General features: G+C 43.2%; 1 protein-coding gene and 1 long non-coding RNA gene across 23 annotated transcripts; one reads left to right on the top strand and one right to left on the bottom strand.

Moving 5' to 3' along the window:
• Positions 1-54,427: 54,427 nt before the first annotated feature.
• NFASC (neurofascin) lies at positions 54,428-183,550 on the bottom strand. 21 transcript variants are annotated; one of them, XM_075853755.1, is made up of 35 exons: positions 183,104-183,549; positions 182,615-182,726; positions 129,239-129,280; positions 124,893-125,029; positions 123,038-123,055; positions 120,677-120,782; positions 120,358-120,554; positions 119,884-120,006; positions 119,585-119,755; positions 116,592-116,651; positions 113,104-113,215; positions 111,598-111,782; positions 109,925-110,056; positions 108,477-108,620; positions 104,896-105,007; positions 104,619-104,785; positions 101,172-101,319; positions 96,926-97,050; positions 94,189-94,233; positions 93,894-93,995; positions 92,181-92,378; positions 91,950-92,020; positions 88,828-89,050; positions 86,496-86,611; positions 85,960-86,164; positions 85,546-85,668; positions 84,981-85,154; positions 83,676-83,690; positions 79,117-79,308; positions 67,891-67,998; positions 65,416-65,571; positions 62,859-62,990; positions 60,915-60,984; positions 60,487-60,498; positions 54,428-56,937 (listed from the first exon to the last, which is right to left on the bottom strand). In XM_075853755.1, the coding sequence occupies exons 4-35, from the start codon at positions 124,972-124,974 to the stop codon at positions 56,706-56,708; spliced, it is 4,056 nt and encodes a 1,351-aa protein (XP_075709870.1). In that variant the 5' UTR covers positions 124,975-125,029; positions 129,239-129,280; positions 182,615-182,726; positions 183,104-183,549; the 3' UTR covers positions 54,428-56,705. The 21 variants fall into 21 exon arrangements, with proteins under 21 accessions (XP_075709870.1, XP_075709869.1, XP_075709873.1 ...); XM_075853754.1 differs by lacking the exon at positions 182,615-182,726; XM_075853758.1 differs by lacking the exons at positions 94,189-94,233; positions 182,615-182,726 and having other exon boundaries at positions 183,104-183,550.
• LOC142743225 (uncharacterized) lies at positions 86,474-116,095 on the top strand. Of its 2 annotated transcripts, none has more exons than XR_012881524.1 (3): positions 86,474-86,617; positions 86,709-86,759; positions 115,478-116,095. It is a non-coding gene; the product is annotated as an uncharacterized LOC142743225 (long non-coding RNA). The 2 variants fall into 2 exon arrangements; XR_012881523.1 differs by lacking the exon at positions 115,478-116,095 and adding an exon at positions 90,267-90,382.
• Positions 183,551-256,682: the final 73,132 nt, after the last annotated feature.

Genomic DNA, 256,682 nt, shown 5'->3' with positions numbered 1-256,682 from the left:
AGTGCCCGCAAGGTCCCCCTGCTCAAGAAGGCACATGTACAGGCCCGTCTGAAGTTTGTAAATTAACATCTGGATGATTCTGAGAGTGATTGGGAATAGGTGCTGTGGTCAGATTAGACTAAAATTGAGCTCTTTGGCATTAACTCAACTCGCCGTGTTTGGAGGAAGAGAAATGCTGCCTATGACCCAAAGAACCCACTGTCAAGCATGGAGGTGGAAACATTATGATTTGGGGGTGTTTCTCTGCTAAGGGCACAGGACTACTTCACCGCATCAATGGGAGAATGGATGGAGCCATGTACCGTCAAATCCTGAGTGACAACCTCCTTCCCTCCACCAGGACATTAAAAATAGCTCGTGGCTGGGTCTTCCAGCACGACAATGACCCGAAACATACAGCCAAGGCAACAAAGGAGTGGCTCAAAAAGAAGCACATTAAGGTCATGGAGTGGCCTAGCCAGTCTCCAGACCTTAATCCCATCGAAAACTTATGGAGGGAGCCGAAGATCCGAGTTGCCAAGCGACAGCCTCGAAATCTTAATGATTTACAGATGATCTGCAAAGAGGAGTGGGCCAAAATTCCATCTAACATGTGTGCAAACCTCATCATCAACTACAAAAAACGTCTGACTGCTGTGCTTGTCAACAAGGGTTTTGCCACCAAGTATTAAGTCTTGTTTGCCAAAGGGATCAAATACTTATTTCTATGTGCACAATGCAAATAAATATATATCATTTTGACAATGTGATTTTCTGTTTTTTTTAAAATATAATCTATCTCTCACTGGTGAAATTAACCTAGCCTAAAAATTCTAGACTGTTCATGTCTTTGACAGTGGGCAAACTTACAAAATCAGCAAGGGATCAAATACTTATTTCCTTCACTGTATGTGCCTGTGTGCTTATGTATGGGTCTGTTTGTGAATGTGTCTTTGTGCTTGTATATATGTGCCTTTTATGTATTTGCATATGTTCCTGTCTGTGTGTTCATCTGCCGCTGTGTGTGCGTATATATGTGTCTGTATGTCTATATATTTACCTGTAGGTATATATTCCAAATGTGTGTATGTATATTTGCCTGTATGTCTAAATATCTGTTTTTATGTATGTACAGTATATATGTAAGTTTTTTTTAAAGTTTAGTTACCCCTTGGGGACTGAATTTATTTGTCTGAGTCAATGTATGGCCCTGGGGCCTGAATTTACTTAGCGGTTTGGTCTGGGGTATAAAACAATTTAGGGTGTTTAGTTTCTGAATTTCTGTGTTGCTATAGATGCTGAAAATGGCTACAGCATTGAGGGGCAAAGATTTCTCATCAGGAAACTCTGCAGTCATCAGGAGAAGTCACCATAGCGGTCTGTGTCAGATAGAGAAGAGAACGACTCCCATCAGAGAATAAATCACTTGTGAGTCACTGGATCTATAGAGAATCTGTCCACTTTCCTGACATGTCTGTTATAGGAAATCCTTGTATTCCACATAAAGTCTTTCTGTACCCAGGACTAATAGACAAATGCGTGTTACATTCCCATTGTCAGGAGGATGTGTCCCTACACAGTGTGATACTGTCAGAGGTGGTTGGAGACTGTCAGTATGTAGGGACACAGCCCTTTGACAAGGGGAATTGTAGCTACCATTTGGTCAATGCTCACACAGAAAGGTGGTATTTAATTTAAACACGGCGTGGCAGGGCTGTGGTGGAGAGGGGGGGGGGGGGGTCCAAGCTTAGGGAACAGCCCAGGGCCTATGGTCTCCTTAATCCACCACTGGTGTAGCACTATATATACAAGGGCGGGGCGCTGTGTGGCACTATATAGAAGGAAGGGGGGCTGTGTGACACACTACCAAGGGGGGCTGTGTGGCACTATATAAAAGGAGGGGACTGCGGCGCTACATACAGGGGCGCTATGTGTGGTGCGATCTACAGGGGGCTGTGTGTGGCATTATCTACAGAAGGCACAAAGGGGGCATTATTAGTGTGGGGGCACAAAGGGGGCACGGTTACTGATGGGGCACTTTTATTGTGTTAAGCCCTAAGGGATCATTATTACCATCTGGGGCACTGTCGATTACGATTTTCTTTAGAGGATGGGGTATAGGTGTGGAGCTTGAAAAGTGAGAAATCAATATGTCTGTGTGTCAAATTCTGTAGAGATGAGTCTGGCTGGAATAAGTTGTTACAGTGGTCTGAGCCGGATGTAGAAAAGAAGGGAGAGTGACGTGACGTATCCATACATTATAACCGGGTAGGGGAAGTATGGAACGGGCTCACGACACTCCACAGTAACGAGCGGGATACCGCTAGTTTAACCCGTGAAATGCCGCGGTCAATAGCGACCGCGGCATTTAAATCGTTAAAAAGAGGAGGGCAACCCGCTCTAGCAGCTCATCTCGCCCCCTGCAATGCAATCGCAGGGTGGTGATGGTTGCTATGATTGCCTGGGCACTTTTAGGGCTGACACCCCCCCCCCCCCCCCCGATAACGTAAATTTTCCGCCGCAAAGATCGCAATGTGTACTATTTGTTGCGGGTTTTACCTCCCCAATGAATTCAATAGTGAAAACCTGCAACAGAAAACCAGCGATCCCGCAGCATAGATTGACATGCTGCGGATTAAAAAAACGCACCGCAGGTCAATTTATGAACGTTTTTTCGGTGGGTTTTTTATGTAGCGTGTGGATGAGATTTGTTCACATCTCATGCACTTTGCTCCTACTGTAGTATGCGGCGGATTTTTAGTAATGAATTCCTCGCGGAAAATCCGCAGTATTTACGCTATGTGTGGACATAACCTAAAAGAAATGCTCAGTGCTACTCCAATAACATTCCCTCCCCTGCCCCCCACATGAACACTGGGGCCCATTTCCTCTATTATTGATCAGGTCACAGTTTATTATTTTTTTAGAAAAAAAAAAAAAAAACACTCCTGTGTGCCCCCCCTCCTCTCCGACTGGAGCAAATTACACCCTGTCGGTTTCCTCAGTACATTGTCCTACTATTAAAAGTAGCCCAATGATGGTATAGGGCTGTGCTGGGAGGGGGAGGGCTGTTGATACTTGATATGTACATTCTGTAATTATTCAATGGCTCGAATTGTATATGCTTGTTACTCTTTGTATTGGAAAACATTGCCAATAAACTTGATGTAAACTAACCAATGACAGCTTAGAGCTGTCACTGCTTAGTTTATTGTCATATACCCAGAAAGGTAAGTATAACAATGGTTTTGCTTTTTTACTTATTAGGGTATGTTCACATGCTGAGTCAAAAACTTCTGAAAATACAGAGCTGTTTTCAAGGGAAAACAGCTCCTGATTTTCAGACGTTTTTTTTAAGCCACTCGTGATTTTCACTGCGTTTTTTACGGCTGTTTTCTTTAGAGTCAATGAAAAACGGCTCTAAAAACGTCCCAAGAAGTGACCTGCACTTCTTTTTCGCGGCCGTTTTTTACGAGGCCGTTTTTCAAAACACCCGCGTAAAAAAAACAGCCCGTCGGAACAGAACGCCGTTTTTCACATTGCAATCAATGAGCAGATGTTTGGAGGCGTTCTGCTTTCTGATTTTTAGGCCGTTTTTCGAGCGTTTACGGCCCGAAAAACAGCCGAAAGGCCGAGTGAACATACCCTTAGTGTTACTAATGTTTTTTTTTTTTTACAGGTTTGGTCATTGGACTTAGTTGGATTCGAGGACTACTAGGATTACGGCGTTTTTATTTTCAATAAAATGGTTAACGAGGGTTGTGTGGGGGGCTTGCATTTCAATAAAATCTTTTTTCTGCACATCCGACGATTGGGCCCACTCTCGCGATTACGGCACGGATCTTTCCTCGGAAAGAGATCTCTCCCTCTTCCTCCCCGATGTTCCCGGTTTTGGGCAATCCTGCATTTCCACCGGGGCGGGAAGGAGGTCCCTTCCAGCATTGGTTGAAGGCAGGTAAAGGACGTGCGGCCCATTTTTTACAGGATGAGGTGTGGATGAGTAGCACTCAGCTGGAGTCCATGTCGGATCCGGTCTCTTTTTCTTTTTGGCAGGTTACCCAATTGAGACACTTCCTTGTGTCCTTAGCTGACCCAGCGGCGTACTCGTGAGATAACTCCCCTTTTGAACTCTTATGTACGGGCACGGGCACAATTCGTCACTCACTGTCTAGACTCTATGCCCTCCTGATCTCTCCCTCCACCCTGTCCACACCTTTATACTTGCTTAGTTGAGAACGGGACTTAAGTCTAACATTTACCTCGGAGCATAAGGATCGCCTCTTCCACATGACACACAAATCATCTCTGGCTAGCAGATTTCAAGAGGCAGGGTATAAGATTTTGTCTTGTTGGTATAGGGTGCCTTCCAGATTGCATGTGATGTTACCGGCGGTTTCGCCGTTGTGTTGGAGATGTGGCGACCATGTGGGTACTCTTACATATTTTTTGGGACTGCCCCATGCTGACGAACTTTTGGTCTGAGGTATGGCGCATTTCATCGAAATTTACGGATTTCCCCCTCCCGAGATCACCGGGCCTCTTCCTGCTCCACTTGTGTGAGATGCCTTTATCTGCTTACCGACGGTCAGTGGTGCGCCCTCTAGTGAATGCAGCAAGGGCATGTGTTCCCGCGTTGTGGGGACAATTCTGTCCCCCGACTGTGGGCATGTGGTTTGGTAAAATTCAGGAGATCATGAGAATGGAGGACCTCACGGCTTCAATGAAGGGATCCCATGCCGCCTTCCTAAAAACGTGGCGTGAATGGATTCGCTTTCAATCCTCAGAAGAATACAAGACCGTCATAGCTTCCTGAGCTTACCCAGTGGGTCACATGGGTCAGGTCATTTCTTTCCCCCTTCTCTTTTTCTTCTGTCTTCTTCCCTCTCGCTTCTCTGCAACGCTTTACTGCTCTTCCTTATGGGTTTATATGCATGGCTGCAGGTTCAGGGTGCATACCAGAGCTTCTCTAATTTCAATGTTCTCTGCATTTTGTGATATTTTTATCTGTGATTATGGTGCCTATGTATTCTCAGTTGTTGGCCTGTGAGCCGATGTTGGTGCAGCTTTGCTTTACACCATGACACAATGTTCTTATGAAAACGGAAAATAAAAGAATTTGAAAAAAAATATATATATTTTTTTTCTGTGTTGGGTGATTTTCTTTAACTTCATTACTACTGCCTTTGTAATGGTGGCAGTCTGATAGACCGTGTCCATTACTAAGGCAGGGCTTAAAGTTAGCCGATGAAGAGGCTAACACTAACCCCCCATTATTACCCCAGTACTCACCGCCACCAGGGTTGCCGGGCAGAGTCATGTACCATTACTAACGCAGTAGTAATAAAGTTAAAAAAAACACAGACACACAGAAAAAATATTTTATTGAAATAAAACTCCCCCACACAAAATGCCGTCATCGAAGTAGTCCTCGAATCCGACGTAGTCCAACGACCGAACCTGTAAAAGAAAAACACACAAAAAAAACATTAGTAACACTAACAAGTAAAAAAGGAAAACCATTATTATACTTACCTTACTGGGTCTGTGACAGAAAAACTAAGCTGTAAGCTGTCATTAGTTAGTTTACCTCACGTGGTCCCAGGTTACCTCAGTTCATTGGCCTACTTAGGTAACTGGCCACCACGTGATGTAAACTAACCAATGACAGCTTAGGGCTATCACTGCTTAGTTACTGAGCCTCATAAGTGAAACAGGTTCACCCGAGATGAGCCAGAATTTTGGCGCATCTCCGGTGCGTGTGCCACTATTAACCTAGAGCGGGGACTCCTTCAGATACAAAGCAGTCACCACGCTAGGAGTTACTAGCATTGGCGGGACTCAGCAATAAAGTTTCCGTTGTTGCAGGCCTGGTCTTTTCTGATCAGGTCTGCTCCAGCGGAACGAAGGCACAAGAAAGTGTCGAATGATGAGGAAGGGAACTAATAGTTCCCTTGCTTCACCAGCTCTTTCAATTGTATCCACTTCTAAGGACGCAGATACAATTGAAGACAGTACATTACATTAGGGTTGTCACAATACCAGAATTTGGACTTTGATACCGATACTTTGTGTTGTATTGCGATTCTCAATACCAAAACGATACTTGCCAACAATAATAATAAAAAAAAATAACAACAGTTTTCTGATGTGAGGCATGTTTTGTGAAGAATTTTGAACCTCTATTTGCCTCACATCAATAGTAATTAACCCCATAGTGTTTCTCACAGTCATAATGCAGAGGCGTAGCTAGGTCCTCCTGCACCAGGGGCAAAGATTCAAATTGGTGCCCCCCCAACTTATTTCCCGACATCTCCTTCCCCCTCGCCATGTTTGCTTTCTCTACCAATCAATGAGGTGTAAATTTTTTTCACAATTTTTTTAATATAACTCGAGTATAAAAGAATTTCTACATTTTACAAGCGATATAGTTCTATAATGTAATTAACATAAAAATAAATTAAAATAAAATAAATTAAAGAGACCACACACAGCCCCCTGTAGATAGCGCCACACACAGCCCCCCCTTTAACGCCACACAGCCCCCCTTATAAATATCGCCACACAGCCCCCCTTGTAGATAGTGCCACACACAGCCCGCTTCCCCCCTTGTAGATAGCGCCACACTCCCCCCCCCTTGTAAATAGTGCCACATTCCCCCCCTTTTAAATAGCACCACACTCCCCCCCTTGTACTTAGCGCCACACTGTGAACAGAGCGGTGAGCGGTAGCCTACCGCTACCACTCTCCGCTCTGCCTGGTGTAACTTACCTGAGGAGCCGAGGAGGTCATGCGGCGCAGGCAGCGGCGGAGTTCCTTTTGACTTGGGTTGGTGACAGCCAGGGCCGGCCTTAGCTTGGATGGCGCCCTGTGCGGGACTCTCTATTGCCGCCCCCGACACAAACCAAAAATGAACCACATACAGTGAAGGAAATAAGTATTTGATCCCTTGCTGATTTTGTAAGTTTGCCCACTGTCAAAGACATGAACAGTCTAGAATTTTTAGGCTAGGTTAATTTTACCAGTGAGAGATAGATTATATTTTTTTTTTAAAAAACCAGAAAATCACATTGTCAAAATTATATATATTTATTTGCATTGTGCACAGAGAAATAAGTATTTGATCCCTTTGGCAAACAAGACTTAATACTTGGTGGCAAAACCCTTATTGGCAAGCACAGCAGTCAGACATTTTTTGTAGTTGAAGATGAGGTTTGCACACATGTTAGATGGAATTTTGGCCCACTCCTCTTTGCAGATCATCTGTAAATCATTAAGATTTCGAGACTGTCGCTTGGCAACTCGGATCTTCAGCTCCCTCCATAAGTTTTCGATGGGATTAAGGTCTGGAGACTGGCTAGGCCACTCCATGACCTTAATGTGCTTCTTTTTGAGCCAGTCCTTTGTTGCCTTGGCTGTATGTTTCGGGTCATTGTCGTGCAGGAAAACCCAGCCACGAGCCATTTTTAATGTCCTGGTGGAGGGAAGGAGGTCGTCACTCAGGATTTGACGGTACATGGCTCCATCCATTCTCCCATTGATGCGGTGAAGTTGTCCTGTGCCCTTAGCAGAGAAACACCCCCAAAACATAATGTTTCCACCTCCATGCTTGACAGTGGGGACGGTGTTCTTTGGGTCATAGGTAGCATTTCTCTTCCTCCAAACACGGCGAGTTGAGTTAATGCCAAAGAGCTCAATTTTAGTCTCATCTGACCACAGCACCTTCTCCCAATCACTCTCAGAATCATCCAGATATTCATTTGCAAACTTCAGATGGGCCTGTACATGTGCCTTCTTGAGCAGGGGGACCTTGCGGGCACTGCAGGATTTTAATCCATTACGGCGTATTGTGTTACCAATGGTTTTCTTGGTGACTGTGGTCCCAGCTGCCTTGAGATCATTAACAAGTTCCCCCCGTGTAGTTTTCTGCTGAGCTCTCACCTTCCTCAGGATCAAGGATACCCCGCGAGGTGAGATTTTGCATGGAGCCCCAGATCGATGTGGATTGACAGTCATTTTGTATGTCTTCCATTTTCTTACTATTGCACCAACAGTTGTCTCCTTCTCACCCAGCGTCTTACTTATAGTTTTGTAGCCCATTCCAGCCTTGTGCAGGTCTATGATCTTGTCCCTAACATCCTTAGAAAGCTCTTTGGTCTTGCCCATGTTGTAGATGTTAGAGTCAGACTGATTAATTGAGTCTGTGGACAGGAGTCTTTTATACATGTGACCATGTAAGACAGCTGTCTTTAATGCAGGCACCAAGTTGATTTAGAGCGTGTAACTGGTCTGGAGGAGGCTGAACTCTTAATGGTTGGTAGGGGATCAAATACTTATTTCTCTGTGCAAAAATGCAAATAAATATATATAATTTAGACTATGTGATTTTCTGTTTTTGTTTTTTTTTTTATATATAATCTATCTCTCACTGGTAAAATTAACCTAGCCTAACAATTCTAGACTGTTCATGTCTTTGACAGTGGGCAAACTTACAAAATCAGCAAGGGATCAAATACTTATTTCCTTCACTGTATGTACACAGCATAGATAATGCAGTAGATGTTGCCTGCAGTCCTATGTAACATCACAGCTAACACAGTGATAACTCTCTGATTACAGATAATGTGGTAGATGTTACCTGCAGTCCTATGTAACACCACAGATAACACAGTGATAAATCTGAGTACAGATAATGTAGTAGTGTCACCTGCAGTCCTAAGTAACACCACATATAACACAGTGATAACTCTCTGATTACAGATAATGTAGTAGATGTTACCTGCAGTCCTATGTAACACCACAGATAACACAGTGATAACGCTCTGAGTACAGATAATGTAGTAGTGTTACCTGTAGTCCTATGTAACATCACAGCTAACACAGTGATAACTCTCTGATTACAGATAATGTAGTAGATTTTACCTGCAGTCCTATGTAACACCACAGATAACACAGTGATAACTCCCTGAGTACAGATAATGTAGTAGATGTTATCTGCAGTCCTATGTAACACCACAGATAACAGAGTGATAACTCTCTGAGTACAGAGAATGTAGTAGATGTTACCTGCAGTCCTATGTAACACCACAGATAACACAGTGATAACTCTCTGAGTACAGATAATGTAGTAGGTGTTACCTCCAGTCCTATGTAACACCACAGATAACACAGTGATAATTCTCTGAGTACAGATAATGCAGTAGATGTAAGAGACAAACACATGCAGAGACACACACACACACACACACACACACACACACACACACACACACACACACAAACACAGAGACACACTCTGTATACACACTACACACACAGATACTCACAATGTCTCCTTGCTGACAACAGCATCACAGGTCAGGACGGGCTGTGGGCGGAGCTTCCTCTCTGCTTCTCGGCGTGTGTGTAACAGCAGAGCACAGAGTAGAGGCAGAGCTGGAAGGGAGCAGCACGGGAGTGGACCTGTCCCCTGACCTGAGTCATCTGACCTCATGTCACTGACGTGAGGTCAGGTGACTGGACTGGTCCACTCCCTGGCAGTCACAGACCACAGTCAGAACGCCGTAATTTCCTGGCTCTTCCTAAGCTGCTGCAGGTGTCCGACATACAGGGCGCCTATCAGCAGCGATCAGCTGCTCTTCAGCGCCCCCCCTTCCCTACCACCTAGTTGCGCCCGGGGCACATGCCCCGCCTGCCCCCCCCCCATAGCTACACCCCTGCATAATGGAAAACATTAGGTTAATGTGTGAGGTACATGATGGGGTTGATTACTAGTAATGTGAGGCACATGGAGGTTCAAAATTCATAACACTGCCTCACATTAATAAGTGAAAGAAAGCAGTTTTTAATTTTTTTTAAGTGTTCACATTATAAATGACGCTTTACATTTGTTGTGCAGGTTATTACGGTCACGACGATACCGAATATGTGTATCTTTTATGTATTGAGGCTTATTTGAATGTTTATTGTAAAAAAAAAAGAACATTTCTTTTTTTTTCATTTAACATTACTTTATATTAACTTTTTTATTTTTAACCTTAATGTACTGGCATATATCTATATACCAGTACATTAGCCTGTGTACTGATAGTACACAGGAAGTTGTTAGGACAAACCTCAGTATGCCCTAAAACCAGGAAATAAGGTCAGACAGCCCTGGGGTCCTTCAATGGACCCTGGATTGTCTGCCCATATCTGGTATGTCCCTCGATCGCGTCACAGGGAATCCCTGTGATGCGATCCAAGGGGCATCTCCCTTTGCATTTTCCCCTTGAATGCTGCGGTCAGCTTTGACTGCAGAATTCAGGGGAGTAACGGTGGAGATCAGAGGTTTTTCTGATCTCCGCATTTAGAGCGGGTCTGCGGCTGTGTAATACAGCCATTGCCCCGCTCCTGACAAGTGTGTGCGCGCGGTCAGCATGAGGTGATGCGGCCAGCGCTGCACTAATGAGCGGCAGCGCAGGCACTGAAGACAGAACATGGGGGTGTTTTGCAGTGCGCCCACCATATTCTCTGTCTTCAGTGCCGGCGCTCATTAGTGCAGCGCCGGCTGCATCACCTCATGCTGGCCGCGTGCACACACTTGTCAGGAGCGGGGCAATGGCTGTATTACATAGCCACAGCCCCGCTTACTACATTCATATATTTCGACACTAAGCTGTGCGACTGCACAGCTTAGTATTGAAATACATGAAGTATTGATATTCCACCCTACATTGTTAAACATTTACTTACCTGACCTGCGGCGGTGCCGTCCTGTCCTGCTCTGCTCTGCCGTCCGAGTCTAAGAACCGCCCACTATTTGCGGATTGGCCACAGCTGCTCACATCAGCAGTTCCGGCCAATCCATTAACAGAGGGCGTGTCTTAAGCCTAAGAAGCGCACGCACCCCCCCCCCCCTATGCCCTGTGACTGACCTGACCGCTGGCCGGTCAGGTCACAATATAAGTTTTTAATAAAATAAAAAATAAAAAAAAGAGGATCCTGCAGCCCCCCCTGCTGGACGCCTTAGGCACTGCACCCCCAGTGCCTAGTGGCAAATACGGACCTGGGTCTGTACAGTGTACATGTTTTTAGCCAAGAATGCTCCTATTCACCGACAGCACACAGAGATCTTGAAAATAGTTTGGAATTATAATACAAAGTATATTAGAAAGCTGCAGATCTTTTTTTATACATTTATACATGAAGATGCAGATTTATTATTACATAAATGCACCTGTTTACACTGATTAATTTAATACTATATGCCCAGAGGATACAAGGAGGTGCCCTTTAGTGTGGATTTTGGTGTGACTCTCAATGACAAACATGTGTCCAGCAATCGGAGTAAGGCCTCTTGCACACGACCGTAGCCATGTGCACGGCCGTGATTTTCGGGTTGGCCGGGGGCGGAGTGTCACCCGGAAGCCGCCCGCAAATCGCCAGCTATGCACATGGCAGCGGCCATTATTTGCTATGAGCCTGGACCGCAGAACACAGCCGTAGTAAGACCTACACGTTCTTTCTGCGGTCCGGGCTCCTGGGCCATGCACAGACCGTGGAAACCACAGTCGTGTGCATGGCCCCATAGGAATGAATGGGGCCGCAATTCTCCCGTGGATTTTCGGGGGAATTGCGGCCACAAAAGCATGTTCGTGTGCATGGGGCCTTAGGTAAATATAGATCCACAGTCATCCGCAAGTCATCCGCATATCTGAGATGCTGTCCGCAAATACAGTCAGTAGTGCATCCATATTTACAGATCCGCAAAAAAAAAGCAGGGCTAAAAATGATGTCACCAACATGTCCCAACACTTTGAAAAGGTCACTTGATCGCTTAGATTACATTTTCTTAGGAATCCTCTGCCGTCGCATAGTAACGCTTCCGAAAATACGGACTGCTATGGATGCAGAGTCCGTGCCACAATTGCAGACAAGAATAGGACATGTTCTATATTTTGCGGATCATTTCTACGACATTAATGGGTCCGCAATTTCATCCGTAATTACGGATGAAAACTACGGTCATGCACTTGGGGCCTGAGTCCCCAAATATCAGTGTTAAAACACAGATCACATACTGTATTAAACACCTGCCTATTACATTAGTAGGGCATTTATGAATATGCAGCCTAAATTCAGAAGAATCCTTATTATATTACTGAATATTCATAAAGCCGTATAGCCGTATAATCTGCCCCTAGCTACCCAGCATGCTTATTCTTTCTTCACAATGTGATCTCTAACTTTCCTGGTTTAAATATATCCTCAGAACATGAGGTTAACCCTTCAGGGTGTAAGACTACTAGACCCAGACAGAAGGTGTCAACAGTCAGAAGTACAATGGAAACATAGTAGGGGGTCACAGGGAGGCACACTGCATCCCATCTGCTCTGCTCCCACTACCATTAATAATGCAGGTGGATTAATGGAATATGCCGGGTGAGAGTGAGGGGTTTAATGGACAATCAGAAGACAAAGCTCATTAGTGAAAGATCTTCTCCAAGGACCCCTCAGTCTCCCATACAGGATCCATATATATGACTAAAGAGGCAGAGGCTTCCTGTCCATTGATTGATATAATTCACATCATATCTGGGAACCTTCTTACTCAACTCATGTGACTGCAAGAAATGAGAACATAAAAAGCTTCTCTCCTGCGGAGGTTTGTGTGCTCGGGTAGTGTGCTCTGTTCTACGAGATATATTAATTGTTAGTTTTCATGTCTATACGGTTTAAGTCATTTAGGCATTAATATAATATTATTGATTATTAATATTGCACTTGCGTGGTTATTACAATTCTGGTTGTGCTAATGTATCAATAAATCTATTTTATCACAGTGATTTAATATAGCATTGTCTTTTTGTGGCGCAATGTGAAACAGCTGGCTGACAAATCATACCCTCCAACACTTGAAAAATCGGATTTCTTATCTTCATGAAAATGACATCTGAAGTTTATGGATTTTTGACCACAATATTGAACTCTCTTATTCAGCTATTACATTGAGAACTTGTACAATAAAATTGAGGAGATTTGGGGGCCTGTAAAACACCATCAGCAAAGTCTTAATGAAGTCCCTTAAACATTACATAGTAATATTCATACTTATTTCCCTTGTGGCTTCTTGGGCATCTTCCAAGTACAAAGATTGTCAGTCTACCCCTGTAGCTGAACAAAGCTTTCCTACACATGTCTGAAATAATATTCAAGATGTATCATAATTTTGAACCTGTGACATACAGAATAAAATAATATAATGCAATAATTTCTAGTGCAATACCACAGAGAACAAAGCAATGGTAGGCAGCGGTCGTCCATGATGATGTCACCTAAGCGGGCTGCAATTGCCCACTACATTTCTCTCCATATCGCATATCGCCAAATGATGCCCATGCTTTTGCAGTGTAAACCGACTACAGAATCCCAGTTTCTAGTTGGTAAATATTTATTTTCAGATACTGTAGATAAGCTATTTTCTTGTGTTATAAATGAATAAATATCCTTTTTTAATCCTAAACATGTATTCACACTATTCTGCAATTTTTTCCACTGGTTCAGGACCACACACTGTATATTTATAGCGGCGAGCCTGGTACTTCAAAGCCCATATATCTACTGTAATGGGTTTAAGCTGGCCTAAGCCAGGGGACCCTGGTTGCAGCGCTTCTGTCTTCTCTGGTTTCACATACACATCGATCAGGGGCGTAAATAGGAAAGACTGGTGGGCCCATAGCAAACTCTTGACCGGGGCCCCCCCGGGTGCCTCTAGCAGCCCCCCTTATAAATAGTGCCCCCTGTAGAATGTGCCATACAGCCCCCCTGTAGACAGTGCTATATAGCCCCGCCTATAGACAGTGTCACACCCCATTTGTAGATAGCGCCCCCACCTCCCCTTGTGTATAGTGCCAAACAGCCCCCCTTTGTGTATAGTGCCACACAGCCCCCCCCCTTGTGTATAGTGCCACAAGGCAATGGCGCTTCCGAGAAAGTTGTATCAGTCAGGGAGATGTCACTCAAACATGGAAAGGTGGGTTTGGAGGCAGGACTATGTGACACTTCAGGATAGCGGTACCGCCCCATGACCCTCTTATGAGTAATTAGCATATAGTGTGCGCCGTTTTAAAAGTGGATTTTAAGGATTTTGCTGCATCTGAAAAAAAAACATACAAGGGAAGGTTTGGAAATATTGTCAGGTCATATATTACCGCATGGTGGCAGTTCAAGGGGTTAAAACTACCAGACAGGTTCCCATGAGATATACAATGAATTGAGAACAATTCCATCTGCCCTGCAATTTTGTTATCATAAATATATACTATATAATTACAGATCCAGAACCAAGCATCTGACATACATATACAACCAAGCTCAGTACATAAATACAGCACTAGAACCAAGCCCCTACATAAATACAGCACTAGAACAAACCTCAGTACATAAATACAGCACTACAACCAAACTCATTATATATATACACAGCACCAAAACCAATCTCATACGTATATACAGTACCAGAACAAAGCTCAGTACTTACATACAGCAACAGAACCAAGCTCAGTACATATATACAACAACAGAACAAATACAGCTCAATTTAGTGCAACCCCTGCCGTATAGGTTTGTACGGCGTAAAACTACGGTTCCCAGCATGGCCCGAACAATGGTAAGGATATGCTGGGAGTTGCGGTTTCACAAAAAAAAAATCATATCCTAATCATACCACCATCATCTCGCTGCAGATGATACAGTGACTACAATACAGATTAGAGGCAGAATAAACATTTACATTAAGTGACTCACCGGTGACGTCTCAGATTCTAGTTCTTTTCTTCTCCCTCCGGTCCAGACATCTATGATGGATTTCTACCGGCCATGACCCATTTCTGCAGTTTTCCGCTCAGATGTCTTCAGCTTCTCACTTTTAAAACATTTCTGCACCTATAAACAAAGTTTAAATTCTCAACACCTCTAAATATAATAAAGCGCCATAAACTGCACCTCTAACTATAATAGCGCCAAACACTGTGTCCCTGATTATAATAGTACCATACACTATCACACACACACACCGTGCCATCTGTAGATAGTGCCCCCATAGCCCCCTGTAGATAGTGACCCCCATAGAGCCTCTGTAGATAGTGACCTACATAGAAGCCCCTGTAGATAGTGTCCCACATACAACCCTCTGTAGATATTGCTCGCATTTGGACTCCAGAGCTGCAAGACAATAGTTACATAGTTACATAGTTAGTACGGCTGAAGAAAGACACATGTCCATCAAGTTCAACCAAGGGAAGGGAAAAGGGAAGGAAAAATTTCTACACATAGGAGCTAATATTTTTTTGTTCTAGGAAATTATCTAAGCCTTTTTTAAAGCCATCTACTGTCCCTGCTGTGACCAGCTCCTGTGGTAGGCTATTCCATAGATTCACAGTTCTCACTGTAAAGAAGCCTTGTCGCCTCTGCAGCTTGAACCTTTTTTTCTCCAGACGGAGGGAGTGCCCCCTTGTTTTTTGAGCGGGTTTTACAAGGAACAGGATATCACCATATTTTTTGTATGTGCCATTAATATATTTATATAAGTTAATCATGTCCCCCCTTAGTCATCTTTTTTCAAGGCTAAATAGGTTTAATTCTTTCAATCTTTCCTCATAACTTAAATTCTCCATGCCCCTTATTAGCTTTGTTGCTCTTCTTTGTATTTTTTCCAACTCCAGGGCATCCTTTCTATGAACTGGAGCCCAGAACTGAACTGCATATTCTAGATGAGGCCTCACTAATGCTTTGTAAAGTGGCATTATTACATCCCTGTCCCGCGAGTCCATGCCTCTTTTAATACACGACAATATCCTGCTGGCCTTTGAAGCAGCTGATTGACACTGCATGCTGTTATTGAGTTTATGATTTACAAGTACACCCAGATCCTTCTCAACAAGTGAATCCGCCAGTGTAGCGCCCCCTAGGACATATGATGCATGCAGGTTGTTGGTACCCAGATGCATAACTTTACATTTATCTACATTAAACTTCATTTGCCAAGTGGACGCCCAAACACTTAGTTTGTTTAAATCTGCCTGTAATTCATGAACATCTTCCATAGTCTGAACTATATTACATAGCTTGGTGTCATCTGCAAAAATAGAAATAGTGCTATTAATCCCATCCTCTATATCATTAATAAATAAGTTGAATAATAGTGGTCCCAGCACTGAACCCTGGGGTACACCACTTATAACCGGTGACCATTCAGAGAAGGAATCATTGACCACAACTCTCTGGATACGGTCCTTGAGCCAATTCTCAATCCAATTACAAACTATATTTTCTAAACCTATAGTCCTTAATTTACCCATTAGGCGTCTATGGGGGACAGTGTCAAATGCCTTTGCAAAGTCCAAAAACACTAAATCCACAGCGGCCCCTCTGTCTAGACTTCTGCTCACCTCTTCATAAAAACAGATTAGGTTAGTTTGACAACTTCTGTCCTTAGTAAAACCGTGCTGGCTGTCACTTATAATGCTATTTATTGTCACATAATCCTGTATATAGTCCCTCAATAGCCCCTCAAACATTTTCCCCACGATGGATGTTAAGCTTACTGGTCTATAATTACCCGGGGAAGACCTAGAGCCCTTTTTGAAAATAGGCACCACATTTGCCCTGCGCCAGTCCCTTGGCACTATACCAGTCACTAGAGATTCTCTGAATATTATGAAAAGGGGGACAGAAATAACTGAACTAAGCTCTTTAAGAATTCTAGGGTGTAACCCATCTGGTCCCGGAGCCTTGTGCACATTTATTTTATTTAATTTAGCTTGGACCATCTCTACATTCATCCAATTCAGTATATCAACCGATATATTAACAGCACTGGCACCGGCTACATCAGCTGCTCTTTCTTCTGTTGTATATACAGAGCTAAAGAACCCATTTAGTAACTCTGCCTTCTCTTGATCCCCTGTGATCAACTCCCCATTACCATTATCTAGGGGTCCTACATGTTCAGACCTTGGCTTTTTTGCATTTATATGCTTGAAGAATTTTTTAGGATTTGTTTTACTATCCTTGGCCACCTGCCTTTCATTTTGTATTTTTGCTAATTTTATTACATTTTTACAGATTTTATTAAGCTCTTTATATTTTACAAAGGCTACAGCTGTACCCTCAGATTTGTATTTTTTAAATGCCCTTTTTTTGTCATGTATTGCCCCTTTCACAGAAGGTGTAAGCCATGTGGGGTTTAATTTGAGTCGTTTATACTTATTACCTGTAGGAATAAATTTTGCACTATAATAACTCAAAGTAGATTTGAAAATCTCCCATTTATCATTTGTTCCATTATTTGACATTAGTTCTTCCCAGTCTATATCCTGAATTGCAGCCCTCATCCTGGGGAAATTGGCTTTCTTAAAATTAAATGTTTTTGCCCTCCCAGCCTGCGTTTGTTTTTTACAGTATAGGTAAAATGTAACTATATTGTGATCACTGTTACCGAGGTTTTCACGAACATTGACATTCCCAACAAGATCTGCATTATTAGAAATGACCAGATCCAACAGAGCTTCACCTCTAGTCGGGTCTTCCACAAACTGGCCCATAAAATTTTCCTGCAACAGGTTGAGGAAATGTCTCCCCTTTGCAGTTGAAGCCGAACAATGACACCAATTAATATCCGGGAAATTAAAATCTCCCATTATCACTACAGTACCCGCCTGTGCAGCCCGCTCCATCTGTTTATATATCTGACCTTCCATCTCCTCAGTTATATTGGGGGGTCTATAGATTACACCAAAAGTAATTTTTTCAGTGTTTACCTCCCTTTCTAGTTCCACCCACAAGGTTTCAACCTCCTCACAGTCTTCACCCACTATTGTCTCTTTCACACTCGCCTTCATATCACTTCTCACATACAGACATACACCACCACCTTTCCTATTTGTCCTGTCTTTACGAAAAAGCACAATAGTGCTAACCACTGAGCCTCCGTACTGCCCTACATATAGCTTCCCCTATAGATAGTGCTCCACGTATAGCCCACCTCTGTAGATAGTGTCTCATATATAGCTCCCCCTGTATATAGTGTCCTACATATAGCCCACCCCTGTAGACTGTGCCCTACATATAGCCCACCCCTATAGAAAGTACCCTAAAAAAATAGCTCCCCTATAGATAGTTCTCTACATATAGCCCACCCCTGTATAGTGTCTCACATATAGTGCCCCACATATAGACCCCCCTGTTGATAGTGCCGCACATCCCCACATATAGACCCCCACTGTAGATAGTGCCCAAAATATAGACCCCTCTGTAGATAGTGCCCCACATCCCCACATATAGACCCCCCTGTAGATAGTGGCCCACATATTGACCACCTTGTTTATAGTGGCCCACATCCCCACATATAGACCCCCCAGTAGATTGTGCCCCACATCCCCACATACAGACCGCCCCTGTAGCTAGTGCCCCACATCCCCACATATAGACCCGCCCTGTAGATAGTGGCCCACATATAGACCCCCCTGTATATAGTGGCCCACATCCCCACATATAGACTCCCCATGTAGATTGTGCCCCACATCCCCACATACAGACCGCCCCTGTAGCTAGTGCCCCACATCCCCACATATAGACCCCCCTGTATATAGTGGCCCACATATAGACGACCCCCCTGTAGATAGAGCCCCTACTATAGATAATGCCACTCACAGTTTTATGAGAAAAAAAACAAAAAACTTTACATACTCACATGATCCCGTTCCCACACTGTGGCAGGTCTGCAGGAGCTGAACGAGCGTCGTCCAATGACGCTAATTGGCGGGGCAGAATGACTTGCGCCCGTCAATCAGCACCTTTCAAGCATGGAAGCGGCGCGATGATGTCATTGCGCCGCTAGCCAATCAGCGGCATTGGAAGGCACTGAATGATCGGAACATGCCCGGCCATTCAGCGCTAATGTATGTTTTTGGCTGTCGCTAGCATCGGGGCCCCCTCCGGTGCTAGCGACTCCTACGGGCATGAGAGGGCCTGTGTCGCCCGGCCCATACTTGTTGGAGGCTCTGCGGCGCGGGCCCCATAGTAGCGGTGCTACCGCCGCAGCAGCCATAACGGCTGCTAGTGGCAACACCGGGTATAGGGGGGGCGTGTAGGCTAGCGGCACGGGCCCCCCCAAGCCGCGGGCCCCGTAGCAGCCGCTTAGGGCCCTTTTTGTGCCATATTCGCTCCATTCCAGATATAGCAGGTGTAGCTTTGGGAGGACGGTCCCATAAGGTCGCTGCTTATGTGGATGACCTGCTCTTTTTTCTCACCGCACCCAGGATCTCCTTACCCAACCTGATGGCGGAGTTGAGTAGATACTCTAAATTGTCCAACTTCAAGATCAACTACCAGAAGTCGGAGTCTCTCAATATCTCGTTGCCACAGACCCCGGTGGATGATCTGTCTGAGTCCTTCTCCTTTAAATGGGCTAGAGATTCGCTTAAATATTTGGGGGTTCAGCTTCCCAGTGATCTGTCTCGCCTTTATGCGGTGAACTACCCTCCGCTTCTTCAATGTGTAAAGAGCGATTTGGTTTCTTGGACGACGGGCACCTTTACCTGGTTTGGTAGATGTGCAATATTTAAAATGAATATTTTGCCACGGATTTTGTATCTCTTCCAGGCGCTGCCGGTACACATCCCACGCCCTTTCTCTCAAGCTCTGCTGTCCCTACTCCACAAATTCATATGGGTGGGGAAACCCGCACGTATTGCCCGATCCATGCTTTTTCGTGCTAAGTGTGAGGGTGGCATTGGTCTCCCAGACTTTGTTTCCTACCATCAGGCCTCCCACTTGGAACGAATTTTGGACTGGTTTAGGCACACTGAGATTAAACAGTGGGTGTCCATGGAACAGGCCGTTCTTGATGTCCCATTGCAGGCCTTACCTTGGTTGGGCAACCACGTCCCCCCTATCGGCGCGGACACACCCAACTATCGGGCCCACCCTAGCGGTTGCGTCACGGCTCTTTCCCCGGAAAGAGATTTCTCTGTCTCCCTCCCCCTTGTTTCCTATCTTGGGCAATCCGGCATTCCCACCGGGGCGGGAAAGGGGCCCCTTCCAGCTCTGGTTGAGGGCGGGTAGGGGACGTGCCGCCCACTTTATGCAGAATGAGACATGGATGACTAGCTCACAGTTGGAGACTTTGTCAGACCCTATCTCATTTACTACATGGCAGGTCACCCAGTTGAGACACTTCCTCGCGTCCCTACCTAACCCATCGGCAAATTCACGAGATAGTTCCCCTTTTGAACTCCTTTGCACGGGCATGGGCACGGTGCGTCACTCGTTGTCCAGACTTTATGCTCTCCTGATCTCTCCATCCAATCTTTCCAGACCTTCCTACTTGCTTAGCTGGGAGAGGGACTTGGGTCTAACATTCACTACGGAACATAAAGATCGCTTGTTAACTATGACGCATAAATCCTCTATGGCTAGCAGATTTCAGGAGGCGGGATTTAAGATCTTGTCGCGATGGTATAGAGTGCCTTCCAGATTGCATGCGATGATACCTGCGGTCTCGCCGTTGTGTTGGAGATGTGGTGACCATAAGGGTACAATTTTACACATTTTTTGGGATTGCCCGCAGTTGACAGATTTCTGGTCTGAGGTTTGGCGCATTTTCTCGAAATTTACGGATTTCCCGCTTCCGCGATCTCCGGGCCTTTTCCTGCTCCATCTGTGTGATATTCGATTATCTACATACCCACGCTCAGTGGTTCGCCATCTGGTGAATGCAGCTAGAGCGTGCGTCCCCGCCCTGTGGAGACGATCTTGCCCTCCGTCGGTGGGCATGTGGTTCAGGAAGATCCAGGAGATTATGAGAATGGAGGACCTCACGGCATCAATGAGAGGATCCCATGCTAAATTCCTTAAAACATGGCGTGACTGGATTAGGTTTCAATCATCTGTGGAGTATAGGACCATCATGGCCTCTTGAGCATAATCCCCAGGCCCAATACGTAAGGTCAGTTCTCTCTCCTTCCTTTTTCCTTTCTGTCCCCTCTTCTCTTTCGCTTCTCTCTATCTCTTTCCTGTTTTCTTACGGGTTATTATGCATGGCTGTGGGTTCAGGGTGCATACAAGAATTTCTTTATCAAGATCGATTTCAGCTGTACGTTGTTGTTCTTTGTGTTTCTTTACACTCATTGTAATTACATAATTACATATACTGGCGTGTGGGCCGTTCTCGGTGCTGCATATGTCTGCACCATTATATTTGTGTGTTGGAAAACGTAAAAATAAAAGAATTTGAAAAAAAAAAAAACTACAGCCCGTCCCGCAAAATAGAAGCCCTCCCACAGCTTTTTTGATGGAAAAATAAAAAAGTTATGGCTCTCAGAATATGGCGACACAATTTTTTTTTTATTTAAAACAAAAGTAATTTTATTGTGCAGACGCTGCAAAACATAAAAAAAACTATATACATATGGTATCGCCGTAATCGTATCGACCAGCCGAATAAAGTAAAATTGTCATTTATAGTGCATGGTGAACGCTGAAAAAAAGAATAAAAAACATCGGAATTGCTGGTTTTTGGTCAACTTGCTTGCCAAAAAATGGAATAAAAAGTGATAAAAAAATCACATGTACCCCAAAACGGTACCAATAAAAACGACAGATTGCCCTCACATATCTCCAGTGGAGGGAAAAAAAAACTGTCTCTCAGAATATGGAGATGCAAAATGTGCAGTGTTCCAAAAGCGGATAAGATTTTTTATTTATCAGTGCGACACTGGCCACACATCTGTGGATTATTATTTATTTACCGCATTATTATGCCCTCTTATTATGCCCTGATGTACGTCTCACAGCTTACATATGCCCCACATTATAAACTGAAATACCAGTAAAACCCCAAACAGAACAACTGCCACTAAACAAAATCTGCGCTCCAAAAGCCAAATGGCGCTCCCTCCCTACTGAACCCTACGGCGTGCCCAAAGAGCAGGTTACGTCCACATATATGGCATCACCATACCCGGGAGAACCCGCTTAACAGTTTGAGGTATTTGTTTTCGCTGGCACGAACTGGGCACAACATATTATGCACTAAAATAGCATATACCTGTGGAAAATTGCAGTTTTCACTTTGCACCATCCACTGAGCGTTAATTTCTAATAAAAAATAAATAAAACCGGTGTGGTCAAAATGCTAACTACAACCCTTAAAAATGCCTTGAGGGGTGCAGTTTCCAAAATGGGGGTCACTACTTGGGGGTTTGTTTTACTATTTGACCCCAGAGCCCTGCAATTGTGGGCCAATGCTGTGAAAATCACCAAAATAGGCCTCACATGCGCCTTTCACTCCTAAACCATGTCATATGTCCAGGCAAATGATAAATGCCTTGAGGGGTAGATTACAAAATGGGGTCACTTTTCGGGGTTTTGCATTCTACTTTGGTACCTAAGGGACCTCTGCAAATGCGACATGACGTCTGTACACCAGTCCAGCAAAATCTGCGCTCTAAAAGCCAAATGGCGCTCCTTCCATTTTGAGCTCTGGAGTATTGTTGTACTCGGGAGAAATTGGGTAACAAATTGTGTGTTGTTTCTCCTATTATCCCTTGTGAAAATAAAAAATTGCATACAATATTTTTTGAAAAAAAAATAATTTTCATTTTCACTGCCTCATTCTAATACAATCTATGAAACACCTGTGGGATCAAAATGCTCACTACAACCCTAGATGAATGCCCTGAGGGGTATAGTTTCCAAAATGGAGTCACTTCTCAGGGGTTTTTACTCTACTGGTACCTCAGGGGCTTTGCAAATGTGACATGGCGCCCAAAAATCAATCAAGCAAAATCTGTATGCCAAGTAGCACTCCTGTCATTCTGAGCCCTGCGGTATGTCCAAACAGCAGTTTATTACCACATATGCGGTATGGCCGTACTCGCGAGAAATTGCTTGGGGTGCTTTTTCTCCTTTATTCCTTGTGAAAATGAAAAAAGTGTAAAATTTTAGTGGAAAGAATGTAGATTTTCATTTTCACTGCCTAATTCCAATAAATTCAGCAAAACAAAACAGTGGGGTCAAAATGCTCACTATACCGCTAGATAAATTCCATGAGGGATGTACTTTCCCAAATGGGGTCACTTTTGCGGGGTCTGCACTGTTTTGGCCCCTCAGGGGCTTTGCAAATGTGACATGGCCTCCCAGCAAAACTTGAGCTCCAAAAGTTAAATGGTGCTCCTTCCTTTCTAAGGTAAATTGTGGGGAAAGTGGAAAAGTGTGTGGAGGTATAACAATAACTTTAAAATAAATTCTTTATTAATAATTGATAATTTGATTAAAAAATCAAAAGTCAGCATAAATTAAGCTAATGCGGAGACCCTTGTTGTTCTGCATAAGAGAGAAAATTTTACCCTAGTCACTGATATATGCCCAACCTAGCTGTACTATAGTAATAAATGGATGTTGGCCATTCTTCGGAAAGGTGCCTGTGAGAACGAATTGTCAAATTGGCATATAACCACACCTGGGTTGAGATAGAGGCTTCTGTGTCAACACCTAATTGTGCTCAGGTTGCTGCATATGTCGTGCCAATGTCAAAATGGTAAAAACATACAGCTAACTCAGCTCTGAAGGTTTTGACAATCAGTGTACATTGTTAATATAGTACAAAGTGATAATAAAGATTATGTACAGATACTCAATAAGAGTGGGATAAAGGCAGTGTGATAAATACAGAGAGTTGGTGGATACACAAAATTGTAATAATTCGCACAAAGATATGAATTTTTATAATAATTCAATTATTATGTCTTTAATTCTCCTAAAATAGAGCTTAAGTAGGGGGGAAGGATCATCGGTGCTAAATGACCTGTAGCATAGTCACTAAGATACGGTTGGGTTAAGGATTGGAAAAAGCATTACAATAATAGTCGGTTTTAAGAACAACAATTAAAGAAAACAGCCAAAATTGAAATTTTCATTTAAGCCATGAGCATTAACAGAGTTCTTCTTTTCTAAGCCCTGCCGTGTGTCCAAACAACAGTTTATTACCACATATGGGGTATTGGTGTGCTCAGAAGAGTTTGCTTTACAAATATTGGGGTGCTTTTTTTGGATTTTCAATTTCACGGCATAATTCCAATAAATTCAGCAAAAAACTTGTAGGGTCAAATTGCTAACTATCCCCCTATAGATGTCAGGTGGTATTTTTATTCCTTCCACCAAAGGTTTTTTATAGCATAAATACTCTATTTAGAATTAGTAAAGAATCACTGGAATAATGATAGAGCTTTATAAAATATAACTTTTACTTCATATTGTTTAAAATAATGTGCAAAACATACACACAGGACAAATTTAAAGGCTAAAAATGTGCTCTCTTTTGTTTTGCACATTATTTTAAACAATATGAAGTAAAAGTTATATTTTATAAAGCTATAACTATCCCCCTAGAAATATTCCTTGAGGGGTGTAGTTTCCAAAATGGGGTCACTTTTGGGAGGTTTCCACTGTTTTGGTCCCTCCAGGGCGTCGCAAACACGACATGGCACTGAAAACTATTTCAGCAAAATCTGCTTTCCAAAATCCAAATGGTGCTCCTTCCCTTGTGAGCCCTGCTTTGGTCCAAACAGCAGTTTATTTCCACATATGGGGCATTGCCGTAATTGGGAGAAGATGCTTTACAAATGTTGGGGTGTTTTTCCTCATTTATTCCTTGTAAAAATTTACAGAGAGCATGCGCGCTCTCCTCTCTCCAGCTTTTGCACTGTCCATAGCAGTGACACCCCCCCGTTGCCAGTTCGACAGACAAGTACAAGACTGTGTGATCTCTTGCAAGAAATCAGTCTTGTCCTTGTCTGCCGAGAGCTGAAGGGTATGTGCACACACACTAATTACGTCTGTAATTGACGGACGTATTTCGGCCGCAAGTAGTGGACCGAACTCAGTGCAGGGAGCCGGGCTCCTAGCATCATACATATGTACGATGCTAGGAGTCCCTGCCTCTCCGTGGAACTACTGTCCCGTACTGAAAACATGATTACAGTACGGGACAGTTGTCCTGCAGAGAGGCAGGGACTCCTAGCATCGTATATAACTATGATGCTAGGAGCCCGGCTCCCTGCACTGTGTTCGGTCCGGTACTTGCGGCCGAAATACGTCCGTAAATTACGGACGTAATTAGTGTGTGTGCACATACCCGAAGAGAGCGCGCACACGCTCTCTCCTCTCTCCAGCTCTTGCTGTGACACTGTCTATAGCTGATTGAACGGTGTCACAGTCATAGTAACATGCCCGCTTGCCATTACACGCCCCATTGACAGTTCAGGAGGTTATTTAAATATCGGGCATCCGGTACTGACTGATTCAGGTCAAAACTAAAGATACAGATGCTCTGTATACAAGATACAGAGCAGCTGTATCTCAAAAAGTACATAAAGTTCCACCAAACACACTAACTGAACTGTTTATTAAAAAAAAAAAAGCCTCTCAAAAGGTTTACATAGCCTTTAACCCCTTTAGGATGCAGCCTGTTTTCGCCTTGTGGCACAGCCGATTTTTTCAAATCTGACATGTTTTACTTTATGTGGTAATAACTTTGAAATGCTTTTACCTATCCAAGCGATACTGAGAAGGTTTTCTCGTGACATAGTGTACTTTATGTTGCTCCATAAATTCAGTATTTATTCGTAAAAAAACACCAAAATGTAGAGAAAATTTGCAAAAATTTGCATTTTTTAAAATGTAAATGTATCTGCTTGTAAAACAGATAGTAATACCACACAAAATAGTTACTAGTTAACATTTCTCATATAGAAACAAAAAAAAGGGAGAGCAGATCCTGGTAAAGAAGGCACTCGGCTCAGTGTATAACACACAAAATTTCAAAATGTATTAATATATATAAAGGCTAAAATTATGCAATCTTGCACAAAATAACGAACAAACAAAAAACATAAAACATCACAAGCCCAGCCGGGTAATAAATGACATGGTTGATCAAATTTTTTTACAACATTTCTCATATATCTACTTTTATGTTTGCATCATTTTTGAACGTACTTTTATTTTCCCAGGAGGTTACAAGGCTTAGAACTTTAGCAGCAATTTCTCACATTTTCAAGAAAATTTCAAAAGGCTATTTTTTCAGGGCCCAGTTCAGTTCTGAAGTGGCTTTGAGGGCCTTATATATTAGAAAGTCCCCATAAATCACCCTATTTTAAAAACTGCACCCCTCAAAGTATTCAAAACAACATTCAAAAAAGTTTCTTAACCCTTTAGGCATTTCACAGGAATTAAAGAAAAGTAGAGGTGAAATGTACAAATTTCTTTTTTTTTTTCTTCGAAATGCATTTGTGTATTTTTTGTGTAACGCAGAAGGTTTTACCAGAGAAACGCAACTCAATATTTATTGCGCAGATTCTGCAGTTTTTAGAAATATCCAAAGTGTGGCCCTAGTGTCCTAATGGACTGAAACACATGCCTCAGAAGCAAAGGAGCACCTGGTGGATTTTAGGCACCATGTCAGCTTTGAAGAGGTCTTGTGGTGCCAAAATAGTGGTATAGTTAGCATTTTGACCCTACCGTTTTTTTTTTTCAGAATTTAGTATATTTAGGCCGTGAAAATGAAAATCTATTTTTTTTCTGAAAAAACTTAGAGATGTTTAATTTTTGCAAGGAATAAAGGAGAAAAAGAAAACCAAAATATGTAAAGCAATTTCTACCGATTACGGCAATAACCCACATGTAGTAATAAACTGCTGTTTGGACCCACAGCGGGGATTAGAAGGGAAGGCGCATTATTTGGCTCTTGGAGCGCAAATTTAGCTGGAATGGTTTCGGGTGTCATGTTGCAAAGCCCTTGAGGGACCAAAACAGTGAAAATCCCCCAAAAATGACCCCATTTGGGAAACTACACTCTTAGGCCTAATTCACACGAGCGTGTTCGGTCCGTGATATACGGTCCGTATGTCGGCCGCATTTCCCGGACCGAACACACTGCAGGGAGCCGGGCTCCTAGCATCATAGTTATCTATGACGCTAGGTGTCACTGCCTCTCCGCGGAACTACTGTCCCGTACTGAAAACATGATTACACCATAACAATAAATTAGAAGAAAATATATTAAATAGGCCACTTACAGCCCCTTGGAGATAATGCCACACACAGCCCCCTGTAGATAGCACCACACACAGCCCCCTCTTGTATATAACGCCACACAGCCCCCTGTAGATAGCGCCATGCACAGCTGCCTATAGACAGTGCCACACACAGCCTCCCTCTTGTATATAACGCCACAAAGCCCCCTGTAGATAGCTCCACACACAGCCCCCCTTGTAGTTAATGCCACACAGCCCCCCTGTTGTAGATAGTACCACACAGCCCCCCTGTTGTAGATAGCGCCACACAATCACCCTGTTGTAGATAATGCCACACAACCCCCCCTTGTAGATAGTGCCACACACAGCCCTCGCTTGTAGATAGTGCCACACAGCCCCCTTGTAGATAATGCCACACAGCCCCGCTTGAATATAGCGCCACACAGCCCCTCCTTGTAAATAGCGCCACACTGACCCCCTTGTAAATAGCGCCACACTGACTCCCTTGTAAATAGCGCCACACTGATCCCCCTTATAAAACAGCGCCACACTACCCCCCTTGTAAACAGCACCATACAGCCCCCCCTTGTAAATAGTGCAAAACACAGCCCCCCTTGTAGATAGCGCCACACAGCCCCACTTGTAAACCGCACCAACACAGCCCTGTTGTAGATAACGCCACACAACCCCCCTTGTAGATAGTGCCACACACAGCCCTTGCTTGTAGATAGTGCCACACAGCCCACTTGTAGATAATGCCACACAGCCCCGCTTGAATATAGCGCCACACAGCCCCTCCTTGTAAATAGCGCCACACTGACCCCCTTGTAAATAGCGCCACACTGACTCCCTTGTAAATAGCGCAACACTGATCCCCCTTGTAAAATAGCGCCACACTACCACCCCTTGTAAACAGCACCACACAGCCCCCCCTGGTAAATAGTGCAAAACACAGCCCCCCTTGTAGATAGCGCCACACAGCCCCACTTGTAAACCGCACCAACACAGCCCTCCTTGTAGATAGTGCCACACACAGCCCGCTGCCCCCCTTGTAGATAGCGGCACACTCCCCCCTTGTAGATAGTGCCACACACAGCCCACCACCCCCTTGTAAATAGCTTCCACACTCCCCACCCCTTGTAAATAGAGCCACACTGTAAACAGAGCGGACAGCGGTAGCCTACCTCTACCATTCTCCGCTCTGCCTGACGTGACCTGAGAAGCCGAGGAGGTCATGCGGCGCAGGCAGCAGCGGAGTTCCTTCTGACTAGGGTCGGTAACACCCCGGGAGTGAACCAGTGAGGTCAGGTGACAGGTCAGGTGACTGGACTGTTCCATTCCCGGGCCGTCACAGACCCCAGTCAGAACGCCGCCGCATGAACTCCTGGCTCTTCCTAATGCTGATCACTGCTGCTAGTGTTTCCGACATACAGGGCGCCTATCAGCAGCGATCAGCTGCTCTGCCACGGCGCCCCCCTCTTCCCTACCATCTAGTTTCGCCCGGGGCACAAGCACCGCCTGCCCCCCCCCTAGCTACGCCCCTGCTGCAAGGCTCAGAAAGGAGCGAGCGCCATTTGGCTTTTGGAGCTCCGATTTAGCTCGGTAGTAGTTCTGGTTGTGGTTTTATGCTGGCATTTCAGTTTCTAATGTGGGGTCATATGTAAGCTGTGCGGAGTACATCAGGGCATAATAAGAGGGTATAATAATGCGGTACATAAATAATAATCCGCAGATGTGTGGCCAATGTCGCACTGATAAATGGTGCCCAATCTTATCCCCCTTTTGGAACGCTCTGCACATTTTGCATCGCCATATACTGAGAGGCAGAACTTTTTTATTTTTTCTCCACCGGAGCTGTGTGAGGGCTTATTTGTTGCGGTACAATCTGTCGTTTTCATTGGTACCATTTTGGGGTACATGCGATTTTTTTGATTACTTTTTATTTCATTTTTTGGCAAGCAAGGTGACCAAAAACCAGCAATTCTGACAATGTTTTTAATTCTTTTTTCTTTTTTTACAGTGTTCACCCTGGGCTATAAATTTTAATTTTACATTATTCTGTGGGTCGGTATGATTACGGCGATGCCATATGTATATCGTTTTTTTTATGTTTTGCAGCATTTACCCAATAAAATAACTTAAATTTTTAAATAATTAACTTTTTGTGTCACCATTTTCTGAGAGCCATAACTTTTTTATTTCTTGGTTAAAAAAGCTGTGTAAGGGCTTGTTTTTTGCGGGACGGGTTGTAGCTTTTATTGGTACTATTTTGGGGTACATGCGACTTTTTGATCACTTTTTATTCTATATTTTGGGAGGGGTGGTGACCAAAAATTAGCGATTCTGGCATAGTTTTTATTTTATTTTTTTGCGTTCATCGTGTGGGAAAAATAACATTATAGTTTTACAGTTTGGGTCGTTACGAACGCGGTGATACTCAAATATGTGTACTTTTTTTAACGCTTTCATTATTTTCCTATAATAAACGTCTTATTTATTATAGGAAAAAAAAAGTTTTGGTTTTTTTGAACATATAACTTTTATTTTTACACTTTTGTAAAACATTTTTATTAACTTTTTTTCCCACTAGGGGACGTGAAGACCTGCAGCACTGATCACTGCTAGAATACATTAAACTACCTACGTAGTGAAGCTGACAGTCACTCTGACAGGAAGCCTTTAAGGACCAGCCAGAGGCTGGTCCTCATAGGCTTCCGTACATCGCAGACCCGGAGGCCATTGTCTGGCCTCCGGTTGCCATAACAACTATCAGCACCTCGACGATTGCATCGTGGGGGCTGCCGATATGTTACAAACCCCTTGAATGCGGCAATCACAATTGATCGCCGCATTCAATGGGTTAATTGTCTAAATTATCGGCAATGGACCGCTGGCCGGCAAAAGTGGAGTGTTAGCTGTTGGAGACAGCTGACCTCCCAGTTCCCAGTGCACACTGCATCGGGAACCACTCAGTAACTGCACGTCCTGGTGTGCGAACAAAACTTCCCTCCAGGATCTACAGTTGTGTCCTGGTGTGGTTAGGGGTTAATGTTTTAACATTGCATGTAAATGATGGAGAAGAACATAAAGGATTATACTAAATTTATCTACTCATCCTTATCTTGGGTCACTGCAGGAATGTTGAGTGGACCTTGTATTATCTAAGGATTTGATAATAAATACAGATACTGCCTATAAAACCCATGGGATTCTAATGCTACAAAAACTTACCTTCAACCAACACTAAATCTGAAGATCAATTACATTAGCCATTACCCAAATGGAAAGCTGGGAATTTAATTATTCTAGTGGGGTTAATTGGACTGATCTGAAGACCAGTTTCATTAATGCAAGTGATACGAGGGAGGATGAGAGTGGTAATTAATCTTAGACCCCACAGACAATTCTCTGAGAACAGATGGAAACTTTTCATGCAATGCTGACATGTGAATGAAACTTCCTGTTGTCTTTGTGGGAACCGTTAATAAGGATATGTTAGGATGAAGAGACCGATTATTTGTATATCTAGAAATAAATTCATCATGTTCATTAAGATTTGAGCAATGAAAGAAGAATTACTTATTCTTCTAATTAATAATCTAAATTGACACTAAGGATTGATGCAAACATCTTGATTTATTTTATTCCGGTTTCAAAGCTAATTAAAACATGTTAGGCCCTGTTCACATCTGTGTTGCTATTTCCGTTCTTCTGCTCCAGCAGTGACGGATCTGTCTCATAACATATACCAACGGCATCTGACTAAACCTATTGACTTTAATGGATTCCGCCGGGATTCCGTCATGGTGTCTGCTGCTAGATCCAAAAAAATTAGCGTAGCTGCATGATTTTTTCTGGTATTTTTGACCTATTCTGCAACAGAGAAATGGGCCTCGAACACAGATGTGAACACAGACTTACTTTATTAAAGAGCAAGATTTTGTACTCCCAGTTTTCCAGATGGGAGATTACATGAATTAACTATAAAGGGATTGTCCAGATTGGTCAACAGCATCCCACATACTGCAGGTGTTACCTTTAAAATTCAGGAAGGCATTAGGAAGATTTTCCATGATATTGGGCTCTCTCCATACAATGCAGATTTGATGCAGATTTTCCAAGCATTTTTTAACCATAACCAGAATTGGATTCAGAGGGGTAGACACTCTAAGTCCTTTCTTTATCTATTTCTTTTGTTTAGGTTTCCGTTCCTGGTTTTGACTTAAAAGAATACATGCAAAATCTACACTCTGTGAAAAGGGCCTTACGAGGGGCGTAACTAGAAAAGACTGGGCCCCATAGCAAACTTTTGACTGGGCCCCCCTCCCCTGGGTGCCACACAGAGCCCCCTCTTTGTAGATAGTGCCCCCCTGTGGATTGTGACATACAGCCCCCCCTGTAGATAGGGCCACCCTTCCCCCTGTAGATAGTGGCCCCTACCCCTTGTACAGTGCCATACAGCACCCTCTTGTAGATAGTGCCTCCCTCCCTCTTGTAGAAAGAGCCATACATCACACCCTTGTAGATAGTTCCCCCAACTCCCCCTTGTAAATAGTGCCATACAGCCCCCTGAAGATAGCGCCCCTACCTCCCCCTTGTAGATAGTGCCATACAGCCCCCTTTAGATAGTGACATACAGCCCCCCCTGTAGATAGCGCCACCCACCTCCCCCTTGTAGATAGTTTCATACAGTCCCCCCTGTAGATAGTACCCCCACCCAAACAAATAAAACTTTAAACTCACCTAGGCCCCGTTCCCGCGACGAACTGAGCTGTTCCAAAGGATCAACGCCGACGGGATCCTTGCGTAGGCCGGCGTGATCCAATGACATCATCACGCCGGCCTGTGCAGGGATCCTGACCTTGCCCCTGATAGGCTGCAGGCCGAACGTGGCCTGTAGCCAAGTAAATGGCAGAGCAGGGCGATATCTCCCTGCTCTGCCATAGTGTTCAATAGTATCTGCGTCCTAAGGATGCAGATACTATTGAATGTGGCGCTGCTACTGCTGTAGCAGCCATAGCGTGCACCCTCATGCCACAGGCCCCATTGCATCCGCCAATTGCTGCTACAGCGGTAGTTACGCCACTAGGCCTTACAGTGAAGGCCTATGCTTAGGACATGCAATTAAAGTATAATCAGTAGGAGTCCCAAACCTAGGACCCCCACTGCTAATCAGAACTAAGGGGCAGCAGTGTTTACTGGAATGCAACGTCCCTATTCACTACTATACCTGGCAAAGCGACACCTGTACAAGTGTGGCTATTACTGGTACTACAGCTCAGCCCATATAAATTAATTAAAGAGGACCTCTCACTTGTCTAAAAGAACTGCAGCTGACATCTCAGTTAGGCTTTAATCACGCTAACGTGTGTCTAAACGGCCGTGAAAAATGGCAGTTTTTCACGGCTGGTTTGCATCTGTGCAGGACCCAATTTCACAGATCCCTCATAGTCTTGAGTCTATTGAGGGATCCATGAAAACAGGCAAAAATAGGACATGTCCTATTTTTCGACAGGCTGTTCACACGGTCCATTAAAACAATGGACGATTTCCACGTGAAAAGTAGATTGCCGGTGCCTCACAGATTCTGGCACTTTTTTACTTTCTTCTAGCTCCCACTGTTCCTAAGATATCTGTGCCATTAGTTTTGGAGCCATGCAAATGAGGCCTTTGACAGTCAAGTTGGTGGTTAACTTGCCAAGGGGGAGTGAACATAGTTGCCAACATTAGAATATTTTTTCCAGGGACATTTAGGGTGTGGTGTATTTGGTGGGTGTTTCTTATGGGGGCGTAGTTTATATGGTGGGTGTGGCTTGTGGGAGTGGCTTTCCAGAATTTCTGCATACAAAAAGAACTAACAAAATTTCTGCACTAGTTTGGCTGACAACTTCTATGGTGGCCAGTTGCTTACAGGCAGGTGATGTCTCACTTCATCACAAAGGCTAGGCAAGATGTGCTGACCACTAATGGCAGCGTAAAAACCAGCGTATTTAGTGCCGCACTCGGTGCCCATTGTAGATGGTGCTCCACACTGCCCCCAGTAGATAGTGTCACACTGCTGCCTGTAGATATTATCAAACACTTCCCCAGTAGATATTACCGCACACTGCTCCCTGTAGATGATGCCACACACTGCTCAATGTAGATGATGCCACACACTGCTCCCTGTAGATATTGCCACACTCTGCTCCCTGTAGATATTACCACACACTGCTCCCTGTAGATAATACCACACACTGCTACCTGTAGATTTTGCCACACACTGCTCCCTGTAGATGATGCCACACACTGCTCCCTGTAGATGATGCCACACTGCCCCCTGTAGATATTGCCACACACTGCTCCCTGTAGATGATGCCACACACTGTTCCCTGTAGATATTGCCACACACTGCCCCCTGTAGATAGTTCCACATGGCCCCCCTGTAGATAGTTCCACAGTGCCCTCTGTAGATGATACCACAATGCCCTCTGTAGATATTGCCACACACTGTTCCCTGTAGATATTGCCACACACTGTTCCCTGTAGATATTGCCACACACTGCTCCCTGTAGATATTTCCACATGGTCCCCCTGTAGATAGTTCCACAGTGCCCTCTGTAGATGATATCACAATGCCCTCTGTAGATAGTGCCACCCCCCCTGTAGATGATGCCACACACAACCCCTGTAGATGATGCCACACACTGCTCCCTGTAGATGCCACAAAGACCCCCTGTAGATGATGCCACAAACAGCCCCCCTGTAGATAGTGCCATATATTTCCCCTGTAGATAGTGTCACATATTTCCCTTGTAGATAGTGCCACTTATACCCCCTGTATATAGTGCCACATACTCCCCCTGTAAATAGTGCCATATACTTCCCCTATAGATAGAGCCATTGTGGCTCCCTCTATAAGCATAATCCCTGGCCAGGCGTTGGCAATGCTTTGGCTGGGGATTCCGACGCACCAGGCGGAGCCCCTGACTTCAATGTCCATATCTGGACATTGACATCGTCAGTGGCTCCCTCTATGAGCGGAATCCCCGGCCAGGCCTCGGCAATGCTCTGGCCGGTGATTCCACTGCAGGAGGTGCCCCTGACGCCACTGCCATTATATGGACAGGGAAGTCATGGGCTATTCCAGGAGCGCCGGAATCCCCGACCAAAGCGTTGGTGACGTCCTGGCCGGGAATTACGCTCACATAGAGAGCCCTGACTTCACTGGCCATACAGTGAAGGAAATAAGCATTTGATCCCTTGCTGATTTTGTAAGTTTGCCCACTGTCAAAGACATGAACAGTCTAGAATTTTTAGGCTAGGTTAATTTTACCAGTGAGAGATAGATTATATTTAAAAAAAAAACAGAAAATCACATTGTCAAAATTATATATATTTATTTGCATTGTGCACAGAGAAATAAGTATTTGATCCCTTTGGCAAACAAGACTTAATACTTGGTGGCAAAACCCTGGCTAGCAAGCACAGCAGTCAGATGTTTTTTGTAGTTGATGCTGAGGTTTGCACACATGTTAGATGGAATTTTGGCCCACTCCTCTTTGCAGATCATCTGTAAATCATTAAGATTTCGAGACTGTCGCTTGGCAACTCGGATCTTCAGCTCCCTCCATAAGTTTTCGATGGGATAAAGGTCTGGAGACTGGCTAGGCCACTCCATGACCTTAATGTGCCTCTTTTTGAGCCACTCCTATGTTGCCTTGGCTGTATGTTTCGGGTCATTGTCGTGCTGGAAGACCCAGCCACGAGCCATTTTTAATGTCCTGGTGGAGGGAAGGAGGTTGTCATTCAGGATTTGATGGTACATGGCTCCATCCATTCTCCCATTGATGCGGTGAAGTAGTCCTGTGCCCTTAGCAAAGAAACACCCCCAAAACATAATGTTTCCACCTCCATGCTTGACAGTGGGGACGGTGTTCTTTGGGTCATAGGCAGCATTTCTCTTCCTCCAAACACGGCGAGTTGAGTTAATGCCAAAGAGCTCCATTTTAGTCTCATCTGACCACAGCACCTTCTCCCAATCACTCTCAGAATCATCCAGATGTTCATTTGCAAACTTCAGACGGGCCTGTACATGTGCCTTCTTGAGCAGGGGGACCTTGCGGGCACTGCAGGATTTTAATCCATTACGGCGTAATGTGTTACCAATGGTTTTCTTGGTGACTGTAGTCCCAGCTGCCTTGAGATTATTAACAAGTTCCCCCCGTGTAGTTTTCGGCTGAGCGCTCACCTTCCTCAGGATCAAGGATACCCTACGAGGTGAGATTTTGCATGGAGCCCCAGATCGATGTCGATTGACAGTCATTTTGTATGTCTTCCATTTTCTTACTATTGCACCAACAGTTGTCTCCTTCTCACCCAGCGTCTTACTTATGGTTTTGTAGCCCATTCCAGCCTTGTGCAGGTCTATGATCTTGTCCCTGACATCCTTAGGGTATGTTCACACGTAGTCAACAAAAACTGTCTGAAAATCCAGAGCTGTTTTCAAGGGAAAACAGACCCTGCTTTTCAGACGTTTTTTTACCAACTCGCATTTTTCGCGGCGTTTTCACGCCGTTTTCACGGCGTTTTTTACGTCCGTTTTTGGAGCTGTTTTCATTGGAGTCTATGAGAAAACAGCTCCAAAAACGTCCAAAGAAGTGTCCTGCACTTCTTTTGACGAGGCTGTATTTTTACGCGTCGTCGTTTGACAGCTGTCAAACGACGACGCGTAAATAACAGGTCGTCTGCACAGTACGTCGGCAAACCCATTCAAATGAATGGGCAGATGTTTGCCGACGTATTTGAGACGTATTTCCAGACGTAAAACGAGGCAAAATACGCCTCGTATACGTCTGAAATTTGGCCGTGTGAACATACCCTTAGAAAGCTCTTTGGTCTTGCCCATGTTGTAGAGGTTAGAGTCAGACTGATTAATTGAGTGACCATTTAAGACAGCTGTCTTTAATGCAGGCACCAAGTTGATTTGGAGTGTGTAACTGGTCTGGAGGAGGCTGAACTCTTAATGGTTGGTAGGGGATCAAATACTTATTTCTCTGTGCACAATGCAAATAAATATATATAATTTTGACTATGTGATTTTCTTTTTTTTTTGTTGAATATAATCTATCTCCAACTGGTAAAATTAACCTAGCCTAAAAATTCTAGACTGTTCATGTCTTTGACAGTGGGCAAACTTACAAAAGGGATCAAATACTTATTCCTTCACTGTATAAGGGCAGTGACGTCAGTGGCACCTTCTGCGGTGGAATCCCGGGCCAGTGCGTCGGCAACGATTTTGCCGGGGATTCCGCTCCAGGAGGAGTGAATTTCAGAGCAGGAAGTGGATAGTTTCCTGTTCTGCCAAAGTATTCAATTGTATTTGCATCCTGAAGATGTAGATACAATTGAATGTAGCAGTTGTCGGGACAAGTCCCGGGACAGTAATTTGCCGGGACTGTCTCTGTAAATTCAGGACAGTGCCGGCAAATTCAGGACAGTTGGCAAGTATGAGTAATCCTTACAGCTCTGAGGCCGTCAAATCAGAGCGGACAGCGTCAGATTGAATCCGGCGCGCCTACAATCATCAGCATGGGCGGCAGTGAGTACATGAGCCGCTATGATGCTGTCCACTCAAGGGTATTTTCACACATCCTTTTTTCAGGCATAAACGCCTTGATATACGCCTGGAAAAACACTAGCATAACGCTTACAAACAGCGTCTTATTGAATTCAATGGGAAATACACTGTGCTGTTCACATGAGGCTTATTTTTACGCAGCTCAATTAAAAACTCCTAGTAAAAAAAAAGCCTCTTAAAAAGAAGTAGCATGTCACTCAAATGAAAAAAAGCTTAATTTTCAGCTTCAAAAAACACATTGAAAGCAGAGACTGTGTTTCCTTGAAAACAGCTCCGCAGTTTTGAGCCACTTCTTTTTGTACGTGTGAACATACCCTTAATGGACGGTGTCATTAGCTTGCATTAATTGCAGCTGCCATAGAGCATATTTAATCTGCTGCATATACTACTTTCCAGTGGTCCCAAACGTATGTCCCCAGCATTCTGAAAGTTGTAGTTTCACAACAGCTGGAAAGCCAAAAGTGGTGGACCACAATACCAATAAAAAAGGTTTCTCCCCAGTCAGTGAGTGGCGACATTCTTCACATTTAGGAGGTTGAAAGTCTATTCTAATAATGTGCTGCTCGCACAGTGGCAGGGCTTGCAGCCCGTGCACCTGTGTCAGTTAATTATTTCCATTCACTGACAGCAAGCAGGATCTTAAAAACATATATCAAAAGTTACTTGACTCTCCATTTTACGACAATGACTTTTTTTTTACATGAAACCACAAAACCGTTTAAATGATGTTGCACTTTTCAATTGAACAGCAAAATGTATAACCAATTATATTTTTCTACAAACCCTTATCAGGTTATTTTTCCATTGACAGTGTAACTGGATAGAGCCTAAGACAAGAAGATAATTGACTACTGAATTAGAGAAGGTGTTGTTGACAGCAATGGTGCCATGTAACTCCCACTGAGTGAAGTGCATGCTCCTCTAGGGATTAGAAACCATATGTAGCAGCTGCCTCTGTATTGACTGAACTGGACAGGATGAGTTATATACTTGGATCCAACATTTCGTCCACCTCCAGATTATACCATAAGGATTCTGAACACTCATTTATAGATCACATAAGACGTGCTATCATGAGGGAAGCAGATTGTCATACGCTCAACATGAAAACGGCTTTCTGAGTGTCACTGACATTTGACAGATAGAACGGAGCCCTGACTGAAACAAACGGAAACCACAGGTTTCTGTTTGCATCACCATTGATTTCAATGGTGACAGATCCGGCGCAAATAGTTTCCTTTTGTCTCCGATGTGCAAGGGTTCCGTCGTTTTGACGGACAGAATAGTGCAGTCGAATACGGTATTGCTTCCGTCAAAACGACGGAACCCTTGCACAACGGAAACCATTTGCACCGGATCCGTCACAATTGAAACCTATAGTTTCCGTTTCTTTCAGTCCGGGTTCCTTTTCTGACGGGAAGCTCAGACGGAACGTCAGAACGGAACCCTGATACAGATGTGAATGAAGCCTAGGCAGTACGGAACCGCATATCCTTCATAAATGTAAGTTTTCTTTGCAGGAAGCAATGCTCCTACGGGCACATTCAGACGTTGCGGAATTGCTGTTGAATTCTGGAATTCTGCAGCAGCCGTTTTTTTAATTTCTTTCTATACATTTCTAGGAAAGTTGGTTCAGACGTTGCAGAAAATAACTGTGCGGAAATTAGGCTGCGGTGCATAATTTTTCCTCCGCAGCATGCTCATTCCATTGCGGAGAAGAAGCGGAATTTCACTGCATATTTCAGCCTATGCAATGCAAAAACTGAAATCTGTTACAAGTCCGCTGTGATATCTGCAACGTCTGAATTACCTGTCAAATATGCAAAAGTTGCTGCAGATTCGTTGCGTAATTGCTCCAAATCTGCACCAACATTTGCAGCGGAAAAATTTTGCCACGTCTGAATATGGCCTAAGGGAGAATATGGACTGGAGCTTGATGCTTTTCTTTTCAGTGTGGTTTGTATGGAATCCCAGAAAAAAATTGTATAATAGGCATATGGAGGTACAGTACAGGTGCCATGCAGTTCAATGGGAACCCTATTACGACTGTGTGCATGAGGCCGAATTCAGTAAAGTACACACTTAGGATACAGCATATTGTATTATGATATATGGTAGTAGCTATAAAATATGAAGGCACAAAACATCATGACAAGAAAATATAGCAGTATCTTTATATAAAGTCATTACAGCGGCATTTGAAGCTCCTGTGCCCCAATACAAAAGTCAGTGGGACAGATGTACTATTCAAAATGCGCCAGAATTCTGTCTTAAATCGAGTCCGAATTCTGGCGTACATGCTGTGCACCAAATTTATTAACTGGTTTAAACATTTTTTGCATCCAACAAAGGGGGTGACATCAGGAAATAACGTGGTCTATCACAATGGGTGAGTGGCTTAAATGTGACACTAAGGGGCCGTTCACATATATCCGTTGCCCTTGTCAGTTTCCCTCCGGCGTTTTGCAGAACAGCTGGTGGGAAACTGATGCTACAATGGATCCCATAGTTTTCTATTGGATCTATCCTGGCACAGGGGACATATGTTGTGGCTCCGTACGGCGTTGGACCTGTGCAGGAGCTGGATCCAAAAATGTTACCTGCAGCGAATTTGGTTCCAGCTCCCAGGGAGGTCTGGCGCCGTATCCTATCTATTTTAATTGTGGTCGGGTGCTGCCGCATCCACCTTCTGGCAGCACCCGTCGGGAAGGTGGATGTGAGCTAGGAGCGGAATCCCCGGTCATAGCATTGCCGGGGATTTCATTTCATCCGGAGCCCCTGACGACTACCCTCCCAACCATCCCGGATTCAGTGGCACAGTCCCGCATTCCGGTCGGTGTGCCGCTGCTCCAGGCAGTCGGGAGTATGTCCCGCTCTCAACTGTGTCTGTGTCCTCATGACCTGCCTAAGTAGAGTCGTGTGTTAACGAACCTTCCTTTACCCCATCCTATCCCCCCACCCCCACCTTTAGGAAAGACACGTGACACCGAGGTTGGATGTGAAATGGCCACAGCAGCCGTTTATTAATTTTACAGTTTTATAAAAACAATTTAAATCCGAAACCTTCGGATAACTAGTTAGGAATCCACCAGAGAATTCCTTCTAATAATTCACATGACCCAACATGGGTCAGAAACTTAAATAACAATTTAAAGTTAACATTAACCCGAGCAGAGGAAGTCCTTGAAGCCCTTTCAGATATTCCTTTTTTAAGAACACACCGAGTTAGCCATCTGCAAACCACTAATTACCTCCAGCCGTAAACCAGCTCGGAAGCACCGTTCACCTCTGCAGATGGCTCCAACCACTAGAAGTCCACTTCAAGGGGATAACACCCGATGAAGCCCTCAAGTGATATACCGACCACTAGAAGTCCACTTCAAAGGGATAACACCCGATGAAGCCTTCAAGTGATATACCTTCTACCAGAAGACCACTTCAAAGGGATAACACCCGATGAAGTCTTCAACCATGTACCTTTTTTGGGGGACGCATACCCCCGATGCGACCCCCCCACCATTTTGTACTGACTGGCCTCAAGGACTCCCCCCGCCAGCTGCCATGACACCAGAACCTACTCAGGAAAAAAGGAAAAACATGTTAGATAAGCACACAAATAAAACACAACACTCCTATATGGACGTACGCAATGACCCACCACGTAACAAACCAAGGGCGGGAGGGTGGGAGCTTGTCCTTACTGTGTTACTCCCTCCGCTGCTTCTGGCTCAATGCCGAAAACAGCGGGAAGAGCAGCAACGGCCCCCTGACTCCTCCCTGACCCCCTCCAACTCCCTCCAACTCTCCCTCACAAGTTAACCCTTTCCCTACCAGGGAGGTCATGGAGGCTTCCCTTCAGCCCTGCAGGCTCCGTCCAGCCCCTTCTTGACCTGCCTAAGTAGAGTCGTGTGTTAACGAACCTTCCTTTACCCCATCCTATCCCCCCACCCCCACCTTTAGGAAAGACACGTGACACCGAGGTTGGATGTGAAATGGCCACAGCAGCCGTTTATTAATTTTACAGTTTTATAAAAACAATTTAAATCCGAAACCTTCGGATAACTAGTTAGGAATCCACCAGAGAATTCCTTCTAATAATTCACATGACCCAACATGGGTCAGAAACGTAAATAACAATTTAACGTTAACATTACCCCGAGCAGAGGAAGTCCTTGAAGCCCTTTCAGATATTCCTTTTTTAAGAACACACCGAGTTAGCCATCTGCAAACCACTAATTACCTCCAGCCGTAAACCAGCTCGGAAGCACCGTTCACCTCTGCAGATGGCTCCAACCACTAGAAGTCCACTTCAAGGGGATAACACCCGATGAAGCCCTCAAGTGATATACCGACCACTAGAAGTCCACTTCAAAGGGATAACACCCGATGAAGCCTTCAAGTGATATACCTTCTACCAGAAGACCACTTCAAAGGGATAACACCCGATGAAGTCTTCAACCATGTACCTTTTTTGGGGGACGCATACCCCCGATGCGACCCCCCCACCATTTTGTACTGACTGGCCTCAAGGACTCCCCCCGCCACAGCGAAACAGGCCTTGACCACCTTAAGCCTGTGAGTTCCTCCACACCACCACCGCCCTTTCTATGCCTTCTGCTATCGCCAAGCTCCAAAGATCAATGCCAACCTCGGTCAGATGAACCCCGTCACTCCTCCAGAAATTCCCCACTCCTGACTCCAAATCCCTATGCCTCACGCAAATGCCCCCGTTTTTTGCCACAAAACGGGACACCGCCCGATTAACTTTAATGCGAGCCTTATTGACTCTCTCCACAGATCTAGCTAACCGCCAATGCTTTCTTGGGACTATGTCCGACCACACTATCACCAACTTGGGATAAGATACCCACAAACACAACATATCATGTTTGATATCCCGCACCAACTCACGAAAGGGGCGGACTCCTAAGTCATTCCCACCCACGTGCAACACTAAGACCTCCGGAACCCTATCAAGCCGAGCATATGTCTGGAATTCCGCCAACACCCTGCTCCACGACATACCTCTAAAACCCAGCCAATGCACAACCGCATCCTGTCGCGGAATGCGCAACTGGCGACCATCCGGGCGGACGTCCGCCCTCAAAGCCCCCCAGTGCACGTAAGAATGACCCATCAACCACACCAAACACGGAGGCGAATCTGAAACGGAAAAAACAATTAGGCACCACCATATAACATTTTTAAAGCGTTAACAACAAAATTCATAACATATGGGGGCGGACATAGGACTTAAACCTGTTGGACTCCCAACGACCAATGCGCCTCACCCCCTCATCATCCAACCCCCAGCGCCCCGCTTCTGTTGCTGCGCCAATCCTGAAGGAATGAGATGAATATGAGCCTGCCGCGACACCAACCGCCGTCAAACATTTTTTAAATACAGCTCCAAACTGAAACCTGGACAAAAACGACCCGTCCACATGACGTAACAAAGGCAAATCTGGAGACCCCCTGTTTGGCGTAAAACCCCGCATGCACTCTACTGGGCACATAACCGACCCCGGGAGGGCGAACAAAACTATCAGTTTACCCTTCCCTACTTGGTCAGTTTTTGACCGACGCAACCATACCTCCAGGCGATCTGCGAATAGGCTCACCTCCCCAGATCTCAGCCCCCCTGCCTGTTTGGTACTTGGCGACACCAACTCACCTATTCTAAATGCCCCAAAGAACGCTAACGAAAAAGCCAACCGAAACAAATCCATTTCGTCTGAAGAACGACAGACCGATGCTAATGAACCGCCCAACGAGCTAAGCAAAGCAAACGACACAGGCCTTCTACTATCCGCCTCCACCCTACCTCGGCGCAACCCCTTCAAAGCCTGCGATACCAGAAATTCCTTCGATACATCCTGAAAGCCAAACGCCACCGCAGATATGAACCGGTTCACCTTCGCCACTGAAAACCCCGCCTCCCAGGCGTCCCCTAACCAGTACAAAAGTGCCACCAACCTGTCTCTATCCGTATTGACGTCACCCAACTCTCTTACCCACTCCTCCCACTGCCTCCAACAAGCAGCATAAGCACTCCACGTCGTGCGCGCCAAAGACCTTTGTAACAGTTGTTCTACGGGACCGATACCAGATCCCAAAGATGCTCCGGACAAGCCAAACCGAGACGTTCCGCTCCCGGTGCCAATTGCCGAAACCGGTCCCACTGCGAGCGAGAAAGAGCATCAGCGATACAATTCCGTACACCCGGGACATGCACCGCCACCACCCACGCGTTCAACGACAAACACACCAACACTAAATGTCGCAACAATTGAACTACCGGAGGAGAGGACGCCGTGATGTTATTAATGGCAAGCACCACCCCCATGTTGTCGCAGTAAAAACGGACCTTCTTATCCCTGAGCCTGTCCCCCCAAATGGTAGCCGCCACCACGATGGGAAACAGCTCGAGCAGGGCCAGATTCCGCGTGAGTCCACTGGACACCCAGCTAGCCGGCCATTGACCTGCGCACCACGGACCTCCCCCGTAAGCTCCAAAACCGCCCGCCCCAGCCGCATCCGTAAAAATATTCAAATCACTCGTATCCTGCGCTGGGGCCATCCATAGCGACCGACCATTGTACTGGCCCAAGAAGTCATCCCAAACCTGAAGATCAGCTCGGTGCTCCTCCTTGAGCCGCACAAAATGATGCGGCGCACGCACTCCCGCCGTTGCCGCCGCCAACCTCCTACCAAACACCCTCCCCATCGGCATAATCCGGCAGGCGAAATTCAACTTCCCCAGCAGCGACTGAAGCTCCCGCAGCGTCATTTTCTTCATTCTACAAGCCCGCCGAACCTCCAGCCTCAAAGCACCCAACTTATCCGCAGGGAGACGACACTCCATTGCCACCGAGTCTATTTCGATTCCCAAAAAACAAATCGTCGCTACCGGGCCCTCCGTTTTTTCTGGCGCCAAAGGAATCCCAAAATCCCTCGCCACCTTCTGTAGTGCATGAAGCAAATTACCGCAAACCGGCGAACCCCCCGGGCCAACGCACAAAAAATCATCTAAGTAATGGATCAACGAGTCGACCCCGGATACTCCCCTCGTTACCCACTCCACGAAGCTACTAAACGCCTCGAAGTATGCACAAGAAAGGGAACACCCCATCGGAAGGCACCGATCCACGTAAAAAGCCCCATTCCAAAAACAACCCAACAGCCGTTGGCTTTCTGGATGAACCGGCAACAACCTGAACGCCGCCTCGATGTCGGTTTTTGCTAGCAGCGCACCTGGACCCGCAGCCCGCACTAACCCCACCGCCTTATCGAATGAGGTATAAACTACGGAGCACAACTCGTGATCAATCCCGTCATTTACCGACGAACCCTTGGGATACGATAAATGTTGAATCAAACGAAATTTTCCGGGCTCGCGTTTAGGGACAATACCCAACGGGGACACAACTAAATCTTTTACCGGCGACTCAACAAACGGCCCCGACATGCGGCCCAACGAAACTTCTTTTAACAACTTTTCTGACACGACTTTTGCATGCAAGTAAGCCGATTTTAAATTCCTCCGCGTAACCGGAACCTCATAAGGAGGCGGAGGAATAACAAAACCAACACGAAACCCTTCGTAAAGCAACTTAGCCGCCGCCCTATCCGGATACTCATTTAGATAAGGGGCCATCTTTTCCACCCTCACCGGCGACACCCCCTTGACCAGCCGCGGAGGGCTGGTTTCCTGACCTCTTTTTCCGCATACATTTTGCCGCCCCGTGTGAAGCCCCATTACACTCGGAACACACGTGCTTGAACTTGCACGTGGCCCCGAACTTACACTGGCCTTCATTAAATTTCCAGCAAAAACCCGCCTTTCCCCCGCCGCTTTGTCCAACCTGACTAGACTGGCCTCCCTGGAAGGCGCTCCCGGGAAAGGACTGCCTAACCGGAGCCGTAACCCGTAACCAGAGAGCAATATCCTTCTGGTCCCACCGAATCGCCGGCCGAACCGCCTTCCGCTGACGGAATTGCTCATCGTATCGCAGCCACGCCTGACCCCCATACGCCCTATGAGCCTCCCCAATGGCATCAAAATAACAAAACAACGCCGAACAATTTTCCGGCGCCTTTTCCCCTATCACACTAGCCAATATGGCGAACGCCTGCGACCAATTAACGAACGTTTGCGGGATAAGCCTATACCGCCGCCGTTCTTCCTCGTCCTTTTTACTCTCGTCCCGCTTGCTCTTATCCAAATTAAATTTAGCGAGCGGCAAGAGAGAAAAAATCTCCACATATTCGTCCTTCCAGATCCGCTCGCGCACCTCCTGCTTTAAATGCGCCCCCAACGGACCCTCGAAACAAACGTACACCTCCCCCCGAGCACGGTCATCAATATGCACCCGATCTCCATCCTTTTGTGCCTCGGTCTGTACCGACACCGCGACCGACTCCCTAACCGCCAGCACGGGCCACGCCTGTACCAATCCCACGTCCCTGGGGCCCTCCCACACTACCGCCGGGGACACTTCCGAAACTACCGGCGCCGCCGCCCTATCCAGGCGCCCGACCAGCTCCCTCAAGCAACCCACTAAATCTGCCAGACCCGCGCCATCGCGCCCGCCCGCGCCACTACCGGCCACCGATGCGACGCTAGCAGCCCCCCCGCTGACACCCGACATAAAAATCGCTGGATACGACAATGATGGAGTTACACACTCACCGGGCCGCACAGGCGCTGTGTTCCCGTCAGCCGGACCATCCTGACCTCGACGATACACGTCCAGTTCACCTTCCTCCAGCTCCTCTCTCGCAGACGACTGGCCATCCCACCGACATCTTCGGATCGGAGATGATGAAGCGCTGACTGATGGGCCGGCAACCTGCCGCCCGACCGATGGAACCCAGACTTCCGACTGGACCTGTTGCCTCAACGTCGCTGCAGATCTAGGCGTCCGTCTCGCTGATCCTGAAGAGGCCTGCCCCCTGGCCGGAACATCACCAGGCGGGGCGGCCGTACCTCGTCTTCCAGATCTTCCATCCGATGGTGGAGGGGTGACAGGGAGCCCGGCCTGCGACTCCCTGCTCACCGCCGGACCCCGTCGCGGCTTGGGATTCCTGCCAGGATGCAGGGCCTGGGAAGGGGCGGTCCCCCCAGCTGCCTGGCCTGCAGCGTCCGAGATCGGGCTCCCTCTGCGACGCCGTGTCCGCGGGACTGTCTCAGGACTAAGGCGCTCTGGAGGTCGAGACCGCCGGGAGGGACGGGTCGACCCGGCCTGCGTCGCCGTCACCCCCGGCAACGCTCTCTGCCTGCTCCGGACAGGAGCAGTTGTTGCCGACTCCCCCCCCCGCCGCCATGCTAGGAAGGGGGCCGGGGGAGGGGAGCCTGTCCCCTGCAACAGACCCCGAACGCCGGGCCTGACATGGCAACACGGCGTCCAGGATCCTCGCTAATGCAGCCACGGTCTCCTCCAGCCATCCGGGACCGTGATGCACAGCAGCAGCACGCAGCTGCTCTAACAAAAATGCCTCTGACATGCTGTACGAGCGCGGGCAACGGGGAGCTTGTCCTTACTGTGTTACTCCCTCCACTGCTTTCGGCTCAATGCCGAAAACAGCGGGAAGAGCAGCAACGGCCCCCTGACTCCTCCCTGACCCCCTCCAACTCCCTCCAACTCTCCCTCACAAGTTAACCCTTTCCCTACCAGGGAGGTCATGGAGGCTTCCCTTCAGCCCTGCAGGCTCCGTCCAGCCCCTTTTGGATGCAGACACAGTTTAACATAATACTGAAGCAGGGAACCCTGAACAATAAGTTCAGAGCGGATTCCCCGGGCATCCATGTTTTCAGTACGGGACAGAGGTTCTACGGAGAGGCAGGGACTCCTAGCGTCGTACAAAACTATCATGCTAGGAGCCCGGCTCCCTGCAGTGTGTTCGGTCCGGGACTTGCGGCCGAAATACGTTCCGTCCTTTACGGACCGAACATGCTCGTGTGAATCCCGCCTATTAGTAAGTGTTACTCTGTACATGCCACATAAAATTGCTTCTCTTTAATGGTCCAGGTGGCTCTGTGGCTCACTTGGTATAGGGGTTTAGTTGTGGTTGCTTTACAAAAATGCACAACCGCTTATAGATGTACTTTGTGCATTGTCCTGGTTGGCCTATGCTTGTCCTCTGAAAACGTAACTCTTGCTCTTCAAGAGAAGTACAAAGAGCTTGTGATTCATATGAAACAGTTGATAGATTTTGTGTGGATATACTGTATTTCTAAATGTTGCTGGCATTTCGATGTGGTGGCAGCAGGAATGCAATTATGATTGTAAATGTAGGAAAATATGACGAGGTGGAAATTACGTGTTACGCTTCTATTAAATGATGATTTTATCCTAATGCCTGTGATTAAAACCAATATTTTCCATTTAATAGTATGTTTTAAAACCTAAAGTGATTAAAAAAAAAATAACTTTTAGCATTGTTGTCTCAGTCTGGCCTGGTGTTGGAATCCCTTCTTGTTGATGCAAAAGATTACAAGCCAGTCCATTAAGTGTCGATGATGCCACCATGATTTCATGTCTATATCAAGTTTTTGAAGTCCTGTTACATTTTGTTTTATTTGTTGCTTTAGGCAGCATGCCTTATCTGTGGCCAATTATTACAAAGTTGCATGAATTGCAGTTTTCAAATGTACCTTCATGTAGGTTCAACAGGATACAAAACTACATGTATTAACCCATCATAAACAGGGCACAATAGCTATAATTGCATGGTATAATGCATTGTTGTTTATGGAAGAAATCACGTGTGTAGCTCTGTCACTTTTGCTGCACGGTCAGAGAACAATGCTGCATCTCCACTAACCCCAATTATCCTCTATAACCTTGGTTGTGCCATCTGACATGAAAGGCTTTTATCTACATTTATCCTTTGAATCTTAATGAATGTTGCTACTTACAAAGTAGGGTCAAAAGATATACTGAGGGTCTAGATTTATCTGGAAGACCTGCCCTTGGTTGAAGGATGTCTCTAGAAGGATCTCTTCACCAGTCTGTAGAAACTGTTCAATGTGAAAAGTACATGGAAGGCTCTATTCACACGACAGGGTCCGAGTGTTGGCCGATAAAAACTGCCATTTTGATCCGTTTTTCTCGGCTATTTTGCATCTGTTCCGTTTCTGTTCTGGGCCGTGTTTCCGTTTTTAACGGCCGATTTTGACCCGTTTTGCATCAGTTTTTTCCTCTCCATTTTAAAAACGGATGAATTTCATTTGTCAATTTTTTTGCCACACACTTCCCTCTGTAGATAATTACACACAGCCCCTGTAGATAATGCCATACAATGCCCACTGTAGATATTGCCAGAAGCCCGTGGAGAGAATGCCACACACTGCCCTCTGTAGCTAATGCCACACACAACCCCTGTAGATAATGCCACACAAAGAACCTGTAGATGCCACACACAGCCCCCTGTAGATAATGCCACACAGCCCCTGTAGATAATGCCACTGCCCCCAGTAGATACTGCCACAGCCCCCTGTAGATACTGCCACACACTGCTCTCTGCAGATAATGCCATACACTGCTCTCTTCAGATACTGCCACAGCCACCCTCTAGGTAGTGCAACAAGGACCCCCTCTTGGTACCACACCGCCCCCTTGTACATGGCACCCCCCTACATGCCCCCCCATCCTGTAGATAGCTCCAGTGTAGGGGACTGCTCCAGGAGAAGTCCCAGACTTCACTGTCCATATATGGACAGTGACTACTCCTGGAGCGGAATCAACGGCCACAGCTGTGTCAGGAGTGGCTGTGACTGGGGATTCCGCTTCAGGAGAAGTCCCTGGCGTCACGGTCCATATATGAACAGTGAAGTCAGGGACCTCCCCGAGAGCAGAATCACTGGCCACAGCGTCGGCTGCTGTGGCCGGGGTTTCTGCTTCACGTGCCTTGTTTAATTATTCCTTATCTAGGACACAGATATCAGTCTTTACTGGAGGCCAATAAAGGTCCTTTTAAGGCTTCATGCCCACTTCAGTCTTTTTCTTCAGGGTGCTAGCCGTTTTTCAGACGGCTACCACCCTGACCCATACATTTCAATGGGGCCATGCACACTTCCGTTTTTTTGACGGTCCCGTTGCACAAAAGTAGAGCAAAACTGAAGGCACACGGAAGGCATCCGTGTGCCATCCGTGTGTGACGGAGCCGTTGCCTCGCAACGGCCGGGCGGGCAGAGGTACACATACAGACAGGCACTGCACTAATCGGCAGCCCCTTCTCTCTGTCAGCACTTATACAGAGAAGAGGCTGCTGATAAGAAAAATAAGTTCATACATACCCTGGCCGTTGTCTTGGTGACGTGTCCCTCCTCTGACATCCAGTCCGACCTCCCTGGATGATGCGGCAGACCATTTGACCACTGCAGCCTGTGATTGGCTGCAGCGGTCACATGATCTGAACCGTCATCTCAGGAGGCCGGACTTGAGGAAGAAGCAGGCAAGCAGGGAGTTCTGGGTAAGTAGTAACTTTTTTTTTGTTGTAGGTTTTTTTTAATGAACCATTAAAGTGTAGCTAAAGATTTGACAAACTTCTGACATGTCATAGTGACATGTCATAAGTTTGGATTGGTGGAGGTCCGAGCACAGAGACCACCACCAATCTCTAGAACGAAGCAGCTGAAGTGCTCGTGTGAGCGCTCATCTGCTTCGTGTATGTTCGGCTATTTCCGGAAATAAATGTATCGTGTACGGACTCAATACAAAGTCTATGAGCCTGTACACGATACATTGGCTTTCCGGAAAAAGCCGAACAGAAACGAAGCAGCTGAGTGCTAACACGAGCACTTCAGCTGCTTCGTTCTAGAGATTGGTGTGGGTCTCAGTGCTCAGACCCCCACCAATCCAAACTTCTGACATGTCTCTATGACATGTCAGAAGTTTGTCGAACGTTTAACTACACTTTAATCTATATTGTGAGCGCCGCACATGGTATTCCCTGTCCAGCGGTAGTCTCTGTCCAGGGTGCTGAAAGAGTTAAGGGGCTGCACTGATCGGCAGTAACTCTTTCCGCACCCTGGACAGGGAATAGCATGTGCGCTGCTCACAATATCGTGTACATAGTGTGATCGGGTTTCAGTTTCCTCTCGGAAACTGAAACACGGAAGTGTACACGGAGTACACACAGGAAGCACACGGTTCCAATCACGGACACACGGATCCGTGAAAAACGTCCGTTTAAACGGTGATGGAAGTGTGCATGAGGCCTAGGGTTTTTTTTCCACATGATTCTCGGGCAGACAAGCGTTCATAGAACACTCGTTAATTGCCATGTGTAAACAGGGGAACGATAAGCAGATGAACGAGCAAACGCTCAATCATCTGCTGGTGGTATAGTTTTAAAAAAGTTAAAGATTATCGTTGTCGGCAGCACATCTCCCTGTGTAAACAGGGAGACGCACTGCCGACATGATAATGTATGGGGACGAAGGATCGCAGTAACGAGCGCTTGTCCCCATCCATAGCTCTGTCGGACAGGAGCAAGCAAACGCCAATCAACGATGTCTCCCGGTGTAAAAGGGCCTTTACACTGGCCAATTTTGGTCGTTGTAATAAGCGTCGATCAACAGGACAGCTCGTTGATCGGCGCTCATCTGCTTCTATCACAAAGAGCTATGTATGGGGACAAGCATTCGTTGCTCCGATCGCTTGTCCCCATACATTATTATCATGTCGGCAGCGCATCTACCTGTTTACATAGGGAGATGTGCTGCCAACAATGATAGTATTTAACTTTTTTAGGCGAAATTCACACGAACGTGTGTGTTTTGCAAGCTCAAAAAATGCAGCGTTTTTTTGCGTTGCAGTTCCGTATGTCATCAGTATTTGGTGCGTGGCTGCGTGATTTTCGCGCATATGACATCGTTATGACACTCTGTTTTTATGTTTATAAACAGAAATGAAGGAGGTGATTTTATTTTTCCCTTCATTTCTTGAACAACTGTTGCGTGAATCACACGCAGCACACGGAAGTGCATCCGTGTGCTGCGCGTGATTTTCACGCACCCATTGACTTCAATGGATGTGTAATGTGCAAAAAATGCTCAAGTATAGGACATGTCGTGAGTTTTACGCAGCGGTCACACAATGCGTGAAAATCACGGACTGTCTGAAAGGCCCCATTGAGTAACATAGGTTCCGTGCGTCGCGCATGATTTTCACGCGCGTATCACGGACGTGAACTAAGCTCGTGTAAATAACGCCTTAAAGCAATATGATCAGCAGATGAACGAGCGTTTGCCCTGTTTACACAGGGCAATTATAAGCAACGAGCGTTCTATGAACGCTTGTTTGCCCGATAATTGGCCAGTGTAAAAGGGCCTTAAATGTAGTTCCACATTGCAGATGAATTTCACCAAAAATAATACACAGTCAAGTCACATTATTATGACAACCTCCTACTTTCGACGTCGGTAATGCGTAGCCCATTAGGGAGGGATGTGTTGTGGGCTGTCTTGGTGTGCGATAGGCTGTCTGCACACATATCACTCATTTGTTGCCATGGGTAAAAGGGGAGATTTATCATAGTTGAAAAAAGGGGATGATTATTGGTTTTTGGGCCAAGGGTGGCAGTATTTCTCAAACAGTATAATTAAACAAGAGAAGTCTCACAGGACACAACAGTATAAGGTGGGATACAAATCTCAACCACTAAGAATTTTGCGAAGATACGGACTCCAAGCAATATCATATAAACAAGAGAAAAAAAGAGTCCAAAGTATCAAAATGTTTAAAGAAGTACAAAATCTTTATTGAACAACACATGAGAATCTAAAATACAATGTATAACTAGATCATCATCAATGGAAGTATATTTTGATAAAAAATTGGGTACAGGCAATGCATGACATAAATGAAAGTTCAACACAAGTAATGTATGGTATTAGTGGGATCACTCTTAAAAACATACTCATGTGAGTAGACATAGGTTAGGACAGAAAAGTAAAAAAGAAAGACAGTGGAAGTAAGATGTAAGTAATCCCAGTTCCTGTCACAAAAACACATAAGGAGTGTCCTAGTTATGACTACAGCTTGAAACAATCATAGTCAAATGCTTACCCATAAACAGTGGTGTAGTGGTATGACCCAGTAGGTAAAGTGATGCCCCAACGCGCGTTTCGCGTATCGCTTCTTCAGGGGCATCACTTTACCTACTGGGTCATACCACTACACCACTGTATATGGGTAAGCATTTGACTATGATTGTTTCAAGCTGTAGTCATAACTAGGACACTCCTTATGTGTTTTTGTGACAGGAACTGGGATTACTTACATCTTACTTCCACTGTCTTTCTTTTTTACTTTTCTGTCCTAACCTATGTCTACTCACATGAGTATGTTTTTAAGAGTGATCCCACTAATACCATACAATACTTGTGTTGAACTTTCATTTATGTCATGCATTGCCTGTACCCAATTTTTTATCAAAATATACTTCCATTGATGATGATCTAGTTATACATTGTACTTCTTTAAACATTTTGATACTTTGGACTCTTTTTTTCTCTTGTTTATATGATATTGCTTGGAGTCCGTATCTTCGCAAAATTCTTGTTTAATTTCTCAAACAGTGCAGTTTCTGAACTCTTCAGGTGCTGCTGTGGTGGAAGTGTATCGTGAGTGGACAAATGACACCATTGGGAATAACCAACATGGAAACTGCAGAGCACCACGTGTCATTGATGTGAGATGAACGTAGACTACAAAGGTGAGCGAGGGCCGAACGACTTGATACAGTGGAGAAGCTCACTTTGCAGATCAACCACGCGCTACCAGACGTGTGTCTAAAACAACAGTTGAGCAAACACTACTGCGCATGAGGCTTCAAAGCAGACGAATGGTCACTGCTCCTTTGCTAACAAAGGTGCATCGGAAAAAAGGCTTCAAAATGCACGGCAGTATCGGAATTGGACCACTGATGATTAGCAAAGGGTTGCCTTCTCTCATGAGTCACATTTTCTGGTTCATCGAATGGATGGACGTTGGCATATCAGGCGAGAAACATCACTTTTGGGGGGATTCCATTGTTTTGGTCCCACAGGGTCTTTGCAAATGCGACATGGCACCCGAAAAAAAATCCAGCAAATGTGAGCTCCAAAAGCCAAATGATGCTCCTTCCCTTCTGAGCCCTGCCGTGGGTCCAAACAGCCGTTTATTATTACATATAGGGTATTACTGTAATCAGGAGAAATTGCTTTTCAAATGTCGGGGTGTTTTTTATTCTTTTTGCCTTGTAAAAATTGATAATTTCTACGTTTTATTGGAAGTACAGCAAAAAACATGTGGGGTCAAAATGCTCACTATACACCTTGATCAATTCCTTAAGGGGTGTAGTTTGCCAAATGGTGTCTTTTTTTTTTTTGGGGGGGGGGGGAGTTCCACACTGTTTTGGCCCCACAAGACCTCTTCAAACCTGAGATGGTGCCTAAAATATATTCTAATAAAAAGGAGGCCACAAAAGCTACTAGGTGCTCCTTTGCTTCTGAGGCCGGTCTTTCAGTCTATAACCACACCAGGGCCACACCTGGGATATTTCTAAAAACTGCAGAATCTGGGCAATAAACATTGAGTTCCATTTCTCTGGTAAAACCTTGTGTTACAGAAAAAAATTGATTTTCTAAAAAAATAAAAAAATATTTAATTTATAATTTCACCTCCACTTGCTTTAATTCCTCTGAAACACCTAAAGGGTTAAGAAACTTTCTAAATACTGTTTTGAGGGGTGCAGTTTTTTTTTAAAATGGGGTGACTTATGGGGGTTTCTAATATATAAGGCCCTCAAAGCCACTTCAGAACTGAACTGGTCCACAAAAAAAATTGGTTTTGGAAATTTTCCTGAAAATCTGAGAAATTGCTGCTAAAGTTATAAGCCTTGTAACGTCCTAAAAAATAAATAAAAGGATGTCCAAAATATGATGCCAACATAATAGGACTTTTGGTAAATGTTAACTAGTAACTATTTTGTTGTTATTACTATCTGTCTTACAAGCAGATACATTTAAATTTAGAAAAATGCAAATTTTCTCTAAGTTTTGGTGTTTTTCACAAATAAATACTGAATTTATCGACCAAATTCTTCCACTAACATAAAGTACAATATGTCACGAGAAAAACTCAGAATCGCTTGAATAGGTAAAAGCATTCCCAAGTCATTACCACATGAAGTGACACGTCAGATTTGAATAAATCGGCTGCGTTCACAAGGCCAAAACAGGCTCAGTCCTGAAGGGATTAAAGGAATGGGTGGATTGAAGCACCAAGAAAGGTTATCACACTTGGCGCTATTCAGTTTAGAAAAAGACCAGGGAGCGATCTAATTACAATGTACAGATATATAACTGGACAGTACAGAGATCTTTCTAATGATCTTTTTACACTTAGGCCTGTAACAAGGACAAGGGGGCAACCTCTACGTCTAGAGGAGAAAAGGTTTTCCCCTTCATTACAGACGGAAATTATTTACTGTGAGAGCAATGAGACTATGGAACTCTCTGATGATTTCCTATTCTATAAATAAATAAATACGTTAATTGTATGATTTCTTATTATATAAATAAGAACGTAAAAAAAAAATACTAATATAATGTGAAACATTAACATGACTCCTGATGTTTGCTAAAGAGTATGAGTAGTTCTTTATATTCTGTAGACTGGAAGTCAGGGTTCTATTTCTGGATTGCACTCACTGCAGTAAGTAGTAATTCCGTCAGTAACATAATACTAGTTTATTGCGGTCCATGCAATTTGCTCATCATTTTGGTAAGGCACCTCCGAGCTACTTTCATTTGTATAATACAACAGTTCTTCCCATCATGAAAAAAAATGCTCAATCATTACTCATTATTTAATCGTAAGCAAAAAGAAAAAAAAAAGAAAAAAGAGGAATTTATTTCATTGTTTTACAGTGATTAAAAAAGACAAAATGAGGAACAGACAATAGACAGATATAAACTCATTAGTGACGTTCATGCAGTTCTCTGCTCGCTCTAAACAAACAAAATAAAAACATTAATGAAGGTTCAACAGGAGATTCTTTTGCGAAAACACTGATATCTCATTTTTTATGATGGGCAAGACTCTTCAGCATCTAGGAGTTAACCAACTGTCCCATAAGAGTGTTTATCTCATAAAATATGACTGGCAAAGAAAACCCATAAAGAAATAGATGAGTCTCCACATGACGCACTGTGGGCTTTCTCTTGTTATACAATTAACCCTTTAAGTACCAAAGACCAATATGGGCTACCCAATCCTTATAATAAGAGTCCAGTATACAGTAGGCTTGTGGTTAATGTACAGTGAAGATATAAATATATTAGTGTTTCCTTTGAGTGTTTTTTAAATATGGATATAAGTCGATATTTACAAGTCATACTCAAAACAAAAGATATGAAGGAATCTTTAGTGCAAAAGGGGAGACAAGTCAGAGTGTGTGTTATATAAATCGAGAGGTTGGGGCATCTACGTGTGACTACACAATGGATAGGATTTGTTTCTGGTGATTGTTAAGGCCAGATTTGGCAAAGCTTCAGGATACAGCTTTAGATATACTAAGGCAGTGCCAGCTCCCCTTAATATGTACACACTCTGCCAAACCTGATATGTATTCACAGGTACAGCAGTGGAAGTTCCAGCCTCCTCCTTGCACACCAAAGGCATTATTAGCTCAGGTTCAGCAGGGATAGCACATCTGTAAGTCCTATTTTCCTTGCACCTCTGCAATGAATTGACACACATATAACAGCTGCACAGCAAGGGTTCCATACTATCCTGGAAAACACACATTCATATGTACACATATGCAGCAGCAATGCCAACATCACACACATTCTCTAGGTGTCCTTACTGTCACATTCATCAGCAGTGCCACCTCCAATGTTACAAACATTCATCCTATTCACAATCATTCACACATATCCTGGGTGCTGCAAGGGGCAGGCATCCATTGTCAGTGATGGCTCCATTCCACCCATTCTGGCGCCAGCAACTACTATTTACAAAATCAAAAAGAGGTGAAAGCTGGGTGATCTTAAAAAAACCAGGACATGAATGGACAGATTTTCTGCATAGATTGTTAGTGGCACAAAGAGTAAGGATGGATATACATAATGGGGACATTTGTGTCCTTAGTACCATTTCCTGTGTTGCCTAATATCCGCCGGTAACTGTGTGGCTCCACTCATAACCTTCCGGCAGCCAAATAATTGATGGCAGTGAGATATGTAAAGGAAGCTACAATCAAAGGACAACAGCTCCATGATGTTGGGGGATGTCCAATGGCAGTGCCAGGCTCCCACAAGCTTTTATAGCAGTGAGTTCAATACTGTCCTGATGGTAATGGTAGTGAAGCAACACAAATTCGGAGTGCCTTATTGCCCTAATTGGTCTATATTACAGAACACCCTGGAGCACAACAAAATAATTCACATTCAAAATAGGAGGGAGGGGAAAATTAATAGTTAACATGACCTCTTTTCTAGATGGGGATTAGTTAAAGAGGTGTTTTAGACCACCCATCCCATTGCTTTATCACATTGTAAAGTGAAAAAAATATGTTCCCTTCTTCCCAACCAGAAGTTGTGACCTACTGAGGCAAAACCATGATTTCTAGGTAAAGATGGTGATTCTTCTTTTCCTAGAATGAATCCTGTATAGAGTCAACATCAGATAGCGGACATTATTAGGTCGCTGTCTTCCTCCGGTAGAACTAAATGGAACTAGTCAATAGATTGCAAGGCATAACTAAGGGAGATGTCCCAGTCGGTAATACTGTGTATGTGGCTTGGACAGATATTGCAGCAGCTGTAGAAGAGGATAGCTGTCCATGATTCCATGTCTCTTGGTTGTTTTCTCGACTGCAGATGAGGTTGTTATGATAGTATAAATCTGCACTGGAGAATGTTTCCTAGTGTAATCTAGCCGGGTGGAAGGGGTATTTATGTTCCCAGGAGAGTTTCAGAGAGGCAAAGACATGGAGGTGGTAGTATTTGAGACAGGATGGGAGGTGGCAGTGTCCTATGCCAGGGAATATATGGCATTGACCGGTGAGGTGGCTTCTGAACTTTCATTACCCTCAGTCTCATCCTTGTCCTTTTTAACTGTATACTGCCCTATAAAAGAGCCATCTTCATTGAATTGTCCTTCTCCTCCTTCACCATAATCCACAAGACTGTCATCACTCTCCTGTTGCTTTATAGTTCCATCTATTGAAGTCTGGCTACCCTGAAGTGGTTTGTTGTCTTCATCACTAAAAAAGAACAAGAGGTAAGTTTTTAATAAAAAAATGTATAACAATAATAAAAAATAAATAAATTTAAAAAAAAAAAAAAAAAAAAAAAAAAAAAAAAAAAAAAAAAAAAAAAAAAAAAAATCGAAAAAAAATATCGAAATAAATAAATAAAAAAATAAATAAATAAATAAATAAATATATATATATATATATATATATATATATATATATATATATATATATATATATATATATATAAAAGCAACGCTAGCTGGTATAAAATATAGTATTGGGCAACAGAAAAATAACCTTTACTTTGGCACAGGCACATTGACCCCTGGTAACCTTGTAGAACCAGAGACAGAATATATTAAATGAGTTCCAAGCTTCTTACCCCTTCACAGTCTAGAACCCTAACAATACAACTGAATTTATACAATACTTCAATATGCTTGCTGTTGTCCTGGTGGTTGCCTTTCAAGTAATGATCTTTTATGCAGTCGGATGAAGAGTAAGAGCTTCCGCTGAGCCTCTCAGTATTAAAGGAACCAGGAAGACAGTACAATGCCCAACACCCTATGCTTGGCATTAATTGCAGATGGCCTACAGTGCTGACATGGCAAATTGTATTTAAATGCACCTAATCTGCTGAGTTCTGCTGTTTATTTTTTGGCATGTAGAAAAATGAGACAATGCAGTGGTTTGCAGACGCAGTAATTGGGAATTGAAGTGCTGGACAATCCCTGAAATCTGGCAAGCCTGGAACAATGTGTGACTTTTTGGTCTACATGAGAGTGTATACGAATATAATATATTTTAGAATTAATATCAGTACTCTGCAGCATACTTCTGTTCTGACCTATGTAATGTACAGATTTCTTTTTTCTGTCAGTAAATGAAAACATGTATGCGAACATCCAGAAACTGAGAACTGTAAAGAGCTAATATTTCAGCAAGAACTCAATAGTAGGGCGGCGAGATGAGGTGAATCATTGCGCCCATCTGCGCCGTGCTGCTGACTGCGCAGGCAAAGGCAAGAACAGGCCTATAACCTGAGCAGCTCCATTCATTGAGGGAATGGGTATAGGTAAGTATTCATTTTATTATTTTTAGGTGGCACTTGTACTGTGTGGGGGCACTTAAACTGTGTGTGAGGCACTAAAGGGGCACTATGACTGTGTAGGAGCAGTAAGGGGGCACTATTACTGTGATTCTGGCACTATTACTGTGTAGGGACAATAAGGGGGCATCATTACTGTTAAGATGGCACTAAGGTAGAACTTTTACAGTGTAGGGGCATTATTACTGTGTTGGGGCACTATTACGGTGTGCGGAAACAACGGGGGCACTCTTACTGTGTGGAGGACTAACGGGTCACTATTACTGTGTTGGGGGCACTAAAGAAGCACTAGTACTGTGTGGGTCACAAAGAGGGCAATATTACTTTTTGGTGAACAAAGAGAGGCAATATCACGGCGTAGGGAACAAAGGGGAGCACTATAATTACGTGGGGCACAATTACCATCTGGGTCACTATCTGTTTGGCACTATTTTTGTAGGGTAACTATAGATACAGAGGCAGTGGGGCCTCAGCAGACACAGTATTGGAGGAAGCAGCAGGAAGGTACTGTTAAAGGGGTAGAATGATGGGAAATTTGTGTAGAGGGTGGGGAATAGTTGGGGAGGGTGCAGAAAAAGCGAGGAGCAAAAAATGTCTAGCAAGCAAATACTGCAGAGATGGGAGAAGTCGCCGTGGAGGTCTGGGCCAGATAAAGAAGAAACAGGAAAGTGAGCGACTGCAATCAGAGAAGACATCACCTGTGAGTCACTGGATCTGCAGACCGGCTTTTTAGAACTAGTATGTGGCACTATATGGTTACTGCATGGTGGTAATATTGGTCTTTGTATAGTGTTTTTTATTTAGTAACAGTATGATGGTATTATTCATATAATGTGTGGTCATACTGTGGAGGTTTTATTTGGCCCTTTTTATAGTGGTATTACATGATAATTGTATGACTGTATTATTAAGAGGCTGTGGCCAGTACAGCATACACTGATCAGCAGAAAATACACCTGCCTTTCTACCCAAACTCCGGCAGCCACATCCTTTGCACAGTTTGCAATAATAAGATCTATGAGAATGGGGGAAGTGCACAACACTCCAAGTCTGGCCAAAGTTTCATAATTGTGAAAATGCTGCGTATGCCGCTGGATGTCACCAAGAGAGCCACAACAACTCTGAAAAGTGACAAAGAAGGTACCACAATTGGCACCACAAACATTGCAACCCACCAAGCACATACCATACCTACTGTCAAGCATGGTTGGTGGCAGTATCATGCTGAAAAGATGTCCCTCTGCAGCAGGCTCTAGAAGGTTGGTGAGGGTACATGTTTTAATTAATGTTGTAATCTACAGTGAAATTCAGGAGGAAAGCCTGCTGCAGTCTCTAGAAAACTGTGACTTGGGGGAATATTTATTATCAGGCAAGAAAACCCTAATAAACATAGAAAGCAAAAGCTAAACAGGCATGACTTAAAATATCTGTATTGCGGATTCTGATTTGGAGGGGTAAAGGTACGTATAAAATTTTTATATAATACAAAGGGAAAAAATATACACATACAGTTTTCCCTCTGCTGCAGTCAGTACGGGTTTTTTTTTTTTTTTTTTTAAAAGATCAAAACACAAACCCCCACACACACAACAAAAAAAGAATGACACAAAAGACTGAAAGAAGGCACAGACAGATCTACAATTCATTGTTTTTTTTATGGCACATTTGTGTAGCAAGCTGTGCTACTGATCCATGCACCCAGAAAATGACATAGCAGTCCACAGGCTGCTCCTTGCATACTCTGCTTTCATCCATGCCCTTTTATTAGTAAAAACTGGTACAGTACGCAGCGGAGGGAAGAACTCACAAGTGTGCGTTCCAGTATGTGTAATACTTAGGTTATTTCTAAAAGCTGTAGATATATAAGAACGTTTTTCTACTAGGCACATTAGTCCAATTTAAGTTAAACAGATTAATGTTTATTACCACATTATGCTGTACTTGGTTGACATTACAAGTATTAATATTGTTATTATATTAGGTTAACAGTAGTTTAAGGCCTGAAAGGCAAAAAGGATTTATCCTACCTTCCGAAAAACCTTCATGGAACAAATGGACACATGAGAATGTTTTAGGAAAAGAAAAGACAGGGCCATAGATGATAAAAAGAGATGACAGACATGTGGGGGTGGGAGAGAGAAGCAGACACTGTAATAATAGTAAGAGACACCATGTCGCTATAACAGAATCTGATGCAGGGTTGCACATAACACTGTGGCATATGAAAAATGTATGTCCCGTGACAGTAAGCACAGTTTAGGTTGTTAGGTCTGAAGTTTTTGCTATTAGCATCTTTTGGCCAAGGATTTCAATGGAGAGGCACCAATGTGTCCCAGCCATTCTTAGAATTTGTCCATATATTTAATTGATTATTTGCGGATATTTCAAAGAGGTGGCTGTCACACACAAAGCACAGAGGGTGACACATAGGCAGTGACGTCCCTCACCTGTGCTCCTTCCTGGGTAGCGAGTGGGAGACAAAGGCACAGACGTTACATGCACAGGCCGGTCTGGGACAGCGATGGAGGACTGTCCTGTGTGTGACACTGTGAACCGGTGTGTTGGGCACTGAACAAGTGTGACATTGAAATACTAAGGAACGGTGGCATATTTATTTAACATTTTGTGTATATCAGCAATATCTGATGTATTACATGCATAAAATAATATGAGGTTTGTAAATAACAATCTAAAGCAAATGTGACAGTATGTCCATGTGTGTATTCATGGATCTATACATACATTTAAAAAAGAAAAAAAATCTATATGTATGTTGCGCATTTACTACTAAATATGTATATACAGTATGTATTTGTTTATGTATCTCTCAATGTCTTGATACAGTATGTTACACTGCATGTTATTCTTTTATTACCTGTAGTCAAATGAACCATCTTCATCTTTTTGATCTTCCGTTCCTAGAGCCACTTCTTTCTTTTCCCTAACTGAAGGGTATAAACAAAAAGGTTGCTCTTATATTTGTGGCACTCATAAAATAGATCTTGCAATTTTTATTCAATAGCCCAATCCATTTATATTATGGAACAACTCTCTGCTCTTTCAGATTGTATCTTACTCAATAAATGCTCAGTCGAGCCAATTACAACTAGTTAATTTTAATGTCCTTTGAAGCTTTATTACTCTAAAAAGCTACAATTATAGTACAACTTTTTTTTTAGGGTCCACTGACGATAAGCTGATCTTAGATGGTCCCACTGTTGGAACCCCCAGCAATCAGATATAAACTGTGTGGGAACCCAACAGCAAGTATTCCACTCCTATGCAACACCATCAAAATGTAGCATTACTCAGTTCCTATTGAAATCAATTGACTGTCAATGTAATGCATACAACTTTCGCTTTGTAGCCACTCTTCGCTCTGGCTAATAGATGTGTCCTGAAAAGGGAACCTCTAATTAATTTAGAATTCTTTTATAGGGTATTTGAAAAGCGGTCCTCTTAAACAGTTGTGCCACATGGTGCCAGACAAGGTGGATAGAAAATCTCAGAAACTGCCGATCTGCGTTTACACATAACAGCTTCCACAGCTTACAAGAATGGTGTACAAAAAAAACACCCAGTGAAAGTAAAAAATAATAGGACTGGGAGAGGTCAGAGGAGAAAAGTCAAATGGACTCCAGGTGACAGCAGAATGACAGTAATGGAAATAACTACATGTTACAACACAGGTATTCAGAGGAGCACTTTGAAGAGAAACACCACACTCGGTTCCAACCCTGCCAGCTAAGAGCAGAAAACTGAAGCTGCAGAGAACACAGGTTTACCAAAACGGCCAAAGTTTACCTGGTCTGGTGAATCTAGTAAGGTTTGAATTTTAGAGTAAACCATATGAACCTATTAATCCATCTTGCCGTGAGTCTATTTGGGCTGTTGGTGGTATAACGGTGTGGGAATGTTTATGACACACTGCTTTTCCCTGCGTTATGCGTTATCACGCATCCCACATAAACTAGAGTCTACGGAGGAATGCGTGAAGCGCAAAAAAAATAGGACACGTCCTATTTTCTCACGGACCCTTCACACGGGCTGTTGAAACAATGGCCATGTGAACAGCCCCATTGAATTACATAAGTTTGTGTGGCGGCCGTTGTTTTAATGGCCGTCACACGGACGTATAAAACGTTCGTGTGAATAAGGCCTTAGGCCTTATTCACGCGAACATGTCTGTATTGCGCGCGTAAAAAAACGCAGCATTTTTCGGGCGTTGCAGTTCCGTGTGGCATCCGTGTACGGTGCGTGTCTGCGTTTTTTACGCGCGTATGTCATCCGCATGTCATGCGCTTTCTACATCAGCAAAAATAACTGAAGGGGGTGTTTTTTTTCCCCTTCATCAATTCTTTAGCAACTGGTGCGTGAAAAACACAGACAGCCCACGGATGACGTCTGTGTGCTGTCCGTTGTTTTCACGCCCCCATTGACTTCAATGGCTGAGTGGTGCGCAAAAAACTCACGGGAATAGGACATGCAGTGAGTTTCAAGCAATGGACAAAAGCTGCGTGAAAAACACTGCATATCTGAATGGCCCCATTGAATTGCATAGGTCCGTGTTACGGCCATTTTTTAACGTGCATAACACAGACGTGAAATACGCTCGTGTGAATAAGGCCTTAATGAGTATACTCATTTTGCTCACCGTGTGCATTACTTTATGGCCTCATGCTATCCTTTTCTACAGGTTACTTCCATAAATGGGGGTTCTACCCATTGCTAAATAAGTGTACCTAATAAAGTGGCACCTGCTAAACATGAATGCTTTAGATGCATATTTATATATAGCTTTGAAATATATGCCCCTTACCTGGGTACTTTCCTCCTCGACTCCTCTTGATGAAGCAAACAATTAATAAGATGAGCACCAGAAGAGCAACCGCACACATGAGTCCAATGAACCAGCCCTGGGTAGCAATGTCCACTTGGTTCTTGGTATAAGCTGACGGAGAATAGCAGAAGACTGATTACAAAAGAGCTCAGCATATCAGACAAATAGAGGTAACACTGATGACACGTATAACAAAAGAACACAGAATCAACACATAGAGAAATAAGTAGAAGCATAAAAAATAAAAAAAATCTGTAAAATCACAGATTTGTGGAATACTGATCCCCCAACCTTGTCTTTCAAGCAACCCAGATACTGCAGTCTTTTTAGGAGCTCTATACAGCATAGAAGTTGTCTACGTATGAGTCAATCAGGCAGATTCTCTGGAGCTCATGTGAAGAGACCATGAAATTCAGTATTTTGGGGGGCTGTTAAGGACCAGAGATGGGAAGTCCTCAAATTAAATATTCAAGAGCAAGAGGAAATCAGAGGAGAACAGTTCTTAACCAACCAATGGAATAGAAAAACATCTACTGTACATTCATCTTGAGCAACAAATCAACATGAAAGATGATGAATTATGTACAAATCTATGGAGGCACAAAGTTCTTATAATCACTTCAGTTTCCAAACATTACATAAAATAGATGTCACTTCAACCTGCTCATATTGATCGGAGGAAGATTCCAGGTGACGCAAAATAAAACTGGCCATATACTATACAAATTTTACATAAGATTGCTAGATTTAACAAAACCCAAGGCCTCATGCACACGACCGTAGGGGTGTGCACGGCCGTGCTTTGCGGCTCGGAAGGCTGCAGAGTGTCACCCACGGACCGTCTGCCAATCGCGGGCCGTGCATTAATTTCTATGAGCCTGGACTGCAAAATACGGCCGTAATAAGACATGTCCTATCATTTTGCGGTCCAGGCTCCTGGGCAATGCACGGACCGTGGCAACCACGGTCGTTTGGATGGGCCCATTGAAATTAATGGGGCCGCAATTAACCCGCATATTTTCGGGTGAATTGCGGCCGCAAAAATACATTTGTGTGCATGGGGCCTTAAGCTTGTCCGGGTGACAGCTATTTCTTCTGACTTCACCATAAACGTTTGCGCTTGGCTGAGCGTGCAAATCCAATATGACTTATCCTTCTTTTCCCTGACATCTGCTCTTGGAGGATAGTTGGAAGGCCACCATACACATTAGATCGTAATTCGATCTTGCGGAGATCTTCAGATTCAGACGACTACTTTTCTTGGGTGTTTATAATAGATCCTATGAAAATATATACAGATGTAGCAATCCTAATCTTGACTCTAATAAATTGCTGCAGCGTGATATCGCATCACTTAAGTCGTTGATAACCATTGAAAAATTCTGTATCAGTATCAAACAACACATGAATGATGAATATATGACACATGCAAAATCATAATTGTTTTTCAAAGTCTTTAAACAAATTGCCCTTTCCCATCTCCTACAGTGAAAAAGATCAGAACTGGTCAGATTGGGGGGGGGGGGCACATTTTACCATCCATCGCTAGTTTAAATCTAGCCGTATAAAGTGCAATATTTTAGGCCGTATGTGATAGTAGGCCAAGAACTGAACTGTCTATGGCCCTCAGCAGCAGTACAGCGTTGCACAGTAATTTTTCTATATGTTGGAGGATTTTGCAATTATGTGATCATCTCTCGCTCTTATTGAAAAAAGGATTAGGTTCCCACTGATGCAAACTAAGTAGTCTGAGAAATTGACATGTTTTACTGACTATGTATTGGTGAGACATCTTACTATATTAGTCAAGATGCAAACTCTGTAAAAAAAAAAAAAAAAAAAAAGACAACAAATGTCATACAATACATTACTGTTTCTTCACTTTTGAATATGCTCATGTGAATATACTAGATCTTCTGCTAATCTTGTGAAGAATCTCTGTATACGGGCATTTCTTTTATTTAAAGGCACGGAAATTAAGTTCAAATGCTTTTTATGAAGAATAAAACATTTAATCTCTCTTAAAGAACTGCCCATGTTTAGCAGGACGGTGCTCTAAATGTATCAGTTTTATCAGGAATAATTACATAAAGACAGAACTTAGAAAGACAACAACCATGTTTATCATCCCTGAACTGCTCAGCAAAAACACATAGAAGTTTATGTACATTAGTGAAACAACAGAAGAAACACAAAAAAAACCGAAAAGGTACATGAGCACTTAAAAGCATAAGCAACAAACGCTAAATATTCGGAACGATGTCGCCAGCTTTTGTCAAGAGGTGGGTTGCGCCTCACTGCAACATTGAACTTTAATGTTAGAATTACCATTCAATAATCTTTCATTCCACGTAAAGTTGCAGCAAGGATATGCTTTTATGTTAATTTATACACCTCTCTCTCAAGTTTAACTCTTAAATGATCTACAGTATGTCAAATCAATGGCGTTGCTGACAAGATGCATCTTTCATACAAACTGGACGTCACTTTGAAGATAAACAGGTCTGTGCTGTTACAGAAAATATAAATCCCTCACCTGAATTGGTCTCGAAAGGCACAAATGGGCTGGTGACCAAGTGGTGCTCCTGGGAATAAACCCGTACTCTGTAGGTCATCCCAGGGACCAGATCAGACAGTTGAATTGATGTAGGGGGATGACCCCTAACAGGAACAGTTCTGCTCATGTTATTACCTGATAGGAAAGAGCTGAGGATGAATGTCGTCTGACTTGACAATAAGGAAAAGGGAGGCCAGAGCAAATGTTTCATGCTAATGAATCGCACACCAACATTCATATACATAGTGGTCGTGATCATAGAACATTTTTCATAAATATAGTCTCACATGAATCTTTCTCTATAGCATTACACATATTGCATACAATTTTTTTTAATCTGGGTATGGAAACCACCACATCATCTAACAATGCCAATGCTCTAAGCACTCTACAATGCTCTTGTTCCACTCTACAATGCTCTTCTTCCACTCAAAGCACTCTACAATGCTCTTGTTCCATTCTAAGCACTCTACAATGCTCTTGTTCTATTCTGATCACTCTACAATGTTCGTGTTCCATTCTAAGCACTCTACAATGCTCTTGTTCTATTTTGATCACTCTACAATGCTCTTGTTCTATTCTGAGCACACTACAATGATCTTGTTCCATTCTGAGCACACTACAATGCTCTTGTTCCATTCTGAGCACTCTACAATGCTCTTGTTCTATTCTGAGCACACTACAATGCTCTTGTTCTATTCTGAGCACACTACAATGCTCTTGTTCCATTCTGAGCACTCTACAATGCTCTTGTTCTATTCTGAGCACACTACAATGCTCTTGTTCTATTCTGAGCACTCTACAATGCTCTTGTTCGATTCTGAGCACTCTACAATGCTCTTGTTCTATTCTGAGCACACTACAATGCTCTTGTTCTATTCTGAGCACACTACAATGCTCTTGTTCTATTCTGAGCACACTACAATGCTCTTGTTCCATTCTTAGCACTCTACAATGCTCTTGTTCTATTCTGAGCACTCTACAATGCTCTTGTTCTATTCTGAGCACACTACAATGCTCTTGTTCCATTCTTAGCTCTCTACAATGCTCTTGTTCCATTCTGAGCACTCTACAATGCTCTTTTTCCATTCTTAGCACTCTACAATGCTCCTGTTCTAATCTGAGCACTCTACTACTGCAATGTAAGAGTTTCGTCGTACCCTTCTCCTTGAATTGTAAACAATACCACAACAGACCAATTGTTGCCCTTCATCCATCTTCTGCAGTTACGTTTACTAGTATATCTCCAAAAACTGAGGTTTCACAGATTAAACATTCACCTCAAGAATTCCTACTTTAGATGTTCAAATAGATGAAAGTCTCTACAATTATAGCAGTACTATATGCAGGATATTTTTTTTAAAAATGGAGATACTGCAGAAAGTGTTGGACTAGACTGTTTAATAAACTAGACTGCAGACTAAATATTCACACCTGAAGTGAAGTCAACACCTTAATGTAGTGTGTATAATCCAATATATCATGACATGAGCACACAATGTATAGAACTTTCTATCACACCACATTACAAAGTGCAGCTTGTAGGAGATAAACTGGACACTGGAGATTCCACAAAAGTTGCCAGAATTCCAATTATAATCATAGGTTTAATACACTGATCTGCATAATGCACAGTTAGTATTAAAACAACTAATGTACATACGTACTATATACTTATTGTAGCATGCTTCCTGTTCATATGTATATTTCAACAGTTGTAAATCTGGATGGCAGGTAGCACACAACATGTTAAGCTGACCCAATCAAATATGACCATAGAACAAGCGGATAAAGCATATGCAATGTGAGACATGCCAATATAATGTTTAATATATGAGGTGACAAGACCTTCCATTCAGCAAAGTAAAAAAAATGATGCATAGACACTTATTAGAAATGCAGTGCTTCCAAGCATGTATAATTTCTGTACGCACCTAGCCACCTTATATATATATGCTCATGGAAAATGTTTAACAAAACGTTATACATAGTCATATATGGGACTTTTAAACTGAGAATTTAGATAGTATTACCTTCATATACTATGTCTGTTTTAACAGAGGGAAGCCAATCAGAAAGTTCAAGTTTTGCCAAAGAATACTAAAAACAGTTTAATTTCTGTAAGAGTTCCCATAAATGTCTATGTAAATACACGCATGTATGACACGCGTGTTTGTTGATTTTTAAAAAATCTATTTTACAAGCTGAATAAATGCAATGCAGACACTCCAGGAGTGGTGGTATAATAAATTGTAAACCAGGGCAATTATTAATCTCTGTTCATAAATATGGCAACAGAAAACGGTCTTAGTTCTATTTATTGATGTGTTTATTGACAGCCTCCTCCTGAAGTGTCCTCCTAAATTTGCGCACAGTGCAGCAGAGGTTGGTCGTGGGTGGTGGCTATTAGATCCATTCCAGCTACACGCACTCCACATGCAAAATGATGCTTACTGTCAATATACTCAACCATAACCTCAGTGCCCATCTGTACATTATATACCCAGGTGATGTTTGCCCAGTGGCTGTTGGGGGAAATTTTGATGTCCCAGTGTTCGGGTGCTGTTGGGGAGGTGATTTATAACAGATTAGATTAAACAGCAAGTTATACAGAAAAAAACATCCTTTTTACGTGTGCATATTTTTGTTAAAACTAATACATTAAAACCAGCTGGTTTTCGGTTTGTTTTTTTTAACAGTAGTTTAGCCACTAATAGCCACCATATTAGTGGTAATAGCAACTAGTAACATTTACCAATATAGTGAAAGTATCGGATTGTAATAATGGAAGTAGATATATTTCTACATACACATGATTTATTCTAAAAAAAATACTCAAGGGAACTTGTATATTGTGATCTTTTAAAGTGGTTATCAACCTGAAAAACAAGATTTTTGTACTCATCGTAAAATCTATTTCTTGTTGAATCCATTTGAGGACATAGCACTATGGGTATATGCTCCAGCCACTGGGTGGCGACACTAGTTAGGAAAAAATTTCGGCTCTACCCAGACAGGCCATACCCTTCCCAAAGACATTAATTTTGTACAAAAGCAGTAGGGAAAAAGAAAAAGAATACACAGTCCCGGGAGAACACCAAAGAGAACTACAGGTCCCGGGCCTAGAATAAGCAACAAAAAATAAGAGGACCGGATCTGTGTTCCCCAATGGATTCAACAAGAAATAGATTTTACACAAATCTTTTTTTCTCATTTATCATTGGGGGACACAGCACCATGGGACGTCCTAAAGCAGCCTTAAAGCAGAGGATGGGAAAACAAAAATTAAAAGTACAGCCAAGCGACCGGTCTAACACACAGCTGCCTGCAACACTCTGCGAAAGAGAGTGTCATTAGCAGACGCCAAGGAATGAATTTGGTAGAGCGTGGTGTAACTGTGCACAAAAGCGCAGGTAGCAGACTTGCAGACCTAAGCAACTGAAGCTTGCTGCTTGACCACCCAGGAGGAACCAACAGCCCTTGTAGAATGGGCAGTAACCCGAAGGGGAGGAACTTTACCCTTGGACCGATAGATTTATAAAATTACAGGTCGGATTCAACACGCAATAGTGGCTTTGGATGCTGCCAAACCCTTGCAGGGCCCTTCAAGAATAACAAATAAGAAACGGAGCACTCAAACGAGTCCATCGCGAAAGATATATTCGGACTGCTATTACCAAAACAAGGAAATATAAAGCCCTTTCCCTCAAATAAGATGGTGAGGGCAGAAAGCAGGGAGAAGGACTTGATTAATATGGAAGCTACAGACTAGCTTCGGTAGAGAAGACAGAGCAGGCCGGAAACACCACCTTAGGTGACTTGAAGGACAACGCAGAAAGTTCTGAAATCCGCCTAATGGAGGTGATAGCCCCCAGAAAAGCAACCTTCCAGAAAAGGAAACGCAGTGAAATGTCTCTCAAATGTTTAAAAGGATTCACCTGAAAAACTCTGAGAATGAAATTAAGATTCCAAGGTTTAATAGGATGTCCGAAAAGAAGGGGAATAAGTCTGCACAAAAAGTCTTAACTTGAGAACGAAAAGCCAAAGTTCTCTTCAAATTTCTGCTCTTTCTATTCTTTCTCAGAGTCCAGTGTGAGAGGGCTAGGAAGATTACCCGCAATTCCAACAGGTTTTCTACAGGGACCTTTATATCTCTAACCAAGTTCCCTGAACTGTGTAAGTACTAAAAGCTGCACCCCACCAGGAAAACTTGCATCCGTACAGATGACTGGCCACTGGAGGGGAGGAAAAGACTGACCTATCGAGATGGTCGGTGAGGTTTGCCGATATCGCAACTACTGACGAACTTAAGCGGGCAGGAGAATCAATTTCAATGGTCGGTCCTTGCAATGGTGATATGGAGGTATGCATGGAGAATGTCGATGGAATTCTCCCTGTTCCAGTGATGTGATGACAGACCTTAAAGGGAACCTGTCACCAGCATTTTAGCTATAAAGCCAGCAATACCTGGTGAAAGTGGGTGAAAAATCATTGTCATCTAAGCTATAAATATGTTCTAAGTAAGCTCTGCAGCTTTAGTATTCCGTTTTTCAGTGGTCCCACACCGTATGCAAATGAGCAGAAAAGAGTCAAATCTTCATCTGAAAAGAGTCAGATTTTCATTCCTCCAGCGTCTCAGAGTGGACTCCACCTCCTTCTTTTTGATTGACAGCTCCTTAGCCAGTCAGGGCCAGACAGATGGCAACGGTGGGCAGGGTTAAGAAGCTGCATCCCAGAGGGAAAATTAATTACCATAAAAGGCGGGAAGAGTTTAAACGACGATATTTACAGACAGAGGAGGACTTCAGGAAAGAAAAGAACAGGAACGAACTCTGGACAGCTGCGGCCATTGAGGGGTCAGGCGAGTTTAACAGGTAAGATGTTGATGACAGGATCCCTTTAAGGATTTCTTGCAAAACTGCTGAACACAAAGCGGTTCAACATCCTTCTTGGGAACTGCAAAATAAGTAGACCCGTGAAATCATTCCAGCGGAGGAACTGGGACAAGAACTTTCCACAGGAGAGGGTAAAAAAATGGTCTGTGAAAAAGCAAAAGCTCCATCTGGAGCGCGAGGCGGAGTAGAGAGAAATAATCTTCCAGTGAAAAGCTTTAAAAACTCTTTCTTGTATCCCGTAGACACCATCTCTCTAACCCAATGTGTCGTCTACAAGAGCCATGTCTCAAGTCTCCCGAAAGGAAATAACATGTTCCCCCACTCGGACATCCGCTGCGATTGGGGAGACACCATCATGCTAAAGATGTCTTGTTAAAGATGGACCTCTACTGTGAGTAGACTGTGTATTATCCAAAGGAAAGAAAGGGGGGTCCCTGAGCTCAGTCACAATCTGGGATGGCAAATGCTCCGAAAAATGAACTGTGGAATGGGAGAGTCTAGAAATGTCCCTTAAGGCCTGAGCAATAGACATCACCCATTCAGGGGGTTTCCTGGATAGCACACACTGCAGGCAGAATGGGGTAGGCTGCCCGCGAATAAGACAGGAAGGGAAACAGAAAATAAATCAGCAGCAATGTCTGAAGAAGAAAACAACACCCTTGGGAGGTGCAGAAAACACACAAATCTACAGACAAAAAGCTGGCCTACAGGACCCTTGGAGCGGTGTACCCCCGTGGATAAAGACAGGAGAAGGATGGCACCAGAAAATGAGTTGCAGCAGAACTTAAGTCCTCAAGTCCATTTTGAAAATGGCACTGGCCAGGAGTTCTAAAGTCCTAAGCCCCATCCCCAAACCCCACCTCCCGAGGTTTTGCTAATATCAAGAGCAGACACGAGGAGGGAGACTATAGGCTGAAAAGAAACAACAGACAGGCCAGTGGAGAAGCCAAAACGGAGTAAAGAACTGCTCCCTAGGCCAGACACAACCTGCAGGCTAGATTAGAAAGCCAGGCCGCAGCGAGGGTGGAACAAGAGGTCTGAATGGCACTCATCCCGCAAAGGACAAGAAACTAAACTCCAGAGGTAGTTAAGTAGGGACTAAACCCCTAGAAATGCCTCTAATGAAGGAATCACTTCCCAATAGTAAAAAAATCTCCTAGTGAAGGTATTCAAAGCACTTTTTCAGACAGTAGAAACAATAGAGTGGGGATGGGAACATACTTACCCTCTGACTTCTTCGGGTGCAAGTAGGGTACCTCTGCAGTGACTTCACAAATATAGTAGAGTACTCGAAAGTCTATGGAAGCAGAAATTATAAGTTAGGTGGCTGGCGGAGAGGGACAAACAGAGCAAAGGACTGCCTGGTTACCTGACACCTGCTGGGGGTTGACACACTGTAAACAGGCTGAAAACCAACCTGCAGCTAAGAAAAGAAAAGTAAAAAATGGTATAAAAAAAAGATCATGTCTGCCTTCTACGACACTAGGCTTTCCTACCTAGATTCGCCTTCTAGTGGCAGGAGCTTAAACCCAATATGTTGTTCCCCCTTCACCCAGATAACAGCAATGGCAGCGTCCATAATATACTTGCCACTAGGGAGTATGCAACAGAGTTACAATAATTATATTATGTATAACCTCTACCAGAAACACTTCATTGTACATTATTCCTGTCTGTAAATTGTGACTGTCCAAGAGAAACTCCTGCCAAAGTACCATTAAAGAGGCTGTATAGTATTTGGTAAATTAATCATTGCATTAAAGGCTAATGTACACTTTTGAAATCCTTTTTTTTTTTTTAATGAAAAGGTCTATCAGTGTGATTGGTACAACTTTCTAAATACATTGTATTAAGAATTATATTCACTTTTTGAGATACAGCTGCTTTATATCCTGTATACAGAGCAGCTGTATCTAGCGCTGAGACCTGAATCCGTCAGGTCAGCGGGTCCTGCGTGTCAATCGAGCTGATATCGATCACATCTAAGTTCATGACTTAGATGTAATCGATAACAGCTGGATCCTGCGTGTCCGTTTGTCCCGCTCAACTGAAGGATTCAGGTCTCAGCGCTAGATACAGCTGCTCTGTATACAGGATATAAAGCAGCTGTATCTCAAGAAGTGAATATAATTTTTAATACAATGTATTTAGAAAGTTGCACCAATCACACTGATAGACATTTTCATAAAAAAAACAAAAAACCAATTTCAAAGGTGTACATAGCCTTGAAAAGTAAAGCAACGCTTTGATATACTTTGTTTCAATTCCTCACTGTCAAGATCTCCGCTTATGGCCAGTAGGAAAACATTCAGTGACTGAAAACAACACCAGACCTTGTCCCGCTCAGACAGCTGTTGAGTTTGTTACAATCAGTCTAGATAAGACTCCAGCAACACATAATATCCCTCCTATTCTGGCCTACAGATTGAGAGCTCTGATACATTGTAACACACGAGATGTGGACCTGTAAGTATGGGTTCTCAGGCTCTGAATGTAAATAATGTCACTAACCGCAAGAATGGATCTTGAAAACAGTAAGGCAATGGAAACACAAAGTGGAACATTTTCAAATCCAAGCATATGTGCTTTCTAGTACACCCGTCAAACTTTCCAGTGTAGTGTGTGCCATAACAAGACAATCAAGTGTTGAAGAATACAGTGCACTCTACTGCACAGCTCTGTAAAGCTCCCTTTCTATAATAGAAAATGGTGTAAATGGCAACTGATATTTAATACTAAATGTAATACTAATGGAAACTGAATTTATGTTATTAACTTTTAAAAGAAAACTATATATATATATACACATACACATAAAATTACTACATGCAAGATATTGATCAATAGTAGGATAATTCAAGGGCAAAACTTGTATTTTGACAACTCCTCTACTGCAGCTATAAGTCATCCGTATACAGGGTGGGCCATTTATATGGATACACCTAAATAAAATGGGAATGGTTGGTGATATTAACTTCCTGTTTGTGGCACATTAGTATATGGGAGGGGGGAAACTTTTCAAGCTGGGTGTTGACCATGGCGGCCATTTTGAAGTTGGCCATTTTGTATCCAACTTTAGTTTTTTCAATGGGAAGATGTTCATGTGACACATCAAACTTATCGAGAATTTCACAAGAAAAACAATGGTGTGCTTGGTTTTAACGTTACTTTATTCTTTCATGAGTTATTTACAAGTTTCTGACCACTTATAAAATGTGTTCAAAGTGCTGCCCATTGTGTTGGATTGTCAATACAACCCTCTTCTCCCACTCTTCACACACTGATAGCAACACCGCAGAAGAAATGCTAGCACAGGCTTCCAGTATCCGTAGTTTCAGTTGCTGCACATCTCGCATCTTCACAGCATAGACAATTGCCTTCAGATGACCCCAAAGATAAAAAAGTCTAAGGGGGTCAGATCGGGAGACCTAGGGTGCCATTCAACTGGCCCACTACGACCAATCCACTTTCCAGGAAACTGTTCATCTAGGAATGCTCGGACCTGACGCCCATAATGTGGTGGTGCACTATCTTGCTTGAAAAACCTCAGGGAACGTGCCAGCTTCAGTGCATAAAGAGGGAAACACATCATCATGTAGCAATTTCAGATATCCCGTGGCCTTGAGGTTTCCATTGATGAAGAATGGCCCCACTATCTTTGTACCCCATATACCACACCATACCATCAATTTTTGTGTTCCAACAGTCTTGGAGGGATCTATCCAATGTGGGTTAGTGTCAGACCAATAGCGGTGGTTTTGTTTGTTAACTTCACCATTCACATAAAAGTTTGCCTCATCACTGAACAAAATGTTCTGTGTAAACTGAGGGTCCTGTTCCAATATTTGTTTTGCCCATTCTGCAAATTCAGTGCGCCGATCTGGGTCATCCTCGTTGAGATGCTGCAGCAGCTGGAGTTTGTAAGGGTGCCATTTGTGGGTAGCTAATATCCGCCGAAGGGATGTTCGACTGATGCCACTCTCCAGTGACATGCGGCGAGCGCTACGCTGTGGGCTCTTGCTGAATGAAGCTAGGACAGCCACTGATGTTTCTTCATTAGTGACAGTTTTCATGCGTCCACATTTGGGCAAATCCAACACTGAACCAGTTTCACAAAACTTGGCAAGCAGTTTGCAAACTGTAGCATGGGAGATGGGTGGTCTCGTAGGGTGTCTTGCATTGAAATCTGCTGCAATGACCCGGGTACTGCGTTCACCAGACATCAACACAATTTCTATCCGCTCCTCACGTGTTAACCTCTGGGACAGGTCAATGGCTGTAAACAAAGAGAAGCTTGTAAATAACTCATGAAAAAATAAAGTAACGTTAAAACCAAGCACACCATTGTTTTTCTTGTGAAATTCTCGATAAGTTTGATGTGTCACATGACCCTCTTCCCATTGAAAAAACTAAAGTTGGATACAAAATGGCCGACTTCAAAATGGTCAACACCCAGCTTGAAAAGTTTCCCCCCTCCCATATACTAATGTGCCACAAACAGGAAGTTAATATCACCAACCATTCCCATTTTATTTAGGTGTATCCATATAAATGGCCCACCCTGTATAATAAATGGGAACAATTAATAGCACTTATTTGATGCGTGGAATAGTCATAAACAGAGGTTATAGCTATAAAGCTGACCACAGCATCTAGTAAGAAAACCTCAGGGTCAAGTACATTCAACAGACCACTGCTTAAAGAGGCTCTGTCACCACATTATAAGTGGCCTATATTGTACATGATGTGATCGGCGCTGTAATGTAGATTACAGGTGTATTTTTTACTTAGAAAAACGATCATTTTTGACGGAGTTATGACCTATATTAGCTTTATGCTAATGAGTTTCTCAATGGCCAACTGGGCGTGTTTTACTATATGACCAAGTGGGCGTTGTACAGAGGCGTGTATTACGCTGACCAATCAGCGTCACACACTTCTCTCCATTCATTTACACTGCAGATCACGATATAGCTATATCGCTATGTGCAGTCACATAAACACACTGTAACGCTACTCATGTGTCATGACAATGAATATACATTACCTCCAGCCAGGACGTGATGTGTATTCAGAATCCTGAACACTTCTGTAGCGTCTCTGTGAGCTAAAGCATAGCAGGCGTAGTCTCGCGAGATTACGCTGTAAGCTGTCATTCACAGCGAGATCTCGCTGTGCTGTAAATCACAGAGACGCTACCGAATTGGTCAGGAGAATGAATACACATCACGTCCTGGCTGGAGGTAGTGTATATTAATTGTCATGACACATGAGTAGCATTATAGTGTGTTTATGTGACTGCACTTAGCGATATAACTACACTACCGTTCAAAAGTTTGGGGTCACCCAGACAATTTTGTGTTTTCCATGAAAACTCATACTTATATTTATCAAATGAGTTGCAAAATGACTAGAAAATATATAGTCAAGACATTGACAAGGTTAGAAATAATGATTTTTATTTCAAATAATAATTTTCTCCTTCAAACTTTGCTTTCGTCAAAGAATGCTCCATTTGTAGCAATTACAGCATTGCAGACCTTTGGCATTCTAGCTGTTAATTTGCTGAGGTAATCGGGAGAAATTTCACCCCATGCTTCCAGAAGGCCCTCCCACAAGTTGGATTGGCTTGATGGGCACTTCTTGCGTACCATAGGTCAAGATGCTCCCACAACAGCTCTATGTGTTTGAGATCTGGTGACTGCGCTGGCCACTCCATTACAGATAGAATACCAGCTGCCTGCTTCTTCCCTAAATAGTTCTTGCATAATTTGGAGGTGTGCTTTGAGTCATTGTCCTGTTGTAGGATGAAATTGGCTCCAATCAAGCACTGTCCACAGGGTATGGCATGGCGTTGCAAAATGGAGTGATAGCCTCCCTTATTCAAAATCCCTTTTACCTTGTACAAATTTCCCACTTTACCAGCACCAAAGCAACCCCAGACCATCACATTACCTCCACCATGCTTGACAGATGGCGTCAGGCACTCTTCCAGCATCTTTTCAGTTGTTCTGCGTCTCACAAATGTTCTTCTGTGTGATCCAAACACCTGAAACTTCGATTCGTCTGTCCATAACACTTTTTTCCAATCTTCCTCTGTCAATGTCTGTGCGCTTTTGCCCATATTAATCTTTTCCTTTTATTAGCCAGTCTCAGATTTGGCTTTTTCTTTGCCACTCAGCCCTGAAGGCCAGCATCCTGGAGTCGTCTCTTCACCGTAGACGTTGACACTGGCGGTTTGCAGGTACTATTTAATGAAGCTGCCAGTTGAGGACCTGTGAGGCGTCTATTTCTCAAACTAGAGACTCTAATGTACTTGTCTTATTGCTCAGTTGTGCAGCGGGGCCTCCCACTTCTCTTTCTACTCTGGTTAGAGCCTGTTTGTGCTGTCCTCTGAAGGGAGTAGTACACACCGTTGTAAAAAATCTTCAGTTTCTTGGCAATTTCGCGTATAGAATAGCCTTCATTTCTAAGAATAAGAATAGACTGTCGAGTTTCACATGAAAGCTCTCTTTTTCTAGCCATTTTGAGAGTTTAATCGAACCCACAAATGTAATGCTCCAGATTCTCAACTAGCTCAAAGGAAGGTCAGTTTTATAGCTCCTCTAAACAGCAAAACTTTACAGCGGTGCTAACATAATTGCACAAGGGTTTTCAAGTGTTTTCTAATCATCCATTAGCCTTCTAACACAGTTAGCAAACACAATGTACCATTAAAACACTGGAGTGATGGTTGCTGGAAATGGGCCTCTATACACCTATGTAGATATTGCATTAAAAACCAGACGTTTGCAGCTAGAATAGTCATTTAGCACATTAAAAATCTATAGAGTGTATTTCTGATTAATTTAATGTTATCTTCATTGAAAAAAAAACTGTGCTTTCTTGCAAAAATAAGGAAATTTCTAAGTGACCCTAAACTTTTGAACGGTAGTGTATATCGCGATCTGCAGTGTAAATGAATGGAGAGAAGTGTATGACGCTTATTGGTCAGCGTCATACACGCCTCTGTACAACGCCCACTTGGTCATATAGTAAAACACGCCCAGTTGTCCATTGAGAAACTCATTAGCATTAAAGGCAATGTGTTGCCAGAAAAACATGTTTTTTTTTTTTAAATTAAACATTTAGTGTGTGGGTGATTAAACATTGTTCAAATTTTTTTTATTTTTTTCACGAGTCAGGAAATATTATAAATTGGATTCAATTGGATTCAAATTTATAGTATTTACCATTTCTGGTCACTAGATGGAGCCATTCCCAAAAATATGTGGTAAAGCAACCACATAGCTTTTCTGCTGAAAAATTGGGTAAAAAGCCCTCGCTCTAGTGAGCTCTCAGCATCCCCCCCTCCTTTATCCTGGCTAGTGCCGGGATAAACGAGGGGTTTGAACGGTGTAACCTCCTACAGTGTGTGTCGCCATTTTTTGAGCTAACACACAGTGTAGTAGGTTTACATACAGTAGTAAACACACACAAACACGAACATACATTGAAATCTCTTACCTGCTCCTGCCGCCGCGACTCCCTCCGGCCCGTCCGCTCCGTCTGCTGCCGCTGGTCCAAGTGCACAAGTCCGGAAGCCGCGACCGGAAGTAGTAATATTACTGTCCGGCCGCGACTTCCGGTCCACAGGAAAATGGCGCCGGACGGCGCCAATTTCAAATTGGACTGTGTGGGAGCGGCGCATGCGCAGTTCCCACACAGACGCCGTACACACAAGTGAATGGGACGGGAGCCGTTCGCAGTCCCTATGGGACTGTGGCTGCCGTATTCCATGTCTGTATGTGTCGTTAATCGACACACACAGAAATGGAACAAAAAATGGCAGCCCCCATAGGGAAGAAAAAGTGTAAAAATAAGAAAAAGTAAAACACAAACACACAAATAAATATAAACGTTTTTAATAAAGCACTAACATCTTGAACATATGAAATTTTTTTTTGTGATGACACTGTTCCTTTAAGCTAATATAGGTCATAACTCCGTCAAAGATGATCGTTTTTCTAAATAAAAAACACTGCTGTAATCTACATTACAGCACCGATCAAATCATGTACAATATAGGCCACTTATAATGTGGTGACAGAGCCTCTTTAAAGGGTAACAATGTTTGACAAACTTCCGACATGTCATAGTGACATGTCAGAAATTGAGATTGGTGGGAGTCCAAGCAGTCAGACCCTCCCAATCACTAAAGCAAAGCAGTAAAAGAGCTCGTGTGAGTGCTCAGCCGCTTCAGGTCTGTTCGGCTTTTTTCCAGAAATCAATGTATTGGAGTTCGGACTCAATAGAAAGTCTATGAGCCCGTACTTCCGGAGAAAGCCGAACAGAAACAAAGCGGCTGAGCGCCTACACGAACGCTTCTGCAGATTTGTTTTAGCGATTGGTGGGGGGTCCTCAGTGCTCAGACCCCCACCAATCAAAACTTCTGACTTGTCACTATGACATTTCAGCAGTTTGTCAACGTTTAGTTACGTTTTAAGATGGGCCTTTTCCTTTCTCATTCTCTCATTTGCTAGTTCCTTCTAGTATGTTGTCTCTGACCCCTATCTTTTTGAAAAGGAATAAATAGATGTTCTTAAATAATGATATCGTAACACACAAACACTTTAATAAACACTAAAAGTAGACATTCAATTTAAACAATTACAACAATGTCTAAATAGGAGAATTTGGCTTTAATTTTGCACTACGAATTTCTATGCTTGGGCTATGCCTTATTACACCAGACAGCTTTACTGATGACGATGTCATTGAATTCTTTTTCTTTGAAGTGCAGTACCTATTTCACGGATGCTAGCCACAGTTGTTGGTGGGCCCTCAGTAGCAGTGGTAGTAAGAACAGTTGTTGTAGTAGTGGGTCTGGCTGTTATAGTTGTGGTGAGGACAGTAGTGGTATCACTGAGAGTGGTTGGGGGAACAGTTGGGATTTCTGTGGGAGCATCTGTAAAAGGTGCTGGAGATGTTGGAGAAACTGAGAACAAGTTAAAAATAGACTGAAAAGAGAGCAGAGAGATGCACGTCTTCCAGAATTTAATCAAACTCTTCAGACATCTTGATACAATGTGTATTTTATACCCCTCAGAAACAGACATGTGACACCGCAACTACCTTAAATTTAGTCTGCGGTCAAATTCAGGGCAAACAATTAGTTTGAACCTTGCTCTGAGGGTAAAACCTTATTTCTAGCTGCGCTACAGAGATCCCTATTATTCACCTTCCCAACTGCCTGGGAATGTAAAAGCCAATTTTCCCTCTGCTGGTTAGGACAATTGAACGTAGTAAAGCACTGAAGACTGCTTGGTGGGAAAATGTTGGAGATGTTGGATTAAAAGAAGGTGCTAACTCTAGGAAATGAATGCATTTTCAAGTTTTGTCTTGCGTTACTCCTCAAAGTAAACACCAAAAAACATGAGACACTATTCTCATTATTAATACAAGGCGGGGTAAACACTGTGTGATTTTACAGGTTTTGATATCCAATCATTTACATTATTAACACATTTCCCATATGTATGAATAATGTCAAAAATGTCTTCCACTAGTACATACTGCTTTTTTCAATAAATAGTGTTCAATTGCACCATTCGAGGCGTACAAGTGTCCAGTTATCAGTCATCAAGTCTTCGGTAAGTCCTCTACAGACTGTGTATGGTCAGCTTTAATGTAAAAATCTCTTTTAAAGGTTCTCAAGGTTTTTTGGTCCTCTTACATGGCCTGACGTGGACCGCGTAAACGAGTGTCGAGCAATGAGACAGCTCGTTGATCGGCGCTCATTTTTCCTTTCACAAGGAGTTATGGGGACGAGCGATCGTTACGATGATCGCTGTGATGACTCATCCCCATACATTTCTATCATGTCGGCAGCACGTCTCCCTATTTACACAGGGGAATGTGCTGCCGACAACGATAATATTTTTGGCTGCATAAACGATACAATCAACTGATGAACGAGAGTTTACTCGTTCATGGGCTAATCTTTGCCCTATTTACACAGGGCAATGATAGGGAACAAGGCTTTTCTCTGAAAAAAGCCGATTAGAAACGAAGCGTCTCAAAGCTTTTGCCGCTTGGTTTTAGCGATCTGTGAGGGTCTCAGTGCTTAGACCCTCACAGATCAAAACTTCTGACATGTCAGAAGTTTTCTTAAAGTTTAGTTATCCTTTAACATATTGGCTACTGTGTATATATATGTAGCAGATTGTCAGAGAAACAAATCAGATCACTTCTTTCATTATTTTTAACCTGCTTTACAAAAATGATCTAGTAGGAATCTGTTTGGTTCCTGTGGATAACTGCCCCATTTTTTGTTTGCAATAGTTTGTATACACGAGGCTTATTGTCTTTCGTTTATCTAAACGTTTCCATCTTTTCAACCATCCTAATCAATTCTACTGTAAGAGATTTTGGATACTCTTATGACTCTAAATATTATCGGACAATCAATATATAAGGACTCTCCACTGAGAAAATGCACAGATCTTACATGTAACTATATAAAAAAAAAAAAAAGAAGTTATTTAAAGGCTGAAAAACCAAAATGTCATACTCCGCCCATTCTAAGAAAAAATACAACACAGAGATGTTACTTGAAAAAGTGATGACCTGAAAATCTTCATTACACACAATTTTTACAATGCAGCACAGGAAACATCCAAAAACTTCACTTGTAAGCAAGCAGAAGAAATAGTAAGTATTTACAGAGATAGCAAGATGCCTGAAGGGTGTGTATTTTATTTTGCAGCTGCCATTATTTTTTTTATAAGCCTGGAAAACCATTTTAAAACAAAGAAGGATACATCATCTCTTGCTCATCTGCAGCCATGCTTGTTAAACTGGATGTCAGGCAACTGAGCACAAGTAGCTCCTAAACAGCCATGCACACAACCCCCAGCATGTATTGCATGTGCTACTAATAGCTCAGCCATTCTTGGTTGCCATACTAGCATGCAGTACAGGTCTGTTTATGTAGACATGTTTGCAGTATATTGGTAACTCAAGGTAACAATATCACTGCCTTAATGCAAAAATACACAACATTTTCAAGTTCTACTTTTCAATTTCATATTTTTATATAGTAAATGAAGCAATGGACCCGATTAGAAGTGTGTGTGTGTGTGTGTGTGTGTGTGTGTGTGTGTGTGTGTGTGTGTGTGTGTTATAGAATTCCTTTCGGAAATGTTTCCTTTTCCTTCCTGTGGGGATCTCTTTTTATTTTATTTTGAAACAAAGGCGAGTAGAGCAGGAAAATACATGTATGTATAAGGCTGTGTTCATATCAGCGTCAGGCTTCCGTTTGACCTTTCCGTCGGAGGAACCGATGGAAAGAAAGCCAAACAGAAACCATAGCTTCCGTTTTCATTACCTTTGATTTCAATCCTAATGCTTCCGTTACAATTGGTTTCCGTTTGTTTCCATTCCGATTCCGCTTAAAAAACAGAAACTTTACGGAACGGAAACAAACGGAAACCAATTGCAACAGCAGCATTACCATTGAAATGATTGGTAATGCAAATGGAAGCTATGGTTTGGCTTTCCGTTCATCTGTTCCTCTGACGGAAAGGTTGAACGGAACCCATAAACGGAAGCCGGACGCTGATGTGAACAGGCCCTAAGGAAGCCTTTGGTATGACGCCATAAAGATGATGCCTTAGATGCAATCTAAATAGGGCCCACTTTACACATTATGTACTCACTTCATATCTTAAACTAAAACTTTGGTAGCTCATGAGGCATCCATAAATGCAGATCAAAGGCAGTGTAATATTTTTGCTCAGACCGGCTTAAAAAGGGCATATCCCCATTCTAAAAGAAATAGAAAATATGTCTTAATCTATAAAATAAGTGCGTCAAAAATGGTAATGAAAATGCTGGGTAGAAATATTGGTTTGAGACCAACAGCATTTTAATCTATGTAAATTTTCTTAGAAATTATATTGAGGTTATCTATGCAAACAGAACAGGTTCTATAAAGAAACTTTACACCAATTCCCTTTAAAGGAAATCTGTCAGCAGTTTTGAGGCCTCAAAACGGCTGACAGTGCGATACAGGGGAGGACGAGGACATTGTAAACATACCTTTTATCTCAGTCATGCAAGTAGCATGACAGAGAAACTGATGTTTAATTCCATCAGTGCCGCAGTCTCAAGTGCCACTGAGGTGGGCACTTGATGTGCACAATGTCCTTGGCTCTACTCAGAGAACGCTGCCAGCTCCTCCTGTCTGAACGACGGCTCTAGCGGGCTCCTAATTGGACGCTAGAGCCGTCACTTACAATAGAGAGTGGCACTTGTGACAGCGGTGCCGGGGGAGTTAAACGTCGGTTTAGTTACAATGCGCTAACTCAAGGTCTCAAAACTGCTGACAGATTCCCTTAAAGGTAGGAGAGTTGTCCTATAAACAAAAGAAAATATAGGAAAACATCCAATGCACAGTCATGTGATATACAAAATAGATATTAATAAATAATATCTGTGAATTCAACTATTTAGCTGAGGAGTGCCAGTATAAATGCAATGAATTCCTTGTTGGTTTTTCAAAGTAGTATTCTGATCTCAGCAAAGGGGTTAAATATATCTGCGATCACAGTGGTTGCAGCTGTAACGTGCACCTGACACTAGCTGCGGATGGTGCAAGTGAAGTTCCCGTGCCCGCACAATCCTTGCACTGTACATTTGGTACTACTTAGCGCCAACACTGTACATATACAGCAGATGGTGCCCGGTGGTTAATGACTACAACTAAAGATCTTGAAAACCAGAAAGAATTCATAAAGAAAGTTTATACAAATTTTGCATTTCATTATACAATGAATATGCGTTTTGATTTTTTTGCTTAATCCAGCAAAAACTTTTGAGATTGAGGCTTAAAAGTCGCTGTAAGGTGATCTTGACATGAAAATATTCGTTTCGTAGCTATATGTACATACAAACAAATTATTCGTTTGTTCATGCCGCTTTTTCCACTGTCTGGAAATGAGCATACTATGGTCTTTTGCAGAAATAATAACAATAATAAACCTTTTAAGCATACAAACACTACATTTTTTATTTTTAAAGACAGAATTCCCCTGTTTCTACCTAGCTAAGAGACAAGGATCCCAGATTTGCTGCCTCTATTCATCGGGGAAAAAGCACAGAAAAGAAGGTGATGATCAATGACGATCCTCCCAGTAGAGAATAAATGCATTTATTTAATAGCGCTGAGAATGAAGGCCGTTACCACAAGCAATCTACTGTAATTTGCAGGCATGACGGTTGCTTTGAAAGACAGAATACCATGCCACAAGCTTAGCATGCTTGAAGCCCCATGCATGTTACCTTGCTATCGCATTACTTTACCTGATGTAGGGGGAACTGCAGCACTCACAGAAAGCCAAAAGTAGGGAAGAGCAAGGAAAATGAGAGAGAGAAAAAAGAGTGGAACCCATAAACACAAAGATGAGGGAGACAATAAGACACAGGACCCTGTCATGTCACTTGAGATACGGGTTTCGGCATAGAATAATGTCACTTAAGGGGATGGTGCCATAACACCACAGAGTAAATTGGAACACCACAGAGTAAATTGGAACACCACAGAGTAAATTGGAACACCACAGAGTAAATTGGAGCACCACAGAGTAAATTGGAACACCACAGAGTAAATTGGAGCACCACAGAGTAAATTGGAACACCACAGAGTAAATTGGAACACCACAGAGTAAATTGGAGCACCACAGAGTAAATTGGAGCACCACAGAGTAAATTGGAACACCACAGAGTAAATTGAGGCACCACAGAGTATATTGAGCACAATTGTGAGGATATTGCTTTACAGAAAGCATTTTATTAGTCACATGAAATACTTGGTGAATTGGTTGACACACATTAGCTAATAAATATTTTAGTTAAATCTTAAGTCTCTAGATAAAGGGGTTTATCCACTATAAATGTTCGCACAGAGTTTTTTGTCAGGCAGAAAAAATCTGCCTCAAAATTTCCTTCCAGATTTTTGGAGGTAGATTTTGAACGTGTTTCTTGGTGTTTTTTTTAAGTTCAGCAATTGGAAAAAATGCAGCAAAAACCACTACAAGCGAATGTCACATTTTTTTCCGCCTCCCATGGATTTCAATAAAGGTTCAGAAGCGGAAACCGCTCCATGACACTTTTTTTTCCGCCAGGGGACAATACCAATGGGAGAAAAAAAAACACCTCCTCTACCTTCCATTGAGATCAATGGAGGGAGATTCTAATGCGGTTTCCGTATCAAAATCAGTACCAGTGTGAACTGGGCCTTGGAAGCGATAGCATATTGCTGGGTTACGTCATCACTTCCTCATCGGTGGGGGGGTCTGACTGCCAACACCCTCACGATCCTCAGATAGCAACACTCCTGGCAACTCCCTTTGCATTGAATTCAAATCAGAAATGGAGATGTGTTGCAGTTCCCAGCACAGCAGGTGGCTCGAAGCCAAATTGCCAAAGAATCCTATGTCCCTTCACTTTCGGAATTGGTGAGGGCGCTGGAGGTTGGACCCTCACTGTTTAGAATGTTATGGCATATCCTAGCGATATGCCATAACATATCCCTTTAATACCCCCTTTAAAATTGTTATTTCAATGCATGAAAGTTTAAAGAATCTGGTATCAGATTGTGTTTTTTACCTTCATCCTGCTTGAGAGGAGTATCAACTGTGACCACTTCCCCTGCTCCAACCTGGGTCCTTGCACTTAAGGTGAGGCGATAACGTGATATCGGATCCGTCCTTGTTAAGGTGTATTTTGTTTGGTTTGGTGACAGTATTTCAACTATTGGTCTTGCAAATCTGGAACCATTGACTGTTTAGAGAATTTGAGGATTGTTATAAATATGTATGAATAATAAAAGTTTAAAAACTGCAACATAAATCACAATTATTTGACATGTTTTACTTAGTTATTCAAGAAAGTGGTAAATTTGTTGGTATCCATCTCCTTGTGATGAAGACTGTAATGCATCAGAGAGCAAAGCAGATCTAATTTATTGAATTATATAATTTTGTTTTTTACAACCAACCAGTACATGATTCTGTATAACATAGGTCCAAAGAGATTACAGTCCCAGAAAACCACTATAACTGGTGCATAGGGCTGATGAAAACTGAAGTAGGTGAAGTTATATTTAACATACCTATGGCATAAAAATTGACAAACATTATGGGAAAAGTTTCTTTGAATGGTGATCACTCACATGATTGGTAGCGTATGCCGTATCCTGTCAAATTTCCATTGGGGTGTTCTGGGGGACCCCATTCTAGAATAATGACTTCACGGTTTGGTTCACTGAATCTAAAGTTTTTAGGCTGACTGGGCACTGGAAAGTTGAGAAGGAAGTAGATGAAATCCAAACATAAGCAACATGAGCTTGTAAGTAAAAGCTGAATGTGTATCATGTAGGTATATGAAGCTACAAGGTGATGTGAGGCGGCAACATGGAAGTTTTATATTAATAAATATGTATCAACACTGTACGCTGGTATAGAAATTCACACTTCAGTTATCAGTTGTTACTTAGCATAGAGGTTGTCACATATACAGTTGGTTTTTAAGCAGTATATTATGAGACCTGTTATTTGCAGCGAATACCATCTTACTCAGCACCTACCTCCCTCTGGCATGGTGAACTCTTTAATGTCACTTTTCGGACCATCCCCTCTCCCGTTCACTGCTACCATGTATATTTTGTAGCTGCTGTAAGGTATCAGGAAGGACACGATCCCTCGTACACGATCCCCGATAAAACTCTGCTGGAGCTTCTTCCGGGAGACCCAAAGTCCCTTCAGCAAACTACTCTCCCTCCAGTAATATGCCTTTTGAGATACACAGCCCAATCACTTAACAGACAGCCTTAATATATTAGTAGGGGTGAATTTTGGTGGCCGGTCATTCCGTGTTATCACTTAGATTGTTTCATTCCACTTCCAAGTTACACCAAACAGCAGTCCAATGATTAGTTGCCCTGGTTTGTAAGTTTTATGTAAAGTTTTAAGTATTCGCATGCTGGGGTTTTACAATGATTAATAGAGCCACAGAGATAAATCAAGGGAAAGTTACATTGTTTATTGTTTCCCCTCCCCCTCCTCTTTCCAGATTAATTATTAGTCATAAGTGGCCTATTAACTAGGAGCTGGTTCCGCTCACTCTGTATTCCACGAGACTTCCTTGGACAGAAGCAGGGGCCACACGCGTCCATTGAAGGGAGATGGCAGTGCTGTTCGTGACCCTCAGTTTAATGTCAGTTGGTGCTGCTTTAGGATCTGAGGGTAAAGACAGCTTTAAGCAGACCAATATACTGGATTTCTATGCCAGTCTTTGCAGTACAATTTAATATATTTCTACTGTATTTCTGCTCAGATCTTGCAGGATATTCCAATTGGCCTTCCTATATACTCCAAATACCAATAGGTGAGTGAGTCACTTTCAATATTCGTCTGCAACGAAAAGTACTATCTGATACAGTGGTTCACTCCCAGATCCCATTTCTCATCTGAAAAGGGAAATAGATTTTGCACACTTCTATTTAATAGGAAGGTTTGTTTATGCACCTACTTGTCATGATAATATACTAGAGTTGTGCCAGCTTGTGGCCGCAAAACTAATGTGTTGTCATACGGTAGCACATGAGAAGTTCAGGGCAAAACTTCGTTTTGAAATGTCATGATCATAGGCAGTTTAAAAAGTAAAAAAATGTATTGTAGATTTTAAATACATGAAAAATGCCAAAAACCTGTGAAATGCATTTAACATCTAAAAAGGTGATTACATTAGAACATAGACTGATCAGCGGTCACGAGGCAAGTATCACACACACTGTTTTGATGCAGTTTATGGTGCAGGTTTTGGATCACATTTTTGAGCCAATGGATCTAATAGGAAGGAAAGGTATAAAGAAAAGTCGGATGCATCTTCATTCTTTTGGCTCAAAAAACTGATCCAAAAACTGCACCAAAAATTGTTTGTGATCCTGGTGTAGTTGTGACAACAAATTGGACGTAACTCCTTATGTCTATTCTTGGTACAGCACAATGATAGGGTCCTGTACCAGTGTGCTTGAATGAACAATACATTGTATTTTAATAAGAATGGCAATAGCTAAACTTTTGAAATACATCTGTAAAAAAACACCCAAGTATTTCTCAGTAAATATTGCAGTTGAAATTACATTTCAGTTTTTCACTAAGAAGGGTTAAAGTGAATTTCTGTATAAGTGTGTAGCAGGACAGAACTAAATTTCAAAGCTGAACCAAAATGATCTATTCCTATGAGAATACACCATTAGGCTGGGTTCACATGTTGCGTTTTTTGAACAGTTAGGCAGAAAAACATATCTGAAAAACACGTGTTTTTTAAATTACCATCAACCATCAGCACCCTGCGATTGCATCACAGCGGGAGGGGCTATGAACTATCAGAGGGGTTCGCCCCCGCTCGTCACAGTGAAGTATCGGCTGACACCCGCATTATATGGAGTGGGTTCAGCCCATGAACCCGCTCTATTCTGCCCCTACCCGCCCTGACACTCCTGCCGATATGCACGCTACCCCCGCCGTCTTATACACCCTACACATAGTGACAGAGAAGAGGCTGCCCATCTTCTCCATACACAGCAAGTGTCACTAATACAGTTGTTGCGGCTAATGGTGATAATGACAGGCAGGCGACCATTCAGCTGCTGCTCCACACTGTCCACACTTCGGAGATGCATTTCAGGCCATAGCTGTCACACAGGTCTTTACCAGGGCCCTACTCTGAATCAACTTGTCTAGTCCTTCCTTCTCTTCTTGGCTCGCTCTGCCAACACAAACTGGAGGGGGGGGGGGGAGCCGTCAGTCACGTGAAGCTGTGTTGGCACATCTCGGATGTGCTATATTTATTTAACATTACTGTGTGTTTGCACTCTATATTTGCTAGCATTTAATCTTAAAGAAGCACCCCAACAATTTATCTTACTAGTGCAAGAAAGGCTATTATCAACGAATAATGTAGAGGCATCTGTGTATGCCTTGTGTATACCTGTTTTAGTTAATGTGCCATTTATGGGTTGTCGGTCATCTTGGTTCCTTCTTTTCAGCCTGATATGGTTCCCCTAATCCCTACATTTCCCATGATGCTTCTGGCTTTGTAGAGGCCAAGGGGGCGGAGTTACATCACACTGCACTTGCTCTGCTGAGTCCTATCTAAGTGCAGCAAGTGACAAAGAATTTCTGTCCTCACACTGCAGAATCTCAGTGTATTCTGTGTGTTGCAGCTCAGACTATCTCCTGCTCATGTCAGTTTTTACACAGGAGGCAGGCAGAAGCAGCAACTCATAGAAATATACTGGACTCCTTGCAAACAAAACACATACTCACCTATTATATTACTGCAGCCCTGCTTAGATACTGCATAAACCTATTACAAACTTTTTAAAATCCATTGAGAATTGTCGCATTATAGCATAAAAAATGGATCAAAGGTTGTTTCTACTACTCACAGTCTTCTCCAGAGTATCCAATCACAGTGCTCGGTTCTGGTGACCTGCCAAATTCATTTTCTGCCTGAACTCTAATTTCATAAGGGGTGTATACAGGAGTGTTCCAGACAACATGCTTATTTGTCCAAACGGTGACATTGCTCCATGGCTCCCCTGTGTGACGCTGGCGCCACTTTACATTGTAGCGTAGATTGGGACCATATGCCTGTGTAGAGTTCAGTGGCTGTGGGTAGAAAAGATAAAGAATAAAAAAAGAAAAAAGTCAGAGTCAAGAATCAAAACTAGTATGCACCACAATAATGTATGTATAATGTTATTGAGTGTTTTAGATTTGGTCATACAATCTTTCATATATTTATTAAAACAACAGGTGTGATGAGATATTATAGCAGATCTATCCCTAAACTTTTGTGAAGTCCTTTTTAGTTTTCATCTACTATGTCTGGTGAGGCCCCAAGCAAACAATAATTACGGATGAAATTGCTGACCCATTCATTTCTGTAGGCCACGGACACCTCTCCGTATACTTACGAATGTATGTCCAGGCCTTAGAAATTATCTGCAAAATATAGAACATGTCCTATTCTTGTCCGCATTTGCGGCACAGAACTCGCAGGAAATTGCGGGCAGCTACAGATGTGTATCCGTAGCCATCGGATCCATATTTGCAGACAGTAAAAACCCTTACGGTCGTGTGCATGAGGCCTAAGATTGTGGAACTTTTGATATTGTATTTTTATGTAATCGTCAAACTTCAAAGGTTCCTAAAGAAAAACACTAAATGTATAGTCATCAGCTATAAGTAAGTGAAGTATATAGAAGAATCTCTGTTATCATTTACACATACATACAGTATATAAATATTTCTGGATGTTTTTAGAACTGGAGATATGGGATATAAAATAGTGATCATGGGGGGGCGGGAAATTTTTTGGACTACAGTACTTATCACTAATCCCATTGAGGAACAGAAAATTACTTGCCTATCTACAGCCCAAATTGGCTGCTCCAATGCACAAAAAACAGCATTCAACTACACAGTAAATAGATATGACTGAAGGTTTAGTGTCCCTTTAAGTAATATACTTAGGAAGTGTCAATAGCAATTAATTTTGAGAAAAAACAATTGCAGTTGACAATTGTATCTAGGTTGCAAATATATACCTGCAAACTAATGCACATAGCTAGCGATCCAAACTATTGGAGCCATTAAAATTTGTACATTCCACTGTGATGTTAAGTATGTTGGTTTAAAAGTATAGGAGTGATATCTTTATATATAGAAAAATGATAGTACAAGCGTTGAAGGCCACAGAGGCCCCTGCATCAAGCAGGTTTACAAGTGACTAAGACAAGAGGACAACATGTTACACAAAGTCACTGTACATTGGGTGCTAAATCATTTAGAAAGGCCAATAAAACGGAGTTTTTTGTTACAGATGGAAAGGCATTAGAAGTGATGGCGTTGGGGTTCAGAAATCCGGAGCCAGTCGGCTGTGGTACAGGGGTGTTAAGTGTCACCGTGTAATGGGTCATAAATCCAGGGTTAGATTGAGTCCTTGAGTCAATGAGCGTAATTCCGAGACTTTCCTCTCTGTCATTTATAAAATTGCCTTTAAAGGGGAATCCCACCAGGGACATTTATGACATATCCACAGAATATCCCTAGCCCAGTAATTGAACTGGGCTAGAACAATGAGAAGTGTATGACGCTGATTGGTCACGGTCATACACTCCTCTGCACAACGCCCAGTTGGTAAAAAGTAAAAACACGCCAAGTTGTCTAGTAAGAAACTCATTAGCATAAATCTAAAATTGCTCATAACTGTCAAAAATGATCGTTTTTAAAAATAAAAAACACTGCTGTTATCTACATTACAGCACCGATCAGATTCTGTAGGAGATAGGGCACTTATAATGTGGTGTCAGAGCCTCTTTAATATAACATAGATTCTACAGGCTAACACGTTATCACATTATTTTCTGCTGTACATTCCAATTTGCGGTGTATGGCCCCATTTACAGTCCGTGCTCCTATTATAAAGAATGGGAGCACGGACCGTAAAAAGAAAAAGGTAGGACATGTCCTATATTTTGCGGAAGGCTTCTACGGCACGGACACCTTCCCGTAATTATACGGGAAGGTGTCCGTGAATAATAGAAGCGAAGGGGGCCGTAATTGCGGACCGTAATTACGGTCCACAATTACGGACGATTTTTACGGTTGTGTGCATGGGGCCTTAGATATTCTTGAAGAGCTTGGTGTACTCTTTATACAAGGGACTGGACACTTGTATATTAAATACACTGGCACAGGGGTGTAAAGGTCCATTTACACAAGCAGGTATTCGTCTTAGCGATCTTCAATATGATTGCTGTAAGCGATCGAATATAGATTCCGGACAAGTATTTACACACAGCAATATCGTCTTAATAATCGGTAAAAATTCATCGTTTGGTCGCCTATTTAACTATGTCACATATCCGCAATCAACCAAATGATTCATGTTTACATACCACAATGTCAGAGCGAGCAACGATTATATTTATGTTCGATTATTTGCATGTGTTTTATCGCTAGTCGCTCGTTAGCGTTGGAATCTAACTGTGTTAATGGGCTTTAAATGCCAGTCTTCAAAACCGGAAATATGACAACCACTGTATCTTGAGATTTAAACTGCTTGCAGTATACAGGTGAACAGCCGTATTTGTGTAAAGGTCCATTTGAAAAGCATTATTTTGTATACAGCGCAAATTAAGATTTCTAATTACAGTTACGCATAATTTCGGCATGGTAACTGAAATTTAGAATGATATCCTGCTTTGAGTTTAAACCGTTTCATGGTAACCGCTATAGCGCGCTCTTTTCTATCATATTGTTTTGACTCTATGGTAGACCCTTAACAAGTTTAAAGAGATGGTCTGTGATTTTTTATAGTGGATTTGGGGCCATCCTCCCCTTTCTCTTAGCCCATCATATAATATTACTTCTGAAGTGTGACTATTAAAGATGTAAGTTAATAAGTAGCAGTGTTAAGAAACAGAGCGAACGCACTCAAGAATTCAACAGAGGATTAATGAAACCATAAGAACGTGGGAACTCTAACCAGTATATTACTTACTGTCCATGTGATCTCCATGTTATCTTTGCGAGTTCCTGCTCCACGAACATCAACTGGATTAAATTCTGGTGCTGAAAATCCCCAAAAATTCAAAACAATACAATGACACGGTATAAAAATGCAGCTCATTGATGGCAAAATCTAAAAACAGATTATTTACTTTATAGTTGGAATAGGACTAGTTAAAAAAAAATTATGAAAAAAAGATAAAAACATGAATGCTACACTCACATGCCCCATTAGTTTGGTATCTCTCAGATGATGGGCTGGGCATGCTGCTTCCAAGATCATTTAGTGCCAGAACCCGAAACTGGTAGTTTACATATGGAGAGAGGCGGAGTAAAGCCGAGTTCACATTACCAGGAACTGAGGCAAGGTTATACCAGGTTCCTGATTGGTAACGGTCCTCCTCAAACTGTATAATAAAACCTAAGGAGTAAGAAAAACAAGTGAGCGCATGTGATCGTTTTCAAAGGATACATAGAAAAAAACGTATTGTAAATAAGATATTAGAAATAAGCAGGATACAGGATGCCATCAGATGAACAGACACACAGCTCGTGGTTGAAACCTACTAATGGTGAGCTGGAGGATTCCTCCCAAAACTTTTTCAGGCACACTTTTACTTAATGGAGCAGGTGTAGAGTGGAGATCCTTACAAGGTACCGGAGAAGTAAGGCAATACATCAACTAATATTACTAGTGCAGACAAGTCTAAGCTTGAGATTTGATTTTTATAGAGGAAGACGCTAAAGCATAGCTTCATCTTGGGAATAACTAAAATATCATAGGGACATGTCAGAAGATAACATCAGGGGAAATCCGGCACTGCTTGAAGATTTCCATCACTTCGAATCTCTAAGGCCTCATGCACACGAACGTATTTTTGTCCTCCCGTAAATACTGGCGTAAATACGGGTCCTTGGTCACACGTATTCGACCCGTATTGCACCAGTATTTACGGACCCGTGCCCGTAAATACGGGTCCGGTGTCACCAGTATTCCACCCGTATTTACGGGCATGTTTTCGCTGCAAAATTACACTGCAGTAATCGGCAGCCCTTCTCTCTATCAGTGCAGTATAGAGAGAAGAGACAGCCCTTTCCGCAGAAAAAGTAAAAGAAATTCATACTTCCCCGGCCGTTGTATTGGTGACGCGTCCCTGTCTTGACATCCAGTCCGACCTTCCTGGATGACGCGGCAGTCCATGTGACCGCTGCAGCCTGTGATTGGCTGCAGCGGTCACATGGGCTGAAACGTCATCCCAGGAGGCCGGACTGGAGGAAGAAGCAGGGAGTTCTGGGTAAGTATGAACGTCTTTTTTTTTTTTACAGGTTGCTCTATATTGTGATCGGAAGTCACTGTCCAAGGTGCTGAAACAGTTACTGCCGATCGTTTAACTCTTTCAGCACTCTGGACAGACTATTTACTGACGTCGCCTAGCAACGCTTACGTAATTACGGGTGCACACACGTAGTCGCCCGTAATTACGGGAGCCCCATAGACTTCTATGGGCCTCCCCGTGCCGTAATTACGGCCTGAAATAGGACATGTTCTATATTTTTCAACGGCACGGGCACCTTCCCGTAAGCATACGGGGAGGTACCCGTGGCCAATAGAAGTCCATGGGCCCGTAAAAATGTGCCGTAATTACGGGCGTTTTTACGTTCGTGTGCATGGGGCCTAACACAGTGCAAAACTGAAAACAGAAAAATTGTGTTTCCCACCGTGTCGAAACTCAGTGAAAATTAATTCAAATCAAAATGTGAATTTATATTCCTCCTATTATTTCTATATCCCTCAGGCACAAAGAGTAGAGAGCACAAAGTATGCTGATTTGTGTCAAGCCTAATACTTTGTGGATCTGAAGTCCAAAAATGAGATTTTGGGGTTGTTTACAACTGTATCCAAAGGATCTAAAAGAATATGTATTCTAAAACTCACCTGTTATCGGGCTGTTGTTATCATCACCTGGTGTCCATGTGAGCCTGACACTCCTTTCTGCAAGGTCTGTTAACTCCAAGTCCATGGGAGGGTCTGGTTTATCTACAGAATATACATGAAATTATGATAGATACAACCTTTAATGGCATCCATCATCTATGATCCCATAAGAAAAAGTAAGAAAAAGAGAACATCCCCTATCTTTGAGGAGTATATTCTGACATAGCAGAAAGCATTTGTATTTCAGGCAACATTCTGCGGTGATGGCATGGGAAGATTAGTAGGGAAAGGTTACCTCTTTGTACTGATGTCAGTCGGCTAGTGGGTGAGGTGGAGGTTTCTGCAAACGAATAAGGAGATGTTACGGATTACACGGTTAATGTTAGATTAGGGATCATAATCCAATCGCCAGTAATTGCACACTAGCCTCAGATTTTGGACATGTAAACGTGAAACATATACGTTAAAGAGGCTCTGTCACCACATTATAAGTGCCCTATCTCCTACATAAGGAGATGGGCGCTGTAATGTAGGTGACAGTAATGCTTTTTATTTAAAAAAACGATCTATTTTCACAACGTTAGGAGCGATTTTGGTTTATGCTAATGAGCTTTCTTAATGCCCAAGTGGGCGTATTTTTACTTTCGACCAAGTGGGCGTTGTACAGAGGAGTGCATGACGCTGACCAATCGGCATCATGCACTCCTCTCCATTCATTTACACTGCACTAGCGATATAGTTATATCACTATGTGCAGCCTCATACACAAGCCCTAACATTACTAGTGTCCTGATAATGAATATACATTACCTCCAGCCAGGACGTCATGTGTACTCAGAATCCTGACACTTCTGACTCTTTTTTGTGAGATTCCGGCAAGTGAAACTAAATCTCGCGAGACTACGGAGCAAAACGAGATTTGGTTTCACTTGCCGGAATCTCACAAAAAAGATTCAGAAGTGTCAGGATTCTGAGTACACATGACGTCCAGGCTGGATGGTCATGTGTATTCAGTATCAGGACACTGTAGTAATGCTAGGGCTTGTGTATGTAGCTGCACATAGTGATATATCTATATCGCTAGTGCAGTGTAAATGAATGGAGAGGAGTGCATGATGCCGATTGGTCAGCGTCATACACTCCTCTGTACAACGCCCACTTGGTCGAAAGTAAAAGTACGCCCACTTGGGCATTAAGAAAGCTCATTAGCATAAACCAAAATCGCTCCTAACGTTGTGAAAATAGATCGTTTTTTTTAAATAAAAAGCATTACTGTCACCTACATTACAGCGCCGATCTCCTTATGTAGGAGATAGGGCACTTATAATGTGGTGACAGAGCCTCTTTAAGGGGAAATTAAGTAATGTTTTCCTGAAGAAGCCAACAAACCTAACCAAACTGACTGACTTAATAACTGTTGTCAACGCAGCATGGGATTCCCCAAATCCCAGATATCACCTGTCAGTTCTGGAACCACTGGAAATCCAACAGTGCTCCAAAACCGCCAAGGGTTTTCTTTTAGCCTTCATACGTGCTTGTCCTATTTCTAGAGGAAGGCTTGTATTAAGTATTTGTGTTATATATGTAAGAATATAGGCATCTAACAGTTCTCCGTCGCCAGTCAAAACTGGACAAATTTTTATGGAGCAGGATATACTCTATAGCTTTCTGTTTTACACCTCACATATACCCTTATATTTGAAAGAGAGAATCCATCTGTTTTCTGTCAAACATGTGCTTTCTTTTAATTTGAAACTGCCAATAAAAAAAAATTATGCAAAATGTTTCCTAGATGTATCTTCAGTTTCTTACTTTGGCTATTTGAACAATTTGAAGGAATTGTAGACTGTTTGGGTTACATTATTTCTCATTGGATAACGTGCACATGACAGAATCATTCCTTCTGTACTATATAGTTTAAAGTGCAAGGGTCCATATACAATGGCCAATATGGGCAAACCAGATTGTTGATAGGCGCTTGTTTGCTTCTTTCACAAGGAGATATGATCAGTTATGTATGGGGACGAGCGATCGTTACTACGATCGCTCGTCCCCATGCATTTCTTTTTTTTCCAATTTGTTTTATTTAAAATGTTGCAAACAGGATAAGTCAATCAGCATGCATTTCCATCAGGAAGATGAGCTGCCGACAACGATAATATTTATTGCTGCATAAACTATACTATCAGCCGATGAGCGAGTGTTTTCCCGATCATTGGCCTGTGTAAAAGGGCCTTAACTCAACTTCTAGTATAGCTACAGATAGAACATGAGTTTACAGGAGATTGTTCTCTATCTGCTGTTAACAGAACTTACTGTACTTACCGTTCTTTGTGATCCAATCATCTTCTGTAAGGACAAGAATCGTCTGTTTATACTGACATGTTAGTGAATAAAGCTATACCGTTATGTAGTTATATATGTGTGTGCCTCTTTTGTTTAAAAGTGTGGATATAATTTATTTTAGCACATCAGGTAAACATGGTAACATGCCCTCACAACCATGTCAAGAGGATCACCAAGCAATTCTTGAAATGAAGAACTAAAATAATTTTCCAGGTGTTCAAAAAAGTTCTCAAATAGCCTAAAACAGAAGAACAATTCACTTTTCAATACACTTCCTTTTACCATCACCACCAGTTTACGCCTGCCTCTTGGCATTTATGAACCTGTGTAATGACATTCTTAGAAATGACACGTCACCGCAGCAGCCATCGCAGTGACGTGCTATCTATTGTGACAGCCCCACGACTGCCCGACATATGCACGTGTTTTTTCACTCTCTTAAACAAGGATCCTATAAACCACAGTGGCAGGAATCCCAAAGAATGTTGGCGGGTAACCAAAGGAGAATGTAAAATTTTATGTTTCTCTATTTTTGGCCATTTTCTTTAAATACCCTTTTGTCCAAAAGAAAAATGTTCGTGAAGGCAGAAGTTTTTTTTTTTTTTTAAACTAAAAACTGTTGTTTTGTATTAGTCATTTTATTGCATCAGTCCCAATCCAAAACAAATGGCAAGAAATGTAAGTACCCTGAATGGTGAGATAGGCTTTAGCAAAGTCCTGATCCAACTCTGTTTTGGCCACACAAGTGTATGCTCCTTGGTCCTTCTCTGCTACTCCAAAGATAGTGAGAGCATCATCCTCTTTCTTCATTCTAGAATTAAAAAACCCATAAAAGACAGATGTGTCGAAAGCTGTTATTCAAGAAGCACAAATGTGTTATTGACAGGTGCCAGTCTAAGGCCTCATGCACACGACCGTGTTCGGTCCGTGATATACGGTCCGCATGTCGGCCGCTTGTCCCGGACCGTACAAAGTACAGGGAGCCGGGCTCCTAGCATCATACTTATCTATGACGCTAGGTGTCACTGCCTATCCACGTAACTACTGTCACACACTAAAACATGATTACAGTACGGGACAGTAGTTCCGCGGACAGGCAGTGACCCCTATCGTCATAGATAAGTGTGATGCTAGGAGCCCGACTCCCTGCACTGTGTTCGGTCCGGGACATGCAGCCGACATGCGGACCGTATATCACGGACCGAACACGGTCGTGTGCATGGGGCCTAAGAGTGAACATCACCATGAATGTAAACATCATACATCATTTAAAAAAATATTGTCTTCTGATACGAAGTTGGCAGCTATGCTAGCTTCACATTTATGGGTTTCACCAGCAGCCAGGACCGGCCTTTGGGGTTTGTGACCTTTGCCTTCGCATAGGGTGCATCACTCCAACACTGCAGTGGCTTCCTTCCCCTGCTTGTTTCAGAAGCGCCCGGGCCTGGCGACACAGCAGTCGCCTTTCCGCCCGGGCGCTTCTTCACTCAGTGGCGTCACTACCGCTGTAGCAGCCATAGCGGCTGCTAGCGGCAGCACAGGGCATGAGGGCTGCTACAGCGGTAGAGACGACACTATAGCAGAGCAGGGAGGTATCTCCCTGCTCTGCTATCTACTAGCGCCACTGTAGCTCCCTGAAGGAGCGGAATCCCCGTGTGGCCGGGGATTCCGCTCCTGGAGAGCTCTGCTTTATTTCTCTGTCCATATATGGACAGTGACATCAGGGGAAACTCCTGAAGCGGAATCCCCGTCCACAGACGCTGTGACCGGGGATTCCACTCCAGGAGAAGCCAATGACGTCACTGTCCATAAATGGACATAGACGACAGGAGCTTCTCCTGGAGTGGAATCCCCAGTCATAGCGTCGGCAACGCTGTGGACGGGGATTCCGCTTTATGAGTTTCCCCTGATGTCACTGTCCACATATGGACAGAGAAATCAAGCGGAGCGGAATCCCTGGCCACGTGGGATTCCGCTTCTTCAGGGAGCTATAGTGGCGCTATCTACAGGAAGGGGGGATGCTATCTACAAGGGGGCTGTGTGGCACTACCTACAAGGGGGCTGTGTGGCACTACCTACAAGGGGGCTGTGTGGCACTACCTACAAGGGGGCTGTGTGGCAATACCAACAAGGGGGTTGTGTGGCACTACCAACAAGGGGGCTGTAGGCTGTGTGGCACTACCTACAAGGGGGTTGTGTGGCACTACCTACCAGGGGGATGTGTGGCACTACCTACCAGGGGGCTGTGTGGCACTACCTACCAGGGGGCTGTGTGGCACTACCTACCAGGGGGCTGTGTGGCACTACCTACCAGGGGGCTGTGTGGCACTACCTACCAGGGGGCTGTGTGGCACTACCTACAAGGGGCAGTGTGGCACTCCCTACCAGGGGGCAGTGTGGCACTCCCTACCAGGGGGCAGTGTGGCATAACCTACCAGGGTGCAGTATGGCACTACCTAGAGGGGGCTGTGCGGCACTCTCTACAGGTGGCTGTGTGGCACTTTCTACAGGGGGCTGTATGGCGCTATCTACAAGGGGGCTGTGTGGCGCTATCTACAAGGGGGCTGTGTGGCGCTATCTACAAGGGGGCTGTGTGGCGCTATCTACAAAGGGGCTGTGTGGCGCTATCTACAAGGGGGAATCTGTGAGTGGTGAGCTGATGGTCATTTTACTGTGAGTGGGGGCTAATGGTCATATTACTGAGAGTGGGGAGCTGATGGTCATATTACTGAGAGTGGGGGGCTGATAGTCATTTTACTGTGAGTGGGGAGCTAATGGTCATTTTACTGTGAGTGGGGGGCTGATGGTCATTTTACTGTGAGTGGGGGGCTGATGGTCTTCAAGTGGTTTCCACCTCTGAGCTCCAATTGAAATTAATAGGAGGCTGAAAATACCTGCGGCGCTCGTTTGGAGCTTTTTTTTGCCTGCGTCTTTTGCATTAGCTTCAACGGCTTAAGAAAAAAAGTCAAACAATGCTGTCAAAGCAAAATCTGATTCAAAATTCCTGAAGGAATTTTAAGGCAGATTTTTTTTTGCCTTACAAAAAACGCTGTGTGAACATACCCTAACAGTGTAGTGCTTGTTTTTAGCCGTTTTTTGTCTTTCTCGAAAAACAACTTTTGGTAGGGGTGCCTTGGGGAAATTTTATTTTTCCAGTGCTGCCTCGTGTCCAAAAAGGTTAGGAAACTCTGTACCAGGCTACAGGATCACGCCAGCCTACGCAAGGAACCCGTCGTGGAGCAGCTCAGTGCGTCGTGGGATCGGGGCCTAGGCGAGTACAATTTTTGTTTTTGTTTGGGGGCACTGTCTACAAGGCGGAGGTGGGGGGGGGGGTTGTATGGCATGATCTACAAGGAGGAGGTGGGGGATTATGACGCTGTCTACAGGGAGGCTGTATTGCAAAATCTCCAGGTGGGCACTATACTGTGTGGGGGCCACTAAGCGGACATTATACTGTATAGGGGTACTACAGGGGGCATAATACTGTGGGCACAATTAGAGGACAAAATACAGTGTCCTTGAAGTGGTTGTAAAATATTATATTTTTAATTATTATTATTATTATTATACTGTAGGGGGCACTAAAGGGGCATTATACTTTTTTTATGGGGCATTTTATGATGGGGGTGGGGCGCCGAAAGATCATTTCGCACGGAGCACCATCTATCCTAAGGCCGGCCCTGCCAGCAGCCACAAATAAACTGACCCAGCTCACTCACCAAGCTTACCTCACCCCTTTACGGATGGCAAGAGCTGGGGTAATCAACTCTACTCGTTGTCATAGATATGCGGCTGAGAATGCCGACTTCTGGAATCACATCTGGGCCTGCCCCACAATCTGTTTATTCTGGTGTGATGTTTTAGAGTCTTTGCAAGGCGTATTAGAGACTCCTCCAATAGTCCAGCCCAAATTATGTTATTTTGGGTGCTTAGAAAATGACGATGTTTGGTCCCATCATCAGAGGATCTTCATCTGGGAGTCCATCTTTATGGCACGCAAGGCAATTACACTACGCTGTATAGCCCCCTGCCTACCCTACTAGAGCAATGTGGGTCAAATTAATCAATGACACCCTTCCTTATGTCAAAGTGGTCTATCAACACCGCAAATGCCTCAACAAATTGGATAGCCTCACATAAAACACTTTTACCTGCAGATAAAATTGAATTAATATGTACCGGCGCAGTCTTTTGTCATGTGTACTATATAGGTCCTCCTTATGTTTGATGTATAAGCCATGAACACTGGCTACTGCTCATCAGAATTCTTAGGATTGTGTCTTTGTACCGTGATATGTTTGGAAATAATCAGTTTTTCCTCATGTTTTTACTTTTTTGTTCATATGTTTATTGATGTCTATAACAACTTGTTATTTCTTTATCCGAAAAATCTTAAATAAACTGAACTTAAATAAATAAATAAATATTGCCTTTTACAGCGGACACAATAGGAACATATTCAAGGATCAGGCGCAGCTGGTGTAAGTTTTACAGTTGATAAAGGTGGTAGATGGCTTCATTTAAGTGTGAAACTCCACCTTTTAAAGCCTCTTTACCAATTACATCAGATAATTATATTAATGATAATTCACTAATCTAGTGGTATTATTGGATTAGCTTTACTGTATTTACAAGAAAGAACAATCCAATGGTAAACTGCTTGTGTTGCTTGTAATACACTGGTGATGACTCCTTTAGGACATGATCAGGGACGTAAAAATTACTTAAGTGTGTTATTCTAATAATAATACTAATAATAAATAAGGGAATTGATATTTATACAATTCCCTGTTAGAATTCTATTGTTCCTGCAGGTAGCTGTGCGGAGTTAACCCCTAACTATTTGACTCGAGAATCTCTTTGACTGTCTCTCCTATTGGCAGGAATAAGCCGGTCATTCAATGCAATCCATTATTTTATTCTCTTACTCACCTGCTGCTTATGTACAACTGACTATCATCTTTCATCCATATTACTGTTAATCTAAGTGATGTATCACTTCTTACTCGACAGTCCAGGCGTACTGTGGAGCCTCGCTTAGCTATCTGATCTTCAGGACCCTTAAGAATGCGGGTAGGCTCTGCAAACAGAAACATGAGTGCTTTTGAAATTACATTTAAACTATATCATCTATATACTCATCACACATAGAATATCAACACCCAGACTAATACAAGTGGAAATGTTCTAGCCAGATAAACCATATTAGTATTAGTTGTCACACAGTGTGGTTGTAATGTCGGGGTAGGGAGACAGACAGGTGAGCCCTAATCTACCCGCCACTCAGTCCCTGCCTACTTGCAACGACCCGCCCTAGGCGATGGGGTACAACTGGGCGACGGTCCCTACACTCAATAGGTGCACGACAGACAAACAGACAAGGGTACAAAGAAGCCGGAGAAATGGGGAAGTTGCCCACGGGAACACCGTGAGCAAGAAGCGAGGTGAACGAGCCGAGTCAAACCAGGAGATGAGCGAGGTACAAAAACGCTGAGCAGAAGAGTGGTCAGAAAAGCCAAGGTCAATAACAAGCAGAGGGTAGTAGTTCAAGAAGCTGCAGCAGGGCCAGGAAACCAGCAGAGAAGAATCACAAGCAAAGGAGGAACAGGAAAGGCAGGTATAAATAGACAGAGGGCGGGAGCTAGCTCCGTCTGGCCAGGCTGTGATAGGCTCTCCTAAGCCTGCCATCCTGAGTGGTGGAAGATGGAGTCAGTCTCACAGACATAGAAGCAGGTGCAGACTGATTACCTTTGGGCGTTGACACAGAAGCTGTGCCTGGCAGATCCTTTACAGTGGTAGGTTTAGCCAACCCCCAATAAACTGTAGAAAGTATTACGCACACCAATAGGGGTAAACTTGCAGGTAAAAATCTTTCATTTCTCAAATCAGAGTGCAACGTTTCGGTCCAAACATAGACCTTTCTCAAGCATTAGAAACTCATGATAACCATACAAATGTTATTTCCATATAATAACAAAGTATGTGATAGATCAAATAACTTTACAAAACAAATATACATATATACAAATATACAAGGTGGACGTAGTATAATACAATGAAGGAAGAAACAGATCACTGCGGTCACAAGTCTCAGTCAATATTGTCTTGTACGGTGCATATTTGAATAAAGTGAAGATACCATTGCTGAATATGTTGTATAATTTCAAATAGAGATGTATAACGAGATGTATAGTCTCCGTATACATATGTACAGTCCGCCAGCAACTCTGGATACATATGTGAAGTTAAGATACATATGTGTTTGTCTGGAACAGTCTCAAGATAATCCTTGTCATAAAAATATTGCAGTTCAATGTGGTAGAAGGCATAGTCTGAGGGAGGCATAAAGTGGTCTGGAGCAATGCCATGTTAGTCAATGCAGTCAGTATATTGTGGTACAGTGTGGTAACAAGTACAGTCTGAGGGAGGCATCCATGTATAGATGAAAAATAGGTACCCATCAAGCAATTTTATATAAAGAATGTCTCTAATCTAGGTGTACTTACATTCGATTTACTGGTGAGTCGGTGTGACGGCGCAAGGAAGAGCGGTTTACCGCTAATGAGGGCGCTGACCGTACCTTGCAGCAGTGCTCATTATAAGGACTTCCGGAACTACCGGTTGTGGTCACGTGATCGATCACATACTTTGTAATTATATGGAAATAAAATATGTATCATGAATTTCTAGTGCTTGAGAAAGGTCTATGTTTTGACCGAAATGTCGCACCCTGGTATGTGAAATTAAAGATTTTTACCTGCAAGTTTACCCCTATTGGTGTGCGTAATACTTTCTACAGTTGTCACACAGCTTTCCAAGAACAGATATACAATAAGAAATAGATTTAAAACAACATAATAGGAGAGGACAATTGAAGGAACTACCATATTTTTCAGACTATAGGACGCACCCAGGTTTAGATAAAAATATTTAATACTAATCAAAACTTTACTGGTAAAAAAGGGGTTAAAATTTTTTTCCCTGGTGGTCTAGGGTAGAAGAGGGGGTCAATACCTTGTGGTCTAGGGTAGAAGAGGGATTAATATTTTATTCCGTCGTGGTCTACAGATCAGAGTCGAGAAGGAAGAGAAAGGACTGTATGGCTAAAAACAGCTGCACAGTCCTCTCCGATTGGGCAAAACGCTTTATGAGCACTATGCCCAATCATTAAGAAAGTGGTTAGGCAGTCAGGGGGTGTAGCCCCTAAAATAAAATACACAGTAAATGTACAGTATTTTTTGTACCATAAAATCTAGCTAAAAAGTAGGTGGTTCTTATAGTCCGCAGTCAAGGGGCTTGGGGAAAACGTTCCATCTATACATAGAATCTGCATTAAGCGCTGTCAGCATCTAAGTTCATGAAGTTATCAGGGTTATCCTGAGTGTTAGGGTATGTTCACACGGCCTATTTACGGACGTAAATCGGGCGTTTTTGACCCGAATTACGCCCGAAAATAGCGCCTCCATAGCGCTGACAAACATCTGCCCATTGAAAGCAATGGGCAGACGTTTGTCTGTTCACACGAGGCGTATATTTACGCGCCGCTGTCAAAAGACGGCGCGTAAATAGACGCCCGCGTCAAAGAAGTGACCTGTCACTTCTTTGGCCGTAATTAGAGCCGTTATTCATTGACTCCAATGAATAGCAGCGCTAATTACGCCCGTAATTGACGCGGCGTTCAAGCGCCTGCACATGCCGTTACGGCTGAAATTACGGGGATGTTTTCAGGCTGAAACATCCCCGTAATTTCAGCCGTTACGGACCCCCGCCGTGTGAACATACCCTTAGAGACACACAAGAGCAGCTCTCAGCCAAGCCGTCAGTTCAGCTGACTAAAGTAGGCTGACATTGCTTGATCCAGTTTCCATGTATAGAAGATACATAGAAGCTGCATCTAAAAACCAATTTGTTTTAAATGTATATTAGAAAATTTTTATCATCAACAATTACACACATTTAATAAAAAATAAATGGCTGCAAAGATTTCCATAGCTTTTAAATACAAAAGGTATATTAGGTATAGCCAAAATGTGAATTTACACGTGGTGTATTTCTTGTGTATTTTGGCACAGTAAATTTACAGTACAATGAATGTTGATGGGGTTTTCAAGCATGTATAAAAAAAATTCCGGACAGAATTCAGAGCATGCTGTGGATTCGTAGCATGTCAATTGTGCTGCGGATTAGTCACAATTCGTTTGCAATGCAAAAGGTGAAATCTTCCGCTAATCTGCATGTGACAGATGTAGATTTTTGCTGCGGATTTTGCTGCGGATTTCCGTCAAAATCCGCTACTCGTGAATTCAACCTAACAGTTTCTTATTTTAACGAACTAACTAGACACATGATGCAAAGATATTGTTTTTTGGGGAATTCTACCTTTGACTTCCAACCGCACTGTATTTTCAGCATTTCCAAGTATGTTGGTAGCAACACAGGTGTATTTGCCTTGATCTTCCTTCCTTACAACACTAATCTCTAGGGTACCATTCTCATGTACTCTGTAATTTCCTCCATCCAGGTTACTGCCCTGTCCATTCTTAAACCTGCAAACGTAAGGGCATAAAAATGCAAAATAATTTGTGAATTCAACTTGTCACTGAACAACTATAATGGAAACACTATAGACATCAGCATCAAATAGACCCACCCTTACCATCGAAGTGTGGGAATAGGAGAGCCAAAGAATGGACAGTCTAGTTGAGTCCTGTTGTACTCAATAACTCTTATTAGTTGATTTCGAGGACCCAGCACTCGTGATGGAACATCTGTAGTGAGAATATATAGTGCAAACACCAGAAATTGGTACAAAAATATAACTGTAAAATCTTTAATACATAAACTTAGATAAAATATAATTCATTATAATACACTAACATTCATGGGTAAGGACAGACCTTTAAACCAGAAGGTAAATGAGGGAACAATACACACATTAACCCTTTCAGGACCAAGGGTCATCGATACCTTAATGACCAGCCCCATTTTTTTTAAATCTGACGTGTCATTTTATGTGGTAATAACTCTGGAATTCTTTTGCCTATCCAAGCGTTTCAGAGATTGTTTTCTCGTGTCATATTGTACTTTATGTTAGTGGAAAAATGTGGTCAATAAATTCATAGCTTATTTGTGAAAAACACCAAAATTTTGAGAAAATTTGCAAAAATTATAATTTTTCTAATTTTAAATGTAATCTACTTGTAAAACAGATAGTAATACCACACAAAATTGTTGCTTATTAACATCCCCCATATGTCTACTTTATATTTGCATTGTTTTTTTAACATAATTTTATTTTTCTAGGACGTTACAGGGCTTAGAACTTTAGCAGCAATTTCTCACATTTTCAAGAAAATTTCAAAAGGCTATTTTGTCAAGGACCAGTTCAGATTTGAAGTGGCTTTGAGGGCCTTATGTACTAGATAGACCCCATAAATCACCCCATTTTAAAAACTGCACCCATCAAAGTATTCAAAACAGCATTCAGAAAGTTTATTAACCCTTTAGGTGCTTCACAGGAATTAAAGCAAAGTAGAGGTGAAATTTACAAATTAAATTTTTTTGGCCGAAATTCATTTGTAATAAAAAAAATTTCTGTAACACAGAAGGTTTCACCCAAGAAATGTAACTCAATATTTATTGCCCAGATTCTGCAGTTTTTAGAAATATCCCACATGTGGCTCTAGTGTGATAATGGACTGAAACGCAGGCCTCACAAGCAAAGGAGCACCTAGAGGATTTTGGGGTCTCCTTTTTTTAGAATATATTTTATGTCAGGTTTGAAGAGGTCTTATGGTGCCAAAATAGTGGAATCTCCCCAAAAGTGGTTTTGGAAACTACGCACCTCAAGGAATTTATCTAGGGGTATAGTTAGCATCTTGACCCGACAGGTCTTTTGCTTTATTTATTGGAATATGTCTGTGAAAATGAAAATCTACTTTTTTTCTGAAAAAATATTTAAAAATTTCATTTTTACAAGGAATAAATAATAAAAAGCACCCCAAAACTTGTAAAGCTATTTTTCACGATTATGGAAATGCCCCATATGTGGTAATAAACTGCTGTTTAGCCACGGCAGGGCTCAGAAGGGAAGGAGCGCCATTTGGCTTTTGGAGCGCAGAGTTTGCTTGGTAATAGTTCTGTTTGGGGTTCTGCTGGTATTTCAGTTTATAATATGGGGGCATATGTAATCTGTGCGGAGTACATCAGGGCATAAGAGGGTATAATAATGCGGTAAATAAATAATAATTCATAGATGTGTGGCCGGTGTCGCACTGATAAATGGCGCCTAATCTTATCTGCTTTTGGGCACTCTGCACAATTTCTGTCGCTATATTCTGAGCGGCAGAACTTTTTTTTATTTTTTCTCCACCGGAGCCCTGTGAGGGCTTATTTGTTACGTTACAATCTGTAGTTTTTATTGGTACCATTTTAGGGTACATGTGATTTTTTGATCACGTTTTATTCTATTTTTTGGCAAGCAAAGTGACAAAAAAAATAAATACATTTTGACAATCTTTTTTGTCCTTTTTTTTTACAGTAATCACTCTGCGCTATAAATGTCATTTTACTTTATACTGCAGGTCGGTATGATTATGGCAATACCGTATGTATATTTTTTTTATGTTTTGGGGCGTTTGCGCAATAAAATCATTTTTCTATAAAATTATTTATTTTCTGTATCTCCATATTCTGTGAGCCATAATATTTTAATTTTTCAGTCAAAAAAGCTGTGTAAGGGCTTGTTTTCTGCGGGACGGGTTGTAGTTTTTATTGGTATTATTTTGGGGTACATGCAAATTTTTGACCACTTTTTATTCCATATTTTGTGAGGGGTGATGACCAAAAAAATAGTGATGCTAGTATTTTTTGCGGTGTTCACCGTGCGGGAAAAATAATATTATAGTTGGGGTCGTTATGAAGGAAGTGATACCAAATATGTGTACTTTTTTAACGTTTTATTTTTTTCCTATAAAAAAAGCATTTTAATGTTTTTGTAACTTATAACTTGTTTCTACACTTTACACCTAGGTAGTGTAACGTGTTATAAACTGTAAGTGTGACGTTGACAGTCACACTGACAGGAAGCCTATGAGGACCAGTTGTATGGCCTCCGGTTTTGCCATGCAACCGACGGCAGCACCCGCAATCGGTCCTCGGGAAAGTTTGTTGTAGCAACAAACTTTCCAGTTTGTTGCTACAACAAACTTTCCCTGCGATCACATGATCGGGACCTGAACCAATCAGGTCCCGGTCATGTCTCCGGAACCAGAGGCAGGGGTTGACAGCGTGATCCGGGTGTCAGCACTATTCTGAGACACCCGGATCGCGCTTTAAACACAGAGCACAGAGCCCAGCAATCGCCGACGAGAATTTACTGTGGGCAGTGAGGAAGCGGTTAATACCGGTGATCGTATTTTCTGTAGCCGAACCAATCGGTACGGCTGTCAGAGAACAGGTTGCTGGGGAGCCGCAGACACTGACACAGCCGGCGTCCGAGCGCTTTTCACAGCGCTATGCCGGCTGGAACAGAGATCTGTACATACACGTCCTGGCAGCACGGGGTATGTGCAAAAAGGACGTCTATGTACAGATTGTCGGCATGAAAGGGTTAAAGACCAATTCTGGCTGAATGTACTTATGTGATAATGCAATCAGGTATGAGTACAGCTTTAGGCCCAATTCACACAGAGTTTTTTTACGCTGATTTTGACGCAGAAACCGTGTCGGAATCAGCGGCAAAGAATGTCCGAAATCGCCCCCTATAGATTTCAATGCGAGGCAGAGGTGTTCTTTTTCCCGGGCGGGGGGAAAAAAAAGCAGCATGTCCTTTCTTGCCGCGGTTTCTGCCTCTGACCTCCTATTGAAATCAATGGGAGGCAGAAAAAGTCTGCTACGCTCGTTTTCAAGCGTATTTCGCAGAGTTTTTTGCCCGGGGTCCTCAATGGATGCGGGTGAAAAACACTGCAGAATACTCTGCGAAAACCGTAGCAAAAAAACACAGGCAGGTAAAAATCTGCCTGAAAAAAAACTCTGTGTGAACAGGGCCTTATAGTGTTGTAAATAAGAAACTACAACTTAGGTACTCACAGGTGCTGACTCTGCTCAACACAGTCCAGGCACCAGGGCCTTATTACTTTTTACAGAGATAAAATACAGTTCATTTAGAATTTCTAGTTTTAAGATAGATATGTGAGCCATAAGTCACGAATGATAATATATAAGATGTAGACTTACCAAGGATGTTGATGAAAGCATTAGCCAACAGATAGCCATGGCCATTGGATGCATTGCACTGAAACACTGCACTGTTTCCACTCTGCACTTCACGGAAAATGATTGTGTCACCAGCAACTTCAAAATTGAGGTTTGGATCTGTTGCTGTATAACAGAAAAAGGACATTAACGGGTTGTGAAATCACATATCTAGCAATTAATAGCATTATATATCATGTGGATTGCAGGATCAGGTATAAGGGACTTATTGTACTGCACCACACTAGAGAATACAACTTCTCCACAACTCTGGATATAAAACATTTAAAGAAGACCTCCAGTGGTAACATAACTTCCATGTCCCCACCTGACCGTATACCACACTCTACACTTCTTTTATGTATCCTGCAGTTACTTATTGAACTGCTGTCTTGTCTGTGCTTTAAAAAAGCCTCCATCTTGATTCTTAAGTTTCCCCAGCTTTCTCCTCCTCTCTGCTTTGCTATCAATCCCATGATATTTCAGCACAGCATCACATGACCAGCTAAAGACCAAACCATTTATGCACGCTGGGGGACACCGATTATCATTCTCTCTATATTCTCCTGAATAAGCTGAGAAACCATAAGTATACAGCCGGCGAGGCTGCAATATATTCTTCTACATTATACCTGTGTGACAGGAACCTGTCCAAGTATCAGTGGTAGCTGATGATAGAAGTTTCTGCCCCCCCCCCCCCTGTGCAAAACTAGTGAGGTACAGGAACTGCTGAAATCTGTGATGGTGACACATAGATCTCCATAGAATCAAGTACAGAAAGCGTATCACCGAGCCGGATTCACATTGCTGCTAAGCAACCATCCCAGTCTAATATATAGAGATAGAAGCAGAAAGAAAAATAACCGGTGAGAGACGGACACGTGCAATACCATAATGGTACACATGGGAAAGTTTCATTTTGGCCGGAGTGTCCCTTTAAATAGACGAGCATTTGTTAAAAAATAAAAATCACTTTCAGTCATCTCAATTTGCTATTTACTTCAAGCACCCTGGACAGCGCAATAAAATTCTCCTTTCTATTTTTGTTTCATCTTCCCGCCACAAGAGGGCACTAACAGTACAGCTTTTTACAGCTATCATTGTTCATCTCAACTTGTGCTGCAGTAAACAAGAGGGCACATATTGGGTATTACAATTGATCAGTATTGCGCTGTACCAACGTTATGTTTCACAAGGCATAGAAACAATATGATACATTGAAGCAACTTATATTGTTCCTGATCTATTATCACCCCTTAGAAAATAACTCTATGTATCACACTTGCACTAATACATTTATACTAATGATGCCATATCATGCCGCTCTGGCATCAGTATTGTGAACATGGCCAGACTTTGTAAACTGCCTGTATCTGTCCCAAAATAAGCTGACTGAAATGGTAAAAACCACTTCAACACATACACCTTACCTAAGATGGGCTCGCCATTCATCATCCATTGAATAGTAGGTTTAGGGTTGCCATTAGCACGACACACCAATCGACCATTTTCTGCTGGAGCTAAGATCAGGTCCTTAGGCTTATCGAGCCAAAACGGTGCCGCTGCCATGACAAAATGAATGTGAGAAACAGCAATATATAAAAACATGTCTGAACTCACTGCAGTCCCTGCGAGTCTGTGGTCACTCAATTTTGTGCTCACTTCACTTCTATGTGCCTACTGCATGCAAGTAGTCACTGACACATCTGCATACTAGTGGATTCTGTACTCACTGCTTGTCTACAGTCACTGTACAGCTGTATATTCTGCATGTCTGTGGTCACGGAGTGGTTTAAATCTCCATTAAGCTTGCAAAAACGTAATTTTACTTTGCTTTACTGTTTTTTTGCAGCAGTTTTGCGTAATTCCACATTGTTGCATCTGGAAACAGACAGTATTTTAGCACCACTCTTAGGTTAGACTGTCACCTGGGCTTCCACAATGTGCTGCACTTTGGTAAAAGGAATCCAGCAGAATTTTGAATTCAGCATTCGAAATTAATTAAGGAGAGAACATCATGTGGCTCAAAAAAGAAAAGAAGTAAAGCAAAGTATTTACTTTGCATTTTATGTAGCCCTTAAAGGGGTTGTACCAGAATCGACAATTATCACCCATCCACAGAATTGGTGGCAATTTTCTGATGTCTGATTGCTGGGGGCCCCACCGCTGGGACCCCACCGATTGTGAGAGTGGGGGTCCTGAAACCCCTGTTCCTCCTCACTGTATTCAGAGCAAGGAGGAGCTTGAATGGAGCGTCGGTCGAGTATGCACCTGCCACTCCAATCCACGAATATGGGACTGACAAAAACAGCCGGCGCTCTATTCAGTGTCCTCCTCACTGCGGTCGAGCAGCGAGAAGGAATAGGGAGTTCGGGACCCCCGTTTTCACGCTCGGTAAGGGTCCCAGCGGTGTGGCCCCCAGCGATCAGACAATTAGCACCTATCCTGTGGATAGGTAAAAATGGTTGATTCTGGGAATAGCCCCTTTATAGGGAGTTTCCAGGACTTAAGCACTGACTGACATTCCATTGGATCGGCCACCAATGTTTGATCGCTGGTGGTCTGAGCCCCGGGACCTCTGCCAATTGCCAAATAAATTCTGTACGGGCGGCCGTGTCTGGTACTGCAGTTTAGGCCACTTCATTGTGCTGATCAGCAAGGGTCCCATCAGCCGGATTCATCCTAGGAATAGGCCATCAATATTAAAGTCCTGGAAAACCACTTTAAATTTACTCAACATTATATGTACTAAATGAATGTATATACTTACTACATATCTGCAGTTATAAACCACTCAGTAACTACAATATACAATCACTTCAATACACTATACTTTAAGCTTGTGGATTCATGTAAACCAAAATGTGCTATCTATTTAACCACTTCAGAACACATATATAGGCCTATTACATTGAATTGTAACTTAACATCTATGTGTATACTGTTCAGCTGTAGACAAGCTTAATTTTCATTAAAACACATTAACTTTCAGCTCTGCGTTCTCTAGTACTTGCCGTAATAAATGTTTTGTGAAATGGCCAAATGCACTTCAATCTGTTGGGTTATCTTGCCTAAAAAGTTAATCCATGACTGTGGTTCCTACCCTTCACCCGAACAGAGATGGTGTGCCTTATACTGCCCATCCTGTTTGATGCTTGACAAAAATACTCTCCACTGTCTTCCTCCGACACTCGTGAAATACGAAGAGTTTTGTTGAAATTTTCAAACTTCAGTTTTGGGCTCGGCAACTCCCCTCCCTTCTTGTACCACATGATTTCTGGAGTTGGTCTTAAGAAAGAAAAAAAGAAATAGGCATAATTAAGATAAACATCTCGATCTAGTTTACTATCTAGTTGGCTATCTTAAAAAAGATTTGTGCAAGGCAGGATTGGTCCTCAGCACCATCCGTGCAGGTAAGTGGCTCCAGGCTCCACCAACTCCCAGCAATATAGATCCAATACAGTATTTGCCACAGCACCGGTTGATGAAAAAACATTCTATTGCCTTATAATTCGCCGAAACAGTCAAGGCCTGAGAAAAGCCATTGTTTGGTGGAAACATCGCCTCGACTGTATCTGCTTATTAAAATGAAATAAATGCCAACGTTGTTTCATCAACCGATGCAGTGGCAAATACTCTATAGGATTAATAAAATTTGCCAAAATAACACTTACTCCATTGTACAGTGTTGATCAAGTAAAGTATTGACAAATGGCACGTTAGAGCGCCATATAAAGGAAAGCCTTACATCACATTTATTCTTGCTTTATGACATGTATGACAGATTTAAAGATGCACCAAAACGCACAATGCTACTCAAATTTACTATGAACTAGCACCCTTTTTTGGCACAAAATAATGGTGTTCAAGTACAGATGTGTCTTACCTTACTTTCTCTGGATTGCGTGAGATTGTATTCAATTGGTATTATGACAAATTGTATAACAACGTAATTAGAGAAAATGTAAGGGTGGACACATCTGTATGACACTAAGGACAATAATGTAATAAATGGTGTAAAAAAGCGTGTCTAGAATGGCAAGTGTTTCACCAACGTTCTTTTATAAAGGGTCATTTTCACGACACTATTCATAAATGTGATTCATAGTGATACAAGTCAGACTCAAAGTTTAACGGTTAAAAATGGTAACAAAGTAATGCAATATATGCATTATATAGAACTATGCTGCCTCTTATTTTATTAAAACACAGTTCTCGATTTAGAATATGCAAACCCGAAAACAGTGTTGGGCGATGAATGCTTTTAATTGGTACAGATATTAGACGTCAACTCAGAAAAAAGGAAAAGTAATAATAAAGAAAAAGATCTGAATCTATTTCACACTGGCGATCATAACAAAAATGCAAGTGATGAGTGCCATATAAAGGAAAGACTTACGTCACATTTAATCTTTTATGCATTATAAAGAATTATGCTGCCTCTAGCATAGGCAAACCCAAAAACAGTCTTGGGCAATGAAGGCTGTGGTTTTAATTGGCAAATTTATTAGAAGTATATTAGTCTTCTCTATTTATAGATGAGGAAGTGACAGTGGACAGCGACATGTAATGTACGGGATATGATTATAATCAACATTACGGTACTTACACTCCAGAGGCAATACATTCTAGTAGCAGATCTTCTTCCCGTAACACCAGCTTAGTGCTAGAAGTACCCGTAGGCAGCAAGAATGTTGGAGTTCTCTCTGGTACCCCACGAGCTAATCACAAAATATAACCACAATCATCAGATAAGTTGCAGTGTGTATGTGAGTATATATATATATATATATATATATATATATATATATACTTATATTTATTTATGACCACTATGCACATCTAATAGTAAGCTCAACATAAACTAGCCACTTCTAACTACACCCAGAATTTATCTAAAGCAGCAATTTCAAGATGTCTAAAAATGAAGCCTAACCCAATCTTTTCCTGACGCCCTACCAATAAAATATGTTATTTTGGACTGGGCTAATCCTTATGACTTTCTATGCATATAAAAAGCCTAGGATTGTAAAGGCATCAGTGCTATGTGATCCACACGTTCAAATAAAAGCCAAATGTTTATCTCTAATTTTCCTTGAATAAATTGCTGCTTTAGTTGAAATCCCATTGGAAATCCATGGTTTTTGTCTCTTTGGTGATGTTCAATCTGTTAATAGAGGCACCTGCTGTCTGTTTAAGGATCTATTTACAGGCCTCATGGGATTTCCAGTGGGTCTGGAGAATAGCGTTAGTCAATTACTTGTTAATTAGAGAGAACCCATCAGCAGATTTATTATAGGGATATCTCATGCCTGCACCTCCGTGTTCACCACTTCATCGGCTTGTCTTCCGAGGCCACTAATATGTATTAGATCCAGTGATAGCTTTATAATTAAACTAAATGAATACTGAAATGAAAAGACTACAAATGAGGCAATAAATTCTGAAATTAAAAACACACACACAAACTTCTTGTTATACAGAACGTACTGTAAAATCTTTATCTAGTAGATATTTGGGGTTTCCTCTTCATATTCTTTTCTTGCCAGCATAGTAAACTGTTTTTTTTTTAATCTTTATGTTGCATTGCCCAGGATGGTACAATTAAAACTTGTGCTGTAAGGGGTAGTCCACACGGCGGATTTTTCATGGCGGGTCCCGCCGCAAAAGCTGCCACGGAACTATTCATGCCAGCGACAGGAAGATTCCTCTCTCCCATTGTTATCAAAGGGAGGTTCAGGCGGAATCCGCCCGAAGAACGAGCAGGACGCTTCTTTTCCCGCTAGCTGAAAAAATCAGCTAGTGAGAAAATTGAGCGTCCAACTCCCATTGAAATGAACGGGAGGCAGAATTCAGCACCAGATTTAGCTGAAAAATTCCTCCGTGTGCATATACCCGAATAGTATATTCCTGAATAGTATATTCTATCGAATAAACATAATTCTTGAATTTACTATTTGGCAGTGAAAAGCTGCACAATAGTGATAATGACTATTACATATAGCAAATTACTCTAAATTCCATTACTTGATAATTCCCCTATTTTGCCTGCATTATTTTAACCGCTTTAGTTATTTGTACAACTAGATTCACTCTGATATGAAAAACAGAGTTGCATAAATATTCTTCCTTAAAAAGGGGTTCTCAGTTTTCAGCAAATTAATGTTATTATTTATATAAGTAAATATTATACTTACTGTATTAATTCCTCATGGTTTTCAAGACCTCTGCTTGTTGTTATTCAGTGGAAACATTCATTGTTCACTTCCAGTGGATAAAACTCTCTCCATGGTCATGTGATGGATACGCAGGTGCTGGGATCAGAAGAAGACACAGCTGTGATACACATAGTGTAACTATAACGAGCTGTGCACATGTGTGTCCATCACATGACTATGGACAGAATTTTAACCACTGGAAGTAAATAATGAATGTCTCTACTAAATAACAACCAGCAGAGATCATGAAAGCCATGAGGAAATAATACAGAAATTATATTGAAATAATACAGAAATTATATTGGAAAATTATATAACTTTTAATTAAACAAAAAATAACATTAATTTGCAGAAACCGGAGAACCCTTTTAAAACTCCATATATGATGCCTAGAGAGAGTGCATTTCTTTCTTTCCGTAAGTACTATGTTGTCCAGTGGGCATGTTTTCTATAAAGTTCAGTTTATACTATTCATTACCTGTAAATGTTCCAGAGGTTCCATTTCCCATGCTAAATGCTCTTGATACGTTATTATTACACTAGCATTGGCTATACGAGCAATAGTTAAACGGGTTATCCTATAAATCATTTTTATACCAGAAGTCCTGAAATGCTGTGAATAGCTGTTTTAAAGTGATTTACAATGTTTATAACTTTTCATCATTTTTCACTAATCTGTGCTTTTGGGAAAGGGTCTCTAAGCAGAATCTGTCTCCTTCCCCCTCTTACATCTAACAATATACTCACTTTTTACTTTCCTTGCAGAAGGAGTCTCCTCGGCTATACTGCCATGCTACTGCAGAGGTTCCGCTCCTTCCCTGACAAGCAGGGAAAGAAGCTATTTCTATTGGCTGCTCTACAGTGAACAGAGGATCACTATGCAGAGAACGGACTGTGGGAAATGTGACTGAGTATGTGTGTCCATCAGAGCTCGGCAGAGTAAGTGAACGTGCACACTGCTATACACTTTGTACACCTGGTGGCACCATACTATGTAGGTAAATGTCATAACTCTTCACTGGACTATTTTTTAACAGCATCTAAATGGCAAACATTGTTAATATTTTACAATCTACACACAATGAATATTATAATTAATGGTGAGACAACCCCTTTAACATCATATTGTGGACATATTATGGAATAAATGTGGTACATTCTTCAAGGACAGGCTCTTTTCTAGATTGATATAGTGTTAATTTGCAGCGACTAAAACGTTCTAAAGTTTTGTTGATTGTATAAAGAACCAAAAATGACAATCCTGCTGCTTAAAACGCAATGGTCAAGTTTAGCTTAAAAGTGCAAAGGCGAGGGGTCAAAAGCGCAAAGCCAGCCGTGGTTACAAACTCACAAAAAGCAACAGCAAGACAAGAAAGAAAAAGATGTGGGATGAGTCAAGCTGATCCTGAAAATATCAAATTGTAAAAAATGTGATATTGTTTCAATGTATATATATATATATATATATATATATATATATATATATATTTTTTTTTTTTTTTTTTTTATATAAATATTTACAGCATTTTATTTGCTCTTCTTGAAAACATTCTTCACTTTTAAGTTAAATAAGTTTTTATAAAACTAAAAATGTTTGTGTTTCTTGTCCAATACTAAATCTATTTCCTAGAAGCAAGCATTTATTCTGTTTCAGTATCTTTATAAAGAATATGGTGTGTAATATGACCAGTGCTGGGCAATAGGACCATGATTTGTTACGTAATAAAAGACGCACGGGTGCTTTAAAGGGCGTACAATTTAGATATCTGAGCACACGGAAGATTCAAGTTCTTCATTTCTGGGACTTGTTATGAATATAGTGAGAGTGGTTAGCTAGTAGGTGAGGTAGGACGGAAGTCTGGAGACTCCAAGGACTCACCATGGTACATAATAGTGAGGTTCACTGTGGAATGTACAGCAGAGTCATTACGGGAGTTCTCTGTAATAAACAAGATAGGGTGAGAGCCCCAGAGCAACATATATTGGAGCAGTCAATAAGAAAAGGGAATCATTTGTGAAGAATGAGGATGAATCGGAGTAGAAGACCAAACGGGGTTCAAATGCTGGGAATGAGGGGGGGGGCATACATGTGCTGGTAGCATGCAGCTCAGGAAGACATTCAAAATAAATAGGAAACAAAACGGAGAAAGTTTATATCAATGAATAAAAGTGGGGCATGCATGTTAAGATGATTTCTAAAACAAGACGATTTTTAATGATAAAATAATACTAATAATTTGCTAGATGCTGAACATTCTATACTTACAGTTCTGATCTACAAGTACTGTACATAGGAAGTCTATCAGTGCTTTATTTACCACTGATGTAAAGGAAATTGTGTTTCAATAGTGCGAAAATTCTCTATAATAGAACCGCTCAGGGGTATAATAAAGTGTCAATCAATAAATGATGTTGTTATGAGCCAGTAGTGAAGTACTCAAAGACCACCAGAAGGTTTATATAGGAGAAATAGAAGGCCACGTTAACACAACGAATTTTCATGGGGATTTCATCTCACAAACCGTGTCCCATCAATTTTAATGGGAAATCCGTGCTGGATTTTGTTGTGCTGGATTTAAGATTCATGTTGCGTAAAAAAATAAAGTGACATGTCACTTCTTAAATCGGTTACCGAGCGGATTGGGGCTAATCCAAGGGCGGATCTGCTACAAAGGACACTACAAATCTGTGGCAGCAATCCGTGGCTATAAGTATATAGGGGGACTGACTAAATGCAGGGAGTCTGGTCTGGCTCTAAATTTATTAAGGGGTTTGATCTGGGGTCTGAATACATTTAGTGGGTCAAGCCTCGGGTCTAAATTTATTTAGGCATCTTATCTGGGGTCTGATTTAGGGGTCTGGTCTGGTGTCTGGATTTATACAAGGGTCTGCTCTTGGGTATAAAATTATTTATCTATTTGTCTGAAGTCTGAATTTGTGTTGCTATAGAGGGTGTGAATGGGCTGCAGAAGTGAGGGGCCAAAGATGTTTTGGCAGAAAACTCTGTAGTCTTTAGGAAAAGTCATTATGGTGGTATGGGACAGATGGAGAAGAAAAGAAAAGTAATTGACTCCAATCAGAGAAGATGTCACCCATGAGTCACTGGATTTAATTGTTGTATATTCTGCCTGTGTCTGATGTGTACTGTGTTCTCTTGTATAGTCTGCAGAGTGATAATGCGCTGCAGATCGACAGTGTAAAACTGGTATCTGACCACTATATGGGCACTGTATGGCAGCATTATTGGTTATATTGCTCCTTGTATAGTAAGAGCATACACTTGCCCCTGTCTGTGTGATGAGGGGGTTCTGTGTTCTACTTTAATTTTCCTTCTAGTGTTGATGGTGTGGCTTACATATTTAAAGGAGTATGGAGGGACGTGACCAAACAAAGCAAAATTCGCTAAGTCATGCATCCTCATTTTTGCCCAATACTCCCAGGTTTCAATGTTAGATCCCTTCCTGTATAGAACATAATGATGTAAATACAGTTCAGTTAAGGCTTGTGTCCTTCTAAGGTTATATGACAAAGGAGAAATAAACAATGAATGAAGGGATATGTGGGAATAGGTTATAGTGGTTGATACAGTTAAAATTATATTAAAATAGCAGAAAAGTATACAGTGATACCAACATCAAGCAAACGCAAGACAAGTTCAAATAAACTGCATCAAAAGGCATAAATAAACTGCAGGTGCTATAGCCATTGGTTATAATATTTCAAGCAAACACTTCAGACATAGCAGAAAAATGCGGAACAAATAGCAGCGGTAGGCAATTATTCTGCAGGCTTACCCTTCCTGTAGTGTAAGGTTACTTATCCTAAACTTATAACACCTATTTTGTTGTAAAGCACCCTAGTGGATAGGTGGTCAATACACATTACATTAAATTAGGATTTGTTTTGTATAAAAAAAAAAATTACTGACCAAATATAAAAATGAAAAAAAAATCTTAAAATGTAAAAACTGAAATATTCTCTATAGTAGATCCAGTAAACTATTCTAACATAAAGACCTCATTCACATTGTTCTGTATTAGTTCCGTATGGGTACCATATGTAAAAGGAGAAAATAAATTATTTTTGCAAACTATTTTTCCATTAATCAACCTGTAGTTTAGAAGTGGAAAAACTGTACTCATATGGTACGTGTATGGAGGTTCTTCACAGATTCATATTCACGGATCTGATTTTTCCATCTTCTATGACTCCATTATGAGTATATATTACATTTTTACTAAAACATCATGAACAATGTTACTATGAAGAGTGTCATAACTTTTCACCTCTCTTCCAAGGAGCATTATGGGGGCAATATGCTGTTATATATTACACACTTAGAGTTTTTCCGAAATTGTATAAAAATTTTCTAACATCAGGAATTATGCTAAAATAAAAAAATAAGCAAAGCTAACCGATCTTTGTTAACTTTGCTGCAGCGATGACATGCCCATATAACCATGTGATCGCTGTAGCCAATCACTGCGAAGGCCAGTGATTGGCGGCAGAAGTCACGTAGCTAGACAGGTATGTCATCGTTGCAGCAAAGCAATTAAAGACCGGTGAGGACCACCGGAGCGGTAGCGCTGGAACCGCAGGGGATGTACAGTAGCAGGTGAGATTTTTTTTATTTTAGTATCATATTTTTTTTTTTATATGCATCAATTCTTAGCTTAACTATTGTGCAGTCTTATGAGGAACGTTTACTTATAAAAGACAGCCATACTACACTGTAACCATGTAAAACCCCATTGGAAAGTTCACTATGTTATTCTCTAATATCTGTAGATATATGAACAGTGACAGTGAAAGCTGCAATATATAAAATGTGTCTTAATTTACTGAACTGTAGAGAATGAGGAGTCCACTTACTGGTCAGCACTTTAAGAGTGTAGGCATTCTTCTGCTGGATGGTGTGTGTGAAATGAGAACGAGCGTTGCAGCTATAATCGGTCTGTGCATCCGCACGCAGGACATTAGAGAAGTACAGATCCCCATTCAAACCTTGAGACACTCGTCTATTCTGTACAATCGGCTCCATTGCTACAAAACGAACCAAGAAGGGAAATAGTATAATCTGTTATGTGAAAGAATAGACCTTCAAATATATCAAAGAGTGTTCTAATATATTTTATGCAGATTACGCTAGCACAGCATTATCTCTCACTTACAGCTGCTCATCCAGAATATGACTGGAGGGGGAAGACTCGGAGGGGGGTTGCACTGAAGAATGAGGGAAGCCCCCTCGTTTACAACAACTGGGTCCAGGTTTTCCTTTGGCCACAATGGGGATCCTGTACAATTCAAAAACGGTTTTGTGAAAAATTGCATGGCATATGCCTACCAATAACATCCACTGACATGTCTAAATGACAATTAAAAGGAGACATACCCTTTAAGAAAGAAAACTGACCTTTGTAAACATAATTTTATGTAGCAGCATTTGCAACACTCAAATCCACTGCCTGATACAACCATATCCGCCTGCCCTGTATACATATCATTGTATGTCATAAGCTCCTGGTTTTTCTACTCGAAATGTTTGCGTTTAGTTTGTCAGCACCCAGATGATGTACCATTGTAATTAAAACTGGTTCCTCTACTACATTTCCCAGCTTTACAAGGAGTCCAACCTGGGTACTTACTTGATACTTGCAGTAAAATCTTGTTTGAAAGGGCTGTTCCATGCCGATTGCGAGCAAAGCACTGATATTCCCCTTCGTAGTCCTCCGGTCGTCCACCCCCATAAATGTCTATGACAAGGGTCCCAGACCGCCTGCGGAATGAGACTTTTGGATCTTTTGCTACGTTATAAAATTTCCCATTCCGTGTCCATGTAAATCTAAGGGAATAAAATATTAAAATATATTGCTAAAACACATAGAAAGATACATAGAAGTATAGTAACGTTACAGATTTTATCATATAAGTGTATAATTTGGTTTTTAAATGTAGTTTACTTACGTTGGATATGGGTTTCCCGTAGCCTCACATTCAATGATGATGTTATCGCGTGGGTCAACAATATAATTTTTTTCAGACTCCTTGGTGATAGTCGGGGGCTGATACACTGAAGAAAGGTGAAAAGAGAAAGCTTTGGTCTAATTGTCTCCATTGTTAACATGAGATAGTGAGACGACATCACTGAACATGCAGGCAGTTACCTAAAGCACAAGTACAACTACCGGTTAGGCTTGCCTAACGGGCAGAGCTGGACAAATCCCAGGAGCCAGGTACCCAATGCACCTAGAAATATGCTGCGTCACCTAGCTTTTTGGGATATTTTCTATTTAATTCTATTGGAGTTTTTATTGCCTAATAAAAATGATACTGCCACCTGGAATGGTCTAACTAGCTCCTAAAGTCTACAGAAATTTGTGCACCCCTGATCTATGGATATATTAAAAAGCGGGCCAGACATACCGCCTGTGCAGCCGATGCATTTGCTCAGGGGTCCAAAAGAGTTAAGTGGGCCCTCTCTGCCACAGTAAGTCTAGGAAGCAAAAGCTAACTAAGCGGCCTGGAGTATGAAGTCATCAAAAAGTATGTAAGCTCTTAATTTTCAATTTTTATTTAATCTTACTATAAAAAAAATACTACTAGAAATACCACATAAGGTCTGACAGCAGCAATGGTTTAGGTATAGGCTGCTCCTTTAGGGGTAATACAGTCTAGGTTGTAAAAAAGGTTTAGGATAACTGGTGGATATGAGCTACTATCCCTAGTTATCCTTTTGCTCTCTTTGAATGGCAGAGCACACGTCCCAATCCCGCAATCGTTGCCTCTTGCATTCCCTATATCATTTGAGTAAAAACTAGCACACGGCCCTTTTTTGTATATATGAACTAGTATAGAAAACCCGTTACACCGGTTTGCCAGCAAAAGGAATGCAGTGGTCTCTTAATATATATATAAATGCTCCCCATAGCTGCCCCCACACGGTATAATGCCCCCCATAGCTGCCCCCACAGTATAATGCCCCCCATAGCTGCCCCCACACAGTATAATGCCCTCCATATCAGCTCCTCACACTGTATAATGCCCCTCATAGCTGCCACCACAGTATAATGCCCCTCATAGCTGCCCCACACAGTATAATGCCCCCCATAGCTTTCCCAACACAGTATAATGCCCCTCATAGCTGCCCCTCAGTATAATGCCCCCCATAGCTGCCCCAACAGTTTAATGCCCCCATAGCTTCCCCCACACAGTATAATGCACCCCAGAGCTGCTCCACACAGCATAATGCTCCCCATAGCTGACCCCAGAGAGAAGAATGCTCCTCATAGCTGCCCCAACAGTATAATGCCCCCCACCCTCCCATACACAGTATAATGCCCCCCACCCTCCCATACACAGTATAATGCCCCCTACCTCCCATACACAGTATATAGCCCCCATATTTACAGACCAAATAGAAAAATAATATCATACATACTTACCTATCCCGTTCCCATGATGGGTGGAGGATCCTTTGTCTCCTCCGCACTGTGCTAAATGTGCTGTGAGCGGCTCGGAGAAGGCAGGCGCGATGTAGTGACCAGGGGCGTAACTAGGAAAGACTGGGCCCCATAGCAAACTTTTGACTGGGGACCCCCCTCCCCTGGGTGTCACACAACCCCCCCTTGTAGATAACGCCATACAGCCCCCCCTGTAGATAACGCCATACAGCCCCCCTGTAGATAGCGCCATACATCCCCCAGTAGATAACATCCTACAGCCCCCTGTAGAGAACACCATACAGCCCCCTGTAGATAACGCCATACAGCCCCCTTTGTAGATATCTACAGAGGGGGCTGTGTGGCGTTATCTACAGGGGTTCTGTATGGCGTTATCTACAGGGGGGCTGTATGGCGTTATCTACAGGGGGGCTGTATGGCGTTATCTACAGGGGGCTGTATGGCGTTATCTACAGGGGGCTGTATGGCGTTATCTACAGGGGGGGCTGTATGGCGTTATCTACAGGGGGGGCTGTATGGCGTTATCTACAGGGAGGGCTGTATTCTTATCATAATCAATGTCTTTAGTTCTAAACTGATCAGTTTTGACGGAAATAATTTTAACCGATAATGGTCCAGATAATGAACAATACTGGAACACCGATCAGGGCTAACCTTTCTGTCTATGATAACCTTTATTTCTATCACCGTATATACAAATATCATACTCTGACTGGATTTTTGTATTCGGTTTCCTCGGTTTCGTGTATGTAACTCTACGGCATTGCATGCTCACAGCATATTTATTAGATTAAGCTAACAAGCCCATGTGCTTGGGAAATTTAATGTTAGCTAGAAGCATATCAAACTGCTGAATGAAACTTACGGTCGCGTTCAATGGTTGCTGTTAGTTTCCATGAGAGCAAATGGGAAGTTGGAGAAGAGACAAGGTTAGCGAAAGGAAAATTACATTTAACAAACAAAAAAAACAAACACGCAAACTATTATGAAGAGTCTAAATACATATACTCTCCTCTACAGGGTTAGGGTGTCCTTAGACAGGATTATATGTCGGATATGTACGAGACAATACACAAAGTTATATTATGATTGCGGTTCATGTGGCTTTTATGATATTAGTATCACATCATCAGTTTATGGATTGCTACCAGTATTAGAGATTTTATTATTTAACAACAACGTTAAACAGAGATGTATATATTTAACTGTCCATGGCACAAAAAATAAATGTATTTTATGACATTTTATCTAAACCTGTGTGCTGTATAAATAAATGCTTCCTCTGCAAGATATTAGGCCCCATGCAGATGACCGTAGTTTTTATTCGTAATTACGGATCCGTAATTACGGATAATCTGCCGATCCATTCATTTCCATAGGTCACGGACACCTTTCCGTATTTTTATGGATGTGTGTTCAGGCCGTAGAAATGATCCACAAAATATAGAACATGTCCTATTCCTGTCCGCAACTGCGGCATGGACTCGACCATAGAAGTCTATGGGTGCGTGCAAAATTGCGGACGACTACGGAAGTGCATCCGTAGTGGTCTGTAATTGCGGAAGTGTTGTTATGCGACAGCAGGGGATTCTCCAAGAAAGTGGTGCCTGTGCAATCATGTGTCCTTTTCAAGGGGTTGGGACATGTTGGTAACATCATTTGTAGCCTCTCTTTTTTTTTTTGTCGGACTGTATTTGCGGACAGCCTGCGAGGTATGCGCATGACTTGCGGATGACTACAGTTCCATGTTTGAAGAGAGTAAAACAAACTACGGTCGTGTGCACGAGGCCTTACATGATTCAATAGGGGGTGAATAGATTTATATGGAAAATAGGGTGGACCATGTCGCTCCATACAGTCCTCCCAGTAGTCACAATCTGGAGGAAGTAGACTAGGTAAACCTCAGACATCACAAATTCCCAGGATGTCGGGTGAGTATGTATTTGGGATGTGAGCGATCGGTCCAAATTTACCCATCTTTATTCTCTAGTACTAGTATTCGCAGGATTTATGATTTGCACAATTTACTGTACTCCTTTTTGCAGTATTAACTTGCATTAGAACCATAATACAAATATGTAAATAATTATAAACGAATGTCTGAAAAAGCGTTTTCTGAAATCAGTAATAGAAGCCAACATAAGTGCAGAGGACCCATTGTAATGTGCTGCTGTCCAGTGCCAGGTATGTTTTACACTACCCTTCTCATTGTACAGCTTAGTGACTGAACCTCTGAGATGTTCTCAAGTTCACGTCGTCATGTAACGTCTAGATGTCTAGAGATCCTGCCTCCATGTCTTGTGAGGGGGAGGATGACATTACAAAGTGTCCCCAGAAAGAGGCAGCTGCTCAGTTTATTCTGAACTACCACCCGCAATGTTGGGCAGAGTGAGTCCTCATTGTGTAAGTTCACTAGTCACCAATGGAGCCTAAACATGACTCAAGCTATTGTATGGGGGCAGTGGTGGATGCTAAGAGCCACAGCTGCTTCTTAAAGCCCATCTGCACAATGTGGATTGCTTCACGTTCCCTCTAAGACAGGACAGGTAAAAGATTGGTCATGGATCCATGAACACGAATTACTAGGATTATAGATAGCTGATTAAAAATGGTACATCCGTCCATAAAATGACCAAGATATATCTTTCCACCCATAAATAATGGGGACAAAAAATAACACTTCATTGAGAGACCTCACAATCTATTTCCTTTAAACTTACGGTCCTGAGGAACTTTAATAGCATAGACCAACTGGAGAAGTGACAGGATAAATGATATCCATAAACCAGGGTGAGACTTCATTTTGTTCCTCAGGGTATAGGGTGAGTGAGCCTTCTTTCTCCTCTGCAGAGCAGATCTGCAACAAAAGAAAAAATATATATTAATACCAACATGGTGCCTATACAGGAGCCATATTCTGATTGGATAAATGTATGTTGCAGTCCGTCAGTGTGTCAGTTTCACATACTGTAGCTAATAAGTCATGGGCATATATGACCAGCTCCAAAAGGGTGTCAAGATTGCTGGGTCCTGCTTTATTTTAGGAGAATGATAAAAGGTCCCGAGTCAATGTAATTGAGATATACATCCGATATAACGTGATAAATCCTATATGAGAATACATGTCCTGATACCTGTATGTTAACTTTTAAAGTACGAACATTTAATTTACTGCTGCATGGTGTAAATGGAATAAAAAATACATACAGTCATGGTATATCACAACCTGGTCCTGGCCTTTTTCAGACAAACACAGTAGGAAGAGAAGTTAAATTGTGCATTAAGAGTCCATTACGATCTCATTGATTCCCATTCCCTGCCCCTCTAATTTGCACAAGTTTAACATACAGCCTCAGGCCGTGCTCTGTGCCCATCTGCTGCATACGTCACAGCACTTCCCCCACCTCTGTGGAGAGTGCTATTGTGGTATAACCCCGGAAGTTCATCTGACCATTACAGCAGACCCACATGCAAGATGTCACATATAACAAAAGGCAGGTATTGTGTGACACTAACCTGACAATATCTCTAGGTGAGAAGTCGAACTCTCTTACTTATTATCAAATGTCACTTAGGCAAAAGAAGCACGAATAAACGTTATCTTATCATACATCACAAGGTGGTTCAGATAGTGTAGGTGCCATATACAGAATAAAAACAGACCTCATCTTAAGATTAGTGCTTGCCCATCACCTCAATACCCAACATCAGCTTCACATAACAGCAAAAATATGTTAGTAAACATTTTGGAACCTATACATTCCATATTAGGTACCTATCCATACAAGTAATTTCATACTGGCTTAAAGCAGATCTGTCATGAGACTATGCAGCCCTATTAGTCAAAACAGCAAAAAAATACAACAAGAGCTATCAAGGGATACAGCAAACTCCTGTAGTTATTAGTCCGGTGTATTCATGAGCGCTCCTCCATGTAAAACACCAGACTGATAACTATGATTTCGCTGTATTCTGTGAGCCTGTTGGAATTAGGCTTCGTTCAGATCTGCGTCAGGGCTCTGTTCATGGGTTCCGTCTGAGCTTTCCATCAGGGAAACCCATGAACGGAACCCTGACTGAAACAAACGGAAACCTATGGATTCCGTCGTCGACTGCGCTATTCAGTCCGTCAAAATGATGGAACCTTTAAACAACGGTGACAAACGGAAACCGTTTCCACCAGATCCGTCACCATTGAAATCAATGGTGATGCAAACGGAAAACTATGTTTTTTTTTTGTTTCAGTCAGGGTTCCGTTCATGGGTTCCCCTGACGGAAAGCTACGACGGAACACATGAACGGAGCCCTGACGCAGATGTGAACAAAGCCGTACCTGGATTTCTGCATTGAAAACTAATAAAATGTGGTCGGATTGTTATCAGAGTTACAAGATGGCTTCATTCACATCAGGGCTAGGGTCCCGTTCCGACGGAGCTGTCCGTCGTTCCGTCGGAGCTTTCCATCGGAACGGGACCCTGACTGACACAAACGGAAACCAAAGGTTTCCGTTTCCATCACCATTGATTTCAATGGTGACGGATCCGGTCCCGGAAAGCTCAGACGGAACGGGACCCTAGCGCAGATGTGAACGAAGCCATAGACAAACACAATCTAACTAAACAAATAACACACACAGACACACAGTTGGGCCCTGTTCACACAGAGTTTTTTGCAGGCAGATAATTCTTCCTCAAAATTTCTTCAGGACCTGCCTGCAAATTCTTGCTGCGATTTTCGTGGCGTTGCCGCGGCCAAAACATGCAGCAAGAAACGCTTTTTCTGCCTCCCATTGAATTCACTTTCCTATGCGGTTTCCACGTCAAAAAACTCTGTGCGAACTAGGCCTTGTACTGTTCATGTATTTTTTTTATGTATATTGAATAAACACCCACAGTACACAGAGGAAAAAATAAGTGAACCCTTGAATTTAAAGGCCATGTACACTTTTGAAAAAGTGGGGGTTTTTAAAATAAAAATGTCTATCAGTGTGTTTGGTGCAACTTTCTAATTACGTTTTATTAAAGATTATTTTTGAGATACAGCTGCTTTGTATCCTCTATACAGAGCAGTTGTATCTAGTGCTGAAACCTGTATCCGTCAGATCAGCGGCAGGAAAGCAGCCCAAACCATGATGCTTCCTCCTCCATGTTCACAGTTGAAATGAGGTTTTGGTATTGGTGTAAACTATCCTTTTTTTCTCCATACATGGCATTGTGCATGTGTGCTAAAAAGATCCAATTTTGTCTCATCTGTCCATAGAATTTTTTACAGAATCATCCTAGAACAACTAGGTGGTCTCGGGCAAAATTGAGACAGGCCGCACAGGCTTTTTAGGATAGTGGCTTCCTTTGTGGTGTCCTTCCATGAACACCATTCTTGTTTAGTGTTTTTAGAATAGTGAACACATGAACAAAGGTTTTCGCAGTTTGTAGACTCTTCAGTAGATCTTTTGCTCTTACCCTTGGGTTCTTTCTCACCTCTTTTAGGATTGTGCTCTTGGAGTGATCTTGATCAGACACAACAGTCCTGAATTTACTCCATTTGTAGATAATTTGTCTAACTATGGATTGATATACACCCAGGTCTTTATCAAATTTTTGTAGCCTTTCCTAGCTTCACGCGTCTCTATAACACATCTTCTGAGGTCTTTTTAAAGTTGTTTGCCTTAAGGCATGGTTTACACTAACCAATCTTTCATGAGAAGAACCGATTTGTCAGTAACCAGGCTTAGTGTTCCTTTACTTAATATGCATAGCACCCGTGAAACCCACACTTCCATTATCATCTCCCTAATTGAAACAACTATTGCCAATTAGCTCTTGGAGAAGTCATTAAGACAGGGGTTCACTTACTTTTTATCCGTGCATTGTGGATATTTGTGTGTTATTACTTTAGTTAAGATTGTGCCTGTCTATAATTATTAGAAATCAATGCATCAATCCAGGTCATTTCTGTAGGTTTTTAGTGCCTACTAGCAATGGAACTCTCCAAGGTACCAAGAGAATTTGAATAAAATGGAAGTTCACCTTGTACACAGAACTGGGTAACTTTACAGATCAGTTTAAATGAAAGGTTTCTGTAATATACTTTAGTTATCTATTTATTAAAAAACATGTTCATTCTACGATTTGTTCAGATTTGTTAAGATTGTGAGGAACACCTAATATGTAAATTATTACTCAAGGTCATGTGATGTATTGTAGTAAACTTTTCACAAATGTATTTATAAAAAATTTTAACAACTTTGGAAACCATTTTTCTAAAAACTTGTTTTATTATCCCATGAAGGTACTTTTATTTTTCATCCTAGTTTTTAAACAATAATTCTTTATGTTCTCATATGCTCTTAATTCTGCATGAAGTAATATATATAGTGTAATATATAGCAGTAAAATTTATTTTTTACTCTAAAGAAAAACTTGCAACTGCTGTGCTCTTCATAGTTACCCCATGATGTGTAAAAAGTGAACCTGAACTTTAAGGCTGGGTTCACACGACCTATTTTCAGGCGTAAACGAGGCGTATTATGCCTCGTTTTACGCCTGAAAATAGGGCTACAATACGTCGGCAAACATCTGCCCATTCATTTGAATGGGTTTGCCGACGTATTGTGCAGACGACCTGTCATTTACGCGTCGTCGTTTGACAGCTGTAAAACGACGACGCGTAAATGGACTGCCTCGGCAAAGAAGTGCAGAGCACTTCTTTGCCACGTAATTTGAGCTGTTCTTCATTGAACTCAATGAAGCACAGCTCAAGATTTACGAGCGTCTCAGACGGCTCGCAAAATGCGAGGAGGAGCATTTACGTGTGAAACGAGGCAGCTGTTAACAGTCTGTCTTTTCACACGTAAATGCCTCTCATCGTGTGAACATACCCTAAGCCCTCATGCTGAATGACAGTCAAGTAGACCAAAAAAGTAATAATGTTTGTGGGTAAAGAACCACAACGCAAGACACATCTAGTGAAATACATTTTCAAGATAGCCTTTAATTCAATAAAGTACGTAGACATTTTCAAAGACATGGACGCAAGAATCAATTTCTGTAAAGTATTGTTGCCTTACCTTTACAAGTGTCCCTCTTCCCTTTGTAGACTTTGTTTCAATCTGCAAGAGAAGATATTATTAATAAGTAAGCTTCATCTTTCTAAGAATTGTTTTCTTAAAGGGGTTGTTTCAAAAAGACTTATTAGGACATATGGATGTCATAGAGTGGGGCCCTCTTATCTGGATCGCCCTCTATGAACCAGCACAAAGAGCAGCTCTGGCAGATCCGTTCTACCATGCACCAACGCGGCCATTGATTTAAATGGCCGCCACATAATGCTACATGAGTGGCCAGAGAGACGGAGACCCCTGGCGAACATGCTTCATTTTAAAAAGAGGTTGTCTTAAGATGGGGACCAAAATATCAGTGTTCTGCACGTTTCAGTATCTGATAGTATTGCTAACCTTATCAATAGAATATATTATATCCTTGATATTTGAGGGGTTTCAAAAATATATTCTAGGACTTTTAATGCATAATAATAATAATAGTTTATTCAAACAACCCTACTTTTGGGTCACTTGGTGGCTGAACTTGTTCACATATAAAAAGAAAACCAAAATATATAAACTTATACTTTTTTATATTTTGGGGATAAAAATCTGAAATGGTCCATAACCCAAAACAATATACCTAAGAACAATAGAAAATCCATCAAGAACAAGAAGGTAAAGGTTGTAGAGAAAGACAAGTTATTGTATACAACAAAAGTTAAAAGCAGGCAAGCGAAGATAGTAGTAGACAGCGGCAGTCTCATAGGTAACAGATATGCCTCCTATCTGGCTAGAAGTCGTGGCGCAGCAAACGTGTGGGGAAATAAATAATCCATTCTGCTTTTCTATTCCGTTATATACAAGTCGCATTGAACACTGATAACGTGCAGATACTTTACGTGTATATATATGGTTATGTTCGCACCGGTCGGATTGGCCTTTTGGCAAATGAGACAAAAATTAACTGTAGGATCTGCGCAGAAATCCGAGGCTCTTCTCGGATTTCTGCCCTGGATGTGCAGTTTGATGTGCATGTGGAAAGGCACCAGATTTAAATCTGGGTGGTAAGTTTCCATCACGTTTGCGAGAGAGATGGATTTCCCATTAAAGTTAATGGGAGGCAAATTTCGTGCAGATTTCAGTGCAGAAATCTGCATGAATTTCAGAAAGTGTAAACAGGGCCATACACTATGCGTGTAGTAATTTAAATAAAACAAGTCTGGATATTAGACAGAGTAACTGATCAGATCTGACAGTATAGACATAACAGTAAGATCTCATTCATTGCATTTAAAGGAGAGCTACTTGAAGTAAAATATAAAAAGCAATAAAAAACATAACTATTTCTTAATACTTTCCTTCTAATCTGAATTCTTAGTGCTGGAAGATACAAGTCTGAGCCATAGGACTCATACACACTGGCACAGAGTTTTTACCGCAATACATGTTGCATGCAGAGCTCCTTTTGCACAGAGCCCCCCGTGAACTGCCATACAGGCTCCTCCAGGCTCCATATCTACATAAGTTACCTACAGGGGCATTTAAAGTGTGCGATAATTTTAATTTAGTCTACTCCATATAGAGTCAAACGGAAAAAAAACACCGGCATACGGGGGTACAGTAGAGGGCTCATGAACATAGCAGCCCCATTGCTTTGTGTAAAGTAGAGTCATAATACAACCGTGTGCACAAGGACTTTAAAGGCGTTGTGAAGGCACCGGACTACTGATGAACTAGGATAGGTCATCAGTATATGATCGGTGGGGGTCCGACACCCGGACCCCTGCACCAATCAGCTTTTCCGGCTGCGTGCGGGCACCGAATGTTATTGCACAGTATGCAGTGTTCGTAGCCAGAAGCAGATGGCTTCGTACACTGCATAGCGGCCATACTACAGAACTGCAACTCTGCTCCTATTCACTTAAATAGGAGCAGTACTGCAGCTCGGCCGTTAATCTGTGACCGGAGTCATCCGCAACCGCATGGACGTCTGGTGCCCAGATGCCGCTAATTGGTGCGGGGTCCGGGTGTCAGACCCCCACCCATCATATACTGATGACATATCCTGTGAATAGGTCATCAGTAGTCCGTGCATGGACAACCCCTTTAACCTCTGTGTCCTCAAGACCATATTTCTGATTTCAGTGTTGTCACACTAAATTGTATAATTTCAAATCATAATCATCCTCTTCACATCAATATCCAACATATCTGTACAATTGAGGCCTGTTAAGATGTGGGCATTGATGGGTGGTAACCGAAATGTGAGCAGTAATGCAGTTTCAAGTTAAAGGGCTGTAACAAACAATCATACCACAACATAGGTAAATGATGCCCCACTGGCATTCATGGAACGCCTGTGGTGCAAGCATGTGTGGTGTACAGCCCAGATACAAACGGCAGATAACTGGATAGGGTTCAATGCTTTCCCCAGGCTAACTATTGGGCAAGAGGAGTCCCCTATGCTGTGTTCTGCCTGGTCACAGAGAACAGGTCAGCTCTGTTTTGACAGTATCTCAGTGCTCTATTCTGCATAGAGATAAGAAGTAGCTCAGAGTGGCGCCTCTCCCTGGTGCCTCCACTCAAAGTAAATTACTGCTAGAAGAGGACAGTGCAGTACTGGAACCTGGAGGGTTTATTTCTTGAAAACACGGCCGCTATACATTGGTCAGAGCCTTCTGCTTCCGGCCCCACTGATCTGTGCAGGGTCCCGATGTCGGACCCCCACCAATTATATACTGATGATCTATCCTGTGGATCAGCAAAAAAAACAGCTCCCAACCTGGACAACCCCTTTAACCCCTTTTAGACACAGACAATTTTTGTTTTTATATTTTAGTTTCTCCATTGCATTCGGAGAGACATAACTTTTTTCTTTTTCCATCGACATAGCCGTATGAAGGCTTGTTTTTTTGCGGTATGAGTTTTAGTTTTAATGGTACCATTTAATGAGCCATATAATGTACTGGGAGACTGAAAACAGGTTATTCGTGGGGTGGAATGGGAAAAAACAGCGATTCCGTCCTTGTTCTTTGGGTTTCGTTTTTTTGACGGTGTTCACCGTGCGATGAAAACTACATGTTAACTTTATTCTGGGGGTCAATATAATTACAGTGATACCAAATTTGTTTTTTTTCATGATGTTCTACTTTTTACAATGAAAAAACTATTTGTTCAAAAAAAAATTTATTTGTGTCGCCATATTGTCACTATGCTTTCTGTTTGAATAAAAAATTTCCTACGCCGTTCACCCGGCAGCATAAATTTGATATTTTACTAGTTTAGACGCAGCGATACAAATGATATTTACTTTTTTTGTTACTTACATACTTTTTTGTGAAAAATGGGAAAATACATTTGAAACTTTGTTATTTTACATTTGTTTTTATATTTTTATAAATGTTATAAAACATTTTTTTACTTTTTTCTAGTCCCCTAGGGGACTTTACCATGCAATCATTAGATCGCTTATGCAATACTACTATTAAGCCTTGTATTCGCTATTGAACGCAACATCCGAGGGGTTGATCCAGACCATTGCAGGCGGGTGTCAGCTGTCTAGGGTAGGGTAGCCTTCCACAAGCTTCTCACAATAAGTTGCTGGAATTTTGACCCATTCCTCCTGACAGAACTGGGGTAACTGAGTAAGGTTTGTAGGCCTCCTTCCTTGCGCATGTTTTTCAGTTCCGCCCATACAATTTATAGAAGATTGAGATCAGGGTTTCGTGATGGCCACTCCATTACCTTCACCTTGTTGTCCCTAAGCCATTTTGGCGCAACTTTAGAAGTATGAATGGGGTCATTGTCCATTTGGAATACCCATTTGTGCCCAAGCTTTACTTCCTGGCTTATGTCTTGAGATGTTGCTTCAATATTTCCACATAATTTTCCTCCCTCATAATGCCATCTATTTTGTGAAGTGCACCAGTCCCTCCTACAGCAAAAGCACGCCCACAACATGATGCTGAAACCCCCATGCTTAACGGTTAGGATGGTGGTCTTTGGCTTGCAAGCCTCTCCCTTTTTTCTTCATACATAACGAAGGTCATTGATAGGTACTAACCACTGCATCTACGGAAAAACCTCACAAGACCCGCTGTTTTGGAGATGCACTAAAACAGTCTACTAGTCACCACAATTTGGCCCTTGTCTAAGTCGCTCAAATCCTTATCCTTGCCGCTTTTCCTGCTTTCAACACATTAACGCATCCCTACATAGACTCTAGTCTATGGGGGATGCATGATATTGCGTCGCGCAGCGCAGAGCACGGATGTACCTTGGACGTGAATAAGTCAGAGATGCGCAACGCCCGTGTGAATCTAGCCTAAGCGACATAAGTGAGATTCATGGTGTTATTTGTCTTCCTGCCAGAGCTTGCGTTGCATTCAATTGTCATGTAATGTGTAGATACTGTAGCGTTAAGTGTGTGCTTTCACATGCAAATGCCTTTTTAGACAATAAACCCCCTTCTGACGCCAAACTAGTCATGCTTTGCATAGTACACAAATATGGAGTATGTATGTAAAATTAGGCAAATACAGATTCTTGAGAAAGACATACAGAAGGACGATAGATGCCAGTGAATGACACACAAGGAAATAAATTAGCAAATTCAGTAATTTGCAGCTGTGATTTACAGTATGGGAAGTGGCAGACGAGTAGACGTGTCAGTGATGTTCATAGCTTCAGGGACACATTGCTCGCGCACTAGGTTTATTTTTACATTCTCATCCCCCAGGTTCTGTCAAATGAAAGGCTTCTCCTTATCAGTTGCTTTTAGAACCTAAAGTTAAAACATCCTGGCATCCATCACCACGTATTATCATCACAAAGAACAAGCTCCCCTCCAGGAAAACACCTTTAATATATGTCATAACCTGAAGAGTAAACTGCAGATAAACGGCTCTTCTACCAAAGGGAAGACGACCCAGGTTAGAATAGAACATTCTTCTGCCCGGCTTCTGCATTAACTCTAGGAAATGCCAGCGTATACTGCCAGGGTTCCTATGGTGGAGGGAATATACATCCAATCATACAATACACAGTAGAAATGTAAAACTGAATAGATTTAGAGGCTTTGAAGACTTTTTATTTTGTTTTGACTAAAACAATGTATTAGGCCCCATGCACACGAACGTAAAAACGCCCGTAATCACATAATTATGGGCCCATAGACTTCTATTGGCCACGGGTACCTCCCCGTATGCTTACGGGAAGGTGCCCGGGCCGTTAAAAATGATAGAACATGTCCTATTTTAGGCCGTAATTACGACACGGGCAGACCCATAGAAGTCTATGGGGCTCCCGTAATTACGGGGTGACTACGTGTGTGCAGCCGTAATTATGGGAGCGTTGCTAGGCGACGTCAGTAAATAGTCACTATCCATGGTGCTGAAAGAGTTAAACGATCGGCCGTAACTCTTTCAGCACCCTGGACAGAAACTACCGATCACAATATAGATCAACTTGTAAAAAAAAAAAAGACGTTCATACTTACCCAGAACTCCCTGCTTCTTCCTCCAGTCCGGCCTCCCTGAATGACGTTTCAGCCCACGTGACCGCTGCAGCCAATCACAGGCCAATCACAGGCTGCAGCGGTCACATGGACTGCCGCGTCATCCAGGGAGGTCGGGCTGGATGTCAAAAGAGGGACGCGTCACCAAGGCAACGGCCGGGTAAGCATGAATTTCTTTTACTTTTACCTCAGAAAGGGCTGCCCCTTCTCTCTATCCTGCACTGATAGAGAGAAGGGGCTGCCGATTACTGCAGTGCAATTTTGCAGCGAAAACGTGCCCGTAAATACGAGTGGAATACTGGTGACACCGGACCCGTATTTACAGGCACGGGTCCGTAAATACTGGTGCAATACGGGTCGAATACGTGTGACCAAGGACCCGTATTTACGCCAGTATTTACGGGAGGGAAAAAATACGTTTGTGTGCATGAGGCCTTATAGTGTTTAATGCAACTTTATAAATAGCTTTTATTAAAAAATATTAAATTTTTGAGATATAGCTTCTATGTATCCTGGATCTTGTGCTGAAACCCAAATCCATCAGGTCAGCGGGACGGACGGCTCAGCAGGTCCTGCGTGTCTGTCACGCAGGATCCACCCGTTATTGATCACATCTAATTTCTTAGAACCTCCACCAATAAAAATATGAGGGGGTCATAGAGCTTAGTAAACCCCTCTAGCTTTGGTGGTAGATTTCTGGAGCTCAGAATCCAGCTCTGTTTAAAGGTTTCTGGTTTCAAGTATGGGGTCCTGAAAACCCAGATTCCTCATCACTGGAGGAGCTTGAGAAGGAGCTTGAATGGAGCAGTAACTGATCATGCGCCCTGCTGTCCCGTTCAATGTCTATGGGCCTGGCGAAAACATTTGAGCGCTGTACTAGGCTGTTTCCGTCACTCCCATAGACTTTGAATGGAGCAATAGCGTCCATGCTCGACTACCGCTCAATTCACATGTATTCTCACTTCGGTTGTTCAGCATTGAGGACAGACAGGGGTCTTGGAACCCACGTCCTAGTAATCGGCGGGCCCCCAGCAATCAGATATTTATCACCTATCCTGTGGATAGGTGATGACTGGCAATTTTGAGAAAACCCTTTTAATGATTGTAGAATGTTAAAGGGTAACTAAACTTTCAAAAAACTTCTGACATGTCATAGTGACATGTCAGAAGGTTTGATCGGTGAAGGTCCAAGCACTGAGACCCCCACCGATCACTAAAACGAAGCAAAAGTTTAGTTACCCTTTAAGATCTGCAGATTTGTAATATACTTTGTTTCAATTCCTCACCTTTTTCTAGATTTTTGCTTGCAGTCAGTGAATGGAAACATCCTTGTTAACAGCCAGAGGCTAAAAACAGTACAAATCTAACACTACAATTGTTTACTACAATTGTGTTAGGATAGGTAGTCCTTAGAATAACTGTAAACCTCTATATGTAAAGTGATTAGTTACTACGCCTGCCATAAGCATGAGTTAGTGTTTGAGATTTCTCTCCTTTTTTAGTGACAGACAACATATCTGCTCTATGTTTTGCTGAAAATAAAATTTGACTTTAATTGTCCGTGTTTACCCTGAGCTCCAGCTCCAGCCCATCCACCCAACAGTTTTGGCATTTCACACAAAGGACAAAGTTTAACTTCATTGAGCAGTCTGTATTACAGTAGGTTGGGAAATGTTCTCAGCAGCCCACGATGAGGCCATCAATGGAATGGAATGTTACCCACACTTTATACTTGGACGTCACTTTGTTTCCCTGCTATAATTATTGGTATAGTGACCCTGAATTTCCCATTAAAAAAAACATTTCTGTTTTTACATCAACAGCCCTTTAACCCTTACCGCCGCAGCCATTTTTCAGTTTTTCATTTTCTTTTTCCTCCCAACATTCCAAAAGCCATAACTGTTATATTTTGCTGTCAATAAAGCCGTATAAGGGCTTGTTTTTTTTCGGGACGAGTTGTAGTTTTTCATTGAACCATTTATTGTTCCATATAATGTACTGGGGAACTGGAAAAAAAAATCTTTGTGGGATGAAATGGGGAAAAAAAACAGATTCCTCCATTGTTTTTACGGCGTTCACTGAGCAATAAAAACAACATGTTAATTTTATTCTGGATTAGTACGATTACGGCGATACCACATTTATAGTGTCTTTTTTATGTGTTACTACTTTTAAAAAGAAAAAACTAATTATCCAAAAAATATATATTTTTTTGTGTTGTCACATTCGGAGAGTCATAAAGTTTTTATTTTTCTGTCGATTGGGCGGTGTTGGGCTTGTTTTTTTCCGGGGCGAGATGTAGTTTATTGGTACCATTTTGGGCTACATAAACGGTTAACCACTTTTTAATTCCATATTTTGTGGGAGACGAGGGGATCAAAAAACAGCGATTCTGGCATTTAAATTGTGGGTTACAAAATGTTATATTGTAATAGTTCAGCGTTTTAAGGGACGCGGCCATACCAATTATGTTTATTTATTTTTTACATTGCTTTAGAGGGAAAATGGGAAGGTTTTTTTTGCTTTTAATATTTTTATTTTTGTACATAAAAAACAATTATTCAACTGTTTTTTTACTTTTTTTTAATGGACCTCCCTAGGGAACTTGAACCAGCGATCACGATACACTGCAATACTTATGTATTGCAGTATATCATGATTTTTACAGCCTCCTATTAAGCCCTGCCTCAGGTAGGGCTTAATAGGAGCAGAAAGATGGCAGACCTGGGGGCCTTCCATGGCTACCATGACAACAATAGGCACTCCGCTGATACGTCGCGGGGGCGAAGCAAGGGCTGTTGAAGCGGGGAACACCCCCCGCTTAGATGCCGAGGTCGCCACTGACCGCGGCATCTAAGAGGTTACAAGAGCGGAACAGGTGTCATCGCCAATTCCGCCCATTACTTTGAAGTGTCGGCTCTATGCTACAGCCTGCTCCATAATTCCCCTTTCTGGGTATGACGTAACTAAGTGTTATGTTGGCAAGGGGTTAATATTCATAAACATATGTTTGCAAGTTACCTTTCTATACCAGAGGACCACAGAATTTAGTTCCATGACTATTTTATGGAAATTCATATTATAATTATAGCCTTAATTTATGTACCATGTTTACACAGATAGTCTTTGCTTTTTAGAATTATTAGGGCCTGTTGACATCTGCGTTGGAGGCTCCATTAAGGGCCTCTGTCACAGATACGGGCAAAAACACCAGAAACAATAAAGAAGCATGCTGCGCTATTGTTTCCGGTAAAACCACTGACACCCTGACGTAAAGTCAATGGGTTCTGTCGACCGCCGGTAGTGTCCGTCTTACAAAAGAACCGGTGCTTCCGGTATTTTTATTGTTCTGCTTCTCTGACGGAGTAGAACAACGGAAATACCAACACAAAAGTGAACAGACCCTTAGGGCATGTAAAAACGCTAAGAAAAATTTCACTTTCCAAGTTTTTCATACTGTAGGGCATCCAATTCTATCAGACAGAACTGAAAGCCGCTGAAAAAAAGAACTGTACCTCTGCAGCGCTGGGACCCACATTTATCATACATTTATGGCATACCCTTTAGATATTCTGCAAATGTCTGTGATGGGAACACCACTTAATCATTAAGTATTGAAAAGTTCTGCAACTTTCTAATATACATGTGGATGGGGTTTTGAAATATTATTCTCTTTAAGTCCAAAAAATGGGATGTCAACTTCAAATAATATTTGTTCAATGTGTTGTAAACCTAAATATAGGCAACTTACTAATATATATTTATTAGATGTTTTGCACCCTTTTGCCACCCACACCCTTTGTTAGCATAGTCTCCTGTCCTGACCGCACAGCTTGGCTGAAAATGGAGGAGCTTGTAACGAATTACGTCCATCAGTCTCCTCCATTGTAACACACTGAACTAGCGAAAATGAAAGTATTCAGTCACCTTTCCGCAATGCTTACATCTGCGCTTCTGCAGGTCCTGGATGTCCAGAAAACTTGCACATGCGCAGTGTGTTGCATTGGAGGAGGCCGATGAACGTGTCTCATCACATGCCCCTCCATCTGTGGCCATTTTCATAATGGGAGTAGCTTGCGGTTGGGACACAAGACTATGCTAATAAGGGAGCGTGTCTTAAGAGAGTGTCAAAACAATTCAGAACTTCCTTCAAATATAGATGTATTAGTAAGTTGCTTACATTCAGGTTTATTAAAAATATTATATTTAAAGCGGCCAACCCCTTCAACTCCTTGTTTGGAACTCACGTGCCAGCATAATGATTAGGCACTCTGCCCAACCATAAAGAATAAAAGATCTACATTTCTCTTCTGTTATGGGGACACTGTGGTATCCTAGCTCCAAAAGTTTTGTTGTGTGTATGTTTATGTATCTTTGTATGGACGTTTATATATGTCCGTGGTTTAAGTGTTTTTTTAGCCTGTAAAAAAAAAATCTAAAATACAGTATATGAAGAAAATATTACCCATGAATATAGCGGTGTAAAAAACTTAGACGTGTGTGTAGCCTACTTCCGACACGGCCCTAGCTGATGTGAGGTGTTGCCCTCTGATGACGTCAAGGGCTGTTTGAGGGCCCCTCAATATGTTGGGTTGATCAACACTGGACTGGATGCCTTTTTTTTTGTATTCGTAAAGAGCAGGGTACAGATGTAGTCGTCTTTATCTTGACTTTTACTGCATTAAATACACAGTGTCAAGAAACTTTATCTTGACTTTTTCAATGACTTTTCAATGGCTTTTGCTGTGTGATATGACGCTGCAGCAAGTTATCAGAGCCAAGATAAAGATGGCTACATCTGCATGTTATGGTATGTGCACACGCACTAATTACGTTCGTAATTGACGGACGTATTTCGGCCGCAAGTACCGGACCGAACACAGTGCAGGGAGCCGGGCTCCTAGCATCATACTTATGTACGATGCTAGGAGTCCATGCCTCGCTGCCGGACAACTGTCCTGTACTGTAATCATGTTTTCAGTACGGGACAGTTGTCCTGCAGCGAGGCAGGGACTCCTAGCATCGTACATAAGTATGATGCTAGGAGCCCGGCTCCCTGCACTGTGTTCGGTCCGGTACTTGCGGCCGAAATACGTCCGTCAATTACGGACGTAATTAGTGTGTGTGCACATACCCTTATACTTCTGATTCAGTTCCTAGCAGACAGTCTAGTGATAGTTCAATAATCAACCCCATTTACATGCAATGAAGCAGATGAACAAAAGAGAGCATGAACAATATGAAGAAGTGGGTCAGAAATACCAAAATTTATATTTCACCAAGGATTAGGAAATGATGATATCCAAACACAAATGGGAACATATCCTTATGTGTCCCAAAGCTTAACCAGGCATCTAATGGTTCCTGTAAATATATACAATGTTAAGGGTTAAGATCCATACAGGATATACAGACTGCAACATCATTTATTGTATACACAATAAGAATGCCTACTGAATCTATATACACCCACCTCAACAAATATGGATGGCACTGACAAGGAGATAGAACATGCCTGTGAATACCCTCAAAGCTTTTTTAGTATAAATTGCATACTATTAAGTAACATAATATATAGAGCTATACACAGGGACACCAACTCCGACCCAATCTGTGCACCACCAGGCAATGGAAGTTTTTGATGTTACATATAACTGCACCGTCAGTCTTCTCAGTGTGAAATTCCTGTATCCTACTCACATATTTTTAATATTCTTCGCAGTAATCTGTGCAGCATTTATAATGTATGAGGATACATTCACACATTCATTAAACCACTATTTACATAGCAGCCGGCCCGTGCATAAATGGTTTCTTTATTACGCCCCTATTTCTCCAGCAGAAAATTAGTCCATTTACCCTCTAACCTTTACAGACTGCAGTCTATTTACGAATGTTCAATGCGGGTGCTTCTACGGAATAAAAAAAAACCACCAAGCGGGGGTCTGAGTGTTTGTGTGCAGCTGGAGCAAGGCCAGGGGGCCTGGTTGTAGCAGATCAGCAGGCAGAGCAGTTAATATGGAGATGAGCACAGAACATTGCCCTCTCCCCGCAGGCAGCTCAGCCTCATCCATATGGATATGTGGCTGCAGAGTAGGAGTAGGCAGCCTATGTACTTATGGATCTATTAGTCAATTCATGGCGTGTTATAAAAATATTCTTATGTCTGTGGCACTGACATTTCCCAAGTTCCAGCATGTCTGTCCATGTAAAGCTTGGAGAGACATGATGGGTCCCTATGGGCACAGATTAATCTGCCGTTTTCTGGATGTATACACCGGTCACTGATAAATCAATGGACTCTGTCCTGGCCGTGAATCTGAGGAATCTCCTCAAGGGACCAGCTCAAATTTGGTCTCTGTGGCAACAAACACCACATTTCCCAGAGGGCTATGCAAAATGTGAAAATAAAAAGGGAAATGGCCATATAATAAAACATGTCAAAGTAAAGTACTTGACTTTATGTGCAGTATCATTTGTGAAAAATACACATGTAAACAGTCACTTGCAGTGCCCAGGAGCCTAAGTCGGTCAATGGCACGAGGATTTTAAAATATTTATAGAGCAGAGCCATGCTTCTTTGATACAAAGGAGTTTTTCTTTTATTTGCTTCTCCTTCAGTCCAAAGGACAAAGCTTCCATCTCATATTCTATTTTTACAATAGAGCTTTTCTTCTATGACATACAATTAACCCCACTGTTGCTTTAAAGAAAATAAAATTATTCCTACCAAACACCGTCAAAATGTAAACCTTGACTCAAAGAAAAAGTCAATGTCCACCTTATTTTATCTAAATTGTTCCAAAATGTTAGTTCCGTAACAGCATGTGACCACTCCAGTCAATCACTGGCCACTGCGGTCATGTGCCATACTCACTGAGATCCCCATTGAAGCCAGTGATTGGCTGGAGAGGTCACGTGGTGCTATGGGACTGCTCCAGCCAATATATACAAGGCCGTGCTGGGGTAACAGGGAATTACAAGGTGAGTATTAGCTTTTTTTTTCCCCTAAAATTTTCATTTTTATAAAGCCCAGAAAAACCCTTTTAACTCGGATTATCTTCTAGTAACTGAAGCCTGAAAAATATTCAAACACATTTGAGGTATAATGCTATTATTTGGAAGCATAAAATCACTAGTATTATCAAAGACACAAAGCAAAGATGTAGGTGGAGGTACGCCACCTACAAAGTTATTTCTATAAATATGGTTAAAGCGGTTCTGTCGTCAGTATATGCTGCCCCATTAGGATGTATTGAAACGCAGCAGATTTGTTGCAGAAATTTCTGTGACTGTCCCATTCATTTATATGGGGCTTGCAGAAATCTATTTGAATGCTGCAGAAACAACCCCATTCTGATGTATGAAACAGATTTTCAGGCGCAGAAATTTCTGCTACAAGTCTGCCGCAAATGAATATACCCTCTATATATACTTGTCCTTCTCCATGAATTAGAATATCATCAAAAAGTTAATTTATTTCAGTAATTCAATTCAAAAAGTGAACACTTGGCTAAATGTTATATCAAGTCCAGAATCAGCGCAGCCGTCTAGCAGGAAATTTTCGAGCACTTCATGCTTCCCTCTGCTGATAAGCTTTATGGAGATGCTGATTTCATTTTCCAGCAGGATTTGGCACCTGCTCACACTGCCAAAAGTACCAATACCTGGTTTAATAACCACAGTATCACTGTGCTTGATTGGCCAGAAAACTCTCCTGACCTAAACCCCATAGAGAATCTATGAGAATTGTCAAAAGGAAGATGAGACACCAGACCCAACAATGCAGACGAGCTGAAGGCGGCTATCAAAGCAACCTGGGCTTCCATAACACCTCAGCAGTGCCACAGACTGATCGCCTCCATGCCACGACGCATTGATAACACCTCAGCAGTGCCACAGGCTGATCGCCTCCATGCCACGCCGCATTGATGCAGTAATTCATGCAAAAGAAGACCCAGCCAAGTATTGAGTGCATATACTGTACATACTTTTCAGTAGGCCAACATCGGTATTAAAAATCATTTTTGAAATTGGGCTTATATAATATTCTACATTTCTGAGAGACTCAATTTTGGGTTTTTATTAAATGTTACCAAAATCATCAACATTAAAAGAAAAAAATGCTGGAAAAAGATCACTCTGTGTGTAATGAATCTATAGAATATATGAGTTTCGCTTTTTGAATAAACTTACTGAAATAAATTAACTTTTTGATGATATTCTAATTCATTGAGAAGGACTAGCTTGGATGTGAAATAAACAGCTGCCAGACACCAGTGGCGCAGGTTATTCCCCCTCTTGGACCCCTGTTTGCACCATATTCACTAGACTGTCAGCAGATCATGCAATCGGCACCCACGATTTCCTTGCTGGGGTGAGCGATCGGGGGACAGAGGGAGTCTCCTCCCTATGTCTAACCGCTCAGATGCCATGGTAGCTATTGACCTCAGCATCTGAGTAGTTAAACGGACAGAAACGTTATCTTTAATCCCGGACGTGGCAGGCATGTGTCAGCTGTTTGAAACAGCCGTCTCCCACTGAATATGAATCACCTCCTGAGCCCGCGCCATAGTGTGATGGCGTACATCCGACGTAATAGGACATTGGATGTCAACAAGAGGTTAAACCAGATGAAAAAGTTATGTAGATAAATGACATTTAATGCTAAATGACTGCATAGACATACAGTGCATAGACCCGGTTTCCCTTAAAATGATTAACCTTCAAAGTGTTAAAAAAGCTTTTTAAGCTTATAAAAAAACATAGAACCTATATGTGTCTGCATGGTCACCAGATACTGTGCAGAACAGCTGTTTTTACGATTGCGGTTGATGAATTACCATGGAAAAAGACTACAATTTCCATGTTTCCTCTCCCCCCTCAAATACATTACCTATATTTACAGCTGCCTGTATGCCCCTCTGTTACAAGGTGTAAGGTAGTGCTGTAATTACTCACTGTCTGCTACTGAGACACATCCCTGCTGTTCTACTGCTATACTCTGCACTCTGCAGCCCAGCATGCAAAACACATCCCTCTAGAGCAGGGGTGGGGGATGTCCGTCCCGCCCGCGAGATCATTTGGTCTGGCCCGACCTCACTCAGACCGCGCTGCGGCCACGTCATTCGCTTCTTGGCTCCGTCCGTCTTACCCATTCACATTTAGGAGGAGGGCGGACCAAGCCAAGTATGGCGGCAGTGGGTGAGTGAGGTCAGTACGTGCTGGCCCGAGAGTGGACCAGTCCGGTCACCTGACCAGAGTCATCTGACCTCAGTAACGTGAGGTCAGGTGACTCAGGTCAGATGACCGGACTGGTCCACTCGCGGGCCAGCACAGTCTAGTCACGTGACCTCACGTCAGTGACGTGGGGTCAGGTGACTGGGCTGGTCCACTCCGGTCACAGCACGCACTGACCTCACTCTTACCGCCGCTGCAGCCGTGTCACTCTCTGCTTGACGGAGCCAAGTATGGCAGCGGTCTGAGTGGGGCCAGTGCGGGAGTGGACCAGTCCAGTCATCTGACCTGAGTCACCTGACCACACGTCGCTGGTCAGGTCAGGTGACTGGACTGGTCCACTCCCGGGACGGCACGCACTGACCTCTTCACTTAGACCACCGCATCCTCATTCACTACTAGTGAATGACAGTACTTGGCTCCATCTGCCCTCCTCCTGTTCCTGACCTAAAATTTTGATCTTAGCTGAGGCCTATATGTAGAAATTTAGCTGTAGTGTATACATAGGACCTCTTCTAAATGCATGGAGTGAGGTCAAGTAACTTAAATGGGGTTTTCCAATCAAGGACATTTATGATATATCCACAGGATATGCCATAAATGTCAGATAGGTGCAGGTCCCAGATCTATCTCTAGAACGGGGCCACCTACACCCCATTCTACCTCTTTGTGTTGTGGCTGAAGCTTGTGATTTCCGACTATGAATAAGAAAACAGCGTAGCTCGCTGAGCTACGCTGTATCCGTAAGTCCCTTAGAACTGAATGGTAGTTTACAGAAACAGCGTAACTCCCATGCTTTGCAGCGTCCGTAACTGCCATTCACTACTATGGAAGTTACGGAAACAGCGTAGCTCAGCGAGCTACGCCGTTTTCTTCTTCATTGACGGAAATCACCCGGAACAAAGAGAGGTAGAACGGGGTTTAGGGGACCCCGTTCTAGAGATAGGTGTGGGTCCCAGCGGTGGGACCCGCATCTATCTGATATTTATAACATCACCAGTGGATGTCATAAATGTCCCGATGAGAAAACCCCTTTAAAGAGGCTCTGTCACCACATTATAAGTGCCCTATCTTGTACATAATGTGATCGGCGCTGTAATGTAGATGACAGCAGTGTTTTTTATTTAGAAAAACTATCACTTTTGACGGAGTTATGACCTATATTCGCTTTATGCTAATGAGTTTCTCAATGGACAACTGGGCGTGTTTTACTTTTTGACCAAGTGGGCGTTGTGCAGAGGAGTGTATGACGCTGACCAATCAGCGTCATACACTTCTCTCCATTCATTCATTTACACTGCAGATAGCGATATAGCTATATCGCTATGTGCAGCCACATAAACACGCTATAACATTAATGCAGTGTCCTGACAATGAATATACATTACCTCCAGCCAGGACGTGATGTCTATTCAGAATCCTGACCACTTCTCTGCACTTCTCTGTGAGTTACAGCATAGCAGGCGTAGTCTCGCGAGATTACGATGTAAACTGTCATGGACAGCGAGATCTCGCTGTGCCGTGCTGTAGTCTCACAGAGACGCTACAAAAGTGGTCAGGATTCTGAATACACACCACGTCCTGGCTAGAGGTAATGTATATTCATTATCAGGACACTGCAGTAATGTTAGTGTTTGTGTATGTGGCTGCACATAGCGATATAGCTATATCGCTAGTGCAGTGTAAATTAATGGAGAGAAGTGTATGATGCTCATTGGTCAGCGTCATACACTCCTCTGTACAACGCCCACTTGGTCAAAGAGTAAAACACACCCAGTTGGCCATTGAGAAACCCATTCGCATAAAGCTAATATAGGCCATAACTCCGTAAAAAATTATCGTTTTTCTAAATAAAAACACTGCTGTAATCTACATTACAGCGCCGATCACATCATGTACAATATAGGCCACTTATAATGTGGTGAGAGAGCCTCTTTAAGTAAGTCGGAACAACATACTGCTGTGAGTTCTTTTCAAAACTTACCATTGCAAAGAGTCCAGACTGACCGACGAAGTAGTAACATCATCAATACCGGCTAACATCACACGCCTCACCAAAGAGAAGCAGTTCCAGCCATCACATTAGGGGTGAGTTAATTAAATGTTTGACCAAATATAACAGGCTAATTTTTAAGTTGATAATTTTGCATGGCCCGCGAATGATGTTATAAATATCCAAATGGCCCTTGTCAGAAAAAAGGTTCCTCACCCCTTCTCTGGAGACAGGATGGAGGGGGAGAGGAGCAGTGGATATAAGAGGCATGTGATGTGTGAAGTCCCATACTTTCGGAAGAATGGGGGGAGAGAACCACATGTTCAGTGTACAGAACATCACTCAAGAAGGAGATAAACACCAGGTGCCTCGTCATGTGACTGGATTCGAGACTGGCTTACAGAGGCATTGTAACTACAGACAGTACATTAGTAAGTGACTAATCTCACTGCAGTTTAACCATCTGCACACAATTTTTAAAGAACGGAAAACCCACTTAACCCCTTCCCGCAAAATCACGTACAATTACGTCATGGGAACTGGTGTTTTAACACATTCCCACGTGACTGTACGTGAAGGAGATGGAGCTAGCTCAGGAGCTGAGCCAGCGCCATTATCGCCGGGTGCCAGCTGTATGTTACAACTGGCACACTGATGTAACGGCCAGGACCGGAGCTAGCCTACGTTCAATAGAGATAGCAGCATGTGAGGAGTTTTTAGCCACCGGCACCCCAGCAACGTCATCGCTGGGTTGCCGGTGACTGCAATGGCAATCGGTGGCCTAATACTGGCCTCTCGGTCTGCCAGCAATAGAAGCCTCCTATGCCCCGCTCGGCGGCGGGGCCTAAAAGGCTTATAGTATCACCGGCAAGATGGCGCCGGCTCAGCTTCTGGCTCAGAAGCTGATCCGGCGTCATCAGCAGTGGGTGTCCGCTGTATGTTACAGCGGACACCCCGCTGTATCGGCAGAAACCGGACCTAGCTCCGATTCTTGCCATTAACCCCTTCGATACAGCGATCCAATGCAATCACTGCATCTTAGCGGTTTGTTGCAAATCGGCAGCGTGCCATGCAATGGCAAGGCTGGCGACTGCTACTATGGCAACAGGAGCCTAACAATAGCCTCCTGTCTGCCATTACAGAAGCCGATTAGCCCCCGTTCGGAGGCGGAGCCTGATCAGCTTGCTGTCAGTGAACAACTGACTGTTCTAATACATTGCACTACATAGGTAGTGCAATGTATTAGAACGTCAAACAAACAGTTGGAGCTTCAAGTCCCCTAGTGGGACTAAAGAAAAGTGTAAAAAAAATGTAAACAAAGTAAAAATAAAAGTTGTAAAAAATACAGTAAAAGTTTTCCCTTATCTAGTCAATTATTATTGAAAAAAAATAATAAAGCCATACATATTTGGTATCGTTGCGACCGTAACGACCTGAGCTATAAAACTACTATGTTATTTATTCTGCGCAGTGAACGCCGTAAAAACAAAACTAAAAAATACTGCCATAATTGCTCAAAAAAAATAAAAAGTAATCAAAAAGTCGCATGTACCCAAAAATGGTACCTATAAAAACTATAACTGTTCCTTCGATGAAAAAATTAAAAAAGTTATGGCTCTCACAACATGGCGACAGAAAAAATACATTCTCTTTACAAAAGTAATTTTATTGTGCAAAAAGTTGTAAAACATAAAAAAGTGCTATAAATTAGGTATCGCCGGAATCGTACTGGCCCGCAGAATAAACTTAACATGTCATTTATGACGCGTGGTGAACGTTATATGAAAAGAACTAAAAAAATATGCCAGAATTGCTGTTTTTTGTCACCTTGCTTCCCAAAAAAAAGGATAAAAAGTGATCAAAAAGTCGCATGTACCCCAAAATGGTACCAATAATAACTACAGCCCGTCCCGCAAAAATACAGCGCTCATACCACTAAGTCTATGAAAAATAAAATTAGTTAAGGCTCCAATAAGTCAGGAATTAAAAATATCCAGTTGTGCAGCCCGAGGGGAACTTTTCTTCTGTTTCAAGAGGCGAATTATCAAGGGACTAAAATTAGGGAACCAGGAAGGGGAGGGCCCAAACGTATCTTCTGGAAGCGAGGGTGCCCGTATTCTACCAAGAAGACACCTTCCAAGTAAAATTCCCCAAACTGCAAATGTGTGGAGTGTGGACCGAAAGGGGGATAAGGAAGGACATTTATCAGTGTGACACCAGCCTGTGTAGAAAGGATCGATCACAGCGTAACACACACCTATGGATTATTTTATTATTATTTTACCTTATTATTATACCACCTAACTACGCCACTGATGTACTCTGCCCAGCTTACAAATGCCCCACATTATAAACGGTAAGACTCCAAACAAAACTACTAGCAAGCAAAATCCACGCTCCAAAAGCCAAATGGCGCTACCTCCCTTCTGAACCCTACAGCATGCCCAAACAGAAGTTTACTTCCACATATATGGCATCGCCATACCCGGAAGAACCCTTTTAACAATTTTTTGGGTGTGTGTCTCCAGTGGCACAACATATTTGCCACTGAAATGGAATATCTAGGGAAAATGTTTTATATTTACTTTGCACATTCCACAGCGCAATCATTTATGGAAAAGACCTGTGGAGTGAAAATGCTCACTACACCCCTTAATAAATGCCTTGAAGGGTGCAGTTTCCAAAATGGGGTCACTTGTCAGGGGATTCTTTTATTATTATTTCACATCAGTGCTTCTGCAATTGTGAACCAATACTGTGTAAGTCGCCAAATTAGGCCTTCATTTTACATGGTACGCTTTCACTCTTGAGCCCTGTCGAATGTCCAGGCAAAAGATTAGGGCCACAACAGGGTAGGGTGTAGGGTGTTTTTAAAACCGGGAAACACAGCATAATATTTAGAGAGCTGTCTTGTTATGGTGGCACAAGCTGGGCACCACATATTGGCATATCTATGGAAAAAAATCCCATTTTCACTCTGCAACATCGACTGCACACCAATTTCTGCCAAACAACTGCGGGGTTAATATGCTCACTACACCCCTAGGTGAATACCTTGAAGGGTGTAGTTTCCAAAATGGGGTCACTTCTGGGGGGGATACACTGTTTTGGTCTCACAGGGACTGTGCAAATGCGACATAGCGCCCAGAAACCAATCCAGCAAAATCTGTACTCCAAAAGCAAATGGCGCTCCTTCCCTTCTGAGACCTACTCTGTGCCCAAACAGCATGACCACGTGTGGGGTATTGCTGTACTCAGTAGAAATTGCTTTACGAATGTTGGGGTTCTTTTTTTCCTTTATTTGTTGGGAAAATAAATTTTTTTTAGCTAAAGCTACGTTTTACTGAAGAAAAATGTTTTTTTTTATTTTCACTGCCCAATTCTAATAAAATCTAAGAAACACCTGTGGGGTCAAAATGCTCACTACACCTCTAGATGAATTAGTCCAAAAGCCAAATGGTGCTCCTTCCCTTCTGATCCGTGCTATGTGCCCAAAAAGTAGTTTATGACCACATATGGGGTATTTCCATACTCCAGGGAAGTTGATTTACAAATGTTGGGAGTTCTTTTTTTCCTTTATTTGTTGAGAAAATGAAAAATTTTTAGCTAAAGCTATGTCTTATTAGAAAAAAATGTTTTTTTTTATCCTCACTGCCCAATTCTAATAAAATCCATAAAAGCCCTGTGGGGTCAAAATGCTCACTACACATCTAGATGGATTCTTCAAGGGGTGTAGTTTCCTAAATGGAGTCACTTTTTTGGCGTTTTCACTGTTTTGGTCCCTTAGGGGCTTTGCAAATGCGACATGGCCTCCGCAAACAATTCCTGCTAATTTTGAGCACTAAAAGCCAAATGGCGCTCTTTCCCTTCTAAGCCCTGCCATGTGTCCAAACAGCCGTTTATGACCGCAAGTGGGGTATTGTTTTACTCGGGAGAAATTGCTTTACAAATGTTGCAGTGCTTTTACTCCTTTAGTCCTTGTGGAAATTAGAAAAAATTCGCTAAACCTACATTTTCTTTGAAAGAATATAGATTTTAATTTTCATGCCTACTTCCTATAATTTCTGCAAAAAACCTGTGGGGTCAAAATGCTAACTATACCCCTAGATAATTTCCTCAAGGGGTATAGTTTCCAAAATCGTGTCACGTTTGGGGGATTTCCATTGTTTTGGCACCGCAAGAGCCCTTTAAACCTGACATGTTGCCTAAAATATTTTTCTAATAAAAAGGAGGCCTCAAAATCCTCCAGGTGCCCCTTTGCTTCTGAGGCCTGTGTTTCAGTCCACCAGGACCACATGTGGGATATTTCTAAAAACTGCAGAATCTGGGCAAAAGATAATGAGTTGCATTTCTCTGGTAAAACTTTCTGTGTTACAAAAAAAAAAACTGATTAAAAATGAATTTCTGCACAAAAAAAAAAAGAAATGTGAAAATTTCACCTCTACTTTGCTTTAATTCCTGTGAAACGTCTAAAGGGTTAAGAAACTGTCTAAATACTGTTTTGAATAATTTGAGGGGTGAAGTTTTTAAAATGGGGTGATTTATCAGGGGTATCTAATATATAAGGCCCTAAAAGCCACTTCAGACCTAAACTGGCCCCTGTAAAAATAGCCTCTTGAAATTTTCTTGAAAATGTTAGAAATTGCTGCTAAAGTTCTAAGCCTTGTAATATCCTAGAAAAATCAAAGGATGTTCAAAAAACGGTGCCAATCTAAAGTAGACATATGGGGGATGTTAATTAGCGTGGTATTACTATCTGTGTTACAAGCAGATACATTTAAATTTAGAAACATTTTGGTGTTTTTCACAATTAAATACTGAATGTATCGAGCAAATTTTGCCAGTAACATAAAGTCCAATGTGTCACGAGAAAACACTCTCAGAATCGCTTGGATAGGTAAAAGCATTCTGAAGTTCTTACCACATAAAGTGAAACATGTCAGATTTGAAAAATGAGGCTATGTCCTGAAGGTCAAAAGTGGCCAAAGAGGGAAGGGGTCAAAGATTGGAAAAAGCGGGAAATGCCATAAAATAATAAAAGAGCCATTACTCACCTGACAGATCCCTGGCATTCTAGCGCAGCAGTCTCAGTGCTCTCCGCCATTCTTTATTGACAGTGCTACAGCGATGATGTACCCGTATACCCACATGATGACTGCAGCCAATCACTGGATCAGTGGTATACAGCACGAGACTGCTGAGGCCAGTGTTGGGCTGCAGCGATCACGTGGGTATACATACATACGTACGCTGCAGCACTGTTAACAAGGAGCGGCGAGGAGCATCAGGGCGGCTGTGCTGGAACGCTGGGGTATCTCTTAGGTGATTAATGGTTCTTTTATTGTTTTATGGCATTTCTCCCCTTTTTTCCAATCTCATAAATTCCCTTTAATGCTGCTGCCTGTCTCTCAGTAGCTTATATCCTTCTATATTTTACAACTTACATTTAGCTTATTCTAGCAGTACTTTCTAAAAGCAGTTCCGGTAAGTGGATGAGAGGCCCAGATTTGGGACAAGAATGAGTCAGCATTATTTACCAGTCCATTACAGGAAACACTGATCAGCACAGATCCTGCAATGTACTGCACATTATGTGGGCAGACCACCAAATGCTTCACGGAAAGCCTACCTGTCCAAAAAGTATATATGTTCCAACTCTACTCTATGATGAGATAATTATCATCAAGAAAGAAGTCAAACTTACAGTTCATACACATGGCCGTATTATGTCTTTGTGTATCAGCTATATATGTGGTATATTGCTAAATATGGTATGTCGCATACAGCACCAGCGGAAAACCCCATAACAGTTTTACAACAATTGCAATTTTTACCACTATTACGAGAAATCAGATTTGAAAATCGCACATATTTTCCCAAATGCCATTCTGTCACATCCATAAGAAGTCACTAGTTTTATAAATGTCACACGATGGCGACCACTGCGTTGCCTTAAACAATATGGATAGTTGAATGTGGATGGGACTGCAGTGTGATGGACAGCTCAATATCAACTTCACAGATATATAAATGTGATAATGTACATCAGGGTTGGGAACCATCAGTATATACATGGACAGTCAAATGATGAATTTGATTAATTTTTTTTCTGAACACGGGTCGTGGAGGGCAGATTCATTTTTTTTCTGAACACGGGTCGTGGAGGGCAGATACTTATGTAGGTTATTTTACCGTTTACAGTACATTCTGCTAATGTGTTCATATTACTATCTGAACTAGTATCTGTAGACATATATTATCTATAATCTTTATCAATTGTTTTTTTTATTTGGTCTGTCCAGGATTTTTGGCACAGTTGTCCAGAGAGAGGCAAAGAAGAAATTTGGCAATCCTGATGTAAAACAAAACATATCCACCTACGCTAGCAAATATCTGTCGGTAAAGAGGATTGCGATGAAATTGCTACAGTCTCGGTGCAGTTATCTTCATGTACAAGATGCTAACAAACAATAACACCCCCATAGCAAAGAACAAAATGGGCCACTATGTTGCCTGGTTTTGCCATATGGGACATAAGGGCCTGGAATTTGTTTTCCCCTCACTACTCTTTGCCAATTTCCCACCCCCATTTCTTCTTGAGAGGATAACCTGGACAGGTTCTTACCACTCAGTAGCAAAGAGGATGAGACCCACCAGGGTTGACACCCTTCTTCTAAGTCCCCATAGTAGCTGCATGGGTGCTATGGTGTCTATGCCCGTTTCTAATAAAGCAGCAGGATATATAGGATGAAGCATTCTCAAGCCTCTCCACCCATGGACACTAGTATTACTGGTCCAGGAGTGAACCTTGTTTTCTTTTTTAATAACTGCATGCAGTTTGGATTTTTCTCTGTATTTAGGATTTAATGATAATGTATTTTCATACAGTTAGGTCCAGAACTATTTGGACAGTGACACAAGTTTTGGTATTTTAGCGGTTTACCAAAACATATTGAATATACAGTTATATAATCAATATGGGCTTAAAGTGCAGACTCTCAGCTTTAATTTGAGGGTATTCACATCATAATTTGAGGAAGGGTTTGGACAATTATCTCAAAAGCTATTTAAAGAGGCTCTGTCACCAGATTTTGCAACCCCTATCTGCTATTGCAGCAGATAGGCGCTGCAATGTAGATTACAGTAACGTTTTTATTTTTTAAAAACGAGCATTTTTGGCCAAGTTATGACCATTTTTGTAGTTATGCAAATGAGGCTTGCAAAAGTCCAAGTGGGTGTGTTTAAAAGTAAAAGTCCAAGTGGGCGTGTATTAGGTGCGTACATCGGGGCGTTTTTAATACTTTTACTAGCTGGGCGCTCTGAAGAGAAGTAACATCCTCTTCTCTTCAGAACGCCCAGCATCTGACAGTGCAGATCTGTGACGTCACTCACAGGTCCTGCATCGTGACGGCCACATCGGCACCAGAGGCTACAGTTGATTCTGCCGCAGTGCCCTCCGTGGATGCTGCCGCAGTGCCCTCCGTGGATGCTGCCGCAGAGCCCTCCGTGGATGCTGCCGCAGAGCCCTCCGTGGATGCTGCCGCAGAGCCCTCCGTGGATGCTGCCGCAGAGCCCTCCGTGGATGCTGCCGCAGCGCCCTCCGTGGATGCTGCCGCAGCACCCTCCGTGGATGCTGCCGCAGCGCCCTCCGCGGATGCTGCCACAGTGATGTCAGGGGCTTGCCCAGAGCTGGAGTCCCGGAGCAGAGCAGCTTCTAGCACTCTGCCTGGGATTCCAGCTCTGCTCCTGACATCACTGTCCATATATGGACAGGGATGTCAGCGGCAACCCCAAAGCTGAAGTCACGGGCAGAGCGCTAGTAGGCTCTTCCTGGGACTCCAGCTGTGGTCCTGACATCACTGGGACTCCTGCTCTGGGGAATTCCACAGAGTCCCGGAGCAGAGCCTGTACTAGCGCTCTGCTCGGGACTCCTCTCTGCGGAAGACCCTGACACACTGTCCATATTTGGACAGCGATGTCAGGGATTTCCACAGAGTCCCTGAGCAGAGCCTGTACTAGAGCTCTGCACTGGACTCCGGCTCTGGGGAAGCCCCAGACATCGCGTGTCCAAACATGGACACCGATGTCAGGGAATTCAACAGAGTCCTGGAGCAGAGCCGATACTAGCGCTCTGCTCGGGTCTCCGCTCTGGGGAAGACCCTGACACACTGTCCATATATGGACAGCGATGTCAGGGAATTCCACAGAGTCCCGAAACAGAGCCTGTACTAGTGCTCGGCTCGGGACTACACTCTGGGGAAGACCCTGACACACTGTCCATATATGGACAGCGATGTCAGGGAATTCCACAGAGTCCCCGAGCAGAAACGATACTAGTGCTCTGCACGGGACTCCGGCTGTGGGGAAGCCCCAGACATCGCTGTTCATATGTGGACAGCGATGTCAGGGAATTCCAGAGTCTTGCGGCTCTGTGTCCCGCGGGCCGCAGATGACAGCCCCAGGGGCCGCATGCGGCCCGCGGGCCGCGTGCTTGAGGCCCCTGGATTAGACGTTACCAAACAACATCTAAAGAAGCCAGCCCAGTACTGGAACAGCATTCTATGGACAGATGAAACTAAGATCAACCTGTACCAGAATGATGGGAGGAAGAAAGTATGGAGAAGGCTTGGAACAGCTCATGACACAACCCACACCACATCCTCTGTAGATCATGGTGGAGGCAGTGTGATGGCATGGGCATGCATGGCTGCCAAAGGCACTGAGTCACTAGTGATTATTGATGATGTGACTGAAGACAGAAGCAGCCGGATGAATTCTGAAGTGTTCAGGGATATACTTTCTTCTCAGATTCAACCAAATGCAGCAAGGTTGATTGGACGTTGCTTCCCAGTACAGATGGACAATGACACTAAACATACTGCGAAAGCAACCCAGGAGTTTTTTAAAGCAAAGAAGTGGAATATTCTGCAATGGCCAAGTCAATCACCAGATCTCAACCCGATCGAGCTGCAATTCACTTGCTTAAGACAAAACTTAAGGCAGAAAGACCCACAAACAAGCAATAACTGAATACAGCTGAGGTAAAGGCCTGGCAAAGCATCACATAGGAGGAAACCCAGCGTTTGGTGATGTCCATGGGTTCCAGACTTCAGGCAGTCATTGCCTGCAAAGGATTCTCTACAAAGCATTAAAAAAACACATTTTATTTATAGTAATGTTAATTTGCCCAATTACTTTTGAGCCCCTGAAATGAGGCGGCTGTGTAGAAAAATGGTTGCAATTCCTAAACGTTTCACAGGATATTTTGTTCAACCCTTGATTTAAACCTGAATGTCGATACTTCAATTGCATCTCAGTTGTTTCATTTCAAACCAAATGTGGTGGCATGCAGAGCGCAAATCATGAAGACTGTGTCAATGTCCAAATAATTCTGGACCTAACTTTATATCCCATGCAAAGAGCAGGTCCCATAATTCAACCTCTTTAACCACTTCCGCACCGCCCATAGACTATAAACGTCCGGGCTGTCCGCAATTAACTCTGCAGGGCCGTTCCAGAACGTCCTGCAGAGTTAGCATGTTTGCCGCTCCCCGGCGGCATTTAGCTCTGTGATGCAGCTGTCTTCAGACAGCTGTCTCATGGAACTTTAACCGGAGACCACTCAGCGTGGTCTCCAGTCATGTGATCGTTGTGGCCTGTCACAACGATCATATTGCTCCTAACAGGAGTGCTTGCGCGCCGACTGTGAGGGGCTCTGTGATACAGCTGTCTAGAGTCAACTGATATCACGGAGCTTTCACCCGGAGACCACTCAGTGTGGTCTCCGGTCATGTGATCGCTGTGACATGCAATCACATTGCTCCTCCCAGCAGCGCTTGCACGCCGACGGTAAGGAGCTCAGCTATGTGAACGCTGCGACAGCCCGTCACAGCAATCACATGCGTGCCGACGGTAAGGAGCTCCATGATACAGCTGTCTAGAGACAGCTGTATCACTGAGCTTCAGAGTGGTCTCTGGTCAGGTGAGCGCTGTCACAGCCTGTGGCAGACTGCCGGAAAAGGAGAAGACTAATGTAATGTAAAAAAAAACGAACCACACACACTTTTTTTTTTCAATAAAAATTTTCTCGATAAATAAATTAGTCTATCTGCTACACGGCGACTTTGGCCACACACGAGACAGGTCAACGGGCCAAAGATCGCTATGTCCCGTAGCCTACGTTGCATGTAATAAAAGTCAATGTGGTTGTGTCGCAACGCGCATGTTGCCACGACATGACAGTTGCAAGAAATACAAACTGTCGTGTCGCAGTTACTTGCAGGTCGCAACGCAACCACATTGACATTCATTACTTGCGATGTAGGCGATGGGACATAGCGATCTTTGGCCGGTCGAACTGTGTCGTGGCCAAAGTCACCATGTAACTCACACAGAGTATTTTGCAGGCAGAAAAAAAATCTGCCTCAAAATTCCTGAAGGAATTTTGAGGCAGATTTTGACCTGCCTGCACTTTTTTGCCATGTTTTTCGCCATAGACCATTGAGGACCGCAGGCGTAAAACGCTTTTTCTGCCTCCCAACTGCCTGGGAAAAAACAACAATTTCAGCCGTATATTGGCACTGATTCCGACGCGGTTTCCAAGTCAAAATCAGCGCCAAATAACTCTGTGTAAACTGGGCCTTAGGGTGACGTCAAATGTGGCGGATTCACTGCAAATTTTACCTGCGGCTTTGCGCAGGCAAAGTCTGCAACGGATTACAGTACGAGGCAAGTAGATGAGATTTTACAAAACTCATCTGCATGCTGCAGACATTTTACATGGCAGATTTTCAAATCTTTGATATGTCTTAAATTCCACAAAATAATCATTTTTGGGGTGTCAAAGGGGTTTTCCAGTCCACAAAAATTGATGGCCTATTCTCAGGATAAGCCATCAATATCTGATTGGTGGTGGCCCGTCTCCCCACAGCCCCGCCGATCAGCTGTTTTGAAGGGACCGCGATGCTCGTACGATCATCGCTTCCCCTTCATTTGCTTTACTGCTCGCACTGTGAATCGCGGACACACTTGTAGCAGCGGTACAGTGTATTACAGTCTGTTCACTTCAATGGGAGAAAGCTGTAATACTGTGAACTGCCGCTACAAGTGTGTCCGCAATTCGAAGTGTGAGCAGTAAAAGAAATGGAGGGGAAGCAGTGCTCGTACGAGCACTGTGGCCCCTTCAAAACAGTCGATCGACGGGGGTTCCGGGTGTCGAACCCTGACCGATAAGATATTGATGGCCTATCCTGAGGATAGGCCATCAGTTTTTGTGGACTGGAAACTCCACAACATTTGTAATGGTCATATGGTGTCAGCAAACCAGCTTTGGAAATTCTTTCTCTAAAAGCCAATTTGCACACGATTCATTGTAGGCGCCACCTTGCGCCCAGTTTGTAAGAAATTCACACATATTTGGTATCGTTCAAGTCGGCAGAAGTTGCCAAAAATGTATTCATGTGTGTTTACCCAGTGGCATGCAGTAGATATATTTTTAAAAATGACCTAAAATCACACATTCACATTTTTTTCTCCATATTTCCTTCCATATTTTTAAAAAAAAGTAAAATATATCTATTATTTTTTTTTTGACAATATGGAAGCCCAATATGTTCTGAGAAAAACAAGACCGAATACATGTAGGTTGGAAAAATAATAGAACAACAGTTTGCTTTTAAATTGGCACCTGGCTAAAACGTAAAAATGGGCCCGGTCAGGAAGGGGGGGGGGGGGTAAAGCTCCTGGTCAGGAAGTGGTTAAAATCTATTCGGCAGTAGACTTGTTAATATGACAACAATAGATTTGTCTAGAAGCCCCTGCTTTGTATTCAGCTTGACACCAGCATTTAATAAAACATCTTATGTCTTTGTCCTTTCACATATTTCTGTAGTGATGACACAACGTTCGCTTCTTATTATCAGATGATGGCCAGTTATAATTTCAGAAACATGTTGAGTTAAATAGATTCTTATTTAATAGAAAGTCATTAAAATTATCGCCATTGCCTTTAAGGACTGCGGATTAACTGGGCTTTAGAGTAGGAAAAAAATTTGGTGCCGTTTCAGATGCAAAATGCTCCTTTTATGCTTTGTTACAGACCATATTAAATCTTGGCTGGCGTTTCACCTCCGTGTCTGTCGCCACTGGAAGGGCAGACGTCTTACAGTTCATTTTGGCACCAAAATATGAGCAAGCTTGAACGCCCGAGTAAGCTAAAGCACTATTTTTTGTTTTTTATCATGAAAATTCTGTGCAGATTAATTTTCATAATAAATCTTCCTAAACGTTCGTGCTCCCTTTTGTGATCCAGAGACCCAAATTTTCGGTATAACCAGAGTTAGACCAGTGGTTTGGAAATCTGTACCAGAAAAACAGCAGTTACAAAGAAATATTAAGAAATGAATCAGCACAGAATGTTGGACAAAACAAAGGCATGGTGTTGAAAGTTTGGTGGCAATATTTATCTAGTATTGAGAAAAGTAGCTAAAGCATCGCTACGTAGCCAAAGTCTAAATTAATTGGGGAAATATTTTGATGAACGTAGCTATTTAAAATGACAGTACCGCATAAAAAAATTACGTCTTTTTTTCAAATAAACAAGAGGAATGGCTATATCTATTTACTTGACACAAACATGCAGCTTTACCACTGTTTTTATCTCTTTTGTGGTCTGTGCTCTCAACACCACTATTAGGGCATGTTCAGACGTAGCGGAATTGCTGTTGAATTCCGCCGCGGACAGTCCGTAGTGGAAATCTGCAGTAGACTTTTTTCCATTGTTTTCTATACCTTTTTAGATAACTTAGTTCAGATGTTGAGGAAAATAACAGTGCAGAATTTAGACTGCGGTGCAGAATTTTCTTTCCGCAGCATGCATGGCTGCCAGTGGAGAAGCAGAACATTTTCACTGCAGATTGCAATGCAAAAGCTGAAATATGCGTCATGTCTGCTGTGATATCCGCAACGTCTGAATTACCTGCAAATATGCAAATGTTGCTGCAGATTCATTGCGTACTTGCCGCAAATTTGCACCAACATTTGCAATGGAAAAATTCTGCCGCGTCTGAACATGGCCTTAGGGTGTATTGACAAGTAATGGTCAAATCAAGTTTTTCTGCGATTTTTGCAAAAACTGAGACTTGAGCTGACCCATACGGTCATGTCTACTTTGGAAGGTAACAAATTGGCTGTTGTCAACCATTTACAAACATTGGGGCAAATTTACTATTGGTGTTGTGCCTTTGCACCTTCTTTTTGGAACAAATAATTTTAAACAAATTTACCAATGAAATGCGCCAAAAAGAACCGATTTTTGTGACTTGCCCAACAAAAGGGCGTAGCTTAATGTGTGCCGATCTGTGCCACAATGGTGCAAAAAAGTGACTAAAATACGCCAACCAGGAGGTGGTATAAAGTTTGAAAGAAGAGTCTTAAGGTGAGCAAAATTTATCATCCAGCAGGAGCCACTGTGATAAATTTAGCGCATCTAGTCTAATTCTAACCTGACTGAATTTAAGGCAGTATTAGTAAATCTGTACACATCTGTAACGCCCTGTTTTCAATTTAAGAACAATCTCTAAGGGTATGTTCACACGAGGGTGTCCGTTACGGCTGAAATTACGGGGATGTTTCAGCCTGAAAACATCCCCGTAATTTCAGCCGTACCGGCATGTGCAGGCGCTTGAACGCCGCGTCCATTACGGGCGTAATTAGCGCTGCTATTCATTGGAGTCAATGAATAACGCTCCAATTACGGCCAAAGAAGTGACAGGTCACTTCTTTGACGCGGGCGTCTATTTACGCGCCGTGATTTGACAGCGGCGCGTAAATATACGCCTCGTGTGAACAGACAAACGTCTGCCCATTGCTTTCAATGGGCAGATGTTTGTCAGCGCTATTGAGGCGCTATTTTCGGACGTAATTCGGGGCAAAAACGCCCGAATTACGTCCGTAAATAGGCCGTGTGAACATACCCTAATAAGATGATTGTAGGAGGACTGGCCACTGGGAGTGAACCCACTCAGTTGTTTACCTGAGGGAACTTCGATGTGAACAGTGCAGCTATTGAAATCCATAGATATCATGTGGCGGATATGCTGCAGATTTTCTGTCTGGATTTTCGGGTGGAAAATGTTCAGCGTATTAGGCTATGTTCACACACTTAACAAAAAACGGCTGTAAAATACGGAGCTGTTTTCAAGGGAAAACAGCCTCTGATCTTCAGCCATTTCTTAAGCATAAATCGTTTTTTGATGCAGTTTTTACAGCCGGTTTTGGAGCTGTCTTTCGATTGAGACAATGAAAAATGGCTCCAAAAACAGCTCAAGAAGGGACAGGTACTTCTTTTTTTACAGGGGGGGGGGGGGTGTTTACGTGCCCTTTTTACACTAACCGTGGGAACGAAACGCCATTTTTCCCATTGAAATCAATGGGCAGATGTTTGGAGGCCTTCAGCTCCCATATTTTTAGCAATTTGTCAGGGGCGTTTACGGCCAAAAAAATGGCTGAAAGTAGGATGTGTGAACATACCCTTATAGTAGAAGCAAAGTGGATGAGATTTTTTTTTTTTTTAATTATTTTATTTTCGTTTTCAAAACACTTAATACAATGGTGCAGCCCAATGCAGCACTGACATCGGCCCACAGGCCAGCAGCTGCAATTACAAGAGTGCAAAGAACACAAAGAAAAAACACCATACCACTTAAATCAAGAAAGATAAAGAAACTTTGGTATGCACCCTGAACCCGCAGCCATGCATAAAAACCCGTAAGAGAACAGGAAAGCAGTAAAGAGAAACGAAAGAGAAGAGGGGACAGAAATGAGAGAGGAAGGGGAAAGAACTGACCTGACACACTGGGCCTAGTGAGTAAGCTCAATTAATAAATAAGCCATGATGGTCCTGTATTCCACAGAGGATTGAAATCGAATCCATTCACGCCATGTTTTGAGGAAGATGGCGTGGGATCCACCATTCTCATGATCTCCTGGATCTTACCGAACCAAATACCCACCGACGGAGGACAAGATTGTCTCCACAGCGCGGGAAAGCATGCTCTAGCTGCATTCACCAGATGGCGAACAACCGAGCGTCTATACGTAGATAGAAGCACATCACACAGATGGAGCAGGAAGAGGCCCGGAGATCGCGGGAGGGGGAAATCCGTAAATTTCGAGGAAATGCGCCACACCTCAGAACAGAAATCAGTCAACAGCGAGCAGTCCCAAAAAATGTGCAAGATTGTACCCACATGGTCACCACATCTCCAACACAACGGCGAGACCGCCGGTATCATCGCATGCAATCTGGAAGGCACCATCGCGACAAGATCTTAAACCCCGCCTCCTGGAATCTGCTAGCCGTAGAGGATTTATGCGTCATAGTGAACAGGCGATCCTTATGTTCTGAAGTGAATGTTAGACCCAAGTCCCTCTGCCAACTAAGCAGGTAAGAAGGCATGGACAGATTGGAGGGAGAGATCAGGAGAGCATAAAGTCTGGACAACGAGTGACGCACCGTGCCCGTGCCCTTGCATAAGAGTTCGAAAGGGGAGCTATCCCGTGAGTACACCGATGGATTAGATAAGGACGCAAGGAAGTGTCTCAACTAGGTGGCCTGCCATGTAGAAAACGAGACATGGTCAGACAAAGACTCCAACTGAGCGCTAGTCATTCACATCTCATCCTGTAAAAAGTGTGCAGCACGTCCCTTACCTGCCCTCAACCAGAGCTGGAAGGGGACCCCTTCCCGCCCCGGTGGGAAGTGGATGAGATTTTAACAAATCTCCTCTACACGCTGCAGAAAATTTCTATGCAGTAATTGACCTGTGGTGAAAATTTTAAAATCAGCAGCATGTGTCATGTGATGGATTTTCAGCGCAAATTTCACTCCGTTCAATGAGAGGGGTGAAATACATCCGCAAGAAACTGCAGCAAAATCGAAATGTTATACTGAATGCAGATTTTTCATCCCCTGTGGTTTACCATTAGGGTATGTTCACACGCAGTAGTTTCAGACGTAATTCGGGCGTTTTACGCCTTGAATTACGCCTGAAAAAACGCCCCTAATACTCCTACAAACATCTGCCCATTGCTTTCAATGGGAATTACGATGTTCTGTTCCCAAGAGCCTTTATTTTACGCGTCGCTGTTAAAATACGGCGCGTAAAATGACGGCTCATCAAAAGAAGTGCAGGACACTTCTTGGGACGTTTTTGGAGGCATTTTTCATTGACTCCATTGAAAAACAGCTCCAAAAACGGCCGAAAAAAACGCAGCGAAAAAAGTGAGTTGTTAAAAACGTTGTCAGACGTTTTTGCTCACTGCGTGTGAACATACCCTTATAATCGGTGTCTGCAGTCAAGCATTGGGAGTCACATTGGTTGCCCTTGAGGTCATCGGAACAGCGACTTACTGAAAACAGAAATTCTTTTCCCTGGTGTTTAACAAAGCAAATAAGCCTTCTTCCCAGTACAATTTAAATTAACATCCTTAACCCCTTAACGACCGCCATATAGCTTTTTCACGTCGGTACTTCAGAAGAACTTTTCCCGCATCATGCGGGGATCTCCTGAAGCCCAGGCTATTGCGAACAGCCTTGGGCTTCAGGGCATCGATTGGAGACCACTAGCAGTGGTCTCCGATCATATTTAACCCGTCAGATGCGGCGCTCAATAATGAGCGCCGCATCAGAGTGGTTTTAGAGAGAGGGGGCTCCCTCTCTTACCCCACTGGCATCCCGCAATGCAATCATGGGGTGTCAATGGTTTCTATGGCAGCCTGGGGCCTAACAAAGGCCCCCAGGTCTGCCTCGAGTGATTGCCTGTTAGTTTACACTGACGGGCAATATTACAATGCAATACAGGAGTATTGCAGTGTATTATAAAAGCAATCAAAAGACCGCATAGTAAAGTCCCCTAGTGGGATTAAAAAAAAGTTAAAAGAGTTTAAAATAAATAATAGTCCCAAGTTAAAAAAAAAATGTAAAAAAATTAAAAACCCACTTTTTCCCCTTAGAAAATACTTTAATATGAAAAAAAAAGTTAAAAGTTACACATATTTGGTATCGCCGCGTCCGTAACGACCCCAACTATAAAACAATAACATTATTTAACCCGCATGGTGAACGCCGTAAAAAAAAATAAATAACAGAATTGCTATTTTCTGTTCATCCTGTCTTCAAATTTTTTTTTATAAAAAGCGATCAAAAAGTCGCACGTGCTCCAAAATGGTTCCAATGAAAACTACAAGTCATCCCGCAAAAAAAAAAGCCCTCATACAGCTGCATCGTTGGAAAAATAAAAAAAAGTTCTGACTCCAAAAATATGGCAGCACAAAATCAAATAATTTGAAAAAAAAAGGGTTTTTACTGCGTAAAAATAGTAAAACATAAAAAAAACCTATATAAATATGGTATTGCCGCAATCGTAACAACCTGCTGAATAAAGTTATCATGTTATTTATACGGCGTAAATTTAAAACGCAAAAAAGAATGGTGAAATTTCCGGGTTTTTTTTATACTACCCTACCAAAAAAAGTTAATAAAAAGTTAATCAATAAATTGTATGTACCCCAAAATGGTGCTATTAAAAAATACAACTTGTCCTGCAAAAGACAAGTCCTTATACAGCTATCTTGACGGGAAAATAAAAGTTATAGCTCTTTGAATGCGACGATTGAAAAACATAAAAAATTGCTTGGTCATTAAGGTTTAAAATACCTTCGGTATTAAGGGGTTATATGTAGTGCTTATAAGACCCTGATTTTTTTTTGTTAGTAACATTGAAAAAAGTGGCACAGGTTTGTATGTTCTGAAATTTTAAACATGTTGGTTTGTTTGCCAATATCCATTAACAAACAGTTATTATTGCTTAAAGAGGTTGATACCAAGGTGATAAATGTCTAATCGCCAGGGGCCCCACTGCCGAGACACCAACGATCACTGGAATTGGGGTCCTGAGTCCCCCAATCCCCTTCACTGTAACAACTGCAGTAAGAACTTTAAAAGGATCAGCAGTCGAGAATAAGTGGTGAAACGCTATTAAAAGTCTGTGGAACTGACGGAGACAGGAGTACAACGATCGGCTGTTTCCATTGGCGACATAGTTATTGAATGGAGTGGCAGGACACATGCTCAAACGCCGCTCCCTTCACTGTAGGGGGGTGAAGGGAGCAGTTCCCAGCAGTGACGCTCTCAGGATAACCCCTTAAATTTCTGCATAACCATAGCAGAATTTCTCCTTGTGGCACATAAAGGTAATGTATGTTCACACTTTGCAGAGAATCACCTGCTGTCAATATTAAATTCCAGATAATGGGCAGTTTTCAGAGAATAACAAGCTCCTTAAGATGCAGCCAGACTCCCAGTAAGGCCGGGATCTGCAGTCATAATACGCGTTCTAGTCTAAAACTAGCCTTAGGCCTCCTGCACACGACCGTGCCTGTAAACACGGTCCGTGACTGTCAGCCGCGGACAGCCACCCGCATTTGCTGGCTGTGCTACCATATAAAATGTGGGAGTATGCTTCGTAAAAAAGCAAAAAATAGGACATGTCCTATCTTTTGCAGAGCCTTTCTATGGCACGGACACCTTCCCATGAATGTACGGGAAGGTGTCCGTGGTCAATAGAAACGAATGAATCCACCATTATAAATTTTGTAATTACAGATGAAAATGACAGTCGTGTGCATGAGGTCTTAGTGTGTATGTATAGATGGATCTATGTCAGGATTTTACTGCAGAACACACAGCTCACTTGACTTGGGTATAAAGGGGGGCACTATTACTGTGTGGGAGGCACTATTACTGTGTGGGAGGCACTATTACTGTGTGGGAGGCACTATTACTGTGTGGGAGGCACTATTACTGTGTGGGAGGCACTATTACTGTGTGGGAGGCACTATTACTGTGTGGGAGGCACTATTACTGTGTGGGAGGCACTATTACTGTGTGGGAGGCACTATTACTGTGTGGGAGGCACTATTACTGTGTGGGAGGCACTATTACTGTGTGGGAGGCACTATTACTGTGTGGGAGGCACTATTACTGTGTAAAGCACTAATGGTGGCGCTATTACTGTGTAGGTGGCACAATCCCCTGAATTGGAGTTCTGTTTCACATCATGTCTAACTTGTAGAACATGTTGTACATGTAAGGAATCATGTTTGCAATACAAATTTTGTATACTTATCTAAGAAAATACCAGGTTCCTAGGACCTGGCCCTCCTATTTGCCTCTGGAATGGAGTGAATGGCAGGGTGCTGGTGGGGAATGTCACCAGCCTCTGCCCACCAGCTCCACAGAGACAGTGCGGACATCTAATATTAGGCGTCAGCACAGTCTCTGGAAAAGGATTCAGACTACCGCATCTAGTACCACTACATAAGTACCACTAGAATGCTACCACCATTTTCATAGAAATAAAATGTTGACTACATGTACTCAGCCCCTGAAATTTTTTTTGAAGCGTGACCCTGACTGTAGGGTCAATTTAAGCATTCACTTATATAGTGCTATATCTTTGTATAGTGTAGCATTATTACAGAATGGGGTACTGTGGTATTGGGGTCTATGGGACAGACCCTAATGAGAAAGAGTGAAGTTGTGAGTGCACATACTATTTGTGCTTAGAAAACAATCGTACACAAGATTCATCTATTCCTATATAGAACTGTCCATAAAGTTGCTTATGAAATATAAAGGGCTATTTACTTAATACTGTACCATAAATGTACCACTACAAACAAGATGATACACACAAATAAGGCTTTATGTGGACGTATAAAGGCGAGTTTCTCTCTCTGTGGAAAACGGACATAAACGGTTCTCATATGGTACAAAGCTAATTATTTTACATGTTATTTATTCTTCAGAAAATGAGCGAGTTGTTTATCAAGCGTCGCAGATGTGCCTAATGTCTAAGAACCGGTGGGGAAATATATCATGCAAATGATGTGTCACTTTGTATCAATCAATGTATCAGTTGTGTATCCAATCTTCTACCACTGACTGGAGAGGAAACAATCCAGACTTGTGTTCTAGATAATGGCTTTCGAGAAGTAACTAAAAGGATGGCGACTGGATACAAGTCATTTTATAATGCCATTTATTCTAATGTCAATTCACGCCTATTAAAAGGCTTTTCTTATGGTCTGTATAGGACTAGCTCAGTCCTTCTGCGAGCCTCTATAGTAACAGGAAGATATTTGTTGTAAGGTTTATTAAAATTTACAGCTGATATATTTATGACAGACAGAAGCAGAAACTTTTTCTGTGACAGGTTATTGTTAATGACACAATGTTAGAGCATGGGAACTTTGATCTAAGCGGGTGGTTGAGGGCACCGATGTGCAGGAAAAATTTTGAAGGCATCTCCGTCCCTATGTACCCCGGATCGTCGGACACCCAGCGATAATAATGTTATGGCATATCCTAGCTGTAACATTAAATTATGGGAACACCCCTTCAAGATTTTGTGTAAAATTACAAAAAATTTGTTGTTGCAACCACAAAAATGAAATCAGTATGTGATATTTCCTCTCAATGACACAAATCAATACAATTGATATCCTAATTTAAGGGAAAACCCATCCACGACCAATTTTACTCAAGCCAATGCCGGATTACAAAATAATAGAATACCCGTATTTTCCGGACTATAAGGCGCACATAAAATGCTGAGAATTTCTCAGAAATAGAAAGTGCGCCTTATAATCCGGTGCGCCTTATATATGAACCCGACAGTAAAGAGAGGGGTTCATACAGGATCCTTTACCTCTATCGTGGGCGGCAGGGGTCGGCGGCGGCATACCACAGCACACACCATGCTCCTCCCCCCCGTGCGCCTAGGAATGAACTGAAAAAGTACGGTAAGGGTATGTGCACACACACTAATTACGTCCGTAATTGACGGACGTATTTCGGCCGCAAGTCCCGGACCGAACAGTGCAAGGAGCCGGGCTCCTAGCATCATACTTATGTACGATGCTAGAAGTCCCTGCCTCGCTGCAGGACAACTGTCCCGTACTGTAAACATGATTATACTACGGGACAGTTGTCCTGCAGCAAGGCAGGGACTCCTAGCGTCGTACATAAGTATGATGCTAGGAGCCCGGCTCCTTGCACTGTGTTCGGTCCGGGACTTGCGGCCGAAATACGTCCGTCAATTACGGACGTAATTAGTGTGTGTGCACATACCCTAAACGTTTTGATTTGCAATTACAGCTGAACCAGTTGCAAGTTATTGTTAAAAAGTGTAATAAATTTTGACTTGCAGTCTGAGCAATGGTTTATTTAACGGTAATGTGCTGCGCCTTATAATCCAGTGCGCCTTATATATGAAACATGATTGCTTATAAGGCGCTCATAGAAAGTGCGCCTTATAATCCGGTGCGCCTTATAGTCCGGAAAATACGGTATGTTGTATTTCAAAACTTCTAACAAATCATACATGTCTGATCATACAAGGCGGCGTTACGGAACAAGATGGTTTCCTATTGTAGTTAATACAGAACTATATACATACTATACCATAAGATAATATATGAAGATTATGATGTTTAGCGATAGTATAGACATGGAAGATGGTTCACTATTAGCCTGCTTCATTACAGCTTATGAAATGGTGCTTGGTATTAGTCAATGAGTAGAGGAATTCTTTCGGCAGACAGTGTCAGAAAGTGCTGGGTACCAGGCTGGTGCCTGCTCCTTCTGCGGCTCATCCCTCACCCCCGCCTCCCGTCACTGCCTCATTCTTTATAATCCTGCATCTGTCACACACAGAAAACACTACCCCCTTCTACCACTGCATATGGACGGGACATCTGTCAAGTGGCAACGCACACATATATCGATGGGGTTAATTAACCATTTCACTCTGTCGCATCCACGATTACAAGTATAAATATTATATATTAATGAAATGAATTCTCGTCGCATACATCAATGGAATATCAATGTCACCCATTGGAACCAGACTCCACGTGGACTCTAGAAAATGAAATCATGTTTGGACATTGAGTTATCATAGGCAGGCAACTCACTGAAGCTATTACAGCCCTTTTAGAGACTCCTCTAATAAATCTGTGTGTAGTTCTATTCTTAATCGCTGCTCTCTTTCCTACGCATTTACCAGCTTTTATAATAGTAGTTCTTGCATTCTGATCACATACCAGGAAGATCAGGATGAACAATGCTAAGGGCTCCTTCCCAAACTCTGCAGAATTCCATGGAATTGTGGGAGGAAATCTTGTGCTATTCCAGTATAGGCTACATAGCAGAAATGAAACATAAGTTTTTTTGCATTTTTTTTAGATGTGATTATGTGTTAAGCACAGCAATACTATATATATATATATATATATATATATATATATATATATATATATATATATATATATATATATATATATATATATATAGTATTGCTGTGCTTAACACATAATCACATCTAAAAAAAACCACTTTTTTATGTTTAATTATATATATATATTTATGTCTATTTAATAAGCTGAAAACGGCAGATACTCTTTATTAAAAGGTCACCAGTCTTTCGCTCAAGTCCTTCACACTTCTAAAATCATTGACCTTCCAGTGACAGCAGTCCCTGTAGCGCTTCTGTAGTCCCCTTATACACAGATGTCACAGCGGAGGTTACAAGAAGGAGGTTCATGCCTCAACTCAAAGGTTCGGAGCAGCTGCTGTCCAGTGGCCGGAAGCTCCTTTGTCTGGTCCGAGTAATGGAAGTGGACAATGAGACTCCAGCTGTCTCCTGCTGGACATCTGTCCTTTTACCATATAAAGTTAGTTAGAAGTTACTGCCTTCTGACCATTGAACATCTAGATTGTGTTCCAAAACATAGCAATTGCAAAGAATTCTTTCCAATAGTCCGGCATAGAAATCTGAATAGAGAAAATTCCACCAAATTGCTGCTAGGTGATTTAATGACTCCAAATGTAATTTATCAATGTGGTATAAAAATCTCACTTCTTAGGCTCTATTCACATCACGTTTGAGTCCTGCATTTGATGTACGGTATACGCCAGGAAAAACTTCCGACGTATAAGCCAAACGTATTCATAGGGCTCCATTCACCCGATGGAGCCTAGGGTAAGTTCACACTGAGTTTTTTTGTCAGGCAGACATTTTGCTGCATTTTTAGCCAATGTAAAACAAATCTAATGCAAAAACCATACAAAAGAACAATTCAAACGAGCGCCGCAGGTTTTTTTCTTGCTCCCATTGATCTCAATAGAAGGTCAAAGGCAGAAATCGCTCCAATAAAGAGCATGCCGCTATTGTTTTCCGTAAGCGGCCAAAAGCTGCCCGAGAAGAAAAAAACGCCTCTGTTTTCCATTGAAGTAAATTTGGGGAAAGCTTCTTGGCACTGAACAGTCAGTTTACTATACAGTAAATGCCAAAGGTAAAGTGTAGTAGACTATGCTTTTCTATGCAGAGGTCACCATTTAAAAAACATATACCGTGCGGTGTGCTTGTATAACAATGCAGCCTATGGGCGACATACACCTCTATATGCCACTACAGTGGATAATGTAGTCTATGGGCGACATACACCTCTATATGCCACTACAGTGGATAATGTAGTCTATGGGCGACATACACCTCTATATGCCACTACAGTGGATAATGTAGTCTATGGGCGACATACACCTCTATATGCCACTACAGTGGATAATGTAGTCTATGGGCGACATACACCTCTATATGCCACTACAGTGGATAATGTAGTCTATGGGCGACATACACCTCTATACGCCACTACAGTGGATAATGTAGTCTATGGGCGACATACACCTCTATATGCCAATACAGTGGATAATGTAGTCTATGGGCGACATACACCTCTATATGCCACTACAGTGGATAATGTAGTCTATGGGCGACATACACCTCTATACGCCACTACAGTGGATAATGTAGTCTATGGGCGACATACACCTCTATACGTCACTACAGTGGATAATGTAGTCTATGGGCGACATACACCTCTATACACCACTACAGTGGATAATGTAGTCTATGGGCGACATACACCTCTATACGCCACTACAGTGGATAATGTAGTCTATGGGCGACATACACCTCTATACGCCACTACAGTGGATAATGTAGTCTATGGGCGACATACACCTCCATATGCCACTACAGTGGATAATGTAGTCTATGGGCGACATACACCTCTATATGCCACTACAGTGGATAATGTAGTCTATGGGCGACATACACCTCTATATGCCACTATAGTGGATAATGTAGTCTATGGGCGACATACACCTCTATATGCCACTACAGTGGATAATGTAGTCTATGGGCGACATACACCTCTATACGCCACTACAGTGGATAATGTAGTCTATGGGCGACATACACCTCTATATGCCACTACAGTGGATAATGTAGTCTATGGGCGACATACACCTCCATATGCCACTACAGTGGATAATGTAGTCTATGGGCGACATACACCTCTATATGCCACTACAGTGGATAATGTAGTCTATGGGCGACATACACCTCTATACGCCACTATAGTGGATAATGTAGTCTATGGGCGACATACACCTCTATATGCCACTACAGTGGATAATGTAGTCTATGGGCGACATACACCTCCATATGCCACTACAGTGGATAATGTAGTCTATGGGCGACATACACCTCTATACGCCACTACAGTGGATAATGTAGTCTATGGGCGACATACACCTCCATATGCCACTACAGTGGATAATGTAGTCTATGGGCGACATACACCTCCATATGCCACTACAGTGGATAATGTAGTCTATGGGCGACATACACCTCTATATGCCACTACAGTGGATAATGTAGTCTATGGGCGACATACACCTCTATATGCCACTATAGTGGATAATGTAGTCTATGGGCGACATACACCTCTATATGCCACTACAGTGGATAATGTAGTCTATGGGCGACATACACCTCTATACGCCACTACAGTGGATAATGTAGTCTATGGGCAACATACACCTCTATACGCCACTACAGTGGATAATGTAGTCTATGGGCGACATACACCTCTATATGCCACTACAGTGGATAATGTAGTCTATGGGCGACATACACCTCTATACGCCACTACAGTGGATAATGTAGTCTATGGGCGACATACACCTCTATACGTCACTACAGTGGATAATGTAGTCTATGGGCGACATACACCTCTATACGCCACTACAGTGGATAATGTAGTCTATGGGCGACATACACCTCTATACGCCACTACAGTGGATAATGTAGTCTATGGGCGACATACACCTCTATACGCCACTACAGTGGATAATGTAGTCTATGGGCGACATACACCTCCATATGCCACTACAGTGGATAATGTAGTCTATGGGCGACATACACCTCTATATGCCACTACAGTGGATAATGTAGTCTATGGGCGACATACACCTCTACATGCCACTATAGTGGATAATGTAGTCTATGGGCGACATACACCTCTATATGCCACTACAGTGGATAATGTAGTCTATGGGCGACATACACCTCTATACGCCACTACAGTGGATAATGTAGTCTATGGGCGACATACACCTCTATACGCCACTACAGTGGATAATGTAGTCTATGGGCGACATACACCTCTATACGCCACTACAGTGGATAATGTAGTCTATGGGCGACATACACCTCCATATGCCACTACAGTGGATAATGTAGTCTATGGGCGACATACACCTCTATATGCCACTACAGTGGATAATGTAGTCTATGGGCGACATACACCTCTATATGCCACTATAGTGGATAATGTAGTCTATGGGCGACATACACCTCTATACGCCACTACAGTGGATAATGTAGTCTATGGGCGACATACACCTCTATACGCCACTACAGTGGATAATGTTGTCTATGGGCGACATACACCTCTATATGCCACTACAGTGGATAATGTAGTCTATGGGCGACATACACCTCCATATGCCACTACAGTGGATAATGTAGTCTATGGGCGACATACACCTCTATATGCCACTACAGTGGATAATGTAGTCTATGGGCGACATACACCTCTATACGCCACTATAGTGGATAATGTAGTCTATGGGCGACATACACCTCTACATGCCACTACAGTGGATAATGTAGTCTATGGGCGACATACACCTCCATATGCCACTACAGTGGATAATGTAGTCTATGGGCGACATACACCTCTATACGCCACTACAGTGGATAATGTAGTCTATGGGCGACATACACCTCCATATGCCACTACAGTGGATAATGTAGTCTATGGGCGACATACACCTCTATATGCCACTACAGTGGATAATGTAGTCTATGGGCGACATACACCTCTATATGCCACTATAGTGGATAATGTAGTCTATGGGCGACATACACCTCTATATGCCACTACAGTGGATAATGTAGTCTATGGGCGACATACACCTCTATACGCCACTACAGTGGATAATGTAGTCTATGGGCGACATACACCTCTATATGCCACTACAGTGGATAATGTAGTCTATGGGCGACATACACCTCTATATGCCACTACAGTGGATAATGTAGTCTATGGGCGACATACACCTCTATACGCCACTATAGTGGATAATGTAGTCTATGGGCGACATACACCTCTATACGCCACTACAGTGGATAATGTAGTCTATGGGCGACATACACCTCCATATGCCACTACAGTGGATAATGTAGTCTATGGGCGACATACACCTCCATATGCCACTACAGTGGATAATGTAGTCTATGGGCGACATACACCTCTATATGCCACTACAGTGGATAATGTAGTCTATGGGCGACATACACCTCTATACGCCACTATAGTGGATAATGTAGTCTATGGGCGACATACACCTCTATATGCCACTACAGTGGATAATGTAGTCTATGGGTGACATATGCCTATACAGTGAACACTGTGCGTCAAGCACTACTCCTGATGTATATGCCTGACGGAAGACATGATGAGAGGTATATAGGTTCATTTACACCACTTCAGGCCCTGAGATGCCATGGAAATAATTGTGTGACAAAGGATAACACTATTATATCGCAAACAGTAAGTAGGTTTAATGAGTGGTCAATAAGCTGATCATAGGGAGTCCCGTGGCTGGGAACCCCAGAAAACAGCTATAATCTGTGGGAGATTCTGGTACCAATTGATTGAGTTGCCTGCAACGCCACCACAGGAACAATGAAGTAATACACAGTTTGCATTTAAATCAATGGGCTGTCTCTGTAATGCATGGACATGCTAGTTCCTTAAGAGTCAGAGATCCCACTCTATTAACCCCAAATTCCCTAGTAGGGTGTTTGAAGATGGGTTTTCTAAATCAGGCAACCTATTTAACACGAATGAATGCCAGTGTTCGGGTTGATCTTGAGGTTTCCATTGTCTACTTCTGAGTGGTTTCATGAACTGTATGGTCTTCTGTCTACTAGGTTAACTGGATCCTTCTGAGGAAGGATTACTTCACTTCATACCGGATATGGATTAGACCACGCAGGCACTGGTGATTTCATGATTTGGAGTAAATAGGCAGGAAGAACACAGGAAATTAGATTTTGGGGTAGGAGATTGGCATAAACCCGGGCATGTCATACCTTTATCACCACAATGACTAAATGCCATACTGAAGATACATGCCACCATATTGATAGAAATGTTTGACAGAAGGGAGTCAATGTGTGATGTTGTAGAAAAAGCTGAGAGAGTGACAGAAGGGAAAACAGCAGGGGGTACTTGGAAAGAACTGAAAAGGATATGGAATATAATGGAAAGAAAGCTAAATAGGCTCAGAGAGAAAGGATACCGTGAGATAAAAAAGGGACAGGACAGACGTAGAGGTGGAGCTGTATGTGAATAGCAACAAAAATATGGAAACATGCAGGATGAGGGGTGGGAGAGGGTGAATGATATACGTTATATATGAGGTTCTTATTTGCTATACCCAGGTTTGCCATGACTAAGGCCTCATGCACAAGACTGTAAGGGTATGTGCACACACAAACTCAAAAACGTCTGAAACTACAGAGTTGTTTTCAAGGGATTTTCATACGTTTTTCAAGCAACTCTCGTTTTTCGCTGCGTTTTTTACAGCCGTTTTTGGAGCTGTTTTTCTATAGAGTCAATGAAAAACGGCTCCAAAAACGGCTCAAGAAGTGACATGCACTTCTTTTTCATGGGCGTTTTTTTACGCGGCCGTTTTGAAAAGCGCCCCGTCGGAACAGAACACCGTATTTCCCATTGAAATCAATGGGCAGATGTTAGGAGGAGTCCTGCTTCCAATTTTTTAGCCGTTTTTCAGGACGTTTACAGCCTGAAAAACGGAAGCTGAACGCCTCCAAACATCTGCCCATCGATTTCAATGGGAAAAACAGTGTTCCGTTCCGACGTTTTTTTTTTTATGCATCGGTTTTTTTAAAACGGCGCGTAAAAAAACGCCCTGTAAAAAAGGAGTGCATGTCACTTCTTGAGACATTTTTGGAACCGTTTTTTTATAGTCTCAATAGAAAAATAGCTCCAAAAAAAAGCATCAAAAAACGACTGTTTTCCCTTGATTCGTATTTTACAGCCGTTTTTGTTAAGCGTGTGAACATACCCTTAGGGAACGTTCACATGGCCTATTTTCGGCTGTTTTTCGGGCCTCCAAATATCTGCCCATTGATTTCAATGGGAAAAACGGTGTTCTGTTCCTACGGGGAGTTTTTTTACAAAGCAGTTTTTTAAAACGGCCGCGTAAAAAAACGCCCACAAAAAAGAAGTGCATGTCACTTCTTGAGCCGTTTTCGGAGCCGTTTTCATTGACTCTATAGAAAAACAGCTCCAAAAACCTCTGTAAAAAACTTAGCGAAAAACGTGAGTTTGATTAAAAAACGGCTGAAAATCAGGAGCTGTTTTCCCTTGTGCACATACCCTTAGGGGTTTCTACTGTCCGCAAATATGGTTGCACTTCCATAGCCGCAAAACCATGCCGCAATTGCGGACAAGAATAGGACATGTTCTATATTTTGCGGATCATTTCTACGGCCCAGCAACACATCCGTAAATTGTGTGCATGGGGCCTAAGAGCTCTGTTTGAGGAACCAATTACTTATGATTTGCAGTACTAAGCTACGAGTAAAGGGCGTCCAAAAACTGTGTGTGTTGTCAATAGCAACCAATTGGATTACAGCTGGAGTGATCTACTACAGGCAATAATTCACTCCTAGGCCCCATGCACACGAATCCGTAATTACGGATGAAATTGCGGACCCATTCATTTCTATTGGCCACGGACACATTTCCGTATATTTACGGATGTGTGTCCGGCCTGTAGAAATTATCCGCAATATATAGAACATGTCCTATTCTGGTCCACAATTGCGGCACGGACTCGCCCATAGAAGTCTATAGACGCTTCGGCAATTGCGGATGGCTACGGATGTGTATCTGTAGTCATCGGATCCGTATTTGCGGACAGTAAAAACTATTACAGTCGTGTACATTAGGCCTTAGTCTGCACTGGTTTTCATAACTGAGGCTCATAGTTTCCAGTATCTCGGGAAGTAGGAAAGGTGGAGCATACTGATCACCTGCAAATAAGATAAAACTATTTCTATAATAGTATTATAAAGTATGCAGAATACATTACCTTTTAAACCTATGCTGAGGTATAGAACATTATAACACCCCCCGCCCACTGACATCAATTCTCTCCTGGGATCAAATATTTTTAGTTAAAGAGACAGGTCTGCTTTAAACAGGGATACTGCTTGGTAGCGGCTCACGGACGGACACGGCTCTTTTCATGTCGAAATGCAATGCCAGTTCAGCTGGATGGCATGACTAGTGGTCAATTTTACCACCCAATATTTTACCTTTTTAAGGGTATCATAAAGCTAACCTTATTTAAAGTGCCCTTGTCTCATGACGGTTACACTCCTCTCATATGGACAGATTCACACAGTGCAATTTTAAAAACATGTATAAGATTTTCTTTAGGGTATATTCAGATGTGAGTAACCTATAGAGAAAAGAGGTCAAGTACGCTCAAGGTAATATGTGATAGAGAAAACTTCTATCTGTTAATAAAGAAGTTTTCTCTATCACATATTACCTTGAGCGTACTTGACCTCTTTTCTCTATAGGTTTCTTAGTAATGCTATGGTCGGAGTACCAGGTCATATTGGGTTATATGTGTGTTCTCCTCAGTCTATAGTTGTAGCTATTTGTGTTACCTTGACTTTTATAGACATATAAAGATACATATTCTTGGAGTTCACACGATTCCTGCTTGTGTACATGTTGGTTATCTATATTCAGATGTGGCAGTATACGTCTTCGCTATGATTTGGTGTGTTTCAATTGTTATTTTAAACGAAAAACAAAATTTAAAGTATGATGATCGTGAGACCACCACTAGAAATTAAGGCTACATGCACGTGTTGCGGAATTTGGTGCAGAAAATACGCAGGTAATTCCGCAGGTACAGTCTGCACCTAAGGCCAGGTTCCCGCGTAGTGTACATGCTCTGGAATTTCTGCAACGCAATCCTGTGCAGAAACTCCTCAGCATTTACAGCAACAGCAAAGATTAAGAAAACCTCATGCCCATGCTGCGGGGAAAAAAACGCAGCGTAAATGTTGAACTGTGGTGCGGACTTTAAATCCGCAGCATGTCAATTTATGCTGCGTTTTCGTTAATTTTCTGTTGCAGGTTTTCCCCATTGAATTCAATGGGGATGCAAAACCCGCAACAGAAAGCCAAGCCACAGTGAATCCGCCGCAAAAAAACGCAACTCCGGGAAAAAAAATATATCATGCTTACCCAGAAGTCTCTCCTTCTTCCTGCAGTCCGGCCTCCTAGGATGACGTTGCATCCCAATCACAGGCTACAGGGTCACATGGCCTGCAACGTCATCCTAGGAGGCCGGACTACGCGCAGAGGAGAGGGTAAGTAAGTATGATAGGTTTTTTTCTCCCCATCGATTTTTGCGCAGCAAGAATTCCGTTTGAAAAAACACACAACAATGTGGTGCGGTTTCTCGGACGGAAGGTGCTGCGGGTTCCAGATTAGATACGCTACACAGTTGTTACGCAGCATATCAGAAACGTGTGAACCCGGACTAACAGTGCATTTTTTTGATGCGTTATTAGGTGCGGTTTTTACATTTGGATTTTTTTTTTAAAACTGGTCAGATACAATTTGCAACAAAACCGCAACATTGATTGACATGCTGCGGATTTGAAAATACGCAGGTCAATTTACATGCAGAAAAAATCTGCAACGTGTAGATGAGATTTCTTGATACCTCATTTACTTTGCAGGTGCTGTATTACACTGCGGATTTGCCGCACGAAAATAAGCACCGCAAAGCCGATTGTAATACGCATTGTGTGCATTTGGCCTAAAAGTATAAATATTGATAAACTCAAGTCTCATGAGCTATAGAGAACTATTGCAGCAACTTGCAATAAGCAGGTACATGACATCTAAGCTGCCGTTATTGTGATTTGCTGTTGCTGTGTATACTAGAAGAATACTCCGCAGGAAATTTGTTATAATATCTATGACTTTTGCATGCAATTTTTTTGCTTCTGACTTATTTTTTATTTTCTTCAAGCTGTAGTTCTGCACATTTGGTGACATTTTACATAAATATAAATAACAATGTAAAGATTATGAAAGATTAAAATTTGGATAATCCAGTATTAGAATGAAACAAACACTGTAAATGACTATCCAGCATCTAAGTCACCTGTCATTGGAATTAACATACCATTACCCTACAATTCTAAAATGGCATCGGCCTATTCATATAAAAAGATTAAATTATTCGAATTCCGTAATCTGCCGATTTAAATCTTTTTCACTGCCAGTTTATGGAATATTTTATTATAATCCATCTAAAATACAGTATTTGCCTAGTGCAGTCCTACTAGCCACATCATAGAATTTCATTTCTGAACTATTTTCCGTCTTAAATATCTATAATTTATATTTATTATTTGCAGGGTTAGCTACTTTGGTAATTTTCTTCGCAATCTATTTTGAGAAACCAACAAAGCCCACAATATAGACAGTATGTGTTTACATAAAGACTGCCTATTACTGAAATTCATTATAGATATGAGCAAAACAGCCCTATAGACCAGTCATATTCCAATAATCGGTGTGGCTGTCAAACAGCCTGTTAGTGGCCGCATGTTAACTTGGGTAAACTGTCCCTTTATCTGCAAAATCGTGCGGCCATGAATGAATACGCCCTTTATAGCCGCACGATTTTGCAAATTACAACAACTTTCCCCCTATTCACTCTCTATGGCAGCGCCGGAAAAAGCCGAACACTGCACTCGGCTATCTCCGGCGCTCCCATAGAGAATGAATGTAGCGGCAGTGCGCATGCGCATGTCACCGGAATACCCCTTAACGAGGTATTTAACAGCCGCTCCTACATAGTGCCAGCGCGGTTGTTGGCCGCGTTGCGACCGTGCCAGGGCCGTACCCTAAAGATACAGAGGGCACTATGTGACTAGTTCACAGACCTACTGGCACATCCCTCAACAGTAGCGCAGACAAAACACATGCCTAGGTCTTTTCAGACTTATGATTCCATTTGAAAAAACAGACAGGAACAGAAATAAATAACTGGACGGAGTTTTAAAATATTGAACAGTGAAGCATGGTAGTAGTTGTCTGCCATTAAAAAAATTTCTGCATTGGCCATTTGTGACCGTGTTCACAGAAATAATATTTTATCCATAATTTCATCCAATAGTTCTGGTGCTGTACTTTTAACGGTCATGTGACAAGGTGACGTAGCCATTATACTGAGATACTCCATTAAATATAGGGCGAGGCGGGATATGTAGAGGCTGGGATGCAATGTTAACAATAATAATGTCAGTTAGGGTATGTACACACGGCCTATTTTCAGCCGTTTTTCAGGCCGTAAAAGCCCCGAAAAACGTCTGAAAATACGGAGGCTGAACGCCACTAAACATCTGCCCATTGATTTCAATGTGAAAATGGCAGTTCGTTCCGACGGGGCGTTTTTTTTTTACGTGGCTGTTTAAAAAAACGGCCTGTAAAAAAACACCCGTAAAAAGAAGTGCATGTCACTTCTTGAGCCGTTTTTGGAGCCGTTTTTCATTGTCTCATTGATGCTTAAAAAAACGGCTGAAAATCAGGGGCTGTTTTCCCTTGAAATTTTTTTTTTTTACTATGATCTGTAGTCTGACTCACTTTCAGACTGCCATAAACAGACTAGATTCTCATGGAAACTACAGACAGTATGATCCTAGAAAGAGTACTGGCACAGGCCAGTGTTATTTATATCTATCCATGTAAGGCTGGGTTCACACGAGCATGTTCGGTCCGTAATGGACGGAACGTATTTCGGCTGCAAGTCCCGGACCGAACACACTGCAGGGAGCCGGGCTCCTAGCATCATAGTTATGTACGACGCTTGGAGTCCCTGCCTCTCTGCAGGACAACTGTCCCGTACTGTAATCATGTTTTCAGTACGGGACAGTAGTTCCACGGAGAGGCAGGGACTCCTAGCGTCGTACATAAGTATGCTGCTAGGAGCCCGGCTCCCTACAGTGTGTTCAGTCTGGGACTTGCGGCCAAAATACGTTCCGTCCTTTACGGACTGAACATGCTCATGTGAATCCAGCCTAAGGCCTCATTCACACGACAGGGTCCGAGTGTCGGCCGGGAAAATCGGCCGTTTTTCCCGGCCGGTTTGCATCCGTTTTGCATCCGTTCCGATTCCGTTCCGGGCCGAGTTGCCGTTTTTACCGGCCGATTTGGACCCGATTTGAATCCGTTTTTTTCCCTGTCCGTTTTAAAATCGGATGAATTTCATTTAAAATTTGTTGCCACACACAGCCCTTTGTAGATAATGCCACAGCCCCCCTGGTAGGTAATGCCACCCAGCCCCCTGTAGGTAATGCCACCCAGCCCCCTGTAGGTGATGCCACACAGCCCCCTGTAGGCGATGCCACACAGCCCCCTGTAGGCGATGCCACCCTGCCCCCTGTAGGTGATGCCACCCTGCCCCCTGTAGGTGATGCCACCCACCCTGCCCCCTGTAGGTGATGCACACAGTCCCCTGTAGGTTGCACCCATCGCCCCCCCTTTCCAGGAGAAGTCACTGACTTCAATGTCCATATATGGACAGTGTAGTCACTGACTTCTCCTGAAGAGGAATTCCCTGCCACAGGTCGGGAATTCCACTTCAGAAGTGAGTGACATCACTGTGTCCATATATGGACAGTGTAGTCACTCACTTCTCCTGTAGCGGAATCCCCGGCCATAGAGTCGGGGATTTCGCTGCAGAAGTGAGTCACTTCGCTGTGTCCATATATGGACAGTGTAGTCACTCACTTCTCCTGTAGCGGAATCCCCGGTCATAGAGTCGGGGATTCCGCTGCAGAAGTGCCTGACTTCGCTGTGTCCATATATGGACAGTGTAGTCACGCACTTTTCCTGTAGCGGCATCCCCGGCCATAGAGTCGGGGATTCCGCTGCAGAAGTGCGTGACTTCGCTGTGTCCATATATGGACAGTGTAGTCACGCACTTCTCCTGTAGCGGAATCCCCGGCCATAGAGTCGGGGATTCCGCTGCAGAAGTGCGTGACTTCGCTGTGTCCATATATGGACAGTGTAGTCACGCACTTCTCCTGTAGCGGAATCCCCAATCCCCAGCCGGGGATTGGGGATTCCGACTCCTACAGCGAGCAATAAAAGATCCTCCTCCTCACATGCACTCTGCACTGTGAGGAGGAGGAGAGAGAGTGCGCGAGCGACGGTAGACCCGGCCATCACTCGGGACACATTCCAGTGATGGCCGTGTATTACCCGGCCCCATAGACTTCTATGGGAGCCGGGCGGCCGGGCACCCGGCTGAAAATAGAGCATGTCCTATTTTTTGACAGGCGGTTTTCCGGGCCGTCAAAAAATCGGTCGTGTGAATAGCCCCATTAGGGGTCTATTATTCCTAATGCAGCCGGGTGCCGGCCGATTTATGAACGGCCGGCACCCGGCCGGGAATCCCTGTCGTGTGAATCCCGCCTAAGTATTTAAGTGACCCTGACAATGGCAAATTGAGATGGTTAGCCGACTGAAAAATTGCTGAAAAAGCCAATGCTGATAGAAAGTTGTCCATAGGGCATTGCAGCTTGCTGCATTTGGGGTGGAGTGTAGCAGCAGAGTGCCCATGTTGATCCCTGTCCACTGCCGAAAGCTCCTTTAGAACTGTACCATGGAGCAGTGGAAGAAGGAGGTCTGGTCTGTGAATCATGTTCTCCTTTAAATCACGTGGAAAGCCAGGTGTATGTGCATCACTTACCTGGGGAAGAAATTGCACCAGGATGGACTATGGGAAGAAGGCAAGCCAGCGGTGGCAGTGTGATGCTCTGGGCAGTGTTCTGGATGCTACTTTAACATGTACCATCTACCTAAACATTGTTGTACACCCTTTCATGGCAACAGTATTCCCGAATATCAGTGGCCTCCTTCAGTAGGATAATACACCCTGTCATACTACAAAAATTGTTCAGGAATGGTTTGAGGAACATGACAAAGAGTTTAAGGTGTTGACTTGGCTGTCAATTCTTAATCCATTTGGAATGTAAGATGTATCGGAAAAACAAGTACGATCCCTGGAGGCCCTCTTCGAAACTTACTGGATCTGAAAGATCTGCTGCAAAGCTCTTGGTGCCAGATACCACAGGACACCCTCAGAGGTCTCTGGGCAACCTACACAATATTAGGCAGGTGGTTTTAATGTTATGACTCACATATCAGTCACATATGGGTTATATGCCAGTCACAAGAGCGAGCTCTATTATAGATCCACTGTCGTGTGACGCCAATGCTTAGATGTGGCTTTAGAAGGCAGCTATCTGGGTTAAGAGAAAGTATCTCTTGAAACTGACTGGACATCCTCAAGGAAGACCTACTTTGCCTTGGGTACCAACGTACTGTACCATGTTACACCACTCTTGTATAATATAAAATACCCAATCAATATACTATGTTTCAAAACACAAACATTTCCTAGACCCGAAATTAAGCTTAAAGAAAAAAGAAACGGATCAAAAACATACTGACCCAATAATGCCTCCATAGTGTCCCACACACCGAGCAAATCGTAGAAAACACTAACACATCTTTCTGCCATCTGGACCCTTAAATATTGCACAAATGACAACCCAATGGATCGCTAATATTCCTCAGTGCTATGAGCCTATAGGACACTCACCAAATATTCAGCTACTTAGTATATTAATAGACCTAAAGCAAATCTCATAAAATGATCACTGAAACAATCTTGGAGCAATATCACGCGAGCAGCACCATGTAGGCAGACCATGCCTCTACGATTAGGCCGGTCAGACATCTAGTTGGCATCATTCCCATTCTTCATTGGGGTGTGAGCCAGGACTTCCGCTCTCCACAGGCACCTCAACATTAACAAATAAGGGTGTACGGGGGGGGGGGGGGGTCATGTTCCCCTTCTCTCCTATAATGGAAGCAAAGACTTGGGGTGAACAAGAACCGTGCCCGTTTATCCCAAGATGGCGGGGTGTGGTTCAGCACCATGGCTAAGGTCCAGTTTCTAGCCCCATCTTCCTACCTGATACTCTTGGATTCAGCCCAGGAGAATCTTTTATGAAGGCCATGGATGGGTGAAGTTCAGATTCATCTCAATAAGAGGATGTAGTCTTTTCTCTATCCTGGTGGGCAACCTACTTTAGAATGACAAAATGCCACATAGAAGGGAACTCAAATTAACCTATTACATTCCAGAGGTGGTGAGCTCAGATAACCCTTGATTGCCCAGTTCAGAACCAACACACATGGAGGATGGACAATGGTCTTCACAAGAGCAGGACAGGACACCCAAGAGAAAGAGTTTTCAGTGAGGACTGCACAAAGACACAGTGTGACAGATAGAGGCTGAGTGGTGGCCCTGACACAAAGAGGGGACAACAAGGCAGGTACAGAGACTGAAGCCATTCTACAAATATACGGGTGTATATAGGAGGATGGATACAGGACATAAAATGGGAGACATCCCCAGATCGTTTTCCCCCTCCCTGCACCCTACAGCCGCAGTGCTGACCTGTCATTTCTCCGGCTGCCGGTCCCGATGTGCACAATGTAGTTGACCGCAAACGTCCTGAGAATGCGCAATCAGCTCCTGCTTCACCTTCCGCCGGTCTGGGGGATGATGCTGGGATGATGCAGGAAAGTGGTGTCAGGATGGGGCGCTGCAGTGCTGCTTTATCTGCTATATAGAAGCACGGCTATATGCACTGAGAGGGCTGCCACAGAGGCATGTAGTAAAAAGATGCTGGGATGATGCAGACGTCTTCCCACACACACGGATGATGCATGGAGTGGGTGTAGCTTCTTCTCTGCCAGGCAGGATGCTGGCACTAGAGGTGACTAGGACGATCTGCCGGGCGGTCAGTGCTCTGTGACAGGCTGTCAGGGAGCTGTCTCTCTCTTCGTGCACCGCATTAGGGCAGAAACCTGCGTGCGCGTTCCCGAGAACAGAGCCGAGCGCGCCTCTGCCTGATAAGTCGCGTTCCCGCGCTCCCCCTCACCACAGCTGCTGAGCCTGTGACCGCGCTGGTGTGGAGATGTGTGAATGGATGACAGCAGAACAATACAGGGAATAACCTACAGAACACAAGGCCATATGGTTAATAGAACTTTCACCACACGACCTGCCATTCTATAGAAGGAGGGCCGACGCTAAAGTGAGTGCAAATTACCAATCAGGTGGTCATCAACTAAAGCCACCTATAGGCATACTCGGGAGATTTATCAATGCAGTTATATCGGGTTTCTGGCACAATTAGCCGAAATTTATAACTCCAGTTCCCTTTGTGTCACCACACAGTAATATGCTCCAGTACTATTGCCCCATACAGTATACTGAATTCATAGTGCCCCTACACAATATCATGCCCCCATAGTGCCCCCACACTGTATCAAGCCTTTATAGTGCCCCCACACAATATCATGCCCCCATAGTGCCCCCACAGGGTATCAAGCATTTATAGTGCCCCTACACAATATCATGCCCCCATAGTGCCCCCACACTGTAACAAGCCTTTATAGTGCACCCTACACAATATCATGCCCCCAATAGTGCCCCCACACGGTATCAAGCCTTTATAGTGCCCCCACACAATATCATGCCCCCATAGTGCCCCCACAGGGTATCAAGCATTTATAGTGCCCCTACACAATATCATGCCCCCATAGTGCCCCCACACTGTATCAAGCCTTTATAGTGCCCCTACACAATATCATGCCCCCATAGTGCCCCCACACGGTATCAAGCCTTTATAGTGCCCCTACACAATATCATGCCCCATAGTGCCCCCACAGGGTATCAAGCATTTATAGTGCCTCTCCATACAGTAAAATGCCCCCAGACCCTTCCCACAGTATAATGCCCCCAGACCCTTCCCACAGTATAATGCCCCCAGACCCTTCCCACAGTATAATGCCCCCAGACCCTTCCCACAGTATAATGCCCCCAGACCCTTCCCACAGTATAATGCCACCAGACCCTTCCCACAGTATAATGCCCCCACACAGTATAATGCCCCCATAGTACACACACACACACACACACACACACACACACTCTATAATGCTCGTATAGCACCCCACACAGTTTAATGCCTCCATAGTGAGTGCCACACACACAATATAATGCCCCCACACAGTATAATGCCCCCATAGTGCCGCACACACAGTATAATGCCCCCACACAGTATAATGCCCCCATAGTACACACACACACACACACACACACACACACACTCTATAATGCTCGTATAGCACCCCACACAGTTGAATGCCTCCATAGTGAGTGTCCCACACACAGTATAATGCCTCCACACAGTATAATGCCCCCATAGTGCCGCACACACAATATAATGCGCCCATAGTGCCGCACACACACAATATAATGCCCATATAGCACCCCACACAGTTTAATACCTCCATAGTGTCCCACACACAGTATAATGTCCCCATAGTGCCCTCCACACAGTATGATGTCCTTATAATGCCTTTTCACACAGTATAATGGCCTTTTAGTGCCCCCCACATACAGTATAATTCCCCCATAGTGCCAAGGGCTGACTGGTGCAATGACGTCACTGCATTGCGCCAAGCTGCTCACAAAAGGCGTCTCAGGGTGAATGGTGGAGCAGGGTGCTCACGGCTTCTGCTCCACCATTGGATTCAACTGTATCTGCTTCCTGAGGATGCAGATATAGTAGAGACTGGGACATGCCGCTGGCCGCCCGGGTAGCGGGATGCCACCAGGAATCTGGGACTGTCCTTCTGGATCCAGGGCAGTTGGACCCGGATCCATTCCCAGTTATTTTTTTGGGGCAAAAGGTCTCCTTGCAGTCCCCTGAAGGATCCAATCCCGTTTATGGCACTAAATATAGGGTTCTCACATAGAGCCACAATACAGTAGTGTAAATAAAGACTTCCGTTTTACAGCTGCAATACATTGATAAATCTACGCCATAATGTTCAGAAAGAACAATAAAAGGAACAATAGAAAATACTATTGTTGTGATTTTCATTGTAAAGCTGGCCACAAGATAATTGTTGGCAGATCCAGACATTATTGGTGGCATCTACAGACAATTTAATATCTATTGTGAGCCACAGATAATTGTTCCCTGGCCGATCCCACCAAAATCATCTCGATCTGCCAACCAATATATCATGTCTCTGGACAGCTTATGTGATTGAATAGCTACAGTTTCATCACAACATGTGATTTTGTACAATTTTTCCATCACAACAATAGGACATGTCATAAAACAGTGGGTGTCCAATCACTGTGACCCCCACCACCCCACCGATCCTTAGGAAGAGGCCGGTTTTATATCTTGCTGCTGGTGAGCAGGTCACTAAAAAATGAATAATGGGAGTTGCAAAAACCACACTGCACCCTATTTTCAGGTGTCTTGCCTTAACTAGATGGCAGCTAAAAAAAACAATATGAAGAAAACAAATAGCAATAAAGTAAAACAAAATGTTAACTACGTCATGATTTGGACATTTTTATTCCTTTAAGTTATCGTTCTAACCCCTACCCATATGTGGAATGTGGACATCATAAAGGAGGGTCCCCAGTGTGGAGGATCCACGGTGGAGAGATGCTCACATTCTGGCGGTCTCGGTCTGACCATGTACTACATGATGGTCTCTGCAGCTTACCCTGGCATTAACAGCTGATCAGCAGAATTTTAGATGGCATACAGAAGCTGATCACCAGTATAACTTCCTTCTAAAAAGGATTTCTCTTGTAATGACCAGATGCTATTTTACAAATTTTTACTATGTGCCTCATATATTATAAATGCAAATCCATATATGAACGGTATTTTCTGTGACAGGGCACTGTTAGGGTATGTGCACACGACCTTTTTTCAGATGGAATGGAGGCATTTTTTGCCTCGAATTACGCCTGAAAAGACGACTCCAATACGTCGGCAAACATCTGCCCATTGCATGCAATGGGTCTTACGATGTTCTGTGCAGACGAGCTGTCATTTTACGTGTCACTGTCAAAAGACGGCGCGTAAAATTACGGCCGCGGCAAAGAAGTGCAGGACACTTCTTGGGACGTAATTGGAGCCGTTTTTCATTGACTCCAATGAAAACCAGCTCCAATTACGTCCGTAAAAGACGCCGCGAAAAACGCGTGCACTTGTAAAAACTTCTGAAATTCAGTAGCTGTTTTCTCCTGAAAACAGCTCCGTAATTTCAGACGTATTTGACGTTGTCGTGTGCACATACCTTTAGAGGGTAGTTCAGAGCGGTTGTGTCATGAGAATTGTCCTGCAAAAACTTGAAAAAGTAACTTTTTTGTGCTTCCCACTCCTGTCCTCCTCCTCCTTGTGTACCCCTTGTCAACCCCGTTTTTGGTCAGTGATCTCCTATCATTGACCACTTCCTAGTCTTCAGGACCACATTTCTTGGGCCCTGTGGATTATTTTTTTTTCTTTTTTATCTTTATAAAATATAAAAAAAAATATATATATATAAAAATGTATTAAAATTAAAATAAAGTTAGATAGTGTCAGGGAACCATCATCGTAATTACTTTCAGCGTTAGGGATCCATCACTGTAGTTAGGTTTAGTGTCAGGCACCCGTCACTGTAGTTAGATTTAGTGTCAGTGAAGCTCGGAATAATCTAGTTAGGTTTAGTGTCAGGGAATCGTCGACGTAGTTAGGCTTAGCGTTAGGGAAGTTAAAAAAAAATCTAGTTAGGTTTAGTGTTAGGAACCCTCGCCCTAGTTAGTTTAAAGAGGCTCTGTCACCAGATTTTGCAGCCCCTATCTGCTATTGCAGCAGATAGGCGCTGCAATGTAGATTACAGTAACGTTTTTATTTTTAAAAAACGAGCATTTTTGGCCAAGTTATGACCATTTTCGTATTTATGCAAATGAGGCTTGCAAAAGTACAAGTGGGTGTGTTGAAAAGTAAAAGTACAACTGGGCGTGTATTATGTGCATACATCGGGTCGTGTTTACTACTATTACTAGCTGGGCGTTGTGTATAGAAGTGTCATCCACTTCTCTTCACAACGCCCAGCTTCTGGCAGTGCAGCACTGTGACGTCACTCACAGGTCCTGCATCGTGTCGGCACCAGAGGCTACACTTGATTCTGCAGCAGCATCAGCATTTGCAGGTAAGTAGCTACATCGACTTACCTGCAAACGCCGATGCTGCTGCAGAATCATCTGTAGCCTCTGGTGCCGACACGATGCAGGACCTGTGAGTGACGTCACAGATCTGCACTGCCAGAAGCTGGGCGTTCTGAAGAGAAGTGGATGATACTTCTCGTCAGAGCGCCCAGCTAGTAAAAGTATTAAAAACGCCCCGATGTACGCACATAATACACGCCCACTTGGACTTTTACTTTTAAACACACCCACTTGGACTTTTGCAAGCCTCATTTGCATAACTACAAAAATGGTCATAACTTGGCCAAAAATGCTCGTTTTTTAAAAATAAAAACGTTACTGTAATCTACATTGCAGCGCCTATCTGCTGCAATAGCAGATAGGGGCTGCAAAATCTGGTGACAGAGCCTCTTTAAGTGTAGGGAAGTCCACTCATTCTATAAAAAAGAAAAAAAGTTTTGGGTAGCAACTTACATAGTTACATAGTTACATAGTTAGTACGGCTGAAAAAAGACACATGTCCATCAAGTTCAACCAAGGGAAGGGAAAAGGGAAGGAAAAATTTCTACACATAGGAGCTAATATTTTTTTGTTCTAGGAAATTATCTAACCCTTTTTTAAAGCCATCTACTGTCCCTGCTGTGACCAGCTCCTGCGGTAGGCTATTCCATAAATTCACAGTTCTCACTGTAAAGAAGCCTTGTCGCCTCTGCAGCTTGAACCTTTTTTTCTCCAGACGGAGGGAGTGCCCCCTTGTTTTTTGAGGGGGTTTTACAAGGAACAGGATTTCACCATATTTTTTGTATGTGCCATTAATATATTTATATAAGTTAATCATGTCCCCCCTTAGTCTTCTTTTTTCAAGGCTAAATAGGTTTAATTCTTTCAATCTTTCCTCATAACTTAAATTCTCCATGCCCCTTATTAGCTTCGTTGCTCTTCTTTGTATTTTTTTTTTTTTTTTTTTTTTTTTTTTTTTCTTTCTTGATGGACATGTGTCTTTTTTCAACCGTACGAACTATGTAACTATTGCTTTAGTTAGGGAATTATATTTTTATTTTGTTCTTTTCAAGTTTTCTAAAGTTGTTTTTTTTGCTGTATACACAATACACGTGTCTAAGCACACAATTTACACGTGTCACACATAAAAAATAAAAGATGTCCCAAAGGTAATTTTCTTCCGAAGAGGCCTATGCATTTCTTGCCTCCAACACAGACTCGTCAGATGGTGAGACTCTTTTCTATTTGTCAACCTCCTCACCTAGTGATGAAGAGGGGGGACCCCCCAGGAGACGTCCCAGGACCACCACCACAGTTGAGACCCCCGAGAGAAGTGACCACGTCGCAGTTGAAACTCCCGAGGCGAAGTGACCCCATATGGACCCCCACACCAGACAATTATGAGCCCCAAATCCCCGAGTATACGGGCAGTGCGGGGAACAAATTTAACACGGCAGGGCTCGGGGAGATGGACTTTTTCAAGTTCTTTTTCACTGATGACTTTATAGAGCTTATGGTCTCCCAGGCAAATTTATATGCCCACAGTATATTACTAAGAACCCCACATCATTTTATGCCCAATCCTACAGTTGGACCCCTGTAGACGCAGCAGAGTTGGGCAAGTTCTGGGGACTTCACTTGAACATGGGGCTTCTGAAAAAGCCATCCATTAGGACCTACTGGAGCACGGACATCTTATACCACACCCCGATGTATCGCATGGCCATGTCCAGGATGCGTTATGAGGCAATACTTCGCTTCTTACATTATGCTGATAATAAGCAGTGCCCACACTGAGATGACCCCGGTTTTGACAGGTTGTATAAACTGAGATCCCTATTAGACCGTTTCAGTGCCTGGTTTTCCCAAGCATACACTCCTAAGAAGTGTATTTCTATTGATGAGTCCCTGGTAAATTTTAAAGGGAGGCTTCAATTCCGCCAGTACCTGCCGGGTAAGAGGGCAAGGTATGGCGTGAAGATCTATAAGCTGTGCGAGAGTGCATCAGGGTATACTTACAAATTGAGGGTATATGAAGGGAAGGACACCAGTATTCAGCCCCCAGAATGCCCCCCTTACTGGGAATTAATGCAAAAATTGTGTAGGATTTGGTGCACCCACTGCTGGACCAGGGCTACCACCTCTACCTGGATAATTTTTATACCAGCGTCCCACTGTTCAAGTGCCTCGCTTCCAGAAGTACTTCGGCATGCGGCACTGCTAGAAACAACCTGAGAGGCCTCCCTAAGACTGCTTGGGAAAAACACTCAGAAGGGGTGAGAGCAGGGCACAATCTAGCAGCAACATATTGTGTGTCAAGTACAAGGACAAGAGAGATGTCCTTGTATTGCAACAATACATGGCCACACCAGTACCCCTGTACGAGGTACCAGTACAAAGACCCTCAAACCAGACTGCATCCTGGACTACAATAGGTACATGGGAGGGGTGGACTTGTCAGATCAAGTCCTGAAGCCCTACAGCGCCATGAGGAAATCGAGGGTGTGGTATAAAAAGCTGTCCGTGCACATCGTACAGATGGCATTGTACAATGCGTACGTGCTACATAGATGTGCAGGCCAGAGGGGAACTTTTCTGAAATTTCAAGAGGTGGTTATCAAAAACCTAATCTTTAGGGATCAGGAAGGGGGGGGCACCCAGTATTTCTGGAAGCGGGGCTACACACATCGTACCAAAGCAACACTTTCCTGGACAAGTTCCCCAATCTGGCAAGAAGGGAAGGAATCAAAAGAGGTGCAGAGTCTGCTCAAAGAGGGGGATAAGGAAGGACACAATATACCAATGTGACACGTGTACCGAAAAACTAGAGCTCTGTATGAAAGATTGTTTTAACATTTATCATACATCCCTTAATTTTTAATCTACCCCAGTTTTATTTACCCTGATGCACTCCTCACAGCTTATCCCTCTCATCTTTCCCTTCTGAGCCCTGCCATGTGCCCAGACAGCAGATAACAGCCACATGTAGGGTATTGCCGTATATATATATATATTGAAGAAAATCCCACAGCACTCCGTGTTAGTGAAAAAACCTGAGACCATCTTGGTATTGCATTGTGAGTGCTGCTGCTTTTCCATTGTATGTATATATATACACTACAGTTCAAAAGTTTAGGGTCACTTAGAAATGTCCTTATTTTTGAAAGAAAAGCACAGTTTTTTCCAATGAAGATAACATTAAATGAATCAGAAATATACTCTATACATTGTTAATGTGCTAAATGACTATTCTAGCTGCAAATGTCTGGTTTTGTAATGCAATATCTACATAGGTGTATAGAGGCCCATTTCCAGCAACCATCACTCCAGTGTTCTAATGGTACATTGTGTTTGCTAACTGTGTTAGAAGGCTAATGGATGATTAGAAAACACTTGAAAACCCTTGTGCAATTATGTTAGCACCGCTCTAAACAGTTTTGCTGTTTAGAGGAGCTATAAAACTGACCCTCCTTTGAGCTAGTTGAGAATCTGGAGCATTACATTTGTGGGTTCGATTAAACTCTCAAAATGGCTAGAAAAAGAGAGCTTTCATGTGAAACTCGACAGTCTATTCTTGTTCTTAGAAATGAAGGCTATTCCATGCGAGAAATTGCCAAGAAACTGAAGATTTCCTACAACGGTGTGTACTACTCCCTTCAGAGGACAGCACAAACAGGCTCTAACCAGAGTAGAAAGAGAAGTGGGAGGCCCGCTGCATAACTGAGCAACAAGACAAGTACATTAGAGTCTCTAGTTTGAAAAATAGACGCCTCACAGGTCCTCAACTGGCAGCTTCATTAAATAGTACCCGCAAAACGCCAGTGTCAACGTCTACAGTGAAGAGGCGACTCCGGGATCCTGGCCTTCAGGGCAGAGCGGCAAAGAAAAAGCCATATCTGAGACTGGCTAATAAAAGGAAAATATTAATATGGGCAAAAGCACACAGACATTGGACAGAAGAAGATTGGAAAAAAGTGTTATGGACAGACGAATCGAAGTTTGAGGTGTTTGGATCACACGGAAGAACATTTGTGAGATGCAGAACAACTGAAAAGATGCTGGAAGAGTGCCTGACGCCATCTGTCAAGCATGGTGGAGGTAATATGATGGCCTGGGTTTTCTTTGGGGCTGGTAAAGTGGGAGATTTGTACAAGGTAAAAGGGATTTTGAATAAGGAAGGCTATCACTCCATTTTGCAACGCCATGCCATACCCTGTGGACAGCGCTTGATTGGAGCCAATTTCATCCTACAACAGGACAATGACCCAAAGCACACCTCCAAATTATGCAAGAACTATTTAGGGAAGAAGCAGGCAGCTGGTATTCTATCTGTAATGGAGTGGCCAGCGCAGTCACCAGATCTCAACCCCATAGAGCTGTTGTGGGAGCAGCTTGACCGTATGGTACGCAAGAAGTGCCCATCAAGCCAATCCAAATTGTGGGAGGGCCTTCTGAAAGCATGGGGTGAAATTTCTCCCTATTACCTCAGCAAATTAACAGCTAGAATGCCAAAGGTCTGCAATGCTGTAATTGCTGCAAATGGAGCATTCTTTGACGAAAGCAAAATTTGAAGGAGAAAATTATTATTTCAAATAAAAATCATTATTTCAAAACTTGTCAATGTCTTGACTATATTTTCTAGTCATTTTGCAACTCATTTGATAAATATAAGTGTGAGTTTTCATGGAAAACACAAAATTGTCTGGGTGACCCCAAACTTTTGAACGGTAGTGTATATATATATATATATATATATATATATATATATATATATATATATATGGCAAACAAGACTTAATACTTGGTGGCAAAACCTTTGTTGGCAAGCACAGCAGTCAGACGTTTTTTGTAGTTGATGATGAGGTTTGCACACATGTTAGATGGAATTTTGGCCCACTCCTCTTTGCAGATCATCTGTAAATCATTAAGATTTCGAGGCTGTCGCTTGGCAACTCGGATCTTCAGCTCCCTCCATACATTTTCGATGGGATTAAGGTTTGAGACTGGCTAGGCCACTCCATGACCTTAATGTGCTTCTTTTTGAGCCACTCCTTTGTTCCCTTAGCAGAGAAACACCCCCAAAACATATTGTTTCCACCTCCATGCTTGACATTGGGGACGGTGTTCTTTGGGTCATAGGCAGTATTTATTTTCCTCCAAACACGGCGAGTTGAGTTAATGCCAAAGAGCTCAATTTTAGTCTCATCTGACCACAGCACCTTCTCCCAATCACTCTCAGAATCATCCAGATTTTCATTTGCAAACTTCAGACGGGCCTGTACATGTGCCTTCTTGAGCAGGGGAACCTTGCGGGCACTGCAGAATTTTAATCCATTACGGCGTAATGTGTTACCAATGGTTTTCTTGGTGACTGTGGTCCCAGCTGCCTTGAGATCATTAACAAGTTCCCCCCGTGTAGTTTTCGGCTGAGCTCTCACCTTCCTCAGGATCAAGGATACCCCACGAGGTGAGATTTTGCATGGAGCCCCAGATCAATGTCGATTGACAGTCATTTTGTATGTCTTCCATTTTCTTACTATTGCACCAACAGTTGTCTCCTTCTCACCCAGCGTCTTACTTATGGTTTTGTAGCCCATTCCAGCCTTGTGCAGGTCTATGATCTTGTCGCTGACATCCTTAGAAAGCTCTTTGGTCTTGCCCATGTTGTAGAGGTTAGAGTCAGACTGATTAATTGAGTCTGCGGACAAGAGTCTTTTATACAGGTGACCATATAAGACAGCTGTCTATAATGCAGGCACCAAGTTGATTTGGAGCGTGTAACTGGTCTGGAGGAGGCTGAACTCTTAATGGTTGGTAGGGGATCAAATACTTATTTCTCTGTGCAGAATGCAAATAAATATATATAATTTTGACTATGTAATTATTATTTTTTTTTAATATATAATCTATCTCTCACTGGTAAAATTAACCTAGCCTAAAAATTCTAGACTGTTCATGTCTTTGACAGTGGGCAAACTTACAAAATCAGCAAGGGATCAAATACTTATTTCCTTCACTGTATATATCTTGGTGCTGCTACAAGGTTTCTGATGAGGCTGTAGCGCTCACGTGGAGAGAGACAATATGGCCTTGAACTCTCAACTTTAAGGCCTCATGCACACGACCGTAGCCATGTGCACACCTGTGATTTTCGGGTCGGCCGGCAGCAGACTGTCAGCTGCAAGCCGCACGCAAATTGCGGCCAATGCACATGGCCGCGGCCTTCACTGTATATATATATATATATATATATATATATATATAAATAAAATTGCTGATCTTACTGTGCACCATCTGCTGCACATTACCTTTTTGACAATACCTGTATGGGCAAAATGCTCACTACACCTCTAGATGAATGCCTTAAGGGGTGTAGATTTTAAAATGGGGTCACTTCTTGGGGGTTTCAACTGTACTGGTACCTCAGGTGCTTCTGCATACATGACTTAGCACCAGAAATGCTCCAGTAGGCAAAATGGTGGTCCTTCCCTTCTAAGCCCTGCCGTGTGCCCAGACAGCAGATAAAAGCCACATGTAGGGTATTGCCGTAACCAGGAGAACCCACATTCCAATTTAAGGGGTGTATATCTCCGGTGGCACATGCTGGGCACAATATATTGGACACTGAAATGGCATATATATATATATAGAAAATTGCAAATCTCACTCTGCACCATCTGCTGGGCATTACCTTTTAGATACACTTCACCTCTAGATGAATGCCTTAAAGAGGCTCTGTCACCACATTATAAGTGCCCTATATTCTACATAATGTGATCGGTGCTGTAATGTAGATTACAGCAGTGTTTTTTATTTAGAAAAACGATCATTTTTGACGGAGTTATGACCTATTTTAGCTTTATGCTAATGAGTTTCTTAATGGACAACTGGGCGTGTTTTACTTTTTGACCAAGTGGGCATTGTGGAGAGAAGTGTATGACGCTGACCAATCAGTGACCAATCAGCGTCATACACTTCTCTCAATTCATTTACACAGCACATAGTGATCTTACTAGATCACTATGTGCATCCACATACACACACATTAACGTTACTCGCGTCCTGACAGTTAATATACATCACTACCAGCCAGGACGTGATGTCTATTCAGAATCCGGACACTTCGGTAACGTTTGCGTGAGATTTACAGCAAGGCAAGCGTAATCTCGTTTTAAATTACAGTTTACAGCGTAATCTCGCGAGATTACGCTTGCCTTTCTGTAAGATTACTATGTGCTGTGTAAATGAACGGGGAGAAGTGTATGACGCTGATTGGTCAGCGTCATACACTTCTCTCCGCAATGCCAACTTGGTCAAAAAGTAAAACACGCCCTGTTGCCCATTAAGAAGCTCATTAGCATAAAGCTAATATAGGTCATAACTCCGTCAAAAATGATAGTTTTTCTAAATAAAAAACATTGCTGTAATGTACATTACAGCGCCGATCACAATATGTACAAGATAGGTCACTTATAATGTGGTGACAGAGCCTCTGTAAGGCTCAGAGCCCATTTTTCAAATCTGACATATTTCACTTTATGTGGTTCTTTAGCTCTGTATATACAACTGAAGAAGGAGCAGCTGATGTAGCCGGTGCCAGTGCTGTTAATATATCAGTTGATATACTGAATTGGATGAATGTAGAGATGGTCCAAGCTAAATTAAATAAAATAAATGTGCACAAGGCCCCGGGACCAGATGGGTTACACCCTAGAGTTCTTAAGGAGCTTAGTTCAGTTATTTCTGTCCCCCTTTTCATAATATTCAGAGAATCTCTAGTGACTGGTATAGTGCCAAGGGACTGGCGCAGGGCAAATGTGGTGCCTATTTTCAAAAAGGGCTCTATGTCTTCCCCGGGTAATTATAGACCAGTAAGCTTAACATCCATCGTGGGGAAAATGTTTGAGGGGCTATTGAGGGACTATATACAGGATTATGTGACAATAAATAGCATTATAAGTGACAGCCAGCACGGTTTTACTAAGGACAGAAGTTGTCAAACTAACCTAATCTGTTTTTATGAAGAGGTGAGCAGAAGTCTAGACAGAGGGGCCGCTGTGGATTTAGTGTTTTTGGACTTTGCAAAGGCATTTGACACTGTCCCCCATAGACGCCTAATGGGTAAATTAAGGACTATAGGTTTAGAAAATATAGTTTGTAATTGGATTGAGAATTGGCTCAAGGACCGTATCCAGAGAGTTGTGGTCAATGATTCCTACTCTGAATGGTCACCGGTTATAAGTGGTGTACCCCAGGGTTCAGTGCTGGGACCCCTATTATTCAACTTATTTATTAATGATATAGAGGATGGGATTAATAGCACTATTTCTATTTTTGCAGATGACACCAAGCTATGCAATATAGTTCAGACTATGGAAGATGTTCATGAATTACAGGCAGATTTAAACAAACTAAGTATTTGGGCGTCCACTTGGCAGATGAAGTTTAATGTAGATAAATGTAAAGTTATGCATCTGGGTACCAACAACCTGCATGCATCATATGTAATAGGGGGAGCTACACTGGCGGATTCACTTGTTGAGAAGGATCTGGGTGTACTTGTAAATCATAAACTCAATAACAGCATGCAGTGTCAATCAGCTGCTGCAAAGCCCAGCAGGATATTGTCGTGTATTAAAAGAGGCATGGACTCGCGGGACAGGGATGTAATATTACCACTTTACAAAGCATTAGTGAGGCCTCATCTAGAATATGCAGTCCAGTTCTGGGCTCCAGTTCATAGAAAGGATGCCCTGGAGTTGGAAAAAATACAAAGAAGAGCAACGAAGCTAATTAGGGGCATGGAGAATTTAAGTTATGAGGAAAGATTGAAAGAATTAAACCTATTTAGCCTTGAAAAAAGACGACTAAGGGGGGACATGATTAACTTATATAAATATATTAATGGCACATACAAAAAATATGGTGAAATCCTGTTCCTTGTAAAACCCCCTCAAAAAACAAGGGGGCACTCCCTCCGTCTGGAGAAAAAAAGGTTCAAGCTGCAGAGGCGACAAGGCTTCTTTACAGTGAGAACGGTGAATTTATGGAATAGTCTACCGCAGGAGCTGGTCACAGCAGGGACAGTAGATGGCTTTAAAAAAGGGTTAGATAATTTCCTAGAACAAAAAAGTATTAACTCCTATGTGTAGACATTTTTCCTTACCTTTTCCCTTCCCTTGGTTGAACTTGATGGACATGTGTCTTTTTTCAGCCGTACTAACTATGTAACTATGTAACTATGTGGTAAAAACTTGGGAATGCTTAAACCTATTCAAGCGATTCTGAGATTGTTTTCTCGTGACACATTGGGCTTTATGTTAGTGGTAAAATTTGGTCGATATATTCAGTGTTTATTTCTGAACAATTGCAAAATTTAGAGAAAATTTCAAAAAAATAAAATTTTGCTGAATTTAAATGCATCCTCTTGTAAAATAGATGGTTATACCACCCAAAATAGCGCCTCACTCCAGCGGTCAGCCGCCATACAAATGCGCCATCAAACAGGACCAGCATTGACAAAGTTCCTGAGGAAGGTCACGGTATTGACCGAAACGTCGCACTGTCACTGGCTATAAATAAATTATTTATTTGGAAAATAATTTCTCTTCTGGTGTGCATAGTACTTTCTCACCACCCAAAACAGTTACTAGTTCACATTTCCCATATGTCTACTTTAGATTTGCATCGTTTTTTGAACATTCTTTTATTTTTCTTGGACGTTACAAGGCTTAGAACATAAACAGCAATTTCTCATATTTTTGAGAACATTTCAAAAGCCTTTTTTTTAAGGTACATGTTCAGTTCTGAAGTGGCTTTGAGGGGCCTATGTATTAGAAACCTCCATAAAACACCCCATTTTAAAAACTAGACCCCTCAAAGTATTCAAAACCGCATTTAGAACGTTTTTTTAACCCTTTAGGCATTTCACAGGAATTAAAGCAAAGTGGAGGTGAAATTTGCAAATTTAATTTTGCTTGCTGAATTTCAAATTTTAAAAAAAAATTCTGTAACACAGAAGGTTTTACCAGAGAAACACTACTAAATATGTATTGTCTAGATTCTGCAGTTTTTAGAAATGTCTCACATGTGGCACTAGTGTGCTCGTGGACTAAAACACAGGCCTCAGAAGAAAAGAAGCACCTAGTGCATTTTGGGGCCTCTTTTTTATTAGAATATATTTTAGGCAGCATGCCAGGTTTGGAGAGGTGTTGAGGTGCCAAAACGGTAGGAATCCCCCCGATTTTGGAAACCACACTCCTCAAGGAATTTATTTATGGTTGTTGTTACCATTTTGACAGTTTTTTCACAGCACGTATTTGAATTGGGCTGTGGAATTAAAAAAATATTTTTTTTCCAATAAGATTTAATTTTTGGTCAAAATTTCTTATTTTCACAGGGAACAAAATACCCCATTTTGTTGCCCAATTTGTCCTTAGTGCGGCAATACCCCATTCGTGGTGATAAACTGCCGTTTGGGCCCATGGGAGGGCTCAGAAGGAAAGGTGCGCTATTTATTCTTTGGAGTCCAGATTTTGCTGGATTGGTTTTCGGGTGCCATGTCGCATTTGCGGAGCCCCAGAGGTATCAAAGCAATGGAAACCCACCAGAAGTGAACCCATTTTGGAAACTACACCCCTCAAGGAATTCATTTATGGGTTTTGTGACCATTTAGACGCCACATTTTTTTCACAGAACTTATTTGAATTGGGCTGTGAATGAAAAAAATGTTTATTTTTTCCAATAATGTGTCGTTTTGGCTCAAAATTTCTTATTTTCACAAGAAATAAAATACCCCAATTTGTTGCCCAATTTGTCCTGAGTGCGGTAATACCCCATTTGTGGTGATAAACTGCCGTTTGGGCCCATGCGAGGTCTCAGAAGGAAAGGAGTGCTATGTGTTCTTTGGAGTCCAGATTTTGCTGGATTGGTTTTCGGGTGCCATGTTGCATTTGCGGAGCCCCAGAGGTATCAAAGCAATGGAAACCCCCAATAAGCGACATTTTAAAATCTACACGCCTTAAGGCATTCATCTAGAGGTGTAGTGAGCATTTTGACCCCACAGGTATAAAAGGTAATGCGCAGCAGATGGTGCAGTGTGAGATTTGCAATTTTCTATATATGTATGCCATTTCAGTGTCCAATATATTGTGCCCAGCATGCGCCACCGGAGACATACACCCTATAAATTGTAATGTGGGTTCTCCTGGGTACGGCAATACCCTACATGTGGCTGTTATCTGCTGCCTGGGCACACGGCAGGGCTTAGAAGGGAAGGACCACCATTTGGCCTACTGGGGATTTTCTGGTGCTAAGTCGTGAACGCAGAAGCCCCTGAGGTACCAGTACAGTTGAAACCCCCAAAAAGTGACCCCGTTTTAAAAACTACACCCCTTAAGGCATTCATCTAGAGGTGTAGTGAGCATTTTGACCAGAGACATACACTCCATAAACTGTAATGTGGGTTCTCCCAGGTACGGCAATACCCTACATGTGGCTGTTATCAGCTGCCGGGGCACGCAGCAGGGCTCAGAAGGGAAAGACGAGGGGTGATAAGCTGTGCGGAGTGCATCAGGGTAAGTAAAACTGGGGTAGATTAAAAATCAAGTGTTGTATGATACATTTTAAAAAAATTCATACAGAGCCCTGGTTTTTCGGGACACGTGTCACATTGATATATTGTGTCCTACCTTATCCCCTTTTTATAGCAAACTTTGCACTTCTTTTGACTTTTTCCCTTCTTGCCAGTTTGGGGAACTTCTCATGGAAAATGTTGCCCTGGTACGATGCGTGTGGCCTCGCTTCCAGAAGTACTGGGTGCCCCCCCTTCTTGGTCCCTAAAAATTAGGTTCTTGATAACCACCTCTTGAAATTCCAGGAAAGTTCCCGTCTGGCCTGCACATCGACGTAGCACGTACACATTGTACAATGCCATCTGTATGATGTGCACGGACAGCTTCTTATACCACACCGCATGGCGCTGTAGGGCTTCAGGACTTGATCTGACAAGTCCACCCCTCCCATGTACCTATTGTAGTCGAGGATGCAGTCTGGTTTGGGGGTACCTCGTACAGGTACATGGGTACTAGTGTGGCATCTCTCTTGTCCTTGTACTTGACACACAATATGTTGCTGCTAGATTGCGCCCTGCTCTCACCCCTTCTGAGTGTTTTTCCCAAGCAGAGTCTTAGGGAGGCCTCTCAGATTTCTTCTAGCAGTGCCACATGCCGCAGTACTTCTGGAAGCGAGGCACTTGAAGAGTGGGACGTTGGTATAAAAATTATCCAGGTAGAGGTAGTAACCCTGGTCCAGCAGTGGGTGCACCAAATCCCACACAATTTTTGCATAACTCCCAGTAAGGGGGGGCATTCTGGTGGCTGAGCACTGGTGTCCTTCCCTTCATATATCCTAAATTTGTACATATACCCTGATGCACTCTCGCACAGCATATACATCTACATGCCATACCTTGCCCTCTTAGGGTATGTGCACACGACCTCTTTTCAGACGTAATGGAGGCGTTTTACGCCTCGAATTATGCCTAAAAAGACGGCTCCATTACGTCAGCAAATATCTGCCCATTGCCTGCAATGGGTCTTACGATGTTCTGTGCAGACGAGCTGTCATTTTACGTGTCGCTGTCAAAATACGGTGCGTAAAATGACGGCTTGTCAAAAGAAGTGCAGGACACTTCCTGGGACGTTTTTGGAGCCGTTTTCTCATAGACTCTATTGAAAACAGCTACAAAAAGTCCGTAAAAAACACAGTGAAAAACGTGAGTTGCTCAAAAAACGTCTGAAAATCAGGAGCTGTTTTCTCTTGAAAACAGCTCCGTATTTTCAGACGTATTTTGTTAATCGTGTGAACATACCCTTACTTGGCAGATACTGGCGGAATTGAAGCCTCCCTTTAAAATGTACCAGGGACTCATCAACAGAAATACACTTCTCGGGGGTGAATGCTTGGGAAAACCGGGCACTGGAATGGTCTAATAGGGGTCTCCTTTTATACAAACACTCAAAACTGGGGTCATCTCAGGGTGGGCGCTGCTCATTATCAGTATAATGTAAGAAGTATTGCCTCTTTTTCTTTTTTAGGTTCCAGTTCAGTTCCCAAGTTGCTTTGAGGAGCCTATATATTAGAAACCCCCATCAAACACCCGATTTTAGAAACTGGACCCCTCAAAGTCTTCACAACAGCATTTAGAAAGTTTATTAACCCTTTTTGGTGTTTCACAGGAATTTAAAGCAAAGTAGAGGTGAAATTTACATATTTATTTTTTTGGGCAGAAAATCCTTTTTATTCAATTTTTTTCTGTAAAATAGAAGGTTTTACCAGAGAAACGCAACTGAATATTTATTGCCCAGGTTCTGCAGTTTTGAGAAATATCCCACATGTTGCCCATGTGCGGTAATGGACTGAAGCACCGGCCTCCGAAGCAAAGGAGCACCTAGAGGATTTTGAGGCCTCCTTTTTGTTGTTTTGCCAAAACCGTGGAAACCTCCCAAAAGTGACCCAATTTTGGAAACTAGACCCCTTGAGGAATTCATTGCAGTTTTCATGGGGTGCATGCGACATTTTGATCAGTTTTTATTCTATTTTTAAGAGGCGTGGTGACTAAAGAACAGCAATTCTACTATTGTTTTTTAATCTATTTTTTTACAGCATTCACCGTGCGCTATAAATGACATTCACTTTATTCTGCGGGGCGACACGATTAAGGCGATACCATATGTTTATAGTTTTTTTATGTCTTAGGGCAGATTCACACGAGCGTTGCGTTTTTGCGCGCGCAAACAACGCAGCGTTTTGCGCGCGCAAAAACCATTTGACAGCTGCGTGTGTCATCCGTGTCTGATGCGCGGCTGCATCATAGAGATGAGGCTAGTCGACGGCCGTCACTGTCCAAGGTGCTGAAAGAGCTAACTCTTTCAGCACCCTCGACAGTGAATGCCGAACACAATATCGCAAAACCTGTAGAAAAAAAAGAAAAAGTTCGTACTTACCGAGAACTTCCCGGCCGTTGCCTTGGTGACGCGTCCTTGGTGACGCGCCTCTCTTGACATCGGGCCCCACCTCCCTGGATGACGCGCCAGTCCATGTGACCGCTGCAGCCTGTGCTTGGCCTGTGATTGGCTGGAGCTGTCACTTGGACTTAATTGTCATCCCGGGAGGTCAGACTGGAGGAAGAAGCCGGGAGTTAGCGGTAAGTCAGAACTTCGTGTTTTTTTCTACAGGTTCATGTATTTTGGGATCGGAAGTCACGGTCCATGGTGCTGAAACAGTTTAACTCTTTCAGCACCATGGACAGTGACTATCTCCTGACGTCGCGTACCGATAATTTTTTTGCCGGAATCGGCCAAAGCGAGTTTGGCCGAACCCGGTGAAGTTCGGTACGCTTGTCCGGCTTCGCTCATCGCAAAGACACTCCGTTTGGATGTTCGGAAACAGAAAAGCACGTGGTGCTTTTCGGTTTTCATTCATCCTTTTCACTGCTGTTGCGCGAATCACGCTCGTCCCACGGAAGTGCTTCCGTGTGGTGCGCGTGATTTTCACGCACCCATTGACTTCAATGGGTGCGTGATGCGCGAAATTATTGAAGCGCAGAGTTATTGAACCTGTCGCGCTTTTTGCGCAGCAGACAAACGCTGCGCAAAAAGCACGGACTGTCTGTACTGCCCCATAGACTTGTATTGGTCCATGCGTGCCGCGTGAAAACCACGCGGCCCGCACGGACCGAATACACGCTCGTGTGAATCCCCCCTTATGGCGTTTGCACAATAAAATACTTTTTTGTAAAAAATCATTTACTTTTTGTGATGCCATATTCTAAGAGCCATAACTTTTTTATTTTTCCATCAAGAAAGCCGTGCGAGGTTTTTGCGTAACGAACTGCCGTTTCGATCAGGACAATTTTTAGGTACATGCGACTTTTGATCTCTCTTTATTCCATTTTTTGGGAGGTGAAGTGATCAAACAATTGTGATTCTGGTATGGTTTATTATTAATTTATTTTATGGCGTCCACCGCGCAGGATAAATAACGAAATAATTTTGTAGTTCAGGCCGATACCAATTATGTATAGTTTATTTGTTTATTTATTTTTATTAATAATAAAGGACTGATAAGGGAAAAAGGGGGATTTTAAATTTTATTACTTTTAAAACTTTTTTTTCTTATTTTTACACAATTTTTTTTAACTTTATTACTTTGTCCCACTCGGGGACTTGAGGGCAGGAGGCCGTGATCGCAATTCTAATACACTGCACTACATGCGTAGTGCAGTGCATTAGAGCTGTCATCTACTCACTGACAGCAAGCATAGTGGGTCCTGACTTTGTATTAGGGGTACTGATGTGAGGGGCCCGGCCAAACCTAATTGAAAGGGGGGCCCGGCGACTGCCGCGACTTGCCTTTGGTAGAAAAAAACAGGCCCCTGCAATGGGGCCGATTTTTTTCACCAAAAGAATGTCGTGAGCTGCCAGGCCCCCCTCTCGTCATGGGGGCCGTCAAACAACGCCCGCGTGACCGATCGCGCGCACCTGCAAACTCCCGCGCGTGCGAGCGCGCACCCGCGACCGCCCGCGCATGCGTCCACGAGCACGCTCCCGCGATCGCATGTAGCCGCGACCGCCTGGAAACGCGCACCGAATTTTGAGGTAGATTTTGATCTGCCCTCACTATCTTGCCGCGTTTTTTGCCTGCGGCGATTGAGGACAGCAGACAAAAAATGCAGTGAAAAATGCATTTTCTGCCTCCCATTGATTTCGATGGGAGGTCAGAGGCGGAACTGCGGCAAGAAAGGACGTGCTGCTTTTCCTTTTTTCCGCGACTGGCTCCCATTGATTTCAGATTAAATCAATGGGAGGCGGTTTTGGAAGTTTTTTGGTGCTGATTCTGACGCAGTGTCCGAGTCAATATCAAGGCCCAAAAACTCTGTGAACTGGGCCTTATTGTTAGGGCTTATTCAGACGAACGTGTAATACGTCCGTGCAACGCGCGTGATTTTCACGCACCTCGCACGGACCTATGTTACTCTATGGGGCCGTTCAGATTGTCAGTGATTTTCACGCAGCGTGTGTCTGCTGCGTAAAACTCACGACATGTCCAATATTTGTGCATTGTTCGCGCATCACGCACCCATTGAAGTCACGCCCAGCACTTCCGCAGCCGTATAAACTATGAATGAAAACAGAAAAGCACCACGTGCTACAAACATACAAGCAGATTGTCATAATGATGGCGGCTGCGTGAAAATCACGCAGCCACGCATCATACGCTGCTGCCACATGGAGCTTTTATGGACCTTTTGCATGCGCAAAATGCCACGTATTTTGCGTGCGTAAAAAGCACACGCTTGTGTAAATCCGGCCTTAGGGTAGGAACACACTAGGCATGAACACTGCGGATTTTATGCAACACATTTTATTGTGGAAAATCCGCAGCGTATTACAGTCAAAGCAGAGTGGATGAGATTTGAACAAATCTCATTCACACGCTGCAAAAAAAATGGACCTGCAGTGTGGCTTTTTAAGCCGCAGCACGTCAATTTATTCTGTGGAATCGCTGCTCCTCTGTTGCGGAAATGCTGCGGTTCTGCCGCAAAAATCACAAATGAGAAAAAAAAAGGTACTTTTTTAAATTGATAAAGTTTAGACTTGCCCCGGCCGTAGTCCTGGTGACGCATCTCTCTCTTCTGAACGTAGCCCGGCCTACTGTCAGGATGTTTCATCCCATGTGACTGCTGCAGCGGTCACATGGTCTACATCGTCATCCCAGGAGGCGGGGCTACGTTCAGAAGAGAGAGACGCGTCACCAGGACTACGGCCGGGGCAAGTCTAAACTTTTTTTCCCCTGCAGGATTCCCGCAGCGGACATGCCTCACGAAACCTGCGCCACTATTTGGTGCGGTTTTGCTGGCAGAATTCCCCTTCAGCTACCGGGGCGGATAAGCTGTGTAGTTTTACTCAGCATATCCGCCTAGTGTGTTCCTACCCTTATGATGTCGCTCCTGGAGCTGCTGCCGCTCTCTAAATAGGCAGTTGGTCCAGTAGAATTTGGAATTATATTTTTTGTGAACCAAAAATAGAGGATCGCGTCACCAGGACTACGGCCGGGGTAAGTCTAAACTTTTTTATCAATTTAAAAAAGTACCTTTTTTTTTTCTCATTTGTGACTTTTGCGACAGAACCGCAGCATTTCCGCAACAGAGGAGCAGCGATTCCACAGAATAAATTGACGTGCTGCGGCTTAAAAAGCCACACTGCAGGTCCATATTTTTTGCAGCGTGTGAATGAGATTTGTTCAAATCTCATCCACTCTGCTGCGACTGTAATACGCTGTGGACTTTCCACAATAAAATGTGTTGCAAAAAATCTGCAGTGTTCATGCCTACTGTGTTCCTACCCTAAGGCCGGATTTACACAAGCGTGTGCTTTTTGCGCGTGCAAAAAACGTGGCGTTTTTCGCATGCAAAAGGTCCATAAAAGCTCCGTGTGTCAGCAGCGTATGATGCGCGGCTGCGTGATTTTCGCGCAGCCGCCATCATTATGACACTCTGTTTGTATGTTTGTAGCACATGGTGCTTTTCTGTTTTCATTCATAGTTTATACTGCTGCGGAAGTGCTGGGCGTGATTTTCACGCACCCATTGTCTTCAATGGGTGTGTGATGCGCGAACAATGCACAAATATCGGACATGTCGTGAGTTTTACACATCGGACACACGCTGCGTGAAAATCACTGACAGTCTGCACGGCCCCATAGAGTAACATAGGTCCGTGCGAGGCGCGTGAAAATCACGCGCGTTGCACGGACGTATTACACGTTCGTCTGAATAAGCCCTAACAATAAGGCCCAGCTCACAGCGATTTTGGGCCTTGATATTGACTCGGACACTGCGTCAGAATCAGCACCAAACAACTTCCAAAACCGCCTCCCATTGATTTAATCTGAAATCAATGGGAGCCAGTCGCGGAAAAAAGGAAAAGCAGCACGTCCTTTCTTGCCGCGGTTCCGCCTCTGACCTCCCATCGAAATCAATGGGAGGCAGAAAATGTATTTTTCGCTGCGTTTTTTGTCTGCTGTCCTCAATCGCCGCGGGCAAAAAACGCGGCAAGATAGTGTGGGCAGGTCAAAATCTGCCTCAAAATTCTTTAAGGAATTTTGAGGCAGATTTTTTCTGCCTGCAAAATACTCTGTGTGAACAGGGCCATACTTAAACAGCACTTTGAGACACTTTACTCACTGTGTCAGAAGAGCTGCTGGCTCCCACTCCAGTCCTCTTCAGGCGATGTCTTCCAGGCGATGTCTTCGGTCCAGACGTCCAGTCCTTCACCTCCAGCCAGGCTCTAGGTAAGTTGTGTCCATGTGTGTCCGCGGCTGCGCTCGCTTCTGTGCTTTCGCGGGTGCGTGCGCGGGCGGTCTCGAGTGCTGGCTTTCTTGGGTGCGCGCTCGCGGACGCTCACGAGTACGCACGCGCAGGAGTTTCCTTGTGCGCGCGATCGGTCGCGCGGGCGGGCGGTTTGACGGCCCCCATGACGAGAGGGGGGGCCCGCAGCTCACGACATTCTTTTGGTGAAAAAAACGGGCCCCATTGCAGGGGCCCGTTTTTTTCTACCAAAGGCAAGTCGCGGCAGTTGCTGGGCCCCCCTTTCAATTAGGTTTGGCCGGGCCCCTCACACCAGTACCCCTAATACCCCCCTGATGGCGGCCCTGATTGCACCACCTGGTGTTCAATCTGTATAGTATTGTGCACGTCCTCCTACTGAGCTGAATAAGGGAGGATGGACATGCTCAGTTCCACTCTCCAACTCCACCAGCCAATAGAAAATGCCTTCTCTGCTTGTCAGTAAAGAAGTACAGAAGAAGCTTTTATTCAGAAACGCAGCTCGTCTTCCTCCGTTATATAGCGCTGGGCTCTCCCTCTAAAAAGACATGTAATGGGGGCATTTGTAAAGCTTCTCTCCTAGAGAGGAGGCAGAGGCAGTGAAACAGAAAGATCTGACTGAACAAGTTATGACAATGAGGGGAGAAGCTGCAGCAGAAAGGAGACGCCCCCTGAGCTTCCAGCCTGAAGATCCAGCAGAACAGTTGGAGGAATGAATGGGGAGATCTCTGGTTCCAAAAAAAATAAAATAATTATTGATTCAGTATTTCTGACCCAGATGGGGTGAAGCTGCTTTATTTTTAAAAGCCTCGCTCCAGGCAAAAAGAACTGGAAAATTCAGCTTTCATTCAGATTTTTGAAGATCTACTTGCCGCCAAAGTAGGGGTGGATTAATAAAGAGGGGGTGATGCCCCCCCCAAAAAAACATCCCGTTTGTTTTTTAAAGGGAGTCTGTCATCAGAATGTCCGTATTAAACTAGTAACGGGGTATTGTAGAGGAGTTAACCTGTTTCTAACATTTATTTTCATTTTCTGCTTACTGCCTCCTTTGTAGAGAAATAAGTTTTATTAAGTTTATGCTAATGAGCATTTAGGTGCAATGAGGGCGTTACCATTGCACCTCAATGCTCTTACTTCGGTACCCAGTTCAACCCCCCTCCCTTCTTACATTGATTGACAGGGGTCGGTCAGCATAATCCGTGCGTTCGTGCCTGGCACCGTACTATCTTCGTCCCTGCTCTTCACTCGGCGCATGAGCAGTACGATATTTCTGCTCGACGTTCTAATCGGCAGTACCGCGCATGCGCAGCATCCCTGCTCTTTATTCGGCGCATGCGCAGTAGTGCCGATCAGAACGTCAAGCAGAAAGATCGTACTACACATGCGCCGAGGGAAGAGCAGGTACGCTACGCATGCGCAGTAGTGCCGATTAGAAGTTCGAGCAGAAAGATCGTACTGCGCATGCGCCGAGTGAGGAGCAGGGACGGGCGCATGTTACAGATAGTACGGGGCCAGGCGTGAACGCGCCGATTACGCTGCCCGGTCCCTGTCAATCAATGTAAGAAGGGAGGGGGGTTGAACTGGGGAGCGAAGTGAGAGCATTTAGGTGCAATGGTAACGCCCTCATTGCACCTAAATGCTCATTAGCATAAACTTCATAAAATGTATTTCTCTACAAAGGAGGCAGTAAGCAGAGAATGAAAATAAACATTAGAAACAGATTAGTCTCCTCTACAATACACTGTTACTGGTTTAACTCGGACATTCTAGTTGACAAACGCTCTGTAAGGGTATGTTCACACGTAGTCAACAAAAACGTCTGAAAAACCAGAGCTGTTTTCAAGGGAAAACAGACCCTGCTTTTCAGACGTTTTTTTACCAACTCACATTTTTCGCAGCGTTTTCACGCCGTTTTCGCAGCGTTTTTTACGTCCGTTTTTGGAGCTGTTTTCATTGGAGTCTATGAGAAAACAGCTCCAAAAACTTCCAAAGAAGTGTCCTGCACTTCTTTTGACGAGGCTGTATTTTTACGCGTCGTCGTTTGACAGCCGACGTATTGTAGCCATATTTTCAGACGTAAAACGAGGCATAATACGCCTCGTATACGTCTGAAATTTGGCCGTGTGAACATACCCTTAAGGATCTGCCAGGCACAGCTTCTGTGTCAACGCCCATAGGTAATCAGTCTGCACCTGCTTCTATGTCTGTGAGACTGACTTGAGTGGCGGAAGATGGAGTCAGTCTCACAGACATAGAAGCAGGTGCAGACTGATTACCTATGGGCGTTGACACAGAAGCTGTGCCTGGCAGATCTTTTAGGGTATGTTCACACGGCCAAATTTCAGACGTATACGAGGCGTATTTTGCCTCGTTTTACGTCTGGAAATACGTCTCAAATACGTCGTCATACATCTGCCCATTACTTTCTATGGGTAGAACGCTGTATTGTCCACACGACGCGTAATTTTACGCGTCGTACGGCAATTACGACGCGTAAAATTACGCCTCGTAAAAAGAAGTGCAGGACACTTCTTTGGACGTTTTTGGAGCTGTTTTCTCATAGACTCCAATGAAAACAGCTCCAAAAACGGACGTAAAAAACGCCGCGAAAACGGCGCGAAAAACGCCGCGAAAAATGCGAGTTGCTCAAAAAACGTCTGAAAAGCAGGGTCTGTTTTCCCTTGAAAACAGCTCTGGATTTTCAGACGTTTTTGGTCACTACGTGTGCACATACCCTTACACTCTCTTTAAATGTTGCCACAGCATACTATTCACCGTATCCGTTCAGGGTTCAGGTGTTCCTCCTTTAACACATCACTTAGCCATACTAATATAACAGGGCAGGTAGCCTAAGGCTGTTTAGCTGTAGCACCACTTTTATTTATCCTTGTGTTGACGGCATGGCTTCAATATTTAAAGGGTTTCTCTGTTTTGGATAATCACTTGTTAGGAGGGTCCCTTGACAATAAGTTGATCACAAAGTGTCCCACTGCTGGTATCCCCAGCGATCTGCTGTTATATATGTTGAAATTTGACAATAAGTGTTCAATTTCCCTGTGCAGGATAGCAGGGCTGACCTTTGGGGTGTGCGACCTTTGCCATCGCACATGGCGCATCACTCCAGCAGGTGGAAGGGGGTGCTGCGCTGGCTCTCTTCCCTTGCTTGTGTTTCTGAAGTGCCCGGGCCCGGCGACTCTGCAGCTGCCTTTCCGCCCGGGTGCTCTTTCTCTGCCATCGGTGGCGCCACTAGCAGCCGTATATGGCTGCTAAAGTGGTTGCGACGCTACATTCCTTAGGACGCAGATACTATTAAACACTATGGCAGAGCAGGGTGGTATCTCCCTGCCCGGCCATTTACTAGGCTACAGGCCATTCGGCTTGCAGCCTATCAGGCGCAGGGACAGGATCCCTGCACAGGCCAGCGTGATGACGTCACTGGATCACGCCGACCTATGCAAGGATACCGTCGGCATTGTGGAGCAGCTCCGTTCGTTGTGGCAACAGGGCCTAGATGAGTATAATGTCTTTGTTTTATTTGTTTGGTGGGGGCTGTATGGCAAAGGGGAGGTAGGAGGCAGTATGGCAAGGGTGAGGTTGGTGGGCTGTATGGCATTGTCTACACGGGGGAGGTGGGGGGGTTTGTATGGCACCATCTACAAGGGGGAGGTGGGGCAGTATGGCACCATCTACAAGGGGGAGGTGGGGGCTGTATGGCACTGTCTACAAGGGGATTGTGGGGGGGCTGTATGGCCCTTTCTACAAGAGGGAGGTGGGTGATACAGTCTACAAGGGGGAGGTGGGGGGCTGTATGGCACTGCCTACAAGGGGGAGGTGGGGGTACTGTCTACAAGGAGGAGGTGGGGGGCTGTATGGCACTATCTACAGGGGTGCTATATGGCACAATCTACAGTGGTCACTATCTACAAGGGGGGCTGTGTGTTTCACTGAGGAGAGGGGGGTCCAGTCAAAAGTTTCCTATGGGGCCCAGTGTTTCCTAGTTACGCCCCTGACTCTCGCACCAGCGATGCACTTAGACTGACACATGACATGTCACGTGACAATGCACTGTGTGTGTCACAGTGCAGCGCCGGGGCCAGAGCAGAGAAGGACTCTGAGTGGTAAGTAAAATCAACCACATCTCGGTTTCCGGGTCTCCAGGCTGTAAGGCAGCCATTATTTATAGATAATTATTAATTTACACAGTGGCACAGGGGGGTATAAGTAGACGGTTGGGGGGCTGTATACTGTGTGGAGTGGGCATAATTATACTGTGTGACAGTGGGGGCATAAGGTAACCATTATATTGTGTGTGGGGTGGCATAAGGGGGCACTTTTTATACTATGTGGTTTTGTCACGAAGGGGCATTATAGTGTATTGGAGCACTAAAGGGGGACATTATACTTTGTGGTGGCACTAAAAGTGGCATTATACTGTGTGAGGGCACTTGGGGGACATTATGCTGTGCGGCACTAAAGGGGGAATTATACTGTGGGGGCACTTGGGGGACATTATACTGTGTATGGGTTCTAATGGGGGCATTATACTGTGGGGATACTAAATTAGGCATTATACTGTGTGGGGGTACTTAGGGGACATTATACAGTGTGGGGGCCACTAAGGGGCATTATACTGTGTGGGGATCACTAAGGGGACATTACACTGTGTATGGCACTTAGGGGGCATTATACTGGGTGGGCACACTTAGAGGACAAAATATTGTGTCCTTAAAGGGGTTATAATATATTATTATTATTATTATTACACTGTATGGGGCCAGTTTTCTCGCATAAATTATAATAAATGTGTAAGGCTGCTGTGGCACCATCCTTTTTGCAAAACCACGCCTCCTTTCCACAAAAGTAGTGAGGGTGGTGCAAATTGCGACTTTTGGGCCCTTTCGCAACTTTTCTGTGCCAAAAGATTGCCCTGAAAATATTTTAACTGCCACTATCAGTGACCATGGATGTTGTGGCTATTATGTGAATAGATCGCAGAGTCACTGAAATAGGAAGGCATTCTCAGCTGGAGAGAAGGAGACGTCCAAACACACAGAAGGGGGGTTAGATGAGTTAATTCAAAGAAGCAGGGGAAGAAGCAGCAGCTCATATGGGGGGCATTATACTGTATGGGGAGCTGATATGGAGGGCATTATACTGTATGGGGGCATTATACTGTATGGTGCTGATATGGGGGGCACTATACTGTATAGGGGCAGCTATGTGGGGCATTATACTGTGGGGGTTGATATGGGGAGCATTATACTGTATGGGGCATTATACTGTGTGGGGGCATTATACTATGCGGGCTGCTGGGCAAGGCGGCTGGGCATAGGCGGTGGTGTTGGGGAGGGGTAGGGGGGCCAAGCTGAATTATTGCACCCGGGCCCATGAGCCTTTAGCTACGCCCCTGTCTTCCAGCAAGACAATGCAACTTGTCACACGGCTAGAAATGTCCAACAGTGGTTGGAAGAGCACAACCAAGACTTCCAAGTACTTTCCTGGCCCCCTAATTCGCCAGGCTTGAACCCAATTGAGCATCTGTGGGATCACCTCGATCGTCTTGTTCGCTCTATAGATCCTCCCCCACACACCCTCCAGCAAATGTGGGATGCACTTCAATCAGCATGGCTCCAGATACCTGAGACAACCTACCAGCCCCTTATTGAGTCACTCCCATCCCGTCTAGCTGCTGTCCGTGCTGCACACAGCAGTTACTATGGATATTAGCTGGTGGTCATTATAATGGGACTCGACTGTGTATAATTTCTCTAAGATCTATAACACTGGACCACTGGAACCATGCATACATTCAACATGCAAAGCTGGGGACCACTTAATAGGACTGTTTGTATTGACACAAAGGGTTAGTAATACAAACGTTCATGACTGTTACAAAATACAGCTGCATCATTGTCACTAGGACACTCAGAACTCTGGGGATGTCTCTACACTCATCCCTTTTCTACTGTAATTCTCCTACAAATAAGTTGAAAAGGATCTGCTACTAGTAAAATGTAGAAATTATTTGCTGTCTCTGTATTTCTTTCAATTTATCCCATGCCTCTGGGGTTGTAGTAAAATTGCTCTGCCAATGAGTTAAAGCAGGGCCGGACTGGGACTTAAAACAGCCCTGGCATTTTTAAGCACACAGGCCCACCGCAGGCCATACGCAGCCACCAGTGTTGGGTTGGAGTAAATGGGACCACCTTTCATCTATACAAGACATGGGGAGATTTATTAAAACAGGTGTAAATGAAAAGAGGAATAGTTCTTGATAGCCCCAACTCCAACAAATGCACTGCTTTTCCATGAGAATAATGTACATGCTCGTTATTCTAGAGGATTTTTTGTATATAGTGCCCCACATATAGCCCCCATCTGTAGATGGTGCCCCACATATTGCCCCCTTGTATATGGTGTCCCACATATGGCCCCCCTGTATATAGTGCCTCACACATAGCCTCTCCTGTAGATTGTAGCCCACATATAGCGCCTCACATATAGACCCCCCCCCCCCCCGTAGATAAAGCCGCTCACACTTTTAAGTGTAAAAAAAAGACAAAAAAAACACAACTTTACATACTCACCTCGATCCCGTTCCCACGTCATCCTATGTCAATGCAGGCCTACTCTTTTCTGTGCAGGTCTGCTGGGGCTGAACGACGTCGCTGATTGGCAGGGCAGAATGACTTGCCCCGTCAATCAGCGCCTTTCAACAACAGAAGCGCTGCGATGACGTCATCACGCTGCTAGCATCGTTGAAAGGCGCTGATTGGCAGAGCAAGTCTTTCTGCCCTGCCAATCAGCGTCATTGTAAGGCAGGTACAATTAGTGCATGAGGGGGTGGCGGCAGCTGGTTTCAGTGGCGCCGCCGCCCCAGGGCCAATTCTAGCTCTTCTGATGCCTGAGGCGAAAATTGAAATTGCGCCCCCCCATATCTTGATTGGCATCCCCCTGACGGTTCTACATTACTACCAGCCGTCTCCTTTGCCTTGTACTCCCCTGGCATGCGCGGTGCAGTGATGAAGCTGGGCAGAGTACAACTCGCTGAATGGTGCGTGTTCATGGAGTACAAGGCAATGGTGCATCCAAGAAAGTTGGAGGAGACTGGTAGTGATGTATAACAGCCAAGGGGGATGTCAACCATGCATGGAAAGGTGGGTTTTCAGTTAGGTCTGTGTTACTCTACAGGATAGCGGCACCGACCCATGACCCTTTATAGAGTAATTAGCATATAGGACTATTTTAAAAGTTGATTTTAAAGATTTTGCTGCATCTGAAACAAACATGCAGGGGAATGTTTCTAAATATTGTCAGGTCATGTATGGTGGCGGTTCAAGGGGTTTCAAACTACCAGACAGGTTCTGATTAAACATACAATGAATTGCAACAATGCCATCTGCTCTACACCAGAACCAAGCTTATTACATATATACAACACCAGAACCAAGCTCAGTACATATATATACAGCACCAGAACAAAGCTCATTACATATATACAGTACCAGAACCAAGCTCAGTACATATATACAACACCATAACAAAGCTCATACATATATACAGCACCAGGACCAAGCTCAGTACAAATACATTTCAGTACAGAGATCATTTGCAAAGTCAGGTTAGCAGCTAACAGTATGACCTGAACAATGGTAATGATATACTGGGAGTGGCTTATACCCCAAAATATAGTATCCTCCATCATCTGTACAGATCATACAGTAATAATTCGGCTTCATTCAGACCTGCGTCAGGGCTCCGTTCATAGGTTCCGTCAGACCTTTCCGTCAGGGGAACCCATGAACGGAGACCAAACAGAAACCATAGCTTTCTGTTACCATTACCATTAATTTCAATGGTAACGCTTTCGTTGCTAATGGTTTCTGTTTATCTCCGTTTCGCAAGGTCTCAGTTTTTTTGGAGGAATAAATAGACTAGTCGACTGTATCCACCTGTAATCTATCACATTTAAGTAACTTAGATGTGATCTATCATAGGTGGAACCTGCGTGTCAGAGACACACAGGACACGCTGACACTGAACCCGTCAGTCCCACGCACCTGACGTGTTCAGGATTCAGAGTAAGATACAGCTGCTCTGTATACAGGATACAAAGCAGCTGTATGTCAAAAAGTAAAAAGATTTTTTAATAAAAACGAATTATAAAGTTGCACAAAACACATTGACTGACATTTTATTAAAAAAAAACACTTCAAAGGGGTGCACAGGCTTTAATGCAAACAATCAGATCTTTACTAACAACCATCATCCAGTACAACACGCAGCACATGCAGTTTTACCAAACGTAGGTGCGGTTTACAAATGATTGTTATGGTTTGCAAAAAACTATATGGACATTTACAATCATTTAACAACTGTGCTGACTCGTGGGAATTCAGCACGTTGGCGTGGTTTGCAGCTGCATCGTTGTAAGACAGCAGCTACTATATGTATATACTGTACGGGTATGATCCCACAGGACGGATACGTTGTGTAAAAGCATACAGCGTATACGCCCCGTGCACCACAGGGAATTCCGGCTGAAAAACCGCCGCAAATTGTGGTGCAGTTTTTCGGCCAGGAATGGCCGCTGGGGAAAACTGAGCAGAAAAAATGAATACTTACCATGGCGACGCTTCCCTCCTACATCCTGCAGCCCTGGGATCATGTTTCATCCCATGCGATTGGCTGCAGCAGTCACATGGATGAAACGTCATCCCAGGAGGCCGGCCCGGACAAAAGAAAAATGAATTCTGGGTAAGTATAAGGTTTACATTTTTCCTAAGTTGCGATTTTTTAGCATCGGAATCACTGTATTTCTGCCGCAAAAAAACACAACATCTGCTATTTGTTGCGGGTTTTACCTCCCCATTGAATTAAATGGGGAAAACCCGAAACAATTAAGCAGTGTTTATGCAAATACGATTGACATGCTGCGGATTAAAAAAACAGACCGCAGGTCAATTTCTAAGCTTTTTTTTCCACTCATCGTGTGGGTGAGATTTGTTCAAATCTCACACACTCTGCTGCTACTGCATTAGGGCTTGTCCACACGTAACGGAATTGCTGCGTATTTTCCATCCGGTGTTGCAACAGTAGCAACAAAGTGGGTGAGACTTATCAAATCCTGTCCACACGCTGCGTAAAATTTCTGGCAAGAAGTTTACCTGCGGTGCGTATTTTCCGTACTGCAGCACGTCAATTCCTGCTGCGGAAAGTGGAATGAATTGCTGCGTTTTTCAGAGGAGATGTTACCATCCCCAACATTGAGAAAAACGCAGCAAAATCCGCTCCATTTTCTGCAGCAATTCCAATACGTGTGTAGAAGCCCTTATGCTGCGGATTTAGGGCTTGTCCACACACAACGGAATTGTTGCAGAAAATTTCTGCAGCAATTCCGTTTGAAAGTGAAAGGCTTTCCGCTGTGGCAAAAATGCACTAATTCCAGCAGTGTTTGCTACAGAAAATGGTGCGTAAATTGCTGCGTTTTTCTCAATGTTAGGAGATGGAGACGTCTCCTATGAAAAACGCAGCAATTCTGCACACTTTCCGTAGCGGGAATTGACATGCTGCAATCTGTAAATTACGCACCGCAGGTCAATTTAGGCTCGGAAATTTTACGCAGCGTGTGGGTGAGATTTGTTAAATGTCCCCCACTATGCTGCTACTGTATTCTGCTGCGTTTTTCCGGTCGGAAAAAAACGCAGCAATTCAGGAGCGTGTGGACGTGCCCTAAGGGTATGTGCACACGATAACTGCATTTACGTTTGAAATTATGGAGCTGTTTTCAGGAGAAAACAGCTCCTGAATTTCAGACGTAATTGCATGTACTCGCGTTTTGCGGGGCATCCATTACGGACGTAATTTGGAGCTGTTCTTCATTGGATTCAATGAAAAACGGCTCCAATTACGTCCCAAGAAGTGTCCTGCACTTCTTTGATGAGGCTGTTATTTTACGCGCCGTGTAAAATTACAGGTCGTCGGCACAGTACATCGGTAAACCCATTGAAATGAATGGGCAGATGTTTGCCAACGTATTGAAGCCGTGTTTTCAGGCGTAATTCGAGGCGTAAAACGCCTCCATTATGCCTGAAAATAGGTCGTGTGAACCCAGCCTTACCACAACGAAATCCATTGGTAAAATATGCAGTATTTAAACTACGAGTGAAATAAATACAGCTATAGCGCTCTGCACATATATATATATATATATATATACACACACATACACACACACACACACACGTACACATCAAACACACTATATATACACACATGTACACTTCACATACACTATATACACAGACAGACATGTACACATCACATACACTACACACACACACACACACACACACGTGCACACCACATACACTATATATACACACACACGTACACATCACATACACCATATATACACACATGTACACATCACATACACTATATATACATCACACACTATATATATATATATATATATATATATATATATATACCCATGTACACATCACAGACACACAAATATGCACATTACATGCACACATTATACACATATAAAGTACACATTGTAAACACACATCCACTTACTTTTGTGAAGGATAATTGTGAAGGGAGTTCTGCAGTTGATGGGGGACATTCTTCACTCCAGCACTTCAGCTCACAGCCCGACACAGAGCCCGCCGACAGTCTCCCCTCCCCCTCCCTCACGTCCCGACTGGTAACGCCAGCAGCAGGAGGGGGAGAGGTTGTGTGAAGAGCAGGGGAGGGGGGCCCGAGGGGGAGATTTTACACAGGGAGATTTAGTAATAGCAGCACAGACCACGGCTGCTATTACAGTCGGACGGCAGTTCCTAGCTGCTGTGCCGGCCGCCCCCTTACAAATCCGGTACCCTGCCGCCTGTGCTGAAACTGATCGTTTGGACGGCCAGCAGGCGGCCCACTGCTCAGCGGCCCATTTGGCACTTGCCAGAACTGCCAGACGGCCAGTCCGGCCCTGAGTTAAAGATCCATTTTCAGAGCAAAATCTAAATTCAGGTGTGAATGTAGAGACTGACTTTCCCAAAATTAGATGAAAGAGATTGATTAAACACAGGTGTAATACTACTGTGTATATTTAGCACCAAAAACTAGATTGTATTATGTCTCAGTAATGAAGATAAACCTTTCCCAAAGGTTTTTAAAAAAAAATTCCCTTTAATCTCATGACAGGATCTATCCTGCTTTTAGTTCTAAATATATGACTCCCACATGGATCCCTATTATGTCTATACAAATATGGCCTAAATCTGATATCATCATGAAGATATTCTTTCATAATCCCCGTTTACACAGGGCAATGATCGGGCAAACGATCGTTCATTTGAACGCATGTTTCAATCACTGCCCTGTGTAAGCAGGGCAACCATCAGCCGATGAACGAGCGTCTTATCGGATCTTCAATATGGCCAAAAAATGGTCGCTAGTTGGCAACACATCTCCCAGTGCAAACAGGGAGATGTGCTCCCAACGTGATGGAAATATATGGGGACGAATTATCGTAGTAACGATCGCTCATCCCCATACATAACCAATCATTGCTCGTTGATCGGCACTTGTTTTCACGGTCCATATTGGCCCGTGTGAAAGGACCCATAGTGTGACAAAAATCACAGCGAATATCAACTTGAGAATCATTTTAGGCATGCCTAATACATTTTTCAGGGCAACGGAACATAAATTGGTCTGAAACAATATATCCATCGCCATAGAGATGTATATTGTTCTGGCTGCTTAATCATGGTTGGATTAACTGAATATTCTTAATTGTTCTAGTTCTGTATTAAGTTATAATAGGTGTGTCTCTTTTACACCACATAATTGCTGGCCGTCCTATACATGGAGAAAGGGGATTAAAGTGAATGTCCATCTTTTAGCGACATTCTGTGCTGGTAATAGATCTTTATAGATATATTAAGTAAGAGCTTTGCTTTTCTGCTCTAAAGCTTGAAACCCCCTGCATGGCACTGCCACCATTAGGTGGACTTTAGGAGTTTACTGCATACTGTGTTGTTGTTGAGCTGAATGTATGCAATAAGCCCCAAATCCCCATCTAGTGATTTCAGAATTGTATCATTTGAATCTATGAAAATACAGTGGATTTGGAGCTCTGTAACAGAAAAAAACTAAATTTCCAAATGCTATTAGGATGCATTATATGGACAAAAGTATTGGGACACACCTCTTAATCATTGAATTCAGGTTTTTCATTCAGTCCCATTGCCACGGGTGTATACAATTAAGCACCTAGCCATACAGTCTGCCTATACAAATATTTGCGGAAGAATGGGTAATTCTAAAGAGCTAACTGAATTAGGATGCCATCGTCAGGGCCGGCATCAGCACCCGGCGAACCCGGGCAAGTGTCGGGGGCACACTACCCTTGGGGGGGTCCAGTCGGGTGCTTTACGCTGCCATCATGGCTCCTCCAGGAGAGGAATCCCTGGCCAGAGCGTTGCTGACGCTCTGGCTGTAGATTACGCTCCTAGAGGGAGCCCCTGACGTCCCTGTCCATATATGTCATATTATGGGCTCCTCCGGAATCCCCAGCCATACCGTTAGCGATGCTCTGGCCGGGGATTACGCTTCTGGGTGTTACAAATAGGCTGTGATCCGGCAAGATATGCTATGCCTGACGACCAGCACATTGTCCCTCCACGTATTACACATAGTACTGACACCCCATATACTAATCACAGCACTGACCCCTATTCATCACACATTTACTTTTTATTACATTATCACACAGTTCTGACACCTCCACACATACACAGGATATGTCATAAATGTCAGATAGATGCGGGTCCCACCTCTGGGACCCGCACCTATCCCCAGAACGGGGCCCCCTAAACCCCGTTCAGGCGCTCTGTGTTGAGGCTGAATTATGCGAATTCCGACCATAAAAAAAGATTATATGGTCGTGAGTTACAAAAACAGCGTAACTCTCTGAGCTATGCTGTTTTCTTAACTCCCATAGTAGTGAATGGCAGTTACGGAAGCAGTGTAGCATGCAAGCTACGCTATTTCCGTAACTACCATTCAGTTCTATGGAGCTGACGGAAACAGCGTAGCTCAGCGAGTTGCGCTGTTTTTGTAACTCACAACCAAATAACCTTTTTTATGGTCGGAAATTCACCTCATTCAGCCGCAAGACATAGTGGCTGAACGGGGTTTAGGCGCTAATGTGTGCAAGTCAGCGAGTGCTCTAACATTATTACTATACTAAGTGTGTGGGGGGGATCCTACAGAGAGTCAAACCGCAAAGCACTCCTGGGAGTGCAAGTGGTTAAAGTAGTCACATTGGGCGCGCTTCTGCCTACCCACAGTTAATGGCATGCAAAGTGGGGAAGAGGGGTGAGTTCATTTTGGTGAAATGGGAGAAAAAATAAATCTGGACAGTGATTTTAGGGCAAAATACTATTATTGCATACTAAAGGTGTAGAATTTTTTTTTTTTTATGGCTTTCGTGGGATAACCCATTTAACTGCTAGTTCAGGAAAACTAAATGCATCCCACCCCTGGACCTACTAGAAAACGACCTACTGCCAGGTGCTGATGACAACAACTTTTATTTCTGTAAGATAGTGTTGTCATGGAGTCTTCATGTGGATTCAAATCACCGAATACATATATATATTTATACATACAATATCTACTTCTTTCATGGCTTAGAAAACACCAGTTATGTGTGTATATGTGGGGACATCTATGTATTTTTAGGACAAATCTCAAATCCCAGACCATCCCTGTTACTTAATACCTTCATACGGAAGCTTTGTAGTATGTTTTATCACACACATCAAGCTTTCAGATCTAAAACGTATGTCCTTCATAATGGCTTTTCAGAAATTTCAATTTAATAATTTTTTTCCAGTTTATGTTTGCTCCAGGTGCTCCAATTTCCTTCACAGTACCTAATTATACAGGACAGTTTATTATTTGCATAGGAAATGGACAGTAGCTTATTTGTATACACATCTATGTGGTAGGAAAATAAACTTAACTTGTCGAAGGCCACTTTTTAATATATATGGGTTACTACTACTAAAATGCTAACAACAAAAATAACTCTTTCCTAGTAAACTAATTATTGACCGATGCACAGGATAACTTGCTCCCCAATTTACTTACCAAATAGCCCCAATAAGACAGATACACATATGTCGGAACAAAATGGCCAAGGCGATTTATTAAAACTGTAAACCAATTGTACAAAAACTTTAGCCAGCCATACCAACCGTAAACATTATTTACATACATTGGCATGTAACAAAAAACTCACACCTGCATGGGATCGTTATCATGCCTCACCCACGCGCAAACCCCCTGCCAAGAGCCAGCCTTAGGAAGTCTCATGCCCAAAAAATACCAAGGTCTCTTCCAGGCTGTCTTGCAGCCCCACATTAAAAATGACCAATACAATTTCCGTCAGATGAGCTCCATCTGCATGGAACTATTCGGTCGCCCTGCCTCTCAACAGACGGTCAGCGCACCACCACACCCCCAAAAAGCCGAACAAACATCGCCATCTACTTATTGACTTTGCCCCGCACAAGCACAAAGCCGCCGGGCCGCTGGCATGTAGCCCCATGACCCGCGGCACCATCTCCGACCACTCTAATCATACTCCATGTAAGAAACCCAGCAGACGTACCACGTCCCTCTTCATGGTTTTAATAAGGTCCCTCTGCGACCACTTCCACAGGTCGTTGCCACTGACATTCAACAACAAAAGTAAGTCTTTCCTAGTAAAATAATCAGGGGACTGATGCATGGGATAACTTGCGCTCCAAGCAGACGAGACAACCCAACCATCTCATTCACCACATTATCCCAACGAAGACCTCTGTATCCATACCACCCCAAATACACCGAAAAGCAGAGCTATACCTACGCACTCCTGCTTTCCGATGAGACCAGTAAATGTAAGTTGCCAATGATCCAGGCCAAAAACAGAGATAAGCCTGTTGAAAAAAGCAGTCACAACCAAAAACCACCAAACGTTCAAAGCAGGCCAACGAGGCCCACACAACCACACCCCTAACAGCATTTACCAAATTCATGACGTAGGCATTCACACTCTGCCCGGGCGCACATAACGTTTATAAGCCCCCGACTTCCATCACTCGATGCGTTTAACGCACCCCACTCCCAGACCAAGCCAAGTGGCTTCAGTCGCAGCACCCACTCTGAACGAATGAGTCCCAAATTTACCCGCCACACCCCCTAACGGTTCTATGCCGTTCTGGAGTACTGATAAAAATTGAAAACCAGAAAAGGGAGACCCATCCCCATGAACGAAAACCGGGCCAAACCTACCCAAACCCCCAATATTCTGAAAAGTCTTAAAAGTAAAAACTGGACAAATTCCAAAATTAAACAAAAAACCACAGACACCCTCCACACCCACTGCAATTGATCAAATTTGGAGGCCCGTAGCCAAGTTTGCACTCTTCGTCCCAAGCTAAATCCTCATACAGATCACTCACCAATTCCCCCAACCCGAAAAGCCCCAAAAAAGGCTCAGATAAGATAGAGCAGACTCATAACTCAACAGACAGACCACATCCAACACACCAATCAGCCTCCTAAGCAGCGCCACAGTAATCAGCCGTCTGGTATCCACCGACCTCTTTTTCCGTTTTAACCCTTTCAGGGCCTGCTGTATCCAAAACACTTTGGTCACGTCCATCCTACAGGACATCTTGAAATAGAAAGCCTGATACGCCAGCTTCTTCTCCACAGCTGATGCCAATTAATCTAATTCCAACAACTGAACTCCCCTTCCCAAATGTGAACTGCCACCAAAATGGGAAATCGCTCCCAGAACTTCCAGTTCCGAAGCAGGAAAGAGCCCTCTCAAGAAGACGGCCACCGGGATGCACACCATCCCTGACCCAATAACGCTGCAAAGCACACACTACCAGCCGAATCTGTCTGAAGACTCAACTTTACCGACTCAAAAATACCAGCCTGAAAAACCGAGACCACATTAAAGGATACCAGAAAAGAATACCAAACTTCAAGGTCCTCCCGATGCTTCCTAGTCACCCTCACGAAGTGATGAGGTTCCACCACCCCCGCTGTAGCCCTGCTCGGCCGCCTGCTAAAAATTTGCCCCATCAAAATGACCCTACAAACAAAGTTCAACTTGCCCAAGACCGACTGTAACTCCTGTAATCTAACCTTCCGGAGACCCCAAAGCTGCCAAATCCCTACCTGAAAGTTGTCCAGCTTATCCCTCAGCAAACCCCACCCACCGAGTCAATTTCCAAACCCAAGAAAGTCAAACAAGAATAGGATCCACCGATTAAGGGTGTGAGGATTGTTGTAAACGCTCATGTTTTGTTTTTTCTCTCAAAAAATAAAAACTTTAATTGGAAAAAAAAGAATAGGATCCACCGTCTTCTCCTCCGCCATAGGAATGCCAAAATCCCTAGCCACCCTTAACGATGTATCCAAGATGTGACGACAAACAGGAGACCCAGCCGGACCTACAGACAAGAAATCGTCCAAGTAATGAATAATATTCCCAAGACCCGAAGACTCCTTCACCACCCACTCCACAAAACTACTGAAAGCCTCAAAGAGCAGGACAAGGAACAACCCATGGGTAGGCAAAAGTCTACGAAATACCTCCATTCAAAAAAGCAACCCAAAAGATGATGACTATAAGGGTGAATCGAGAGAAGCCGAAAGGCGAACTCGACATCCGGTTTGGCCAAAAGTGCCCCAGTGGCTGCCTCCCGAACTAAGTCCACCACCCGATCAACCGACACCGAACAAAGATCCTTATCTATATCATCGTTAACAGAGGATCTTTTTGGGAATGAAAGATGATGTATCATCTTAAACCTCTTAGCTTCCTTCTTTGGCACCATCCCCAAGGAAGAGACCCTCAAGCCAGACAGAGGGGGGCACACAAAAGGACCCGCTATCCTTCCCAATGAAACCTCCACACCGAGATTGGAGTGAACCACGCTAAGAGGCTGAACGGCCGATGTCAAGAAAACCAGAACTCCCCGACCTGACCCCCACTGTTCAGAATACGAAACCCCCCGTAAAACCGCCCCACAACAAGGCAGCATGCGTTCTATTACCGTACCACCCGAGCAATGACAACATTGCGCCGAGGTATACCGGCGTCTTCCCCCTTTCCAGCAGACTCCCCTGGATGTTTGCCGACACACTTAAAACAACGGGAGTAGGGGTGAGAACCCCCACAGCCCAAGCATTCATGGCGGAATTTACAAGACATCCCTGCTAGCTTTGCCCATCGTTAAGGGGCCAACACACGTCTTTTTTTGTTGAGGGGCCAGTTGGCCGAAGCACTCCCTGAAAAGGAACCGGCCTCTGGGACATCCTCAAATGCATCCACAAGGGCAGGTCCAATTGGTGCCACCTCATGGAAGGGCACAGCGCCAAAGATTGACGGATCTGTTTGTCATACCGCTACCACGCTAACCCTCATAGGTCTCGAATGTGTCCCAGATACCTTCAACATAACAAAACAAGGACACACATTTATCTGGAAACTTTGCCCCCAGACACTTGCAAAAATACAAAACGCCCTCAGCCAATTACCAAACGTCTTAGGAATATTCCTGTACCTACGCTTACGTTTCTTGTCATCCCATTTCTTCTGCTTTTCTGCCCCTTCTGTCTCTTTTGTTTCCGGAAAATCATCCAGCGGCATTATTATTATTATTATTATTTTTTGCATCATTATTTGGAGGGATAATCATTTTCCCTTTTTTATCCCAATTTATTCATTAAAGGTTACGTTTTACTATGTAACTTTTTTGATCAGCTGATTTCTCTGTGATTTCCTTTTTTGACTACATAATTACTGGCTATACTTTTGGCCTGCCAAAGCCGCTATATTTGTTTGGTTCCGTGAACATACTTGATTATTGTAATGGCAGGAAGGAGGAGAAGGGAAAGTGAGCCCTAATCTACCCACCGCCCTGTCCCTGCCTACTTGCAACGACCCACCCTAGGCGACGGGGTACAACTGGGCGGTGGTCCCTACGCTGTCTAAGTGCACGGGAGAACAAATAGGGAACACGCAAGGGAAGGGGCAGTAGCCCACGGAACGCCGCGAGGAAACGGAGCGGTGAATGAATAGTCAGGACCAGGATGAAGTGGAGTATACCAACGTGAGCACGGGAAGGAAGCAAGCCAGGGGCAAAGCGAAGCAGGTTAAGCGGAACTGCAGCAAGGCAGAAGCACGGCAGAAGCAGGCTGGAGCAAGCAGCAGTGGGGCCAGGAATCCAGAAGAATTACAAGCACTGAGGAAGAGAACACGGCAGGTAATAAAGGACAGGGGGCGGAGCTAACTCCGACTGACCAGGCCACGATAGGCTCTCCCACTTCTGAGCCTGCCACCCTGGTTGGTGGAAGACGGTGTCAGTCTAACAGGTCTGGCCTCAGGTGTGGATTGATTAATCCCAGGAGTATACCTAGACGTAGTACCTGGCAGATCCCTAACAGTACTCCCCCTTTTATGAGGGGCCACCGGACCCTTACTAAGTGGACCCGGTTTAGTAGGGAAGAGAAGGTGGAACCTCCTGATCAATACCCCAGCGTGAACATCACGGGCAGGTACCCAAGTCCTCTCCTCCGGCCCGTATCCTCTCCAATGGACCAGGTACTGGAGGGAGCCCTGGACCATCCTACTGTCCATAATCTTGGCCACCTCGAATTCCACCCCCTCAGGGGTGAGAACGGGAACAGGAGGTTTCCTCGAGGGGGACCAGGACGGGGAGCAGCGTTTAAGGAGGGAGGCATGGAAGACGTCATGTATGCGAAAGGATGGGGGCAGCTCCAGACGGAAGGATACAGGGTTGAGGACTTCACTGATCTTATAAGGTCCAATAAATCGGGGAGCAAACTTCCTGGACGGGACCTTAAGGCGCAAGTTCCTGGACGACAACCAGACCAAATCCCCGACGACAAACCGGGGGTTAGCAGAACGTCTACTATCAGCCTGAATCTTTTGTGCGCTCTGGGACGCCTCTAGGTTCTTCTGAACCTGGGCCCAGACTGTGCACAGTTCCCGATGAACATCCTCTACCTCAGGATTATTGGAACAACCAGGGGAAACGGAGGAGAACCTTGGGTTAAACCCGAAATTACAGAAAAACGGGGAGACCCCTGACGAGTTACTGACCCGGTTATTCAGGGAAAATTCAGCAAGGGGAAGGAATGAGACCCAATCGAATTGACAGTCAGAGATGAAACACCTTAAATATTGTTCCAGGGATTGGTTAGTCCTTTCCGTTTGGCCATTAGTTTCGGGATGGAAGGCGGAGGAGAAGGACAGATCAATCTCCAACTTTTTACAAAAAGCTCTCCAAAATAAGGAAACAAATTGTACCCCTCTGTCAGAAACGATATTGACTGGGGCCCCATGGAGACGCAGGATGTGTTTCACAAACAAAGAAGCTAACGTCTTGGCGTTAGGTAGCTTCTTAAGGGGCACAAAGTGGCACATCTTGCTGAAGCGGTCTACTACCACCCACACCACCGACTTGCCCTGAGATGGGGGCAAATCGGTGATAAAATCCATGGAGATATGGGTCCAAGGTCTCTGGGGAATGGGCAAGGAACGTAGTAGGCCCGCAGGTCGGGACCTAGGGGTTTTGGACCTAGCGCAAACCTCACAAGCGGCGACGTAAGCCCTAACGTCTTTAGGCAACCCAGGCCACCAATAGTTTCTGGTAATGAGGTGTTTGGTGCCCAAGATGCCAGGATGACCAGATAGAGCGGAGTCATGGTTTTCCCTGAGTACCCTTAGCCGGTATTGCAGGGGAACAAACAGTTTGTCCCCAGGGAAGTTCCCGGGAGCTGAACCCTGATCAGCCGCAATATCAGAAGCTAAATCAGAATCCGTGGCAGAAACGATTATACCAGGGGGTAAAATACAAGCAGGATCCTTCTCGGAAGGAGGATTGGCCATGAAACTACGTGACAGAGCATGAGCCTTAATATTCTTGGACCCAGCCCTATAGGTAACCAAGAAATTAAATCTGGTAAAGAATAGTGCCCACCGAGCTTGTCTAGGATTAAGCCTCCGGGCCGATTCTAGGAAAACCAGATTCTTGTGATCCGTAAGGACCGTTACCTGGTGTCTGGCCCCCTCCAGGAAGTGCCGCCACTCTTCAAAAGCCCATTTAATGGCTAGAAGTTCGCGGTTGCCAATATCATAGTTACTCTCCGTGGGTGAAAACTTCCTAGAGAAGTAAGCACAGGGGCGGAGATGGGTGAGGGAGCTGGTACCCTGGGACAAGACGGCCCCCACTCCCACCTCGGATGCGTCAACCTCCACAATAAATGGCTCCTCTTGGTTGGGCTGAATCAGCACGGGGGCCGAGATAAAGCACTTCTTGAGGGTCTCAAAGGCCTGGACGGCCTCAGGGGGCCAATGGAGGACATCAGCACCCTTGCGAGTAAGGTCCGTAAGAGGCTTAGCGACGACCGAGAAGTTGGCAATAAATCTCCTGTAATAGTTGGCGAACCCTAAAAAACACTGTAACGCCTTAAGGGAGGCAGGTTGGACCCATTCCGCCACAGCCTGAACCTTGGCAGGGTCCATGCGGAATTCATGAGGAGTGAGGATTTGCCCTAAAAATGGTATCTCCTGTACCCCAAAGACACATTTTTCAGTCTTAGCAAACAGATTATTCTCCCGAAGGACCTGGAGCACCTTCCTGACATGCTCCACGTGGGAGGACCAGTCCTTGGAAAACACCAGTATGTCATCAAGGTACACAACAAGAAAATTACCCAGGTAATCTCTCAGGATTTCATTAATAAAATTCTGGAAGACAGCAGGGGCATTACACAACCCAAAGGGCATGACCAGGTATTCGAAATGACCCTCGGGTGTGTTGAACGCAGTTTTCCACTCATCCCCCTCTTTGATGCGGATAAGGTTATATGCCCCCCGTAGATCGAACTTAGAAAACCATTGGGCTCCCTGAACCTGATTAAAAAGATCCGGAATCAAAGGAAGTGGGTACTGGTTCCTTACGGTGACCTTATTCAGGTTACGATAATCAATGCACGGCCTAAGACCACCATCCTTCTTCCCCACGAAGAAGAAGCCAGCACCTACAGGAGAAGTCGAGGGGCGAATGAAACCCTTGGCCAGGCATTCTTGGATATACACCCTCATAGCTTCACGTTCAGGACATGAAAGATTAAATATCCTACCCTTAGGAAGCTTGGCACCAGGCACCAAATCGATGGCGCAATCGTAATCTCTATGGGGGGGAAACACCTCGGAGGCCTCCTTAGAAAACACATCGGCGAAGTCCTGAACAAACTCAGGAAGCGTGTTTACCTCCTCCCGGGGAGAAATAGAGTTAACAGAAAGACATGACATAAGACATTCATTACCCCATTTGGTAAGCTCCCCAGTATTCCAATCAAACGTGGGATTATGCAACTGCAACCAGGGAAGACCTAATACCAGATCAGACGATAATCCCTGCATCACCAGTACAGAGCACTGCTCCAAATGCATGGAGCCAACCAGGAGTTCAAAAACAGGAGTATGCTGAGTAAAATAACCATTAGCAAGGGGGGTTGAGTCGACACCTACTACAGGGATAGGATAAGGTAAATCAATAAAAGGCATCTTTAGAGACATAGCAAATTCCACAGACATGATATTAGCAGATGAGCCAGAATCCACGAAAGCACTGCCCGTGGCAGACCGGCCAGCAAACGAGACCTGAAAGGGAAGCAAAATTTTATTGCGTTTCACATTAACGGGAAATACCTGTGCGCCCAAGTGACCTCCCCGATGATCACTTAGGCGCGGAAGTTTTCCGGCTTTTTATTCTTGCGCCTGGGACAGGTGTTCAGTAGATGCTTGTCGTCCCCACAGTAGAAGCAGAGACCATTCATTCTGCGAAACTCCCTACATTGTCGAGGGGACATGGAGGCCCCGAGTTGCATAGGTACCTCCGAGTCCTCCGTGGAGGGGCGAGGGGACGGGACCTCGGGGGGGATCGCAGAAAAGTCAGAGGGGAGCACATTGAAACGTTCAAGCTGACGTTCCCTGAGACGTCGGTCAAGTCGTACTGCTAGGGCCATAACCTGGTCAAGGGAGTCAGAAGAGGGGTAGCTAACCAGCAGATCCTTCAGGGCGTCAGATAATCCTAACCTAAACTGGCACCTTAGGGCCGGATCATTCCACCGAGAAGCTACGCACCACTTTCTAAAATCAGAACAGTATTCCTCAACCGGTCTCCTACCCTGACGTAAGGTCACCAGCTGACTCTCGGCTAAAGCAGTCCTGTCAGTCTCGTCGTAAATGAGTCCGAGGGCAGAGAAAAAACGATCAACAGAGGAAAGTTCAGGGGCGTCAGGAGCCAAGGAGAAGGCCCACTCTTGGGGCCCTTCCTGGAGTCGGGATATGATGATACCCACCCGCTGGTTCTCAGAACCTGAGGAGTGGGGTTTTAGGCGGAAATACAGTCTGCCACTCTCCCGGAAGGAGAGAAACGTCTTACGGTCCCCTGAGAACCGGTCAGGTAACTTGAGGTCGGGTTCTAGAGGTGAGGTGAGGGGTACTACTAAGGCAGCGTCACCCTGGTTGACCCTCTGGGCCAGGGCCTGGACCTGTAGGGAGAGGCCCTGCATCTGCTGGGTCAGGGTCTCAAGGGGGTCCATGATAGCGTCAGCGTAGGAGAATGGTAGACCTCTAGGTTTGTAATTATGTAATGGCAGGAAGGAGGAGAAGGGAAAGTGAGCCCTAATCTACCTACCGCCCTGTCCCTGCCTACTTGCAACGACCTGCCCTAGGCGACTTGGTACAACTGGGCGGCGGTCCCTACGCTGTCTAAGTGCACGGGAGAACAAACAGGGAACACGCAAGGGAAGGGGCAGTAGCCCACGGAACGCCGCGAGGAAACGGAGCGGTGAATGAATAGTCAGGACCAGGATGAAGTGGAGTATACCAACGTGAGCACGGGAAGGAAGCAAGCCAGGGGCAAAGCGAAGCAGGTTAAGCGGAACTGCAGCAAGGCAGAAGCACGGCAGAAGCAGGCTGGAGCAAGCAGCAGTGGGGCCAGGAATCCAGAAGAATTACAAGCACTGAGGAAGAGAACACGGCAGGTAATAAAGGACAGGGGGCGGAGCTAACTCCGACTGACCAGGCCGCGATAGGCTCTCCCACTCCTGAGCCTGCCACCCTGGTTGGTGGGAGACGGTGTCAGTCTAACAGGTCTGGCCTCAGGTGTGGATTGATTAATCCCAGGAGTATACCTAGACGTAGTACCTGGCAGATCCCTAACAATTATACTGTTTGTTGAGAAGCCCTCAGTGATATTCTACGCTATTTTTTATGGCACCTTCTTGACCTATTATGGATAGTTTTCTAAACGCAAGTATCGATGTGGTCTGAAGAGGCCAGGGACATATTTTCTGACAGAGAGTACACACTGGTTAACAAAGCAATCTCCTCTTTGAATACAGTATTCAAAGAACTCAATGATAAGTATAAGGACAACATTAAATCATGGTGGGAAACCAAATCTCTAGAGAACTACATTAAGAACAGCATAGTTCCAGAGGGTCAGAGGATCGGGGTAGTACCGGCCAGTAGATCTAGAACCCCACAGTTGATTGCCAGGTTGATGGTGAGGCGACATCAAATTCTCTGCGATTTATGCACATTCTGCTTGAAGAGGAACAAAAGACACTAGAATCCTCAACCAAAAAAGACAATCGATATCGCTCTCAAATTGAGAAACGAGACAGACTTCTCCAAGAAGGGACTTGAATTACAGACTAACATAGAGAAATTCAAACACCACCTAAAGGAAAGGAAGCATAGGCAATTTGTAAGGGACCTTACTGAATTTAAAAAGAATAGGGCCTATCTGTTCCTCAACAAAATCCATAATATTGGGACTGACACTGAGATCTCCTCTAAAGGCACACAAATCTCAGACTTGGTGCACCCTAAGAGGGGTCCCAGGCAGTCTCCTTATAGAACAAGGAACCGAGGAAGTGGAGGATGGGGACAACAGAGAAATCAGGGGACAGGGTCACAAAGAGTTCCAAAAATACATCCCAAGGAAATACGTACAATATTGGTCCCTCTTCCTTCTCCACATCCCCATCTCAGGTTGCTTCCTCTTCCTCCTGTGGCACACGGGGGATACAGAACGTGACATGACCTCAAGAAGGGATGGTCATGTGGGTACTAAACAACAAGTATTAAATCTATCTAATAGAACTCTGAGCAGCATTGAACTGTCTCTTCTGAGTAAAGGCCTGTCTTTTATCCCCACGTCGCGCTTCCAGCTATTTAACTGGGTAAAAGACCTTAATATTTTTGCCAGAAATCTTAAATGGAAGAAATTCTTTAAACTTAATGATGAGAGAAGGTGCCTAGAAATGGGAATAACAATGGATGACTTACCCCATCTCGAGACATTACAGTCCCTTTTAGAGGACAATGGGAGGGATAGAAGTGAGGGCCCCTTTTCAACATGTTGTTTAAAAAGTACAAAAATGCCCCTATCTCGTATGGTGACAGTATTGATATGTTTTGTCAAATTATCAATTAGTCAACTGGAGATCTATTAGTACGATCACGCTCCAACCTTAGTAGGGCCGAAACTGATGCCCTGCTTTCTTTAGAGTTGGATCAAACTATAATTATAAAACCAGCAGACAAGGGGGGTAACCTGGTGGTTATGAGCCATCAAGAGTACCGATGTATGTGTCTTAAAATCCTACATGATAGAGAGGGTTACAAGACCCTCAGCACAGATCCCACAGCTGCATATCAGAAGGATCTGAAAACAATATTGGACCTGGCATTAAGGAATAAGCTCATATAAAAGAAAGAGCTCTCCTTCCTATTTCCACTCCATTCCCAGGTGGCAAAGTTTTATGGGCTACCAAAGGTCCATAAAAGTTGCCCCCCACTGAAATGCCGCCCTATCGTATCAGGGGTTGATAACTTGACTCAGAATCTACCTAGATCAGATCCTATGCCCATTTGTACAATCGCTTCCCTCGTACATTAGGGACAGTATGGACCTTCTTAAAAAACTAGAGGGCATAATCCTTGAGGAAGATACTTGGCTTTGCAGTATTGATGTGGAGGCACTGTACAGCTCTATACCACATAATTATGGGATTGAGGCCGTACAACATTTCCTTAAAACTAGGAGCCTACTCCTCCAATCTCATAATGAGTTCTTGTTACAACTCCTCCAATTTGTGTTGAAACATAATTACTTTTTGTTTTACTTACGAGTCTTCCATCAGCTCAGGGGTACCGCCATGGGGAGCCTGGTGGCACCTACTTATGCCAACTTATTCCTGGGCTGGTGGGATGACACTATAGTTCTTTCGGAGTCCCTGGCACAGTACCATGATCACATAGTTTTGCGGGGTCGATACATCGATGATATTATCATCATCTGGTCTGGACCAGGTGATCTGTTCCAAACATTTGTTTAAGAATTAAACACTAACCACATTGGCTTATGGTTTACATTTGAGCAAGATAGGAGAGAACTATGCTTTCTCGATGTACTAATCAAACGCAATAGAAAAGGGGACTGGACACTACTTTGTTCAGAAAGCCAACAGCGCGAAATAGTCTTTTACAAGGGACCAGTCACCATCCGACCCGCTCAAAAGAGGCTTTCCCAAAGGAACTGTTCGTCCATGAGAGCCGTGAGACAAAAATCTGACAAACTGAATGAAAGATTTAGAGAACGTGGATATCCCAAGAGAATCCTCAGTGATGCATATAAATTTGCCCGATCACAAGATAGGAAGGATCTTTTGATACCACGCCATAGGACATCTAATGAACAAATCAGGGTAATTGGCACCTATGATTCGGCTGCCTCTGAAGTACGTGATATTTTGAGCATGTTCTGGCCACTACTTAAAATGGATCCCATGATTGCTGAATTTGTAAGTGATTATCCAAACATTACCTCTAGATGAGGTCGAAATTTAAAAGACCATCCGGTACACAGTCACTTTGTACCACCGAGCGCACCAGGAACATGGCTAGACTGTAGGATAACTCGTACCTATATCACCACATCAAAAACCTTTGTAAATGTCATCACAGGACAGACCTACACATGTCGTGACTTTGCTAACTGCAAAACGGCAGGCGTTGTCTATCTCTGTTCGTGTCCATGCCCCCTTTCCTATGTAGGCAAGACAAAAAGGGAACTACGACACCATATCCTGGAATATATAGGGGATATAGAGCACTCCAGAGATAAACCATTGGCTAAGCACATGAGGAATGAACACCCTAGGAACCATTTTTCAGTCTCCTTTAACCCTTTAAGGATGCAGCCTAGTTTTGGCCTTTAGGGTATGTTCACACGATTAACAAAACTTGTCCGTAAATTACAGAGCTGTTTTCAGAAAAACAGCCTCTGAATTTGAGGCGTTTTCGAGGCGTATTTCCGAGCATTTTTCATGTTGAGGCATAATTTGGGGCGTTTTTTCCCGCGTAAATGAGCCGCTTTCCAAGGCATTTGAGACGTGTTTTCAGGCGTTTTTTCTGCCGTTTTACAGGCATTTCAAGAACCAGCCCACTAGGGGCTGTACTTCTGGCCCAGGCGTATAAAAACGCAGGGCAAAACCTGCAATTTCCCTTTTTTCCAAAGCACTGGTTAGTGAGGGAATTCAGCATTCCAAATGAGTTTCGAGAGTTTAGCAGGCCCATCCCAGCAGGAGCAGCAGGGACAACATGTGGTGCAAAGGCGCATCAAAGTTCGCCGACGCTACATTGCCCCCCTGATGCAAATCGTCCACAATGTCATTAGATGGAAAATAATTCGTGAGGTATGTTTCTACATTTATGGATTATGTTGTCAATGTTGTTTGTATTTTTTTGGATGAACCTTATAATGGACATTTGGTCACACTTTTTCACAGGAGCATGAAAGTGCCCGGAGGTATTGGGTGCACCCATTAATATTCTCCGGAATGAAAGGGGACACATTGGCCACCTTTATCATGAATTAAGACGGTGAGTTTTTGTGTGGTTGCTTGAAGCTAACGTACCTTGATGATATTTCTTCTCATTTTAATGTGTGCTTAAAGGGGTATTCCGATCTCAAAGATCATATTTAAAGGTGTTCCTTATGTGAAGTTATGAATACCTGCCAATATATTTATTTTATTTTTTTGTTCCGTTCTTGAGATATTGTTTCTGTTGTATCCCAGGTGCCTTTGTGAGTTTACAATCTGTTTCCTATGGATACGACCACCACCGAGATTCTGATGCGGTGGCCGTGCTTGCGCAGATGCTACTGAACAGTTTGAGGAGTATGGCCGGGTTCTCGGGAGTGAGCATTTGAAGAGCATGCACAGTAGCTTCTGACCCGGCCACCTCTCTGCTGTGCTATAGAAGTGAATAGGACAGCTCTCAGACATGCGCAGTAGTCAGAGAGCCGACCTATTCAGAAGTTCAGCTAATGTCTGCACATCCCAGCTAAGGCCTCATGCACACGACCGTATTTTTTCCCACCCGTAAATACTGGCGTAAATACGGGTCTGGTGTCACACGTATTCGACCCGTTTTGCACCAGTATTTACGGACCCGTGCCTGTAAATACGGGCCCGGTGTCACCCGTATTCCACCAGTATTTACGGGCACGTATTCTCTGCAGAATTGCACTGCACTAATCGGCAGCCCCTTCTCTCTATCAGTGCAGGATAGAGAGAAGGGGCAGCCCTTTCCGAGGTAAAAGTAAAAGAAATTCATACTTACCCGGCCGTTGTCTTGGTGACGCGTCCCTCTCTTGACATCCAGCCCGACATCCCTGGATGACGCGGCAGTCCATGTGACCGCTGCAGCATGTGATTGGCCTGTGATTGGCTGCAGCGGTCACATGGGCTGAAACGTCATCCAGGGATGTCGGGCCAGATGTCGAGAGGGATCCGTCACCAAGGCAACGGCCGGGAGGCCGGACTGGAGGAAGAAGCAGGAAGTTCTCGGTAAGTATGAACGTCTTTTCTTTTTTTTTACAGGTTGCTCTATATTGTGATCGGAATTCACTGTCCAGGGTGCTGAAAGAGTTACTGCCGATCAGTTAACTCTTTCAGCACCCTGGACAGTGACTATTTACTGACGTCGCCTAGTAATGACGGGTGCACACACGTAGCCACCCGTCATTACGGTAGCTCCATAAACTTCTATGGGCTGTCCGTGCCGTTATTACGGCCTGAAATAGGACATGTTCTATCTTTTTCAACGGCATGGGCACCTTCCCGTAAGAAAACGGGAAGGTACCCGTGGCCAATAGAAGTCTATGAGCCCGTTAGTATGGGTCGTAATTACGACCTGTAATAACGGGAGTTTTTACGGTCGTGTGCATGAGGCCTAAGACGTAGCAGAGTCCTCAGGGCTGTTACAACGCTCTGAAGCACTGTTATCTCTATATGCAAATATAGAGATAACAGTGTAAACTTTGCAAAGTAAGCTCATGGTGACGGCCCTGATAACGGACTCTGCTACAGTCATCTCCTCAGGGACGTGCAGGGATCAGCTGAAACAGCTGCTGACTGGAAAGTCCACTCCACCAATGTTTATTACTGACGTTATTACACTGAAACAGGAGATGGTAATGAGAGGGGAATGGGAAACCTCCTTTACCATTCCTGTTAGAACACAGTGGCACAGAATTGTACCCGCTGATGCTGCATGTAATAATATTCATAGCAGCAGTGTTGGGAGCGCGCACACACCTACAAGCAGTGCTGTGATAATATCACAGCGCCACTTGCTGGATTTGTACAGAAAAGGGGCTTAGTACCACCCGCTAAGTCAGAAAAGCCAGGGAGCAAGGAGCAGGACCATGCCATGAAAAAGTGGAAAAGGAGAGGTAAGAAAATATAATGAAAAGGTATAACATGTTTGTTTTTAATAGACAATTAGTTTTGTGGAAGATAATTTTTAAAAGTGAAGATGGGAATTACCCTTTAAGCAGATATTGTGGGAATTTCTCAGGTACCGTGTGTTGCATCAGCCTACAAATGTTGCATCACACAGTGTGTTTTCGTTTCTCCTGACAAATGTGTAAGAAATGAGCCTTAATTTTTTGCCTTACAACTGTGTTTATTCTAACCTTCGTTTTTCTGTGTGTAACCAAAATTTCCGCAATGCAACGTTAATTTCAAAATACATATTCAAGTTTGAAATTGGGGTTACATTGTGTTCATTTTGGAACCATTCATGTATGTATGTTTCACATGCTATGTTATTCCATTTGGCTTTGAATGCCCTTTTTTTAGACAAGATTTGTTCTGTAACTTTAGACCTTTTGGGTCTGTGTATTTGTTATAATGTGTATGTCTCTACAGGTACCCCGGGAAATTTTATGATTTTTGTAGGATGACAATACCAGCATTTGACGCTCTGGAGGAGATTCTGTAAGGTCCGTATTTCACACCGAATAACCACCTCTGTAAATTGAAAGCTGAAGGCATGCCTGGAAAGTAAACCAGCCAAAGATGTTTGGTACACAGCTTCCCTCAGTCAGCCAGGAGGAAGACTGAAACTTTATTCAGAACAAAGAAACACAGAAAAAGACACATGCCTCCTCCCTAGAGATGTGGGAGTGCCCAAGCCCACCACTGGCTTCTCAGCTGCAAATTCTTATGCACACTCTTCTTGCATTCCAGGGGGCGATGTCTTCCATAGGTGTGTCCGACATGAACAAAGAACTTATTATATATCAGTATATTACACAAAGAACTGAAATGTACATACATATGTGTGAGGATAATATTTTTCAAACAATATACATAGTAATGATCCCTGACAATTCTATCGGTCCATCTCAGGAGGCAGGATACAGTTATGCGGACTGCCATTAGTCCTGTGGAGAGGCTGCTGATCATTTTACAGTATGGTGGATGTAAATCTAAGGCTATGTCATGTATGGTTTTCCAATATGAATGTACAAGTTATGCTAGTGTTCCATAATAATTACTTGTTACTAATTGCTTATTTCTTTTCTTTACAGATTTCTTGCAACAGGGGAGAGTTATTCATCCCTGCACCTGCAATTCCGGGTTGGGAAATCAACTATTTCTGGAATTGTCAGGTGCACATGCATGTGATCTGGCAGTATTTGCAGCCCATCGCTATGCCCAGTCCAACTCGGGAGATTTGGTTGCAGGTGGCAGAAGGGTTTCAATCTGTGGCCAATTTCCCAAATTGCATAGGCGCTGTCGACGGTAAGCACGTACGTGTGCAGCAGCCACCGCGGTCAGGATCACATGACTTCAACTACAAGAAGTATTTTTCTGTGGTCCTGATGGCGGTAGCTGATGCCTTGTACAAGTTTGTTGCTATTGACGTCGGCGTATATGGAAGCACTTGTGACTCTCGGGCGCTACTGACTTCGGATTTAGGGAAGCAAATCCTGCTAGATCAGGTAACTCTATCTCCACCCCAACCTCTTCCGGGTACCACGCATCCAGTCCCCTTTGTGATGGTATCGGTCGAGGATTTTCCACTGATGGCCAACCTGCTGCGCCCATACCCACGGAGGAGACTAGATGCCCGGAGGAGAGTCTTCAATGAGAGGCTGAGCCGGGCACGGCGCTTCGTGGAGTGCACCTTTGGGATCATGGTTAGTAAGTGGAGGGTCTTCACCTGTGCCCTTCAGTTGGATGCCTCCACAGTTGATTGGGTCATCAAAGCTGCCTGTGTTCTCCACAACTATGTTAGGGATCACGAGCGAGCTGACGTGGAGGTGGAGACACAGACAGCTTTCCGTGACCCCCACATTAACTGGGGCTTAGGAAGACCATCCAACCGTGGAGTACAGGTGAGAGATGCCTTCACGGACTACTTCATGAGTCCCGAAGGTGCCGTGCCCCGGCAGGATTCCAGCCACAGTGTTCAGCAGCCGATCCCGGACTAGGCCCAAGTGTTTTTTGTTTGGAGTATAAAATTTTGTCTACAATGCAAAATGTTGATTCTTCCCCCCTTTGTATCCACTATGTGTTGTATATATTTGCCATGTCTTCTGTTGGTTTGAAACTGAATACATTTGTTATCTTTACTTTGTACATTTCGACACAAATCAAGAAAATATCTTCAGACCCCAAAATGTATGTGTTGTGTCAATTGTTAATTGGACGTTACTTTGTTGGGTTTCTTCTTGGGTCCCTTTTTTGAAAAAAAACATGTGACATGTCTCAGAACTTAAAATATTTTTACTCTGTACATCAGACAAAAAAAGTGTGAGATTATTAAAGTAACACTTACCCACAACCACCCTCACAATCTCCTTTCTAAACAGTAGGCATTTTCTTTTTAAATGTAATTAACAGTTTAAATTAACATATTCCCAGAACCTCCACCCAAACAAAACGACAATCACATGTGGGTAAATCGAGGAGGAGAATCATAGGTTGAGGCAGGGGGATAAGTTGGGGGGGTAACTTTGTTGATAACCAGTGGTGGTGTATTGGGAGGGTGGGTAAGGGTAGAAGGATTGTAGAAAGTGGGAACCAGCAGAGGGATTTGAATGGGAGGGCGGGGGGTTTGGGGGCTCGGTCTGGGTGGTGGCATTTAGCCATCTTGGGCTGTGGGGCATTTGTGAAGGAGCCTCCCTAAGGCCCTCAGCCGTATTGAGGTTCCCAATTAATTGCTCAACGTGGGGCATGTTGACAGCGAACTCGAAGACTGCCACTGCGGCCTGAACATAAGTGATGACGTTCTGGGCTATTTAGGGTGGCAGCCGACGGCAATGAGATGCGATGCCATAGCCAAAGAAATCAAACTCCTCATCGCCGTCGACCCTCCCGATAAAGGACATGGCGTCTGACTCTACCTCAAGTTGCCTGTCCATTGTCCGGAGGGTTCTTCGAGTTCACTGTCGGGTGGAAGGTGTCCAGGTGGGGGGAGCCGGAACATGTTGGGGTGGCCACTAGCAAAGGGGCGGCAGCAGGTGCTTGAGATCTTTCCTCGGCCCCCTCTGCTGCTGTGCCCACCCATGAAGGTTCAACCTCATCTTCAGAGTGGCCCTCCGCTTCTCCAGTTTCTTGATGCGTGGTAGATGGAGTGGGTTCCCTCTCCCTCTGCTGCTGTTCCTCTTGTTCATCAGGGTGCAGTTCCATTGTTCCTGCTACGTTTCAAGCGGATCTAGGGGAAAGTACAAAAAGAATATGATGGCCGTTGTGACCGCTACTGACATGTTTATTTGAGTGTGAAAAATTTGACACCAACACCATAAGCCAAAAACAAACATATGATATGAAACACATTCCTTAAACAAACACCTAGGGGAGAAGTACCAGCAAATTCTACTTTTCTAGCATGAAAACTTGCATGACGAATGTAGTGGCCCAATAAATATTGGTTTGAATGGTTAGCAAAAGGAAATTCTCTGCTCCTTCATGAGACTGCCAGTGTTGTGGTACAATGTAAACAGGTGGAACACCTGTTTTTTTTAATCACGTCAATGCCTAGGTTACAGTGAGCATGGCATTTAGGGGGTGAGATGAGCATGTATGCTCTCTAAAATGTATCAAGATATCTCTATATCTCCACACACACCCACATTGCATGTTAGGGAGACGCAGTTCCAAGGTCGCCATCATGAAGAAACCATAAAAGGACAAACAACAGTTGTCTTACGGATTTGAAAGTCGACATTCCTAAATGGTTTGGGTTTAATTAACATGACAGATATAACAACAATACGTATTCTTGTAAAGGTATGCCTACAAATGACCAGCATGGCTTCATAGTGAATTTTTGGCCCTTGCTAAGGAAATGGACCCAAGCTTACTGGCAGAGTGACCTGTGGGGCAGGAGAACAGCAGCTGTTGATGGTATGGACACTGCGAACCTTGTGAGGGAGAGGACCCACTCCTCTCAGCCTTTCTAAGATGCCTTTGGAAGCGATCCCGGACACTCTTCCAACGATTCTGAAGGTCTTTTTCTGTGAAATAATATTAACCCCTTGAGGACCAAGCTCATTTTGGCCTTGAGGACCAGACCCATTTTTTCAAATCTGACGTGTCACTTTATGTGGTAATAACTTGGGGATGCTTTTACTTATCCAATTGATTCTGAGATTGTTTTCTCGTGACATATTGTACTTTATGTTAGTGAAAAAATGTGGTTGATAAATTCAATGCTTATTTGTGAAAAACACCAAAATTTTGAGAAAATTTGAAGAAATTATGATTTTTCCAATTTTAAATGTATGTGCTTGTAAAACAGATAGTAATACCACACAAAATAGTTACTAATTAACATTTCCCATGTGTCTACTTTGTTTGCATCGTTTTTTGAACATCCTTTTATTTTTCTAGGACGTTACATTGCTTAGAACTTTAGCAGCAATTTCTCACATTTTTAAGAAAATTTCAAAAGGCTATTTTTTTCAGGGACGAGTTCAGTTCTGAAGTGGTTTTGAGGTCCCTATATATTAGAAACCCCATTTTGAAAACTGCACCCCTCAAAGTATTCAAAACAGCATTCAGAAAGTGTTTCAACCCTTTGGGCGGTTTACAGGAATTGAAGGAATGTAGAGCTGAAATGTTCAAATGTAATTTTTTTTTTACAAAATTAATTTGTAATAAATGTTTTAATGTACCACAGAAGGTTTTACCTGAGAAACGCATCTCAATATTTATTGCCCAGGTTCTACAGTTTTTAGAAATATCCCACATGTGGCCCTAGTGGGCTAATGGACCGAAACACAGGCCTCAGAAGCAAAGGAGCACCTCGTGGATCTTGAGGCCTCCTTTTTTTAGAATATATTTTAGGCACCATGTCGGGTTTGAAGAGGTCTTGTGGTGCCAAAACAGTGGAAACCTCCAAAAGTGACCCCATTTTTTAAACTACACCCCTCAGGGAATTTATCTAGGGGTATAGTTAACATTTTGACCCCACAGGTATTTTGCTATATTTATTGGAGTTAGTCTGGGAAAATGAAAATCTACTTTTTTTCTGGAAAAACTTAGAAATTTCGAATTTTTGCAAGGAATAAAGGCGAAAAAGCACCCCAACATTTGTAAATCAATTTCTCCTGATTACGGAAATACCCCATATGTGGTAATAAACTGCTATTTGGACCCACAGCAGGGCTCAGAAGGAAAGGAGCGCCATTTGGATTTTGGAGCGCTGATTTTACTGGAATGGTTTTCGTTGCCATGTCACGTTTGCAACGCCCTGGAGCGACCTAAACAGTGGAAACCCCCAAAAGTGACCCCATTTTGGAAACTACACCCCTCAAGGAATTTTTCTAGTGGTATAGTTAGAATTTTGACCCCACAGGTTTTTTGCTGAATTTATTGGAATTAGTCTGTGAAGATGAAAAGAGACTTTTTTTCTGAAAAAAAACGGAATTTTCTAATTTTTATAAGGAATAAAGGAGAAAAAGCACCTCAACATTTGTAAAGCAATTTCTCCTGATTTAAGGCAATACCCCATATGTGGTAATAAACTGCTGTTTGGACCCACGGCAAGGCTCAGAAGGGACGGAGCACCATTTGGATTTTGCAGCGCAGATTTTGCTGAATTGGTTTCTGGGGCCATGTCGCATTTGCATTGTCCCTGAAGTACCAGTACAGTAGAAATTCCCCAGATGTGATCCCAATTTGGAGACTATACCCCCTGAAAGAATTAAATTATAGGTGTAGTGAGCATTTTGAGCCCTCAGGTGTTTTATAGATTTTATTAGAATTGGGCCGTGAAAATGAAAAACATTTTTTTTCCAATAACCTGTAGATTTAGCTCAGAATTTTTAATTTCCACAAGGAATACAGGAGAAATGACACCCCAAAATGTGTTACACAATTTCTCCTGAGTAGGGAAATACCCCATATGTGGTTGTAAACTGCTATTTGGACATACGGCAAGGGTCTAGACGGAAAAAGCGCAATTTTGTTTTTGGAGTGGAGATTTTACAAAATTTATTTTTGACGCCATGTTAAATTGCGCTGAGGTACCAGTACAGTGAAAACTCCAGAGAAGTGACCCCATTTAGGAAACTACACCCCTCCAGGAATTCATCTAGAAGTGTAGTGAGCATATTGAAGTTGAGGTTTTGCAGAAATTAGTGCACAGTGGATGTTGCAGATTGAAAATTGCCATTTTCCACAGACATGCTATTTCAGTGCCCAATGTGTTGTGCCCAGCTTGTACCACTGGAGACACACATACCATAAATTAAGTAGGTTCTCCAGAGTACGGTAATACCCCATATGTGGTCATAAACTGCTCTTTGGGCACACTGCTAGGCCCAGAAGGAGCGCCATTTGGCTTTTGGAGCGCAGATTTTGCTTGGTAGTAGTTTTGTTTAGTGTTTTCGTGGTGTTTCAGTTTATAATGTGGGGGCATATGTAATCTGTGCGAAGTACAGCAGGGTTTATGTTAGCTGGGTGGAGTATATCAGGATATATGTAAGCTGTGCGGAGTACATCAGGGTATATGTAATATGTGCGGGTACATCAGGGTATATGTAAGCTGTGCGGAGTACATCAGGGTATATGTAAGCTGTGCGGAGTACATCAGGGTATATGTAAGCTGGGCGGAGTACATCAGGGTATATGTAAGCTGGGCAGAGTACATCAGGGTATATGTAAGCTGGCCGGAGTACATCAGGGTATATGTATGCTGGGCGGAGTACATCAGGGTATATGTAGTCTGTGCGGAGTACATCAGGGTATATGTAAGCTAGGCAGAGTGCCTAATCTTTGACTTCTTCACTAGCCCCATATGTAGCACAGACCCCAAAGTGTCATAGTTTCCGCTGCATTTACAGGGTCTTCCAGTGGGGGCTGCAAATGATGACCTGGGGTTTTAGGTGAAGAACTGCTGCACATATAAATCAGTATGGGCCGTCGTTTTGCATTATTGCGTTTCAAGAGTCCTAACATTTTATTTTTCTGTTGACGAGCTGTGTGAGTGCTTGATTTTCATGGGACGAGCTGTAGTTTTCATTAGTATAATTTTGGGGTACATGTGATAATTTGATCAGTCTTTTGTAAAGGATCTGCCAGGCACAGCTTCGGGGTTAACTCCCAGAACTAATCAGTCAGCACCTGAGAATACATCCCTGAGACTGACTCCTGCTTCCACCATTCAGGCTGGCAGGCTTAGGAGTGGGAGAGCCTATCGTAACCTGGCCAGACTCAGCTAGCTCCCGCCCTCGGTCTATTTAAGCCTGCACTTCCTGTCCCTCGGTGCTTGTGATTCTTTCCTTGTGGTTTCCTGGCCCAGCTACAGCTCCTGCTATTTTTTGATCCTGCTCCATACAGACCCTGGCTTACCGACTACTCTTCTGCTTTTCATTTTGTACCTCGCACACTCCTGGCTTGACTCGGCTCGTTCACCACTCTGGTTGCTCACGGTGTTGCCGTGGGCAACGGCCCCTTTTCCTTGCTTGTGTTCCTTTGTATGTTTGTCGTGTTTGTCGTGCACTTACTGAGCGCAGGGACCGCCGCCCAGTTGTACCCCGTCGCCTAGGGCGGGTCGTTGCAAGTAGGCAGGGACAGAGTGGCGGGTAGATTAGGGCTCACTTGTCCGTCTCCCTACCCCCTGCCATTACATCTTTATTCCATTTTTTGTGAGGTGAGGAGACCAAAAAACAGAAATTCTCTCACTGGTTTTTTTTATACATTTTTAACGGCGTTCTCTGTGCAGTATAAACAACATGTTTACTTTATTCTGCGGTTCGATACGATTATGGCAATACCAAATTTATATCGTTTTTATATGTTTTACTACTTTTACAGAATAAAAACACTTTTTTCTAAATACAATAATGTTTTAGAGTCCCCATATCCTGAGAGCCATAACTTTTTTATTTTTTTGTCGACGGAGCCGTGTGAGGGCTTGTTTTTTGCGTGACACACTGTAGTTTTTATTGGTACCATGTTTGGGTACGTGCGACTTTTTGATCACTTTTTATTTCATTTTTTTGGAAACAACGTGACCAAAAAAGGAAATTCTGCCATTGTTTTTTATTGTATTTTTTTAATGGTGTTCACCGTGCGGGATAAATAATATATTTTTTTAGGTCAGGCCGATACGAACGCGGTGATACCTATTATGTCAAGTTTTGTTTTTTCTAATTATAAAGGGCTTGATCAGGGAAACAGGGCGATTTATTGTTTTTATTACATAAAACTTTAATTTATTTATTTATCTAAAACGTTTGTTTTTTTTCACTTTTTATTTTACACTTACTAGGAGACTAGAAGATCTTATCTTCCGATCCCCTGTACAATACACTGCACTACTTCTGTATGTACTTGTGTAGTGCACTGTATTGTAACTGTCATTTTACAGCCGACAGTTGAGCCTATTACATCCTGCCTTGGGCAGGACCTAATAGGCTCCTGTACCTGGCAACCAGGAAGCCGTTGCTAGGCTTCCTGCTTGCCATTGCAACCATCAGAACCCCGCGATTTTTTGCGGGGGGGGGGGCAATGGGGTGCAGAGGGAGCCCCCTACCTCTGTATCAATCACTTAAATGCCGCTGTCGCTATTGACAACAGCATTTAAAGGGAATGTGTCGCTAGAAAAATATTATTTTTTTTTTAGTTAAACTGTTAGTCAATAAATGATTACACATTGTTCTAATTTTTTTTTTTTTTTTCACAAGTCAGGAAATATAAATTTAGATTCTAATTTATAACATTTCCATGTGCTGGTCACTAGAGGGAGCAATTCTCAAAATTGCAGCATTGCAATGTGGTAAAGCAACCTCATTGCTTTATGCTGCAAATTTGGTGTAGACACACACGCTCTAGTGTGCTCGCAAAGTGCCCCCTCCTTTCTCCTGGCTAGTGCCAGGAGAAAGGAGGGGGTTCAATGCACAGTGTAGGAGGATTAGATACAGTGTAATCTCACAGTATAAGGCCCCATGCACACGACCGTATTTTTGTCCACCCGTAAATACTGGCGTAAATACATGTCCTTGGTCACACGTATTCGACCCATATTGCATCAGTATTTACGGACCCGTGCCCGTAAATACGGGTCCGGTGTTACCCGTATTCCGCACGTTTTTGGCTGCAAAATTGCACTGCACTAATCGGCAGCCCTTCTCTCTATCAAGGCAGGATAGAGAGAAGGGACAGCCCTTTCCGTAATAAAAGTAAAAGAAATTCATACTTACCCGGCCGTTGTCTTGGTGACGCGTGCCTCTATTGACATCCAGTCCGACCTCCCTGGATGACGCGGCAGTCCATGTGACCGCAGCAGCCAGTGATTGGCCTGTGATTGGCTGCAGCGGTCACATGGGCTGTAACGTCATCCTGGGAGGCCGGACTGTAGGAAAAAGCAGGGAGTTCTGGGTAAGTATGAACGTCCTTTTTTTTTTTTTTTTTACAGCTTTATCTATATTGTATTCTGTAGCCACTGTCCAGGGTGCTGAAACAGTTACTGCCAATCGTTTAACTCTTTCAGCACCCTGGACAGTGAGTATTTACTGACGTCGCCTAGCAACGCTCCCGTAATTACGGGTGCACACACGTCGTCACCCGTAATTACGGGAGCCCCATAGACTTCTATGGGCTGCCTGTGCCGTAATTACGGCCTGAAATAGGACATGTTCTATCTTTTTCAACGGCACGGGCACCTTCCCGTAAGCATACGGGGAGGTACCCGTGGCCAATAGAAGTCTTTGGGCCCGTAATTACGGCCCGCAATTACGGGAGTTTTTACGGTCGTGTGCATAGGGCCTAACACGAACATACACAAACATAACTTACCTGCCGCTGCCTCCGCTCCTAGTCCTTGCTTCTGAACATATGGACGGAAGCTGTGACCGGAAGTAGTCATCTTACTGTCCGGCCGCGGCTTCCGGTCCACATGAAAATGGCGCCGGATGTTGCTCAGCTGAAGACCTTCCTTTTGGACTGTGTCGGAGTGGCGCATGCGCCGTTCCCACACAGACGGCGTACGCTATAGTGAATGGAACGGCTCCCGTTCGCATTCACTATGGGGATGTATGTGCCGTATTCCATCTCTGTATGTGTCGTTAATCGACACATACAGAGATGAAAAAAAAATGGCAGCCCCCATAGAGAAGTAAAAGAAAGTAAAAAGTAAAACACAAAAACACAAATAAATAAAATTTATTTTAATAACATACTAAAAGCAAAAACATATATAATTTTTTTTTCGCGACACCTGTCCTTTAAGGGGTTAAACTACGGCGAACGGAGAGAACAGTGAGATGTAGTGAGATGTCGGCTGTATATTACAGCCGACACCCGATGAAGATGGAGCGCGCACAGCTCCTGTGCCCGCTTCATCCTCAGGGTGTTACTATACGCCCATTTGCGGGAAGGGGTTAATAAAAATTGTGGTTTTTTTTTTTACATTTCTTTCTCTGATCTCCTCACGGATCTCACAGAAATGACGAGATCAGAGAAAGTGACAGGAGCTCTCTCCTGTAGACGACGTCACAGACGGCTGCGATTGATCAGTCTCTGAAGACTGACCAATCACAGCAATCGCCGGCATGGGGGCCTGCTGATTGGTCCCCAGGCCGGTAACAGAGACGGTCAGCTGTCAATGACAGTTTCCGTCGCTCTGTTTTCACTTTGTGATTTCACATAGTGACAGTTTATTCCTGCTCCGCAATGGTACGGCGCAGGTCCGCTTCAATGAGCGGCGTGTGCCGTACTATTGCGGAGCAGGTACGCAACGGGTTAAAACAAACACTCAATACCAAAACTTGATAGTATACCTTTCTGGAAGTGGCACTTGATTTGGGTGTTTGTTTTGAAAGACAAATGTGGCATAAACATCACACTGCTAAGATGCGTGTGTATGCATGTACATTTTGGTTGCTCCTCAGAGGCGTCCCAGACTGTCATCACTAAAACATTGTTTGTCAGATACAGACCGTTTGCATTTCAAATGACGCAACATCATTAGTGTAAAATAACCTATGTGTAAATATTATGAACACTCACCAATTTCCCCCTGCACCTTGCTTGTGCGGGACACCCAGTCCGGGTACAGCGCTACACATATTTCCTGCCACGATTCGTGTCTGAGGTCTCTGTTGCTGTACCCGGATATCCCTGTGTCCCATAGATTGGGCCGCGCCTGCACCTTTAAAAAAAACAGATAAATTAGCACAACTATTAGCAAACAAATTGACAATTCACAAACAAGGGTAAACAAAGGGCAGTTTTGGATCCTCAGGGATTCTTTAGTGTACTTGCAGAAACACAAACATGCTAAGCTAGTGATTTTTAATCCTTAGACCACAAACACTTTAAGAACATGTAAACCTACTAAGGGTTAGTTAGTGTTGTAAAGTGCGTAATGGTGTCCGCTTGGTTGTACATGCAAAGAAATGCAACGATGGAGCAATTGTGTCGTGTTTATGCGTTGCTGTGCTCCAAACACACAACAAACAAATGCACTTCATCACTTAAAATAATCACAAACATAGAGTGAACATTTGTGACGAACTTTAACACACCATAAACTTGTCCCAAATATGCAGGCAAAAGTCAGCCAAAAATGTACATAGACGGTGAAACGAAGAGAATCCAGGTATAGAGTTTTGAAATACATACAATCACCACATTAAAACACAGAGTGTAAAGTTAATAACTGCTGCACATTCGCCGTGAGGTCTGAGTGTGCAAAATGGCATCTGTAGATATTGCAAACAAAATGCATGCTTCCAAAGCGTTGCTAACATTGTATACATTGTATTGTGGCAGCTAAATTGGAATAACTTATAGGAATACACGCACATTTAACCCCTTACCGCACCAGGACGCACCGTTACGTCCTGCATTGAAGTGCTTTAAGGCACCAGGGCGTACCGGTGCGTCCTGGCTAAAAACTGTCACCCTGTCAAAGGACAAGGTGACAGAACTGTGCCGTCAACTGTTTATGACAGTTGATCGGCACAGTAAGACGGCAGGGGACCAATCACAGCGGTCTCCTGCCGGCGATCGCTGTGATTGGTCAGTCAAAGCAGACTGACCAATCACAGCTCCATGACGTGATGTATGTGATGGCGCTGGCTCAGAAGCTGAGACAGCGATATCACCGCTGGTATCAGCTGTCTGACACCCCTCTGCAACGGCCAGGACCGGAGCTAGGCTCCGATCCGGCCGATTAACTACTTCGATGCATCGATCAACGCGATCGATGCATCGAAGTGTCTTGTAGCCTGTTGGCAACCACGATGGTTGCCACGGCCGCGGGTGTCAGCTGTTTGTCACAGCTGACATCATGCCCTAACAGCCAGGACCGGAGCTAGACTCCGATCCGGCCGATTAACTCCTTAGATGCAGCTATCGCTGCATCTAAGTGATTAGAGCGTACCCTATGGTTGCTAATGACAACCATCGGCACCCGCGGGTGTTCCGATGGTTGCTATGGCAACCGTAGCCTAACAATCGCTTCCTAGTACGGAAGCCTATTAGGCCCCGCCGGGAGGCGAAGCCTGATAGGCTTGCTGTCAGTGAATAGCTGACAGCTCTAATACACTGCACTATGTAGGTAGTGCAGTGTATTAGAATAGTGATCAGGGCTTCATGCCTTCAAGTTCCCTAGTGGGACAAAAAAAAAGTTAAAACAAGTTAATAAAAATGTTGTAAAAAAGTAAAAAAAAAATAAGTTTCATGTTAAAAAACACTACAACAGCCTTTTTCCTATAATAAGCCTTTTATTATAGGAAAAACCAAAAAACATAAAAAAAGTACACATATGTGATATCCCCGAGTCTGTAACGACCCAAACTATAAAAATATCACGCTATTTTACCCGTACGGTGAACACCGTAAAAAAATTAAATAAAGAACGATTCTAGAATCGCTGTTTGTTAGTCACTACCCCTCGCAAAACAGAATAAAAAAAGGGATCTAAAAGTTGCATGTACCCCAAAATTATACCATTAAAAACTGCAGCCCGTCCCGCAAAAAACATGCCCTCCCACAGCTTTTTTGACAGAAAAATAAAAAAGTTATGGCTCTCAGAATATGGTGACACAAAAAATAAATTATTTGAAACAAAAGTGATTTTATCGTGCAGACGCTGCAAAACATAAGAGAAACTATATACATCTGGTATCACCGTAATAGTACCCAAGCAGCAGTGTACGTCCACATATATGGCATCGCCATACCCGGGAGAACCCGCTTAACAGTTTGAGGTATTTGTCTTCAGTGGCACGAACTGGGCACAAAATATTGTGCACTAAAATGACACATACCTGTGGAATTTTGCAATTTTCACTTTGCACCATCCACTGAGCATTCATTTCTAACAGAAAAAAAACCAAACACCTGTGTGGTCAAAATGCCTTCAGGGGTGCAGTTTCCAAAATGGGGGTCACTACTTTAGGGTTTGTTTTACTATTTGACCCCAGAGCTCTGCCATTGTGGGCTAATGCTGCGAAAATCACCAAAATTGGTCTCACATGCGCCTTTCACTCCTAAGCCCTGTCATATGTCCAGGCAAATGATAAATGCCTTGAGGGGTGTAGTTTACAAAATGGGGTCACTTCTCAGGGTTTTACACTCTACTCTGGTACCTAAGGGAGCTCTGCAAATGCGACATGGCGCCCCTACACCAGTCCAGCAAAATCTGCGCTCTAAAAGCCACAAGGCACTCCTTCCATTTTGAGCTCTGCCATGTGCCCAAACAGCAGTTTAGGGCCACACATGGGGTATTGCCGTACTCGGGAGAAATTGGGTAACAAATTATGTGTTGTTTTTTCTCCTATTACCCCTTGTGGGGAAAAAAATTGGGTGCAAAACTACTTATTTTTGGGGAAAAAAAATAATTTTCATTTTCACTGCCTCGTTCTAATACAATCTATGAAACACCTGTGGGATCAAAATGCTCAGTACACCCCTAGATGATTACCCTGAGGGGTCAAGTTTCCAAAATGGAGTCACTTCTCAGGGGTTTCTACTGTACGGGTACCTCAGGGGCTCTGCAAATGCGACATGGCGCCCAAAAAACAATCAACCAAACTCTACATGCCAAGTAGCACTCCTGCCATTCTGAGCCCTGCGGTGTATCCAAGCAGCAGTTTATAACCACATATGGGGTATTGCCGTACTCGGGAGAAATTGCTTTATAATTGTTGGGGCGCTTTTTCTCCTTTATTCCTTGTGAAAATTAAAACAATTCAACATTTTAGTGGAAAGAATGTAGATTTTCATTTTCACTGCATAATCGCAATAATTCAGCAAAAAAACGGTGGTGTCAAAATGCTCACTGTACCGCTAGATAAATTCAACGAGGGGTATAGTTTCCCAAATGGGGTCACTTTTGCTGGGTTTGCACTATTTTGGCCCCTCAGTGGCTTTGCAAATGTGACATGGGGCCGCAAACCATTCCAGCAAAACTTGAGCTCCAAAAGTCAAATGGTGCTCCGTTTTTCTAACTTCCGCCATATGTCCAAACAGCAGTTTATTACCACATACAGGGTGTTGCTGTGCTCAGAAGAGTTTGCTTTACAAATATTGGGGTGTATTTTCTCCTTTATCTATTGTAAAAATGAAAAAATCTGAGCTAAAACTAAATTTTATTAGAAAAAATTTAGATTTTCAATTTCACTGCATATTTCCCATAAATTCAGCAAAAACCGTGTAGGGTCAAAATGCTAACTATACCCATAGAAAAATTCTTTGAGGGGTGTAGTTCCCAAAATGGGGTCACTTTTGGGGAGTTTCCACTGTTATGGTCCCTCCAGGGCTTTGCAAACACGACATGGCACCGAAAACCATTCCAGCAAAATCTGCGCTCCAAAATCCAAATGGCCCTCGTTCCCTTCTGAGCCCTGCCGTGGGTCCAAACAGCAGTTTATTATATATTGCCGTAATCGGGAGACATTGCTTTACAAATGTTGGGGTGCTTTTTCTCCTTTATTCCTTGTAAAAACTAAAAAATCGTATGTTTTTCAGAAAAAAAGTAGATTTTCATTTTCACAGACCAGTTCCAATAAATTTAGCAAAAAACCTGTGGGATAAAAATGCTAACTATACCTCTTGAAAAATTCCTTGAGGGGTGTAGTTTCCAAAATGGGGTCACTTTTGGGGGGTTTCCACTGTTTTGGTACCACAAGACCTCTTCAAACCTGACATGGTGGCTAAAATATATTCTAATAAAATAGAGGCCCCAAAATCCACCAGGTGCTCCTTTGCTTCTGAGGCCGGTGTTTCGGTCCATTAGGGCACTAGGGCCACATGTGGGATATTTCTAAAAATTGCAGAATCTGGTCAATAAGTATTGAGTTGCGTTTCTCTCGTAAAACCTTCTGTGTTACAGAAAAAACTGTATTACAAATTAATTTCGTTAAAAAAAAATTGAAATTTGTAAATTTCACCTCTATTTGCTTTATTTCCTGTGAAATGCCTAATGGGTAAAAATAATTTCTGAATGCTGTTTTGAATACTTTGAGTTGTGCAGTTTTTAAAATGGGGTGTTTGATAGGGGGTTTCTAATATATAAGGTCCTCAAAGCCACTTCAGAACTGAACTGGTCCCTGAAAAAATAGCCTTTTGACATTTGCGAGAAATTGCAGCTAAAGTTCTAAGCCTTGTAACGTCCTAGAAAAATAAAAGGACGTTTTAAAAACAATGCAAACATAAAGTAGACATATAGGAAATGTTAACTAGTAAATATTTTGTGTGGTATTATGATCTGTTCTACAAGCAGATACATTACAATTTAGAAAATGCAGATTTTTTCAAATTTTCTCTAAATTTTGGTGTTTTTTACAAATAAATATTGAACTTAACGACGACATTTTTTCAGTATCATAAAGTACAACATGTCACGAGAAAACATTGTCAGAATCGCTTGGATAGGCAAAAGCATTCTGGAGTTATTACCACATAAACTGACACATGTCTGATTTGCAAAAATCGGATGTGTCCACAAGGCCAAAACAGGCTTAGACACTAAGGGGTTAAGGAACACATGACCTAAAATTAATAAAAGTGGCTAGACATATGTTTGCACTGGCATACTGTCTGCAGCTTTACACAAACAGTTTTAGCCCTAAAAACATGGATAACCAAAAACAAACAACATTATTGCTTTCACGTGGTCCTTACCTCGGTTATCAGTGCATCCACATCTATATGCATCCTATTGTACGCTCTGGGTGGCATGTTGAAGGTCCTGATTTTTCCCTTTTAAAACACCTTGCTTCAACCATAAACTGGCCTTTGAAAATTGCTGTTTTGGCAACACCCCTTGGGGGAGTGTTGGCCAGGTTTCAGGCATATTTCGAGGCGTAATTTGAGGCGTAAACGCCTCAAATTACGCTCCAGATGTGTGCCAAAGGTCTGGAAACAATTTTTTACAACTCCCATTGACCTCAATGGGATTTCGCTCCGTCAGTTACGCCTGGAGAAGTGCCCTGCACTTCTTTTTACGGGGCGTAATTTTACGCGCCATAATTTGAGAACGACACGTAAAATTACGCCTCGTGGGAACAGTACACCGTAAAACCCATTGAAAGCAATGGGCAGATGTTTGTAGGCGTAATGGAGCCAGTTTTTCAGGCGTAATTCGAGGTGTAAAACGCCTAAATTACGTCTGAAAATAGGTTGTGTGAACATACCCTAAGACTCAGAGCCCATTTTTCAATTATTATTATGTGGTAATAACTTTGGAATGCTTATACCTATCCAAGCGATTCTGAGATTGTTTTCTCGTGAGACATTGGGCTTTATGTTAGTGGTAAAATTTGGTCGATATATTCAGTGTTTATTTGTGAAAAATAGCAACATTTTCTAAATGTAAATGTATCTGCCTGTAAGACAGATGGTTATACCACCCAAAATAGTTACTAGTTCACATTTCCCATATGTCTACTTTATGTTGGCATAATTTTTTTAACATTCTTTTGTTTTTCTAGGACGTTACAAGGCTTAGAACATAAGCAGCAATTTCTCATATTTTGAATAAAATTTCAATAGCCTCTTTTTTTAGGTACCAGTTCAGTTCTGAAGTGGCTTTGAGGGGCCTATATATTAGAAACCCCCATAAAAAAAAACATTTTAGAACCTAGCATTTAGAAAGTTTATTAACCCTTTAGGTGTTTTACAGGAATTTAAAGGCATGGTGTCGCCCGAAAAACATGTTTTTTTTTTAAAATTTAAACATTTAGTGTGTGGGTGATTAAACATTGTTCAAATTTTTTTTATTTTTTTCGCGAGTCAGGAAATATTATAAATTTTTTCAAATTTATAATACTACCCATTTTTGGTCACTAGATGGAGCTAGTTCCCAAAATTGCAGCATTGCAACATTGGGTTAAAAGCTCTCGCTCTAGTGAGCTCTCAGCATCCCCCCCTCCTTTATCCTGGCTAGTGCCGGGATAAACGAGGGGTTTGAAAGGTTTAACCTCCTACACTGTGTGTCGCCATTTTTTGAGGTAACCCACAGTGTAGTAGGTTTACATACAGTAGTAAACACACACAAACACTAACATACATTGAAATCGCTTACCTGCTCCTGCCGCCGCGGCTCCCTCCGGCCCGTCCGCTGCCTTTGCTGCCGCTGTTCCATGTGCACAAGTCCGGAAGCCGCGACCGGAAGTAGTAATATTACAGTCCGGCCGCGACTTCCGGTCCACAGGAAAATGGCGCCGGACGGCGCCAATTTCGAATAGGACTGTATGGGAGCGGCGCATGCGCAGTTCCCACACAGACGCCGTACACGGACGTGAATGGGACGGGAGCCGTTCACAGTCCCTATGGGACTGTGGCTGCCGTACTCCATGTCTGTGTGTGTCGTTAATCGACACACACAGAAATGGAACAAAAAATGGCAGCCCCCATAGGGAAGAAAAAGTGTAAAAATAAGAAACAGTAAAACACAAACACACAAATGAATATAAACGTTTTTATTACAGCACTAACATCTTTAACATATAAAAAAATTATTTGCCATGACACTGTTCCTTTAAAGGAATGTAGAGGTGAAATTTACAAATTTTACAGATTTTGTCAGAATATCCTTTTTATTCCATTTTTTTTCTGTAAAACAGAAGGTTTTACCAGAGCAACGCAACTCAATACTTATTGCCCAGATTCTGCAGTTTTTAGAAATATCCCACTTGTGGCCCTAGTGTGGTAATAATCTGAAGCACCGGCCTCAGAAACAAATGAGCACCTAGAGGATTTTGTGGCCTCCTTTCTATTAGGCACCATGTCCAGTTTGAAGAGGTCTTGTGGTGCCAAAACAGTGGAAACCCCCCAAAAGTAACCCTATTTGGCAAACTACACCCCTCAAGGAACTTATCGAGGGGTATAATGGGCATCAGGCGAGATCACGCTGTGCTGTGAGTATAGGTGAACATGAATGAAGAGGTGTATGATGCTGATTGGTCAGCGTCATACACTTCTCTTTACAACGCCCACTTGGTGAAAAGTAAAAAAACGCCCACTTGGTCATTAAGAACAAATTTGCATAACACTTAAAATGTTCATAACTTTGTCAAAAATAAACTTTTTCTTTTAAAAAACAACACATTACTTAACTACATTAAAGTGCCTATTGGATTAGGTAGAAGATAGGACAGTTAAAAACTGGTGACAGAGTCTCTTTAAAGACTTACCACAAACACACGTTATTTCATTAGGTTATTGCTGTAGACACTCTGTCTTCATTGTAGATCAATCATTTTGTCCCCTGTCCACGTTTGGGCCATACCTTGACCAACCAACAAGATTATTTGAATTTATATGCACTAGAAAACATTTTCAGTGCATTTTTATCCAGAGGTAAATCATACTTCTTATCATGTCATCATATTCATTTTGTTTTTTCTCCCTTCCTGCCCACGATTCCACATTTTTCGTATACCGATAGAAGCTCTTTAACCAAATCCCCTATATCTCACATGGTTCAACCCCCTGTGAATGTCAATGTCCCCGATAATTTATGCCCACTATAAATATGTTAGATATAAAAAAAAAAAAAAAAAATTATTTATTTTTATTTCTTTTTTTAGAACCCCCTCCTCTTCACACTCCTCCGCTTTACATGGCAATCCAAGCCCCGCTTTCTTCCTATAATTTAACCCTCTGCCTTTTAGATGTAAATCTATCATGAGCGTGATGTATTTTTGTGGCATTTAAACTGCTAGTGCAATGTGTCTGTGGTCACCAGGACAACAGACAGACGCATGCACAGTTTGAGACATATCGCACACGCATGGGCAGTAAGATCCATCTTGCACGCAAAGCGCAATAGTCTCTCACTTTTTGATTAGTGTTGGGACATTGGGAGGGGGAGGATGGGCTGAGTCAGGGGAGGAAGGAGGAGTGGCCTAAATGGATGTTACCTCATTAGAAGTGCAGGCTTTGCCCTTTATAAGGAGCAGCCAGTTATCTTATGGCTGCCTACCATATGCACTATCATCATGGTCTGTAATGAGGGATCCCAGGACTGAACTAGCCTGGAGAGCTTCCCTGTGAATTGATGGGTTATCTTCTCCTTCTCTGTACAACATACGGTAACCTGGGTTGTGATACCACATGATACATTGGTTTTATTTGCTGTTGTACATTGTTGATAATCTTGAACCAGTAGGACTTATTAAATCCAGCTCTGTTGCATTATGTCTTACAAGTATTGAGCTTGTTTTTTGACTATTTTTGACTACTAGTTTTTTTCCGTGATGAACCTGACAATTTTCAGGGGAAACGCGTTGGAACGCAGTTTATTATGTCTATCTTTTTAAGTTAATCAGAGCCACCTCTCTAGACATACTGATTTCTTTTTCATCGTTCACAACCTCTGTTTGGTGGTTGTGGTATGTTTTTGTATGAGTATATCTTTTTGCTGGGTATAATTTTAATTGTTTTTCTTTATTTGTGCCTACCCATTGTTTTGCACACTTTGAAGGTTTTGCACATATTTGCTTTTTCTATTTGTGCACTTGCTTATCTAGATCCCACTGTACCTGATATCCACTATAAAGAATTAGCTAGGCCATTAAAGAGAACCTTTCACCTCCCCATACATGTGCAGCTGAGTGCAGCATGTAATGGGGAGGGCTGAACAAACCCTGGGGCACTTTACATTTTTCTTCTACCTCCCTACGTTATTTAGATATCGGTGCCGTTATATTTGGCGCCTAATATTTATTGAAGAGAACCTTTCACCTCCCCATACATGTGCAGCTGAGTGAAGACTGTAATGGGGAGGGCGGAACAAACCCTTGGGCACAGATATGGACAGTGCCATAGCAAGAGAGAGGAGAGTGTACGATTGAAGTCTTTTCACCCGAACTGGCAAGGGGTCGCGTCACTGCTACGGACAGTGTAAGAGCTGTGGAGAGGAGAGCGCGCTCTCATCTCTTCAGCTCTTGCGAGAGATCAGTCTTGTATTGTCTGCCGAACTGGCAAGGGGGCGTGTCTCTGCTACGGACAGTGTAAGCGCTCCCCAGCTCTTACACTGTCCGTGCAGCATCCCAGAAGATACCCTCAGTTAAAAGTCCGGGAGCGCCAATAATAGACATTGGAAAAATTTAAAGGGACAGTAACAATGTCGGACTCAAGTGACACGGAAGAGCCCGGTCTCAGCACGGTCACTACACCGGCCATGACAGAAAGAACAACACCTGCTGCAGCACCCTGCATCATGCCGCTGTCCATGCCCTACTATGCAGGGGCCCCATGGCTGCCCCACTACAAAGGTGAACCACACACCTTAAAAGACTTTAGAAAAAAAATGCTTGCCATGTTCCGCCTCTACCCCATTCCAGAAGAACAGAAGGTAGAGATTTTAATGGGACAACTACAAGATGTGGCCCTAAAAGAAGTGGAGTCCTGGCCACGTATCCAAAAGAAGGCTGTGGATCAGATCCTGGTCCAGCTACGTACCACCTTTGAGCCCAAATCCATCTCTGAGCTCAGGATGAGGTTCATGGACAGAGTTCAGCAACCAGGTGAGACACTCCGAAATTTTGCTCTTTCCTTACAGGAGACCATGAGGGCCATGATACAAGCCGACCCCCATGAGGCTGAAAAAGCAGACAGAATCCTGAGAGAGCAGTTCATTGAAGGAGTCGCCTCAGATTCCATGAGTCATCAACTACAAATGATGTCCGTCCAGAACCCTGACAGCACCTTCCATGAGTTTAAAGAACTGGCCATAGAGGTACTAGAAAGAAGGCCCAGAAGAAGAACAGTCAGGGCTACCACCCCTCTTAAAGAGGCAGAAGAGGAACCTGCCCCAGTAGCACCACATCCAACACCTTGCAAGCCCATCACCTACCAGGCTACACAGGCTCAAATCACAGCTGGAGGAGATCAGTACCAAGATCAACTGAAACTCATTGCCAAAAGCCTGGAGCAAGTCTGCCAACGACTGGAGAATCTAGAAGCTAGCTCTCCAGTAAAATGGGAGCTGCCAACATCTAGAGACAGTTATCCAAATAGTCCTAGCAAGGGCTACCGCAATAGTCCCAACAAAACGTCGACAGATCGCTTTGATGAACATGGGAGACCTGCCTGCAGACACTGCCATAAGATAGGTCACCAA

The sequence above is a fragment of the Rhinoderma darwinii genome, chromosome 2 (assembly GCF_050947455.1).
Source record: "Rhinoderma darwinii isolate aRhiDar2 chromosome 2, aRhiDar2.hap1, whole genome shotgun sequence".
Classification (NCBI taxonomy): Eukaryota; Metazoa; Chordata; class Amphibia; order Anura; family Rhinodermatidae; genus Rhinoderma; species Rhinoderma darwinii.
The sequence above is the reverse complement of the archived record's forward strand: the minus strand, read 5'-3'. Positions and strand labels throughout refer to the sequence as shown.

Coding starts and splice junctions, on each gene's coding strand:
- NFASC (XM_075853755.1), bottom strand. CDS start 124,974: ATGAAGTCTCACCCTGGTTTATGGATATCATTTATCCTGTCACTTCTC. Junction 110,057..111,597: donor CATCTCTGTTCGGGTGAAGG/GTAGGAACCACA, acceptor TTGTCATGGCAG/CGGCACCGTTTTGGCTCGAT. Junction 60,985..62,858: donor TCGAGGAGGAAAGTACCCAG/GTAAGGGGCATA, acceptor TATACCCTTCAG/TTAGGGAAAAGAAAGAAGTG.